Genomic DNA, 270,525 nt, shown 5'->3' on the forward strand with positions numbered 1-270,525 from the left:
TGATGATTGGATCAAATTGAGAGTAATTACCTCAATAGATTTGGGAAGTATTTATGTTGGAAGCCCCATCTTGTTGCAGCTGGTAATAACTTCTGCTAGTCGTTGCAATCACGGGCTTAAGGTATTGATTGAATTCAACTGTGGGGAGCCAGAGGCGCAACCCTGCTAGTGTGACCTGCCCCCGGAATGATTGGAGCTCCAGGATTAGTTCAGCCGTGCACTTACAGCAAATGGCCTGAAAAAGTGGGGAAGGGGGAACAAGATAAGCCCTTTCAAAAACCATTTGTGAAATGACGGAAGCATTTAAAGACCAGAATGAGAAAACATGCCCAAGCTTTTGGGTGTGCGTGTCGAAACGTCCTTTTTGGATTGCAGCCAGCATTTTTTCAGCATGAACGCTGCTAGATTGTTTTATTTTAAAGAGATGTTATTTCAAAGAGCTGTTCTGGAGGTCCTGTAAAAAACAAAAATAGAAATAGTGCAGTGCTTTACAGATAGGAGTGGGGAGAAAAATCAGTGCCTGGGTTCATGATTTTTAAATATGAGCAGCTTGCCAAAAGATGGTAAGAACAATCATAAATATATTGGAGATATATAAAACTCTAATACAAAACCTATAAGCATTTAACATTAAAGCACTACAGCGTTAAAAGGCTCAAGAGATGAAATCTATTTTTAGCTCTAAAAGTGTGCTGGGGGGAGGAATTACTTCAACTACAGTGGGAATTTCTTTTATAAATGGCCCTGCTAAGCCATAATGAGATGGTATCAGTTGTGGCTTAATGCATTGTAAACCCATGGATCGTGGGTTAATATTTTGCAGTTTAGGGCAATTGGAGCTTATTCAATTAAACACAGTTAAGGAAATCAGAAGCTAGTGCAATGTGTGAAGTACATCTTAGTTTGAAAATTGTGTAGCAATGACAGAGATGGAAGGCTTATAGGACATCAATAAAATAGTTAAAATTATTTTATTCTTGCAAAAAAAAAAAAAAAAAAAAGTACAGTAACAAGGAATACCTGACTGCTAGAAACAACTAATTCCAATTCCCACTAGGGGTTAAGGTATGGAATACCATTGGCCACCCTATGCTTGCAATGATCTTGTTGAATATATTGATTTTTCTGGCTCAAAACATAATTTAGCTACTTCATCACTCCACAGCTAAGACACCCTTTTCTGCTATACCATTTTGTTCTGCTGCCGTACACTGAAGGAAGGAAGGAAGGAAGGAAGGAAGGAAGGAAGGAAGGAAGGAAGGAAGGAAGGAAGGGCCGCCCCCCAGAAAACACAATCATTGCAGCAGCTGGATTAAGTGAACTATTATTGATTAGGCTTGCAATGGGTCTGCGGTGTCAATTGCAGGATAAACTAGGATGGTCATCAGATCTTGAGGAGACTTAAAGCCCCAGGCAGGCATTCAGAAAAGCCTGAAGGAATAATGCAGAGGGTCACAAGTGATTCCCAGGAGTATTAGGTGACGCCTCTGGTTGATGAGCGTTTTGGTCCAACACGTTCAGCAGAGGCAAGGTCAGGAACCCATGTCCTTCATCATTTCTAAAAAATATCATAACAGACACTGGTTACACAAAAACATAATTCCTTTTTGCAGTGCCAATTTTGCCTTTCTTCTTTCCTTGCTGTATTTTGAGTATGTCATCTATAACATTCAGATCAAAAGCACTGCAAGTATATATACTTGGGGTATGTTTTGTGTTTGGAATTCATGACCCCAGGAAGAGATTGGTCTGGTCACAATGAGATTCTTGTGGTTTTCTGAACAATTCTCTTATCAAAGAAATTTCCCATAGGAGGAACTTGGGAAGCAAATTAATCACATTTTCAGATGGGCCAGAATCTTCTGAATGTCTTCTGTTTCCTGATTTCTCATGAGGAGCTGGGAATGGTCAGTTGTAAATGCTCTGATCCAATGGACAAATGATTCTGTATCTGAAAAGCTGCAGTAAATGTAAACATTTTGTCATAGTTACAGACAAGTCATCAGATACTCTGTGTTTTAAAAAATATGCATATGGCATAAGACCCTTTTAGCCTGGCTCTCATAATTGGATAAGTCATAATGTTTGTTCTGTTTTGGCTTATTTTATGTTATGAGCACAGTTATTCTGGTTTTGCCTTTTCCTTCTGTTTCCTTTCCAGATTACAGTGATACATTGACCTTATTCAGAAAACAGCTTGAACCAGGATCAGAAAACTTTCTCACTGGTGGGGTGTCCAAAGTAGGGGATTAATGTATCTTTTACCTTTTGGGGAAAAGGTCAAGAAAGGGTTACCTTTTGCACATTAAAAAGGCTGTGGTATTGATCACCAGATTGTTTCTTTTTTTATCTCCCCTGGGGACATTTTGTGTCCTAATAAATGGATAAACTTTTTTTTTCTCATAAACTAGATATGCCAATTGTTGAAATGGAGATCCTGTTGCTGCTAAACTATCTTCCTTTCATTCACATGCACGCTTCTCCCCTCTGGAAGAGAGAAAAAACTTTGCTTTCACTGGGTCCAAATTACAATGGTGTATGAAGTCAGGGAACTGTAGTTTGTTTTAATCGAAGTATATCAGCATCCAGAATAATCAAGCCCCCCTCTCCCCAATCAATATACCTGGTGATCATACCCAATTCTTCCAGTTGCACAGAGTCCAGCATGCATGTACGGATGTCCTGGTCATATAGTGCTTGTGGCCTCTGAAGATCCTATCAGCAAGATAGAGTGAATTAATGGTAACAAACTCATTCAACTTCGGGTGTTTGTTCAATGTGGGCCATTTATGAATCTAATGTTGGGCCATGTCTGAATCAGATGTTGTCTAGTTCAGTATTTGTTAAACTTTTTAAGGCTATGAAATGCCAAACTGTTGTTTTATTTTTTAATGAGGATAAAAAATAAAAGTCTTATTAAAATAAATGGAATAAAAATGTCTTGATAATGCTCTATTTCCACTCACATTTAATAAAAGTAAAAATACGATAGTGTGCTTCTTTAAGCAAATGGCAAGGCATAAAACACTGTTTTGATGGGATTGGAGAATGCCTAGCATGCGGCCTTTAACGTCTGAAGAAGATAATGGAAATCAACATCTAAATGTTTCTAATGGAGTTTTTTAAACTACCCTTTTATTTCTTTTTGTAGAAGTCAGGAAATGGGTCTTGAGGGCCTTTTAGAAATTCCGTTGGGAAGGACATATAAGGAAGGAAAAGCTCGATTTGTTAGAGAATGAAACAAAAGTTTGCATGTAATCAGGATATCCCAAAATGTTGTGGGACAAGTTTGATAAGTGAATCCGGAAAAATATTTGTATAATATTGTTGTTCTTTGAGCATTTCACTCCACCCCTCTTAGAAAGCCATTCTTCCCCTTTTAAGACAGACTTGGTGACAATTCTGACTTTATTATACATCTGTGTATCATTTTTCAGACTCAAAACCAACTGGGCAGATTTTGTTAGGGCATTCATTATTCTTACAGACACTGAATTAGGAATCTAGCTACAGAATAGAACATTTACAGACTTGAAGGAAAATTATATAATTTTATGAAACTATCCAATCATTAACATTAACAATCATTAAGAGTTGCTGAGAGTTGGGTGGCATATAAATGAATAATAACAGAAGGGAAGACAATTAAGTCTGACTTGAAACTGTCATGATTATATAACTGAGTTTGTACAGTGAGGAACATCAACCTATAATGTGGCATTTTTGCATTTTGGCTTAGCATATTATGCAAATCCAAGCAATGCAATTTGCCTATCATGACATTTGGCTTAGAGTATTGTATGATGGAACCAGTTGTAGTTTATTCAATAAACCAGGATTGATCATACAGTTATGGGGTTGGAAGAGATCATGGAGGTCTTTAACTTCAACCCCTTGTCCAGGACAGGAATTCTCAAATTATGGCATAGTGAGATGTATGACTGGCTTGGTTTGCACATCACCCTAAACCATAAACAGTGGCCTGTAAATCACAATGTCTGGGTTCAACCACACATTGAACCAAAATAAAACAAACTCTTCTGTGACTCAATGCAATGTACGAACCTGACAAAAGGCAGCATTTGTGGGAGATGCTATAGTGGCTCTTTTAAAGACCTAGCATTTTGTGAAAACTTTGGATCTTGGACAAATGTAACATTTGTGGGTTCCTTAAGTTAGGTGGTGGTGGTTGTTTTTTACTTTTGAGAGTTGAAAGAGAAGGGCAATTTGAGCTTCCCCCTTGCTTCCAGCTTCCAGCACAGAGATTTGAGGTTAGAAGAGCTATAAGATCCTTCCTTCCTTGCTTCCTTCCTTCCTAGTGTGCCTCTGTATGTGAAATTATCTGCATACTTATAAATTTGTCTCCTCTTGTTCCTGCCTGGCAGTCCTTGTGGAACACAATGAATAACCCAAGTAAGTTAACAGAAAGCAAAATGAACAGATTATAGAATTAACCAATAAATAGAATAATGTTAGGCAAAATCTTCTCATTATTAAGCATTGCAGACAAGTCTCTAATTCTGCGTCTGAGACTGAGATTTAAGGTTTTAACTGGGCTGTATCCCTTTTTCCAGGTCAAGCAGGTGAGTGTGGAGGAGAAATCCCAGGCTGGTGATCATAAATTTCTGTGTGGACAGCTGTGAAAGGAGGCAAGCAAGAAATTCCGGTCGTTTCCTTCCTTTTCTTGCTGTGTGTTCCAGTGCAACAGTGTTAATTCTTTTTCATAAAGGCCCTCTGTTGTCCTGGCCAAATTGGGCTGGAAAAACAGGCCATTAGTTTTTAGTTTTGGCTGTCCTTGTGTGGCTTTTTTCTGCATTTCCTTGATCCTATCAAGATGGCTGTGAATGAACCACCCAACAGTCTTAGCCTGGAAAGGTACATCAGTCTGACCCAGTTGAAGAACCATTTCTTGACATAATGGGATCCTGGCATGACCACAATGCCCATCACTCCAGAGAACGCGATGCTGTTTCTTCCCATCCTTTATCGATGGTTGCAGAGCCATCTGAGACGGGAAGCTGAGGAACCCGAACACAGCCTTTGTCATTCAGCCATTAAGAAGCTGAGAGAGTACATCCAGTTGAATTTCCCAGTGGAAGAGGGCAAGCTACACTATAATCCCAGTCCTATGGATATGGAAATCTGTACAGTTTACTTAACCAAGGATCCAGGAAAGACGGAGCCACTTGGCCTAAGTTTTGGCAATATCCCTGCTTTCGGGGATTATGGTGAAAAGCGGAGAATGGGGAGAAAAAAGAAAGGACATAAAGGTCCAGTGCTTGATGTTGGAAGCATTTGGGTCACCGATTTAAAGAAAAACAGTCCAGCAGGGAAATGTGGAAAAGTCCGCTTGCGGGATGAGATCCTTTCACTGAATGGCCAGCTAATGGTTGGAGTGGATATTGGTGGTGCAAGGTAAGAAGTGTGTGCAGACTTGAGTTGTGGTGAAGGATGCTTCAGGATTGGTATGGGTGATGTGGATGCTGAGGGTGAAGTTTTCCTGATGTTGGTAAACTACAGCTCCCAGCAACTCTAGCTAGCATGGCTGAATTCTGGGGGAAGCTGGGAGACGTAGTTCCTAAAGAGGGAGGACAGGCAGCCTACAAACTATGGGTCGCATGGACACCTCCTGAAACTTTAGGATCTTCTGTATATCTTCCTTCTCAGTCACCCATGAAAACTGCTGGTGCTTGAAAACAAAAATAGAATTAGAAAGTCAAAATACCCTGAAGGGCATGCCCTCAGTGCTTAGAAGCATGCTTGCTATAAAGTTAAATATTGGAAACATTTTCAGATTGATTTCTCTTTTAAATGTTACCCTTTTCTTCTGATCAAATGTTCTACTTGTTGGCAAATGAAGTGTGAATATTTGTATATATTGATGTACAGATGGTTCAGAACACTTTATCAGGTCTCAGAAAAAAAATGAGCATCAGCAGCCAGAAAAGGCATGGAGATAGCCCTCCCTGTCTTCTTTCAGGTTGTGATGACAGGCAAAATATTTATTCTAATTTAGTAAACAATTTATATCCTGTTTTACCGTTTCTTTTCTCACTGGCCTTGCTCACTTTCCCTTTTTTTTGCCCCCATCCCCTTTTTCCTGACCACCCCTATTTTTGAGTATGGCAGAAGATTAAATGTATTCTCTCCCCCACAGAAAGATGAATTGCCATGCTGTAGTATCAATAAACATGCTAAAAAGAAGCATAATCCAGAAATTAAGTGTCTTTCCTTTTTTAACAAATGGCAGTCAGTTTTATCAGGCTCCATTCTGTTTGTCTTGAAACTGTTCCAGGCACTTTGATTGGCTACGTAGCCTCCAACGCTTGGAAACGGATTGATTTGATTCTCTATATTCTTTCATAGTGAGCAAAATTCTAAGTCATCTAATTTTCTAATTAAAAGTTTAATTCCACTAATCATTGTAAGGAAACTGGAGTTCATGCGCACAATCTGTGCTATAGATCTCTGTGTTCTATAAGATATCTAACGTGTATCAGAGTGATTCAGATTCCATAGTCGGAAATGGACCTGATTCAGAAACAGCCCAAGATTTGACAAACTGTTCTGTTTGTAGAAAAATATAATAATAAATAATTGGTCTTTTGGTTTCACTTTAATAGGATCTCAGTGGGAGTCTTTAGATCAAATTTCTCTGCCCTTGGATGATGGGAAGTGCAGTCTAGCAATATGGAGGATACCAGTTTAAGGAAAGTCGGCATTACCTACTTAATTGATGAGGCTGCTGGAATCCCAAATGGACCCTCTGGATAAAAGGACAGTCAGATGTCCCTTTCCTTCTCAAAGCCACACTGTAACCCCTGAGAATGGTGAAGCAGTGATGCCTCTGCAGGGAGCTGGTTTTTTGGGGATTTTTTATCATTTTTATAGTGGGTGTGGGTTAGCTAAAATAGATGTATTAAACCTATCAGGGACTTGATGCACTGATTTTATATCTTTGGTCGGAAAATGTTGGCTGCTTGTGCTGCCAAAATTTGAAGCGAGTCTTAAGAGCTTTTCTGGCCCACTGTTGCTAACCTCTGGTCAAGCACTGTGTGCCTCCTGGTTAATGAGTAGAGCTGGAGTAAATTGTGCAAAATGATACAAATCACAGTGTTGTTTAAAGAAAAAGGAAAGGAATAATGCAAATATGTAATATACGGAGCCGGTGGATTTGACTTCCTTTGGAGCAGGCTTTAAAAGAGGAGATAAGCAGTGGGCATGTATGTATACTGCCAGGTTTAATGGACTAGCCCTATTTGCAGAGTATGTTGGCAGATATGTTGGAGAAGAATCTGTTTTCAGCTTCCCTTGATTCACCCCACCCCCATAACATTGCCTTTAGTATTGAGCTATTATGTTGGGATAAACAATTAGTGCAGGTGTTTGACTTGATGGAAACTACGTCTGGATGTAATCTCGTACAGAAACTTAACAGGAGTTTGAACTTGCCAAATACCAGAAATAGGGAGTGTTCAGTCAGTTTGGCTTCCAGGAGTCTCTGTTCTAGCTGGTATTAAGCCCACTAAGAATCAGGGAAGGATTAATAAACTTTTGTTGGTGGGATTTTAAATATTGGCTGCCGAGCCCAATGTGCAGAGAGGGAAATTGCTTGGGAAAATGGGATGGGGATTCCCTACAGCTGTCTCTGTCCTGTTGGTTTGCAAGAATAAAAGATGCACAATGAGGAGTATTAGATCCCCCAAACCAGCAGAGTAATTTCACTTCTTATTTGCTTGCTTGCTTGTTTTGAACTCCTGCTTCTGATCTCCCCATTGAGGTGATTGTTATGGGCAGTGCTTTGCCTCTCCAGAAGTTTGCATGATTGGAAATGACTAGCAATTCATTTGGATTTTTTCCAGCAATGTTTTGATTGCTTGAAGGATCAGTCAGACAAAGGGTGGTTTTTCTTAGAGATTAGAAGAGGTGAAGAGGACATGCGCATGCAGAATGAAGTTCATATATCACCCCAAGTTGAAGTGTGATTTGCTAGTTTTTGGCTAGCAGGTTGTATGCACCCAATCAATTATTACTCATAAACAAACCATGGCTTCATGTAGTTTTTCCCAGCCTGGTACAGCAATGTATTGGAGCTACAGTACCCAGAATTCTTAGCCAGCATGGCACAATAGCTAGGAATTCTAGTAGCTGCGTTCCAGCACATCTGGGGAGGATCCAGCTTGGGAAAGTTTAGCTTAAGCCAGCATGGAACATTCCTTATAATCATCTTGTTGCAGAAGAAGGAATGGAAGGGACAGATAGCCAATTGTTGGTCCACAGGATAAAGCTCATCCATATGGCAATTTTATGTGATCTCTGTATAGCTTGAATCAAGGCATTGAAAAATTAACTTTCAATGAAAAGATACCCTTCTCCTCCCCATGAAATATTAGCAATAGAGGCTTCAAATAGTACACCACAATAAGCATCATATGGATTGTTTTTTTTACTTAGTTTAATGTGCGATTCCAGCCATTTTATAGTCTGTACATTATGATTTATGGATTAGCATTATGTATGAATCAGGCCATTATGGTTGGTTGAATAAGTCATAGTTAAAGCAATAAGATTTAATATGTTATATTCACCCAGGCATAGCTTTCTTTGATGTGTTTAATGGCTGGATTTGTACATTGTACTTGGTTTACAAAATGCAATGGCTAAGTTGACATATCACATTAAGCCCAAACCAAACAAATCACATTATGATTTAGCACAATAAATGTCTGTTTACTGTGGTTGTCCTTACTCTCTTGAAAACCTATGAAAGTAGTTATCTTTGGAAAAACTAACTGAATGTGGGAAGTATGCACAGGCTATCATCTCAGAAACTCACATTTCAGAACAATTACTCTAATAGGTAACAGTGAGATCTGTGAATGACGAAAACCTGGATTCAGCTATGAGCTTAACCAGGAACATGGTATGATTGCTCTGAAAACAGAATGTTCATCTTTGTTTTAGATCTCCTTTCTTGTAGAAGAAAAACGTTCAAAGGAACTTGGATCACGTGTAGAAAGTGTGCAAGTGGATTCCTCTGAATCCAAGTGGTCTTTCTCTTTGGATTCGTTCTCAGATTTATATAGCAACAATAGTCTCCTGGGAGCATCAGTGCTTCAGGTGAGAACTTGTGCATCTCTAGCAGACTACTGGCAAGGATGTTCCTCCAGAGACTCTCACAACTAAAGGGCTGGATAGGGAAGACTGTCACTCTGGAGGGCATCTCTTGATGGGACACATTAATTCCACTGAAGAATATAAGTATGGGAATACTATATTTAAGAAAGAAATATGATCCGCCCCCCCCCCCCCCCAGTATTACCAGCATATGGGGGAGTGGGGGATATTGCCTTACGTTTCTGAGAATATGGTAAGACAAGAAGCTGCTGCTGAAAGAAACCTCTTGGGCAGGAGGTACAAACAATGCAAACCCATAGCTGAATTGCAGGCAGACAAGAGGGAGGCTCTCTTCATGTTAGCTGTATACCAGGTACAGAGGGATGAGTAGCTGGGGTGCAGCTAATCCTGGATGTGTGACAATTCTTTTGCATGAATAAGGACTCAGGATCTTTGATTGATGGAGAGTCTGTGTGGATAGGAAGGCTCTCTGTTCCAGATACTCATCCTCTACATGAGGGGTAAGGAGGATAAGGTGAACCACTGAATGAGCAGGACTATAAGTCCTAAGTATATGGATCTAGAGGTAAGAGGTGCTAAAATGAATGACTTTTCTAGATGGTAAGCATATTTGGTTTTCTGGATTTCACCCCAGCTTGAAAAACCTCTATTGGCAAGAGGAAAAAAGAGCTCAGGATCTCAAGATCTTTTTCTCAAGCTTCATTCCAGTTTACATGGATTAAACCAAGGGAAGGAGATCCATTTCCAGCATAGCAGCACCCTATTCATTTACTAGAGAAGGCAAACAATTAGGACTCCCAGTTCTCAACTCCAAAAAAACCGAAGTCTGTTGGGTGGCGGAAAAGTGATGCAGACAACTCAAACAATATGCTGCCATATCATCTGGATTTCTGTAGTCCAGATCTGGTAACTGTAAGCACAAGAGAACTCAGTGAGACCTGTCACAGAATAAGCATGCATTGATATATACTTGTTGAACCCCAATTTTGGCAATTTCTTTCTCAGTGCATCTGTATAAGAGATTAGTTTGTGTGAGCAGGAATGATCTGTATCAGTGTTTTTCAAACTTGGCAACTTTAAGATGTGTGGACACTGATCTGTATGACGATTGTGGATCAATTAATTGTACAAACGGAAGGCTTCATTTGATAGATTCTTAATTATAATCAGTAATTATTAATTCAGTTAATATTATAGTGTTATCTCGGCCCGGCCTTTATTTGAAATGTGCCAAAGTGGGTCCGATACATGCGTGCATTAAAAAGGAGTGGGGGGATTCATTTCAGTAGGTGGACCTCCATGGATGTTTATCCTCTTCTTTTTCTTTTTCTTTTTCTTTTTCTGACTGTTCTAAATTCAGGGTTGTCAGGTAAATGTAGAAATCTTTTGGGGGGGGGCAGGGAATGGGGGAAAAGCGTGTAAGCAGATTGAAAGAAAGGACAGCTAGTACGCTTACGAGACAGAGCCCTTCCTGTTTGAACAGCTTTGCTTTCTAATTATTTGATCTGGCACTTTCTTCTAGGCTTACAGCTACTGCTGTGGGTGTTGTATGTTTCTTCCCCCTCCCCTTTCTCCTTATTCATTAGGTGCGTAGCAAGGGAGCGAAGGAAGAAACACAGCGTACGTACGAGGTATCCTATGGGCATCTCGTGACTTTTGCCTTCTGTCCCACCATCTTTCAGTTATAAGCTTCTCTGAGAACGCAGCGCATCAGGGCTGAGTCCTCTGTACATATATGGTCACATTTACACTTCTCGGCCTTGGGAGGGCACTGCCTTGATACACTTTAATTTCTTGCTTAAATGGCACGGTGGCAGTTGAGGATTCTCCTCGTAGCGTGAAAGAGAAATCTTGTCACACACAGGATTAAAATTACTTTCAGTTTCTTGGCTGATGGATCTGGTTGTGAAAAAAGTCCTGTCTAGAGAAAGGTCTGTTGCTCTTTTATTGAGAGAGGACAATGAGGGATTTCCCTCAAGCTAGAACTTACTGCATTCTTCAAATTAGCATAAATTAAAAGAGGTTCAGTACATGTAAGCTTTGTTGCTGCCAATTCTTTTTTTCCGTTAACTTTGATTCTCCATCCTTGATGTCTGCCTTGCCCATCTTGGTGCGGTTAGTCTTTGGCTGGGAATTCTGGGATTTGCAGTCCCAAGATATCCAGAGTGTCCTAGAGTAGGCAAACCAAGTTTAGTTGATTATTTTCACAGCAATCTCAGTAAGAGAAAAATCCCTGCTCTGAGAGCATGCAGCCTACATTTGGACAAGGAGCAAGAGGAAATGACATTAGAATATTTAAAGGACAAGATGATAAATCAGTAAACAGAGAAATGTGACTAGGACTGTGTAGTGTTTCAGATTCAGTTCCAAAAAAGTGCTATTGAGCCTGAATATAGCTTCTGTCTTGTTAAAGCAGCTGTGTCTTTTCATGAGATCATAGGCTGTCTGCAGCTGCTTTAAAGATGCTACTCCTGGATCATACTAAAGCCTCATCTAAATCTGTCTTCTGTTCCCATCATTGCCATTTTGAGGCCTGTAAGCAAGACAGGACAGCAGCAGAACATGGTTTACATATTGCATTAACCCAGGGGTTCTGAAAGTACAGCCCGCGGGCCGGATATGACCCGCCAGGGTCATTTATCCAGCCCGCCCGCCTGATTGGCCGCCGCTGCTGTCTGTCAGAAGCAGAAGTGTCGGAGCTATGTTGGGAGCTGCAGGCGATGCACAAGGAGGGAGATCGCAGAGCCGGACTATTCTACATGACAGGTATGCTGGGTCCGACAGCTCTCCTCCTCTCCTCAAACTATAGTCTGGACCCCCAACATTCTGAGGGACCGTGAACTGGCCCCCTGTTTAAAAAGTTTGAGGACCCCCACATTAACCTATGGGCGTTAGATAGTCATAATTAACTGAATAAATTACAGCACATTAAGTCATAAACTATGGTTTACAAATCATCATAGCTGGGATCACACAACATGCTAAGCCAAAAACAAACAACTAATATTAAGGAAGTGCATTATATGAACCAGGCCTCAGGCTTACATTTCCTAACCATGCTATTTGGAAACTTCCGATATAGGAGGTACCATATAATCATTATAAATAATTAGCCTCAGCTAACATGTCATTTGAACTCATTTTTAAAAATTAATTATTGTTAAATAAGGATGCTTTGATGATCCATCTGAAGTCAGGTGCTGGAAAATGGACATCTCATTCATGACTTGCTTGTTGAATTTTTTGAAGTGTTACAGGTAGTTCTTGACTTATGACCACAATTGGGACTGGAACTTCCATCACTAAGTGTTGTGGTCATTAAGTGAGTCATGCCCAATTTTATGACCTTTTTTTGCTGTGGTTGTTAAGTGAATCACACAGTCATTAAGTGAATCTGGCTTCCCCCATTGACTTTGTTTTTCAGAAGCCCCCAGGAAGGTCACAAATAATGATCACATGACCCTGGGTCGCTGCAACCATCATAAAATGCCAGTTGCCAAGTGCCCAAATTTTGATCATGTGACTGGGGGTGTTGCAACAGTCATAAGTCTGAAGACCTGTTGTAAGTAATTTTTTTCAGTGCTGTAAGTTTGAATGGTTGTTAAATGAATGATCATAAATCGAGGACTACTTGTACTGAAAGAATCTTGAACATAGTGGAACTCTTAGGTTGGAATATTACGTATGCTGGCTTCAAATTAAGTTTTACTGAACTCAGAAATATTGATTACTGTGTAGATTAGCATCTTCTGATGCTCTTCATTGAATAGCCAATTATCTCTTTTGCCATATAAAATTGGATCTTAGTTATAAATTAGAAGTTCAGTTTAAAAGTCAGAGACATAATTTCATAAAGAACAGAGCAACTTTGACATATATCAACCATGTGCTTTGTGTAAAATGTTTTCACAAAAAATAAACATGCATTTTTATCTAATTTAGATGCCAAGGTTTCTAACTGAAAACTATTTATCCTGTTCAGAAACAGGAAAAAGCAGTTAATTCAATTCTGGACATTTCTGTTACCAGAAATATCATATTTTGAAAGTGTGAGGTTATGAGTTGGGCAACCGATGTTCCTTCTGAGGTTTTGTGGGATTACTCATATAGTTCTCCAGTTAGTTTTCAATAAACAGAATATCTGGAATTTTTTGCGAATGCATTCAGGTGCAGAATCAACTTCTGTAAATCCTCGAATGCTAAATTGTGGTTTCTGACTAGATATTCTTATCTGAAAAAAGTGTCTAATTACAACAAAGGACTACAACAAAGTTTTCAAAACAATACAGTTGACAGAAAAATGCATAAACTTTATTAGGGAATTTCAAAGACTTTTGCTTGTTATCATAGGCAGTGATACCAAGAAGAGCCAGATCACAGTGCTCTAACTAGTACTGGAAAGAGTTGTATGGCATTGAAAGAGTAATGGATCTGCAGTGACGTAAAGTGATTAAAAGTCATTTTAAAAAGTGATTGTCGTTTCATATGGCTAAATCCACCAAGTGCTGTTCAGAATATGTTACAGAGAAATACCTATGCTAATTGAATGAAACCAGATGTCTTGTCACACTATGACTTTGTTTATGCAAGGTTTTGTTTAGAAAAATATTTAACCATAAACTAAATAAATCATATTGCAAGTTAATGTGAAGTACAGTGATACCTTGGGATACGAACGCCTCTGCTTGCGAATTTTTCGGGTTACGACCAGCTCTGGCCCCAAAATTTTACCTCGGTTTGCGAACTCCGCCTCGGGGTACGAGCCATTTTCCGCCCGTGCCACGTGGTCCGCGGCCATTTTCTGCCCGTGCCACGTGGTCCGCGGCCATTTTTCCGCCCGTGCCACGTGGTCCGCGGCTGTTTTTCCGGCCCTGCCGCGTGGTCCGCGGCCGTTTTCGCACCGCGCCGGGCTGTTTTCGCGCCGCGCCGGGCCGGGCCGTTTTCGCGCCGGGCCGCGCCGGGCCGGGCCGTTTTCGCGCCGCGCCGGGCCGTTTTCGCGCCGTGCCGTGCTGCACCCGGCCATTTTCGCGCCGCACCACGCCGCGCCCGGCCGCTTTCCATGTGGTCCGTGGACGCCAGAACGGATTAACGGTAATTACATTGAACCTTATGGGAAATTGCCTCGGGTTGCGACCAAATTCGGGCGGAGGGCGGAACGGATTAACCGGATTTACATTGAACCCTATGGGGAAATTTGCCTCGGGGTGCGACCAAATTCAGAGGGCGGAACGGATTAACCGGATTTACATTGAACCCTATGGGGAAATTTCCTTCGGGTTACGACCAACTCGGGATACGCCCAGAGTCACGGAACGGATTAAGTTCGTATCCCGAGGTACCACTGTACAAGCAAGTTTTAAGGCCTAGCAACAGTGTAACACCATTCAGCATGTGTTAATCAGTTTATCAGTGTAAAAATGTTTATGTCACACTCAAGAGCAGCTCTGCAGCTTTAGCCGATCATTCTTCAGAGATGTTGAAGGGCAAAGTCTGGTCAGATACTTCCAGGTCTTAGTGCCTGAAGACGTGGACAAGATACTTGGAATAATTCAGCTGATCACCTGTTTGCTTGACACTTGTCTGTCACGAATTTATTACTTCTGTTAGGAAAGAATGCAATAAGAACCACTGACCAGAACTGGGGTTTACCTTACTGATGTTCACTGGTTCCCAGTTTGTTCACTTCAAAATGGTACTAACTTATACCACTCTCACAGCTTGGGATCCAATAGTTGAAGGAATGCTAGTATATTCCAGCTGAGGAACTTGAAAGAGTGCAGAGAAGAGCAATGAAGATTGAGAGTGGAGACTGAATCCTATGAAGAATGTTTAAAAGAACTGGGTATGTTTAGCCTAAAGAAGAGAAGGCTGAGAAGAAACATGATAGCAGTCTTCTAAAACTTGAAGAGGATATAGATTTATTCTCCATAGGTGATGAGGGTAGGACAAGAACCAGTGGATGGAAACTTTACAGAGGGAGATCCAAACTTGGAATAACGAATTTCCTGACCATGAGAATTATTAAGCAATGGAACAGTTTGCTTCCTGAAGTTATAGATGCTCCATCACTGGTGGATTTCAATCAAAAGTTGGTTAGCCATTTGTCTAGACTGTATGAGGATTTCTACCCTGGGGAGAGATTGGTCTAGAAGAACTCCAAGGTACCTTCTAACCCTATTATTTGATGATTTGTTGATATTGTTTTGTTTTCTCATAATTTTTTATTTCATTTTCAATTTCATTATTATAATTTATCCTTGCCTTGTTGTACTTTTGGTTACTTATTGGTTGCTTTTATTTACAGTGCATTTGGAAAGTATTCAGACCCCCTTCACTTTTTTCTATTTTGTTATGTTGCAGCCTGATACTACAGTCGTTCAAATTCATTTTTTTCCTCATTAATCTACATTCAGTACCCCATAATGACAAAGTGAAAACAGAATTTTAGAAATGTCTGTAAATTTATTAAAAAGAAAAAACTGAAATATCACATTGGCATAAGTATTCAGAACCTTTACTCAGTACTTCGTTGAAGCACCTTTGGCAGCAATTACAGCCTCGAGTCTTTTTTGGTATGACGCGACAAGCTTTGCACACCTGGATTGGGGGATTTTCTGCCATTCTTCTTTGCAAATCCTCTCAAGCTCAGTCAGGTTGGATGGGGACAATCGGCGGACAGCCATTTTCAGGTCTCTCCAGAGATGTTCAATAGGATTCAAGTCAGGGCTCTGGCTGGGCCACTCTAGGACATTCAGAGTGGTCCCTAAGCCATTCCTTTGTTGTCTTGGCTGTGCGCTTAGGATCGTTGTCATGTTGGAGGGTGAACCTTTGGCCCAGTCTGAGGTCCTGAGCGCTGTGGAACAGGTTTTCATTGAGGATATCTCTGTACTTCGCTCCATTCCCTCAACCCTGACCAGTCTCCCAGTTCCTGCTGCTGAAAAACACCCCCACAGCATGATGCTGACACCACCATGCTTCACTGTTGGGATGGTATTGGGCAGGTGATGAGCGGTGCCTGGTTTCCTCTAGACAGAACATTTAGAATTGAGGCCAAACAGTTCAGTCTTGGTTTCATCAGACCAGAGAATCTTGTTCCTCACAGTCTGAGAGTCCTTCAGGTGCTTTTCTGCAAACTCCAAGAGGGCTTTCATGTGTTTTGCACTGAGGAGAGACTTCCGTCTAGCCACTCTGCCATAAAGTCCAGATCAGTGGAGGGCTGCAGTGATGGTTGTCCTTCCAGAACTTTGTCCCATCTCCACACAGGATCTCTGGAGCTCAGTCAGAGTGACCACCAGGTTCTTGGTCACCTCTCTTACTGAGGCTCTTCTGCCCCGATTGCTCAGTTTGGCCGGGCGACCAGCTCTCGGAAGAGTCCTGGTTGTACCAAACTTCTTCCATTTGAGAATTATGGAGGCCACTGTGCTCTTGGGAACCTTCAGTGCAGCAGACATTTTTTTGTAGCCTTCCCCAGATCTGTGCCTTGCAATAATCCTGTCTCTGAGCTCTGCAGGCAGTTCCTTTGACCTCATGGCTTTTGCTCTGATACAGTATGCATTGTCAGCTGTGAGGCCTTCTATAGAGAGGTGTGTGCCTTTCCAAATCATGTCCAATCAATTTAATTTACCACACATGGACTCCAATCAAGGTATATTGAGCAACTCAGCTCAGCAACAATCATGAGAAATGGGAGGCACCTGAGCTAAATTTCAAGTGTTGTTGCAAAGGGTCTGAATACTTACAGTATGCCAATGTGATATTTCAGTTTTTCCTTTTTAAAAAATTTACAGACATTTCTAAAATTCTGTTTTCACTTTGTCATTATGGGGTACTGAGTGTAGATTTATGAGGAAAAAAATGAATTTGAACAATTGTAGTATCAGGCTGCAACATAACAAAATAGAAAAAAGTGAAGGGGGTCTGAATACTTTCCGAATGCACTGTATATTTATTCCAACATTTTTAACTATTATGATTGACTGTTTTGTAAACCAGTGTGAGTCCATGTTGATTCTGTAGTATGCAAGTTAGATGAATGAATGAATGAATGAATGAATGAATGAATGAATGAATGAATGAATGAATGAATGAGATAATAACAATTGAGCTAGATGGGGAATGACTGGTCTCTCAGTTGGGCAATTGAATAACCTGGTTTCACTGATTATTTAGCTACTATTAAACTGCTTGGTTGGGCACTTTTCTGTAAAAAAAAAAAAGTATATGAAGGTAGTCTTTATGATTAGGTTGAGACATCTGTATGTATTAGACTTTTGCAATGTGATGACTTAAGCTATATGCAACAACAGTTTCTAACTGTTTCCAGCTGGATGGCAATTGATTGCTATTTGGAGAATGTTATTTGGCAATACCTTTGAGATGGGAACTCTCTTGCTTGGGTGTTTTCTAAAGCACCTGATACCCTGCTGGTGCCAAGCATGAATATTAAGCAATTGTAGATAGCATATGTTTCAGGAGATATTTATGCCTGTAGCAATGCAAAAGTTTGATGGATGGGTTGCCAGAATTGCAGGATATGCTTCAGCACACATTGAATTGTTAAAATGGTATCACTGATAATGAACAAGCTTGCAAAAAGTTGACACTTCTTTCCTAACCTGGCACTTTATTCAAAAGATTTGAATATGACCTCTGAATTTCTGATTTGCAGGGGAAGGAGGAGCTTACATTTTTGGAAATCTCCATGCAGAATTGAGTTGAGGATCTACCTCCCCTTATCTACACACTCACTGTCATGCCCACATGCACATGCTCAGGCTTTACATTCATTCAGCCTTTTGTAGGAGCAAGCACCATCTGATGTAAGAAGCTGGTAGTCTCCGTGACTACGTCTCCCTCTAGTGGCTTCAGAGGACCTTCTGCTTCAGAATTAAGGAGCATCCTGCATCTTTCAGGGTAGATGTCTGATCTTGTTTTCTTGTGATAACTGCCACAAAAGAATGCAATGGAATGGTCTGAAATTGTCTTAAATATATTTTGTGTATTTGCAGCAAATATATCAAATATGCTTATTTGCTGCCAATATACAAAATATATTTCCTGCCCTCCCCCCCCCACCTTTTTGAAAGAATACAGTACAGTAGTAGAAAGTTTTGTTATTCATTTCCTCTCAATATTTTTTTAAGTTTAGCTGGGTTGAGCTGTGGATAGCAAGTAAGCCCCAGGAACCAGGAAACATGGGACGTGTCAGTAGTCCAGAATGGGTATGAACCAAGAGAGACAGATATACACTGAAAGGTGGGGATGAAGAATAAGATGAAGGTCAAACCTGAAGAGCAATCAAAGGATACCAGAATGTGGGAATATTAATTGCTTGGTTAAGACTTGATTGAAGCAACAAGCTTTCATTTTCAGAAGGGTTTAGTGATCACCTTGGGTGAGAATGTTTGTTCAGGGCTTTAAATCGCCTAAGAGATGTTTCACACAGAGAACAACTGCAATGAGACCACACAGAACTGTGGCACACAAATGCAAAAGATCCTGGTTTGAAGCCTCGCAGCTTTTGAAAATGTTCCATCAGAGTGACCCAAAAGCACTGTACGTGCTTTGATGTTCATAGAGCTTCTCCTATTCAGAAGTGTTTTCTTTCACTTCAGTTGAAGAGAATATTTCCATGTGTAATTTCCCTTGATTTTAGGGTTGTTTCTAACCCTGAAATAAATGGGAAATGGCAGCTGGGAGTAAAAATGTGTGTGCTTTGTCGCTTTTGTCTACAATGAGCCAAAGAACATGGGTTTCAGAAGAATGACTCATGGATTAATTTGCTCTGAAGTTTCCAGTAATGCCAATCACATTTGCAGCTCTACTGCATCAGTCTAGGGATCACACTATGTGATATCCAAAATGCACAGAGTTGGATGGAATAGATGTCATGTTCTCACTTAGTGGACTAAAATATCAGAAGGATGCCAAGCTTGGCCAGTTTCTCTGATTCTCAACTAGGCCAACTAATTTTTTAATGTGTTTTAATCTTTCTGTTGTAAACACTGGGGTGAGTCAGGGTGCAAATATTAGGCAAGAGAGAAAGGCAGATTTCCATCAAATGAGAATCTTGCTTCCTAGAAGATGGAGTCACCTTATTATCATAATCTAGGAGCATTAGCTTATTTGTGGAAGCAGACAGTGGTTGTCTCTTTTTCCTAAAGCTAAAAAGCCTGGTTTGAGGAATGCTTCAGATATCATCTGTTTTGAGGAGTTTGTGTGCCTTGATCTTGCCTTTACTTGTATCTTGACCCTTTCCCCAGAGTAGATGGCTGGTGGAACTTCGTACAATTTAATTTCAGCCACAGAGTTGGACTTTACAGCTTGAGGTGGGAGGGAGGAAGCAAATGTGTTGGCACATGTTTCCTTTTGATAGAGTGGAGTTGAATGTTTAGGAAATAAGCCCAGGGTTCAGGAAAGCAGGAAACTCTGAATCATAAATTTATCATTTAAATAAAACTGGATAATGTGGTTAGAGGGTCATGGAATTCAATCACTCATTACTTACATTGCAGTGAAAGTGACAGTGAAAGAGATTTAGATTCGATGCCAAAGAATTATGGAATTCAGATGGCAAGACCTTCAGAATCAGCCAGAGGTTTTTAACGCATAATGCACTCAAACTGTTCAATAAAGAAGGCTTGAAAACTACTACTGTCACTGCTTTAAATTAGCACTGTTCACTGCACATTTGCAGATGTTCCTTTCCACTTTAGCTCCCACTGATCAGGACAGATATTGTACATGGCAGGAATTGAGGGTCAGATTACTAGAATACTAAATCCAGTGGCCCAATATACCCCTTTAAGGTTCTGCACTATTTATGGAGCCTAAAAGTAGGCTGAACAATGATCATGGGTGCTATGAACTCTGGGACTTGTAGTCCTAGCATGTAAGTAAGGCATCAAGGAGGTTGCTGTAGCATAAGATATATTTGAACTTCCCATCACTTCCATGTGGAAGTTTTGGAGAGGGGGCTCTTAGTTAAGAGATACAACCCTGAACACCCTTAGTTATTTGGACTTAATGCATTTCTTTTGTTTGTATGGGGAGCCTCGATTCCCCTCAGTGAGCTAATTTTTAAAAAAAAAAATGTGCTTCCCCAGTGTTTCTAAATACAGAACTATGTTTTTCCTTAGCTTCTGGTCTTGATCTGGGTGCTCTTTTTATTGCTTACTTATTACATTTAATTATTTGATTTATATTCTACTTTTAGTTGTACAATTCAAGATGGCGTGTATAATACAGTGGTACCTCTAGTTACGAACTTAATCCGTTCCATGACTCTGTCTGCAACTCAAGTTGGTCTCAAGTCGAGGTAAAGTTTCCCATAAGGTTCAGTGTAAATACGGTTAATCCGTTCCGCCCTCCGAATTTGGTCGCACCATGAGGCAAATTTCCCCATAAGGTTCAATGTAAATACGGCTAATCCACCCTCCGAATTTGGTCACACCCCGAGGTAAATTTCCCCCATAAGGTTCAATGTAAATACGGCTAAACAGTTCTGAAACATGCATTTTATTTTTAAACCTCAAAAACCTTCCAAACGCCACAAAAACCTTCCAAACGCCACAAAACACACCACAAGCCTCACCGAACATCTCCTTGCTACCGCGATCTCGCCCACAGGAAGCCGCGACTGCGTGGCACCAGGGAAAATGGCCACGGATCCGGTTTGTAAATAGAGGCAAGTTCGTAAGTAGAGGTAAATTTTTGGGGCCAGAGCTGGTCGTATCTCGAAAAATTCGTAAGTAGGGGCGTTCGTAAGTAGAGGTACCACTGTATTCTCTTTTCTCTTCCCCACAACATGCAACAAATCATTGGCTGTTCTAGACAGTATCCTCATATCTGACTCTATATTTGTTGTCAAGCTGGACTTCAAGTGACACTGGAGCTCCTGCCAGCACTTTGGAGATGAGAGGAACATTTATAAAATATATGTCCATGCTGCTTTATTCCATAGACCAAGTGGCCGAGTTTAACTCTGCATATTGAATAGTGTGCTTTTTCATGAAAAAAAAATGGAGGAAGCAAGACTTCCAGGGGAGGTATGGTAAACTGAATTCAGCTCTGCAAAAGTCGAGCAATGATTACAGCCAAGACCGAAGAACTGGCAACTAGACTGGTTCTTCAGATAAGGAGTCAGATAAGTCAGATAAGGAGAGGATGGGAGATCACCCACATGTGCTCTGGGTGTCTGCTCCTCATGATAAGCAATTTCTGAGGACAGCAGTTTTCTGAGGGTTTGAGCGCTGGGAGACGATGGGATTAGCCATCTTGCTCACAGCCATGGTGGAGACTTTTAAAGGACACTAAGTTTGCAAACCTCACTTTCTAATCACTTTAGGAAATTGCCTATTAACCATCTTAAAGCTATTAGAGACCTTCAGAACAACAAATTTGAAAAGTCTTCATCGGGTGAGCTTATTTTCAACTCTGAACAAAAGAAAAATTAATTATAAGCTTAGGAACTGAAAGAATTTGAAATAAACAGCAAAAAGCTAAATAAGATTTTGATCTAAGAAAGTTATAACAGATTAAGGGTTCAGATAAAATTGGAATATTGAAACTTTCACAATAAGGTTCTGGAATTAATTATAAAGAACAAACAGCTTCTCGTGGGAAATAGATTCTGTTTTGGTTTTTACAAGACAAAACAAAGATAAGCAATTACATGAGTTCAAAAACTGGACACTAGAGGGGACTAAGGTTTTTAGGTAGAGGAAAGATTTACAACTCTGTAAAATGTTGCAAAATGTTATAACAATGAAAATACTAAAGGAGACTTTTGAAGAATGGAGTAAGAAATTAGTAGCCACAATATCAACAATGTCAATAATAGTGTCTGCTTCTATGGATAGGCTACAGGTAGTCCTCAACTTACAACTGTTTGTTTAACAACCATTTGAAGTTATGACGGTGCTGAAAAAAGTGACTTATGAACTGGTCCTTACAACTGTTGCAGCATCCCTGCACTCGTGATCAAAATTCGGATGCTTGGCAATCAGCTTGTATTTACGATGGTTGTAGCATCCTGGGGTCACATGATTGCCGTTTGCAACCTTCCCAGGGGGCTTCTGACAAAGTCAATGGGAGAATCCAGATTCACTTAGTGACTGCATGATTTGCTTAATGACCACAGTGATTTGCTTAACAACCATGGCAGAAAAAGGTAGTAAAATCAGGTGCAACTCACTTAACAACCACTTCATTTAGTGACAGAAGTTCCGGTCCCAATTGTGGTTGTAAGTCGAGGACAACCTATATGTCCAAAATTTGGCATTGAAGAAATGACAGATGTAGAACAAATTTTAGCTGATAAGACAGAGATGGTATCAAAAGTGGAAAGTGACAGGCCAAGAGAATAACTTAGGAAAGGATGTTTCATTGGATCTACAAAAGAACCTGGCTGAAGCTTTAAAATTTAAAAAGGAAATACAAATGACAAACCAAGAGAGAGACCTTTTTCCTACTGGATTAACAAAAGAGGATTGTTAAAGTCTTGAAGAACTCTGTGTGGTGGGACAAAGAAGAAATGAAGAGAAATCAAATCCTATGACAATATTTGAATGAACCAAAGATTAAGACTGTTAGAAGTAAAAGGAAGGAATATAAAGTTGGTTTATTTGATCATGGTTAAAAAACCCTTGTTTTAACCTTGATCAAATAGCATGCTGGTTGGGAATTATGGGAGTTGACGTTCACACATCTTATAGTTGTCAAGGTTGAGAAATACTGCTCTAGACCCTAGTGAGGAGGGAGAAGCAGTATGCATTTTGTTTTCCTTGGGAGTTCAGAGGTGTGGACCAAGAGAAAAGTAGGAGTGAGAAATGAGATGTTGGAAGAAAGTTGGCTGATTTGAGTGAGAGAAACTACTCTTAACTATGAATTCTAACCTTGCAAGTGACTTGGGAAACAGTATTTAATTTCTAGAAATGAAGTGGAAGAATGATGAGAAAAAGAAAACATGCAATCTTCTTGAAAACTCTTGTCTTTTGTGATGGAATATGTGTACCAGTGAGTGAGAGAGAGAAAGAGACAATAAAACTGACTGAATGTATTCAGTAGAAACCGCTCAGCCTAGGAAAAAGGTTTTGGAGGTGATTCCTTACAAGGGAGTAACTGCAAGTATACAGATCAAAAAGTCACTGGTAGCAACTGAATGTTGCCTGTTGAGTAACAGAGAAATCTGAAAAATGGTAGTTTTTTTTTTTTTTTTATAATTGGAAGAGGTAGCTGTAGATGTTTGCATAAACAGAATCCTCATTATTATTTTAGCAGAAATTAGTGACCCAGGGCTATTGAGGGAATACCTCAAGCATGGGGATGGCTAGCCCCATAGAGGCCTTCTGTCTTCAGCCTCAGATTTTTCATCCTCTTGGACTCTCCTTCTCCTTTTTAGTAATGTTTTTAATTAATGTTTTATGGGCGGCTGAAAAATTTAATAAATAAATAAATAAAAATAAATAGTCTTGGACTTCAAATTCAGTGTTATGTTCTTGCATGTCAAAAGGGGGTGGATCATTCTGAAATATGGATAGGTATATGTGTGGGAAGCAGGAGGGCATCCTAGGTGGGAAAAATTCAAGCACCATTTTTTCTTGTACATTAAATTCAGCCTCTGAAAAATGCCCCAGTTTACTACCAGAGCAAGTAATCAACTCAAACCCATACAATACGATCCTCATATCTGATGTGAGCAGAAACCTTGAAGCATTAGTAAGTGACCGTTCAAAAGGTAGCTTTTGGAACTGAAAAGGAGACTATTTAAGCATATAGCACTTGAATATACAGTGGTACCTCGGGTTACGAATACCTCTGCTTACGAACTTTTCGGGTTGCGACCAGCTCCGGCCGCAAAAATTTACCTCGGTTTGCAAACTCCGCCTTGGGGTACGAACCGGATCCGTGGCCATTTTCCGCCCATGCCACGTGGTCCGCGGCCATTTTTCTGCCCGTGCCACGTGGTCCGCGGCCATTTTTCCGCCCTGCTGCGTGGTCCGCGGCCGTTTTTCCGCCCTGCCGCGTGGTCCGCGGCCGTTTTTCCGCCCTTGACGCGTGGTCCGCGGACGCCGGAACGGATTAACGGTAATTACATTGAATGTATTGTCGAAGGCTTTCACGGCTGGCATACGATGGCTGGTGTGGGCCTTCCGGGCTGTGTGGCCGTGGTCTTGAAGTTTTGTTTCCTAACGTTTCGCCAGCACCTGTGACCGGCATCTTCAGAGTGCAGGAGCACAGACAGGAGCAGTTCTCTCTGTGCCCAGGGTGATGCTGACACCAAAACAAGCAGCCACTCAGTAACCCAACCCCACCCACACACCCCCAATCTCCCCCCCCCTTCCTTCCCCCCCACTCAGATCTCTATAAATACCCACAAAAAGGGTCACATCACCCTGGGCACAGAGAGAACTGCTCCTGTCTGTGCTCCTGCACTCTGAAGATGCCGGTCACAGGTGCTGGCGAAACGTTAGGAAACAAAACTTCAAGACCACGGCCACACAGCCCGGAAGACCCACACCAGCCATCAATTACATTGAACCTTATGGGAAAATTTGCTTCGGGTTGCGAACAAATCGGGTTGCGACCAGAGTCACGGAACGGATTAAATTTGTAACCCAAGGTACCACTGTAGTTTACATATCCATATGCACATAGGGTAGTCTTCTCCAACCTATTCCCATCCTGGAGGTGAAGTTCTGTGCCTCTGTAGGATAACATTGGAGAAGGCTACTATGGCCTGTATCTCTATGGAGTACACCTCTGTACTGCTGGGCCAACACACTTTTGATTGCCCAATATGCAACAGTGGGTGAATCTCCTTCAGTTTGTTTTCAGACTGTTACTTTTATAGGGGCTTAATAATGAATATTTATAAATAAATATGAAGAAAATCAGTTTGGAATTGCCTGGTGGACGGATAAGAGCATGGATACTGATGGATTATTATTTCTTAATTTTTATTAAAGAAGTTTTTTTACAAAGTAAAATCAATACAAATTAAAAAAACAAGTAAAAGAAAAGTGATAAGTAAATAGAAAAGAAATGAAAGAGAAAGAAAAAGGAAAGGTATAAAGAAGTAACTTCTGATCTTTTGTAAGGATCAGAAGCTACTTCTTTATAGTAAAGAAAATGCAGTTTATAAATGCATTTATATTTTATCCTCTCTAAAGTTATATCATGAATCCCTTCTTTCCATATTCTACCCTTTCTAATAATCATACCCATAAATCACAAGTTCATTTTTTTGTGTTTTCAGCAGAAAGTCCCTAAAGGGTTTCCAGTCACTCACAAATGTAGTTATTGTCTTTTTTCTAATCAAACAAGTCAATTTTGCCATCTCAGCAAATTCTGTCATCTTCACCAGCTACTCCTCATTTGTGGGTATTTCAGAGTCTTTCCATCATGGTGCATATAATAATCTCGCTGCAGTTACTATGTACAAAAACAATTGTCCATAAGTCTTTTCTAGTTGTCTGTCTACTAATCCCAGCAAGAAGAGTTCTGGTTGCAGCTGAACGTTGCACTTTCTTTAAAATTCTTTGTATCACTGTGTGTATTTCAGCTAGATTTTTCTAGCTTTTTATAAGTGTCACTGGATGGATTAAAGTAATACCTAGAAGTCTTTGTTGCCTCAAGGAGATTGCGATCTAGGTGTCAGCAGAGAGCGAGAACAGGAAGTAGAGGGGAATCCCATAGGCTGGAAAAATCTAATTTACTACTTTCTTTACTTCTGATGGGAGAAATTCATAGCAGACCGATATGGACATTGATGGGGGTGGAACAGTCAAATTAGTACCCAAATAATACTCTCAGTTTCACTGGGAAACAGAGGAAAAGCCATATAGGGATTCCCATCCATGCAATGGGGCGCTTGGCCCACAGTGGATATTGAAGACCTTCTTTTTTCATGTTTTCTCAATGGAAATGAAGCCTGTCCCATGAATCCTGGCATGTTTAAAGTAATTCAAGTTAAAGCCTTCATTAGTGATGATAAATATAAGGCAGAAATTTAAGAGCAGTGCATGTGTGTGGTCTGAAGAAATTTTCCCGAAAAGCATAAATTACAATTACTATTTTCTATGATGGAAAAAGAAAAAAGCATATAACCTTTTCTTTGATCCCTTTGGTTATATGTGCTCCGTATGTTACTTCTAACATTAAACAGAACCTGAGTAAAAAAATAGTTTTTTCGCGTGTGTTGAAATTTCTCTTTGGAGAATAAATGTCTGTAGGTTATTTTCTGCAATCCTAAGCTTTGTATGAGATGAACAAAGAATGTGACATGCGAGTTTATTACTGAATAAAATATATATTCTCAGTGACAGAAATATTGGGAAGAAACTGAAGAAACAATGGAACAAAGTGTTTTTTTTAAGTAGCAAAACAGAAGCGAACAAAAGTGAGTTATTGGTTGTGTTTTCATGGCAAGCTATACCGCTAATTAGCTAACCACACGTTAGCCTGGTGTCTTGTGTAAACTCAGTTGGTATGTTTAGTTTATGGTTTAGTATAGAGGTGGGGGACCTGTGGCCAGAAGCCCTTAGGGCCACCAAGTCCCATCTATCATTTCAACTCAGAACTGACTGACCAGTACAGTACCTAAAACAACAGAAAACCAAAAAAGAACATCTTGTGATAGGAGAAACACATATCATGACCAAAACCAGCAATACATCAAATGAGCATATCATTGATCTGTCCCAGAGCTTGGGGTAAAAGCCAAATTGTTAGAGAATGTCTGAAGGCTTGCACCATTCACCAGAACTATTGCAGAAGTGGAAAACTGATTACAAATTCTAAAATAGACATAACACAATGAAAATGAAAACTCCAAAACTTCTCCAAACCTCAGTCCTGTTTACATTATGTGGATAGAGCAGCATGCTACGTGGATGAGTAGTACATGTAGCGCTGGATCCTTTGGGTTGTGGTCTCCTGCCTTAATGTGCGATGTGAACATTGCAGACACAGGTCTGATTCTCACTTCTCCAAAAGGAGGATCATCAGTGGAGATTCATGGTATGTTAACTCATATCTGTAGATGGGTTAGAATGGCAGCCAGCTGAGCTACGTTAATTAGGTCTTTCTCCTTTATTTCTAGTTTATTCCAAAGAATAAAAGTAAACTTACTGGGATATACATTACATGTCCAGATCTGTTCAAAATTAAAACTAGTGAAAGTGGTGGTTGAGTACACCATAGCCCTCCAAACCCAGAAGAGACCCCCCATATCCATCCTTTGTTTATCATAATGCACAAGTAAAGGCTATATGGCCCAACCTTATATGAGTCTAATGATTAATTGACTCTTTCAACTACCTTTCAAGATACTAGTTGAGGATTATAGAGGACTAACTCATCTGAAGGGCACCAGGTTGGAGAAGACTCTTCAGGGGTTTAAAGCAACGGGATTGTTCACGACTGTGAAGACTGAGATTTATTTTGGAGATCTCCAAGTTTGAGCTGGGAGCATTTGCATGCATGGTCTCTGGCTCCTCCTTATGGGGCACATGAATCATGGACTCTAAGTAGTGAATTCCAGATGCAGGAGGTCCAGATAAGAGGAAGTTGCTGGGTGTCTGTTTCTTGTCAGCCTTCATTGGCAATAGATCTTTCGAAGAATGCACGTATGATAATGCATTATTTATGTTGCACCATGGGAATGTTTCGTATGTCTCCTCCTTTCTTCCCTCCCATAATGCATTCCAGTTCTGAAGCTGGTTTCATATTTTTCAAAAATTAAGCTTTTCTGTTCCAGATGGCTATCAGGGGATTGTTCTAAATAGAGAATGAAATGCAGTTCTCTTTCAGGTCTGATGCAACCAAACAAGTTTCTTCTATGTTTAAATAACGATGGAGCGAGAACATAATATATTTTCATGTGCTGAGAGAATGGTATGGATCAACTTTTAGGCTAAAAAAAATTTGCCACCCTCTGCTTGGTGCAATTATCCTGAAAATTATTCTGCACAAATTTGGCTGCTGTTTGAAAATCTAAGAAATTCAGTATTCGAAATTCTATGGTATTTATAGTTAGTGTTTGATAACTAAGAATCTTTAATTGGTGATACTTAGGAGAATTGCAAAGGGAACATAATAGAGTTTCATACCACAGTCTGCCCACTATTTAATATTTAGCAGCAGTTTTTGGACTTCTGCAAACATTTTACTAATCTATCTTAAGCCAGCCTTTCTCAATCTGGCATCCTGCAGATGTATTAGGTGACAAATCTCATCATCTACAGAAAGCATGGTGGCTGGAGATGGTAAGATTTGTGGCCCAGCACTTCCAGGAAGTAACAGATTGGAGAAAAATGATCTAAACCAGTGGTTTTCAGCTGGGGGGGGAGGATATTTCAAGGGTGCCACAGGTGAAAAGCATGTCACCGGGGGCCCCGGCACATGCCAAGGGGGCCACAGAAAAGCAAAGTGTATCATATTGCAAATACTGTCTTGTTGACCCCAGAAAATGCATCAGTTACTGTCCTGTGTTCATATCCAATAATGGGACTTGGACATGGGTCCACAGGAGAAAAACAAGGGGCCCATGGCCAAAAAAAGGTTGAGAAACACTGATCTAAGCAATCTGATATATTGTTCTTTCACACTGTCAAAAGTTCCTGCTATGTCTGCAGCAGGAATAGCCAACTTTGGGGGGTCTAGTGGGTTTAGCTGGACTTTTGAGAGAATGTTGTGGGAGAATGTTTTATGAAAATATCTCATAAAATAGTTGCCATTAAGAGGATGAGTATTCTCAAAATGGCAAACTAAGCAGATGTGACCAGATCCAAAACATCCATTCCCCAAAAGACACCTGATTAGGCATCATGACTTCCAGAATGGCTTGTAAAACTCCAGTTTATTGTTGTCTTTTTTTCTGGGCAGATGGGTGCAACATGTCCAAGCAGTCTTAATTTCCTTTCTTTTCCAAAAATGCCTACAGGACCTCTGTGGGGCCCAGTTGTATTCTTGTAAATAATGATCCTAAATCTGGCAGTTTGCTTTGCAGTGCATCAATTACCACTTTTTTTTTTTTAATAAAAAGATTCTGTAAGTAAAATGAAGCAAAGTTGGGGATGGAGCCCAGTAGATATCAAAGGAGGTATCCACAGGGACACTGGTGTTAATGGGTACCATGCTGCCTACCTTTGACCTAAAGATCTACAGTAAGAAATTAGAAAGTAAAGTGTGTTGACATTGTGCAGAATTCTAAACTGAAATTGAGATTCATGTTCCTGGTTCATGTGGAAACTTATGCAGAAAATCTGCTTTCAAGCATTCATGCCAGTAAATCTGTAGTTTACTTGATGTGGCAGAAAATGGATAGAAGGCAAATCGAGAAGGTGATGATCCAACTATGCCCTCAACCTGTAGCATTGGTCCTGCAGCTCAGGGACAATTGTGGATCTAGCCAGTGCACAGGCATGCAATGTATTAATATCATACCAGATGTAGAAATCCGGCACTATGAAAATCCAGCACCAGCTTTTAATGTAGTGGGAAATTGAGTTGAGCCACATCAAGTTCAATAACCTGGTCTGGAGGTCTGAGGGAACTCTTACGGCAAGTCTTGTTGGAGACTATGGAATAGCTGAAGCGGTAGGAAGAACAAATAACTATAGGCGCATCTATAGAGAACAACTGTTGCTGAATTCTGGCCTTGTATTTGCATACCTAGCCGGGCCAGGGGAAATAAAGTGGAATTAATTATATTAGGGTGACAGCACAACTGATTCAGCCTCCTTTCTGCACCCTGAGACATCTTGCCCAAACAGGAACAGAGTTGGATACTGCCAGTTCTCATCTTGGTTATGGTTTAGATCTGTCACAGGCAGTGGCCCTGTGCATCTAAAATTAGTCTTACATAGCTGTGCAATTTATATTTATGTTCAGCTTTGCTTCAGAGATGTGTAGGCAATTTGCTGATTAAAATTCCATCAAATGCATAAACACAGGGCAAATCCGTGTCCTTTCAGAAGGTAGAAAGTGGTAAAACTCTGTCACCATCTGGTCCAGCCCCCATCAAGTTCAGTCTGCAAGAACCCTAATGAAGAGGTGGTTTGTCCAAGAAATTTGTGCAAGTTTGTGCAAGAAGTGCAAGAATCCAAATGAAGAGGTGGTTTGGAGTTGGGCAATGCCTAAATTGAATTCCATGAATAAATGGCTATCTAGCCTCTATCTGAACACGTCCTACTTCTCTGGGTAATTGATTCCATGGTCAACTGCTCTTACAGTTAGCAAGTTTTTTCTAATGATCAGCAGGAAAGTGCTGTCTACTTATTTCCAAGTTCCTCACGGTGGGGAACTATTTTTCTGTTTCATGTAAACCAAAATATCGCTCTTGTCACCAGATTATCAGTTTCTAGGCTTGAAATTATGCATTTTAGAAAGTTCTTGACAAATGCTGATGCCGTTATTGTTCTTGTGGAGGGCCTCAGGACAGAACAGAAAAGAACAGCAAAACAATCTTAAAGCTATCCATCTAAAAACAGTTCCCCAAACCAATGATCGTAAAAGACAGGAAGATTAAAGGAAAAAAAAATAGTTCAGATAAACCAACCAATCTGAAAGGTAGACCGAAAAGCAGCTCGCTCCTGGAGCAATTATTGTCATCCAAGTGTCTGGTAAATATGCATCTTTAATGCATCTTCAGTCGTTGTTTAAAAGAAGAGAGTTTCCGTATCTGGGCTCCCAAAAGGTGGCAGGAAGCAGAAATCCTTAGATCTTTGCTACCACCTCTTGGTGGCCCAGTTTTTTGCATCTCACAGTCCTAGATCGATTTTACTTGAGATAAACATGCACGCAAGCCAGTTGACTGCCGCCTTTCATTAACAGCCCTTTGGTTGTTAGGGTGCCGTGATGTCCCTCCTTGCTTTCCTGGAGACAAACCCGCCCCCTCCTTCTGTTTTTCTTCACTGAACTTGTTTTCGTAGCCTTGGCCATTCTCATCCTCTGTTGACTGACATCTTCCTTAAAGTGCAGTGGCCAGAACTAAACGCAGTGCGCAGTTCAAAGATACGTCGAAGGCAGTGTTTTGTTTCTGGCTACACTCTGCTTGCACAGTGCATTGTGTAACCATGTGGTTTGCTTATTTTTGTGCTTAGTGTGGTATATGAATGCAGTCATTGTGGCTTTTAAGCCATGCTTTATTGCTTGGCACTTTGTACAGATCCGGCTGATTGACTAAACCATGATTAAGCAAACCGTAGTTTAATACGATATGTGAATCTAGCCCGTAGGTTCACGCAGCTCATTCACAGGAAGTTTGAAACAGGGCAGGGCTCTTGAAAATAGTTGTTGGGGCATGGCTCTTAAATGATTGCAGGAGGCCCAGAATCAGAGGTTTTGTCCTAGTACTCCACAGTCCTCCATTTGGGGAATTTGGGTCCCTCCAGTGAAGAACTAGGATGTGGTACAGCAGTTACGGGCTGTGAATGCTAGGAAAGCTTGTGAGGCTCCGGTTCCTTTGTTCTGGCCAATTGGTTGCCCGTGCCCAGATTACACAGCCCTCAAAAGTTCCAGAGAACCATCTTGCAAGCCTGAAGTAGTAGTAAATCTCAAAGCCACCGAGCATTGCTGCCTCCTGGGTCAAGACAGGAAGCCCTGTGGAGGAGCCCTATAAGCCGCTTAGATGCCTCAGTCGTTGCAGCAGGAGGGGAGGGAGCCTGGAATGGGCCAAGGCTGCGTCCCTCCCTGGCAGACGGATCCTGCAGGCTGAAGTTAGCCGAAGAAGCGAGGGGAGGAACTGTGCGGAGGGAAGGTGGAAAGGAAATGCTTGAGCTGTGCGGTCAGATCAGACCCTGTCAGCCAGCTGGGGTGGGGGAGGTCTGCTATGACAATTGCTTTCCAGGGTCGCTTTCAGCCCCTTTCCTGCCACAGCCTCATCCTGTGCCTTCTCGGGGTTACGAAATGCAGGATCCCGTCATGCCAGAAAAACATGGGCTAGCCGTTAGGGGCACGCTGATCGGGGCGCTTTCTTTTCCTTTTTCCACCATAAAATGTTTGTCAGCTTGACAGCGCAGCTGGCGATTCTCTCTTTCCCCTTTCTATTTCGGTTTGTTTTGAAATGCCGTCTTTTCTCGCGGCTGCTGCTGCTGCTGCTGCAATCCTGAGAGATGCCAGCTTCACCTGTCCAGGGGAGCCCTCTCAGGTTGTGCCCACGGCGCTGCCCCAGCTGATCTCTCGGCTTGGGGGGGCAGCGTTGACAGCTGAGCACATTGCAACGGGCAGCGCAGCATCGGGGACGCGTTGAGAACTATTTGTTTTCCATTTGCCAGAAGCATCAAGGGGGAGGGGAAAGCCCGCCCTCTTCCTTCTGGAAACTCAATGAAGCAGCTCCAGAAACCTTTATTTTCCCCCCAGTGGATAAACAAACCCATTTGAGGGGAAAAAGAGCTTCCCCCAGCAGAAGCGAAGCCAGCGGCAGCACCAGCTGCTGGGTCTCCTCCCTGAGCATTTAAGTGGCCTCTCTCGTCTCGGGGGCCGGCCAGCGATTAAACTCATTAATAGACTTAGAGGATTCTCACGGATTACCCAGAGATGCCAGCTGCTCCTTAAAGAAATTCCAGGGGAAGCAAAGAGGAGGAGGAGGAGAGAAGGAAAGACCCCGAGGAGGACCTGAAAGGAGAAGAGGTAGGAGTAACGGATGGCAAAAGTCTCAGAGAAACGGGCAAGTATCTGGTCGCTTCTGCTTAAATGAATTGGGAAGCTAAAAAGTTATGCAACTAAAATGACAGCTCAAATGCCAGTGGTGCTTTTCTCTGAAAGGTGAAATAAAATCATTGGCGAAACAGAGAGAGTGTTATTCCATTCGTTCGTTAGGGCTAGGGATTATGTATGGCTCTGGAAAGCTCTGATTTGCACCATCTTGTTTTAGGCTGGCTTTTAAGAATGTTGGTTCGATGACATTCAGCTTCCTACCTTCCTTCCTACAGCTGTATGTTTGAGTGATAGCACCTACCCGTGCTTTTCGCTCTGGTCATGGCTTTGCAAGGAATGTTTGCGATCAGGATGGGTCTGTTTTGATTAAATTGGGAAGGTGCATCAGAATTCATAAAGTGCCCTTTGGTGCCAGAGCGGAAACTCAGTGGAGACAATGCAGCACTGCAATAGCAGCCTCTGGCAAAATCAGGCGTTTTGGAGAAATTGTATGTTGGAATCCTCAATAAATCAAGACAGGCACTTGGTGAGTCCTGTCCTTTCCTTTGCGGTTTTGGAATTTCCAAATCTGGACAGCCCAAAACTATCGGCATTTTGTCCCAAAGAGGTGAACGTTTCACTGAGACTATTTTACAATTGAAATCAGCAAAATTAAAAAAAAAAAAAGTTGTATATTGTAATGTCCAAAGATTCACCAGGTAGTTCTAATCCAACATGAACCTTACAATAATAGTGATAAAGTTTAGTGCAGAAAGTGAGATATTTGCTTTCATGAGACTCCCCTTATTCTAGGGAATGAAATAGGTGAGGATTGATCTTGTAGGAAGAGAGTTTTTCTATTCAGTGCTGTAATTAGGGTGGAGTTTTGCTATAAAATGTGAAGACTATATTTTTATAGATAACCTTCAGTTTGCAGGGGACAGGTATGGTTAAAATAAACTTTATAAGCACGCTTTCTGTTAGTGCTGTGTTTTTGGCATGGCTTTGGCTTACAGTGGGACCACAAGAGGGAGTGGGTAGGCAGAAGAATTGTATATGAAACTAATACAGGTAGTCCTAGCTTAGCAACCATTCATTTAGTGACTGTTGAAAGTTACAATGGCGCTGAAAAAAGTTACTCACAATCAGTCCTCGCACTTATGACCGTCATAGTGTCCCTGCAGTCACGTGATTGCAGTTTGGGTGCTTGGCAACTGCCATGCATTTGCGACAGTTGCAGCATCCTGCAGTCACAATTGCCATTTGCGACCTTCCCAGCTGGCTTCCGACAAAGTGAATGGGGAAGCCAGCAGAAGGTCACAAGTCCTGGTCATGTGATGTCTCACTTAACGACTGCAGGTGATTCGCTTAATGACCACAACTGGGACTGCTGGAACTGCCATTGCTAAGTGGGGTGGTCATGTGATGTTTTGCTTAATTACCACTTTGCTTAGTAATGGAGTTGCCAGTCCCAGTTAGGGTCATTAAGCGAGGACTACCTATAAGTAAAATATGAATTAGGAATAAAAGGCAGCTGGGATTCTTAAACATTAGGTTGTTCAAAAGTGTTCTCACTGTAACAGCAGCCTTTTGCCAAATCAGTTTCTAGTGGTGGAGTCCTGTTTTTGGAATGGTATTAGCACACCCTATGGTCCAAGTTATTAGTATGCATGCTGCTGCTTCAAATAAGCAAATTAATAAACTGTGAAAAGAATACCTCATAGTTCTTTAGCATCTATCTCTGTTATGGTCAGCAGCATCTCCTTAAATCCACTGGTGTCAAGAATTCCCTTTATAAAAAAACATAGAAGTTGACACTGAATGATGGCTTGATAGAGCTTGCCCATTCTGCTGCCCTCCAAATGTATTGGATTACGACATCCAGAAATCCTGTTATCATGCCCTGCAGATCCTAGAGCAGAACAAGAGGAACCATAGTTTAATGAGAGAGCTCATATTCTTCCTATGCAGACTCAGTCCCTGGTAGTAAGTCTGGGAAAGATCTCTGCTGGACATTGGGGAGGAGCTGCTGAGATCAGGTGATTTGACAACTCAAGGAAATTTCATGCAAAAAAGTTTCATATGAATCCTGTGTGAAGTTACAAAGACAGAAAGACCTGCCCTTCCTTGAAACTGGGCCAGTCCTGCTGCATAGGTCAAAAGCATCCTTCCAGGTGTGTTGGACTATAGCTTCCATTATCCTAGCCAACATATCCAATAGATAGAGCTGGGGATTATGAAACTTGTATGTAGCATAAATTGGAAAGAGTTACTCTAATCCATGAGGTGTTCCTCATTGCTACTAAAAATCTGATCTGTTTCTCCCCTAAGCCCTACCAAAAGCAAACTGGTTCCCCCACTGCCTTTTAAGTGAATTCCTCAGCTCTCTTAGTGATTTTCATACTGTGGATGAAAAAAAAAAGAAAAAAAAAGAGTGTAGCCATACATCCATGGATACATATGTCCTTGGCAAATTCCATTAAGAAAATAAACCTCATACTAGTTCTGCTTTGCATGTTGCAAGCAGAACAATAAGGCAAATACAACCATGTTTTGAAAAGAGGAAAAGTAAAGCAATAAAAATAAAAATGGAACTGTCTAATCCTATTAATCAGGGTGCTGTGAGCTAGGAAATCATTTTTGATGATCCTGTCTCTATCTCTGACTCCATGCCTGTCTTGAATTGTGGTTTCAGTTAGTTTAATCATTCTCTGTTATGCCCAGCCAAACAAGCAATATTAAAAATGATGCATCTCTGACCTGGGCCTTGGGTATTGGTGGCTACCCTCACATCCCTTCTTTTTTAAATTTGACCTATAGATATTTGTATCTTTATAAACTGCACCCCTGCAGCAATATGCTAACACTCTTCTTTATCCAAGTTTAGCCTTATCCAAACTATAACCATTGAAAAGGGTTAAACTTCAGCTCCTGGGATTCATAGGCAGCATGGCACCAGTTTGGGGAAGACTGCTCCAGTTCAGTCAGCCTCAAGATCATTCTGTCCAAAAATGCTTGAGACCTAATTTCTGGGGCTGTGTCACTTCTACTAACAAAGTTATCCTTAGGGCCTGCAGTATGGAGAATGTATGAATGAACCACAGACCTGTGTTCAGTGGTTTAATGTTACCTCAGGCACTTGGCACAGAATGTAGAAGCTGGTTCAGCCAAAGCCATCATAGCCCAAGTAACAAACAGGAACATAAGTAGTGGTGGGATCACTCAACAAGCTAAGTTATATTGGGCTTTGTCCGTTTTGGCCTTAATATGTTTGTGAATCCACCCAACCACTATGGCTTACGTACCACTGTTTATGGCTTTGCAAACTCAGCCAGTGGTCATTTATTCAATAAGCTGTTGTTAAACAATGGCTTAGTGGCTCATTGAATTAGATCACTAGGCCATTTAATTTTGAAAAGACTAGTCCAGGGCCACAGGTAGAGTGGGAAGTTGAAAAAACATCCTGGAAAAAAGGCAATAGCATTTTGGTATCATGCCAAGACAATGGTATAAATCACCAGGAGTCAAGCTCAAATCAAAGGTGATTTTATTTATAGCTGCCTTTCCCTACGTAGTATCCTCTTGATATGTTTCTATACCCATAATTCCCAGCTACCACAACTTTGATCATGTAGGCTAGGAATTATGGAGGATGAAGTTCAAGACATCTAGAGGGCACCAAGTTGAAAATAGTAGTCCAATCCTAAACATGATGACACTAAAATGATGAAATGTGTATTGTGATATCCTGACTCTCTGCTCAGTCCATTCATATTTGTGTTGCAATGTCACACACAAATTCATAAGATGTAGCATTTGCATCATGATATCACAATGGATGTTTCATTCACTTGTCCCCCTTGCCCCCTGTGTATGCCTACATCTGTGTTGACGGCAGCAGTAGCCCTCCATGATTTCAGAAAAGATCTTGTTCAATTCTTCATCTCTAATCTCTTTCCTCATAGGTCCCCCACTAAAATCCACCAGCTTGCCAGACCTCAAAGATAGAGTCATTTTTGTGCTGCTCCATCTTGGTGGAACTCCTTCCCACAAGAATAAACTCAGTTCCTTCTTGAGTTGATTTTTGCTGTGCCTTCCAGTCTGATATCAACTAAATAAGATTCCTAGGAGGTTTTTAATTGTTTGCATGTGTTTTAATTGTCAATTACTTTAGGAAACTTTGCCCATGAAAAATGATAGAAAAATATACAATTAAATAAATACATTTGTCAAGAAGATAAAGATTGAACCTGGGATTTTTTCCAAGAAATATCTGGTTTATCAGTAACCTCCTGGTAATGTAAATATTGTAGAAAGCCACATGTCTCATTGTCCCTGAAAAGTAGGAGTTATGTTCAGTGTTTGTCAATTAAGCTCAACTCTTGAGTGGATTCTTCTGTATAGTTCTCTTGCAACAATACAGAAGTTGTTCACTGTTGCCTTCTTTCAAGATAGTCTTTGACTTCTCAATCTTGCCTACAGCATTGTTATTTCCAGGGGGTTCTTTGTCCAAATATTAACGAAATGTGATCCTGTTTAGCTTTTTGAGATAGGCCAAGATTAGCTAGGTGTTACCTAGATGGGCCAGAATAACATGAAAAGGAACATAAAAAGGAAGTGTTAGCATGTGCAAATTTTAAATTTAATTGTTGACATGCCACAGATGGCTAAAGATGCATTATCTCCACATTTGTTCAATAGAGGTCTGATGTCGGATAATTTGGGGGGCACCTTTAAATCAGTCTTGCTACTGGCTGAAAGTGAGATGCAGTGTGGACCATGGCAACTCTTCAGAAACACATTGAATCAATTCAGTTGGTCCAAGCATACTGATGATCTCCTTCCTGCCTTCTTTTTCCCTCTTAGAACCGTGTTGAGTTTGGCAGTAAATGGAGTGGAAGTGAAGCATTCATTGATCATCTTTAATTACAGGCAATTTGTGAGCACCGCAGTTTATGCTGTGCTCAGATTTCAGCCCGACAGACAAGGGAACAGATTAAAGACTCTCATTCATCTGGTGCCAAAGTGACAATTGTTGCATAGCAGCATGGAAAGCATGTAGCCTTCTCAAATATATGTACGGAGAGGAGAACCTTCTGAATTACTGGCATGGCAATTTCCAGTGAGTTGCTTGCCTTATACATTCATTGGGAAAACTTCAGTACTGGTTCTAAGTGTAGTTATTCTAGGATCCAACTCTTGGACTGTTTCCCATATTCTTTTATCTAGCATTCTGTGAAAATATTTATTTAGAATATTACAATTTCCTGGTTTCAGTGCTGTTGACCAATGACCCCGAAATAAGTGTGATTAACTTTTCTATTCAGGAACAGGCTAAACGTCTTTGGAATCTTGCCTTAAAACTGCTTCTTCCTCAGAATTTGCATAAAAGGTCTGTCAGATAGAGGTTATGTTCATATATCACAGTAAGTAATAATGCTTTGTTTGATTTTGACCTTCTGTTATGTGTGAGACAGCCAATGAGACTTTTAAACCATAGCTTGCGAGTTGGCATATTGTGCCAACCCAACCCATTGTGGCTTATTCAGCAATCCATTGTTAGCCTGGTGTATGATTTAAAAACCGTTAGCACCAACTATCTCAAGAGAAGGTGCAGAAGGGGATAGTAAAAATTAGGAGGTGTTTGAACCACTGGCATTCTTCAGATGCATTGTGACTGCAGTTCCCATATTGATTAGGAATATTAGTAGTTGAAATGTCTAATTTCATTCCTGAAGAGTAGTAAGTTGGGAAAAGGCTGGATTAGATCATCTTGGTTAAATAAGCGATGAAGAACCACAGCTAGATGATTAAATTATGCTGACATATAGAAAAGAGATCTTGGATTTCTAGTGTTATTTAATACAGTGGAGCAAAAAAGTATTTAGTCAGCCACCAATTGTGTAAATTCTCCCACTTAAAAAGATGAGAGAGGCCTGTAATTTTCATCATAGGTATACCTCAACTATGAGAGACAAAATGGGGAAAAAAATCCAGAAAATCGTATTGTCTGATTTTTAAAGAATTTATTTGCAAATCATGGTGGAAAATAAGTATTTGGTCAATATCAAAAGTTCATCTCAATACTTTGTTATATATCCTTTGTTGGCAATGACAGAGGTCAAACGTTTTCTGTAAGTCTTCACAAGGTTTTCACACACTGTTGCTGGTATTTTGGCCCATTCCTCCATGCAGATCTCCTCTAGAGCAGTGATGTTTTGGGGTTGTCGCTGGGCAACACGGACTTTCAACTCCCTCCATGGGGTTGAGATCTGGAGACTGGCTAGGCCACTCCAGGACCTTGAAATGCTTCTTACGAAGCCACTCCTTCGTTGCCTGGGCGGTGTGTTTGGGATCATTGTCATGCTGAAAGACCCAGCCACGTTTCATCTTCAATGCCCTTGCTGATGGAAGGAGGTGTTCACTCAAAATCTCACAATACATGGCCCCATTCATTCTTCCCTTTACACGGATCAGTCATCCTGGTCCCTTTGCAGACAAACATCCCCAAAGCATGATGTTTCCACCCCCATGCTTCACAGTAGGTATGGTGTTCTTTGGATGCAACTCAGCATTCTCTCTCCTCCAAACACGACGAGTTGAGTTTAGACCAAAACATTCTACTTTGGTTTCATCTGACCATATGACATTCTCCCAATCCTCTTCTGGATCATCCAAATGCTCTCTAGCAAACTTCAGACGGGCCCAGACATGTACCGGCTTAAGCAGGGGGACACATCTGGCACTGCAGGATTTGAGTCCCTGGCGGCGTAGTGTGTTACTGATGGTAGCCTTTGTTACTTTGGTCCCAGCTCTCTGCAGGTCATTCACTAGGTCTCCCCGTGTGGTTCTGGGATTTTTGCTCACCGTTCTTGTGATCATTTTGACCCCATGGGGTGAGATCTTGCGTGGAGCCCCAGATCAAGGGAGATTATTAGTGTCTTGTATGTCTTCCATTTTCTAATTATTGCTCCCACAGTTGATTTCTTCACACCAAGCTGCTTGCCTATTGCAGATTCAGTCTTCCCAGCCTGGTGCAGGTCTACAATTTTGTTTCTGGTGTCCTTCAACAGCTCTTTGGTCTTGGCCATAGTGGAGTTTGGAGTGTGACTGTTTGAGGTTGTGGACAGGTGTCTTTTATACTGATAACAAGGTCAAACAGGTGCCATTACTACAGGTAACGAGTGGAGGACAGAGGAACCTCTTAAAGAAGTAGTTACAGGTCTGTGAGAGCCAGACATCTTGCTTGTTTGTAGGTAACCAAATACTTATTTTCCACCATGATTTGCAAATAAATTCTTTAAAAATCAGACAATGTGATTTTCTGGATTTTTTCCCCCATTTTGTCTCTCATAGTTGAGGTATATCTATGATGAAAATTACAGGCCTCTCTCATCTTTTTAAGTGGGAGAACTTGCACAATTGGTGGCTGACTAAATACTTTTTTGCCCCACTGTATACAGTATTATCAGCCAGGGGGGACGCGGTGGCGCAGCGGCTTAATGACGCTGAAAGTTGCCGGCCAGAAATGGTTGATGGTTCAGCGGTTCGAGTCCAGCCTTCGCGTTAAACAGGGTGAGCTCCTGTTTCCTCCCCAGTTCCTGTCAACCCAACAGGTTGAAAACTCACATGAGTAGATAAATGGGGACTCTCACTCCGGTGGGAGGAAAAATGCTGGCGGCGCCTTGCAAAAAGGAGTCAGGAGCAGTTGCTGGTAAGCACGAAAAACCGCACGCACCCGAAAAGGGCGCGAAGCAACGGAAACCCCGCCTCCTGCGTTCGGCAGCTGGGCTCTGCTCTAGGAAGGAGGCTCTGGCAAACCACTTCCGAAAAACAATTGCCTTGAAAACTGCAAGGACTCGTCCAAGCAGTCACTGCAGGGTCAGCAATGACTGAGCGCAGACAAAAAAAAAAATTATCAGCCAGTTATGTTTGTTTCTTTATCTAAATGGCATTAACCTGGTAAAGTAGTGAAGCAAAATGAAAATATGTAGATATTTAATAGATTTAGAATAGTCCAATACAATACTGTATCATAAGTTACACATTCAAACCTCTTGAGACCTTTAAAGATTTCTTGTGGTAAAGGTAGCCCAGCTTTGTTATGCATATTCAGATTTTCAGAGATTGAGATTGAGATTGAAAAGGTGCGATTTGAGAATTAAGATAGATTGATCATCTTAAGGTCCCACTAAATAATTAAAAGTGGTATTTTCAAATATGAATGTTATATTAATCCAACTGCATCCCCATTAAGATAAAAATAAAGAGAGCAAATTGAGCTCAACCCCTGGTGGCAACATGGGCTCAATTATGCAGTTTTCTTGGGAACAGTATGGAAGTGATTTCCCCCTGTTGTCTTCTGGGATGTGTTTGGACTTATGGTTAGAACTTGAATGGAAGCCCTCCAGAGAATACAGCTCTGGTATTCCCTGCAGAGCTTCCATCTACATTATCCAGATCCAACCCTGCTTAGTTTCCAAGGCCAAACAAGGTCAGAAGACACAACTGTGCTAAGGAACATCTCCATTACATCATATGTTTTGTTTTAATAAAGTGTAAATTCAGGGTTTAGGAACAGTGATTTTACTGTATGGAAACAGTTAAAAATTTCTCTACAGTATTATATTATGCTTCCAATAATGCACATTTAAATTGGAAAGCTTCCAGTGTTTTTGTTCAGATCAGATGTAATGTGCCTTCCGGTTGAATACTGTATACAAATTTAGAGGTGGAGTTAAAAATTTGAATTACAGCTGACTGTATCCTTTTGAAGTGAACCTTATTAGTAAAGCATATAATTAGTTGTATTTTTCTTCATTTTAACATAGTAAAATTAAACCTGAAATTGCAGTATAGAAGGTAAAATAAGATAATGGCTATTTTACAGTCTTATCAGTTGATTGGAGGATATCATACAGATGAGCTGATGATACTGGGTAGTGAAATCTCCCAACTCAGGATACATGTAAGGCAGAGATGGAGAAATCCTGGTCCTCTGTTTGTTGCTGAACTTCCAACAACTTGCCCCATAATTAAGGATGCTGGAAATTGGCATTCAGGTGGATCGTAGATTCCCCTCCACTAGCATTGTGATGCAATCTCTGTGTGTGTGTGTTTTAATCAGCAAACCACAGTATTAAGCAAGTTTGGCTGTGTCAGATTCTACCTCAATTGTGTTGAGCTGGATTCATATTTAATTGGCAGAGTGATAAATGTCCTCATCCAAATTGTATCTTTACACTTTAGAAGTTCAGCCCGAGGTGTCCCAAAAAGTGGAGAGAGAAAAATAGCAGAAGCATTTTTATTTAGGATGTGCTTATATCTAAGTGTGGTAGAAGATCTAATTTTCCCCTCACAACAACTGTGAGGTAGGCTCACCTGAGAGACAATGTCTAGCCCCAAGTCACCCAGTGAGCCTCTATATATCTCTTTGCTCCTAGTCCAACACCTTCATTGCTACACTAAACTGCAAGTCCCTCTAAGTAGATTCTGGAGCAGTGTTTCTCAACCTTGGCGGCTTTAAGATGGGTGGACTTCAACTCCCAGAATTCCCCAGCCAGCCATGCTGGCTGGGGAATTCTGGGAGTTGAAGTCCACCCATCTTAAAGTCGCCAAGGTTGAGAAACACTGTTCTGGAGAGGAAATACATATGCCTGTTCTGTTTTCTGTTTCTACTCCCTTTCTTGGAGTATGCGTGTTTGTGTTGGATCTGCAGGATCCAGAACTGCAAAATCCCCTTTTCCTCCTTCAGCCATCAGAGCACCAGTGGAAGGGCAGTGCAGGGGTAGCAAACCCCATGAAGAAGGCATGTGTGTTTGGAGAGAGAAGCAGGCAAAATTCTACAGCTCTTGGAATGACCTTTCAGCGACCAGAGCTTTGTGCCAGTAATTCCTTATCAAATACCATTCATTCAAAGTTTTAATCTTGGGTCTAGTTGTTGCAACTTCCTCTAAAGTTCAACTACTTTTTCAGTTGGCTATATTGTGGCTGGAACACATTCCTGAGCTAACCCACAGTGGTCTGTAGCCGCTGCGTTTTGGAAAAAAGTCGAAAAGACAAAGAGTGACAGGAGGGGTAAGAAGTAATAAAGCAACACTCTTTCTTCCCCACCCATTTCTAAACTCATTCAGAAAAAGATAGACAGCCTCTAGTTGCTCTAATCCTTAAATTGTTTTGGATCCCCAAACGCTGATAAAAAGAGCTGTGAAATTCTCTTTATCCAGAACTGAAGTCAAAAGTTTAGGACAGCCAAGGGTTATCTGTAATTATTCCCATTGGGAAGGCTTCAAAAGAACCCCCCACGCATTCTTATTGCCTAGCCTGGGTGTTGTAGTTTATTTTCCAGAAGCAGCTGTTAGAAGCTCCCAAATGCCATTCACAGCTGCAAATTCAATTTTCTCCAATAAGATCATGCAAGGTTTAAGGAAAACCAGCTGCTTTTAAAGGAGAACAGTGGAATCCAGTTGAGGAAGATCTAGTAGGGAAAGGAAAACAGGGACTTTACCCGTCTCTTGCAAAATGTGTATGAGAGGTAGTGTGCAGAAATACTCTGGCCATTTTAAATTTATAGGAAAGGATTGTATAGCTGAGTATGCCACACCAAACAAGGTTTTTGATCAGGAGAACAAGATTTTAGATCAGATGCTAGTTTTCTATGCATGCTACTCTGTGTATTCTGACCTGAGGTTTGGGTTTTCCTTTGAGGTAGGGTGTGGTACTGGACTGTATAGGGCAATATTAATTTGACTGGCTGCTCTTTTAAAACAAAAACAAATTGTTTACTCTAAGAAACTCACTTATAGCAAGAAGTAGCCTTTTGATTCAAACACGGTCCTAAGCCATTGTACTCAGCTGCTTTCAATAGCATCGATCATAGTATCCTCCTGGCCATCTCCAGGGGTTGGGGTTGGGGGTACTGTTCTGCAGTGGTCCTGTCTTTCCTCCAGGTATGGTTTTGTTTAGTGGTGGTGGTAGAAGAGAGTTCAAAACCTAAGGCCCTCTGTTGCGGGGTGTTGCATGGCTCAACTTTCTTGCTTCTCCTATTTAATTTCTATACGAAGCCACTGAGAGAAGTCTTCTGATGGCATGGAATCAGTGTAGACAGTACAGGAAGGTGGCCTTGATGGAAATATGCAAGAGCTGTTACGTAGGCAAAGAGGACTGGAACATTTTTTTAAGCCCTGAGAAATAAGATAATATTCAGAAGGAGATCAAGCAGATGCCTCCTTGATTCCCTTGGGTATAAGAAACAGATGGGAGGTATAGCACAATCAGACTTGCAAGATTCTGTTAATATAGCCAATCTCAATAAAGGTAGTCTCTCTATGGAGTTGATTCCTAGTCGGGTCTACCTAGTGGGCCTGACAGGTGTCCTCAGTATGCAGATGATACTCAGGTATGTATCTTGACTGTGGGCCAAGATACAGTTAGAATGTTATTCCAGTGCCTGGAAATTATGAGGGTCTGGATGGGGAAGAACACACTAAGGCTCAGTTCCAGCAAGATGAAGTGGCTCTGGGTTTAGCAACCAGCTGAGATCATCCTGGGTTCTGGATGTGGTCACACTCCCCCAGATTGAACAACTTCATAACTTGAGGGTCCTCCTGGACTCTCAGTTCTTGCTTGAGGAGGAAGTAGCAGGTGTAGTTAGGAAAACCTTTATGCAGGTCTATATTGTGCATATGTTATGAACGTTTTTGGATCAGTAGGCTCTGCTCATTGTCCCTCAAGCCTTGGCCATCTAATAATTGCAATGTGCTCTACATGGGCTGATCTTGAAGACCATCTAGAACTTACAACAGATCCAGAATGCATTTGCTCAAGTACTTATGGATGCCATTTTGTCAGGGTAACATACTACTGCAAGGGTTATGTTGGTTGCCAGCTGGCTTCTGGATGCAGCTCAAGGGGCTGATTGTCATCTTTAAAGCCCTACATAGCTCATTTTTGGGACTGCCCAAATAAGTAAGGGCCCCAAATAAGATCTAGTAAGGAGAATTCCCTTTGAGCCTCAGCTCCAAGAGAGTGTTATTATTAGGGATCATGAAAGTGTGCTTTTTCTAATATTGCCCCTCTCCTTTGGAACAGCACCTGAGGCTAGATCAGCACCTGTTGACATTTAGAAAAGATGTCAAGCCTTGGCTATTTTAGAAAGCTTTCAGGGACTGATATGAGAGGTGAGTTCTGTTCCCCCATCTGTAGTATAAGATGGCTAACATAGCTATCATGTTGAGGATGATATTCATTGGTGTGATGGAAGTGAAGTTTGTTTTTCTGGATTGTGGATTTATTCTCTGTAATGGAAAGGACAAAAGCCCATGGATGGAAGCTTTCCAAAATTGAAATGAGGAATTTCCTGACTGTCAGAGCTATTAAGCAGCAGGATGACAGCGGAATCATCAGTGCTCCATCATTGGAGGCTTCAAACAAAAGTTGGGCAATTGTTTGGGTTGGCCTGAGGATTCCTGCCCTGGCAGAGGGTTAGACTAGAAGACTTTGAAGGTCCTTTCCAATGCTGTGATTCTATGATCCATCATTTTTCCTTCAACTTTCTTTGAAAACTCTCATCTGGGTTATTGGTATTAATAGGAGATAGAAAGCAGTTGGTAAATGGGCTGAAAGAGATGCATGAATGGTCATGTTGCTTTCAGTATAGATACTCATTCGTTTTGACTCAGTTTTCCTGTTGGTGAAATGGGTTGGGCAGGCTTTTTAAACTGGGGTGTGCTTGTGCTGAGCACATGGTTTCTTTCATGTCACCTTTAGTTTGCTCCCAAAGAGTTCCTCTCTGTCTATATGTCAACATATCTATGATAAATAGCTGCCCCAGTGACAATATTTGTGAATGGATGAATCACACGAGGGAAGAACCGTTTTGTTTGGCTTCAGGAGCTTCTGCCAAATTCTTATTCTCAGAGAGTTCAACATCTAATGTGCAGTCTCTGTATTATGTTTGGCTAGAGGAGGTTTTACAGCTCTGTAATTGGATACTGATGTATATAAAAGTGACTGCTCCATAAGAGAAGCAAAGGAGAGCCAAGTCACGTTCTGTAGAGAGTTTTGTGTGGCCAGTTAGGAACTAAGTTCAAATGCAGGAAGAGAAAGGAGATCAAGGGCAAGCTTCAAGAAAGGAAAAGAAGCGGGGACTTTTGTCTTAGATCATGAATGCACCTTGGTTGGCATGAGCAAAGCATCCCTCATTTTGTAGCCCCTAAAAGGCATGACATGGCTACTTCAAAGGCTCACTCGGATTCCACATCTATGTGCAACCACAACTCCCCCCCCCGCAAACCAGTTCCTCTGGGATTGATGGTGAATTGAAGCAACTGTTTGGGCAAGTGAAGACCGTCGGGGAAAGCCTTCAAAAATGACCATTTCAGAGGATGCAGTTGCTTATGGCAGAATGCTACCATGCAGCAAAGTGTCCTTTTGGCTGCTTTGCAAAGCCCCCATTTTTGTATCTGTTAGATTGATAGCCTGCTTTTCCTCCCAGCAGTTCCCAACCTCGTTCTTTATATGACCCACTTAGACAGCATCCACGGGATCCCACACACAAGGCCCCCTAAAAATGCTCAAATTTTTTTGGATCAACACATTTCACAAATGTTGGTGTTCTTGACCCAAATCTCATGAGAAAGTCAAAATATTTGTGAGTTGGTAATTCTGTGAGGTTTCAGTGTTATTTTTTGAAAAGTCCTTTTTTGAGGTTAATGTACCTAAGATACCTCCTCCGTTCATCTTTACAGCAATGACCCTGTGAGGTAGGTTTGGCTGAGGGAGAGTGCTTGGCCTCAGATCACCCAGATCCTAGTCCAGCACCCAAACTCCAAACCTAGATCTAATCCAGTTTACCCACTTATACAAGGTACCTCATCCAGTGATTTGCTGTGACTTAATGTTATTTGCAGATGTATTTTTTCTGCATTGGCATCCGTTCTCTGGAATATTCTTCCCCGATAGTTCAAAAATACTAATGATGTGTTTTCGGCATCTTGTAAAAGCCCATCTCTTCACTTGGTCCTTCTATGTGTGATTTTTTTTCCTCCTCTGTTGTTGTAGATATATGGTTTATAATGCATGGTTTGTGTTTATAGAAATCATTTGCTTGTTTCTTAAATATTTTTCTTTGATTTTAATGGTGCTTTTTAACAGAGGAGTGTGGTATAGAATTCAGTGGAAGAAATAATAAGCAAGCAAACAGGTAAAACTTTTGGTGTTTCAGGAGTCACTTCTGATTGTATTGGGAGCTACTCATCTGTCCCTAATAGCTTCTCTTTATACTCACCTGAAATCTACTGTCTGATAATGTATCACCTGTTTGCTCTTTGACTCTCTATGTCCTTGTACAGACTTGCACATGGGGGGGGGGTGTAGGAGAGGGGAAACAGGAAAATACTATAAGAAAACTACCAGTGCAAGCCAGAAAAGTGCTTATCTCAAATTACTTCTCCAGAGTTCTCTTATCAGATTAATAAGGTAAGGTCCCCACAGTTGAATTTGCTCCACATCTTTGTGGATTTTCTACAAAAGTATGGAAACTTATCTCAAACATATAAACATGATCCCATTCAAGTTTCAGAGCTTTATATCTCTGAAAGGAACTAAAAAAATATGTAGCCAGTTTCAGAGGAGGACTGATTAGGTCTCAGAGATGAAGCAGTAGAGCTTCTTAATTCTGCAGAGTTCATCCTCTCTGTCCCGCGGCTCTCTTCCCATTCCACTCTTCTCCTCTAAGACTCCTGATCCCAAAGGACTCCTTAATCAGTTAACTTGTATTTGAAAAGAGTCAGGTAGATGCCTAGGAGAAGCCCACAAAGAGGTGTTAGGGACTGGTTCCCAAATGCACGTCTACTGCTAGATTTGGAGCTTTATTCAACCATCAGACCTACCAGCTGTTGATAAATATCCAGATGTCTAGGATATAGGGTAAGAGGCTATTGTTAGAGGTAAGGAAATTTCTCAGCTTTGGTCCTTCCCCTCCCTTTCCCCCAAATATATCAACTTCATAGTTTTCTCAGTTTCTCATCTCTTTGAGAATAAAGTCTAGCTTGTCAAATGTAAAGATTTCTTTTAATAAGCCCATATTAAAATGTATGTGTTTTGTTCCATACTGGTTCAGAAGTACATAACTTTCTTTGTAATTTTGCCTAATTTACACACTCTTGTAAGTAATTTCTCTACTATAATGCAGGTTCATACATTATTCTCATGAATATATGCATTTTCCCCTAATACAATTTTTTTAAAAAAAAATCTCAGGGGCATTGCAAAATTTGGCAAGTTGCAAATTTATGTATTTGTTTAAAAAGACAATGTTAGAAATGTTTATGTAAATGTATTTTCCCCAGTGCTTCACTACAGAGAGAGGGTGAACCAGGGAAAGATTTGCTTTGGTGGCCTGTCTAACTAAATGCTCTGCTTTCCACTTGCTTTCTCCTATTCTCCCATTGTCCTGCAGCCCCCTACCCAACACTAGGGTCTTTCCAGGGTTTTGCAGGACCACCTGCATGCTGCATTTGGGAGGTAGGTGGTAGTGAATGCAATTTAGGAAAGCAGCCATGTCCAAGTGCTGTGTTCACTTCACACTAGTTCCCAGTAATGTTTTTCTACCATTTATCCATTCAGCCCTCATTTATCCATTTTGCTATAGAGGAAGCAAGTAAGGTGCACGAATATGTAAACTAACCATGGCTACACTGGAGATACTTCATGGTAGCCAGAAGCTATTTTGTGACAATGCAATGAAGAAAGTAATTGGCAATGTTATAAATATGGCAAGCATACTTATAATCTGAAAATTTCACTCTTAGTGCCATACAAAGTGACAGGTTACTGATGGGTGTCGCCTGCAGGATGTGTCTTGTAGACTTCATAGTAGTAAGTAGAGTACTGGCTATTTAGATATCAGGAAAGCCTTGGAACTAGACAAAATAGAAATGTATGCCTTATGCTGGGGGTATATTAGCAAGACATCAAATTTCTGTTGATGGCTATAAACTGATATGAACTGACAAGTCAATGGGTTTAATTAACCCCAGGTGTGTTGGAGGGAGGATTTGGGGAAATTTCACTTTTAATTCCCCCTTCCCTGGCTTTAATTGGTTGAGATGGAATGATTGCTTATTGCGGTACTGAAGACACGATACTAAATTTGTGGAGAGTTCCTGCAGCTATGCATTTGGGATTCTTTGGGGAGAGCCATTTAAAATATGCGTTATGTTATCCTTTTTGGGAGAGTAATTTCTCACTCTGATAAGTAGTCTAGTAACAATTATCAATCCAATGAACAAAAGAGGTAAGTCTTTTCCCCTCTGCACCAAAAAAGCATGAGAAACTAGAGCAGATTTTTTTTCTGACTTAGACTGCCTATATATAGATTTCTTATTTGAAAGTAGAGTACTTGCTTTTATTCTTGAACTGTAACCTTAACCTTCGTTCTAATAAGGATTATTAATCAGATCTCTTAAGAGGCTTGTTCTTTGGATTAACTATTTCCATTCCAGATTGGTAGGAAGGAAGTTTTCAATACACTTTCAATGTCTGCTTCAAATGAGAAGCCTCCTATTTGATCAAGAACTGAAAATAATAATACAGGTAGTCCTCATTTAGCAACTGCCTCATTTAACGACCATTTGCAGTTACAATGATGATGAAAAAGTAACTTTGTGATCAATCCTCTCACTTACAACCTTTATAGGTCTGTAAAGCAAAGGAAAGCAGAAATACTATCGTAAGCACAGTTGCAAGTTCACTTAGCGACCACTTCACTTAACAACTGAGTTCCTCTGTCCTGTGGTTGCTAAACAAGGAAGTTTTTGCAGAAGGAATGCAAGCAGATTGTGCCTCCCTCCAAAGTAATTTTAGGTCATAAAATCCCAAATAGGTGATCCTTCCGTCATTTCCAGAGAAATGCTGCTCTCTTGCAGGGACAACAAAGTGACAACTTAAAGAACAATAAGACATTTATTTTGACACCTATTTGTGTAGACCAAGGTTCACTTCATTACATTTACAAAGTTTTTAGAGAGAAGGCAATTGCCTGAAAATTGTTGCAGGTCTAGGACAAAGTACTGTGAAGTATATCAAGCTGTTTGTGGTGGACAGCCCATTGTATCTTAAGGTAGAAGTTCACATACAAGTAGAAATCCATGAGGAATTTTATCCTGGCCTTATATCAAGCATGAGCACTGGCTCAATGGAAAAATATTCTCTTGATGTCTGTGCCCATGCAGAGTGGGGTCTGCCAGGCAGAGATTTCATTGGTGCCAGATGGATTGCAGACGTTCCTGAGGGATGAGGTGGTGGGAGAGCCTCCTTGTAGCTCTTGCTTTCCTGAGCACTGTGACCATGTGCTGAGTTCCCTAGGTTTGGCAGCCTTGTGTCCACAATTGCTCATTGTTTTCTTAAAAAATAAGCCACAAAGCTCTCTGTAGGAATCTTGGCATGATGTATATAAGCTTCATTCTTTTGGTAGGTGGGATGAAAATTTCATTCTGGTAGAAGTCAATGATGGTTTTGTTCTTAGCTTGAGAACACAGAAGATAATTTGGCACTGAGGGTGAAATTACTAAAAAAGACTAGTCCAGAAACATGCAAATTTGCTTCTGTCCTCAGGAGAGCTCCTGAGCTTATCAATTTTATGCTGCCGCTAAATTTTTGCATTTGACACAGCCTTGTTCACCTGCCTCTCTGGCCATCCTTGAAAACTGGTTATCCTAAATTGGGTCTTTCTGAATTCATACATTTTTGTCCTGGAAATGCTGTAAGCTAAACATTTTCTCCAAATAGAAGAAAGGAAAAAGGGAGGAAAAACTTCAAAGGCTTTTCAAAAAAATCTATCTGTATAAGCTGCAATTTCACAAGTAAACACTACCTTTGAGGTTGAAAATCCTGATTGACAGGTTCATTGTATTGCATATGGAACTGAAATCTCAGTTGGATAAAAATATGTAAATGGCCAAGTCTTGGTAGATGGATGGGGGAAATCCTCAGAGTAGTATAAGTACTTAAGATCTTAGTACAGTCATGTTCAATTTGGTGCCTTCTAAAACTGTTGGACTTCATCTCAATAATCATCTATCAATCTTCAATTGGAGATTGTGGGGGAATGGGGAATAACACGTCTAACATTTATATGAGGCTGCTGGGTGAGGTCATCCAACAGTTTTGGGGTGAGGTATCACCAGTATGCTGATGATATCCAGCTTTATATCTCCACCCCAGGCTGCCTTGGTGATGCGATAGACATCCTGTCCCAATGTCTGGAGGCTGTCTGGGCCTGGATGGGTCGCAACAGGATTCAGCTCAGCTCAAGCAAGACTGAATGGCTTTGGGTGTTTGGACTTTCCACCATTGGTCTTAGATGAGGTGGCACTGCCTCAGACAGACCCAGTGCACAATCTGGGGTCCTCCTGGACTGACAGCTCTTTCTCAAAGAGCAGATGGCAGCGGTGGCTAGGAGGACTTTTGCACATCTTTGGGTTGTGTGCCAGTTGAGCCTGTTCCTGGACTGGGAGGCCCTGCTCACTGTCACTCATGCCCTTGTGACCTCCTGTCTGGACCACTGCAATGTGGTCTACATGGGGCTGCCCTTGAAGAGCATTCAGAAACTTCAACAGGTGCAGAATGCAGCAGCATGGGTAGTAAATGGCGCCGATTATTTGGCTTATGTAGCACCTTTCTCCTAGAGCTACGTTGGTTGCCAATGTGTTTCTGGGTGCAATTCAAGGTGCTGGTTTTCACTTTAAAAGCCCTTCTTGGCTTGGGACCGGGTTACTTGAGGGACTGTCTCTCCCTAGTTGTTTCTGCCCGTCTGATCCAGTCAGGCAGGATGCGAATACTTCGGGTCCTGTCGGCTAAGGAATCCTGGTTGGTGTGGCCTAGAAGATGTGCCTTTTCTGCCATGGTACCTGCCTTATGGAACATTCTCCTTCCAGAAATTGGAATGGCCCCAACCCTGCTGACTTTTCGTAAGTCCTTAAAGACCTGGCTCTGGGCCTTGGACCCCAAGTGTGTGCAGGAACCTGTTTCGTGGTTAATTTAGTCATTACAATGGGTGCTTTATTCTTGGCTGCGATATATTTTAATGTTGGATTAATATAATTGTTTTTATTTTTTAAATTTTGTTTGCCACCTGGAGTCACTTGGTGAGATGGGCAGCCATACAAATTAAACAACAGCAGCAGTTGGAAAGCCTATTTTTGTATACAGGGAGTCCTCAGTTAGGGACGTGGTGGCGCAGCGGCTTAATGATGCTGAAAGTTGCCGGCCAGAAATGGTCGACGCTTCAGCGGTTCGAGTCCAGCCTTCGCATTAACAGGGTGAGCTCCTGTTTCCTCCCCAGTTCCTGTCAACCCAACAGTTCGAAAACTCACGTGAGTAGATAAATGGGTACTCTCACTCCGGTGGGAGGAAAAATGCTGGCGGCGCCTTGCAAAAGGAGTCAGGAGCAGTTGCCGGTAAGCATGAAACCGCGCTCGCCCGAAAAGGGCGCAAAGCAACGGAAACCCCGCCTCCTGCACTCACCAGCTGGGCTCTGCTCTAGGAAGGAGGCTCTGGCAAACCACTTCCGAAACACCTTGCCTTGAAAACTGCAAGGACTCATCCAAGCAGTCACTGCAGAGTCGGTAACGACTGAGCGCAGATTAAAAAAAAAAAAAAAAGTCCTCAGTTAACAACAGCAATTGGGACCAGAATTGCCATTGCTAAGTGACGTTGTAAAGTGTAATGTCACGTGACCATGCTGCTTAGTGACAACAATTCTGGAACTTCTGGTTGCCATTGTTAAGCGAATCACTGCGGGTCATTAAGCAAGGACATCATGTGGTCACTATGCGATTTCCTGCTGTTTTCTTCATTGACTTTGCTTATTGGAAGCTGGCAAAGAAGGTTGCAAATGGCAACCAAGTGACTCTGGGATGCTGCGAGGTCATAATTGTGAGCCAGTTGGCAATGAATCATGATCACATGATCGTGGAGACACTGCGACAGCTGGAACTCTGAGGACTGATCATAAATACCACTTATTTAGCGCTGTTGCAAGTTTGAACAGTCGCTGAATGAGTGGCTGTGAACTGAGGGCCACCTGCAAGGCATGGGATTATATTTGCTCTTCTGTACACTTTTTACGCAGAAATGTTCTAACTTCTAACAGCCCCAATTTTACAAATGAAAGCTTTTGCTGGACTCAAAGGTGCTTGACAATTTTTGTCCAGTCTTCAACCTCCCCTTTTTGAGGAAGTTTGTAGAGAAGGTGGTTGGGCTGCAACTTCAGAGGGCTCTGGAGAAAATAAATTATCTCCCTTTTCAGTTGGGTTTCAGGCTGAAGACAGCATTAAAAATGCTTGTTGATGATCTCTGGCAGAGCCAGGGTGTGGATAGTGCAGCTGTCCTGGCCCTCCTTGATCTCTCAGTAGTTTTCAGTGCCATGAACCATGGTATCCTTCTGGATTGCCTAAGGGGATTGGGAGTTGGGGGCCCTGTTCTGAAGTAGTTCTCCTTCTTTCTCCTTTCTGTGTTTGGTGTTGATGGGAAGGAAGAAACTGAGCTCAAAGCCCATGATCTGTGGGTTACCACAGAGTTTGGCACTCTTGCCCCTCCTGTTTAACATCTACATGAGCCTGCTGGGTGAGATCATCCATCTGTTTGGGATCAGTAGGTGTCCCTAGTTGTATATCTTGACCCCTGGCTGACCAAGCGATTGTCCCAGTGCCTGGAACCTGTCAAGGTTGGGTGGGGAGGATGGGGAACAACAAACTCAGGCTCAACCGTAGCAAGAGTGAATGGCTGTTGATGTTGGGGCCACCTCCATATGCGGAGTTCCACCTCCAGGATGTGATGGTGTTAGGAGAATGTGGGGTTTTCCCTTGCAGGTAATCATTATCTTTCGTTGGTTGGCTTGTTTTCCTTTCCTGTTTTCTTTGTTCCTATAAGCTCCCCAGAGTTGTCTGGAGTTGGGCGGCCTATTAATAGGTTAAATAAATAAATAAATAAATAACACCCCATTGCAGAGAAAGTCCTGATTTTAAGAAAGCAGTTAATATGTGCTTTTTTAAACAAAAACTGGGGAGAAGAGGTATTTCCAGAACTTTATACATACTTGCTAACTGTATTTGATGACTTAGGAAAAGGGTCACTCTGCTACTAAAACCCTGTTTAAGCCCCTGAAATCTTAATAATCTATGTTGGACCACAAATTATAAGAAATGCTTGCATCTCATTAGAATTAATCAAGGAAACCAATAAAGGGATATGCAAATAATAAGTTCCAGTCTACCTTTTTTTCTATAAAACCATTCAAATTATGTACACTTGTTTTTGGTATGATTCTGCTTGTGCCCTGAGTTGATGGGAATTGTGAAACATAAAAAGGGAAGATGAAATGAGAGATAGAAGTACTGCCCTGGAGTTCAGTCTACGTATGGGAAGACTTTAATGGTGGGGAGGGGAGGAGGGGGATGAAGTTGGATATGCATGCCATATCACCACTGGGGAAAACTTGGCTATGACGATGGACATAATCTGAGAGGGGCTTGAATAGAAGGACAGGTAGTCCTCACTTAACAACTGTTTGTTTAATGATGGTTCAAAGTTCTGACAGCCTTGGAAAAGGTGCTTTACGACCTGTACTCACACTTACAACTATCGCAAACTGTTGCACACCCCTCTTTGCTCATGTGATCATGATTTGTGATCTTTTTTTACAATGGTCATTAAGTGAATCACATGGTTGTTAAGCAAATTCTGGCAAAAACATCCATTGGGGAAGCTGGATTCACTTAACCACCACATGATTCGCTTAACGACTACATGATTCACTTAACAATCACAATGATTTGCTTAATGACTGTCATAAAAATGGTCATAAAATCAGGTCTGGTCATGTGGTGACTCATTTAATGACTACTCCACTTAATGACCAACTTTCTGGTCCCTTATGTGGTTGTTAAGCAAGGACTCCTGTACAACCTTTTACAACCTCTTGCCATTCAAATGCAGTTTTTGAAACACTGTTAGCCACATTGGCTGTTTTTAAAACTGTGAAAGTGAAAGTACTACTACTACTGTTAGTAGAAATAACAACAACAATTTATATGAACATCTTTCAGTTTCTTTGCTTTTAAAACAGAAACAGTTCAGCTATCATTTTGTAAAGCCTATGCTAATGAATACTGTAGAGATCATGATACTAGGTCAAAATTGTGTCACTGCCAGAGATCCGCAGTCAAGTGTATTTATAATTCCATATTGGTTCGTGTCTTTCTTTGGCAACTGTAGACAATTTGACTTAAAGGTACAGGCAGCATACTTTGGGGCAGATGAGAAACAGATTGCTTAGGAGGAGGAAAAAATTAGAGAATTATTTTGTGTCTGTTTTAGGAATGCTTTTAATGCTTGGCTGGAAAATTATAATTATTCACCCCTCCCCACAAAAAAGGTACTGTTGAAGTCATTAAATACACAGGGTGCATCCCAGCCAAAATTAAATACAAAAAAATAACAAGTGCCTTTCTAGATCTGCTGAGGCCCATAATTTATCACTTTGTTCCCAATAGTATGGGCATCCAGACTTATGTTACTTATCTCCAACGTCTGGCATTCAGATGTATCTGAAGTACAACACCTAGAATTTCCAGTAAGCATCTTGCTGAATTTCCAAAGAGGAGATCTGTAGTTCTGGAACCTGCACACGTGCCCAAAAAGTGCAGAGTGGCATATAGGATACTAGGGAGGGCCTCAAGGTATGTCTTCACATGTTAGCCTTGTGTGAGAGGCATGGCTCTCCCTTCTAGGACCCCCCCCCCACTTCCAAATGAGCAGAGAAAATGGGCAGAGAACACATAGAGCAGTTATGGGATGCTGAAATGAAGATTCTGAATATGGGGCTGTAGTTCTTTCCCCACCCCATTCTGTCAGTCAGTAGCATTAGAATGTTAGAGGGGAGGAGGATAAACGATAGAATTGGTAGAAGAGAGGGAGGGAGTAAGGACATGTATATAATAATGGCAGTCAATGGTACATTAATGCCTTATTTTGTTTCTTCATCTAACACAAGAGTTTTCAGATCCAACAAATCGTTATTGTTGTGGGATTCACTTGCCTATACAATAGTAAACTCATTCTCCAAAGATCTGATTTGGGGATATTACTTAGTGCCTATCTTTTACTACCACATAGTGCCTAGTTTGTACCATCTAGCTTTTGCAGTCCTGAGAACATCCCAGGTCACCCTGAAATTGAGCTGCAAAAATGCCATTTATCTTTTTGCCATGCATTTTTTTCTGGTTATTTAATAGAAATATGGAGCCAAACGACTTAATGCACCCATTCAGATCCTCCCTTCCCACCTATCTCCAATCCACCCTGCTCATTGCAGTTATATTACTGTGTCCCTGCTATGGCCCTCAGAGTCTGTAAAGAAAGCGTGCCCCTCCCACCACAAAAGGGTTCTCTGCCCCAGCAAATACTGAGAAGGATGACCTAACATATATTCTGTTAAGGATTTTAAATCTCAACACCACTTCAGGTCTTCCAAAATATTTTGTGGTCAGAGCCAGAAAACAAGAAGGTGCCTGTCATTCCAAACACAGAAGCCAACTGAGTTGGCAGTTGAATTGCATCGTCACTGGAGATGGGCAACGTTCTCTCCATCGGAGGGAGAACAGGCTAGCTTGGAAGATGCCATTTCAACCATGAATCCTGAAAAAACAACCAGCCCAGTGCCTAGTCATAAATACCTTAGTTGTTTTCTTACTGAAGCTAAGCAAGGTTGTGTTTGGTCAGGGAAGGGCAGTCATTGGATATTTAAACCATGGTTTATTGAATAAGCCATAATGGCCTTATTCACAGCTCATATTAAATTGTATAATATGTTTTAGGCTAAGGTGATGTGTGAACCCAGACCTTGAGTTCCATGACACATAAACCATGTTATGTATTTATTCAAAATCAAAATAAGCATGCTTGGGCTTAAATAGAGATCTGGTGTATCCAGGGCTTAAATAATTCATTCTAGGGTTAGAAATTAAAAAAACAACAACAACAAAACTCCCTTTGTTAGGTATATGTCCCTTACTTCTATCTTGACACTGAATATCCACTATTAATGTATGTCTGTAATTTGGTACTGGGGGGGGGGCGGTTGCTAAAGATGTTACTGATTTCCAGCCAGGATGTAGAACCAATCTTTGTCTTTTTTTTTAGAGATTAGTTATGTCAACTCTGCAGATCTCACGCTTCACAGTTCTTTCTTCAAGCATGGCACAGTCCTCGGTTGTCCTGTGATAACTTTATTTTATCGTTGAATAGAAAAGCCTGGGGTCACCTTGACATATGATGGCAATGTATTTCCTTAGCAGGGTGCTCCTTGCCTGATTTCATATTCAGGAATGATTGCTTCTGGCTGCAGCATAACCCCCGGATGTTGAGAAACTCCCAGTATTGCATCTAGCAAAGCTTCATTCTCACTGTGATTATTCGTATGACTTAGTATTTTGTTTCTGTCTTCATGGCAGAAAAATACCCAAGAATCTGGCGGCACCTTTCAGGCTAATATATTTATATAGGTGTACATTGGCTTATATTCAAGATGCCACAAGGTTTTTGTTTCGTTTTTCTGCTGCAGTAGCTGACTAACCTGCCTAGTTCTCTAGACATTAATTTATTATGTTTAGTAGTGCTTTAATGGTGTTTTAGTCATGTAGGCAAGAAATAGATTCTTTCCATTAAGAGTTTGTAGTTATTTCTATTTGGGAAGCTGGAAAGAGACAGAAAAGGATAAGATGCAGGGGCAACAAGGGGAAAATGCTAATAAAAAATCCTATTTTTTATTCTCTGTACCATCTTTTTCTGCATTTCACCTAAGCCAGTGACAAAGTTGCCACCTGCCCAGTCAAATCAATACAGTGTACTTGGGATCTACTGACCTGTGAATACTGCTGTGTCTGTGTCTTCCTTTAGGTTTTTTCCCTGCTGATGCTCATGAGTTCTGATTCAGTCTCAGCTACATGGACCATTATAGTGATTTAATATGAGCCTTTGTACTATAAGGTATAAGCGATGTTCTTTCCTTTTTCAGAATTAGAACACAGAGAGGAGCCCTGTTAACAACAACCGTTCAATAAATACCATAAGGGCAGTAGAAGAAGTAGCAAAGGCATAAGTTTAGGCTCAGCCCCAGTCATTTATCAGCCATTAACTATAAACCTGCCCGGTCTGGCCTGACGTTATAAGCCCCTGGCTGAATTTCTACATTGTGCTAAATCCTAATGTGATTTGTTTAATTTGGGCTTAGCATATTGTGTGAACCCAACCACTGTTGTTTTTAAACCACAGTTGATGGCTTGAGGTCATGCATGAACCTTACTACTGTAGCTTAGTCAAACCAGCTGTAGTTCAAGTAAAGTATGTGGTATGTGTGTGAACCCAGTCACAGAGACTCCTTGTATGAATTTGAAATCTCAGTAACTGGGCTCAGAAATCATGGAACAAGCTGGTCTCCTGTGTTAGACACAAAGCCAAAGACAGTACAGTTGGAGAAGGAAAGATTAGTAGAACTAAAGGAGATGCTCTGCTGTCTTCAAGCATATCCTGTTCAAAGGCGGAATGCATGAATATGGTGATAAATGCCTTCTCTGGGATATTTTGCAGTGGTGGTCTTCTCTTCTTTAAGAAATTAAACCTGTTCTGGTGTCTCCTCCTTTCTTTCACCCCCTCATTCCTCCATACTATTGAGCTTTCCGAATGGATGTTCTTCAACTTTAATTATCGCATCCTCAAACCCTGGCAAGACAGCTCTAACAGATCATCTGCTTTTGATTTGAAGGCTTCAAAAGGGGCAGCCGGCAAAACAGCAGCCGTGCCAACAAAACTAGAGGGATAGAGGATGCAGCCCATGGAACAGGCTCTTCAGTGCACCCCAACAGGTTGTCTCAGGAGATGAGACACTCTGGATGGCCCACTAACAACTTCCTTCTGTCTGGCTTTCATTCAAAAGACAGCGGCTGGGTTTCCTTCCCTTGCTAGGCTAAGCTAAAATTGCCTTCAGGCTCTGCTGTTGGGCTTCACAGAAGTATATGAACAGCCACTGTGGAAACACGGTTTTGCACAACAGCTTGACTTTGGGACAGATCCAGCAAATATGGTGATCTTGAAGGCAGGAGATCAGGTTTTCAGCGTCTAAGAGACAGTAAGCCAAGAAACTCAAGGGGCATAGGGACAGTTGGGCTACCATGTTCTTGGCGGTATTATGTTCAAAGGCCATTCAACAGTCACTGCATTATCAGGAGATGGTAAATTAATCAGGACCAGGAAAAATGTGCAATACATATTGATTGGCACTTGTTACCAGTTCTAAGTTCCACCATACCATAATCGCCATCAGTTGCAAAATGCATAAGTGAAATGCAGCCCACCTGAGTTAGAGGGCTCAGAATGTTCACATCAGCTTGTACCTGCTTGATGGAGGGAAGAAGTTTATGACCATATCCCCTGGCTTGGTGCTTTCGTCAGTCATCTTCTTCCAATCCAGCATGAGCACTGTTTGAAGCCCAGCTTTCAGCTTCAGGCCAGGAATGAGAAAATCGGATTGTTACCCTTCTGCTTAAGTTAGCTTTCTTTAGAAGTGGTGCCTTTACAGAGCCAGCTTTTAGGTCACTGCAGAATTGATCTATTCTTAAAATCACATTTATCTCTATCTTGCTACATGCCGGAGGCTGAAAGTACACTTATACAGCATTCCCCTTCTAAAGAAAAAGGTTTCAAAGTGGTACTAAAGATTTAGGAGGTGCTGAGTTGGTGACAGTTAGTTAAATGGTACTTTCTGAAACAGTTTTTTTTTCTGGGAAGTGTGCAAGCTAGAAGTTTGCAGAAATAGCTCATCCCAGGTCATAAAGAGGGACCCTCGTAGTGGCAGTGATGAGGCCAAATATGTTGTAGATTATTTTAGTCCTGGAATTCAAGATCCTAAAGAGGCATCCCCTTTTAAAATGATAATAGGTATTAATTTCTCTCCTCCCCATCCCATAAAATGTGGTAGAGAGGCCCTCTTGCATATAGTATCCTGTACTGAGGAGTGACTAGTCAATGTTCTCCTCTTAGCAAATTTTTTCCTAGAAGGTCCCAGTTGAAAAGCCTCAATATAAATTGACATTTAGGGAGAGGCTTGTGCAAGAGAGTTGCTAAATTCTGGGTTAGAGTTTAGACTTAAAAAAAAAACTTAGTATTTTATAAATACCAGCTTTCTTGCTTGGGGTTTTATTTTCTTATTTCTGCCATTTGATGGATTTCCCCTACCCATGTCTCTTCTTAAAAGTCCCCCACAAGGAGGATTGTAGCTTTGATCAGGTTAGGAAGTAAATTCACCTGACCTACTTTTCTTTGATTTTATAATACTCAAATCCCTAACTCGAAAAGCTGATAATATAATCCTTAACACAAAAGCACACATTTTACCAATCATGTAAAAAGGAAAATGACATTCAGTAGTTGGCTATTGTTATCTTCAGCAGACTGTCGCTAGCTAGCCGCCTTTCAATTGTTAGTTGCACATGAAAATGCAAAATATTGCAGAAGTAGGATTTAACCCTCCTCTTTTTCCTGCACGGTCAATGCTTTCCTTCAATGCTTCTTCCTTAGTCATTGACTTAATAACTTCTAGAAGTAGAAGGTTAAAAATTTCTTGCACCATCTTGATTTACTGTCCTACAGCTAGGAAAAAATGTACAGAATCCACTTCTCTAAGAAGTTATAGAATACTGTTAGATTCATTCATTCATTCATTCATTCATTCATTCATTCATTCATTGAGTGCCTCACTCCAGAGGCTCTACAAAGACAAATACAGTACAAAGAACAATGTAATAAAAAAGTACAACTATAAGCAGTAATGGCATGGATCTTCCTTTAGCTGCTTAAACACCAAAGGCCTTCTGGAAGAGCCAGATTTTAACTATTCTCTGGAAGTCGATGACAGTGGGGGCCATTCTTGTCCTGGGAGTAAGCTGTGCCTTGGGGGTAAGGAGGGGAGCAGTCTCCAAGAATACCCAACTCTGGGCCCCTCCCATCGTACCTGTTGGTTAAGTATGGAGCTCTGAGCCACCCATTACCACTGTATTTCTTACTATGTGTCCATACTGTCAAATGGAGCCAATGTGGTGTAGTGGTTAAGATATTGGACTAGGAGTAGAGAGACCCACCTCAGTCATAGAAACTCGCAGGGTGGTTTGGGGCCAGTTGCTTTTTCTCAGCCCCTACCTCACAAGGTGGTTCTGGGAAAAAAATAGGAGGAAGTGCTATGCACACTTCCTTGAGCTCTTGAATGAAAGATGGGATATATAATAAAAAAAGTCCTTGACTGGTTGAGGGTGGGAAGATTCAAATTCTAATCTTTGTTTTTCCCATGGTGACATCTGATTTCCAGCTGCTTTTGTTCAGATTTGCCTTCATTTGACTGCCCCCATTGATGTCTCTTACTATTGGGTTTGCATTCAAGGCACAAAAGATGCTTCAAAACAGGCATGGGTTCCTGGTGGCTGCATAATCCTGGAAAATAAGCATTTGAGTGAAGGAGGTGCTGAGTGCGCCCACTCCCACTCCAAACCAACTTATCCCACTTTACCAACAAATGTGGCAGCCACAAGTGATAAACACTGTTCCTGGCCAACTCACTTCCCATAATGTGGGAACCTACAGCATTCCTGTATGGAAATAGTATACTGTATGGGTTGGTTCTGCCTGGATAAAAGGATGCTGTAAGTAAGTTGTAGCCAAGCCATTTAGGACTTTAAAGATCAAAAGGTCTGACTTTAATGGGAAGCTTACTGGCAGCTAATATAGCATCTGCAGCATACACATAATTCTACTTTATCAGCTCTCACTAGTTGGCATACGGGCCACCACATTCTGTATCAGCTGAAACGTCTGAGTAAAGGTAGTCCCATACAGAGTGCATTGCAGTAGTCTACACAGGTAGTCATGAGGCCACGTATTGCCATCACCAAGTCCTCCTGATCTAAGTAGGAGTGCAAGTAGTATACTAGCCAAAGCTAACTGGCCATGGCTTCCACCTGTCCTTCCAGATACCCAAGTCCTTTGGGAAGTGCTACCTCAATGAAGTAGACAGAGAATCAGATGGACTCTAGGCAAGCAGTAACTCTGTACAGCTATTCCTCATTTAGCAACTACCTCGTTTAGCAACCATTCACAAATACAATGGTAATTTAAAAAAATCATTTCCTGATCAATGTGCGCATTTATGACCAAATTTTGTACATCTGGCAACAAAAGCCTTCAGTGTGAAACTGATTAAGGTCTAGTCAGTTTCAGACAGCTGCAGCAGCCAGGGACAGGGTTCTAATCAACTAATTAAGGTAACAGAGCTGAGCTTGTTAACTTGCAGTTAGCACTTTTTAGTGATGCCCTTCAGAGAAAAGCAGCTCAGGAAGAGACAGCTTGTTTAAGCAATCTCTATGCCCTGTGAGGGGGCAAAAAAAGGGGAAAAATGGGTTAGGTACAGGACACTATATGAGAGAACTTTGTCTGAATAAGACAGCAGCAAGCAGTGATCTTCACAGCATCTCTCAGTCATGTGTTCAGTTAGCGACAATTTCACTTAATGACCAAGTCATTGGAATGGAATGTAGTTGCTAAACAAGGAGAGGGTGTATTGTTTGGATTCAGCCTCTGCTTGTTTTGTGCCATCTAGACCCTACTAGCATTCAAGCACTGAGTCAAGAGCTCCACAAGGGGGTCCGCATGTGGTCTAGGGTGGCAAAGTGTAATTGGGTACTTCACCCTGAACTGAAGGATGACTTCTTCCAGCAGGCTCATATAGATGTTAAGCAGCAGGTTGAGAGAATCATTCCCTGCAGAACCTACAAGGGAATGCCCAAAATCTGACCTTACCTTCCTCACTACAGCTGATTTGAATTGCCTTCTTGGGAAGGAGTGGAACCCCTGTTAAACATTGCTGTTAATCCTTACCCCCCATAGGCAGTCTGGAAGGATATCATGGTTGATGGTATGGAAGACCTCTGAGAAGTCAATGTCAGCTCTTTGAGGTGGACAAGATCAGGAAACAGACTCCTAGGTGATACTTTATCCAGATAGGCTTCACAACAATCTTCCTTAAAAAGGGAAAGCTAGAGACCAGGTAATAGTGATCCAATATTTAAATGTAATTTAGAATAATATTTAATATGATTATTCTCTGTGGCTTTAGTTCTTTCCCCCATCTTTTACATTACCAGTTACAGTTTGATAACAAGTATTGGACATGGGAGATGGAAGTACTTTGAGGGGGAGAGTTTTGTTTACAACATGCTACTTCATAGTTTCTGCTCCTTATGTCTAGGTATAAGCCTTGTAACTTAGACTGTGCCCTAATTAGGGGTCTGCACCCATATATCTCCTTCCTTCCTTCCTTCCACTCACCGATACACACACACAGTTTTTCTCATTGTTCTCATTGACCTATGTTTGTCGAAACTATTACATTCTCATCCCTTGCAAAGACAGACTTGCTTAATTAAGTGCAGACTTTGGGGTTTGCTCATCCTGTGAGAAAATCTTGGCTAACAATTTTAGAATTAGTACAAACAAATGGGAGCCTTTTGTTGATTGTGATTTTTCATCTTTGCTTGCTACACATTCAGGGAACACTGATCCTTCCTTGCTGACACAAAGAACCGGCTAGGATCCTCCTAATAAATTAGGGCTTGCAACATGAGTAATGTGACTTTTCCCTATCACAAGCTGGAACCTGTCTGCTAAATTAAAGTATGTTACAGGTTAGGTTTTCGCTGTTGGGAGATATATTACTCTGGTACATTATTCTGGTAACTTGATGACTCACCTAGAAAAATATATGTCATATCTTCTACATCCAAGAACATGGGAATATTTTCTCCTTTAATTTGCAATATAGCCAGCTACAACTGAAATATAAATAAATAAGTATGCTCCCATGAGAGAGTTTCTTTTGGATAGCCACCTCTTAGTTTGATCTTGTTGATGATCACGTGCTACTACAGGCAAAAAACCCTTGGCTTTATTTTTTGATGCCTATTTCTATTTTACCTGTTGCTTCTCTCTTTGCAACATTGCAAAGAGTAAATCTATAAAAATCTGTAAAATCTGACTCTTAACTGACTGAAAAAAATCCTGGTCATCTCTCACCTTGATTAGTGTAACCTTCTCCTCTTTGGTCTTCCAGTATTGCTATCCAAAACTTTGGTGCCCAAACCATACAACCGTATATAATAAAGTTTGGCATTTGCTTCCTGTCTGCTCCCATATGCAGTGTAAATAAATGTATTTTTAATACACTTAGGGCTTCATAGTTTAGGAAGGAAAATGAGTTGGTTCACATGGTAAAAGTGAATAAAATTACACAGGGTATGGAGAAAATATGGAGAAGATTTGAGCCCTCTGTAATATAAAACTTCGGAGTTCCCTGATGAAGCTGAACAAACTAGATCAAAGAAAGAACTTTCTAGTATATCTAAACTGTGGAATTCCTTTCTAGACATTGAAGTGTTAGCCAGTTGGGATGGTTTTAAAGAGAATTAGACTGATTCATGGAAACAAGTGGCTGCTTATTTTCTTCAGTATGGCAGCTGGTCTCTGAATAAGATGTTGTTGTTGTTGTTCAGTCGTTAAGTCGTATCCGACTCTTCGTGACCCCGTGAACCATATCGCGCCAGGCCTTCCTGTCCTTCACTGCCTCCCTGAGTTTGCTCAGTTTCATGCTCATTGCTTCAGTGATGCTATCTAACCATCTCATCCTCTGCCGTCCTCTTCTCCTTTTGCCTTCAATCTTTCCCAGCATCAGGGTCTTTTCCAAAGAGTCCTCTCTTCGCATTAGGTGACCAAAGTATCTGAGCTTGAGCTTCATTATCAGTCCTTCCAATGAGCAATCAGGGTTGATTTCCTTTAAGATTGACTGGTTTGACCTCCTAGCAGTCCAGGGGACTCTTAAGAGTCTTCTCCAGCACCACAGTTCAAAGGCATCAATTCTTCGGCGCTCAGCCTTCTTTATGGTCCAGCTCTCACAGCCATACATTACTACTGGAAAAACCATAGCTTTGACTATGCGGATCTTTGTTGGCAAGGTGACGTCTCTGCTTTTTAATATGCTATCTAGGTTTGCCATAGCTTTCCTCCCAAGGAGCAAGCGTCTTTTAATTTCATGGCTGCAGTCTCCATCTGTGGTGATCTTGGAGCCCAAATAAGATAAAATAATAAGATGTAGGAAGATGCTCTTCCCTTGGGTCTTGTATGAGGTTTCCTGTAGGCATCAGGTTAGTCATGATAGTAAATAGGACACTAGAACTGATGACCCTTTATTCATATTTGGAAGGGCTCTTCTTATATTTTGGGTTCTTCAAAGCCCTGCTTACATGTCCCCCAGATATCATCCACCTTGTTTTACCACACTTATCCGCTGAAGGTTTCCTGTCTTCTCAAAACAGTTTACTCTTCCTCCCTGTATGATGCCACTTTTAACTTTTTTCAAGCATGCTGGCTAGGGAATTCTGGGAGTTGAAGTCCAGAATTGGCAAGGTCCAGGAGAAACACTGGATTACTGCAAAGAGATGTACCTGTCTTTTAAAATAATCTGAGAAACTTCAATCCAGAATAGAGCAGCAAGACAACTAGGACTGACCTACATGGTCCCATTAGGCATCTGCTGGCATATGCTTTGTTTCTAGCCTCTATTCAGAATATTGGTATTCAAACTCTCTGTGCTCTAGCATGGCAATCTTAATTTTGCCTGTCTTGTAAAACTAGGACGGCCCCATAGACCCCTTTTCCAGAGGGCTCGAAGGATTAAGTAATTAACATTCACACTCTGCTGTGTTTCTGGTATCTGTAAACATATTGCAGATGGAGACGTAATGGGCGTAGCCATATTTTTACTGCAAGGGGTGAGTTATAAATACAAGAGTTTCAGAAAAACAGAATCAGAATGCATCTGCTTCAATAAAGTGCTATGCCTGACTGGTTTCCTAGGCTAGCATAAGTGGCTAAAAGGGAATAGTTTGTGGTTGCCTTGAAAGATGTAATATGAATGCCAAGCCATTACAGTTCACGTTTAGCTAAGCTCTTTGAGACTCTGTATGGGCAGGCAAGCTGGCTAATCTTAGCTGAGTTTTAGTATGTGAAGCATCCCATTCATGAAAATTAAAAAGGCAATTAGTACGTATCAGGAAAAGTAATATTCTTCTTGTTTCACTAAAACAGAGAAAGGATAAATGGATTCTGGCGAGGAGCCTAGGAGACATTTCACCCGTGACACACACCATAAATCCATGTTTTCCACCAAGTGCCTACTTGGCACGACTTTCCCATGCGTGTCCTTGTGGAGCATGGAACCAGGCTGTTGCTTATGAGAGCTTGTGCTCTGCGTGTAAAAAGCCTCTTCCTACTTGTAATCCCCTGGCACCTCTACTTAGAAAGCAATCTGAAATAGTGGATGATGGGAAGGAATGGATTCTGCTGGACATCTTGAAGAGAGATGTTGTCAAGGGCAGGTTTAATGGACTGGCTGTCAGGCTGTACAGCATCATGGTTGCTCTGCACCTACGCTTTCCAACCTCTCTCAGATTTGCAGGTTAGACTTCAAAAACATTGTGGACTTTAGAGTGCAAAGGTAGGCCAGAGTTTTTCAAACTCTGTTCCATGGAACCTTGTGAGAACTTGATGGGGTTCTGTGCGAGATTAAGGAGAAGAGGAGTTCACTTGAACACAACCACTTATCTGTCCCTAGAACTTTGCCTCTTGACCACGGGTTCTGAGAATTTTATTTTTAACTAGCAGGTTCTACAGCTTGACAAAGTTTAAAAACCACTGGTGTAGGCTCCAAAAATATGAGACAGATAGCTGTAGATTTTAAAAATAATATATGTATGTGCATCAAGTGTATAATTACAGTATACTGTATATAATTAAGGTATAATTAAATGGCTTTTAAAATGGTTTTTAATGTTCTTTCTGTGAGCGTGAATGCAAGTTGTTCAAAGACCTTGTATGACTTGAAGCAGCACATAAGCTGTAGTAATAAGTAATTAAGTAAATAAATGACATATTGTATTATATATAGTGCATATAACATAATGAATGCTCTTATGTCTATAACACTGTTGAGGATCTATTATATAAGAGAGTGTTTGAACCAACCAGTAGATCTATCAAAAAATATAAATAAACTCTTATAGAACTTTGAGGAATATTTTCAGCAGGGATGTTCACCATACAAAGAAAAGGGGTGGGGAATTGATTGCACAGTTGCTTGACCTTTTTAACCACGTATCTACAGACATCCCTGATATTCAGGAAACAATTGTTATCTAACACTGGCTTCACTGCACATTATTTATTAGCTACTGAGAAAATCTGTATTCTGCTTTTAAAATTATGGACAATCATTTGGAGTTGCTGTTAAACAGTCAAATTATTACACAGAATATTAAACTGCTTTCTTTGAGACTGCAGTAATAATTACAGTAGCCTTCCTCAAAAGGCATACTCTTGAACATCAGCAACTTTAAGATGAGTAGATTTCAACTCCCAGAATTCCCTAGCTAGCATGCTCAGTTGGTGGTTGTGTTAGTTCAGAATAAGAAGACCATCATAACACATCTGGAGAGCTCCAGATTATGGAAGGCAGAGAATTCACTTAAAACAGGTGAATCTGATCAATCTGGCCTCACTCTTTTAGACACGAATCATTCTTAACATTGGCTGTGTTACATTGTTCTGTTCTGTAAGTAGGAGAAGAAATAACTCTTTACAGTTTTTACTGTCTCAAAATTGCAATTGGCCACCCCAGCCTGTGACCAGTAGGCTTCTGAACATGTTTCTTCAGTGTCGCAATATGGATGACTGGTTTTGGAAAGTATTCCCTCTAAACAGACTTAGTTTGTTTAAATTTGATCCCATGCTTTGTTCTATTCCTCTGTTTTTCCAGGAGTTTCTTACTTCTGTGTCAGGCATCATCTGAGCTAATTCATCTTTATTTAAGTATTACTTGCCTTATAATCGTTCCCTCGATTGCTCTTGAATACTGCACAAGGATCATGTAGTCAACCTTGACCTCTTTTCTTGGCTGACAGCTTGGCACGTCCTCCTCCTTCAAGTTGTTTATCATTTATTTTATTTTGCTCTGTTTGTCTAAAATATTTATATGCAAAGTAGGTAATCTGGTACCTTTGCATCCTCCTCAGTCTTTACTTCCTTTTGATTCTTTTAATTAAATAAGATAGAAAGCTGATATTTGCAAAGCAAAGCATCGGCAGGACATAACATGAGCACAACGTCTTTATTTTATTATATACAAAATATATACAGTTTTGTAATAGGACTGGTAGAGTTCAAATGGAAATACATAAACTTTTTGATTAAATTAGGAAAAAACAGAAGGTAGCTGTAAGTATAAGAGTGCTAAAAGATTAAATACAGAAGACTAAATTATAAAATTACTTTGCAAAACTATAAAATGAAAGCTTGTTTGTAGAATAACTAATATCAAATAACATTAAAATTCAGTTAGAATTGCTAAATTACTTCATTTGTTTCTCACCAGAAAGTCCGGCTTCCATTGTTATTTCCATTATAGTCCTAATCAGAGAAATTCTCTTGCATTTTTTCTACCAGTTCTCATTCAGTCTGATGAAAGAGGATTTATTTCCTAAAGTTTTTTCAAAGGAGAAGAGAATTTTGGTGAAATGTTCATGGGAAAGATTGAAGGCAAAAGGAGAAGAGGACGGCAGAGGATGAGATGGTTAGATAGCATCACTGAAGCAATGAGCATGAAACTGAGCAAACTCAGGGAGGCAGTGAAGGACAGGAAGGCCTGGCGCAATATGGTTCATGGGGTCACGAAGAGTCGGACACGACTTAACGACTGAACAACAAAAAATGTGAATAAGGAGAGTGCTTGAATCTTACATTGTACCATCATCTTTCCAGCAACCTCCCTGGTTTCCATTAGTTCCCAGGGAAGACTTTAGGAAGAGAAACCTTTCCATGGCACCTGGCCCGTAACAATGCTACTGTCACTGCTCAGGTCATATTTTGTTGCTTTGGTATCATCATGGTTAGGAACAGATGCTTATGATCTCATGGGCCTTTTTAGAAATGGAAGATACATTTTCAGTCAAGCCATTGTCTCCCTGGGTGTATACACTGCTTTTCAACAAAGTTGAAAAATGTTCTTCTTTGGTTAATAGGCTTCATATAGCAGAAGAGATCCTAAACCTGCAGCACTACCAGAAGGGGAGGGATGGGATGGGAAATAGTAATATTGCTATGTCTTCATGACTTCCCTTGAAGGCCATCGGTTCTCCTGGGGAAAGAGAAGGGAGCTAAATGAATGTGACAGTCTCTTGAAGAACAAGTCAGCAAACAATAGATAATGTAAAGCCCTCAGATGAAGTTATTCATTATATCCAATTTAGAGACAAGGGTCTTTCCCAAGGATGGAGAAGCACCTATTGTCCAATGAGTAGCTAAAGGTTGTCCAGCGAATTTTGGATATCTTAGTCTTAATATGTATCCAAACACAGGTAGAAAGTTCAAATGCAGGCAGATGGCTTGAAGGACAGTTGAAACTTAGAAAGCCAGCCCAACTCTTTGGGTGGATGAAAAGGGACAGAAAGAAGAGCCCCTCCTCATATTAACTGACCTTTGGTAATATTGTTTAAAGGTCCTGACAGAGCTAAACCCAAGAAGTCACAGTGGAAGAGGGTCTTCATATTACCCCCTGCCTGCCAATGTAAAAGATCCTGTCTCCAGCCATGTTGCCACTGCCATGTCTCTGATCCATAGAAGCTATAGAGAAAGACCCTGACTAGTAGACAGGGTTCAATGCAGGAGAAAGCCTTCTCTTATGTAGCAAAGCAAAGTCATCCTTAAGGGAGCCTCTGCTGATCTTTAAAATGTGGGCACACTTGTCCACATTTAATGAATATACAGTTACAGAACTACAGTCGTAAAACAAACATTGGTTAGTTTCCCTTCTTCAGACTTGTACTGGAGGAAGATCAAGAGTGGGCGGTTGATTTGGCCAACCTCATCTGGTTCTTTCCCTTTCTTTTTTCAGTCTGGAGATGTATTGACAGGCTGAAAGAAGATCTCCCTGGTTCTGTGAAGGGAAATATGCTCTTCATTGCTGAGGAGGGTGAAGGAGTATATTAATGCCTCTTCCCACTCTCCTTCCCGCTTTTCCGAGAACTTTGGGGAGACGCAATGCCCGAGCAGTTCCTCAAATTATATCAATGTTAATTTCAGGAAGAGCAATTTGGACAACGAGTCAAGTGGCTTCTCTGAGGCATGTGTGTAGAAAGTTCTATGCTCCAGTGTAAAAATCACACTTTCCAGAAAATTGCATCCTGTACAACTTACCTTTGCTTCTGTAACATCCCAGCGGAATGAAATGTAACCTGCTCAGGGAGACCTCACTGCGCTTTTCATGCTAGAATTCAGTTCACAATTTTGCTTGTTTCAGCAGTTCCTCATTTGGCAAAGAGGCTGTTTGTTCCTGAGGTCACTACCAGTTCATCAAGCTCACTAGCTGGTTGAAGCAAACGGAAATCACACACAGTTCATTGTTGGGGAAGGCTATGGGAAATAAAGCTAAGTAAGACAACAAGGGTCTGCAGCTGTCAAAATCCATAGATACTGGAGGGCTAGAGCCGGCTGAGAGAGTGGTAGGTAAAGAAAGGAGAATCAAGATTAGCTATTGTGAACTCTTTGAATCCATTAAAATATTACATAAAAGCTTGGTGCTACTGATACTATTGTCACTTCGTTTTATTTCTGTGAAAGAAGTAACCTTCTTTATAAAGACTTCAGCTAACTAGACAAAGAATAGGCAAGATTCAGTCTGCAAAATCCATTTCATATGATTCCTGATGGCCTTTCTCAATTTTAGCCAAGGGTGGTAAAAGGTTTTTTCTTATAAGGGTAATTGAATCTCTCAGGAATTCAGTCAACATGATTTCCAAAGTATGTTAAGTATGCAAACTCCAAAGTTTGCGTCATTGATGATACACTTCTCGCTGCCATTCTCTAAGCAGAAAAGAAGCTGGGCCTTTGGATCTAAGTCATAGATTATTTGCATTTAGGGAGTTGCTCTTTCAGTGAGAAGGAATCAGACAAGATCAGTTATGAATAAAAGTCCTGTCCTATACAAAAGGTTTTAAAGATGATCAAACAGTCCAAAGTTAATATTATTCAAGTCACTTGAATAGAATTGTTAGGGAAAGTCATTGTTGTAGTCTGGAGTTCAAAAAACCCGGAAGTGCACTTTCTCTACCATAACACCTGCCCTCTGAAATGAGGTCCTGCTGAGATCCGGATGGCCCCACCCTGTTGTTAGAAGCTCCTTGAAGACCTGGCTCTTTGCCCAGCTCTTTGGTGCAGAGAACAAAGACCCTTTGCTTCATCTTTGTCCAGTCGGTGTTCTTGCCATCTTTATTTTTTTTACTGGATAGTATTTCTCTTGTTTTATTTGTTGTGAGCCATCCAAAGTTGTTGGGTGGCATACAAATTTGATAAACAACGTTATTTAAAAATGATGTACTGCCAATTAAGGGTTGTAGTGGGAATTCTGGGAGTTCAAGTCCACACATCTTAAAGTTGCCAAGGTTGGAAAACACTGGGTTATATGTTGGCCCTTCCAGGCAATCCAGGCAGGAAAGCAAAACCGTGAGTACTAATACTACCTTTATTATAAGGTTACTGTAACAGAATCTTGCAAGTCTAAAAGAACTTCCCCCCTCCCCTGCCTTTATTTTCCAGAGAACTCTGAGACGCTTCCCACATCCCTTTTTCTTTTGTGGGCTGAGATACCTTTTACATGACAGTTGTCTAGGCTGCGAATCTTCCTCCTGTCTTCCAAGGTTATTCTCACAGCCCATTACATATAGGATACAGCAGTAAGGTGAAATGAGATTCAAGCAAAAGTCAAGGTTTCCAGAGAATCAGGGAAGGCTGGATCCAAGGCATAAATAATATACTTTCTTGGAAGTTGTTTCAGAACTTTCTTGTTCTCAGGTTGAAACTTCATCCTGAAAGCTTCCAGATTCCCCACTGCCCCCACAAGCACAGCTGGTTTATTAATTGCAGAAACTGGTTTATTTGGCTATAATATATTTCTGAGTAGGCTGCCGCTCCCAGGATATTCTTTGTAGCTCTCATCTGCCTCTTTGCCATTTATCTCTAAACCCAGAATGGTCACCGCTCTTATTGATGGGGTAATCAGTCTGAGTCAGGAGCTGTGGGATTTGGTTTTGCCGTGGCTCTGGTCCTCATCCCCAGGACTGGACTTGCTTACCAATGCCTCATCCAGGACATGGATGAAGATCTATCTAAGAAAGTTACGACAGTTAAAATTTGTATGCTAAGATAACTTTGGACCAGAACAAATCAGAACTTCCCTTGTGGGATTGCTGATAGGCTTCCATAGATTTCTTGCTGTCTACTGTGGAAGACAATGCTGGGCTAAATAGGCCTCTGGTTGTTGTATTCTCCAGCTACTCAGTATAGCCCATACTTTGGATGGCAGTGAGAGCATACCTCTTTTCGTTATGCCAACCATGTCTCCACTGTTTCCATCTCTGTGCAAATTTGGCATGATTATTACTTTCATGGGTAATTCTACTGTCCATAGGCCAGAACCAACTAGACAGTTTTACCTATATGTGTTGGACTATATATGTCTAAGTACTATTTAGATGTGCCCATAGCCATCTAATCCCATGTGACATCACATAAGTCATCACACAACTCATGTGAATGATGTAATTTGTGCCTATCATTTCATGATACAAATACAACACACAGGGTTAATTCATGTTGTTTGTGCAATGATGTCATGACAAACATGACATCTCATGTCCTCCACCTCCCGGATCCCCATAGATGCACCACTATTGTGGATGCCTGGGACTGCTGGAGAAAAGGCAAATGCATTTGGTAGGTGTCAAGGGCAGAGGCCTGTTCTCATAGAATGGGCTGAATTGTGGTGAAGGAAAGATAACCCAGCCCCATGTTCCCGCAGCTTCAAAAATTAAAAGAGACCAAATTTCCAGGCAATTAGTTAATGCATCTTTAATCAAACTGAGTTTGAGAATAGGTTTTGAGTGTGCCCACAAATGAGGATTAATTTTACTGCCTGTTAAGGATAGATTAATGAAAGTAGTAAAGTTGCATAATTGCCTTCTTGAATTCTCTACCGCAACATGCTGGGATCATGGCTACTAGCTCAGATTCATCCATCAGGAATGGTCAGTTTTATAGAGAATGTTCCTAAACAGATATAATTTACTCAGTGATAAAGTATCCCCTTTGCAAGTAAGACCCCAAATTAGGTCCCAGCTGATAGGGAAAAAAGACTGAGGCTAGATTCCTGGCTCCTGCAAACACTGCATGCCCATGGAATAGAATAGGCATGTTGGTAGCCTTTCAGAATCTGAGTTAACAACCATTCATTCAGCGACCATTTGAAGTTACAGCAGCGCTGATTGAATGGTACTTATGCCGCGGTCCCTGAGGTTATGGCATTGCAGTGCCCCCACAGTCATGTGATCAAAATTCAGGCACTTGGCACCCTGTCCACACGACCACAAGGGCACCTCAACTCTTCCCCCACCTGCCTGTCTCCCCCCCCCATCTCTGCCCTTTTGGCTGCCCTGCACTCCACCACCTTTGCCGGCCCCACCACCCTGTGCTCTGCCAGCCCTGCCACCCCCAGCCGACCTTTGCTGACTTCCTTCTGTTGCTGACGAGGTGCACTCGGCCCGGCCCTTCATGAGGCAACTGCTGGCTGCCTGAGGCCTTCTCCAAGTCACACATAGCCTTCTTGGGAGGCTTCCTTACTGCCTCGCAAAGGGCTAGGCTGGCCGTGCCTCATCAGCAGCAGAAGGAAGAAGATGGCTAAGGTCAGCTGGGGGTGTCAGGGCTGGCGGAGCGCAGGGCCACGAGGGTGCAGAGCTGGGGTGGCTGGCTGTGGCAGAGGGCTCGAGGTGACACTCCTGTTTTGTTTTGTTTTGTTTTATTATTTTATTTTATTTTATTTTATTTTATTTTATTTTATTTTATTTTATTTTATTTTATTATCATATTTGTATGGCCACCATCTCACAAAAGCATGTCTCTGGGTGGTGTACAACACTCAGTTAAAAAGAAAACCAATAAACACAGATGAAACAATCATTATTGAAATATAAAAACTATATAAAAGCACATGGAACAAGAGAGGATGATGTTAGCTACAGAAAGGAAGCCACTGCAAAATCTCCCTGGTCCCCTGAGACCCCCAGGCCTGATCACATAGCCAGGCCTTGAGGGACTTGTGGAATATTAAAGGGATGGAGCTGACCTCACTTCCGGGGGGAGAAGATTCCACAAGGCAGGCGCCATGGCAGAGAAGGCCCTCCTCCTGGGACCCCCAGATGTAATTCCCTGACACATGGGACCCACAGCATGCCTTCTCTGCCAGACCTGATGGGATGGGCAGATGTAACTGGGGAGAGACGGTCCCTCAAATAACCCGGCCCCATGCCATGAAGGGCTTTAAAGGTCAAAACCAGCACCTTGAATTGGACCCAGAAGCAAACTGAATCCTGTGGCACCCAACATAGTAGCGGCCAAGAGCGGAATCTCTCCTCCCCAACTACCACTGACTGGAACTGGCCCTGGAGGAAGGAGGTGAATTAGGAAAGCAGTGGTTGATGGTATTGAAAGCTGCAGAGAGGTCAAGTAGGGCAAGGATCCTGCCCTTGCCAGAGATCATCCAAAAGCATGACCAATGCTGTTTCCATCCCATACCCAGGCCCGAATCCCGACTGAAAGGGATCCAGATAATCCACTTCATCCAAGGTCCTCTGAAGCTGCTGTGCAACCACCTTCTCAATTACCTTCGCCAAAAAGGGGAGGTTAGATACTGGATGAAAATTGTCCAATATACTGGGGTCCAGTGATGGCTTCTTGAGGAGGGGGGCGTACCATCCAGTGACCTGTGGTGCAGCGCCCCTGAAGGCTGTAAGAGATTTCCGGATGACAATTGCCACACCTCCACCCCTGCCCCGGGATCTCGGCTGATGCCACACCTGAAATCCAGCTAGGCCTATTTCCGAAAGGGCTACCCCCCTTCCGGACCCAGCCAGGTCTCCGTGATATGTGCCAAGTTGGCCCTCTCGTCAATTATTAAAATCAGTGATGAGGGAGGCCTCATTACAGACCAACTTGGCATTCAGAAGCAGCAGCCGAAAGCCAGAACCTCTGCAGGTCTGCCGACAGGGTACCAGGGCTGAGACTGAGGAACTGGAACGCGAAATTGGTATAAAACAATGGCCCGCTCCCTGTCTCCCACCATATCACCCCATGCCCATCACCACCATAATACTTTGGCCTGCCCCCATCCCCCCAATGGCAGCCCCATCCCCATATCTAGCCCCTCAGTTACCAAGACCAGGAACCACCACCTCTCTTCACCATCCATCCCTGGGAGGGGAGCAGAGCACCCCAAGGCCCTTTAGCTTTACCAGCTCTCAGCGCCATCAGGGTACCCAGCAACCAACTCCCCACTTCACTGTAACACACACTAGCATACACAGGCGCTTCTCCCCTGTTGCTCCCACCAGCAGGTAGAGAGCTCCCTTCCCATTCATCCTTGTCAATTCCTCCTCCGACTCTCACCCAGAGGAAGGAATTAACACACTCGCACTCACTCACACCCATAGCATCCAAGAGATCGGGGTGGGTCCTCGCCTAGCGACTGGGTGGGATTTGCTGAATGATGTCAATGGGGACTGCCAGATTGCTGTCACTAAGCAGTGTGGTCACGTGATGTTGCGCTCTACAACCACATTGCTGAGCAACAGAAATTCCGGTCCCAACTGCTGTTGTTAACCACCTGTAGATTTAAATGCTTGATGGTGGGTGCAAATAATGGAGGGAGGGAATTGGCCTTTGGACCTCATTTAGGCATTTCTGAGAGGCCCCAGGTTGGTCAGTGTTGTAAATGAAACAAAAGGCAAAGTAATTGGGCTCCAGTTTTGAACATGCTCTATGAGAATTTGGGGAGAATTCTTTTGATACTGCAGAGCACCAGTAGAAGATGAGAGAATCTGCACTGAGGAAGATATTTTTAAATTTGTTTGACCTGATTGCGGTATCTTGTTTACAGACAAAACTAGCCTGCTGTCAAGAAAGATGCTTCCTCTTACGTCAAAGCAAGATATGTCCTAGAAAACATGGATGTGTAGCACAGGAAGTCATGGGGACCAGGAGAAGGGAATAATGTAGGGGCTAGGTTAAAATAAACGAGAAGCCTGCACAATTCATGATATTTTGTGCCATTCCATGTGCTTGCTATGTGTCGGTTTCAGTGCTACCTTAGGCTGATACATTAGGGAAAGAGAGTTTTAGCATTTGTAGGCATTCATAAATGGCTCATAGGCTGTTTATTCCAAATTATAGTGGGAAGAAGTGTTGAGAACTTCCTCACAAAAGCCCAAATCAATGCGCTGGAAGTGCGGACAAAGGAACCTTGATTCACATGGCATCAAAAAGGATCAAAACACAAAAGCAGACTAAACTGTCCTGCAAGATGGAAATTAAATTTAGAAAAAAAGGAAACCAATGGGTACGGTGTTAGATTTAACATCTGTGGTAACAAAGGGAATAAAAGTTCTGACACTCAAGGAGGGTGCAAGATACATGCTGGTGGCTGATGGTGAAATCCTAGATGGAAGGGCTCTGTTGATCCTGGGTTGATTTAGATTGAAAGGACAAGGACGAAAGAGGATACAATACCAGTCAGTCTTACGAATGATGGATGTATTAAGATGGATGATAAATGTATATAATAGTCAACTAATTTCATCAATTAAGCTTTGATTAAATTTAATAAACGTTATTAAATTTAAAGTATTAAGCATTATTATCGACTTTCCTGAAATTAACTTTCCGAGTGGAGATTATCTCTGCCATACCAGGAAAGTGGACCCCTCTCATGAATTAGACCAGCTACATTGCACACCTCCTTCTACCTTTCCTTCTGAAGTGATCTCATTCATTGCATTCAGATGTAAACTAGGCCATTTTTTAAAAGCCATACTGGCCGGTTCACCCATAATTCAGAGTCAAACTGGGTAGGTTTGCTTTGTATCACTTTATGACAAATAAACTGCAGTCTCATTGTGATGTGCAAGGCTGCTCACTGAGTTAAGTAGGGCTGGCTCATGTATAAAATGAAGTACAATCTAATCCTTTTCCATGTAGTATTTTAGCTCTGGCAACCTGCTAAGTATAGGACCATCCCTGAAGAATTCTTTGAACAGTCTCAAGAACACCCAACTACATCTTGTTCTGTTCTGTCTGTGGCCCACTAAGCCTGCAGGACTGATCAATTTTATCTTGTCCCTTGCAGTCCTATCAAATTTACCAAAGTGAGGAAGGAGGTGTGATGGTTGGGGCTGTCAAATATTAATAATAAATAAAGATTCCATGCCTAATTGTGACCTTCTCCTACCTGGAGCCCTCCTGATATGTTTAGGACTATAACTCCCAGAATTCCCAACCAGTATTGACTATGCTGACTGGGAATTTTGGGAACTGTGGTTCCCAGGTTGGACAGGCTGGTATAATAGGGCTACCATACATGGGCTACAAAAATCTGATGTAAAAATCCCATTTAGTAGTTCTGTGGATTTTTGCAGCCCCAAATGGGAGCCCAAGATGTAAGAACATTAACTGTTGAAGCAATATATCCCTTTTTATGTATATGCTTACAAAATATTAATAATCTGACTTATTTATACAACAATTACAAATATATTTAGTTCTAGATATGAAAGTACAAGACATGGTGGTCTACATCTTTAAATACATCTTGATTTTACCATTTGGAGAAATCAGGAGGGTAGAGAGAAAGTTTAAAATAGAAATAATGTAGGAAACTCTGGAAAGGGTTTTTGTTTTTCTGCCTTCTGTTTACATTCTTCCACATTATGTAGAAAAGGGAGGAACTTCTATTTTTATAGGAAAAGCTCAGAGTATAAACATGCCTATAATGTAATTAAAGAGTAATGATTAAGAAGTGGTTGTTAAGGATTTTAATACCGCTGACCTTTCTGGCAGTATGTCCTTGTCATCATCTGGAAGGATGAGCATTTGCAGCTTTATAAATTATGGAATGGAACAGTGGGAGGGCAAGAAGAAGAAATGCTGATGGCAAGAATTGGGCAGAAAACTAAGCTGATGAGACAGTTTTTGATTATCAGTAATATACAGTAGTTGCCTTCAAAGAATAAGATCATCCCTTGGTTTGCCCATTGATGACTCCAGCAATGTCATCCATGCCATGTGTATGCTTGTTTGGGGGCAGGTAGCCACCTACTCTAGTGTCAAGTCATCACCAGACCAGGCAACTAATTCTGAGGTGGGGGCTACCAGACATTAAGAGAAGCGGGTCAGTTGCAAAAGAGGAAAACAGAAATCCAGCAGGCTGCTCAGAGAAGTCTTATGCTTTCAGTGAGCAAGTGGTGTGCATGGACCACATTTTGGACACGAATCTCCACATCACAAGGGCTAAAATGTACATTTCTGGAAAGCGGGGAAGAGCCTGACTGGCAAAAGGTACACACAACATGCTTAACCAGGTCAGAGAAAGACTTACATATGCATTTGCATAGCTTAATGTTAACCTTGGATAGATTTTTCTGGCCTGGTATGTGATAGCTCTTTTGATTAGTTTAGAGTTCAGTATATTGTATGTAACTCAGACAATGATTTAATACAGTAACCAAGTTAAGTGTGTTGTGCAAACACAGCTGCAAAATTATTAGCACTTTACCCCAATAAGTGCATTTGTTGAATACCTATTTGAAGCCACAGCATTATAGCTAGTGTAACCTTTGCTTCAGCCTTGTTTTAATAAGCACATTCCATTCCATAGAGGAGCGCATGACTAAAACAACATTTGAGGAAGATGAAGACAGTTGACAGCCAATGTGGATGCATATGTCCTTATGTGCATGTATGTTTTTGCTCCTCTGCATATTCCTGTTGCTGTGGACTGTTGCATTCACTTAGTTTTTCACTTAGTTGCTCTCTGTACCATATTCATTATCAGGGCAAGCTTTGAACTTCTGAATTTCCATAAGGTGGAGCATAAAATAGATGCAAACAGGGCAGAAACTTCACTCATTTGATTACAGGATTGCATAGTTAGCATCTAAAAATATTTCCTGTTTACATTCTGATGGGAGAGAGGCTTTCTTATCTTGCTGAATATTCATTAACCAAGAGTGTTCTGTGCAACGAAGAATGTCAATTTAATGTTTTTCTGGCATCACTGTCAAGTTTTTGGGGTTATCACTGTCTGTTGCTGAACACTTCTGCTGTTGCTGGATTTAAACATCCTACTCTGAAAAATAATAACTGTTGTTATTCAGCAGGTTGATTTCCAGCATACTGCTAGAAATGTTGGGTTTACATTCGACCAGCTGTGGCTGGTTATAAAATGACAGTTAACAGATCCAGCAATAAGTAACTGCTATTTCCTTTGGGAAATCATGTAAGGGTATAAACCCAAGTTCCAGGATTAAATTCTTTGGTGGTGAAACCCTATCTGCATTCTTAGACTAATATGGTAAATGTTATGTTAAGATGTTTTTGCACCTGAGAATGTCTGCCCCAAATGCAGGTATAACTTTCTCAGAAAAGTACCTTTGGTCTCTGATTGACTTTACCCACCTAGTTTGTCCAGCTTCCTGTTTTAATTGATTCTTGGTTGAACAATAAGGTCTGCTTGAGATTTATGGATACCCTTGGTATCTAAATATGCATTCTCTGATTTCTGAACTGAAAATAGTGAAAGCTATGCTGATCCATGTAATGATGAGCATTTGATAGATTCCCCCCCCCCAAAAAAAATCTGTGATGAATTAATTCTGTGTCTCTAATACAGATCAGTGTCTGGCTGAGTGGCAGCACATAAAAGATCTTGGCCGATCTTGGAAACTGAGCAGGGTTGATCCTGATAAATATCTGCCTGAGAGACCTCCAAAAAATACCAGGATTGTATTTGAGCTAGGGCATGCCACAAAGGAAGTAATAATAAACCACTTCACACTGTTGCTAAGAAAACTTTATGAACAATATGTGCCCATGAAGTCATTAAGGCAGTGTTTCTCAACCTTGACAACTTTAAGATGTATGGACTTCAACTCCCAGAATTCCCCAGCCAGCATGGCTGGCTGGGGAATTCTGGGAGTTGAAGTCCATACATCTTAAAGTTGCCAAGGTTGAGAAACACTGCACTAGGGGGTTGAGCTTAACTCAAAGGAACTTTTCTTGAATATATACCATTAGAAAATAGTGCAAATAAATCCTGGGTTGGCTGTGGACACATTTTCTTTTCATAGACAGCATTTTTACACTTGAGTTACTTGGTGCAAGAACAGGGGTGATTATTGCTTTTCCTTCTCAGAGTAGTAGCAAGGCAAAGCAATGGTTTCATCTCCTTGGGGAGTAAGTATGAGTGGGTTCTACAGTTCTGTTCTCAGTAAGGTTATCAGCAAGAAGCATGGCTGGGAATCTGTGAAGCCATCTCAATGCTACCATGTTTTTCCCATGTGGCTGTGTTAGTCCTTATGGTCTTTAACCATCCCAGTGCTGTTGGCACAGAGAGAGGTGGCACAGCCATTTCAAACACAGCCCGATTTACCCTTTTATGAAGGGCAGTGATTGTCCCTGTCAGCTGCAGTTTCTGATGACCATTCAAACTGAACTCCTGAATCTACGTAGGATGGATATTGTATTTTACTCCTACATTGACTATTGCATTATTTTGATCTTATCCACTCTTGCTGATCTCATAAATTTAAAAAAGTTTATTTAGATACTGTTCTGATACTATTTACTAATTCATAGTCTGATATTTACTTTGGGCTTTCTGGTGATACCGTTTATTTTAGTGATAGATCGGCTTGGTCAATACTTTTTTTTTTAATTGATTATGTGCCATCAAGTCGGTGTTGATTGTTAGCAACCACATGGATAGATTTTCTCTGGAAGGATCTGTGCCCAACCTGGTCCCTCAGGTCTTCCAACAGGGTATCCATCACCACTGTAATTGAGTTCATCCACCTTGTTGTAGGTTGCCCTCTTCCTCTCTTTTCTTCCATACTAAATACTAGTGTAGCAAAAGTGGAAAACTCGTTTAGCATTACAGAGACAAGCCAAAGCCATTGCCGCTCCCTCATTTGGATTCTCATATGTCTCCTTCTACAACGGCAAGAATTTGTAAATGTTTGTTTCAATTTTAGATCAGCCATATCTTGGCATGTTGTCTGAGCTTGGGCAAAGGTGGTTAATCCTAATTACAGTAAGTTAAAAGAAGCCAACATCAGCTGAATGGTTTCAACTAAATATAGTTAAGATAAATCACAATTTACAGGTTGGAGAATAACATGCTGAGCTTGGGTTGGTCCAGAAATGGAATCAGTTTCAGATTTCCTCATGGCTGCCTCAGAAAGAAGGGAGATTTCACTTCTAGCCTTGTTCTTACGATATTAAATTAGGAGTGGACAGTTACGGCTGTAGGGATACATATGGCATTTGTCTTAATTTCGAAAGTTCACTGTTGAAATTTTAGCAAGAACAATCTCTTCTTCTTCTGGTATACCCATGTGCTAATTCTGGTTATATAGTTACTTAGAAAAAATGGTGGAACATTTTTAACTGCCCTGAGTTGCTGAGCGTTAGGTGGCATATACATTTTAACAACAACAAGTACCTTGGGTGCAATTCCAAAACATCTGGAGCACCACTTGAACACCACTGGCATTGACAAAATCACTACCAGTCAATTGCAAAAGGCAGCTTTACTTGGAACAGTTCATGTTCTGCGACGATACCTTTAACACCATCAAACAACAACATCTGCCTATCCCAGGTCCTTGGGAAAGACTCGATAGGTAGATAAAAATGCCAAATCCAGTCTAAGCATTTGGCTGACTATGTGACCAACCGTAATAATAATGGTAATGTCTCCAAGGCAGTTCTTACGAGTAGGCTCTTTGTGCAAGATTGCATGTTGCTGTCCCATGAACTCTGGCTATAGAAGGAAGCACTGTATGTCTAACCTACTTTTATTTATATAATTATATAATATTTAAGAATATAACAACAATATACTTGTCTGTATTTAAAATTAAAATATAAATAAAGTATTACAGTATATGAAAAATGTAAAAGGGATCAAGGAAGTTACCTGCTTGGGTCAAGCAAGACTCAGTCCTTATGCAGACTAATAAAACAAAGTCAATAACAGGGCAAGTGAGGAAAAGGATTATATTGTACAGTGAGCATGCTCCTGGAGGAAGCCAGGATCAAGGTATGACACAGCAGGGAGCCAAGGAACAAGCAAGGATGATATACTGGGGTAAGGTTGTGGATTAGGTGCAGGAAAAGCCATGTTCAAATCCATTTGCAGCTATGGAAGCTCATGGGGATCCTGGACCAATCACCATTGCTCAGTCCAACCTACCTCAGAGGATGAAATGCAGTGTATGACACCTTTGAACTCCTGGAGAAGAGGCAGGTTATACATTTAATGAATAGAAAAATTGTTTGTTCCATTAAACAGAGGCAGATAATCTAGGCAGGGTGACATCTGTGGGCTAAAACCATTCTGACAACCACTGGAGAACATCAAGAGAGTTAGATTTTCTTTAGATCTTTGCTGCCTTCTAGTAGTTGTCTTGATTTTTGGAGCCCAGGTGTACAGTATATGGTAGCTGTCATCTAGTGTACTCAGTCTTTTAAGGTGGTGGGCACATCTGCAATGTCCCTGGTATTGTGGCATGCCAATTTTAAAACAAAAAAAGTGAAGCAGGATACCCAGTAGGCACTACAACAGGGACTCTAGAACTGAACTACAAGAACTTGAGAATGGAAATAGGTTTTGATTCATTTGCTGCCAGACCATAACTAAGGAACCTGCCCTGATCTTGCTGCAAGTGATTAGGTCTGTGCTTAAGGAATCCATGGTTCATAAATTACATTGAGCTCTTAAAGTGTTTACTGCTTTGCCAGAAGGCTGGAAAATGGTTTGGCCTCCCCTTTGACTTGGAACTCATCCCAAGGGTTCCTCCAGGACATCTTCTGGAGGCAGGCCTGGAGACCTTACATCCTTAGGTCTTTTGGGTCAGTTCCAAAATCAAGGAGCTCAGTCTCTTGAATTGGGGAAGAATGGATCTTCTAGAGCATTTATTCTGATATGTTGGCTGCAACTCCATGCCCACTTTCCATGGACTAACTCTGGAGAAAATATGTAAAATTTTGCTTGTTAGTTTTCTATGGAGGTTTGGTTTGGTCTGTTTCCATGATATGGAACAGGACCCAACCATATGCAATCAGTCATATAATTTTAGGTACAGTCTCTTTCTCCCACTTCATTGGGCATTAATATCTCCTGCCCTGTGTCTAGACTAAATCGTCTACAGGTGTTTATTTTTCTCTCCCTTTCCCTGTACTTCTCAACTCTGTTTGCATTTTTTAAAAATGTCTGCTGTGCTCATGCCAAATAATAGTTGGAAACAAATGTCTTCTCTTGTAGCCCAGCCAAAGCAATAGATAATTCTCTTAAGGACTCCATTTAGCTGGAAGCATTTTGAAATGAAAATACACAGAGTGGATTGGGTGGGGCCCACTTGTGCCCAAGGAGGTGAAGTAGAAGGTGGAGAGCAGAGAGGCGGAATCAAATGTGGGGCATGTTTGGAACACGGTCCATCAGCAGGAAGTCTAAGGCAGGGCTTTAGGGTGCTTTGCGTTCTCCAGAGTAAGCAATCCTGTGAAACGGCAGGTGGAACAATAAGGAAAAGGGAAGACAAGTTCATTTCTTTCTGAACCAGCTGGATTTCACATTGTAGAAGTTGACAGGGCAGGTAGGATTTTGCAGGTAAGGGGAGGAGGGATCTACGCTCGCCATGCTAAGTTTCAGGTGTGTTACAACTTGTAGAAGGGTTCCCGTGATTTTTACAAAGCATGTGCTCAAAAAGCTCCTTCTTAGAGTTTAATTTATGGAAAGCCTGAAAATTGTACTCTGTGCATTAAGAAGAGAATTCATTTCTACCAAAGTTAGATTGTAGCTGGCTTGTTGCTTCTGAAAATAACATGTACAGGAGAGGGACTGGGAGGGGTGGAATTCTCTCTGCATCTTGTTTTCATTCTTCATTTTTTTAAAGAAAGTGTTCCTTTTGTCATTGTTGCATGTGAAATATATACTTTGGAGACAACAAAAGGGGATGCCTGAAAACCGTACAACTTTGTACAGAGAAAATACCTTCTTTCTCCAACAAGGTGCCCTTCAGATATGTTGCAGTTCCAAAACATCTGGAAGGAGGCAGAGAGGGAACGTTTGAAACAGTAGTTTTTACTGGTACGGTATACTAGATACTGAGGGAGATTGCAGCCATCCCGTGCATTATGGTAATTCGGGGGACACTAGCCCATTATTTGGTAGGGAGGAAGACTTTAGGTGCCTGGGTTATAAATCAGAGGATGTATGATTCATCCACTAAGAGCTTACTGTGGAAAATGGTGAGGCTGTGTAATTTAATTTGAAGTTGGGTAATGAGTGCATGATTGACTCACGTTCACTGTTCAACAAAACTGCCTGCTAATGCTGAGTAGCAATCAAGTGATTGTGAAAATAAGGCCTGCAAAAAAATTGTTGATTTCATGTCTTTGTAGCTTTACTTGTTTGGTGTAGTACAGTGTTCTATGTAATAACAGCATATTCGGTTAAGGTTACTGAATGAAGTAGAATTGCCATGTGGATTCCTTGCAATGCTCTATTTCTCTGATACTAACAATTGTGCAGAAAAAAAATCACTGCGTAATAAATCTACTAATGTATGTGCTGGATTTTGCAAGCATGCTCTCATTTGCAAGTTGCTGTCGTTAGAAGGTTGACAGTAATATATGTTGCAAGCTGTGTTACGAGCATAACCTTCTTCCCTTCCCATACTGAATTGTGGGCCACATAGCAGGGTAACGCATAAGACATAGATATGGATTATAGGCTTTATTCAGAGCCATAGCCAAATCAGTGGAAGGCAATGCACATTATGCACACGTACACATGCACAAATCCTTCTCTAGCTTGCAAATAAGGAGAAATTCTGCACCGCCAATCTGCTATTGGATGCAGAAGTCATGAGTCTCCAAGATACATATTCTAGGGGTGCCTTTTTTTCTTTTCTGAGGTTGCAGAAAAGAAGCAAGACCCACTTGGTGGGTCTTTTTTCTACATCTAGGAGCAGGCTGGCTCTCCTTCAAGTCTGAACAAAAAGCTGTGAAAATGTTGACCTCATGCTTAGTGAAAGCTGCAAACAACTGTTCTTGCCTTTGTTTGGTTGAATTGTTTAATTAACCGCTGTGAGCTCCCAGGAACTCCTGGGGTTTTAATTGTTTCTGACATACTTTTCAAGGTGGAGCTGTCTTTAAAGGGAGTGGGGGTGCTGAAGCAAGTTTAAAGCTCAGCTCAGAAGAAAAGGTTGATGCACTAAGGCTACCTGGATCGCAGATCACGTGTATGGCTTCTTGTAGGGAGACTCTAAAGTTTTTTCCCCATGGCTCTGCATATTATACATGCTGAAACAGAGTCAGCAGCATGGTAATATCTAGAACTGTAGAACCATCCCCAGGCCCTGCGATGACCAATTTCCAAGGGATGAATATAGAAAGGGGTAAGGTTTCAGCAAAAAAAAAAAAAAAAACTTGACAGCTCTGATTAGCCTATAAATGCATTGGAGATGATATAGCTGTTACATTGCAGCATGAATGACATTCTTGCACCACCAGGCCGCCCTGCTTGTTTCAGAATGTGGGAGCATTTCCCCATACGAGAGAAGAAGGATCGAACGGCTTTGCTGTCTCCATGGAAAACAGCGGGAGTGAAACTGCAGAGGAAGCAGCTGTACGCACACACACACAGACACACACTTTGCTGTACCCAAGAACAATCTCTGAAATATTCCATGGGTAACACTTCTGTCTATTATAGAATTGTAGCACTGGAAGGCAGCTGTCGGCCTTGCCAGATAAACCAGACAGGAAACACAACCAGATGAGCTACTTCTATTTTATTGAGAGGCTACATTAACAGAATCTTGCAAATCTGAAAACACAAATCTCTTGCCTTCCCTGTTTATCACCTGGTCAGTTGGGGCACGTCCTTTCTGAGTTTCTTTCTCTGCCTGTTACTCAGCTGGGGCTTCCCCCCCTTTTATCTGATTTTTCCCTAGGCAGCATCTCTTCCCCCCCCCCCCATCTTCCAAGGTCATTCTCACATTCCATTATAGGAACATGGAGGACATCATGTCTAACCTCCTCCCAATGCAAGAATCCAAATCAAAGTATCTGTTCGTCCAGCTTCTGCTTAAACTCCTTCATCTTATTAATTGATGGAGTTGGTTTTTATATGTCCAGCAAAAGGGAGCACGTCACCTCTTGTTGATCTCCTCTTCTATTGTGCTCATTCTAATAACCAATTGTTACCTTGACAACCTTGTGGAGGTTTTTTGTGGTGTACTGTGTTGTATGAACATAGCTGTTGACACTATTACTTATGTTGACTTTCTTGTGCTTTTAGCTCCCAGTCGTTACCATCAGCTAGCTGTTATACCAGTCTTCTCCAGTCTGGTTTTCCCCTTCCCAGACATGTTGGAATGCAGCTCTCATACAGGTAGTCCTCGAGTTATGACCATTCATTCAGTGACCGTTCAAAATTACGACAGTGCTGAACGAAGAGACTTACAACCGGTCTTCGAAGCACCCCCAAGATCACGCAAACAAAATTTGGGTGCCTGGCAACCAGCTAGCCCTTATGACCAGTTGCAGCAGCCTGTAGTCACAGGATTGCCATTTGCAACCTTCTCTGCTGGCTTCCCCCAAGCAAAGTCAATGGGAAGCCAGCAAGGACGGTTGCAAATCACTGGGGTAAGTCTCTCCCCCCCAGCCTTTCTTCACTCACTCACATGCATCATACCCTCCTCTCCCCCTTTACTTGCACACACCCTGCACCCTCTTTCCATGGCCTCCCTGCGATTGCATGCACCCTGCGTCCTCTTTCCCTGCCTCCCTGCAATTGCATACAACCCACACCCTCATTTCCTGGCCTTTCTGAGTTCATGCCACACCAAGTACCCCCTTGCTCGACTCAAGCTAGGCCTTGCAGGGCCTCCCCCGCCCCTCTGCGTCTCCCCTGTGCTCCTTACCTGGGACTCCCTCTGCTTCCCGCTTAATGACCCACGTATCTTGGGTTATGACGACAATCAGGACTGCCTGGATTGTTGTCACTAAGTGATGCAGTCATGTGACATTGCGCTTTATGAACACATTGCTTAGCAGTGGCAATCCTGGTCCCAACTGCAGTCGTAATTTGAGGATTACCTGTACTGTACTCCCAATCTGTCAGGAGATCATGGCATGCCTGTATGTCTACAGCAACCACCTCCTTATGTTCAGAAATGTTTTTCTCATTTGAGATCAACCTATGTATGTACTTCTGCTCTTGGTTTGGTGCTTGGACACCAAATTAGATATGAGAAAACCAAACTTCTCATTACAATAAGAGTGTTAGTCCTTCGTTTGATTTTGATGCCTTCAACTTTTGTTCCTATCAGCCAATATTTTGCAGTCGTTGTAGAAGCCCTTTTGGAGAAGAAGGGGGAGTAGCCCAGCTGAATAAAGACCAATTTAGATGCTCAGCTGTCAAGAACTATTAGATATGCATGTTGATTTTAGTATGTGCCTTGAAGACACCCCTCCCCCCAATGTATTTGTGTCCTCGTGATCTTTCCATTTCTGAAATGGATTAACATTCATACGTTCACAAACACCGAAGGCATAAAGCCCTAGCACCCATCTGCAGGAATCTAACTTGTAGAGAAATACACACCTTTGAGGATAATCTCCTCAATGGATTCTGTAAACCAGCAAAACTCGTAAGAAATACCTGATGCTCCCTATTGCTTTTCAGTTGATAAGTGGACCTGCTTTCATTTGGCAAAAGTTGGAGGATGTCCATTAGCACATTAATAGCTTGTGAAATTCGGGTCCCTTTAGTGTTGCCTGTTAACATTTAGCCTTAGTGATAAGTACGTAAAGTAACCAAGATGAAACTTTAGTCTTGCTGAGCTAACTGTTATGTCATAGTACTGGCTAATTCAGTGATACAGATTTCTCTTTTCTCCTCTCCTCCCTCCCATTCTCAAACGTTGGTATGCATACTCTAAACAAGAAAAAGGATGCTTTTGTGCTGGAGTGCCTTTGAATAAACTGGGTACATGTTCTACCAGGTCATCTGCTTCAGAAAAAAAATGTTTTAAACGTAAGCCGCCCAGACTCATTGTTGAATTGGGTGGCTTCTAAATCCAGTCCAATCAATCAGTCAGTTAGATGCCCTTTGAGGCCAATTTATCCATGAATAAAATGGATTTTTTAAAATATATATCAGAGTTTGTGTGTGTGTTTTACTGCCTGGCTTTTGCAGGGTTAAATGTTTACCTGCTTCAGTTTTTGGTTCACAAGTTGTGCTTTTAAAGAACATGTGTGGGAGGGAAGAAGAAATATTTCCCGCAAGGGAAAACCATCAATTTCTGTGTGATCATTGACTCTGGCACCCCAAGCTGTTTACGGCCATTGTGGGCCTTGCTTTGCCTTTCTTCCCCCATCAGGGCTCCTTTCGCCTGTCATCTAGGATTGCTTAGCAAATATGATGACCTCACTGAGGACAAGCAGCCAGTCAGGGCAGGACTCTCTCACCATGCAGTTTGATCCCCTTTGCAGCAGGAAAAATGGATATTTATTCACCTTTAGATGCTGATCTTTCTTCCTTCTTTAAGATCTGCTTAACCTGCCATTTTCTATAAGCAAATTTCTACTTCTGTGTTGGAATTTCCAGCAATTCCTCATGTTAGACACATGTCATTTTAGGGATTACCACATTATGTGTTGTAGCATTTGTTCCTGCATGGCTCCCAGACACTCCCGTATGAATAGTCCAGCCGATTTCCCATCCTCTCTGTGAGTCAGATCATTTTGTCCTGGGCTTGAGAGTTGGCTCCCTGCACAGGCCTCTAGTAAGGCAGGTGCATTCAAGTAGGGAGAAAATGCTGTGGTTTAAGAAAGGTATGAGGCGTCCCAGGTAGAAGCCTGTTCCGTAAGCAGCATCTGATGAAAGCAGCTGAGGTTGATTTCAGGGAATTCAGGATCTCGTAGGACTTCCTTAAAAGCTCTGGCGGTTCATATGACACTAATCACTGACTTTCTGGTGCTTTCCATCTCTATGTTCAAATTACCCTTCTTTTATTCCCTCTCATGGGTGAATGGTGGTTGAAACCTCCTTCCTGGCATTCTTACATTCCTTCTCATTCTTTGTAGAGTAGGCTTGTGGTAGCAGGTATATAATCCAGAAATGGAGAAGAAGGCCATCCAGATTGAAAAGAAACCAGGCGTGGCTTACCCAAGATATCATTACATCTAGCAACCTCTTTCTGATATTGGCCAGCCCAGTGCCTCCAGAAAGACCATAAATTAACTTGAAGGTCCTAGAAACCCCAGTGGTCTGGCATGGCCCATTTGGCAGGAAAAGGAAGGGCTGAAGATTCCTACATTTCGTTACCTCTTGCCTTCCTTGTTTCTTCCCATGAAAGGGGCTGATTGCAGAAATGAAGATGTTTTAATTTCTTTCCTGAGAGGAAAAGGGAAGCCTCATGGAGTCTCTTATCCTCTAATAAAAAGAACAGTGTGTGTGTGTAGAAACGGTATGTACATGTTTGTTTGTTTATTTATTAGAAAAAAATTATATGGCTACCCAATAGCTCTACATAGCTAACAGATATACATATAATAAAATACAAGATTAAAAAAAAACAACTCTTACACACCACCAAACACCATAATGCTCTGCTCTCAACAACACCCATACTAGGCTCATCTCCCATCCCAACACCTGCAGGAACAGCCAAGTCATAATGGCCTTCTGGAAGGCAGGGAGGGTAGGAGTGTTGTATAAGTGAATGAGGAGTTTGGGGTTGGCATGTACAAAATCTTGGTCAGCATCTAGTGTAGGCTTCTCAGCCCAAAAGACTGACCTGTGTTGCTATAAAAAGAACATGTTCTCTTCCCTTTTCTGAGGGTTGAGGCAGGAACTAACAGATAACCATTACATAAACATATATTAAGTGCTTGAGTTCAAGGCCATCAAGCACCACACCAAATATCCATTATTGCAATGGCAGGAGAAAGAAGCAGCCATGAATTTAAACCCCTGAGGTCATAAATGTCATTTATATCTTTTCATCCATTGTAGGCAATCAATTGTTGTAGGTGGCTTCATTCTTTTCTAAAGCTTGTAATCTAGCAAAGCCATGTCTGCGAATCCTCTAGTTGAGGAGTCCAGCTAAACCGTGACGTCTCAAGGAGATTGATGGTTTGCTACTGAATGCAGGTCAAGAAGCCTTACATCTCTTTTTTTTGTCTCCCCCATCTGATTTTTGGAGGTAGACTCTCTCTGGACCCTGATTTTACGTGATCTTCATGAACATGATTGAAAACCTGGCTGAGCTGGAACAGCAAATAATGGAGCCCACTGTATCCAAGACATACTATCTCAAACCAACCTCAGCAGCCATTTTGCAAGTCAACCCAAAACGTGTTCCACAAATCGTGCCCACCATCTCAGCAAAGTTAGGGACTTCTGGCATAGAAATGAAAAGTTTCTTCAGCTGAGGCCAGCGTTCCATATACAGTGGAGGGACTTAAGCTACCACATTCCTGCTGCTTAAAAAATGTAAACGAATTTAAATTTTTAACAATGCACAAGGGCCCTTCTGTGCTGCTTTTGCCAAGATCTTGGCTGTTTCGGTTTCAAGGGCTTGAAGAGCCGACTTGAGTGTTACCTTCAAAGATTATAGTTGCCAGGACCCACAGTTTTTCAAATAGGAATATTGACTTACTGATGTCTGCTGTCAGACTGCTTTAAGAAGCTGATGAAGGACACAGAAAGATGAAAGGGGTGCTTTAAAACTGCTGGCAGTCTGAAAAAGTCACTGCTGTCTTAAAAACTGGCTTGTTCTGGGGACAAGCACTTGATGGGAAGAGATGGATTTCAGCCCAGCTATCTCTTGTGCTTGTAGCAAAGATAATATCCATCTACTTTGGGTGTGTTCAGTTTGTCTAGCAATGGAGCTTGGATTGAGTTGCACTGAGCCTAGGGTGACGTACCAAAGGTTACTTTCAAAAAATAGGTCAGTCCAGGAAAATAAAGGTGGGGCTAAAAGAAGAAAATGGGTAGTTCTGGAGAAAAAAAAGGACAGGCTATATATATATTTAATACATTAAATACATAAGTAATCTAAGAGTAGGGGCCAGGCAGTTATTTTCCCGCAGAATGGCATGAAAACTTTAGCAGGCAGGAAGCACATTCTTTTCATGTCTACACACACACACACGTGTGTGTGTGTGTGGTGTGTGTATGCATGTATTTGCTAGCAGTGCTCAATTTTTTTCACTTCAAATTACAGATCACTTGTTTTTGATTTGCACACACACATGCACACACACAAACAAAACTGTTTCATCCATTTGGTCATCAAGTAGGGCTTTCAAAAAAGAAAAATACAGTTTAGAAGGCGAACATATCAAGTCCAAAAGATTTAGGAAGTTTAACTTTATTCCTAAGATGTCTGCCTGTATAGTTTTCATTCATCAAAAACTGTTCATAATCCTGAGCCTGTCTGACATTCAGATAACTAAAAATTGTTTTCAGGAGATTTGCCATGTTGGTGACAAAGGAGAAAGGAACTCCAGAAACTGCATAGAAGCTTCAGGGAGTGTGTATGTGGCTGGTTGCTTTGATTAGTTTGGATGTAGTGCAGAGTTATTTGGAACAGAGGCGCTGTTGTTAATGAACAGATAAATAACAGTATTCACAACGTGTGCTGTAGGTGCTTATCCCAGAAATATTCTAAAATTCCATTGTTTTCAAGCATGTGTTTCTCTCTGTTCAGCTGAAGACAGTAGAACTGAGGCTCTCAATCATATCTGCATTTCCTAGGGACTAAGCTTCACTGAATTCAGAAGAACTTAAATGCTGGATTAACGTTAGGATTGCACTGTTTAAACTAAGTTCTCTAATATATTGGGACTACAACTTCCAAAATCCCAGGCGTGTTAGGATTGAATATCCAGCATATCAAGTTTCTGCTCAACTATGGTTCGATTATGTCTTTGCTTGGTTTCTATCTAGATAGAGGCAGTATAATGCACTCAATTAATCAAAGTAGAGCTTGTCCCAACTCATAACAAGGCACGATTCAGCACGTTAGAAATGAAAGGTTCATTCATTGGCTTTGGCGGTATTCTAGTTTCATTGATCCTGGTTATGCTGTCAAGTTATTAAGCAACTGGCGCATTCACTCTTTCTGTGAATTATATCACTTAATACGTTTTTTAAAAATGAATGGATTACCCCCCCCCCCCCCCAAATATCCTTTACAAAACCAGAGCAAAGAAAGTGAAAGGAATTGCAGGCTTGAATTGCATGAGGGAACTCATAATGGGATAATAGACTGATCAAATCCAAACAAAAATAAAGAGACAGACAATATTTCAGTGGCTGTTTGATGTTGCTCTAGCGGAAATAAGATGGGGCTTTCTTCCTTAGTGCAGAAACATGTTTTATGAAAGCCACTTTTGGTCTGGCAGAATTACTCATGAAAATCCTTGATGAAAGAGGCCATGAGAACCAGAGGATGCGATTCATAAATATTTGAATAAGAAGAAATTACCATGGAGCTCAGGAAATTCTATACTGCTGTCATGAATTTCAAATCCGCTTACACTTTTTGAATGGAGCATGAGTATTCTTCCAGTTTATATTGCAAAATCAGCAGTGTCATGTATACGGTTGTGGATGTGAAGAAAAACTAAGTCACGTGTACTGTTGCTTTTGTGAATTGCTTTAGGTCTGCCCTAAAGACCCCTGTGGTCTTGCATGGGTCTGCTTCTGAAGATCTGTTCAAACTTCTCAGTTTTATCCATTTGTTTTGTATTTTCTTTAACTGATTTGTTAGATTTATATCCTGCCTATTCTCATATGGCTAACAAGGGGATCTTCCTTCATGTTATCCCCACGACAACAACCACAGGGTGTAGTTGGGCTGTGAGAGAGTGGCTGATTCAAAGTCACTCAGTGAGTTTCTGGGGCTGAGAAAGGACTTGAACCTGGATCTCCTCAGTCTTGGCCAGTGCTTTCACCGCTACAGTACAAGTGGGGGATCTTCAAGTGGGGGATCTTCCGTGGGGGAATCCTGAGAGTTACTGTCTCAACACACCTGGAGGCATCAGCTTTCAGAAGGCAGTCGCAGATGTTGAAAGGCATCTGTCAGCTTGGCCAAACAGGAATGGTATTTGTGTTTGGCTCTGTAGCGTGACTCACTCTTTAAAAGTAATTATTGTGGCACTTCAAGTACTAGGTGCTGGTTTGTCTTTTGGAGCATGTTCATATTATCTTTCCAAACAAGTGTTGCCGGCTTGCCCAGTTCTTGCAAGCCTGAAAAACAGAAATTGACAGAACGAATTAATTGCTGAAGTGTCTTAAAAGAAGATATCTCTCTGTTCTAACTTAGTAATCCAAAAGGGGTTGGATTGCCAATTGATGGCCAGTGACAATGACTATTTGGCCAGTGGGTTAGAAACAAGATGGTGTGATGCTTAAAAGTACTTGTAATGGTTTGTCCTTCCATTGTGTCTGTCCTCTAACATCAGTTGGGAGAGGTAAAATGTGCATCCTCCTTTTTTCTTGCAACTCAATGCAGAGTTAAACCTTCAGGCCAATCTGATACAGAAAGGTGGCAATTTTGAGTGACTTGTCCAGCATGTTTTGGTCTAGATTATTCTTATCTTGGTCTTTTTACATCAGAACTATATATTTTAGGAGATGCTGGGGCTGCTGCCAATTTGCATTATTGGCAGGATTCTCAGCACAGACTTACAAAGGGCCCAATGCTTGGGCTGATGTCTTGATGTCCAGTATTCATTCTTACAAATTATTTTAGTCAACCTGCATTGACTTTATTCTCCCCTTTGGGTTGAGCAGAGCTGGCCCTGTCACTGAATGGAGTCAAGTGGCAATGCTAAGAGGGTTTTTTTTTTTTTTTGATCCACACTCAATCGTGGCCGATTTTGTGGTGACTGCCTGGACAAGTCCCTGCAGTTTTCAAGGCAAGGTGTTTCGGAAGTGGTTTGCCATTGCCTGCTTCCTAGAGCAGAGCCCAGCTGGCGAGCTCAGGAGGCAGAGTTTCCATTGCTTCGTGCCTTTTTCGGGCGTGCACGGCTTCCGTGTTACCGGCAACTGGTCCCGTCTCCCGTGCAAGCGGTGCCAGCGTTTTTCCTCCCACCAGGGTGAGTTGTTGTTGTTGTTCAGTTGTTAAGTCGTGTCTGACTCTTCGTGATCCCATGAACCATATCGCGCCAGGCCTGCCTGTCCTTCACTGCCTCCCTGAGTTTGCTCAGTTTCATGCTCATTGCTTCAGTGATGCTATCTAACCATCTCATCCTCTGCCGTCCTCTTCTCCTTTTGCCTTCAATCTTTCCCAGCATCAGGGCCTTTTCCGAAGAGTCCTCTCTTCGCATTAGGTGACCAAAGTATCTAAGCTTGAGCTTCATTATCAATCCTTCCAATGAGCAATCAAGGTTGATTTCCTTTAAGATTGACTGGTTTGACCTCCTAGCAGTCCAGGGGTCTCTTAAGAGTCTTCTCCAGCACCACAGTTCAAAGGCAATCTCTCCGGGGTGAGAGTCCCCATTTATCTACTTGCAGATGCTTTCGAGCTGCTGGGTTGGCAGTAGCTGGGGATGAGACAGGAGCTCACTCTGCCGCACGGAGCTGGGCTCGAACCGCTGAAGTGTCAACCATTTCTGGCCGGCAACTTTCAGCATCATTAAGCCGCTGCGCCACCGTGTCCCCTATATGCTAAGAGGTAACAAGTGTTAAAAGAGGGCTGGGTTTGACCCATCCCCTAAGCTAGTTTGTTGTCTTGGGTTGCCCCAGAGGATACTGCTTCATCCCCAATCTTGAAGAAAGATTGAACTATCAGTGTGGTTGGCTTTATATGCTGAATGGCAGGCAATATCATCTTATCTTCTGTCTTACACTGGTATGCAGGGTGAGTTTCTAACAGTCCATTTGTTTCTTGGCATGCATAGTTCAGCCTTCACACAATCAACTTCTGTGTCATCAGATGTTGATTAAAATCTCTGGTTATCTCAAGGAGTAACACAAACCATCCTCTATAAAATTCCTCCCATAATGTAGACTTGGAGGGTCTTCTTATGTAGAATCAAGTTCTATTTTGCTGAGATCAGTATAGTATGAAATGGAAATTTGTACCTGATGTTCTCTACTGTTCTTCTCAAAGGAAATTAGCCATTGGGAGGAAAAAACATGGCAATGAAGAAATGGGCTCTATGGATATTTAAACTGGGGGAAGCTTCAGGATTAACATACTTCATGGCAATTTAAATTTCTGTAGAGCCCATTTCTTTGTTTCTTTGTTTCATCTGATGAAATGTGCTAGGGGTTGCCTATGTAAGTTTATGGCACAATAAAAAGGAACATTCCTTTTAAGCTGAACTTATCTTTTGGTGGCTTCATGGACACATCCATCCAATTTTCTTGGCCACAGTGTGGTTGGCACTGTCTTCCTTCAGAATGTTTTTTGCTTCCCAGTCTCCATACAGTTACTAACCCCAAGGAGTCAAGGGGACTCTTGGTGGTATTTGAATAGGCAAGGTTCACCTCTGCAGTAAAAGCCTTGCTTTGAGGAAACAAAGAGAATTTGGGGAAAGAGAAATGACAGTGGATTTGTTAGGGCTCTCTAAATTCTCCAGCTGCCAACACAGATGTTGTCCACATGGAGTGTTATGATGTTTGTTCAGTCTTCTACCATTCTTTACCTTCCAGATGTGTTAAATAATAAATCTCACCCACCCACCCCCCAGCCAGCATGCCAGTGATGGGGCTGTAATCCAATACATCTGGAAAGCAGAGGAAGTCTGTGCTTGGCTACCACACACCATTGCAGCTTCCTTTACTACAGTGTTATTGGTCTGTGTAAAATACTCACCTTCTGAGTTTGTTTGGTTAAATGAAAAGATGTGTGCTGTTGGTATGCATTTTGGGTACACAACAGTAGTTGGTGATGTAATATAGCTTTCACCAGACTGATGTTCTCCAAATGTGTTGGACTTTTTCTGGAGAATTGTGGAATTGAAATCCAATGAAATGTATTTGAAGGACCTAGGCTGGACAAAGGTGATATACAACAAGCTGGTTGCCTAGAAATATGGACATTTCTGAGAAGGATGCATATTTCTGAGAAGGATGCATGTTATACCATGCATATAGTGTAACATGGTAGAGGAGAAGGAAGAAAGATGTTCCTTTACAGTTTTAAAGTGCAACCCAGGTAAAATGAAAATCTACAATAAAGAATATTTTTGTTTGTTTACAAGGAGGCCCCATCTTTTTTTCTTCCACAGGAATAGTTGCAAGAAAGTTCCTCTCTGCTTGCTTGCTTGCTTGCTTGAAGGATTTGAGGCAATTTAGACTGGGATTATGGCAGGGAAAGAAAGTGAACCAGATTCTTTCCTTAAGGACATTTTTCCAATTTTGCATCTGTCTGTCTATCCATCCAATTTATATTCAGCCTTCGCTCTGAGACCTCAAAATCTTTACAGTGGTGCTATAAGATACGTTTGGCTGAAAGAGAGTTAATCCAAAGTCACCCAGTGAACTTCCATGCCTGAGCGTGGACATGAACCTGGATCTCACCTGGACCAGTCCAGGACTTTCACCACTATGCCAAGTGGTGTAATTGTAATTACATGTCTCCCGTTTGCTATATTTTTAAACATATATTTTATTAAGAAGATGGGTATGGAAATTATAATTCTCTGAAGGAAGGCTAACAGTTTTCAGAGAAAATCTTTGATTAAATTTTTGCAAGTTTTCATGTATGCCAGGGGAGCTTTCAGATCAGAACTTTGTCAAGTAGATGCATCTTTCTGGAGGCAATGTAGATACTCCACATCAGCCTTCCCCAACTAAGTTCCTTCTAGAGGCATCATGGTCCACACTGGCTGAGAATTCTGGGAGATGTAGTCCCAATGCATCTGGAAGATACCAGGTTTAGGAAGGCTGCTCCAAGGTGCAGTGGTGCTATTTATGTTATCTGTCTTGTTTGAGACCAGTTGACAGCTAAACGAGAAGGCAGGAGTATTTCACAGTAAATGACTAATTAAATCACTTAGCCACCTTCCAAGTAAAGCTACAATATGAAAAAACCAGAATAACTTCAGTTAAATGAGGACAGTGACAATTGCATGCGTTCTATTGTTCTACTTGATTAATTCCCTCGATTGATGTTCCTGTTGTGTCACATAACTCTAAATATGAGCTTACTATAACTTTTTTTGCCTTCTAAATAAATCCCACTTTGTCTGAAGAGAACTTCCTTTTAGGATTTGATTGTCCAAAGGCCTGTGCTAACAATGGTGTCATAAATAGGGTTCAAGTATCTTCTTACATTAATTAAATGGACATGATCATAACTGATCCTACAGTTAAGAGTTAAGCTAAAGGTGCCAAAAGATGCAGTTTAGCTAGGAGTCAAAAATCTTCCTTTTGTAGGTTGCCTTTCTGTATATAATGATTTTGGATGGTTAAAACACCTGTGGATATATGTTATCTGTACCTAGCTACTTCTTACACTTGACTATAGAGAGTGAATTTCCAGCTTGGTGTGTGTTTCAAGCCTGCCTGGTTTATGACTGAAGCCAGGACTGAGGTCCTAGAATAAGGCGGACACATTCAAATTGCAGGGTTGGGTGGTTTAATGTTTCCCTACATAAAGATGACATCAGTCAATCCCTTCCTTTCTAAAAACCTAGTTGCCTACTTCCTTTTACGCTGCTGTTTGACTTAGAATTGTTAGTGATGGTGACTTTGAGCTTTATTTTAACTAAATTATATTTTTATGCTGAAATGGTTCAAAAATGTAATCAGCATCAGCAATTGGGAGTTGCATAGTTTCTTTTGTCATCTCAGAACTTTCTCCCCACACTTCCCACTTCTTCTTGCTGCATAGGAAGACTGATATTGTCTGGCACGATGTCTCCCCCCAACACCATCTCCACTCTCTTTTCTTCCATTGCAAAATTTCCACAGGAAAAAAGATGGGTTTATTAGGACAGCATTCCCAACCTAGGGTTTTCTGCTCTTGTTAGAGAACAATTCTCACCATTATTAGTCAGGATAATCCATAGTGAAGAATGTTGGGAGGGAAGTCCAACAGCATCTGAGAATGGGGTGGTGGTGATGACTCCTCTAAAATTATTCTTGTTTGACCACCACTAACAATGGAAGAGTCAATTGATACTTTCAGCCCATGGGTAGTACATGTATATAGGGATAACTTCTGTTGGAGGGGGAACTGGGGTCAGGGTCCTGCTTTCCCTTCTCTCCTCTTTTCAACACAATGCATCTCAGCACAAAGAGCCTTTAGATACCACATTTAATTTGTGCTCCCAGCCAGTTCTGTATATGGCTAATGAGAACTTTGTGCTACCCTGGGCCAGATGCTTCTTGCATCATAAATTAAATAGCTTTCAAGACTTTCTTAGGATACCCCAGTACAGAAACCTTGTGGATGGTAGACCCTCCAGCAGGATAATAGTATCTGCTTAAATCCCATCATGTGCAAGTCAACTCTGTTTTTAGACACATTTGTGGATTTTGGTGTGTTTTGGAGATATGGAGGGATAGGCATGGAAGAAAAGGGGATACTACCCAAGCAGATTATCTAGTAAAACTTAAAATATAATGTGCTGTTAGGACAGGGCAGGGACTAGTCCAGGCAGTTGCCAGGAATCAAAAACTGACTCAAAGGCACAAAAAATAAATAATAGGAAAGAGGGTGACTCTTTATCATGCTAGTTGCAGGAGCAAAAACATAAAAGGAATCTGGAATACTGGGTTGAAATCTGCAGGACTGCTAACAACATTTTAGTTTTTTGCCATTTGAAAGCAGAAAACGTGTGAAATTGACTTAACACAGTAAAAGAAAGAAAGAAAAATCCAACTCCCCCCCCCCTCAAATGATGCTGTCCATATTTATAGCATAACCCACCTACTTTGCTTCATCTCCCCTCTATACTGGGCCCTTGTTCCATGGTCAAAGCCCCATTCTTCAGCTGGATAAATCTTCTACACAGCTTCACTCCATCCATCTTATTCAGCTGACTGCCCTATCACATCTTGAACTGCTTCCCAGATACCTATCTCAGTTTCTGCACTTCCGCAGAATATTTATCATTCTGACTTGTACCCACACAACTTGATCTTCAGGCTCAAAACCTTCGGCCCAGAGCAATCAAGGACTTATTCTAATCCAGCCATTACTAAAATTGTGATCCACATTTTGTTGCAAATGCCAATGACAGCTGAAGTTAATACTGTGTATGGGTCCTCAAGAAGTGTTAGGACCTCTCTTGACAGCTCCCCAGTTGACCTCTGCTCCCCAGGAGACCTTCTCACTACTAGTAAAGAAATTCAGTACTGATGGCTTTGTGTTAATGAGAGGAGCTGCAGACATATTCAAGCTCTGTGGTAAAATAATTTATCATAGAGATTAGAAGTACTGTGAATGAGTTAGTTAAGTGGAATCTGTTACCAGCTTCTTAATGTGAAGGGTTTTAATTGAATCCACCTTCATCCAGTTGAATCCTCCCTTTGCCAGAGTGAACATTCCAGTTACACAACAGCGATTGCAGTTTCTGTTTTCAATATCACAGCTCAACTGAAATCTGGTTAGCAATATATTCTTACTTTACTTTTTTTTTTTTTAAGAATAGCTTAAAATATGAAAGCAGCACTGAGAAATAAATAAAGAGCCTAGGGCTTCCAACTTAATAATGAGAGGAACACAAGCAGCGTTAGCATTGTGTGACAAATTTGAATATAAACTGGACTGAAATCCTTAAGGCATATGGAGTTTAAATACTGAAAATAAAGTATAAAACCTCCTGAATACTCTGAGGTCAGATTTATTGAAAGCTTGGCTGGTTTCAAGCACTCTGTAAGCTGCCAAAAGTGGGGTTTGGGGTCCTGTTTATCCTGCTGGCTGCCAGAATGGAACAGAGGTTTTATAGACTCCAGCCCTTATTGGCAGAAAGCTGTAGCATATCGTCTCTGTTTTTGCCCTAAGCAGGGGGCATGGTGATCTGTGTCCACATCTGAGAAGAAGTCCACAAGATAGGAGAGGGATCCAGAAAGTGGTAATAGATCTTAACAGCAGTAACAGTGTGCTCCACAAGATTGTGCAGACAGTCTCAAAGAAGGTTGGTGTGGATTCAGCAATTGCAGAGAAGGCATATTGATATAGACATATAGGCATCATTCAGAAATAATGCTAGGTCAATTTTTTAAAATTATGGTTGGTTAAGCAAGCCATAGTGGTCTAGTTCAGCCATCACACTAAGCATAGAGAGTAAATCATGTTTTGATTTGGCCATAGGGTTCTGCAGTGCAGAGAAGGAACCAGACTAGCCAGGATTCACCGTAGCATGGAGGAACTCTACCTGCATGTGTGGTATTTATGAGAAAGGGAACCTTCTCGATCTTCTTGTATCTCACACTTGGCCACAATGGCTCAGCCATGGAGTAGGGGCAAGGATACCTTGTGAAGTGTTGCAATCTTCTCTATACTTTTAACATTTGAAGAAGTTCCATTGAAGCCCCCCTCTCAAAACCTGAACCTTATCTGAGACCTCTTATTCTTTTTCAGCCAAATCATATTTCTCCTCCTGGAAACCTTTTGGTTCTTGGTTGTCATGCAGTGCATTCCCTGGTAGTGTTCAAAGTTAAAACTACTTTAAGTACACTGAAATAAAAATTCAGCACATTGAATATAATATTGGAACAAGTACTCCCGAGTAGGCTAGATGGGGCAAAGGCCTGACACAGGATAGCATAGCTTCAGATATTGGTAAACCTGGAACGGCTTTCCAGAAGATCCACCACCTATTTTCTCTCTGCAGCTTTACCTCTTAAGATCTGTCAAGATCATCATCCCCTGAAACCAAAAAACTTCTGCCCTGTGTTTATTTGTTCAAGGTTTCCTCCTTGGTGTAAACACGTTTAAATCTTTAATCAAGATCAGTTGCAGGCATAGACACATCCCTGAAGTTATTCATAGAGCCCTTTAAACCTATAGGCCTAGTGAATAGAATGCAGATTTTATCTTCTATGGGTAGGCTGAGAGCTGATTCCACATAAGTCTTAAATTCTCTAAGGAAATAATCGAAATGGTTTCCTCATGAGAAATTTCAAACTAATAACCATTCCAATTTTCCTTAGAACCACTGCATTTCAAATTCATTTTTTTTGCTTACAAATTAAATTTACATTTTTACTCTACTGCTCTTAAATTTCACTTATATTAGCTCAGCAGACCTTATAAACCTTTACCATATCTTATTGTAGAGTAGCACCTTATTATAAATGGGAGTGGCTGAAGCTGAAAGTAGTGTTATGGAAAATGGGGATTATAAAGTCAAGCATCAAGAGGACTTCAAGTGGCCTATTCCTGTATGAAAGGCATTTCTTTGTTCTTTCTTGACCAGCTGTTTCAGGGAGTAAATGAAACATTAGTATCCAACTACCTAGATCTTAGTCTGAATCCTGTGAAGTTTCTCTGATTCATTCAGTAAGCAGTTGGAATGTTTATGAACATTCCATAACAACCCAAAATCTTAGACTATTGTAAATCCTATGTGTACAAGATTCAGATTTAAGGGTCTGTGTGGAGGCAATCCATTCCTACATTCATTGCAGTTGTTGGTCTTCTGCTTATCTTGGGGGGGGGGGGGGGTTTGGCAACTTTTCAAGGGGAATTTGGAAGGGCTTCATGTCAGTGCCCCTTACAACCAGGAGAGATATTCCATTCCAAATGGGACAGACTGTACGGCTTGTTCTTTTCCAAACTTGTGTGCAAATTATGTGGAATCCAGAACTGGACTTTGCAGAGCTGATTCTATATAAAAGACAAGAAGGTCATGGGAAATGCTTGACATAATCCAAATGAAACTTCCAAGCTCTGGGGATTCTAACATGAATGTGGGATTCAATATGCTTATTGATTTATGTCCCATGTCCACCTTTCCCAAGCAAATATGCAAAACTTTGCATTTTGTTCTTTTCTTGCAGCTACCTGGCTGATCAGTGCTGGAATGGCGGCTTCATCTACTTGATCATGTTGCGCCGGATCAAGCGCAAGGCCCCGCTTCCTCCATCAAATGGCAACAATAGTAAGAGCACCGAACCCAAAGCCAGGCCTACCTCTGAGCCCAGTGGGAAAACCACTCAAAATGGCAAAAGGACGAGAAAGTTTGGGGTCATTACCAGAACTTTCCCTGGTGGTAAGGACAGCAAGAGCACCTCCAGAACAGATCATGAGAATGGACGTTGCACCCTTCTGGAAATGGATGGGTTGCATCCAGAGGCATCCAAGACAGAGAATCGAGCAGAAGATCAGCTTCTAACAGCAGATTTTCCTTTTCCTGGAGAGCAGTACCGTTCCCGTCTTTCAGATGGAGGGATTCTAGACCTAAACTCCAGTGAATTATCCTTACAGGTAAAGAGTTTGAGAACGTTCAGTACTTTGATACCAGAAAGATTTTTTAAAAAAAACAAGAGGTAGTGTTCCTTCAATATTTCAACCTTCCTTGAATCTTTAGTGTACTGGAAAAGGTTAAAAAAATGGCAACCAAAATGATTAGTGGACAACAGCATCTTCTAGTGGGCTAGGAGGAAAATCTGTAGACTAGAACTGTTCAGTTTGGAGCAAAGGCGGGGAAAGGTAGATATGATATATAAAATCATGCCTAGTATAGAAAATATGGGCACAGAGAAGCTTATGAACCTCTTTTATGGTTTCAGCATTTTGGTTATCCATGGAAACTGAAAGCAGAGAGATTCAGAACTGATGAAGGAAGTACTTATTTATACAGTGCCTAGTTAACTATGGAATATGTTGGTGGACTGCCAGTCTAAAAGAGAAGTGGACAAATGCGCTGGCAATCAGGCTCCAAACTAGATCTGAAGACCAGCTGGTAGAGATCAGCATGGAGAAAGGTTGTTGATCTCCTGTTCATGATTATAACCTTCCTGAATGAGAAGAATCCTGAACTAGATGGAGCATTGGCCTGATCCAGGAGAGTTCTTATTTCCTGAATCTTCTGCAGGGGCCCTTGTGATCTTCATTCCTTCAAAATCTCCGGCACAAACTAGGTCCTCCAGCAGGGTTGAGGAACTGCATTTAGGCTGATAGTTGCACTTGGCCTTTCAATGACATGTTGGAAGCCACAGATTCCGCAAAGCAGGTGGGGCCAAGACAAAAGGGTTAGTCCTCCCTCCCTCCCTCCCTCCCTCTCCCATTATGCAGAGTGATAGTAAAATAAACTTAAATGTTTCTCAAGCAATTGAAATATTGCTGCCAAATTCTGAAGGGGACTTTGACAGGCACTGTAAGTAAGTATAAGTAAGAATAGATTGCGGCTGTTGACTTGTTTGTCTTTGGTAACATTTTAGTGAAATGCAATAGTGTGACATGATGTCAGTCTGCTTAAAGTTTCTCCACCTAATTCCATTTAATTGACTGGGCACAAGGCAATTCTGAACGGCTTGTGGTATACTGATTGTCACTGGGCAGGTGCAGATAAGTTCTAATAAATCAGATCAAGAGCAGGATGCTTGAACTACCATGCCAATCAAATGACAATTATCCTGAAAGAACTGTAGCAATCAGATCATTCCACAAACACTGGTGCAATTTGTTTATCCAGTAATGGTTTTTTATATTTATCAGGAAAAGCATTTCTGAGAGTTTTCGTGGCATATGGCGAAGACCGATTACCATTGTGTTTTAGTCTGTAGGTATGAGTGCGTGAGACTGAGACTATAAAATTGTTCATTTTCTAATGTACATAATGGGGAAAAAAAAAGGAAGTAATCCTGTGATTTAGGGGTTGGATGAATTTGGTACATTTCTAAATTTCTGTAAATCTTTGACTGGATGGAAACTGGGCTTTCATAGGACCATTTCAGATTAAAAATTACAAATCAACAGCAATGTTTGAAGATCCGGATTGCCAGTGGCCTTGGGTCTCAGATCATGTACCTCTGATGTATTTCAAGAAGATGTGCAGCTATGGCTTTTACATAAAAGCCTCCTTGCCTAGTCCAAATTTTGGGACCAGACTGCTTTGATTGGCAGACTTTAAAGAAAAGCAGCTATATATGGTATGTTTGTGATCTGGATTGGGTCCTTAAACAGTTTCTGACTGATCCCCCCACTCAGAGATGCTGATTACTGTACACTGCACTTTCAGGAGCAATCTGGGTGGGGAACACTCTCAGCAGCAAGCCACCGCAGGGCCCAGTGAAGACTGAAGAAATATGCTTCTAGCATTTGAAAGGGCTTTTTGCAAAACACATAGGTACAAGCAGAGCATCCTTCTTCCAAGTGTTAAAGTAGTCAGTTCTTCTCAATAAGGCGGTTTCGAATACCTGTCTCTGTTGTTTCTGCATGTATGCATACACAGGTATTACACATTGCTGACGGTCCCAGTAGAAATGTGCTCTGTGCATCTTGTACATATGGAGACAAGCAGGGAAGTGCTTTAAAGTAGCTGGGTGGAACCTTCCGGAGGACATGGCTGCTTTGATGCTTTAAGATTAGGGGCTTTGCTTGCACTAGGGCACTTCACAAAGTGCAGATACTGTGCACAGCCCTACTGTATTTTGGGCTGGAGCCTCTACTGCTTTCTACCCCTTCCGAAGTACGCACTGAAAATTCAAGCCTGCTGTTTTAAAAACAACTTTTAGTAGAATGAGCAAGGCAGGAGGGCATCTCCCTAGACTTAATAATTTTTATAAACTAGGTGCATTTAATGTACATCCTTAGTGCCAACTTGGTGGCAGTAAGAGGCAAGCTGGTGAGCTAAGCACTGAAGTGTTGAACGTTTGAGGCAAAATATTGAATATTGAAATATTGAATGATGAATATGAAGCATTCAGCTCAGCTAATGCTCAGGGCAGAACTGAACTGAGAGCATGGGAAGAACTCCTGCCATGGTTCTGTGGCTGTTTACAGATAAGTGAAAGACCAGCTGCATTTTCACAGTATGTTGAGTTTAGCTTTAATTGTTTTTTGTGGCTTAACCTGATATGTAAACACTCACGGATTCATTGTATCATGTGAATCCAGAAAATAGGCTAAGCACATAGTGCAATTCCAGCCAATCAGAAGGTAGCTAGATGTGCCACTCCACGGCCCGTTCTGCAAGCCTCCAGTGCAGGGGCTGGAAGCCCTGATAGAGCAATTCAGTTAGATATTTCTGAACATTTTCAGATCTTTCCTGGAATACTGGCTTCATACTGCAATTCTCATTAGTTTCCTTAACAAAAGCAAGTGGAGTTTATTTGTTTTCCATGCATAGAAAGGTGGAGGGATATATGTTGGGACCACAAAACCTGGTGAATCTCCATGATTAAAGGGGAAGTCTTGCAAATAAAGAGTTGAAAATGTTGGCATAGCTGCTTGCAAACCGAATGAGCTCCAGGGAATACTCTTATATCAGCACTGAAGCTGCTGACATAATTTCCTTGGCAAGACCCTTAAACTTTCTACTGCACCTGAACTAATATAATCACCCTTTGTTTTTAAAGTTATTTAGAAACACTATCGGCTGGACTGATTTTTTTTTTCAAAACTGGTTCTCTTCACTTGCTCATACCTTCTTGTTGCCTTCATCTAAGCCAAACTTCATCTCAAGCCTGTGATCTTTGTTAATGCATAAGTACTCAACCCTAGATACTCTATGGAGCAGACAGACAAGAAACAGCATATCTGAGTGTTTAAAGAGTGCCTTTTCCTGTGCCAAAAAGCACCTCCAGAGGTATTTGTTTATCCAGGGATGCGAATCGGTAGAAGCAAATATAGGTTTACTGTTTTATTGTTCAACTTCTGAACTAAAGCTTTACTCACTCACATGTTCATATCTATTCCACTTAGTTTGGTCAACCAGGCTGGGTTTGAGTTCCAGAAGAATCAAAGTGGGATGCCCACCATGTCTGATACCTTGTTCAATGTGATGACTGCAAAAGACTACAATTCCCATACATTTTTATAGTCTCCAACGAGGCTTGATTGGTCCCTCAAACATTTGTCCAGTCTCACGTTGGCACTTTTCTTCCATCTCCTGCTTCTTTCCACTAGAACCCCATTACCTTATCCAATTTATGAGGGGGCTATCAGTTGTTTTGAAGCCATGTTTTAATGTGAAAACCTTTTTGTGTCTTCTTCAAAGTCATAATTCTCTAGATGGTATGTAAGCTGAAATCTTTCTTTCTGCCTTTTGGCCTACTTTGAAAGGGCTTATATACCCTATATTTTATACGTGTCCATTCCTATATATGCACAGCAGAAAACTGCATATTTATTTTATTTATTCATTTAAAACATTTATATGGCCGCCCAACTCAACCAAGGTGGCTCTGGGTGGCTTACAAAAAATTCAACAAAACCCACCAAAAAAGAATGCAAAGCCACAATTCTACAAACAATAATGAAACAATGAAACAATAAAATGGCGATCCCAACCGAAATAACACCATCATCCAGTTAGGGCTCCAACACATCGCAACAGAAGGCCCAGGGAAAGAGCTAAGTCTTGACAACCTTCCTGAAGGCCAAGAGGGTCGGGTCCAATTGCATGTCAGGAAGAAAGTTGTTCCATAAGATAGGGGCCACCACCAAAAGGCATACCTCCTGGCCCCCACCAGATTAGGATTGCCAGATATCTGAACAGGCGAAGGAGGACATGGACTATTAGAAAGAAGGGCAAATGTCGGGGAAAGGATGAGATATTTTAACTATCTTGGCATCCATGACAAAAATTACAGTGAAAATTTACTGCCAAAAAAAAAAAAAAGTACTTAGGCCTACATGTATATGAAATTACTTTTTCTGGCATCAGAAAAACTGGTTTTTCAATCACAGGAATGTGCTAAAGCTGGTTAGGAGGCAAAAGCCTTCAGTGTGTAACTGATTAAGGTCTTGTCAATTCCAGGCAGCAGCCCAAGTGGGTGGGAGGGTAGTAATCAAGATCACAGAGCAGAGATTGTTAACTTGTGGTTAGCACTTATGAGGGAAGCTCTCTACCACAGAGAAAAGCTGCTCAGGAAGAGATAGATTGTAGATACCCAAAAAGTCAGACAGTGCTTGATTTTAAGATTGTGACTGCCGGAGGGAGGACATGAGGACAAAAAGGAGGACATTTTGCCCTATACCAGATGGCATTGATTCAACGAAGGGATCCGGAGTGTGCCTTCCCTCTCATAGCATGTGGGGCAGGGAGATTTAGGGCTTTAAAGGTGATAACCAGCACTTTGAATTGCACCTGGAAGCTGGCTGGGAACCACAGTAGCTCACAGGGGTAGTGGTGCCATATGGGCATAATGAGAAGCACCCACAGCTACCCGCACTGCTGCAATTCTGGACCAATTGTACATTCCAGATGGTCTTTAAGGGCCGCCCCATGCAGAATGCTGTGTAGCAATCCTACTGGGCTGCAATGAAGGTTCTGAGTGAATATGAACAGGGCCTCCTGATCCAGGAAAGGGTGCAGTTGGCCCACAAGGCAAAGCTGTGCAAAGACCCTCCTGGTCACAACTGCCATCTGTGCCTCAAGCAGGAGCTGTGAGTCCAGGGAGGCCCCAGATCTAAGCAGGGCGAGTCAAAGATGGAAACTGTCCGATTCTGCGACCCCAGGGGTCCCAAACCCACAGCCACCCAGTCTTGGCAGGGTTGAGCTAAAGCCTGTTCATCCCCATCTGGGCAGCCACAGCCTCCAGGCATTGGGAAAGAACCTTGACAGCTTCATCAAGATGGCCAGAGGCAGAGATGTACAATTGACAACCACCTAGGAGTAATGATTTCACTGCCTAGCACCTCTTTGCTCTCTAGTCTTTTTTCTCTGAAACTTTGATCAGGATTCAGATTGGTTTGGCCAGTGTTTCTCAACCTTGGCAACTTTAAGACGTGTGGACTTCCACTCCCAGAATTCCCCAGCCAGCCATGAGAGGCTGGGGAATTCTGGGAGTGGAAGTCCACACATCTTAAAATTGCCATGGCTGAGAAACATTGGGTTTGGCTTTTGACTTCTAGACCAACTCACTGACTGTTCCTCTGTGTCTGTCTTTGGCTGTGAATAACTCTTTGGGATTTAGCTTTGGACTCTATAGTGGCGGTTTTGCTGATCCCCAATCCTGCACAGGAAGGATAATAGAGTCCAGCGCTCAGTTTGCAATCCCATAGTAGTAAAGTTAACTTCCTTTAGGAATGATGTTTCATTCTTCTGATATGAAAAGAAATGTGAATCATGGTTCACCTTCAGATGGACTTTCATTCAACTTTAGTTCCTCTATTGTAAGCCACAATAGATTTATTTTCTTATTGGAAATGAATATATATTGGAATGAATAACAGATTGTTTGATTCACTTAAAGCAGTGTTTCTCAACCTCAGCGTGGACTTCAATTCCCAGAATTCCCCCAGGCACCATTGCATTATTTGAACTCACACTAATTGCATCCTACTGTACCTGTAGTTTAAATACAAGATATAAAGCAATCTCTTTAGGTTGTTCCAGCAACCAGCATTATGATGGCACTGAATGAATGGTATTTATGATGGTCCTCATAGTTCCAACCATCACAGCGTCCCCATGGTCATGTGATCACGATTTCTGACATTCCCTGCTGGCTTCCCACAAGCAAAGTGAACAAGGCGGCAGGGAACGTCGGAATTTGCAGTCCCATGAGATCCTCACTTAACGACCCGCATGGTCCTTGCTTAATGATGGCAACTGGGACTGATGGTCACGTGATGCTGTGCTTTAAAACTGTGCCGCTTAGTGATGGCAATTCTGGTCTCAATTGCTGTCATAAGCTAATGGCTACCTGAATCTTGCTTTTCCTCTGCAAAAGGGATCACATCTGGTTCACAGATGATCTCTCTTCCATGTCATTTACAAGGCCATACCTGCTTCAGCAGAGGAAAAGCCTCATCTCTGTGTTACATGTTTGTAAGCTGTAGAGAGCGCCTGGCAACTAGCTTGTCAGCAGAAATATTGGGCTGAATATTCTAGCAGTCTGACTCAATTCATACATTACTCTAAGCATGGTTTATTTAATTGTGGTTTACTGAATAAACTACACTTGACTAGATTCACACCGTACACTAAGCCATAAAAACTTCATTTATGATTGGTTTTACATAATATACTAAGCCCAAATGAAACAGAGTATAGTTTATAGCAATGTATTAATCCATCCTTGATTGGGATTAGATTTCATGGTAAACCAAGATTTGCTGAACAAGTTATAATTGGCTTCATGCAACACATTATTCCATAAACCACAGTCTAGTAACCACGAGTGCTGGATTAACACAGTACTAAATGACAGGAAGCACATGATATTTACACAGTATGCCAATCCAGTCTCTGTAAAGAGTTCCAGTTCCAGAGTTAGCACTATTTTCCAGCCATTTCTTTCTGTTTTATTGATTTATATAATTTTTATAATATTTTAAACTGCTGTAATCGTACCAACTGTAAGTAGTGTACAACAAAGCAAGAAACATCACGTGCTATGTAAATAACTAATTACAAACATGGTTGCCTTTAATCTTCCCAAATTACAGGCATTACTGACTAGTATGGTCTCCAATGCCTTGTGAAATGCAGGGAGGGTCAGGGGACAAATGTATCTCCAGATGAGAGTTTTCTGAAAAGACCAGCCATTTATCCTGCACCCCATGGACCTCTTGAGGGAGTGAGATCTTCACCAGGCCCTCTTGCAATATTTGGACTGAACAAGAAGTGTCATATTTGGCAAGATGGTTGCTGATATATTTCTTAAGGTTCTCCTTACCAGATAGTTATTAGCAGTTGTCCAATGTGGGTGGGCAGGAAGGGACCCTGGTCAAGCAGGCTTCTAGAGTGGTCTTTGCCTGCATTCTTCCTTCCAAGAAAAAAAAAAAACATGGTCAGGATGGGGATCAGCTTAATCTTCCCCAAACAGGTCCCCTTACCTTCTGACATGGCCAGAATAAGAAATTAGAAGCTTTCATTTCTATTTTGGTTAACTATAGTTTATGTTATAGCTGTGCCCTAAACTGTGATTCAATCTTGACTAAGGGTTATTGCAGTAAGTCAGTCTCATAAACCATAATTAAGATTAGCTACAGTTAATGCAGAGCTCCTAGCAAAAGCTCCATAGATAAGGCACAGTTTATGTAAATTCTTGATGTGACATTGGGCATCTCTTCACTTTCATCAGAAATTCTTATTCATTCATTCATTCATTCATTCATTCATTCATTCATTCATTCATTCATTCATAGGTAACCCATTTTACAGGTTAAAAAATGTTCAGACCTGACTTACACAATACCCACAAAAACATTGCAAAAAAGGTTAATGAAGGCTGCCTACGTAAATAAACTTTACACACTGTGAATTTTATGTTGGCAAGGATTTCTTCAAATAAATTCCCATTGCTTCTGTACAGTTTTTTTTAGATCTTATTGAATTGCAAATAGGCTCTGTTTTTGCTTGTGGAAACAAGCAAACAACCTTCCTTTTTGATTTATTAATGATGGAGCTGGGATGTGTATGAAAGCAAAGAATTTAAGCATCCTGTCTGATCCAAGTTACAACCCAAGCTTTTCGATACAGTCCTGATCCGCCTCTCGAAAGCTGTGTCACATACTTGCAGTTCAAGGTATAGATCGCTCCCAGTGTAAATGCATCTCTTTAATGGCCAAAGCTTTCCTGACGCAGGCAGATAACTCCTAGAAGCAACATGAAATTAAAAAAATTCTATTCTCATTTGGGGCCTGTTGTATAAGATAGATAACCCATTTTTCACACATAATGAGACAGAAAATTACATTCCTGCCCTAGCCTAATTGTCTTTGTAGCATATGCATAGAGACATTTATGCCCCTTTTAAATGCAAATTTCATCTAGATCTCTTTCAGTGATGCAAACAGAAGGCAAGTTCAGAAACAAGTGGGGGGATCCGTCCAAAGTTAAGCACTTTGTGAAATTAGGAATCAGTCCTAGACTGAATTGGGCTATTGATTCAGATAGTTCAATACTGCCTTCATTGAGGTTCAGCAATCACTCAGGATATTATATGAAACTCAGTCTATGGCTTCGTATCCTGGCTTGTTCCATGCTAGTAGCAATTTCAGCCAAAGCAGGAAACTGATTAATTTTCATATTTGCGCAAAGGAGCTATGAATCTCTGCAAAATGCTCATTTATAGTTTATCCAAACCCAGTGTCAAGGCAATGAAATAGAGAAGGTACGCAAGCCTTTGTTAACAGTGGCTGTAGGATACACCAAGTATAATGAAATAACTGAATGCATCTGTGTGTGTGTGTGTTTCTGCTCTCCTCTCATGTATCTGTGTTGCTTGTGTGTATGTGTTGAATGTGAAGCTCAGAATGGGCTGCAGATACTCTGCTTGGTCACATGACCAGGTAGGGAACTTAAGATAGAGTAATTGGCAACATCTGAGCAACTGCCCACCTGGGCCTCCCATAGAGATGCATTTATTTATTTAATCCCATTTTGAGGCCGTCTGACTCTGCAATACATATAAGAAGAAATACAACTGACCGGAGGAGCAGAACACCAAATGTAAACCACCCACAGCCAAAGGGGACTCTATGATCATCCCATCCCCAAGGCCTGGGTAGAACAGCCAGGTCTTCAACAGTTTCTGAAACAATATCAGGGTGGGAGCCACACAGATTTCTGGGGGGATATTCCAGAGGGCAGGTGCTGCTGCAGAGTAGGCATATTTCCTGTGTCCCACAAGATGACATTGCTTAATAGATGGGACCCAGAGCTTACCTACCCTGCTTCACCCTGCCAGACAGGTAGAGACAACTGGAGATGCACAGTATTTCAGATAGCCAGGACCTAAGCCACAAAGAGCTTTAAAGGTGATAACCAGCACTTTGCATGCCAACTGGTAACCAGTGCAGCTCACAAAGCACTGAGGTCACATGCACATAACACAGTGCCCTCATCACTGCCCATGCCATTGCATTCTGGACCAGATGTAGCTTCTGGATGGTCTTCAAGGTAGCCCCATATAGAATGCATTGCAGTAATTCAATTGTGAGATGATCAGAGCATGAGTGACTGTCTAAAGTGTCTCTTGAAGGGTGTAACTGGCACACTAGATGTATTGTGCAAAGGCCCGTTTGACCACAGCAGCCACCTGCTCTTCAAGCAGTTGCTGAGAGTCTGGAAGGGTCCCTAGATCACACACAAATCTCAAACGGAGAAATGCAACATCACTGAGAGTCTACAGTGGAATGTCTCCAGATTCAGGGGACTCTTAATAGACACTGTCAGGATTAAGCCTGAGTCTTCCTCCCCATGCAGATCTGCACAGCCTCCAGACAGCGGATTAGTACTTCAACCACACTGCCTGGCTAGCCTGGGGTCAAGATGTATAGCTGGGTATCATCGGTATATTGATGATACCTGATCCCAAACCAGTGGATGACGTCACCCAGCAGTTTCCTGTAGATATGAAACAGGAATAAGAGCGTCAAATTCTGCAGCAGTGCCCCACAAATGAGGGGCTGCAGGTGCAATCTCTCCTCACTTGTCAGCACTGATTGAAACCAGCCACAGGGAAAGGGGGAGGGAATCTATAAACCTGTGCCTCCCTTCCCCAACTACCAAAGCCAGTTTAAAAGGATACCATGGTTGGTGGTACTGAAAGCTGCTGAGAGATCAAGGAGCAATAGGAAAGACATACCATGCTCATCCCAGCTCCCTCCAGCCGCCCAGCTTGATCCATCCCATTTGTAACACAATGTTTATTTTCCCTGTTTCTCTTACTGTGTCAAATTTGGTCCTGTTCTGTCCAGTTTGGGACAAGTTATCCTGCCAGTGGATGGATAGACTTCTGAGCAACTTTGTAGAATTTCTTTCAAACTTTCCGCTGAGCTGGAAAGGATAAAAAGGGTAGTTTCTTCATCCTCTGTTTTTCTCTGTCCTCATTCCACCAACTGAAGAAGTGGAAGGGGAATGGAAAAACCTGTTTTATTTCACTACCAAAGCCACCATGATTTACACAATAATGTGTTCTATGAACCAGATGTGATCTAGAAACAGGGTGATGTGTGATTAGTTGCAATTATCATTAATGGCAATTATGTTACTTTGTTTGGTTCAGTACAGTGTATGAATATCAGTGGGAGGGGTAAATGGAGCTAGAATGCAGTGTAATAAGCATCAGGGTTTTGATTAATTTGCCTTGAATAGTGGAAAACCTTTGAAACAGGAAAAACGTGCTTTCTAGCACTGGAATGACATCTTTATCCTCTGCAAGTTGATCTGCTCTGTTACTGCAAAGGTACCTCTCTTTCTCCTGTATGGCACCTTTTATTTCCCAAGTCTCAATAAAGCAATATTAGGCCAAGTCCTTGGGGCCTGTGGTCTGCAAAATATTGCTAATAAGGAAGCTGTGACTCAACCATTGGGCCCTTACTGAGAGTCTTACCTTTGCAGAAAAGCCTCTGCCAGGTGTAGGAAAAACAAGCTCTTCCCAGCAATAACCACCCTCTTTGTTCTAAACAAATTATAGTCTCCTTTTGAGCACAGTGGAAATACCAAGAAACTTGACATCTGGAATCAAGGTGTGCTTCTTTTCACCAGAGAACGTTGGGCTTAGAGCCAGATAATTTGTGTGGGTTTCTAAGGGGTAAAGTGGATCACTTCAGAATATCCAGGGTGTAATACAGATTTCCTGCTGTATTTAAGTTTGGAAAGTTTGCACAGATATTTTGTAGTAAGTCTCTTATGTATGTGTGTGTGTGTGGTGGTGGTGGGGGTTATTTGTGTATATATGACTGCATCACTGTGGGGGGTTTTTTCCTTAGCAATTAGGAAAAATCTGGCCTCCATGCCGTTGCTTATATCTTTGTGAGTAAAGAATGTTGTTTAAAATAGAAAAAATTCCCATTCAAGGAGGATGCTATGCTGTATTATCCCTGACTGTGGCTACGGCCCCAGCTAGTATCAATCACTTTTGAATGAAGATGGCAGAGAGACAGAGAAACGAAATACTGATGTTGTGAACTGGGAAACCATCACATCAGATGCTACCTTCATCTGGAATTCCCTAGGTTGCTTTAAGCCAAAGACACACAGCTTTGACCTAAAATGTTAGCTACAGCCTCCAGAGAAAACAAGTTACTGCTGCTTTGCAGTTTTTTTAGGTGACAGCCATTGAACAGGTGTCATCAGATTTATTGGCCTTAATGGTGCCAGCACGTGGCTTTCCTTGGCTGACAACAGGGAAGTTAAAGTTTCTGCATCTTCATGCCTTTTCTCGTTGCACATGCTAGATCTCAAGTAGAAGGAGAAAATAGATGCAGTTAGAAGGATCTCTCTTCTCCCCGACTCCCCCAGTAACACTGCAGGGGCTCTCTTCCATTTCTCCTCCCAGAGAGAAGGCTGTCGGATATGGAAGATGACCATGATGAAGGGAACAGACGGGCTGGGAATCCAGATCACTGGAGGCCGTGGATCAAAGCGTTCCCCTCATGCCATCATAATTGCCCGGGTGGAAGAAGGTGGATCGGCTCACAGGTAGCCTTTTTTGTGTGGTCTTTTAACGCAAGTCTGTCTCTCCCACCTTTCAGTCAGATAGGAATCCAAAGCTCAAGGACAACAAAACCAGATATCATGTGCTACATTATTTGATTGATACCTGCTTGTTGGGGTGGGATTGGTTCTCAAAGAAACCTTCAGTATTAAAATCCAACATACAACAACAACAATCAATAAAGAAACTGAGAGACTGAGTTCTGGTCTGGCCTTAGGGACCAAAGCTAGCTGGGTGACCTTGGGCCTGTCATTTTCTCTCAGCCCAAGGAAGGAGGCAATGGCAAACCACTTCCAAAATCTTGCCAAGAAAAATGCAGGCAATTGCCAGGAGTCCACACTGACCTGAAGGCAACCCCCCTCCAAAAATAAAATAAAATAAAAGGTAACCAGTTATTATTATCATTTTATTGTCATTACATTTTACTGACAAGGAAGTCCCCTCCCCCTTGCTGCCAAAAAAGCTTGACAATCTTGGTTACTATGCACCTGATGTGGCTGGGGCAGTGGGACCTCTTTGCAATGGGACCTTTTGGGTTTATCATGTTGCATTTGTTTCTTTTCACACTCCCATAAGAATTCCCACTAAAAAATTTTTTCCAAGCTTTTCCTCTCAGAAATACTTTTTCCAAGGTGTCCCACTAATCCTGAGTAGCTTATTGGTAGAAATAAGCATGATTGTTGTTGTTATAACCCTCAGATAAATAGATCTCTGCATCTAGAGATTTAGTAGGAATACTAAATTTAAGACTTGAAAAATAAGCAAGTAAAAATAGGCACTTGCTTTGCCCTCAAAACAAAATCTGCTAAGGCAGGGTTCCTCAACCTCAGCCTCTTGAAGATGGGTGGACTTCAACTCCCAGAATTCCCCAGCCAGCTGTGGCTGGCTGGGGAATTCTGGGAGTTGAAGTCCACCCATCTTCAAGTGGCTGAGGTTGAGGAACCCTGTGCTAAGGGATAGCTCCATTTGATGAGGTGTCCTTCTGCCTGTGGTAGATCAATGTAAATAATGCTTCTGCCCCCCACCCCATGCCTGCGATGGGTCCTTGAATCCTCTACATGGATTGTTTTGCCAATTTAGAGGTACAGGAAAACTGAACAGTTTTTAATTGGCTTGATTTGGAAAATTTAAACCTTCAAATATATTAAGAAGACAATAGTTACTGGTACATATTCATTTTTTTAACCTGCCACAAACAGTAATGTATACACATTTGTTTTTAAATCTATATATTCTATATATTCTTGAATATGGGTGCAACCAAGGTATCTGCAGGTAATTGGATCCCTTTATTTCTCAGCAGAATTACTTTGATCAGATGAATGAAAGAAAAAGCTATTTTGGAGATCTCTCTGTCAACTTGAATGAAGGACAGAGGCGTCTTATTTCATAGAAAAATGCCTCTGTTGTAAATGCAGGACTTAGATACAGTGGTACCTCGGGTCATGAACGCTTCTGTTCACGACCAATTCGGGTCACGAACAGCTCCGTTCGCAAAATTTTGCTTCTGTTCGCGAACACCGAATCGGGTGACGAACAGGATCCGCAGCCATTTTCCCTGCCATGACACGTGGTCGTGACTTCCTGTAGCGAGGGGGACTCTCCCTCCAAGCAATAACTGCCTCCCCACCTGCCTTCCTGTCCTCCACGCCAGTCGCCTCGATCAAGGTTAGCGTTCTCTCTCTTCGTACTGTACTTTGTGTTATATTTTTGTGGTTTTAAAAAAAGAAAAAAAATATGGTTCAGAACGGATTAACCGTAATTACATTGAACCTTATGGGAAAATTTGATTCGGGTCGCAACCAAAATCAGTTGGCGACCAAATTCGGAGGGGTCAGAACAGATTAACCGTATTTACATTGAACCTTATGGGAAAATTTGATTCGAGATCCAGAGTCGCGGAACAAATTAAGTTCGTGAACCGAGGTACCACTGTATCTCACTGGTGTTTTTCACCAACTAAGTCTGCCTTCACCAATCTTTTATCCTCCCATTGCGCTGGATTACAACTCCCATTGTTCCAAGCCAGGTTGGGAAAGGCAGCACTAGGCATCTGAAGTCTAGAATCTTCTGCAAATCCATAGCCAAAATACTACTACTACTACTACTACTACTACTACTACTACTACTACTACAATAATAATAATAATAATAATAATAATAATAATAATAATAGCAGCAGTGTTTCCTTCTTCAGCTCCATTTGTCCTGTGGCAAATAGAATCCCACTTCCAGCATTAAGAATCCAAGGCTGTCCCTTCCTGCAGAATGGAAGAATTTGTAAGATTAAAAAAAAGAAAGCCAATCCTTTATAGCACATTTTACTGCATGTAATCTGCTTGGCCTGAGATAAAACTTTCATTACCACTGGAAAAGGAATATGGATCACCAGGGAGTATTGTACGTGTTATCTGTATGAGCACCAGTAGGTCTAATATAAAGTGGATAGTATGTAGAGGAGCTATGAAGATTTTTCCAGATTGATAGGGCCTAACTTAGACTTCAAGGTCATTAACGTGGCTCTTCATCCAACCCCAAGAAGCACTCCTGGCATGCAAGAAAGAAAGAAAGAAAAATGCAGAAATTTCATAAGATTGTATTTTTTAGGAGATGTAGAATGCCCAGGACCAGGAAAAATCTCTTGGCTTTGGCCAACCTAGGTGAGAATTATTGTTTGATCAAAGGTGCATTTCCAGTGTTGAAAATGCAGTCTAAGATGGGTGAGGTGTAATTTGACTTTAGTCTTACACCTTAAGGGCGAATTAATTCTTGGAAGAAAAGTGAGATTTGAGAATTCTTATATTTGAGAACTCTCTTTCTTGGGAAGAAAAAGTGTTTGTTTTAGGGCTTTTTTTTTTTTTTTTAATGAGAAATTAGATCAGATTCTCAGACTAGGAGCCTTAACATGGGATTAGTCCACTGACTCAAAAAAAAAAAAATGCTTAAAGGGACTTGACCAAAAAGGGTCCTATTCCTTTCTGTGAAGGATAGGAAAGAGTGCTAGGACCAGAATGAGTCCGTGCAGAGTTAACTGCTCCAGAACAAATGAGTGAAAATTCAGTGGTGAAGCTGACCTACTTACTGTTGGAGTTGATAAAGCATTCTGAGACTCTCCAGGGAAAGTGTTAAGTAAACATGGAGTTGAATATTCATTATTAACAAAATGCAGATGGAGCTTCTGATGTTCACCTTGAAATTTCCCTTTGAAGAGGATGGATGGAGTCATGTTTTCCAGATCAAGCATGGCCGCTTATTTGCACATTTCTTAATCTTGGGGTGGAGGCAAACGTTTACTAAGACATATTTTAGCTGCAGCTACCCAGCATTGTCTTTGACCCCTGATATCAGCATGAGTTTTCCAGCTTGTTATGTCCTCTTTTAAGGCTGAAGGAGATAAACACATGAGGGGTTTTTTTTGGTGGTATGAAGCGGTTTTGTTCTTTTTGTTTTCTTAGAGACGGCAGGCTGAAGGTGGGCGATGAGCTTCTAATGATCAATGGCCAGTCTTTGGTTGGTCTGTCCCATCAAGATGCTGTTGCTCTACTTCGGTCAGCTGAAGGCCTTGTGTACCTGGTAGTGGCAAGCAGGGTAAGTAATTTTGTGTATATGATTTCATATGTTGAAGAAAACACAGAAGATTAGAAGATCCTTTTTTATAAGACGTGGTCATAACCTTTAGTGTTGAAAATGCAAAGCTGACTAAGAAAGAAAGAAAGAATGGACATCAGCTTTATGGACCTGCCTTATGTTTGATGAGAGGATTTGATCAGTTAGCCTGGGACTTGGAAAAGTTTTTTTTTCCTATGAAGGGCCATTAAACCATGGAGGAAATCAACAGGGGATTGGAGTGGACAGTGGGTGGAATAAGACCACTTTTTAAAATAAGGGTGATAAAGAGTAAAATGGATGCCTTAAACCTTGCAGATGCTTAAAGCATCCATTTTACTTCTTAAAATTTCTGAAACTTCCAAACAATTTCTGGGATCACCATTTTTGCAGTGGTTCAGTCTTCATCCAGGCAGAAGCTCAATTTCCCTGTTCTGTGGGCATGTAATTGACCACAGAATACCATATATAAGATAGTAAGGGCCTTACTGTGACTCTCGGAGAAGATGCTTACTGTCTTGTGATGAGATAGCTCAGGGACTGGGAAACCAGTAGACAGCTATTGTTGACTCCTCCCATCAGCTTGGCTAATTGTCAGGAGTGATGGGAACTGTAGTCCAGTAACAGCTGGAGGGCCAAAGATTCCCCATCCCTGGAGTGGACAGTAAAATAACTTAAATCGCTGGAGTACATTTTCAGAACTTATGCGTACTGTAGGTGGCCGTGTATAAATTTAAAGTCTAGTCCTATAATTTAAAAAGTCATCACATTGCACTCAAGTTCCCTAGAACAAGTCTCAAGGTGTGCAGACTTATAGTGATTTCTGCAACAGTTGGAGTTATTAACTATCCAACAGATTTGGCAACAGTTTGCCTTTTTTTTTTTTAATTGTGTTGTGTCAGTTAAAACTATTTAGAATAGCTGTCAGTAAGTTTGTTCTTAGTTGATGGAGTTGGGCTGGGTTCCAAATTGCCCCAAACTTTTCCATAAATTCTTCCTGCACTTACATTTTCCGTGGAACTGACTTAAACTCTCGGAGGAAGTAGCCCTGCCAATATATGTTTTACATGAACTAAAAGCATACATTTATTTCATTATTGCACTTGTGGGGTATAACAATATGCGTTTTATTGGGTATATGTCAGTTACGCAATAAGAGCACAAACCTATGTAACTAAAAGCAGTGTGGCAACCATTTTTACAAGCAAAACTAAAGGGAATTTTGCCCAAGCATGTTTGGTTCTTGCTCTCCCATCACTTGGAGAGTCAACTGTTCACTCTCAATGGAATTTGTCAACTGGAGTCCATGAAAAAGGCAATCCCATGACTGAATGAATCATATATATGTATGAATGAATGAATCCTATGTATGAATCCTTGATCATACCGGCTCATTTCCAAATGTAAGTCACCCCTAAATGCTACAAGAAACAAGTAATGAATCAGTCTCATGAACACCGTTTTGCTTGATCATGTGGGACAAGGGAATGTGTAACGTATAACCCATTGCATGTGTCATAGTGCCTTTCTCTGTTTAAAGCTATGGCCTTTGTTCTCATGACATGTTTAACTGGGTCAGCATTTGGGTGTGGGTGTTTGTCAGCCATGGAAGCTCACTGTGGGACTTTGAGCCAGTCTCTCAGCCCAGGCTATCTCACAGGTGGTTGTAAGGAAAAATAGGAGGGAGCACTTTTGAGCTCTCTAAGAAAAGGCAGAGAATAATGCTGATAAGTAAATAAATAAAATTGACCTAACCTGCTAACCCTGAGAGGGTTATATTTGTCACAGAATAGCCTCCATAGAATTTAGCATGCTCCCTTGAGCCTACTGTGTCATGGGAACTGTTGGCTATTGGGTTAGCTAACCCTTACCTGAGATTAAGTTAAAGTCTTAGAAAGACTCTGTGAAAATGGGGGCTTTTCAGGGACTCATTCTTTAGGGATGGTTCATAAGGAGAAATGGGGGAAGGTGAGCAAGCCTTTCCCAAATCTGTCTGCAATGGTGCCATGTCTTGTTGTACCACCATGGATTTTTTTTTTTTTGCTCCAGCTTTGGAGGGTGGAGAGGAAAGTGGGGCAGGGAGTGAGAGCTTCTCAGCTATTTTATGAAGGGAGACCTGTAAATATGGCTACCATTACGCAATGTAGCTATTCATCTCTAGGAAGATTTGCTGATTGGAAAAGGGAACAGCTGGACTGTTTGGCTAGTAATGCTGGAGAAAGTGGTTTCTCTCTAGTCAAGATATCCAGTCCTACAGATGCAGTTTTTCAGTTCCCTGATATTGAACTCGCTCTCCAAAAAACTAGGCAAAAAAATAGCTGAAAATACTTTAGAAATAGCAACGTTATTTGGGTTATCTGAGGGAGTGCCTCTCCCCAATTACATCAGCCCATCCCATTAGATCCGGCAGAGAAGCCATGCTGCAGGTACCATCTGTGAGGGACTTACCTTTGGTGGGACCCAGGAGGTGGGACTTCTCTGCTGTGGTGTCTGCCTTATGAAACATTTCCCCCCCCAAAGTTAGGTTAGCTTCATCCTTCTTTATGTTCTGGAAGTCCCTCAAGATCTGGTTATGTCACCAGGCTTGGGGGCCCCCAGGGAACTGGTAACATTTTAAGATGGCTCCTCTATTGTGGTTGATATAGTCACTGTCTCCATGCCTTGTGGTTTGTATATTTTAATTTTTAATATTATTTTAATTTTTAATAATGATTGTTTTATACTTTTATAATGATTATTTTATATATTTGCTGTTTTATTTGATTATTGTACGCCACCCAGAGTCACTTCTTGTGAGATGGACAGCCATATAAATTTGATAGATACAGACAGACAGAGTAGAGTAGAGTAGAGTAGAGTAGAGTAGAGTAGAATAGAGTAGACTGGAAACCTGATACATGACAAATGAAAGGTAATTATTTTGGTAGGAAAACATTGTTAAAACATGTTGGGATCATGGAAATAGATTGCATACAGGTATGGAGGGACTACAGGTAGTCCTTGCTTAGCGAACCCAATTGAGACCAGCATCTCGGTTGTTAAACGAAGTGGTTGCTAAGTGAAACCATGACTGTGTTTATGATCTTGCTTCAGCTTTCCTTCACTGTATAGACCTGCAAAGGTCATAAATGCGAGGACTGGTCGCAAAGTTACTTTTTCAGCACCATCGTAACTGCAAATGGTCACTAAACAAGGCAGTTGCTAAACAAGAACTTCCTGTATGTAGTTTGAATAAGCTGATTCGTTCTCCAACACATCCAATGATCAATTGATCCACAGAAGCATCGGACATGGAAATGAACTTTTTAAAATAATATACCCTGGCTTCTGGCATTACCAGCCAAGAGAAATCTTGGCAACTGCTCATCATCTATAATGTGATACTAATACAGGCTTACTTTATAGGGTTGTTGTGCCAATTATTAAATGGATGTATTCATATATGTAACAGCAAGTATTGTTCTTTCTTTCTTGCAGGAAGGAGCAGAAGAAGATGTTCTTCATTATCCATCTACAAGTTTGCCAGACTTAATTAGTACTTGTTCTGCTCAGGATACGGTCCCCTGGATTGACAATAAGGAGAATGAAGCGCCGGAAGAGGAGGATGTCAAAGGAAAAGCCCTGGAGTCAGGAGTCCTGGACCCTGTAAGTATGACCTTGCACAGGAAGCCATACTGGGCTACTTCCTGCCCAGCTCAGCTTTGCATAGCTAAAAAATCTGACTTGGGCTGGTCTCAAAAAGCAAAAAGTTGAAAACAGTTAGTACTTGGCTGTTTGTACCACCCAGGGTTCTAGGCTAAACTGGGAAGTTGAAAAACACTCTGGAAGAAGACAGTGACAAATCATTTTTGTAGTGTTGCCAACAAAGCTACATAGATGCGTTCTTGACATCAGAAGGAGGAGGATGCTTTTCTTTTCAAGTCAGTTCCTCTCTTTTTAAAAGAACAGGCAAATTTTATTTATGTACATATACGTGTTCTTGAATATATGCATTTTGTCTGCATTTATGGAGCCTTCTATCACAAAATAGAGATAAATTTGCATATTAATTCAGGAAATGTGAATGAAGTCAGTTTGCTTAAAAATGCAACTCAAATGACATTTGCCACTTCCCTGGGATACTGTTTTGAACAAATATTGATTAACAAGTTGGTCATCTCCTTTAGCAGTTGTAGCTGCTTTAGAGGTGTGTCAGAGAATCATGTTTCTTCAGTAAGACTATCATTGCAACTTACTAAAAAACCAATTCAGACATAGTGCTCTTTGTTAAATAAACCATAATGGCTTATTGGATCAAGATTGAGAGTGGTGCCCATGTGCTCTCATTTGTGCACCATAATGAAAAATGGCCAGCATCAACCACAGTTTTCTCTTACAAAAGAAACTGATTTAATTTGACCAGGAAGAGGGAGGGAGCAGATAAACACAATTCCATCTCAGTCCACTTAGATGAACTTTTATTGATTTGCAGCGATTGGACTTAAATGTATCACTCTGTTACTTTCATATTTCATATTATTTTAGCCACACTCCCAACAGACTCCTTGTGGTCTCTATGGAAGATGATATTGTACTTTATATAAATAAGTCATTTCCTTTCTCAGCTTCTTTGTACCTCATTCTTTGTGCAATATATTGATTCTGGATCTGATGGTGATGGCTATTTTAATGATTTATTTATCAATCACCATTTGGGGCTTTCCAGTTTGAGATAAATATTGTAGAAATCCCTGCTCCAAAAAATTAAAATGGACCTAGGAAGGTATGGAAGTCCCCACTTGATCAGATTGGAAGCCTGTCTGGTCCAACGTCCTCTTTCAACTCTTTCAAGTTACTACTGCAATTGGGACCAGGATTGCCGTTACTAAGTGATGTGACTGTAAAATGTGATGCCACATAGACCAAATAGCTTAGTGATGGCAATCCAGGCAGTCCCGGTTGTTGTCGTAACCCAAGATGCGTGGGTTGTTAAGTGGGAAGCAGAGGGAGTTTCAGGTAAGGAGCACGGGGGTGCCACAGGGGGGTGGGGAGACACTGGAAGGCCTGGCGCAGGCCGTGTGTGAGTCGGGAAGGGGTGCTTAGTGCGGTGCAAGCTCAGAAAGGCCAGGGAATGAGGGCACAGGGTCCATGTGATTCCAGGGTGGCCATGGAAAGAGGGCACAGGGTGTGTACATTCGATCAGAGGGAGGCTGTGGAAAGAGCATGCGGGGTGCTTGCTTGCATGTGTGTGATCACAGGGAGAATGTAGAAAGAGGACGTGGGTTGCGTGTGTGTGTGTGCAAGTGCAGGGGGGCTGGGGATAGAGGGCACAGTTGTGTGCAAGCGAAGGGGGGAAGGAGGACACTGTGTGTGCAGGTAGAGAAAGGCATTTGAGTGGGAGACTTACCCCAGCAACTTGTGACTTTCCTTGCTGGCTTCCCATTAACTTTGCTTGGGGGAAGCCGGCAGGAAATGTTGTAAATAACGATCATGTGATTGTGGGGTGCTTAGCAACCGGTCATAAGTGTGAATGGGTTGCCAAGCCCCCAGATCACGATCATGGGTGCTTGGATCAGGGGTGCTTGGATGGCCACAACTTTGAGGACCAGTTGTAAGTCTCCTTTTTCAGCACCATCATAACTTCAAACGGTTGCTGAATGAATGGTCATAACTCAAGGACTACCTGTAATATTTAATTGCCTATGGGTATTCCAAGTTCCAAGCAAGGGAGTATGGGCAGAATCACATAAGGGAGCAGGACATCTTTGGGCAACTGAAGAGGTTAGAACTGGAGGACAAAAAATATCTAACAAGAGAGGAATAAATTAGGACAAGGAATCTAGCTTTATTTATATTAACCATATTGGCCATCTATTTGTAGGGTTGAGCATGCTTGGAAAATGATCAGAAGAGGTGCTTGGTACTTGTGCAATCATGTTTCTGCTACCCATTAAACAGACGCATCTTTTTTCAGGCTTCTTTAAGAGTCACATTAAAAACACAGATCAACACCTTAAAGGAGCTGCATCATTTTTCACACTTGTACAGAAACCTGAAAAAAAAGGTAGCTGCTTTAATGAGCAGTTGAGAGTTGCTGGGCTTGCACAAGTTTCAAAGCTTTTCCTCCTAATCATTTTTTCAGTGTACAGAGTGCTGGCTCTGGTGCAGAATATAGAAGGTTTTAAAGGTTAGCATGTGTTAGATTTCAGAGAGGTCAGGTGACTAGTATAAGAATTTAAGGATAGGAGACATGGTTTGAACAATAAGGTAAGTGAATTAATTTACTATGCAGCATCCACCTATCTCCCCGCATCTCTGACCTTTTGGCTACCTGCCTACCCACTGCCTGGCCCTGCCCACCACACCACATGCCACTACTGTACCAGCTGGGTCCTTCTTTCACAAAAGAAGGCCCTAGCCACTGCACGAAAGGAAGCCCTGGCCAGTGTGCAAAAGGAGCCCCTGGCTGGTACACAACAGGAGGCCCCAGCTGCACCAGCATGAAAGAAGGGAGCATGAAAGAAGGCCCTGGCCAGTACAGTAGTGGCGCATGGTGTGGCAGGTGTGGTGGCAATGGGCAGGGCCAGACAGTTGGGACAGCTGATAGCAGCAGGTAGGAGGGTGGCCAACAGGTGATCATAAATGTGGGCAGGCCTGAATTTTTTTCATGTGATCACAGGGGCACTGCAATGGCCAGAACTTTGAGGACCGGTCATAAGTCCCTTTGTTCAGTGCCATCGTAACTTCAAATGGTTGCAGAATGAATGGATGTTAAACTAGGACTACCTGTATAGCAATAACAGCAAAATGTTCTGTTTGCATTTATGTTATGTTTCCTCCACTGTTATTCTTTCTCACATGAAAATTTCTGTTGCATATCATTCTTTTCTTAGCTCTGCTTGTCTAATAAGTTTTTGTCAGAGACATGAAAGATCTCTCTGTGATGGTATGAAGGGTAAATGACAGAAGCCTTCATGTTGAAAAGCAGTTTACTCCAGAATGTCTTATGCTAGTGATAAACAGCAGGAGATATTGTTGTGTACCTGTTTGGTTGATTTATTCTCCAAGAGCTCCTTCACTTTTCCTACATAAACAACTCTGTGGAGCAGGTTGAACTGAGGAGTGACGACTGACCCAAAATCACTAGTGAACCTCCATGGCAAGGGTCATGTTGGACCTGAGACTTCCAAGAACTTCTTATGAGCTTCCTAGATATATTTGTTTAGTTACTGTTGGAGATACAGTGCTGAATTAGCTGGATCTTTTATCTAATGCCCTAAGTTTCCTATCACTTGATGATGCTATTTAAAATATTTTTCTTCACATTAATTCCAATGTGTAATGACTTATGTTTCAGTCAGACAATGGAATTATGATGCTAAATTATGATTTAGGAATTCAACAAGTGAAGCAAGGGGACATTTGTGATCACTGCTGTTTATATGGAATCTGAAGATATGAAAAATGTCTTATACTACATAGGCAGTGTAAGATCTGATTTAAAGTGGCTGAATGAACTGTGTGAGAAAGAGTGCCTGTCAATTTAAAGGTGGGACAGGCATGCTAGAAAGGGGGCAAGAAAGTCAAGGTTGTCACACCCAGAAATTCAACACTGGGGCAAGAAGAAATTATGGATGTTGGAGAACTAAGAATTGGGCTAAACTCGGGCATCCCCTAGGCCAGCAACTACTTTCTGTGTTTTAGTAGAACCCAATACATGGCAATATCCAGTCCAAGTTTTCCCCAATTTTTGTTTCAGGAGCCTGATTTAAATAACTAAGACACATTGCCAATTTACTGCAGATTATCATAATGTTATCTCCACCATTAGGCAACAAATTTTGGATGCCTTTAAAAATCAGTAAATCTTACTTATTAATGTGTATTTTGAAGCATCAGTTGTTTGTGGGATTTTCTAATTTGGTTCTCCCAGGCTAGCTTGACCCTGTGACTTGAGGTTCTCCTATCCTCCAAATGTTTTGGATTTCAGTTACTGAAACTCTTAACCAACATGGCATTTGACCATCTAGTATAACTTTGCAAACCATGGGGGCATATTTTCAAAACGAATCATATGAATAATCAGTCCTGGAGCTCTAATCTACTGATGGAAAGCTCTGATCACAAAACGATCATATGAAAACCACATTTTCCTCCCATGTGAGAGCTGCAAAAAGTACAGTAAGATGTGAAAATTCTGAGATATACATCTGTAATCTAACACTGTCTTAAAATAGCAAGCATTCATTTATACAAAAGGGAAAGAGTTTTGCTGGGTAGTTTACATTCTACAGGAATCAGTTGTATTATATGTTAACCTTCCCCAAACCCCTTTCACTGAACAGACTGGATTTTTAAAATTATTTCTAATTCTCTGTGTTTGTCTCTCTCTTTGTATATTCAGCACTGTAAAAAATCCAGTATGGAATTAATTATGTGGGGTGATGCTTAGTACAAGCTTTTAGTAAGTAAGATTTCTGTACTTTGAATGAAGCTGCCCAACGGGGATTTTCTTGTGTAATTTACGGAGGTTAGGGTCTTCATGAAATGCAACCAATTATATAGTGATCTCTCATAGTTTGCCATTTTGGAGGGGGAATGTTATGATGGGCTCAGCCAGGCTTTTCATCTGAGAATCTCAATAAATACAAGAAGTTGTCATTTTCATTGTATGGGTCTAAATACTGCTTTGATTATGAATGCAAAGAAAATTCTTATTGCAATTGATTGGACTTACTGAGAACACCTAACAAATTCTCCTTCTGATGTCACATGAGTATACAAAATAATGTAAACTTTTATTAGAAAACAAGAGGAGGAGCACTTTGAAAGAAGCTTGCCCACAGTTGATTTTAAGAGCCAGCTCTGTTCCCTCTGCTATTTTTAGGAAATTAACCTTCCCTTTACAGTCTTTCCTATTCCAGTGGAAATTTGAGAGGCCCTGTGTGGGATCTATATACAGCAGAGATGGCCTCCATGCCTTGGTTCAGCTGGATGTTAAGCTCCCTCTTATATGGGTCCCAATTTATCATATCAATTCTAGTATGATGAAGAGTGATTAATACATGTTTCAAAATTAATTCATTCATTAAACAGCAGGCCCCAACCATGTATTCGTAGCTGGATAAAAGACCACAAACAGTTCTGTAAATGTAGCCTCCCACCTTCATCTTCTTTACTATATAAATAGGGCAATGCACGGTAAGGATTGATTCTACTTTTGTATGTCAATCAATAAAGCGTGAATCAGCCTTTCTGCATATACTGTAGATGTAGTCAGGATTTTTAATGCATGACCTGACCTAGCCTAGTGAGTTGGGTGTGCTGGATCTCTGGTACTCTCTTACAGGTGCAGAATGGGATAAGTTGATGCATTTGCAATTGTACAAATCTGTAGAACTTTGGAATTGGCCCAGGTAGAAATAATGTGAACCCAGACTTCTGCTAGTCAAAAGAGCAACTTACAGTTCAAAGCCCTGGTCAATAATTCACTTTGAATGTTCATAGTCCTATACTGTACACCAGAGGTTCCCCATCTGAGGAGTCAATTGGCACATTTGACATTTAGAGAGCAGGTTGTGGTTATTCAGTGGGAATGATATTGTGTTTGTTCATAAAATAGTTGTCAGAATAAATACAGCCCGTCACTAAATAACAATTTACCAGAAGGCAAACTGGTAAGTTTCACTCCCTGGAACTCTTGTCCTTAGGTGCAGGGTTTATCTATTTTTCTAGGCTTATTTATTTATTTGTTGCCTTTTATGACATTTCAATCATAGAGTGATTCTTGGTGGCTTACAGCTTAGTGTTAAAAACATCAGATCAATAACACCTAAAAACCAACGGGACCAGAAGACTTAATGGTGTGCGCTGGGGAGGAGAAAATTCAAACATACCACCCACCAGCAACTACCCCTCCATCCCACTCCGGGTTTTTATAGCTTTGTGGAAGCTCCACACTGGGAAGGTACATCTCCTAAGTCCTAAAGTGACAATGACTTTACAGCAGAAACAACAGGAGAAAGGCAGTCCTGTAGGACCAAGCCATGAAGAGCTTTATAGATTACAATCAAAACCTTGAACTGACCGTGGAAACCTGGTACCAATGCAGCTCAGGAGCAAAAGTCTCATTACAGTAGTCCAAATAGAATGTGTAGGAGACATCTAGGACATTAATGATTGTGAGGTGAGAAGGGTCTTCTGATCCAGGAGAAGATATGCCCAAAATTGGTCTGTACAAAGGTCCTCCTGGCCATGGCTGCCACTCCTCATTGACCAGGAGCCAAGAGTCCAGGAGGACCCCCAAATTATGTACTAGTTCTGCTTGGGGTGGTGCCACCCATTGAGGGCTAAAGATGGCAAATTACTGTGGCTGGCAAACATGTATCCTTCAAGTCAGTCTTGACTCCTGGTGACTGATGGCAATGTTCGATATTAATCTAAAAGAACATGCAGTTTTCCTGCAGAATTTTCAGAAATAGTTTGCCATTTATTTCTTCCTAGGGCTGAGGGATAATGACTGGACCAAGGACACCCAACTGGCTTCAAGACAAGACTAGAACTGACAGTGTTCCAGTTTCTAGCCCAGTGCCCAGTACACTACACCAGACTGGCTCTCATAAACAATATAATAATCCAACAATCCATAGAAAAAGTAAGGTGTAAAGATGGAGCATACAACAATTAATGACCCAGATTAAAACATCTCTGGCAGGAAAAAATTGTCCTTGTTTAGAAAGGAAAATATGAGAGCCTTTTATTCCTAAGTCTGTTAAAAGAAAAAAAAATCAGGAAGTGAGATAAATATTCAATCATCAGAAGTCCCTTGTAATTTGAATAGCTGGAAGTGCTAAATAAATACACCAACATCTTTGAAAGCCTTTCTTAAAAGTTATTAGAGGTTATTTGACTCCTTTATTTCTCCACTGCATCATATAAAATATAGCAGTGTTTCTCAACCTTGGCAAGCTTAAGATGTCTGAACTTCAACTCCCAGAATTCCCCAGCCAGCCATGCTGGCTGGGGAATTCTGGAAGTTGAAGTCCACACATCCTAAACTTGTCAAGGTTGAGAAATACTGCAGTATAGCCACGAAAATTGGAGTATGCAAGAAAGTTGGCTTTCAGGAGACCTATTCTGCTTACTGATATAATCAGAACTGGGGGAAAGTGGCTTCCAGTCAAGGGATGAGCAGTGTTTTGTACCCGAGGGACTACCCAACAGGATCTCTTGTAATGACATCTCCAAAAGAGGCAGGGATGGAAATGTTTGTTTGTTTTTTTCCTGTTGGATTTAACAAGGCTTCCAGAGTCTGTTCTCTAAATATGCCACATTTATCTTTTGTATTCTCTGTGCCCCAACTCTTCAGTAGCAGATTTCTTGCCAGGTTAAATAAGCAATACTGCAACTGAGATGCTTAAATGCCCCTTCAGAATGTCTTGCTTCAAATTGCCCTAACCATGATAGTTATTTAGCAGTGCAGCTTTCCCGTCCAACCCTCTCCAGCAACTGATCTTGCAACGTTTACAGAAGTTACTACCTAGCCATCAGATAGCTGGATGCAGAACCCTATTTGCGAAACTGGGCGGTAGGGAGCAGATGGGATTGCCGCTTGTGAAACAACCTCCCTGCTATGCAGCCTTTTCCCTGGTTGAGTTTCTTGACTCCTTGGCCAGGTTGGCAGTGGAATTCCCTAGGCTTATGGTCCTAGATCATGGTTGGCCAAACTGCCCTTATTTGGTCTGAAGTCTGAGGTGGCTTTGGGAGATCAAGCCAACCTGATCTAGGCTATTGATGTCCTGACTCACACACTGGATCTGTTTTTTTTATGCTGGAGCAGTGGCGACATGATCTGGAGCTGGAAGACATTGTCATCTGTCCCTTGTCATTGCCTGTTAGCCTTGGAGTCCTCTGCAGCTGCTCCCACCTCAGGAAGGAAAGACCTATTTAATTGGTCTGCTTCAGGTGACTGATGGACTGGTGGGTTTCCAGAGGGAGCTTGGGGAAGTCCTGAATCTTTGGTGCACGGTTCAGCTATGTTGCTGCTTGGAAAGAACTGGCGATGCTTTACTTTTTCTTCCCTGCCGAAATGGGTGGCTTATACATTTGGTTAATGCATTTATAAATAAATTATAACTAACAATTGTCCTTCTTTCCATAGTTTCTGTAACTCCTTTTTAAGCCATCCAAGTTTGTGGTTATCCCCACATCATTTTAGAGTAAATTCCAGAGTTTAACTATGCTTTGGATTAAGATGCAGCTCTCCAGTCTGAATCTGTGAACGTTCAGCTTCTTCGGGTGACCTCAGAGTATAATATCATGGGAAAATTATAACATGCTTTTCCCTATCCGTTTCCTATGCATCAGATATAATATGATACAAATCTGTCATATCCTTACAGTAACCATACATCCTTTACATAAAGGACAGTCCTTTGTTTCAGAAAGCTGGCCTTTAGATTTATTTAATTTAATTGTTTATTGGTTTTGCTCTTGAATTTTCTTTTGTAAAGCAAAGTTATAAACATAAACAATCTTTTTTATCTTTATGAACCTCTTCCAGATTTGCCCCTTTTCAGGTTTGTCCTTTGTTTTTTCTAAGAAAATATGGTCAATGTACATATTCTATATCAATTTCATTGCACAAGGATAAATGGGTAAACTCTTCAGCTCACGGTCTCATTCCTCCCCTTACATAGCAGAACTACTGGAGAGATGTGGAATAAAGTCACCACAGCAAATGCCTTTCAAATCTCACAGAGACAGTGTGTGTGTGTTTCTGTGTTTGTGTGAGGAGTTGAGATCAGACAAAAGAGAAGTATTCTAGCATCCATATCAAGCTACTGTAGGTACCAGGCTAAACCTTTTGGACTTCCCTTTGTGAGCAGAAAACGTGTTTGGAAACTCTTGCCTACAGAGTAAAATCAGCCAAGTTTCCTGATTTTTTTTTTAAATCATGTTTTTAATTAGCAATATGCATTCAGAACTGAATAAGCATCATTTCCTGGAAAGTCAGTTAGCTGCAATGGCACGGTTAGTGTCTTGGCAGAAGGGCAATTTGTTAAAAAGACTATGGTCACTTATGGCTAGGCGAAAAAAACATGTATTTTCAGTGGACTGTGGCAGCCAAAAATTACAAACTGGGGCCCATGAGAAACTTGTAGAAGCTTAATGGGTAGAATTTCTGTTTATTTTCAGAACAGAATGGTATCTCGGATTTTGGGGAAAGTAAAAAAGCTGCAGCGTATACAATATACTATACATTCTTGGCATAAGTGGGGGAAATTGAGAAAACCTTCTCCCTGAGCCTTTGTTGTTGTTTTTCACTAGCAAAACTATGTGTTCAGTTCTTGGTGTACATTTTTTTTCTTTATAGAGCTCTGAAATGAGCAAATAATCGGTGTACCAGTTAAAAGATCATAATATGCCTGTAATCTGATGCCTAATGTGTCTTTTGTTAATACCACTACTATTAATATGTATGTTTAGGTTACACTTCAGACTGTCCAAAATATAATTTTGTCAGTAAATCTCATCATACTTCATATGATGACCTTGCATTGTTTCCCCCTATAAGATAAGGTTCTGAATATATTTCAAGAGATCTGTGGGTTGATTTCCCAGGGTCTTTTTTAAAAGAAAAAAATAGAAGCAAAGAAAGTTTGGCTTGAGAGACAGATGCTGAATAAGGGAGCCTTTGCATCCAGAGCTACTATTTGGCTGGGTTCCCACAACACACTTAACTGGGTCAGTTAAGGATTAGAGTGGCATGGGAATGCCAGAAAGGGTTAACTGACCCAGTCCACTAGCTCCTATTTAACCCAAAACATTTAACCCCAAACAGACCCAGTCATGTAGAAAGTTACACTTGCTCTCTCCCCAATGAATTGTGTGATGAAGCACTTCAGCTGCAACCCATTTAATTTTTTCATAGTTAGTCCTTCAAGAAAAAAAACTGGAGAGAACATCTTAGCTGAACAGGATCCTGAGAACTTGGCAGTACTGATTGGCTGACCCGACTAGGCTATTTCTACTGGTGCCTGTCTGGCCAATAACAGGAAACCAATGATGTCAGGAAGGGTTGCCAGTACGCCCCGGGTATATGATCAGTTGCACGAGCTCCTAGGTAGTTCCTGGAAAAAGGAATGTGGGGTGGGATTTATAGTCCCCAGATGTGATTTGAGGCAGGTAGAACAATTTGTGTTGCCAAACCCATTGCACTAACCATCATTGAGGAGATCTGACTAGGTTAAGTATGTTCTTGTCTGACAGTGGGGAAAAATAGGCACTTATTTTAACACCCCCCCCCCCAATATTTCTAATATTATTCTGGTCCCTCTAGTTCAGTTAGAGAGTAATGAACAAATCATTTATGATTCTGCCTAATTTCTCATTTCTCCAAGGCAAGCCAGGGTCTGCATCATTTTGGTCTTCTGCAATCCTGAAAAAATGAATATGAATTTCTGTTAAAACTTGCTTTTATGTATGCATTTTTTCCACCAATTTCCCCTGATATATTTTTGTAAATTGTTTCCACCATTTAGGCATAAGTTCTTTCCATATGTGCTTTTTTAAACAGGCAAATGGCATTCCCAAAATCAGAAAAATATTGATTTCTAGGGACAACTGTGTTTCAGTTTTATACATTGATTCAAGACGTGTACATTAAATAAAATGGCAATTAAAGATGAGCTGAATGAATTTTTCCACATCTGTACTGCCAACACTATGTTGTTTACAAAGTAGATCAATGGTCTTTTCTGGCAAGGGCAACTTTCCTTCAAGAGTAGCTTTCTAAGCTTTTCTCCCATATCTGGGCTGCAAAAAACTAGGCAACTATTAAAGTAGTAATAGGTAGTAAAGATTTAACCATCTAGTGGTTGTCTGAATTTTGCAGCCATAATAAGGTAGCCGTACTATTGCAGAAGGCAAGTGTTCAGTGGGGGCCAGAGTCCAAGGTGGATGGAGCCACTCACACCCCCTATTTTATGCTCTCTTTTTATTTCTGAGAGCTTCCTTTCTTTTTCTCTTCCTTCTCCCCCAGAAATTGCTTAGGAAGGGACGGATCTCTCTTGCCAGTAGTCTGTGTTAATCATTTGCTGAGGACTTTTAAAATTAGGAAGCTGTAGGGCTTCAGGCTGCCAAGCTGTGGTCACTATAGCTACTCATCAGGTTTTCTTTTTTTCCTTAGTCTAGTTTGGTGTAGTGGTTAAGGCACCAGGCTAGAAGCCAGGAGACCGTGAGTTCTAGTCCCGCCTTAGGCACAAAGCCAGCTGGGTGACCTTGGGCCAGTCCCTCTCTCTCAGCATTGGGAAAGAAGCAAGGACAAACCACTTCCAAAAATCTTGCCAAGAAAACTGCAAGTTACCAGGAACCAACAGTGACTCAAAGGCGTGCGTGCATACACACACACACACACACGCACACACAAAAGCTGGAAATGCCAGGAATGAAAAGTCTAATTGCTTGTATGTGAGGGATGTATTTTGCTGCTGACCTGCAACTCTTCATACAACACAGGCATTTCTCCCTTGCTGCTACCATGTTATCAGCATCTTCCTGGGAATGGGAGTGATTTCAATCAGAAAATTGGCATATATTTGAGAAAAAAACAAAAAGGACCTATCTTCTCCAGTTCCAGTGTCCTATGCCAAGATTTGGTTCTTTACACTGGGAAAAAATGCTTTCTAATGTATAGAGCATAGTTTATTTTCTGCCATAGGCTCTCAATTTTTATCTTTCCATCCATTCTATGCTGTAGATCCTCCTAATACCAAACTTAATGTTCTACAAGTAATTTATTGTAAAGGAAAATGCAGACTTCATTTCTTTCTTCCCTCTGAAAAATTGAGAGAAATTATACCTTTTTACTTTATATTACAGGATCAGTTTTTCATCTTAGGATCCTTTTGGCAAAATGAATAGAATGAACATAAAAAGTATGCTTTCACCAAGCTATTGAAACCATACATTGACTTTAACAACAAACTGCACACCTCTGGCAGTTTACTGTTCCATCTCCTAGAGGTGTCATCCAGTGTGTTGAGGAAAGAAAATTAAGCCCTCGGGGGTGGGAATGAAATCAAGATTTAGCAATGAATGGAAGTTGAGGGGTATGTTCTGTCTTGGGGAGAAAGCCAGTTTTGATAGTATTTGCCTTGATTTCATTCATTCATTCAGTTTTGATCTGCAATGTTCAAAACAGCTTACAATAATAATCAATTTATGTGTGTGTGTAAGGAATATAAATAATTTTCCATGCCTCTTTGTTAAAACAGAATGATAGAAAGTAAGCAGGAAAGATATAGAGTATCATAATAATTTAAAGTTCAGAAAAATGGATCGTTCTTTGTGTTGATGAAGTTCTCACTATGAAGTTTTCCCATCAGAGAAAATAAGAAGCTTCTGTGTCTTTCAGTTGATTCCTGTGTCCTAAAATGCAGGGCACGGAGAAGAAGCTGGCAGATGTTTTCCCTGATTACAAATCTCAGTGAAAATAAGCTGCAGCAAGAGGTCCTATTCTGCTTGAGAGCCTCGTCATTTGTAGCTTCCTTGGGATAATAATTCAGTTATGGAAAGGATGACACAACCTAGCAAACGTGGCTGGATTTTTTACAATATCCCTTTTCCTTCTCCTTCAGATGGCACATATGACTGATACAGACAGGTCCTCAGATCCTACAGGTGAAGAGATCTCCAAAGAGAACTGCCAGAGCCCAACTCTTGGAGGTGGTATTTTGAAGTACAGGAGCCGATCTCAAGGTATAGTTACTCTTTTTCATTGGATGAAGAAATGTAGAAAGATTTGGAAGACTGTTGAGATTAGGTTTACCAGCATATCTCCTTAAGAGTTCAGAGGAAGAAGAAAGGAAAAGTAGCAATGGGAAATACCTCTGCTGAAGTTCTTAAAAGCTTCTGGTAATTAGAGCTAGATCATACTGAGATAGGTGTATCATTTTGTTTCCTGTAAAGAGCAACTTCCTCTACTTTATCTTTGAGGCTAGATTTTAAAGTTAAAGTAAAGCTGGACCGAAATAGTTACTTTTGTCCTAGTTACTACTGTGGTTTGTCCTTGCCTAGCCATGTTTCCATCTCCTTTAGTTATTTGAGGTATTATGGTCTCTGGATTTGTAATTTTTTACCAGTTCAGAAGAAGTATCTCAAATAAGGTCTTAATAAAATGATTATAATGAGAAGGATCAAAGCCTTTAAAAAGATGAAACACAAAGATAGTTATGGCAGCAGTGTAAAATGAGCCATCAGGAAAACAGACCTTGCTGGGGATGGAATAACCAATCAATGTTGGCAGAGCTTAAAGACTGCATCAGGTGAACCTCTTCAAAGCAGATGTTCAACAATCTTAGGACTGTGATTAAGAAAGTCTCTGATCTTCACACCATCCTCCGGTTGTTAGGGGGATTTAGAATTGGATTATTAGGTGCTGATTGAAGTGTGCAGGATGGAAAGTGTAGGAGAAAGTAATTCATAAAGTTTCTCACTGTCCATCCTTTTGGGGCCTTAAAAGTATGAACCTGCATTTGATTGGTTTGGATGCATAAACTATTTTTCGTTTTTTACCTGGAACTCAGATACAAAATAAGAGTTCTGCTTTTTTAAATTGGCCAACCGCATTATTTCTTTGTGATTAAATAAGTATTTTGATATAAAGCGTGACCTGTCATTTCCTTAATAAATTACCCCTACCCACATATCCACATGCATGCATGTGCACACACACAAAGATAAAATGTATTATAGTTGTTTAGACATTTTAAGAAATGCATCCATCCATCATTTCTCAATGGACATACAAAATTCCATTAGAACTGACAATCTTAAAAGAGGCTTTGATGTATGTATAATAAATCGTATCTCTGGGTTATTCTTTAGGGGCAGCAACTCGCTTAGAATCTGTGGGAGAAGATGATGAGTTGACAGTAGAAAATGGAGATGTGAATTATGAAATACCAATGAAATATTCCCGGGGAGGCAGAAAACATTCCTTACCACAGCATTTGGACACAGGAACCAGACAGGTGAGGAAGAGAAAAAACATATGGCTTCATTTGAGATATTACAGCCGAATAATTCTTATTTTAGCTATTGGGCTTCGTGGAGGGAGCAAAAATTAAAAAAACATAATCATGAATCAAAAAGGAAATGGTGTGATGCATATGCAAGGAAGGCTATCATGGTGCCTTATTTGTATATAGTAGAAAGTTTATTTCATTTGAATGAAAAAATACCTTGATTGCAGAAAATGTTAGAAGGTGCTACCTTATGTACTCTGGTCCTTATTTTGGTTTATTTTCTACTCTGCTTTCTTTGGTCCTTCTATATTGGTTTATTTAAGCACTTAACATGTAAAACAAGTAACTATTTACTAACCGGAAATCATGGTTAGGCAGCCTGTAACTGAGATAGATGCATTTTCGTTCCTTTGCAATTATGATGATTGTTTTATTTCTGTAGGAATACCACATTGTTAAGAAATCCACCCGTTCGTTGAGTGCAGCTCAGGTTGAATATCCCTGGCGACTTACCCAGCCATCTATTATTTCCAATATTGTTCTGATGAAGGGGCAGGGCAAGGTAAGAATAGTTTAGAAAGGACTTTAAAATGTGTGTGTCTATGTAGGAAGTCTGGGAATGTAAGCCAAGACCTCTTCTGGGGACCCAGGTTGGATAGGGCTGTTCTAAAACCTATTACAGCAAAATAAATGCTATTCCAGAATTGAGAACCACATAATAGTTGGTATGGTGTAGGATAAAAAAGTGATATCCACAATTCTTGAGAATATGCGATTACTGATGATAGAACATTTTTGGGTCTGTGTAAGTGTTGTTCAACCCATTTAGGATTCTTTTACATTGCAGGGCCCACTTTGTGATTAGAAATTAAGGAGCCTCAGTAGTACAAAATGCCTCACATCTGTTTTGTCTGGTTGGCCAGACGCGACCATTCCTGGATAGGGATCATTTGACCAAGGTGGCTCACGCTGTGTAGCTGCCTTGTTCGATTACTGGGAATGTTATACATGGGCTAACTTTGAAGAAGTGTCAGAAACTTCAGTGCAGAATTTGGCTGCCAGCATTTTATCAGATTCCGTGGAGTTTGCCTACATCACTGTAATTTTAATTGGACCTGTTGCCTATTCATTTCAGGTCTCCTTTCAAGGTGCTGACATTTATCTTTAAAGCAGCTCTTCCCCTAGCACCTGCCCACATCTTAAGATATTTTGCCAAGGCTGCATTTCAAACTCTTAGATGAAATAATACAGCATGCAGATACATTTGTTTGTTCTAGAACGCAGCATTGCTCTGAGATAGTATATTCTCCCTTCCTTTTAAAAAAAATTTTCTTACTCTTTAAGACAAAGATGAATAAACCAGATCCAGAGTCTGGGGATGCAAAAGCACTGCTGAATAATGACAGTTAGGTCTTGTCTTTGTCACTTGCCCATCTTTTTACTAGACAAAGTCAAAGGAACAGACACGTCCAGCAGTATTCCAGATAGGACATGGATAATTGTGCCTCGAAGTTTTAAGCATGAATGCTGATTCAAACAAGACACCTTAAAGGCTACTGTTTTTTTTTTTTTTTACTTTGAGATTAGGTTAAAAAATAAGAAGCAGTGAACTATTTCAGAGCCATGCTTTTATGTAGTTTAAGTTTACTTGATCAGATGCTTGTTGTTTGTGATTTGGGAATTTATTGGGTATGTATTTCTCTCCCTCTGCTCTGATTTGTACTTATGCCACAGGGTCTTGGATTCAGCATCGTCGGGGGACAAGATTCTGCCCGGGGTCGTATGGGCATTTTTGTAAAGACAATATTTCCAAATGGGGCTGCGGCTGCTGATGGCAGGTTGAAGGAAGGTATGTTTGCAAAGGACAGATTTCTGTTAGCCTAGGACCCTGCCTAACCCCACCATTTTCCAAGCCCATATTTACCTATCTACCTATTTACCTGCATGCAAGTGGGAGAAAAGAAACTCATGGCCAAGCTGTGTAGTGAGTTGGCAGAACCTGGTCATCAAGGTGCTACTCCTTCCATTCTTGCCAGGAGCAAAAGAAGGAGCAGTGATGAATGGAAGCTGCTTTGTTTGGAGCCATGCCTTCCTTTGTTCCAGATACTTCCTTCCAGTATTTCAGATGTTTCAGAGGAGAGAATCCGAAATACTGCTGTTTTTATGCAATATAAATCAGAATTTTTCTTGCCAACGGAGAGTGGGGGATAGCTCTTTGCATAATTTGTGTAATGTAATGGGATTGCCTTGCAACAAACCACAATCAGAAGCCATAGCTTGTGCTATACCACATTTGGTGAGGAACAAGTCTTTGCCCAAAGTCTAGATAGGAGTGGGAACCTTAACTCAGCCTCCCATTCCCACCCTTAAATCATTCTGAATCCTGAAATTGGATGAGACTTCATCCAACAAAATTCAGCTGTTTTGCTTGCGGCCCATGTATTGTGGCTTGTCCATCCCTGCACATTCTCTTTTCGTTACCGTTAATGGAGAAAAATGACTGCTAAGCATTTTTCCTTGTTAGGCTTCCAAAGTTCCAAACATTTTTCCAAATGTACAAAATCAACTAAACTACAAAAATGCTTCCAATTTTGAATGTTCTAACAAAAATTCCAGGTCAAAGTAACACTTGTGGCACTTTTTCAATTTAATAGATTTGAGCATAAACAGAGATAAAATATCTTGTACTATAATAATATGAGAACAACTAGAATTCCTTCTACTTCTAAAAACAGCATTTCATCCCATCTAAATGCTGATAATGGATTTTGTTTTCGGTTTCCAGGAGATGAACTTCTAGAAGTTAATGGAGAATCATTACAAGGGCTGACCCACCAGGAGGCTATACAGACATTCAAGGTAGGTAACAGAATTGCAGACTAGACTGCCCAAGGGGTTTAGTAAGACTGCAAAACCTATAGTCCACTCATAATGCAAACATATCTGCCACGTGGTCAGTATAGCATTCCCTATATCCAATTTCCCTAGATTGGTGTCCTTCAGAACTCTCAAAGTTCAGAACCAGCCTGATCTTGTTGGCTGGGAAAAAATGAAAGTCATAGTACAACACCTCTGGATGGCATCCAGTTGGGGAAAGCTGTTGTATGTATTCACTTCTTTTTTATATTGTTCTATCTTAAAAACAAATTGCCATGTGACTGAGTGATGGGGAAAGTTGGGTTCAGAAAGGTCGTTTCTCCAGCATCTTTTTGGAGTTGGTCTCTTCGGGTCCTGAACAAAGCAATATCAATGCAAGGGAAAATAATTTGCTTTGGCATCTACATGTTTCTATGAGCATAGTGCATATCTTAGGCGTGAGTAAAGGAATATGTTCATAATATAGTATACACATAGGCAACAGGACTTCTAGATCAAATTGTACAGAATGACCCCATATAATGATCAGCTCCCAAAAGACTATCCTTTTTATTCAAGAGAAGATGTGCCACTTAATGATTCCAGGCAAGCTCCAAGTTCTAGATGTGTGATTCATGTCTTAGTTTTTGAGCTGAAGGAAAAGCAGTGATACCGTAAACCTAACAATCTTGTTGCTTCTCTAGCAACTCAAAAAAGGTGTGGTGACTCTCACAGTACGAACCAGACTCCGCAGCCCGAGCCTTACACCATGCCCGACCCCTACATTACTGAGCCGATCCAGTTCCCCAAGCTCCAATGCCAGCGGAGGAGCCTCACTCCCCAATGGTGAAGATGGAGATACTTCTTCTTCTAGTCGTAAAGGACCTGGACCAAAGGACAGAATCGTCATGGAAGTGACTCTAAATAAAGGTTGGAGGAAATGTGACTGTTACTACTCTGGCGAAAATAACCATGGCCTGAAGTGTTGTGGCAAGTCAGAGAAACCTCCTAAGCAAGATCTTAGAAGGGGGAAAATAGAAACAATAATAAGGTTTTAATAAATGTTGGACTGTAACTCCTGTAAATCTGAGCTGGGGGTGGTTAGTGATAAAAAATTTTGTTTAACATGTCTAGAAGGAACCAAGATGGGAAAAAATGCTTTGGGAGTACGGGAAACTGTCTACAAGAGCAAGTTGGTTTTGCTGAAATTCCAATGAAATTTTTTATTCCTGTTTGTGGATGGGAAATTTCCAACATTATATGTTTTAAAAAAAATCATGTACTGTCTCCTGGCTGCCCCATGCAAAACATTAAAATAGTCATATACAAGCTGATAATATGACAAAAACTCCGCATGAGTAGACTTAGCACACCACTGGAAGTATTTGTCTAACCACACTGAGAATGAAGCACATGGGATTTCTTCCTGTTGGATAGGATAGACGCCAATTCAAGAAATATTGTGACACCAGGAGGAACTGTGGTAGCCAGTTCATTCAGTATGCAATTATTTCTAACTCTGAAGGTCCTTTGCAAGACCTGTGATAGCTTTCCTGAGATGGGAACCCTAAAAATGTAAAATCTCCTTCAAGTTGAACTGGACCCTTTGTGATTTTATGGATGTATCCATGCAGTTGTCTTGGCAGTGTTATGAATGTGGCTTGCCTTTGCCTCTTGCAGTGTTTTTTCAATTTCCCTGGGATTTCTTGATGGCTCTCATCCAAGGGTTAACCAGGTCCAACCCAGTTTAGTTTTTTGAAATCAGCTAGTCATGGAATAAATTGCCACTGAAGTTGAAACAAGCTTCCCCATCATTACAGTTTAAAAGGAGGCTCAGAGCATATTTATTTAAAAAGGCACAGATGTCCTCAAGTTTTCCTGGCAGTGTTCCAGGAGTGGTTTGCTTTCTGGGATTTGGGTTTTATTTATTTATTTATTTTACTTCCCAGCCTAGCCCAGAAAAGATGAACCATGGCTGAAGCCATATTTATTTTCCTAGGGGTTTTGATGGTTTTTATTTTAACTGGGTGTTTTTATTTCTGCTTGTAAATCTGGAGTCATTAGGGGAATGGGGGGAGGCATATAAATTTTAAAATTTTGATAAATAAAAAGCACCAGGGATATAATGGGGAGTTGGAGGATGGGGACAGGAAAGACATCCTCTTACAGCTACTTTCCTGGATCAGCTGGATTTCAACCCTCTTCCACCACTGGAAGCCCTAAAGGCCAATATTTTCTTCATTTTTCATTACAAATAAGCTCAAAGTGGATCATGATGGGGTAACTGAGAGAGGCAAAAAAGGAGCCTCCCTGTCTCCACTGAAATGAGGTGCCTGCTCCTTAAAATCACTTCAGAATGGCTTCCATATCCTTTTCAGATTTAAAAGAATTTAATGTATTTATCTCGGTTTGCTATCTTATCATTGTTTTTCAACCTGTTCCCTTCTTCTTTTCCCCTCTGAGTTCTTCCCATGGGTTCCACTGTCCTTTCAAGTCTTTCAAACTGTATTAACCAAATTGTTATATTTTATTAACATTGTGACTGGAAGAGGGGAAGGTGCTCTGATTAAAAACAACAGAAAGAACAAATCAGACTAATCAACAAGTGTTGAGTAGAAAAACAGGTTAAATCTGGTTTAAATTTATAATACATATCCATATAATCCTAGCCAGCTTTTGCAAAGAATTTTCACTGGAAGAATTTACAGTTTGACCCTGGAAAGATATTTCATCATTATTTCAAGTCCGAGAATAAGAATAGTACATTTCATATAGGGAATAAACAAGCGAAGTGTTTGTAATGGCTTCTTTTATTACATTTAGCCTTTGGGCATAACTACATTTGGGGTGGGCTGACAACAGGAATCACCACAAAATCAAATGTTTTTTGTGAATTTGTTTCACTTCCCATCAGCTTCCATCAAGCTGTCTTGATTTGAGGGATGAGTGAGATGAGGGGGAGGAGGCAAAGCCAAATGAAGAAATACAGCAACAGAGAGGAACATAGTCTTCTCAGTGCTTGAAGTCATTCTTCAAAGCCTTTGTGGAAGGAAAGAACCTCTCTTGATCCAGGAGTGCAGTGGGTGACCAAGATCTGGTTCAAAGGCTCTTAGTGGCCAATTCAAGATCTATGCATGCTATGGAAGTCCCGTCTTTCAGATACTTTTATAGGTTCCTACAAAGAACAATTCTCAAGAAGTACTTTTATCCCTTGTGGCTATTCCAGTGAACAATGTGTTAAACTACTCTCAACTTTGTTTTCATTTCATCACAGAACCTGGGGTTGGCCTGGGCATTGGGGCTTGCTGCCTCACCTTGGAGAACAGCCTTCCAGGTATATATATTCACAGCTTGGCTCCAGGATCCGTTGCTAAGATGGATGGAAGGTTAAGGTTAGTCCTGAACTGTTTTTTAAAGGTTTTCTCCCACCATATCATTCATTCATTCAATTTAGAGGTCACCCAGCTCCACAAGACTCTGGGTAGCTTATGACGTGAAAAGCAGAGAACAGTAGAACAGCGGGAACAAAGGTCCTGTGTGTCCAGAAGAAAGAAGATACTTAATTAGATAAAGTTCTATCTGTACCTGCACTGTTGTTTTCAGTGCAATGGGCATGCCCATTCATTGTAAGGGCAATTGGGGCACTTGACACACCTTGGATTTCTCCCCCCTCTCCCCCCACTGCCTCACCTGCACTGCCATGGCACCAATGGCAGATACTAGAGCAATAGCCAGTAGGGTAGAACTTCCATAGCAATTTTTCTGGGTGAAAGCCCCCACCCCTCCTGCTTCTGCTGAACATAGGATTAATAGGTAGGGTACCTCCTCCTATGCCTTGGAGCACAACATGATCTAGAGGCTTCTCCAAACCTATTTGCTGCCACTTTCTCTTTTCAACCCTTATCTGGCAGGGTGTAGAGACTAAGGAAGATGATCTTGAGGAGATATGCAAGAACCGGTACCTAGGAAAAGGGGCTGAAACGTATTTTAAGTTCAGAACTACAAGGTAACATTTGGAAGCAGCTCCAGCAGATGCCTCTCTGATTCACTGAACTATAAGAAGGAGGAGGAGATACAGCACAATTAGACTTGCAAGATTCTGTTATTAGAGTCAGTCTCAATAAAAGTAGCTGTAGCCTTCCTGTGGAGTTGATTTCCTGGTCTGGTCTACCTTGTGGGGCTGACACAATGGTAGGAAGAACTTGCAGTGAGATTCCTATTATGTTCAAAACGCCGCAGCAAATCCAGACCATATTTCTGAACCCTTAAGAAATGCGCTTCCTATAGTTTGTGGCAGTCCAAGACGCTGTATGCTTGGCCGTAACTATGGTCATGGCAGTTCTGGATGTCTCTAGGCACTTCATACTTTTGTCTTTTTGTTTCTTTTTGTGTCATATTAAGACACAATACAGCAACAACTTGTCGCTGGGAGCTGGGTGGCACATAAATTTAATAAATTATTATTACAGATAGTCCTCGCTTAACAACGCTAACTGGGACCAGAAACTCTGTTGTAAAACCACATGACTGTGCCACTTAGCAATAGCAGTTCTGGCAGTCCCAGTTGCTGTCATTAAGCAAGGACCATGTGGGTCATTAAGCAAGGACTTCACATGACTGCAGCTTGTGACTTCCTGCCAGCTTCCCCATTGACTTTGCTTGTGGGAAGTCGGCAGGGAAAGTTGTAAATCATGATCATGTGACCACGGGATGCTGTGCCGGCTGTAAGCATGAGGACCAGTTGTAACTACCATTTGTTCAGCACCGTCATAAGTTCAAACAGTCACTGAATAAGTGATTGTTAAATGAGGACCACCTGTATTATTAACTTGGGAGGGACATTGGGTGCTACATCCAAAGTTTTATAGACCTCTTTCTGGCCTTGGGGCCACAGTTTCTGCACCCTTAAGTTAAACATCACAGTCCTACAAAATAAACAGGCTACTTAACTGCTGAACGATTTTAGACCAGATATACATCACTTCTGTGAGTCCTGGAAAACTCAGGTCAGATTCATTTATTTTATTTTTTGGATAGATAGATAATATCAGAATCTTTAGAACCTGAGTTTTGGCAGCTATGGAAAAAGTTTTAGTGATCATCTAAGGTAGTGGTCCTGAACCTGAATGTTTCCAGATGTCTGTATAATGCAAAACTATAAAGAGGTAAAGAAACTGATTTTAATATTTTACAGACTGTTCCCTTAAAACATATTGATGCTGCTGGGATTTCTAGTCCTTGTATCAAGGAGGAAATGGACATGGCTTCTCCTCATTTCTTTTCTCTTGGTAAATCTCCAAGATGGATCTCTGAGCTTAGAATCTTAAGCATCAATAAACTCACTGAAGGAAAAAAGGAGAACCCAAATTATTGATACAGTTTGTTGTTATTAAACTCACTTCCAGGCTTTCATCAGAAGAAACACTGAGATGCCTTACTATAATAATAATTGAATTAAAAAGTGACCATAAGAGACTACAATGGAAATATCAAAAACCCAGCAACAAAAATGCAAATCATCAATTGTACAACCCCAAACCCCTTTTGAAAGGACTACAGTGATGGAATCCCAAAGGAGCATTTGCATAGTTACGGTGCCATAACTATTCCCACCAACTTGAGTTGGGATGATGGTGTTTGGAAGGAATAGGAAGCAGGTTTCATGTTAAACTGAAGGCTTGGATATTCATTTGTGTTTTATTAAATTACATCTATATCCAGTTTTCTTCAACAATCTCAAGGCATTTTACTCTCATAGCCTTCCTGTGAGAAGGTAGGCAGAGAAGTAGCGATTGGACTAGGCTTCTATAGTAAACTTTATGGCTGATTGAGATATGAATCTGACTATTTGCAATCCTTGGTCAACATTCAATATTATCCCTAATTAATGACTTAATGTTTTTAGTCCATATTTCTTCATCTGTATTTCCCATATGAATGGAATACAGATTGGAGTGGAAATACCGTCCTATGTTTTTATGATACAGTTTGGAGGTTGTACCAAAATACATTAAAAAATTACAGATTTTACTATATAATATGTGTAGAACATTCATTTAAATAATTACAAAAACAGGTTGGGAGGAAATAAAAAGTGATAATATATGGAACTGCCACAGTCAGAATATAGTTTGATCTATCCATACTGGTCTCATGCTAAATTGCAAAGAAAACGTCTGTGTGTGTGTTTGGGAAATGCCTGCTTAAAATTGTAGAGCTGCAGACTAATCAAGATCAGCTGTTTTGTGCTACATGACCTTTACTACTTTAGATTAAAGCAGCATTTTCTAAACTTGGTTGTAACATGTGTTCTTCTCCGTATAAAAATCCTAATGATCCCTTGCATTAGTTGCAACATGGATGTGGTAGGTTGGCCCCTATGGCTCCTTTGAGCAGAGGACCCTAAGCTTCCCCCCCCACCCCCAAATCTCTACTGCAGTTTCCCACACTCCTGAGGAGATGCTACTCAGTATGCTCCTACCATCTACTTTAATGTGGGGGAGGGGGGGAGTAGAATCTAGTTCTTTCCTGGCTTACTCACAAGGAGGAAAGTGGCAAATGTTTTCTGCCTCTCTTAGTAATGTAGCCAAGCAGGAAGAGTGCACTAAAGGTAGAATGCTTTGGAAATGAAGATGAGATAGATAGATAGATAGATAGATAGATAGATAGATAGATAGATAGATAGATAGATAGATAGATAGATAGAGGAGCTAAACAGAGTTGAGGAGCTAAACAGAGTCAAAAGAGAACTAAAAGAGAAAGCGAAGCAAAGAAGAACAGAACATCTAATTTGGATGAGGGAGCTGGTTGTTCCCTTAGCCAGGATCACACAGACACAACTCCAGATCCCAACAGCTCAGATCAGCCTATGAAGCAAAGTTATTCACAAGTATTGTGAAGTTGTAAACAAGTATTTATTCACAAGTTTTTGCATTTTCACAGCTCCAATGATTCCTAGCTAGTTATGCAAGTTTGAGGGTTCCAACCCAGATCTCAAAGGATTGGGGCTTGCCCCATGCTGAGAAGAGCCCACCTGAAAGGGGATTCTCCTGCTCCTGATTGGATCTTCAGAGCTTGGTTTCTTTTTCCTCCAGGCTCTTATGTTCAAGAGGTTAAACTGGGGTTTATAGTTAATTTGTAACTGTCTTCTTTGTGTACAATTTGTCTACATATTGTAAAAATTTGTCTACATATTGTAATAATTTGTCTACAAATTATAGTTAATTTGGAATTGTTTGTTTTGTGATGAGGTGTCTCTCTCTTCCCTGCATCCTGCCTGCACAGTAACACCATTAAAGTAGATGTCCTCCTTTCTTTAGCCGTGGTGATCAGATCCTGGAAGCAGATTCGGTCAGTTTGCGTCATGCAGCACTGAGTGAAGCTTATGCCATCTTGAGTGAATGTGGTCCAGGCCCAGTTAGCCTTATTGTTAGCCGTCATCCTAACCCAAAGGTATGGCACAGAGTGGAATGTATTGAGTTCTTTCTGCAGCTTTTTCCCCGTACAATGGTTTTACATGGAAAAAAGTGTATTAGTACAGAAGGACGCCTATGCATCTTTAGCTGAATTCTTCACAGTTCCAGTTCACAGGCTAGTTTCTGAGCAAGGGGCTTGATGACCCCAGTTTAAAAAATGGCAGTGTTGGTGTTACAGATTCGGGCAGGACTCCCCAATCTGGAATACGCCTGAATGGATCAACTCCATTGACACCCCGCTAGTATGGCCAAAACCCACAATGACTGGAGTTGTGATAACTGACATTCAAGACATCTAGAAAAACTGGGTTACCATATTTTAATTTGTTCCTCACAATCTAGAAATAAAAGTATTCGTTTTTTTCAGGCCCTAAGCAGACTGATCACTGTAAAATCTCAAGGAGTAACCACTCTGTTTTATACTTTTTACCATTTTTGCACTTCTTTGTTGGGTAAATAGTCTACACCACTTATTTTATGATTTAGTCTGGGCCCGTAGGGCAGAAGCAAGCAACCTATATGTCCTCCATATGCCTCGGACTAAAACTTCCACAGTCCATTGCTATTGACCAGGCTGGTGAGAGTTTATGAAAACAGATGTTTAAAACAGCTGGAGGACACCAGTTGTCTATCCCGTGTTAGGATATAGCAAAGGGCCTTTTCTATATTTGCGTTTCTTGTTTATGTTGGGGGGAAAAAAGCAAAAACAAGCAGAGGTAGTTATTTCTTGTGTATAATTTATGTTTATCTTCTTATATAAAGTCTGACTCATAAGTTTTCTCTGTGTCAAAGGTCATAGATTCTGCAGGCTGGTTCACACAAAAAGCCATAATGTATTTGAGGTTTTCACAAAATAATGTATGAACCTGCCTATCATGATTATTTACTGATTTGCTGATATTCATGTTCATTTTATGTTCTTTTTCTAAAGATTCCAGAAAACATCTGTGGTTTGTTCAGGTTCAGCAAAACTTGGTTTTAAAAAAATCTGGTTTAGCATTATGTGTGAATTCAGTTGTAAAGCATCTAGTTTGTCTATTTACTCAGTATAAGGGGGGGGAAAAACCCATTCTCCACCCCTCTATTATTTATATGGCTCATTCTTTTCAAGGATTTGTATTCTTTGATATCCTAGAGTAGAAGATGAAGGTGCTTTGTTTCTACAGAAGATCATAGGAAAAATAGGTCTTGTCCTGTGCTTAGATATAAGCACATATAAAAAACCTACAACTAAATACTAAGATCACACATTGGTTAGGGGGTGGGTGGGCTCTTTTTCCTACCTATAAAGAAATTTTCAAAGGAAATTAATGTCAGGTTGATTTCCAAAGTATATTCTGCTAGTAAGTAAAGATTTGAATGTTTTAGATTGTCCATTTTTTTAGAGATTACTTTCACTATTTTGCACTTACTTATTGTTCTAGTTTGTATATATAAAATTCTATCTCTTCGTTGTAAATCTCTATAAATTTGGGATGTTGTTCTTACCCTTTAAGTCACTTTCTATTTAGTTCTACAGACAGTTTCACGGATACAAACTACCCTCCTTTAAATATACATATTTTTATAGCTAATCTACATTCCATCAGATAGAATGTTTTGGTTCCTGAATTACCTGGTTTTCTTTTTTAAGTATTCCCAAAACCAGTGCCACAGAATATATTTTTCTTTCTTCTTTGTGTTTTGAGTGAATGTGACTCTGAAAGCTGATTTAAACTACTAAGTTTGCTTTGGAATGTATACAGTTCCTTTCAGTTAAAGGAGTGTGCCTGGCGTTTTGAGTTACGCTGGGTCAAACAAAAAGGATTGGTTTTACGTATACAACCCTTTCCTTTGCAGTTGCCACCTTTAAATCCAAATGCCGCTGGTGGTTTCTTGGAGGCTAAAGTAACCCACACCCATTTTCTTAAATAGCTGGGCAAGGAAAAGGAAACTCCAGTCACGAAGTTTCTTTGCAGATCAATTCAATTAGAACCATAGAATTGGGATTCCGGGAGTTGAAGTCCACACATCTTAAAGTTCCCAAGGTTGAGAAACGCTGCATTAGATTATCTTGGACAGTGGACCATCCAGACTCCATCTGAAGACTTCCAGCAAAGGAGAACTCACCACTTCACGGGCCAGCCTATTCTATTGACAGCTCATAGGACCAGAAAATTCCTCCTGACATATACCCTGAACTTCTTTCCTTATAATTTTAACCCATTGGTTTTGGTCCTGCCCTCTGGGGAAACCGACACCAAATCCATTCTTTCTTCCCTGTGAAAACTTTCAGATATTTGAAGACTAGAGGGGTGGGGGGCAAATGATGAAAGCAGTATTGCACCATTGTGATGCAAGCTCCTCCCTTTTTGTACATGCATTGTGATGTCATATTCACATAGAGCAAAACATCAGATCCTGTGATTCCATGTGTTGAAGACTGCTATTGTATCTGCCCTCAATCATCTTTTCTGTGGGTTATATACTCCCAGATTCTTTAGCTGTTGTTCATAGTCTTTCTTTTTTAAGAATACATGAATTCTATTTGTTTTACAAAATTCCATATTATGCAAATGTGCTTATGCTCATCTAGTGGGAATTTACTTCCTTTCCTTCCCCCTCAAGACCCCAGATCTAGGGAGGGAGAGGGCAAAGGGGCTGCAGGAGGAAGATCCATCAGCAGCATATGTTTCAGTGGCAACCTTTGGGCATCTGGGAGACACATAAAAGAAAAATCAGACCCGTGATGGTTTCTGGGAGATTGTTGGAGGAGTTGCATGGAGTGATATTTTAATGTTGGGGGAGATAAGGCTAAATAAGTGCATTATATCTAGGAGAGGTTCAACACGCTATATTTAAATTTGTACACATAAAAAGATGTAAATACTGTACTGCTAAAACTTGGAGTTTTGCTGCAACCTCAGCGGTGGAAATTTAGAAAACGGCAGAGGGGTGAAAGGACTTAATTGGAACCACAGATCGTCCATCGCTACTCTTGTGGATGCCATAATTAGATCCAACCCTCTGAAAATGTAGAAAATAACAACAAAGGCCATTGATTAATTTGATTATGTGCCATCAAGTTGGTGTCTACTCTTAACAACCACATAGAGACGTTCTTTAGGTCTACCAGTGGTACATCCATCGCCGCTGTAATTGAAAAACAAAGCCCATACAATTAAAACATCAAATGTGTAAATGGTTTACAAAACGAATTGTTCTCAGAGCTGCTATGCATTTGAAGGAGCCCAAGCCAAGACGTTCTTTGGTGGATTCCATTTTTGTCATCTAGTTCAGAGGGGGTTTTTTGGCTCCTGATGCCACTCCATGTGGTGCTAGATGGACCCCTTTTAATTTGCTGCATGGCCACAAAGAAAACCTAGATCAGGGCACTGAAAAAACAAAAAAAAGTGGCTGAAATCAGCCTTTTGGTTACTGCTTGGATTGACAGGTCAGAAAAAAGACTCGAGAACAGTGACAGCCTGGCAGATGCCTAAAAATGCCAAGTATCTCAAACAATCTTTTTGTTATCTGATATTTAGATATCTGAATAAAGATAACATAGCTTTATGTTATTTTGCAATTCATCTACTTCCTTTAAGATCTGATAAAGCCACTTACTTACTGAGATATTGGATAATAGACTTTTGTGTATGTGCCTTTTGAGTCAGTGTTGACTCCTGATGATTGCCTTGACAAATCCCTGCAGTTTTCTTAGCAAGATTTCAGAAGTGATTTGCCATTGCCTCCTTCCTAGGGCTCTGAGAGAGTGACTGGCCCAAGGTCAGTCAGCTGGCTTTGTGCCCAAGGTGGGACAAGAACTCATGATCTCCCGGCTTCTAGCTTGGCACCTTATCCACTACACCAAATTAGCTCTCTTATATCAATGATATACAGTGGTACCTCGGTTCACGAACGCTTCTGTTCACGAACAATTCAGTTCACGAACAGCTCCGGTTGCAAAATTTTGCCTCCATTCGCGAACGCCGGATCGGGTGACGAACAGGATCCACGGCCATTTTCCCTGCCGTGACACGTGGTCGCGGCTTCCTGTAGGGAGGGGGACTCTCCCTCCAAGCAATAACCGCCTCCCCAACCGCCTTCCTGTCCTCCACGCCAGAAGTCGCGTCGAGCAAGGTTAGTGTTCTCTCCCTTCATACTGTATTTTGTTTCATATTTTTGCAGTTTTAAAAAAATATATATATGGTTCAGAACGGATTAACCGTAATTACATTGAACCTTATGGGGAAATTTGATTCGGGTCACGACCAATTTGGGTTGCGACCAGAGTCGCGGAACGAATTAAGTTCGTGAACCGAGGTACCACTGTAATTATTGTTATATATAATCACACAATTGTTGTAGAGGCCAATTATTGATTAATTACCTTGTATTTCTGTAACAATTGTACTGTTCACACGAGAAGGATCTGTGAAAATTTTATATATCCAGGTTCGTCTGCAAGGTGGGGTCAAAAAAGTCAAGAGGGCAGGTGCGATCATGTGATCAAAGCTCTGCCTGTTTTTTATGGGCCTCGTACATGGTCACCATCTTGACTTTTGGAACCACACCCTTTACCAGCGTCCCTGAATGCGATCTTCCCTGGAGCGTTTGGCTGGCTTCTATTAGTAGTCTCATAGGATCCTGAACAAAATGAACATTTGTAACTGTGATGGAATGGAATTATGAAGGCCAAGCTCAGGGAGATAAACATTTTCTTAGCTCACCAGAACCACGTGGGAGGAACAAGAGGATGAGACTGGCACCTCCCTGAGGAATTCACACTGTTGTGGCTGGAGGACTTTGGGAACTGGGGTTTTAGTCTGGGAAGATTCTTGCTAGAGGTTGTAGCTAATAAACATAGCTGGACTGAATTGGCATTGTCTCTTGGAGTTCCTTGGGCTAGGCCTGACAATAACAGTCCTGTGTTCTTTTACAAAATGTAGTCATGGGAGGCTTTACTTCAAAATCACACACACACACACACACACTATAACTATATATATATATATAATCTGTGTTACACAGCCTACATCAGCATCTTCAAGATTTCTGCTGTCCATATAAAAACAACGCACGTGAACTTTCAGGGGCTGTGTTTTGTTGTTTACTGCATACAGCTTAGGATCCTTTTTTTCAATTTAATAATAGGTTTCTGAACAGGAGATGGATGAAGCCATAACGCGAACCACCCACAGAGAAAACAGGGACGTCTCTTCTCCTCATACCTCAGGTATTCATCTATTTCTAAAACTGCATCAGATCTGACTCTTTATTTACAGTACAGATACATTCTTAGAAAGTTTGTTCTGTGCATATTTTGTGCAAAGGAATGTTACATTCTATTTCTAGAATTAATTAGACAAATAAATGGGTATTTGCTGGGGGAACAAAGAAAGCAAGGTGGTGACCACAACTGCATAATCAGAGCTGTTCCTTTTTTACTTCACATACACACACACACACCCCAACTGTAAAAAAGAAAATTGTTAGGGATCAGTTGTAGCTGGCCCACTGCAGCTTCTGGATCTGTTAAGTTCCACCTCAGCCCGGTAGCTTGTAAGATTGGCTCTTATTTACTCTTAATGTCTTGGTTAGGCAGGAGGTTGTTTTAGAGACTGAATCTTTACCATATGCTATTATCTTTGTTGTTGTTGTTGTTTAGTCATGAAGTCGTGTCCGACTCTTCGTGACCCCATGAACCATATTGCGCCAGGCCTTCCTGTCCTTCACTGCCTCCCCGAGTTTGCTCAGTTTCATGCTCATTGCTTCAGTGATGCTATCTAACCATCTCATCCTCTGCCGTCCTCTTCTCCTTTTGCCTTCAATCTTTCCCAGCATCAGGGTCTTCTCCAAAGAGATCTCTCTTCGCATTAGGTGACCAAAGTATCTGAGCTTGAGCTTCATTATCGATCCTTCCAATGAGCAATCAGGGTTGATTTCCTTTAAGATTGACTGGTTTGACCTCCTAGCAGTCCAGGGGACTCTCAAGAGTCTTCTCCAGCACCACAGTTCAAAGGCATCAATTCTTCGGCGCTCAGCCTTCTTTATGGTCCAGCTCTCACAGCCATACATTACTACTGGATATTATCATTACCATATGCTATTGATAACATTTAATATTATATTACAGCTAACTTCTTCTTTTCTGAAAAGGTAAACTGAGTCATTAGTCCATACATGTTTAGTGCCAACCTTTTTCATCAAAATGCAGTAGAATAAAAGGAAGTAAAAAAAATATTAAATAATATTGAATACATTGAATATAAAACAATTCACATCTCAGTATTCAGCAAGGGATGATGAACTAAGTAAGAGGCATAACTTTTTCCAGGCTGAGCGGCAAACTTGTCCTTTAACAGATGAGAAACTGAATGGGGACAGAACTAAATTCAATTTAATTGACATTTGAAGTTCATTGAAATTACATTACTTAAATACATTTAAGTAAAGTTGTTATAGTCACTCTACTGTTGGAGAAGTAACTCAAGAGTTGAAACATTAACTAATATGGTTTGGTCTTATCCTTTTATTACTGGGTTGACTGACATCAACAGCATTATTAATAAGATTCTGGATCATTGTTAAAGACATGTATATTACATTCTTGGCTATTTCTCCAGTATATGGAATCTTTCAACATTTCAAGAATTGTGGATTTTTCAACCATTATTGCTATGCTTATCAGTTCTGAAGTTTGTGGATTCTTTATTTCTCTTGCATGTATTTGAACTTTTCTTTTGTTGTTTAGTATAGCATAATAAAATAAAAATAAATAGATTCAGTTAATGCGATAATTCCACATGTATTCAGTAGCTTCCCCTTTTAGTTAAGTTAAAAATTACAATTTGTTGTCACTCAGAGATGAATGATTGCTTTTGGAGATAGCGTGTAACCCTGAGACTTTGGATTGAGCATCCCTGAACCAGGGATGTTATGCTAATATGAGAATCCAGTCATGGTGGTCAAAGTCTCCTAAAACTAGATTGACTCAAAGTGACTCACCCTGCATTCTTCTGCTGCTGCTGAGTATAGAGCAAAGGGGGATCTTCCTCCAAACATAACAGAAAAGACACGCTGGGCTGACCTTTTATGCTGCACTGAAAAGCAGAGGCCTGCTCAGTTTATGCTAGTCAAAGAGCGGTGGGCTGGTGTAGCAACCGAGCTGGTTGGCTGAAAGGAGCTGGAGTATTCCAGCTTTTCAGGCCAATATTGTCTCTTTCTGTACTTGCTGCCAAGAGGGGAAAAATGTGGTCAGTGCAGCAATAGGAAATGGGGGAAAGGAATGCCGCATCTGTCTTTAGCCCTTGCTCCCCTTTGTTCTGCACTGTTGGCTCTGTTGATGCTGGCTGTCCTGGAGGAGAAAGCCTTTCTTGGCTCGCCAGCATCATCAGACTCTAGACTCTTTGGAGGAACTCATCTAACACTGAAATCCTCTTGGGTAGAGTTAGAATTCAAGGGGCCTAATTTTCTTTTGGTTTCAAGCAGCCACAGGCTCATACCTTGCTAGCTGGGATCTGCGTGCTACTCTCTGCTAGTCAGTGAGCAATGCAAATTGTGCAGTCATTTCTAAAAAGATGTGAGAGGCCAGCCTTCTGTCCCAGTAAAGTCAGACGGCTTGGGGGTTGAGCCTGTGTGCGTATTATTTCACAAGCTAGTCTTCTCTGCTGAACCCAATTGTTTTTAACAGGAAATCTGCCCAAAAGTCCATCTCCAAGCGTGAAGTCTAAACAGACAGAAGCCTCTTCACCCTTGAGCTGGACAATGAAGCGTTTCTTGGAGCCAGCAAGTCGGGTAAAACTATTGAAATGTCACCACAAGATTTTAAAGGAGGGGGTTCTGCTGCTTAGAAAAAGTTGGGGCTTTCTTACAGACACGTATCTACTGGTCTCCTCCAAGCCAAAGAAGGTGCTGGTGCTTCTTCTGTTTCTTACCTTGTAGATAGAGTCAGGAGGGGAGAAGCAGTGGGACACATGGGGAGGAGGCTGGATTTTCTCATTTTGTTGTATTGTTCCACCAGGGATCCCTTTGGTCAAAAAACTGTTCCAGAGATTGCACTCTCACAAGAGGAAAGTGCACACACAAGACCTGCCACAAAGTTCCCGTGCATGATAGAGCTGAGTCCCCTTTCCCATTCCTAGCTTCACTACTTCAAATAGTAAAGCCCATGGTTATCCTAGCCTGCCCAAAGGTTTCTGTGCACATTCAAGCAAATGCAAAAGGTCCTTTTCTGCAAAACATGTCAGGGTCAGAAACAGAGATTGTAGAGCCTGCATTCCCATCCTTGCTCCCCACCCTCATTTTTTTTTTTTTTTAAGCTTTCATGTGTTCAGGGAGAAGGCTGACAAAGAGTTACATTCAGTTTAAAAGCCAGACTTTTCCACATTAAGGAGCAATCGCTAATTTGTTTTCCACTTTGGTTTCCAGTCTTTTCTTTGTTTCATGCTGCTAATTAGAATGAGTCTCCTATTTTGGTTTGCTCTAAGCAGCATTCATTTGTATGTTAAAGGCAACTGAATAATTTGGGAAATGAATCAAAAGGTGATAAAAAGAGTGGTGGAATCTAGATCAGTGTTTCCTAGCCATGGTAACTTGAAGATGTGTGGACTTCCACTCCCAGAATTCCCCAGCCAGCCATGGAATCTAGATCAGTGTTTCTCAACCTTTGCAACTTGAAGATGTGTGGACTTCCACTCCCAGAATTCCCCAGCCAGCCATGCTGGCTGGGGAATTCTGGGAGTTGAAGTCCACACTTCTTAAAATCCCCAAGGTTGAGAAACACTGATCTAAAGGAATGAACCACATCCCCATTTGAGCAAGAGAAACAGTAGGAAAGATAGCAAGAACTTTAGTATGGATGATCTTTAGGTCTTGGGGCTTTATTGCTACAACATCCTATTTTCTCTTTCTGTATTTATATCAGCAGGGGTCCATCAATTCTGAAATGGAGCTTTCACAATACTTCTTACAAGATGGGACAAGCCAGTTGTCTCTCTCGGAGACTACAGTGACTGGATCCAGTGATGAAGAGCAGTTTCGACCCAAGAGTAGGAGCAGTTCCCTAGAAGAGAGTTTTCCTTCTCCTGGCATTCCACGTAAGCTGCAGGGATACTGTAGTGAAATACAAAGAGGCATGGTCGTCCTTCCAACATGATTGTCCTTCTCGATGGCATAGAAGGCAATCACGCTCTATAACATACTGTCCTTAATCTGCCCAATAATCAGAGTTCACTGAGTAGATTGCAGAACTATTTAAAAGACTAAAAAAACAGCAGAAGGGTAAAACATATGCATGGAAATAAAAATGAGTAAAAACTATATACATATATGTATGTGTGTGTGTGTATGTATGTTAGAGCCAGTTTGGTGTAGTGGTTAAGGCACTGGGCTAGAAACTGGGAGACTGTGAGTTCTAACCCTGCCTTGAGCATGAAGCCAGCTGGGTGACCTTGGGCCAGTCCCTCTCTCTCAGCCCTGGGAAGGAGGAGGCAAGGGCAAACCACTTCCAAAAATCTTGCCACAAAAACTTCAGAAACTAATCCAGGAAGTCACCCAGAGTCAACACTGACTTGAAGGCACACCCACATAAATAGGGGCATAAAATCAAAATCAAAATTATAATTATAAATTATAATTATAAATTGTTGCACAAATTATAACATGTGTTTTAGCCTGGTCCCTAAGAGTGTCTGCCTGGGAAGAACATTCCATAAGTGGAACCCCACAATTGAATGGGCTCATTTCTTTTGAGGCCCTGAGTACAGTGGCTACCACTGAAAAGATGCCTTTCTCACCTTGGGTGTTTGTTTGTTTGTTTTTTTTACAAGATCATTTTCACTGCTGCCTAGGGAGAGAATTGTAAGAATAGGGAGGAATCTGGAAAATGGTGATGGGTCAGGTCATTACATTCTAAGACAATATTGCCCAATTGTATTCCTTGTGTTTATTCTTAGCTACCAAAGAATCTAGTCTGTGCAGTTCACCAGGTACTGGCAGTAGCTCACCCGGTCTTCTCAGCAAGCCAAGAGAGATGGCTGTTCGGCACGTTAGTTTCAGCGACAGCCCCAAAGGGGCCCAGATTGCTTTCCAAAGGCAGAGAAGGATTGCTTTTTATGATGGAGATGCAAGTGATGAGGATGACTATGCCAAACAAGATGGAGCTTGCTTCCAAAGAGGACCGAGGTCAAAAGGTCAAAGGAAGGGTGACAATGACTGTGAGGCTCCCGCTGCAGCTCCTTCAGTGCAAAATGAAGATACCAGTCAAGAGAGAGAATCTGCAACAAATACCTACAGTGACTCAGCTGCCAGTAACTGTAGGAATCTGGCAGAGAGCACTGGGGAGCATACACCAGACACCCCTTCTCTTCCAGCTAAAGCATTTGATTATTCAGATGCTCCAGACCTTCATCCAGGCTACTTGAATTTGAAGGACTTTCGAGAGGAACAGCTAGAATCTAAGAGGTCTCCTAAACTGGAACATAAAGCAGTCACCCGAGTGAAGAGCCTGATGAGTACTGAGTACCACGGAGTCCCAAGGGTCAAGAATGAGGAGCATGGTGCCTGCAGCAGAGCTGGCGGGAAGGTCCTTCCACCCATCCAGAAGAACGAAGCTCAGGAGAGTCCACTGGAGCAAAGTCATGTGGAATCAATTACTTTATCTCGGAATGAAAATGAGTCATTTGGCCTGGATCTTGAAATTCATGCCAACCCCTTACACATTGTGATAACAGGCTTGCAACCAGCTGGAGCAGCTGAAAGGGTACAACATTTCTTTCTCTTTATTTTCCCTAATAGAATTTCAATTCAGAGGGAAGTTGAGATCATGCAAGAAATGGACGTAGTAGCCTCAGGGGAAAGTGAGTCTTGTGAGTGTTGCCTCATCTCCCCACTGCCCCTTGCCAAATAGACAGTTAATGTGTTGATTGAGCCCTGCCTCCCCACCCTACTAACTTAAAACTCTCAGTGCAAGGAGGTTACACTGTTCTGAAAGGAACCATATTGTTCATTTCATTAGTAAATATTGCTCACTTTACAAAAACATAACTCATTTAGAAGCAGAAGATATTACATTTTAAAAGATAAGCAGTTTCTTGACAAGAAAGAACAACTATACTGCCATTCAGGGATTTTCAAGTTATTTCAAAATGACCACATGTTGGGAAGCCAAGGTTAATTTGTTAAGTCAAGATATTGGTATGAGTGATAGCATAGATGGTGTTGAAGTATCTGTGATGGCTTGAGAAAGGAATTTCTGCATTGGGAACAAATAGGAAGATCCCATTGCTTCGTACTTGGCTTCTGAGTGTCTTGGAGACATCCCTTTGGCTGTAATCTCATTCAGCAAGGCAGTTACTAACTGCATTTGGATTATACTACTGGTAGTCCTCACTTAACAACCCTTCGTTTAGTGACCGTTCAAAGTTACAATGGTGCTGAACAAAGGGACTTGCAACCGGTCCTCACACATCCAACTGTCGCAGCACCCCTGCAGTCATGTGATCGCGATCCAGGTGCTTGGCAAATGGCTCACACTTACAACAGTTGCAGCATCCTGGGGTCACATGATCACCATTTCTGACCTTCCCAGCCAGCTTCTGGCAAGCAAAATCAGCGGGGAACCATGTGATTTGCTTAACAACTGTGATTCGCTTAATGACCCCTGCAAAAAAGGTTGTAAAATCAGGCACGACTCACTTAACAACCGCCCCGCTTAACAATGAATTTTCTGGTCCCTATTGCGGTCATTAAGCAAGGACTACCTGTATACCATGGCTTAGCAATGCAGTGCTTAAATACTACACTGCACAAAGTCCAACAATTGTATTTGGATGTAATGCCAACTCATAGTTTTGCATTACAAGAATGAATTTTATTCCATGGGTAAAATGTGAATCCTTAGTGAACGCTTGAGAAGACCTGACAAAATGCTGCAGGGAGTAGTCTGCGTATCCTCTAACTCCTAAGAGGGTATCCCAGCCATCGAGGTGTCTCACCATTTGCACACTTCACTGTTGCAATATTTCTAGGACTTTATACATGTTGCAGTCATTCTGTCCCATATACTGTGTCCCTGAGGCACATAATGGAAGCCAGTGGCATTGTAACTGATTGAAATCCAATCAAGATAGCTTAGTGGTCCAAGTAGATAAGATAGGCAAATCAGGTGTGGCAAACAAAGTTGGCTTGTAGGGAGGCAGAAACAGGTTCATGAAGAGCTTTGAGTGAATCCTGATGGCTAAATCTCTCCCTAAGAGACAGCAGCAGACTAAAGCCAATTGAACTCTCATACAGGGCAGTGAATTTCATCCCACATACAGAGGTTGCCTCCGCTTGATTTTGCCATCTTAGACTTTTGCCAGGTTAAGGAGTTGGTGGTTCCTCTGGTCCAGAGGTTGACAGAAAGGCTCTGTCTTCTCTCCAGGAGGACCCTGAATCTGGAATTCATTCCCCTTTCCCAGTGAAGCAATCTGAGCTTCATCTTCATGTTATTCTGCATCCTAAACAGTCTGAGAGCTATGATAGGTACTGTATTAATAGATGCGCTCTTAACAGGCATCCATGGGAAAGCTGGTTCCAGGAGATGAGATCCTTTCTATCAATGGTATCCCCATCCATGGATTCTCTTATGAGGAAGCTTGCCAATATGTAAGATGTCTTCCCACATCTATTACACTGGACGTCCAGAAAGCTGTTTTGCGTAAGATTTTGTCTTTCTTTTTTGTTCTGTGGTCAGTGGGCAGGTGCTATAACGTAGGTATCCCTGAACTAAGTCAAGAGGTTTTTTGAGAAATCACAAAACTGGACAAGAACCAAAGCATTCCATATTTCACTATCATTCATCCTGTTGTGCCCAAAACCTGGCTTGCTTAAAACACCCAAATCACTTTGAAGATACAACATAAATTTATTAGCATGCAAACAATAAAACAGTGTACATCGGGCTCCCAGCAACAGATTGGCAACTTGCTGAGGATCCCTGAGCAAAAGCAGAACCACAGCTTATATACCTTTGGACTTCTACATTTGAAAGACAAGACAAAGGAAAAGGCAGACACAGTGTAAATTACAGCATGACATTGGAATATTTTTCATAAATCCAGTTGAATGGCCTTCTCATTATCTATCCCTACCTACTAGGTCAGCAAGCTAGCTATACTATCTTTGAGATATGGTTGGAGAATATAAACAATGTAGTTTACTGGGCCACCACCACAATCCCAAAGCATTCCAGTGGGTCCAGGTGATGCATCGACAGAGTCAGGAGGCATACAAGTTTGTTTGATGATGATGATGATGATGATGATGATGATGATCACATCATCATCATCATCATCATCATCATCATCATCATCATCATCATCATCATCTGTGATTTGGTAGATGCATATAGCCAGAGTCAATTTTATTTATTTATTTAGTAATCAAATTTATATGGCTGCCCATCTCATGAAATATGATTCTGTGCAGTATATAACAATCAGATAAAATAACACTTATATAAAACAGTAATTATAAAAATATAAAAATCAGTATTAAAAGATAAATATTACTAAAAACAAATAGATAAGCTATTTTTCATGCAAGAGTGTAGTAACTTAGTAAATAATAGCTGGGGTGGGGGCTTTGTCTCACTGTAGTCCCCATTCTATAAGCTGCCTTTGCCACTTCAGCTGCTGTTTACGTTAGGAAGAGTATTTCCATGATCACTAATGGGAAGTATTGGGGTCAGAGATCACCAGATAACCTTAAGACTGTAGGCTACACTTGGAGGTCAAGAAAACATTCCAGAAAAAGGCAGTGGTAAAGCACTTCAATACTGTTGCTAAGCAAACTACATGGATCTGTAGTTTTTGTTCATAAGCAAATAATTATGATTTCTGCCTTAGTCCCCTCTGATTAAGTTTCTTTTTCTTTTTTCTTTCTCCTGCCTCTTTTTTTTGGGGGGGGGCGCAAATCTCTAATGTCATATATATAATCTTAAATATGGTTTAAGTTTAAGAGTTGTTTCGTTCATTGTGCTGCGAGTGATAGAAACATCTGGATCCATGTTATAGTCACCATTTCATGAAATTAGGCTTAAAAAGACTTCATCATTTGTTTGTTTGTTAATATATTGATGTAGTTCTCTGCTGTCCTTCAGGAGCAGTTAGCAGGAGTGGCTAATGGAAATGAAATGATAAAAGGTGGTAAATAAAATATAAAATATGAAATGCACAATGAAAATGTAAACCAAAATTTAAAAGTAAAACAAAATTTAAAAGCAGCACAAAAGGTAGTTGTTGTTTTCAAATTACACCTGGAAATTTGAAATTTGACTCCAAAAGTGATCATTTGTAATCCATCAAGATAGAATTAACAATCCCTTTTTAAATAGTAGCATTAACATAAATATAACATCTGTTTAATATCAATATGTAATTTAAAACCATGCTAAATCAAATTATTTCAAAACAAACGTGAAAATTGCTTTTCTGCAAACAGGAACAGTGGTTTGCACTGTTCAAAAGTAAGCTTAGATAGTAAATTGGGTTAGATACTTAGCCAAGGTGCTGGCTGGGGCTTAGGAAAAAGCTGACCTAGGTCTTTCTGATTTTTGAGAATTCATGTTTTGTGACCATACAGAACATACAGATTTGTATGAATGAAAGAGGAGGCAGACTCAGTAGCTGAATGCTTTTTATTTTTGGCTTTCACTGGTGAGTTATTACCGTGATAAAATAGGAGTTTTTTAAGAAGTAAGAATGAAGTAGGCTATGTAGGCTGCCTAAGTGAATGGAATCTTTCAGTGACGAGTCTGAAACTCTGCATGCAGCTGGCTCACTTACATTTCTGAAGTGTCTCTCAGTTCTCATATTGGATCAAAGTTTGCTAACATACTCATCAAGATGGTACCCGGGCGTAAAAAACAAATGGTGGTTAATTAGTTAGGCCGAATCACATCAGGTTCAACTTCAGGGGACTAGCTAGCTTTGCCATTTTGACCTGCCTTTAGTAATAATTTGTTTTATTCTGAAAGTACATTGTAAGTCAAACTGGCTGACACCCTTGAAGGATCAAACCTACAGTCTTACCTCTATGGATATGAATGGTTTACAGACTGTGGTAGATGTTTAGTTAAGAAGAAGAGAAACTTTATAATGCCAAAGAGATGAATCGCGTGCATGAAGACACTTCCTGAAAAACATAAAATCTGAAAAGGAAGAAAGATGAAGTTAATTAACGAAATAAATGAAAAGGATTCACTTGCAGATTAGATAGCCACAGTCTTAACTTTTTGGCCAGGTGCTCATTTTTCGTCCTGCGCTCCAATCTGTAATGTGATAATATCAGCTGCTTACAAGGAAATTGTACAGATTACCAGATAGGGCCTTTGGAGAATTCCTTTCAACTTTTTAAAATATAATTAAGTTTGATCCTGCCAGTGGGAGCCCTCCCTGAGTGAAAGTTTGCTCAGGATGTTCCATCAGCAGGAATGGAGGAGAGGCAATTTTTCTCATCAGGCCCTGAGAGCAACCTCTAGTGCCGCCTCCTTTGTCTCCATTTCAAGTCTACAGTGGAAAGGTTCATCTGTGAGTCACCAAGGGCTTTCAGAGGCTCTGCTTTTCAGATAACTCAGTGTTTCTCAAACTTGGCCATGTTAAGATGAGTGGACTTCAACTCCCAGAATTCCTCAGCCAGTGATGCTGGTTGGGGAATTCTGGGAGTTGAAGTCCACCCATCTTAAAGTGACCAAGTTTGAGAAACACTGAGATAACTGAATGTGAGGCCTTCTGGTTGAATCTGGGCTGTCGGGAACAGTTAGGTTTGTTGCTGTTATACCACCCTCCCTGCTGCACATCATCTTCCCTGCCCGAGCTACTAGATTCCACGGCCAGATTGGATTTCAGTGGCATGAACAAAAGGTATTTAGTGGATGGAAGAAGCACTTCCTTTTGTAGACAGTAAAATCTAGATGCAGCCAAAATGTACGCTCACTGCTAGCAGAATTAATATCATTGAAATCTGGGAGGGATTTGTTGTATTTGACATACGTTTATCTTGCTTCTTTCCTTAGAAATAATTGAAAACCAAGAGAAAGAGTCAATATATTCAAAGAAAAGATGAACTGAAACTTTAAAATCTTCCAAATGTTAAAAACCATGACCATAAAAGCGCAGTTCTTCATTTTATGCCCAACTGAGAAAATTAGGGCCTATGAGTCTCAAGTGAAAAAGAAGTAGGGAATAGTTTCTGAGAGAGTTTGTGTATAGATATTAAGATGCTTCAGGGGAAGAAGAATTCATAATGAAGACTCTCTTGCTGCTCTTACTGGTTGAATATATTCAGACCAAAACATGAAAGTTTTAAAGGTCCTAGCCAGCATTTAGTAAGTATGAAAGTTTATCCATACAACTCCTTAGCCATCACTGACTCTAGGCTGGACCTCTAAAATTAAAAGCTGGACAGTTGCGTAAAGTTTTATTTATTGTGTAGTTAAGAGGTTGGAATTATTTCATTGATTCCTTCTTTACTCAGCCTTTAACAGCCTTCAAATCTCTCTGTGTCTTCAGAAGCAGATGAGGCTGTTCAGAAAGATCCAGGCAGTGTTGTTATGACTGAAGAAGAAAACGGCTTTGCATATGAGAAAGAATCTTTACATCGGGAACCTCTGGATTATAAGGCAGAAAAGACAGGATTGCCATCTGATGCTGATACTAAGGAGATACCAGCAGATCCCTCAGAAATTCTCCCTATTCAGGACAGGGCTGTGGTGCTGTTAGAAGAGATTAATGACTTCCCTGGCAAGAGGAATTCCCCAGAAGAAAAAAATGATAACTGTTTATTAATCAAGGACAAACATACCAAGGAAAATACCTTTGCGCTGGCAGAAGAAGCTCAGCATAATTCTATATCAAGTATAATTAAAAATGACCTTGCAGAAAGAGCTGCGAATTCTGTAACTAACACACAAGAAACTTTGGGTTTTTCTGTCCTGGATTCCATTAATGCAAGCAAAATTTTAACTGTAAACCAAAGCCGCCTGAGTACCTATTCCAGGAATTTTAGCAGCTTTAGTGATGACCATTTGCCTGAAATTGAAACTAAAAGTAACACTATTCCAAAATCTATGTATGCTGCTGCAGAGGACTCCAGTTCAGACACGGAATCCATAGCTGAGACTCCTGAATTTTCAGACAGTTCATCACTCTTAGTATCTGGTTGTGACAATTCCTTGGCAACCCATAAGGCAATTGAGTCAGAGGAGGAGCAAATAGAAATTTGCAGTCTGAATTATGATCAACATTGTCTTCAAAAACAGCTGGTCACATCTCCCATAAAATCATCTCATCATCCACCAACTTACCATTCTTTGAACAACTCTTTGCAGGCAGAAAGCAAAACAGAAATAGATTCACTGGAAATACCCAATGGAAAATTTTCATTAGAAGACTCACACTTATCGAAAAACTCCAGTGCAGAACATGTGGTTCCATCAACAACTTTTCAATCTTCTCCAGATGTTTCTTTGCAAGGGGTAGACAGTTTGGATCAAGACAAGCCAGTCTGCCCTTCCATTGAGAATGGTTCTTCAAAGAGTGGAGAAGGGAAATGCCTGGAGAACCAAGAAGATCTAATGGAAACATGTAAAATGTCTAGACATCATGCCCCAGAAATACATTCCTGTCTGGCAAAAAATATCAATAGCTGGGATGGCCACAGGCTAGGCCAAGATGAACAGAAAAAACCCCAACAATTGCAGGTGGAAAATGATTTAGTAATAGATTATGGAAGTCATGTGATTGATAGTCATTCTGCTTTGATAGGGAAAGGAGTCAGTGATTCATCCCAGTTAAGTAAAGCAGACAGCTGTGCTATGAGGAGTGCAATGCAAAAAATAATAAACAGTCCCAAATCTCCCCTTTTGACCAAACCAAAACATTTGGGCAAGGTCTCTTTGGCTCACAATTTACCAGGAAAAAATGAAAAAGCAAACACTGTTCTTATCTCAAAACCGTCAAATACAAAAACTCTGAATTCTGGTCAATGCCAGGGCCTTACTATTCCATACAGTCCCTCTTCTTCCCCCAAATTACATCATGAAACTAAAGGCACTCCACAAAAGAGTATTGTAGAAACTCTTTCAAATAATCAACAAAACAAAGCAGGGCTTAAATTAAAGGGTCTTGGTATTAAAAGTAAGTCCAAAGCTCATTCTGATGCTCTTGGTGCTGCGAAAACTGAGGGTGCTGATCAAAAAAAGATCCCCCTCCCTGCCCAATGTTCACCCAGACTCCTTTCAAAGAAAGGTTCCTCACTCCATAACTTAGCCACACATCTGGAACCACCCAGCAGGAGCCTCTCTGTGGGTTCTAAGATATTTCAACAGCAAGGGGGAGATCAATCCTCTTTACTGGAGCCTCAGACACCCACTTTGCCTGTGTTGAATGGTGACAGCAGCGTTGTGAAAAATAAAGATAAATCCATCATCAAATCAAAATTTGGCAGGGTTGGAATAGCAGGGTCTCCTAAAGTAGAAAAAGAACCACAGGTCACTAAATGGGAGGTTATGAACAGTGAAAAAAGAGGGAAAGCTGGCATGGATAATTATCAAACAAGAGACATCCCTTCTCAGTCAAATATATCTTCTGAAGTCACACCCAAGACTTGCCGTCTGAATGATAGAACCGAAAACAGTGGGATAAGTATGAGTTTAAATCATGATGGATTGGAAATGAAGCCATTAAAATCTGACAATGCAGGGCTTTTTAAAAAAGAGTCCTCTTGCCTTATTTATCCCCCTGCTCGGCAAGAACAGCCTGGTCAGGAAATTCAGCGCACTTTCATTGAAGTAAGGCTATCTTCCTCCTCCTCTTCCTCATTAATTCCAGACATGCCCCTGGAGAGGAAGGAAGGTGACAATAAGATCAGTCATCTAAAAAGCAAGGCACTGGATTATCGGCAGAGTGCTTTCGAGAAGGAAGATGTCCTGAGTGCATTAAAGCCTGTGACAAGGACCTATTCAATGCCAGCACAATTATCCAGTCATTTAAGGGAAGAGAGCAGTGTTAGGGATCAACCAGATCATCATGTCCAGGGTATCCTAGGCAATGTTTCAAGTGCAAACCCTTCTCATTCAGAGTTGAGCATGTTGAAAATTGTCCATCTCAGTCTGCTGAATAGCCAGAGCAATCAGGATACAAAAGCAACATCTCCTGGTATCCTGAGATCAAACAGCCAAGCATTGCCTTTGTCCAATGACAATGGCAGTCGCATTGCAGAAAAACTGAAAACATGCAGAAGGAATTTTTACTACTATGAACTCAATTGGCCACATGATCCCATTTCTTCTTTTTCTGTAAAGCAGAGAATCAAATCGTTTGAGAACCTGGCTAATTTTGACAGGCCTATGGTCAAAGCCATAGACCTCCATTCCACCTCTCTGAGCTCTAAACTGCCCATTGGCCGAAGATTGTCCAGTGGCATTTCTGCAGTTTCAGCTACCAGCGTAAATGATGCGGTCCAGGCCTTGAGACGGAGCTTGAGTTCATACTGCGGAAGTGAAGTCCCAACGTCCCCAAGAGTGACCAGATCTTTAACCAGCTCGACATTAACAAATGTGCAACAGAATTTCCCCAAGAGCAGCAAAGATGATGCTCACTTGGAGAAGAGTGAAAGGCATGCTTTGGAAGAACCAGTTAGTTTACCACCATCTTCCACCAATGTCCGAAGAAGCAGAGCCTCGGGTGCACATGTTAGACACATGCCCTTATCACGTTCCAAACTCCGGGAGCTGAGAGCTCTGAGCATGCCAGATCTTGATAAACTCTGCAGTGAGGACTTTTCTATGGAGTCTCAACCTTCCCATATCAAAACTGAGCTGGATTGTCCACCTGTTATGAGATGCCTTGATGCTCCTATTGAAAATGTTTCCAGGCTGAATGAATGCTCAGGACTGTCCACTCTTGGGATGACAAGCAGGCAACATTCAAAAGAAAGCAGTCCTTGGAACAGTGGCTCTGGAACTCCTGGATCAACTTCTGATGAGGAAGGGCTACAGCATGATGGCAGTCTGAATAAGATGAACTCGGGAAAAAGCTGGTCAATCAGGTTAGTTTTAATATTTTCTTAATAGTAGCTCTATCCCAGAAGTAGGCAAAGCTTTAAAACCTGAAAGCAAACATTTCATGGGAGTAGGGTGGAGGAAAGAATCAGAAAAATTATACCCTGGGTTGTGTACTTTGCATTAAAATACACAAATTCTGCACCCAACCTATCTGAGTTTTGCACCAAGAAAAACTGAATATTGCAACAGTTGGCAAATAGGCAAAGTTGTATGCTTTCTTTTCATTTGTGTAGTTATGTTCTTAATTTCAAAACTCTGTGAAAGCCAACGGCTTGATCAAAGTATTGAATGCTCACCCCAGCTCCCAGTGATCTGAGTCAACAAATTCTCAGCTTCTGATATTTTACCAGGAGCTGCCCAGACATTTCAAAGCTCTAAGAATTACAAACTTAGATACTTAAAGAAACTAAAAGCAGAGGTTCCTGAAGCCATATTCTGCACCCAGTACCCAATTATACTTTTTTTTCACTCTTGTAGAATCAGTTGGCATAGTCCCTCCTGATGGACATCCATTATTTTTTCCTTTCAAAAAGTGCCCTTACAATTTCTGTACTTTTCTCTTTGTTCTTCTGCCTCTTTTGTCCTTTCCCTTCCTCGATTTCTCAGTCCCATTTCCTGTAAATCTAACTGTAACAGACTCCACAATGACCCTTGCTTGAACAGCTCCGGTTTGTGACTTCTTATTTTAATTGTCTATTAATTCAAATTCTTTAAAGTTCAAAAACATATTTTCGCCATCATTCCTTTAGATGCATATCTCAACAGGAAAAAGAGAGTGGAATGGAAATGGAAGGGAAAGAAAAGAGATTCTGGTTTCAGTTTTCTACCCAATTCCCCAAAGGATTGTCTTTTATTCTTAATTGCAACCTTGAAATTAGCAGAGGTAAAAAGGAGAATCATTTCCATACCTGTTTGGTCAGGAATATTTCAGGAGACTCCTTGCTTTTTAAGAAAAGAGTAGATGAAGGGAATAAAGGCTTAATATGCCTGTACTGCTTGGTGCAAATGCCTTATCTGAAATAGGATTCCAGTGGCTCTTTCTCTATCAAACTAGATTTTGTTGGGTGTTACAAATTACTTAGACCTCCTGGTCTTTTTCACATTAGGGATAGCCATTGAAGATGATATCTGCTAATATTAAACCATGCATTATCTTTCTTCAGTCTCATCCAACACCATTTTGCACATGTTGTGTTTTAGCTTGGATGAACTCTTGGTGTCCACCCTGGATCAGCAGAAATTGCAGTCTGTTTTGTCTTCAGTGACAACAAAAAGTGATGTTTCTTCTTTACTTCAGGAAATCAAAGCACAAGCAGAGGTAAGCCTAGATATACAGCTGCACACATGGGTGTATGTGTGTGGGTGTGGGTGCGTAGACACACATTCCCGATCCCTTGCAAAGCAGTTGGAAACCAGCTTGAGGTCACCTTCAGGTCTTCTAACCTCAAAGCATAGAGAACATGCAGAGAACGTGATGAGTCAATTAATGCTCATCCTCTTTCTCTTCATCCGACCAAGAGGAGAGAGTAAAGATTGTAATTCAATCCGTGGCCTGTCTCCAAGCTATCAGCCATAGTGTAATAACAGAAATACCTTCCCCTACTGGCACAGAAATAAAATAAAATTCTCTTCCCCTCATCCATGTTTTCAGTACTTATATTTCTCTGTGTTTTATAGTTTGGGGGGGGGGGGAAATCAGAGCAGTTGCTATGTTTGGGAAGCTATGTTTGTGAACAATACCAACGAAAGCACTTATCAGCCTCCTAAAGGTTTCCCAGTCCTTTTGCTACCATCCCATTATTGCATTTAAACCCCCCTGTGAGCTGTGAAGGTGAAATGAAAGCAATCTTGAAACCAGTAGCAATGATTTTGTTTAAATGTTGTTATGATGAGTGAATTGGGGGAGGCAGTAAGATGAATTTGAAGCCATTTATGCAGAAAGAGACAAGGTTTAGGAATAGGCCACAGAACTACTGTGGAGTAAGTGAGGTGGGACACCCCTGTGAAGGTTTGAGGCTAGGGATCAGGAAGTGGGTGAAGAAAGAATTCCCACCAAGGGAAAGATGAACCTGTTCGCAAGGGCTGCAGAGCTGCAACCACCCCAAGAAAAACAGCAGCTTCGTTGGGGTTTTCAGCAAACCAGAACAAGGTCAGAAATCAATGGATTCTGATCTCCAGTTAGACTTGCACAAAACCATTGGCGCAGAAAGACCACCTGTTACCCATCTAACTTTAAAAGTTTATAAAATGTTTTTTTTAAGTCTTTGATGCGTTTAAAATGCTTAATAAGGAACAAAAAGAAGTTGCTTATTCATGTTTCAATTAGATAGATTTTGGATGATTTTTTAACAGGAGTTTTGGGGTATGCCAATAACCAACCTGGAGCAGTATGTCCTCTTTAGGGACACTGCCAGTATATTGTGCGGGGGATCAGCCAAATCTCTCGTTATGTGGATTGTACACGTCCACAGGTCCATAATGAGGACTGCAGATTTCTGATTCCCACCAGCAGCTCAGCTTCCTTACCTGGTCCTTACACTATTGTTGTCTGCCTCCCAAATGTATATATTATTCTCAAAGAAGCAGGATCTGTCTTCTAAGAATTTCTGCCTACCTTCATGCAGACATAGACTTAGGATCCTATTATAGGCTAGAAATACCCAGAAAAAAGGCCCAGAGTCATGGAGAGTTGAGGGGGGGAGGAATATGCATTTAATCAATTATTATTATTAAATGCTTAGGCAAGCTTTATTGGCTTTAATTGGGCACTTGGCCCAAGAGTAATGGATGCTTACGTTTACTGAAGGTCCAATCTGCAAAAGAGAGTTTGCAGAAAAGGCCTCTGTGTAAGCAAGACTTCTTGGTGGATCAGGAATCGTAATCACAAAGAAGTTGTGCTTCTAATTGAGTTTTAGAATGCATATTCAATTTAGAGGTACACCCCCCCCCCCAATTCTTTTGTAGCAAGTCTTTTGCAAATTCATTTTTAAAAAATATAGGAAGAGTTGCACTGGGAGACATTTATTTTAAACCTGGGTGACAAAATTAAGAAATGAATCAAGAGCACTCAGGAACTGGTTAGCTGAGTAGGACTGTCCTGTTTTGCAGCTCCACTCTGGAAAAGTATGTTAAATCCTTTATCCTAAGCAGAAATGGCAGGACTGCATGGGGATTTAATGAGAAAGACAGTAAAACTCCAATATATTTAACTAAGCAAGACATTTATCTCTTCAAGTCAGATATGAAACTTACAGAAAACCCGTATTTGCTATTTACCATTTTAAAAAATACTCTGAGCCTGTTTCCAAGGAATTTGATTTAATCCAGGAAGGCAAAGTGAAGTCACGAAAGCATGTTGTGATCCTTAGACAAACCTGCAGAAAAAATACTGCATATAATTGCTGGGAGCACTGAGAAGGGTCTAATGTCATGCAGAAGTGAAGTCTAAACTGACCCAAAGAAGAGGCTTATGTATTTTACAAAATCAGCTCCTAGATTTTAGTATCATGACCATTTCTGACTTCCTCCAGGTAGGAAGTACTTATGCAGCTCCCCTTTAGATAATCTAGTGCACAATATTTATTTGATTTGAAGAGAAACCAGAGTATCTAGTGCAGTGTTTCTCAACCTTGGCAACTTTAAGATGTGCGGACTTCAACTCCCAGAATTCCCCAGCCAGCATGGCTGGCTGGGGAATTCTGGGAGTTGAAGTCCGCACATCTTAAAGTTGCCAAGGTTGAGAAACACTGATCTAGGGCTTCATCCAACCATTCCCAACCTGATGCCCTCCAGATGTGCTGGGAATTTGGGGAGTTGCAGTTCCAACTTATTTAGACTGTTCCAGGTTGGACAACACTAGAGTAGGTTTTGCTGAAAATTGGAGCCACGCTTTCTTCTTTTACTTCTGGATTAAAAGAAGCTAGGGAGTCCTGTTGCATTGTCTTAATATCTGAATGCAAATTTTAGTGAAAAGCATGGAAATATGAAAAACAGTTACTGGAATGGACATTAGACTCACCTAACCACATAGGGCCGTAGCTAAAATGTGAAGCCACAGTTAGCTGCAGGGGGAAATTTGATAACCAAGAAATTCCCTTCTTTGGGACTGGAACAAGAAACTGGTTTGTCATGTCCTCTGAGGCCAGGTTTTTCAAATATTTTTTTATTATTCTGAGCATGAAATAGGGTTCTAAGTCCTTTCAGAAGCAGAAATATAGCCTCAGCCATCATCTCTGTTGTCAGTGCACACCTGAAGGATCTTTTTGAATATATAATTGTAAAAGTCAGATGTGCCTACCATAAAATGTTGCAGCTTGGAGGACTTCGTCTGCAAATTCTAATCTGTTGGTCATTCCGCCCTTCCTCTTCCTACTTGGCTCTTGTTGCCATTAATCTGTGCATCAATGCTTAATTTAGAATTTGTGGGACAGTTAACAAACAACAAGTATGCTAAGGGAGACACCAGGACAGTAATAAGCCTTGAAAAAGTTTATTAAGAAACTGCCCCTGAACATACTTAACAGCATCAGAAGGATATGACCCCAAACAACCGGGTGAGCCCAAATGGCAGGGAAGGGTTGCCGAACACAACTCATGAGGAAGCTGGGAAAAAGAGTAAATCTTATAGCCCTTTTTCCCCACTCTCCCACCCCTTGGAATCCTCACCTGGGTTCTGGGACAACTAGCAAGGGGAAATTAATGTTTGTATTTACACTCATTGGAGAGGAAGAGATTACAAGAGAGCAAGCAGGCACACAATGAGGAATACACCTTGAAAGGAATGCCTTAGCAAGGGCATGCTGGAGCCACCAGGTGCTTAGGAGGCAAAAGAAAGCCTTTAGGGTGAAACTGATTAAGGTCTAGCCAGTTTCAGGCAGCAGCAGTGGAGAGTGCTAATTAGCTAATTAAGGCCACAGAGCTGAGCTTGTTAACCTGCAGTTAGCACTTTTTAGGGGCTAGCTAAGCTGGGAAGAAAAGCAGTTCAGGGAAGAAATAGCTTGTTTAAGCAATCCCTCCTTTCTGCAAGGGGAGAAATTCTGCAGAGGGGAAAAGGAAAAACAAAAATACAGGTCAAGCACAGGACAGCTCTTTATTCCACTGAGTGTGCTTAGTTTTCACTGGGCTGTTCAAAGAATTTTCCCACCTCTGTTTTTTATCCGAAATTATTATTATTTTAATTCTACAAACTTGTTGCTTTCCACAAGCCTACTGATAACTCCTGTTTTGACATTGTGTGACAAGGCCCTGCAGTTTTCTTGGCAAGGTTTTGGAAGTGGCTTGCCCTTGCCTCCTCCTGAGGGCTGAGAGAGAGTGACTGGCTCAAGGTCACCCAGCTGGCTTTGTGCCTAAGAGGGGACTACAACTGATAGGCTTCCGGTTTCTACATCCACCCTAACTCTTGGAAATAAATGAAAGAATAATTTCCTCAAATGTTCTGTTCTTGCCAATAATCTGTCATGAAGAACTCCATAGCGACTGCAAAGGCTGACGAATGTAAAACTCTGCTTTGGTCTGCTTGAAGAGCATTTTGTGGTCAGCACTGTTCTGGGTTTATTATTGTTTTTTTCCTCCATTGTGGAATATATACAAGTAGTCTTTGCTTAACGACCGTATTTGGAGCTCAGAATTTCTATCACTGTGTGAAACAGCTGTTAGGCGAAACATCACGTGACCATACCAGTTAGCGACGGCAGTTCTGACCTTTGTCATCTTCTTCCTCCTGCTGCTGGCAGGGTACGCCCAGTCTGGCCCTTCACAAGGCAGTTGTTGACTGTGTGCCTTCCTGAGATAGCAAAGGTCAGCTGGGGGCGGCAGAGGATAGGGCAGGGGCAATGGAGTGCAGGGTGGCCAAAAGGACAGAGATGGGGGGGACATAGGCAGGTGGGGGGAGTTGAAGCGCACCCTGCAGTCATAAATGCGGGCAGGCTGCCAAGTGCCCAAATTTTGATCATGTGACTGTGGGGGGCACTGCAATGGCTGTAAATTCGAGGACCAGTCATTAATAGCATTAGTTCAGTGCCATTGTTAACTTCAAATGGTCGCTGAACAAATGGTCATTAAGCAAGGACTACCTGTAATGGTCCCATAACTCAATGAGTTGCTGTAGGAATCCATGCAAAAGATATTATTGGAGTCTCCATTATAAGTGGAAATACACAGACAATGTTTCCATTATAATATATAAATTAACAAAAATAAAATATAAATTAATAATTTTATAAAAATAAATATAATGTCTCCATTATAAGTGGAAATACGCATTGGAAATATTGTGAATTCTTTACCAGCTGCTGTTGGGTTGTATGTTTATGATGTATTAACAGCCTTCTGGCTTTATGTGGTCTTTCAGAAATGTTTAGAGGGAGTAGAGAATCAATTTAAGGACAAGTATTAAAAAGGAGTCTTGATGCTTTACTGAAGCACGATGTTTGTAGACTTTTCAACAGAGAAGAGGAAAAGTCATAGGTGCAAGTGATAAGTCTGGCTAAAAGAAGATTTCTTGGTAGATTCTCAAGCTGCCATATGATGAAAACCATTGGCCAGAAAGCAGTTTTCAGGGCCTAGTAAACTGCAGAGTAGAATTTCACAGTGCTACCAGGTAAACCCAAGAAGCTACTCTACTGGTGCTATTACTAAATAACTCATATGGAAACTATATCTTCCAAGAGGAATAATGTATTCTCAAGAAGAATACATTGAGTTGTGAAAGCAACTGAACCACAGTCTGCCCATTCTGGACCCACTGAGTTTGTATCTCTGTGCAAATTCAGTGAATCTGAGAATTCAGAGGATGCATTTAGGTCATTGTGTACACCAGTGTTGTCCAAACTTGGCCACTTTAAGATGAGTGGACTTCAACTCCCAGAATTCCCCAGCCAGCATGTTGAAGTCCACTCATCTTAAAGTGGCCAAGTTTGGACAACACTGGTGTACGATGATGCCGAATGCAAGAATCTGTTGGAGGTCTCCACTTGATGACCTCTGACAAAGGAGAGCCCACTCCTCTTGCATCATTGGTTGTCCTATCAAACTGCTCTTAACTTCTAGGAAGTTTTTCTCTGACCTTCAATCCCCATATATCTTCCTGTCACATAAGTCCAGTCCTCTGTGTCCTGCCGTCTGGAACAAGAGAGAGTAGGTTTTAACCTTCGTGTGACATTTTTCAAAAGTTTTTCTGAAATAGTATTTCTCCGCAGTCTTTTCTGTCAAGGCTAACCATCTCCAGCTCCTTCAGTCTCTCTTCATAGGAGAATACATGCTCAAGCTGTTTGATGGCCTTTCTGCAGACCATAACTTGTAGGCTCATACATGAGTAATTCTTTGAGCAGGAGACCCACACCCCCTTGGCTTTATTCCAGGACCTGGTTAAAGCAAGTTTGATTGAGCCAGGTGCGCTTGGCATATTTTGCCAAAATACCAAGACTGGATTGTGTTCCCAGTCAAGAATAATCAAAAATCATGTTAAGTATTTTCACATGGGTCTCAAGAGAGATTGTTTATTCATGCCAGTTTATAAAGTCCAAGAACTCAAATATTTATGAAACTCAATGCTTTTTGGAATATGGTCCACGTCTGCATATTTTCTCACATCTGCTGTTAGGTCCAAAGTGGCATGGGAGCTGGAAAATATTATGCAATTCAGAGCTTGTCCTTTTAGTCCACAGCAAGATGATTCTCAGAAGTTTTTTAATTCTCATCTCTCTAGATTGATTCAGTCAAGTTGTAGTAATTATAAGGAGAGCGCCGTGTTGCAGGTCTACCTGTCAGATGCTGCAGGGTGTAACCCAGGAAATCTCCAGATTCAAATCTACAGCAACAGACTAGACAATGCAAGAATAACTACAGACGCTTCCACTTAGGAGACAGAAACTTTTGCCTGCTAGATAAAGAAGCTGGTGTTGAGATCAAAGCAATTATCCTCTCCTTAAGCAAGGTCAGCTCTATCTACGAACAGAGCAAGTTATCTCAGATGATGGAAGCTTTGCGGTTAAACACTTCTCCTGAGCCAGTCATACCTCCATTATTCCCGTCTTCCTGAGTTGATGTGCCAGTGTCGGTGACTATCGTTGCTGAACTGAATTGGGCTACTTACCTTCACCCAGTGCATCATGAGCAGAGGTGTTGGAAAAGTTTTCAACTGAGTAAATGGGATACACAGTGATTGTGTGTTGCTCTGCCAAGATACATATGGGTTTCAGTGTTGTCACGTTGCACATTTGAGAAATGTTGCCTGGAAGGGCAGGGAGGAAGAGCAAGAAGGTAGTGTGTAGTCAGCCCTACACCTCCTAGACTTAGGTGGAGTGGAGGGCACTGCCACAATCAAATATTAAGCCTCCAGTCCAGATAGTAAGAAAGTGTAGAAAGACAAGTCATCTTGTTTTTCATCTCTGAAGCAAAACATCTTGGGCCAGTTTTGTCCTCTTGGTTCCATGTTTAGCTCATCCTCTGCTTTTAAAAAATTCAAAATGGAACATCTGGTTTAGAATGTATCAAAATCTGTACCTAAAAAGGATGGAAAGACTCATGGTTTTTTTTGTTTGCAAGGAATATGGCAAAACCTGGAACTGATCAATTTGTCCATTCAAGGTTCATTGGCTTTTCTTCTTTTGCTCCCTCAAAATATTGTGTCACTGAAATTTACCAACAAGCAACAGGTTTCCACCAGTTTTTATTTGTGCAACTTATTTATTTGTACAATTGGTCTAACATCTCAGTCCTCATGGATTCTGGGTGGTTTATGGATATTAAAACAGCAACATTTTGAACAAGAAACAAAATAAAGAAATTATATGAGCCAATAGATTAGCTTAACATACCTTTAAAGTTTTTTTTTTTTTTTAATGAAAGTCCAAAAGGCAGGCTACACACCTGAAAATCCCAGCCCTGCCTACTGTCTCCCATGTTCTTGAACTACCAAAAAAAAACCCCTACAAAAAAACAAAATATGCAAAACAGAACATGGCTGCTTGGCCACAAAAGTTTGCCTACTTTTTACTGAGCAGATTCAGCCACGTTTCTGGCAACTAGGGTTCAAGTTAAATCCCATCTGGTCTCTCTGAGCTGCTTCTGTAATAAAAGTGTTTATATTGAGCTATGGTAAAGCTAGAACATGAATTTTAGTAGCATTTTTATACCCGCCTCCCCTCCCCATGTGAATATAACTATTCCAGATTGGACTTAAAGTAACAAATAAATAGTAATAAATAAAAAAGAAAGGTGTCATTTTATCAAGTCATGACATCCAGTTTTCATTGTTCTTGTCCCCTTTTGCATTCTTTGCAAATCACAGGTTTAGAAGTTAGGAGCTGTATGCCAGCAGAAATGTTTTCCACAAAGATGAAACTCCTCTTGGGTACTGCCCATCATTCTCTACAACAGTAAAACTTCCAGCAAATAGTACGGAAAGTGGTCAAGTGTTGGCATAATGTTAACAATTAAAGGTCTGGGAGAAGTCATAGGTCTTCATCTGGAGTTAGAAACTGGTGAATTTCCCCGGGCAGAAGCTTCCATAAATAGGGTGCTATCACTGAAAAGGCCGTAGTCACCACTAATTCGCCTTGCCTTTCATAGCCTGAAAGAAGTCCTCTGTTGATCATCTCGCTTCACCAGTGGACAGTGAAGATAGGAATCCCTTCAAATACTCTGATTTCTGCTGTCAAGAGCTTTGAATTGCTTAGAGTTGTGCTTGGAGGTAGCTCAGTTCACACATGCGAGTTCCCACCATCAGCTCCGAAAAAGACTTTCAGTTTTGGGCACAGGGTGAAGTTGCACAATGAGAGGCAACTCCACAACTCAAAACGAATGGCTGGGCACATGTTTTGCTCATGTGCTTTATGTAGTCCACATGTGTCTCTCGGTCCATTTCTACTTTTTTTGCTTGGTGAGATTAGGAGTTGGCTAGCTGTGCAGATGACACTTTTCATTTTATTATTAATTTGATGGGCACTGAAAATTAATTCCAGGCCTGAACTTTGGAAAAGGCAGCTTAAACTAAGCTGTGGTTTGCTTGGCTCCTTATGTTGTTTTGGTGACATTAAGTACACTCAAATCTCTTCTTCAGCCTTTCCAGGTTAAAAAACTTTAATTTCTGAAATTGTAGCTATTTTAAGTAAAGATTTAGACTCTCTCTTTTTTTAAAATGCTCAACTCATCTTCCAGGCATTTTGTATGAATTGTGGGGTGTGTTTTTTTCAAGCGTTTTTAATCTTTGGGTATTTCGTCTCCCTCCCCTCCCCTTTTTTTGGGTCAGAGCAAAGAAGATGTTTACTTTGTAGTCTTGAATAAAGAGGAAGGTTCTGGCCTGGGATTTAGCGTCGCTGGAGGAATAGACCTGGAACAAAAATCAATCATCGTAAGTGGTGACTGCATCTTTCTTATAAGTGGGTTGCAAAGCCAGCTGGAAATCAGATCAAGATCTCATTTATCAAGTCATTTGTTAGCTGTAAAATCCTATTGTGAAAGCCTGCTTGCTTCATTTTGTATCCCATCTGTTGATGCTATCAGAGAGGCAAGGGGGCCTGGATGCCAGATAAACTCTGATGCACACGAGATTGCCAAGATAAGCATCCGTGATAGGCTCACACACACATTTTGGGGACTGGAAATCCTAACATTAGCTGTATCCTTGCCTTAATAATTCCAGTCATTCGCCTTGTGTTCCAGGATTCCCAGAGTGTACTTGGACCTGCCACTGGGACATGAGAAAACGTTTTAAAGGGCTGCAAGAAATACATTAATTAAACATTTGAGGTTTCTATAAACTGCACCTACTTAACCTACAGCAATGTTTTAGAATCACCGGATTTGTGGCAATATCAAATAGAATATCACTTATGGAATCCAAATTTAAGTTTTATTTGGAGAACTTGCTTGGTTTATCTATACACCTAGTTTTGATTTTTGTTTTGCTCAGCTACAACCTTTTGACCCAGCTTAGTTTTGGGTGATAGTGAACAGAGAGGAAGGATGTGCGGAGGGAAGCTCAAAGCATTGGGGGTTTAAAAGGCCCGTGGGAACAAGACGTCTTCATGCAGTGTTCTTCCCAAAGATATTCTGGGATGGAACAGTGGAGAAGTTGCGTCACATCCATGGATGAAACTGGAATTCACTAAATAATTGTTTTAGTTTTTCAGGGAGTTCTGATTTCTCCCCCCTTTTTGCAGTGTTCCCCTTATTTTAGGCTTATACTACAGTTTTTGTGCTTTTTCTAAATGGTGAGGAAACCAACATCAAAAATACAGTCAGGAGAAGCTCTGGGAGTCACAGAAAACAGATTTAGTTGTTCAGTCCTGGGAGTGCAGGTTATCCTCTATTGTAAGTAGAGGGGAAAGTCCTCCATCTATGGGGGATAGTAAAAAAAAAAAAAAAGGACAACGCTCTCAACTTGAATTCTACTCTTTAATTTTGTGTAGAGTTGGCAAAAGTATGGAAGTGGTTTGCCGTTGCCTTCTAGGGTTTTTTTTTCAACTTGCCAGGCTAGCCTACAGACTCAGATTTCCTTGGGGATTTTCTACCCAAGTGCTAAGCAGGCCTGCAGGGCTGAGCTTTGTGGTGGAGAATATGAGCCAAGGGTGGCCATGCCCTACCTGGGCCATATTTTGCATAAACTCCACTCAATTTTATCAGAATTTCCCAGCTAAGCATTCCCTTACGCACTATGCAGGTTGAAGAAGGGGGACTTTACTTTTAATTAGTTCCTGGTTCCTTTCACAAAGCACCATCAGATGGCTTGCTCTTATTCTTACACAGTGGCTGATCCACTATTCTTCCTTTGTGTGTGTGTGTGTGCATGTGCCATTGAGTCAGTGTTGACTCCTGGCGACTGCTGGACAAGTCCCTGCAGTTTTCCTGGCAAGATTTCGGAAGTGGTTTGCCGTTGCCTCCTTCCTAGGGCTGAGAGAGAGTGACTGGCCCAAGGTCACCCACTTGGCTTCATGCCCAAGGCAGAACTAGAACTCACCGTCTCCTGGTTTCTAGCCTGGTACCTTAACCATACACCAAACTGGCTCTTGTTCTTACATTACCTCCTCTCTAATATGTGCAGAGAATTCTACTGTGCCTTTGCTCCAAGAAAGAGAAGCAATGTGACTTCTGAAGCAGAGGCCCAATAGCACTGCCCGCCCTCAGAGAAGAATTGCCTAGCGGATCCCTGCATGAATTAATGCTACAGGGAGAAGCTTACATCTGTATCAGAAATCAATGAGTGAGGAATAGCTACTCTTAAACACTTGCATGTTCAGGCCTCTGACTTTATTTAAAACAAATATATATATATATATATATATATACACACACTCACACATACATACATACACACACACACACATACACATACACATACACATACACATACACACACTGCATCTATCAGAAACCTGGGAGATTTTTAGTCTACCTTCTCTCCAGGTTTTACAGGAAGTAGTTGACCCTTCTATGTGTCTTACATGATTATACCAGTCCTATTTGAATTGTAACTTAAATTTATTTTGTTTTTTTTAAAATTCCATTCAGGAGTTCAGTGCAACTTGCATAGTATTTCTAGGAATTATTTTCTGAATGATTCCATGCATTTTACAGAAATAGATTGGCTTCTTCAGAGTGGTAGAGATGAATACCTTGAGACTGAAGGAAAAGCCTTTGTTGAGTTCAGTTCAGCTCCTGATGACAGTATTATGGTTTGCCACTGTCTCCTTTTGGGTGTTTTTCAAGTTCCCCATCTAGGCCACAGCCTTGGGACTTCAAGGTGTCTCCCATCCAAATACTACACAAGTCCAACCCTCCTTAGCGTCTCAAAGTCAGCCAAGGTCAGCTAAATGCTGCCCCCTGCTGGGACCCTGTGAGACTCGGACTGTGTCCAAGAGAAGTTCGGCTTCAGTGAAGCTTCAGGTGAAGTTCTTCTTTGAGGCTGTGAACAAAATGAAGCTGCCATGTTGGTTTGCTTCACATTGTTTTGAGATTTCCTCTGGTACTTCCATTTGCTAGAAGTAGCTGGAGAAATTCTCCAAAGCAGCCTGAAGGCAAATTGCATAATTCCTGCCCTTGAACGAAGCAAAGAGCATCGTCTTTGTGGAACAAAGAATCTTGTTAACGCAAAGTGCAGCTCCCTTGCCTAGGTGCACTCAAAATCAGCTTCCAAAAAGAGTGTACCTGTCTTGGGAATTTGGCTCAAAATATTACAAGAACCATGTGTTTTAAACATTAGAAGCATTTGTTTCTGAGTTTGGCTGACATTCCAAATGTCGTGCTGTATTATCTTTCCATCAACTTCCACAGAGACTCGGCTCACATGATCAAATTCAACCACATTCTGTAGCTATTTGGAAAGTGGGCAGGTGGTTGGTCTGTTTCACTATAATTGGCACTCTCTGGGCAAGAGGACACATTCCTTTACAGGGGCCGAATCATTTGAAGGATAAAAATGCCCCAGATATGTATATCTATGAGATTTGTGCACACTTTGAGAATTATTTAGGAGATGTGTTTTGGATGTCAGGCAAGCACAGCACCTCCTCGGTTCTCCATTAAAAGCAGCCTGGCTTTTTTTTCCAGGCTTCCACATGAGACTGAGAAAAGGGGCCACTCGTTAAAGGTAAAGTGACTTTTACCACAACCCCAATGTGGTCCATACGATTGTGCATAGCTCCCTCCCTGAAAGTCGGACTGCTTTAATGAACAACAAAGGAGGTACTATGCTTGAATTCCTTTGAGGCCTCATATGAGTGCATTTCATACTTCATTCAAATAATTTCTGGAGTGGGCATGGGGGGAAGATGTTGAAAAAGCCAAGATGGTGGCTGCAGCTGCACAGTTGAAGACCCACCCTTTTTATGCACCTAAAACAGGGTGGGGCTCCAACTGCGCGGTTGGGTCTGTTTTTGACCCGCAGACACCACCCTAATGCACGCATGGACTACATTCAACAACACACTTATGTAAATCCCTACAAATCATGTAGGGACCCAGAAGATGCACTCCCACATAATGCTTAATCAGGATAGTTCTAACCTTCATTAGGGTTGTTGTTTCGGCACAGTCCATAAACTTATCCACTTGGTTATCTTTTGGCTCAGGGTTTTGGGCAGAGTTAATTTTCTGGCATAGATTAAACCTGCTGGTGAATGCAGCTATTCACAGGATGTTGTGATAGCCCATAATGCAGTCTCCCCCAACTTAGTGCCTTCTAGAAGGAATTCCCGGAATTCCCATGCTGATCGGCAATTCTGGAAATCCCTGTCCCCAACATCTGGAGGACAGCTGGGAAGACTGCTGTGTTATGTGCTATTCCCGTCTTTCTTTGGGGATAAAAGATTGATCAGTAACTAGAAGTTATTATAGCCAATAATCCAACTGTTCTCTACTTAGAGTACAAGTACACCAGATTACATGATTTAAAGAAGCTGCCGGCATATAAGGGCTATCTGATAAGGCTATGCAAAATTAAAACTTGATTCAGAAGAAGCACTTTCAACTTTGCCCAAGAGCAGCATTTCTGCATGAGTCTCTAAGAAAGGCGCTGCTGCTTAAGTGTCATCTTAACTTTAATAAAAAAAAAATTAATACAACAGGGACAACTTTTTTTTCATGCTCTCACAGAAGCCTGAAAAAGGACAGACTTCCTTAATGAACAGCAGACAGGTGCTGGGCTTGCATGAGGTCCAAAGCATTTTTTCCAAATAATTTATGAAACTTGCCGAGCCCCATTAGACAGCCCTTTGGTGATCACAAACTTTGTAATTCTGTGACTACAATATCCTTGTATAGGTTTGATAGGAGACTGGCTAGCTCTGTTATGCCTGGCTTGAGAGCTTCCCCAGGGACAGAGTGCTAGCCTAGAATGGCCTCTACGTAGTTGCAGTGATTTAGTCCATTCCTTCTTAATCTTCTGAAAAGCATCATAGTTTGCTTCCAAAAAAAAACATGTCTCTAATTAACAGTATCAGGGAAGTATTCCATAATAAATTGGAATAAATTGAGCTGCCAATCTACATATTCAGTAGATTCATTGGGCTTCATTTTTAATCAGTTCAGCTGATAATTCAACATGTCTTTGTTTCTTTAACATTTTAATACTTTGCTTTAGGTTTGTTGTTTTACATTTCATAGTAAACGACAAATAAAATGCTACAGCTAGTATTGTTAATAACAGGAGCCAGATTCTGTTAAATTGGATATTGTCTCACATTTCTTCCAATGGTTCAAAAGACACCATTACTGAAGTTCTGTTTGTGTGAAGACTAGAAACTGGGAGACTGTGAGTTCTAGTCCTGCCTTAGGCATGAAGCCAGCTGGGTGACCTTGGGCCAGTCACTCTCTGTCAGCCCTAGGAAGGAGGCACTGGCAAGCCACTTCCAAAAATCTTGCCAAGAAAACTGCAGGGACTAGTCCAGGCAGTCACCAGGAGTCAACACTGACTGAAAGCATTCCCCCCCGCCCCAAAATCATAAATCAGTTAGTTAACTGGAAAAAAGAGAACCTTTTAAGCTAACAATTTTTTGATCCATTGACAATCTTCATCATAATGTGTCTTCTTGAAGGTCCATCGGGTGTTTTCAAAAGGGGTGGCCTCCCAGGAGGGGAAAATTCACCGTGGTGACCTCATTCTTTCTATCAATGGCACTTGTTTGGCGGGGTCTGTCCACGGGGATGTACTCAACGCGCTCCACCAGGCCAGGCTCCATAAATATGCCATCGTGGTCATCAAGAAGGAGAGAGACAGAGGAAAGATGCCTCCTCCAAGCTCTGAAAGGCCTACTTCTGATAGGCCAACTTTGGTGGCTGCAGCCATGGGAAGTGAAGCAGGTACTGTACAGTATGAGTTCAGTAGCATTTGAAATGAATTCACCCTCCCCTCTACTCTACCAAGAAATCATAGCAGATGATGGGAAGAATTGCCCCCATATGACTCATACTCTAATTGTAAATTTTTGGATGGATCAAGTGAAAATATGAAAATACTTTCAAGTTGTCAGTTGGACTCCTTTAGAATCCAAATAACCCTTTGAAAAGTAGGAAGATACTTAATTATCCCAGGCCCAAACAGAACTGAACTGCTAGATTTTCATTCAGAACAGTTGGAAATCTGACAGTGGCTCTCAGCTTTTGGTTTATGAATTAGGCAATAAATATGAATGTTTTATTTCCAGAGACATTTAGATTTATATGCATTTGTATAATCCAAGTTCAAGTATTCCAACAGCATAGCTGAAGCCCTGTTCCCACAGCTAAAAAAAAAAGTCTCAAATTGTCTGTTTTCCATTCCAAAGAATGGAAATAACATGAGGAAGGAAAGACTGCAAATTATGATTTATACTTTCCAAAGAGTTGGGGAACCAGAGATGTCTCTGATGCATTGTCAAGGGCTGTTTTGTGTTCCTTTTGGTATGACCTCTTAGTTCTGGTGATTAACCTACATTTGATCATTAGAAGATCATTGAGTGAGTTTTCTGAATTTTTTCTCCCCAAAGTTCCAAGTGGAGAGTTGAACGGTGCCATTTGTGTTGAACTTTTGAAGACTTCTGCTGGCTTGGGTTTCAGCCTGGACGGAGGAAAAGCTTCAGTATCTGGAGACAGACCTTTGTTTATCAAAAGAATTTTTAAAGGTAACTTGGACAATTTTCTGAAGATCCTGTTTTTTCCTTTGCTGAAGACAGTCTGAAATCTCACTGCCCCCTTTTGCACATGTGAATGGCCCCCATTCAATGGGATTTTCTGCACAAGTTTTGCAAAAACAGAACAGAGACCCATCTCCCCTGAAGAAAAGATTCATGTCAAGTTAACAAAATGGTTAACAAATAACAGGAAGTGAACAGTCCAGTTCACTTCCTGATATTTGTATTGTTCAAAATTCCAGCTTGCTAGACTTCATCCAACCAGCCAGCCGATTCCTAATCTGTTTTCTCTATAACACTATTTTCACCCTGCTTACCAAAAATGTTCAGTGCATCTTTCAAGCAAAGTAACCTACAGCAGTTTCGTACCGTGAACTATAATATAGTTCTTAATGCTAGAAATCAGGACATTTTTTGCGCGCCCTTCTTCAGTCTTTCTACCAATCTTCACTTTGATATCTCTGCCAACAGGTGGTGCTGCTGAACAAGCTGGAAAACTGGAAGCTGGTGATGAAATTCTTGCGATTGGAGGGAAATCCCTGGTTGGGCTGATGCACTACGATGCATGGAACATAATCAAGTCTGTCCCAGAGGGGCCCATCCACTTGCTCATCAGGAAGCATCGGCCACCAGAATGATGGATCCAAACCACTGAGTTTGACTTAGCTTTTGAGCACAACCTTACAGTTTTGTTTGCCAGCACCATTCCATACATTGCAGGAGGTGGAATGGTGGCTTCTGGGATGTTATTCTACTAGGTCGGAAAGGTTTAATCAGCCGAGAAGCATCGAGCTACACATGCAGGACTGGTGTCAAGCGCTGGCATGGTCAGGCAGCTACCTGGTGCTCAGACCTCATTAGAGGGCCTGTGCGCATAGTCTGGTTCTCTTAATTGAAGTCAGCTTGTTCACTGAAGAAGAAAACAAGCAACTTAGCAGCAGCAGAAGCAGGAACAGGAACAGGAGTCATCATAGTGGTTACTGCCTACACTGGTTCTCTGGGTAGCAGCAGCAGCAACTAATAAAAACTGAGATATCTTCAAGAGATCCCCTAAACCCTGGAGCGGACCTAAACGAGGAACTGTTTTAGCATGCGTTCTTGTTTTGCAAATGGTATCCTGCTTCCCACCCCTAGGTGACATAATTTCCCCACAGATTTCCATCCAACCAAATCTCGTTTCTCCCTTCTTGCTGATTTCTCAGTCAACCTTTATTGCAGCCACTCAGAAGCAACGCTTTGTGTCTATGCTCTGCTCTCTCTTTTCAGTACGCCCAGGGGCTGGGGGAACATCGGATATGAAAAGACCATGAAGGAGCGGGTGCAAAGTGCATCTCCATCTAGTCTGAACAGCTGATACCAAACTCACAGATCCAGAGCAATAGGGGAAAAAATCCCTGCATTTTATAAATCAATTGATGGTTGTCTGTGTCCTTTGCTTTTAATGCCAAAGATGGCACAATAAAGTGTTTTGCATTGGTTGTATGGAAAGCTCAGTAGCATACCTGGGGGTGGAGGGGGGAGATTGCATCTGGTTTTTTCTTACTATAATCCAAGGAGTTTCCATATCTTCCTTTCCATCACACGGAATGGTCGTTCCCAGCATTTTTAGCTCACTGAGTGTGAAGCTCCCAGATTCAGTTCTGGGCATCTCCAGTTCAGTGGTCTTGGATATCAGAACCTGCAGAACTGGAAAAGGGTTCTGCCAAAGATCCAGAAGAGCTGCCAGCTAGAACAACCAGTGCTTGGCTTAGAAAGACCAGTGGCCTGATTTGGTGAAAGACATGTTGATATGGAAGCCACTGCCCCACAAAGGACACCTCAGGTTTAGCCATGAACTCATTCTCGTGGCCCTTATTAAACTCTTAGCTCTCAAAGAGAAGTATCTGCCGTAACTTTTGTAACTGATAACTATTTATTGGGAAACGTACTATGTATTAGGAAACTTGAGTGTCTTTCAAAAAGTCTGATTTGAATGTGTCTGATATTTTTACACTTTGCAACTCAAACTGGGTGATGAAATGTGTCTAACGTGGATGACTGCAAGGGCTTTCTAGATATACCATGTAGTTTTGACTTCAGCTGCTTTGTGGGTCCAGCATGCTTTTAGTTTAAAAAATGAGAATGTCTGGAAAAATATATGTTTTCTATTGTGGAGGTGAGAATTTTTTGAGGACTTGGGGAATGCTAATGAAAATGTCTCAGCTGTCAACGTTAAATCACCAAACTTGGCTATGACACTATGTGCACATTGGAGATAGATACAGGGAGAAAATATAGTTACAGACAATTGGTGTTTTTCCAGGACGGTTTAGTAGGGATATAACGTTCAGAGTTTATAATCCAAAATCACAGTTGGTGGCCTCTAGAATTTAAATTAGAAGAATGGAACTTATACTGTCTTCCTAATGTCATGGGAAGTTTACTTTATTAAAATGAAGCAGTAAACCAGGATCACATTTTTAAAGAAATATACTTTTCGTTTGCCTAAAATGGCATTCAATACTTTTGAGATGGAATGGAAGGAACAGTTGGCAAAGACAGTTTCAGACATGAAGGTAAAGATTTCTTTGAGTTGTGCTCAACTCCTCATAACTACATGGATGTATCCATTTTTTTTAGCAATGGTATGAAGTGGGTTGCCATCCCCCTCTTCATTATTATATGTAATAAATATATTACTTCCTAGTGTAACGTACAGCCTTGGTATTTCCTGTTTACTCATCCAAGTACTAGCCAGGTCTGACCCGCTTAGCATTTCTGAGATCAGCTAAGGTTGGCTAGGCGTCTGTTGCTGCAGAGAGAGTAAAATTTCCTTTGAGCTCAGCTCAGCTCCTGATGCCTACTTGGTCACATCCATGTAGTTCTCTTGACAATTGTATGAGGTGGCTTACCACTGCCTTCTTCAAGGAAACTTTTTTTTTTGCCTTGACTTTTCATTCCAGTCTACAGCCCAGATTTCCTGGTCGTTCCCCATCTAAGAGCTAACCAGGTCTCATCTGCACAGCTTTCTCAAGAACAGCCGTGTGCTGCCACCTGCTGTGGCTTTCGAAACAAAGAGAAAACAGACTACGAGACCAAGCCTGAAAGTGTGGATTTTTCTGGATTTCAATTCTATGTGGCCATAACGTTCAATATCCTGTTTTAAAATGTTGGGTTTAGCAGCTTTTTGTGCATCTGTGGTAGCAGTTTCTTAAATAGGCTGTTAGCGATTCTGTGGGATTGCATATGCTCCCTCTAGATTGTGGAAAATGTGTATGTAGTTCACAATCTCAAAATGAACAGAAAATTATGGTTGTCTTCGCACTTCGCCACAGCATCACATACACGAATTCTGAATAGTTCACACGTAGTCAAAGCACATGCCTGACAAATCCTTTTAATGGGTAAATTATTTTAGGCAGAGAGCTAAACGTAAGGGAGGCTGGCCTGGTTTTGTTTTGCCTTGTTTTTAAATAAACCAGGATGATCGGAGGAGGGGGGAAGCATGCATCAGCACAACGCGGTATGATAATCCTAAATAAATGAATGGGGGAATTAGTTTTCAAGGAAATGATAAATACCAGAAATTAATTGAGTATATATCTTGTTCCTGTTGCCTTAAATTCCTGTGTGAGTTTCAGGGACATACCCTCAATTCCAGATTTTGAAAACCAAATGAGGTTTATATTTATGATGAACCTGTCTACACCATGCCATTCCATCCTTGTTGTGAGTGGATTTATTTTGTATATTTGTCTGAATCCATGTATCCACAGGGAGGGGTTTAAAAAAGTCAAGATGGCAACTGTTACCAATGTGATTCAAGCCCAACCCCATTTTTATGTGCATCACGATGCATGTAAAAAGAGGCTTTGTTTGCACAATCACGGTCTCCTGCATGACTTTTTGGAAACCCCCTGCAGATGACCCCCCAATCCATATGTGCATTTGCAAGGAGTGCTTTTGGAAAAAATAAATGCATCTAATGGAGATCTTTAAATCTGACTAATTGATTGCAATCCACTTTCCTGCCCTTGCTGGCAAAATGTATTTAATCTGGTTAGCCCTAACTCAAGTCAGATATCTGGTCCAGCACCTCGGACAGCACACCTTCATGCTAACTCTATCAAAATTCACCATTTCCACCAGTTAGCAGGATTGCATTGCACAGCCCTGTTCACTTTCTCCAGGAGGGACTTGGTATACCACCAACCCCTATAATCAGACTGGCAAGGCAAGGCCTCATTATACCCTCTGTCCCTTCTCTATTGGCTAGGCAGGCAGCAGAAGGTGGGGCTTGGGGCCCTGCATCCAATCAGTGGTTGGGAGGGGTGTTCTGCAAGGGAGAAGTTTGCTTTTCAGGGTCTCTGTGTTGGATTGGGACAGTTTGAAAACTGAGGCTGAAGGGAGCTTAAACGACCATTGTCTGCCCCACGTTAATGTTTGCATAAAATACTTAACCTCCCTTCCCTGCCTCAACCCCATTTATATAGAAATGCTACATTGAAATCCTGATTCTGTATCACCATCTGCAAAAGTCTTCCTCAGCCTGCTATTTCCTTCTCTTTCTTGTTAACAGCAGACTATCTCAAGCTGGTGCCATCCAGAGGCATGGGAACTACAAGCCCCAGAATTCTGTAGCCAGTGTGGCCAAAGGGATTCTGGGAGTTGTAGTGCTGATATGACGTGAAATTAGAAAAGGGGTTAAATTAGAGCAATCTGCCTCAGAGAGGGGGCAGCAAAGGTGAAACCTGAGGGCGGGCTGATACATTGTCCACCATTGCACTGTTGGCACGGTTCTGTTTCTTCCCTTCCACAATTGCTGGGATAAAGATACATTTAAAACCTAGTTGCTTCATGTGCGAATTCACCATCAGCCACTTGATGTATACCTGAAAAGTGAACTTAATGTGTTGTAATTTTATAGATATTAATTTGGAACCGTTACAAGGGTATTATTCAGAAAGTATTCAGACTGTGTATGTCTCTGTTCACCAGACACAAGAGTTAATTATGTGATAAAATGATGGATATCGCTTAAAAGTTATGATTAATTTTATTTTTATGCTGTCTTCTACCTTGCTCTAGACATCAATTATCTGTCCCTATTACGGATGAGCTGTCAGCCTGATAATAATCATTTTGGATTAGTGGATTTGAAATTAGCATATCGCAGAAGCTGGGTGGAATATATATTCCTCATGTCACAGAAAGTGGCACCTTGTCGGAAACCAATGGAGCAAGGAAGTAGTACAAAGACATAATGAAAGTTGGGAGAACTCAGAATCCCACCACAATAGAAGCGATAGTAAACATCTTGTGAATTATAGAGTACAAACTATCATGCTAATTTCTACCTTTGTAACATTCATGTGATTCCCATAAATGTTACAAAGCCACCCAGACATAGGTTTGCTACCCCTCTCTTACCCAGAGAGCGTGGGGTGGGTGTCAAAACAGTCAAGATGGCTTCTGCAACCATGCGATCCAAGCATCTGATTCGTGTAAAAAGGGGGCGGGGCTTTGCATCGGTTCAGCCGCCATCTTGACTTCTTTTACCTCCCTTGCGGACACCACTGCCTCCTTTTGCCCTTTTGTATGAGACAGGCCACAATTCTCCATACACTTTAGGCGTAGTTTTTAACTGCAACCCATTACTTCCAGTACGATATTGCATATTAACACTACAGTTTATATAAATATGTCCTTCGTGTTCAGATTATTTTTAAATGCCTTGTTGTAAAAAGAGAAGTGCAATAATAGGAAGGAAACTGTGTACCTTTCCAAATGTGCTTTACTCCCATTGTGTGAATGAACATCTCTTAAAAAAAAAAAACTTTCACTGCAGTTTTTTTTTTTTTAGTGACTTCGGAAAATAAATAATAATGTTACTTTATTGGTTTATTATTGTGTTGAAATGCAGGAATCTTAACGTAATTTTTATTTTCCAATATGTCGCTCGTCTTACAGTCTTGACACTTTGCTCAGTGAACACATTGTGCTAACCTCTCATTTGCTCAATCGTGGTTTGTTTAAATCATAGTGGCCTAGGTTTGAAAAACATACTACTTCATCAAGCATGGGCTACAAAATATAATGGCTTGATTCAAACAAGATGCGAAGCCGTGGTTGAAAAGCCCACATTATACCTAAATATGTTGGCAAGGGCATCCTCACAAGGGTGTCAAAAACTCAAAATGGAATCTTTATTTACAAAAATGGCCCTTTTTTCCCCATGGAGGGCATATCCACTGAAACACAGTATTTTACCAGAAAATTAACCCCACCCCACCCCCATGATATTTCTATTATCTTAGTGGGGCTTTTGTGGGACCCAAGGTTATTGCAAAGCAGTGAATTATATTTGTTTTGAATCATGTTAGCTTCCTATTTGTTTATCCTTTATTAAAATAAGTTGTGGTTGTTGTTTTTTTAAGTCAGGCGGTACAGGAAATCTAGTGACTAGCAAGCAAGGGCTGAGAGCCCCCAATAACACATTCAAAATTCTCAATTTGTTTGCAACCTAGCACCAAATGAATAAATAAATCCTACCCTACCCCCTGTTTGCCCATTAGGTGGCAGTGGGTGCAGCAATATAGGAATGACAGCCAGCAGTTTTACTCTTCTGGCTTAACCCTTGAAAGGAAACACTCTCTCTCAACCTTACAGCAGCTTTGCAACCGTTTCCTAACGTATTGTACACTGTTGGAGATTTGCATTCATCTGGGGCCTTTGTTAGGGAAGATGTTCGTGAACAGAAGCAGTGCTGATAATCAAATGTTAATAATTCTGCTAATCGATTATGTGCCATTGAGTCATTTTGGACTCCTAGAAACCACACAAATAGATTATTTCCATGAAGATCTGTCCCTAACCAAGTCCTTCAGGGCCTTCCAAAAGTGCAATTCTGCTAATAATTATTGTTAATACTAATGAAGTCTTAACTGCTTGTTGCTTCTTTAAATTTTCTCATATTTTGCGGGGACTCTATTATTTTACATTTTGGAGTGGTTTGAGGTTTGGGGTTTTACAATAGTTTTGGTTATTTCTCTAAACAGTGTATCCTAGAGCAGGGCGTGCATATTGTGTATTGCTGCACGCCCACAAACACAGACACATTCACATAAACAGATGAAGCATTATGAAAGGCTGGGCGCAGGAAAGAGGAAAAAAGGCCAGCAATTGGGCAATACTTGGTGTTTACAAGCACCGGAGGGTGGCATTGTTCTGTTTCTTGCTGCCAAAGTTGGCATATTTCACTAAGTATAAAATCACAAAGTGAGATTCCCTTTGGTTTCTGACACAGCATTCTCTGGGGGGCAAAATCACAATAGCTTCTGACACATTTTAAAAATGCCTACAAAACTAGATGCATGCAAGGGTTTAAAGTTAACTGCAGTTCATTACACAATAACATTAGAACCTATGACAGTGTTTCTCAACCTTGGCAGCTTTAAGATGGGTGGACTTCAACTCCCAGAATTCCTCAGCCAGCCTTGCCAAGTATTCCCCCTCCACCCAGCTTAAAGTTGCCAAGGTTGAAAAACCTTAACGTAAGGTGTGAGAGAGAGGTGGCTGGATTTAGATAGTGACACATTATCTCCTTTCCCCCACAACTCTGGGCCTAGGCAAAAATTATAGGAAGCATCTTCAGTAACAGACAACCTATGCATGTCCTGTTTTAATTTCAATTTCTTTTTCTAAATACAGAAGGAAACAGGAACATCTAAGTACCATTGCATCATTCATGTTGTGGTCACAGTGCATTCGACCTGTTCACGTGGCCTCCGAGTCACTTTTTATGGCTCACAAGAATACCAGGGAAGAGTCAGAGCTGCAGGACACATGTTTCTCAGTTTGTGAGGCTGTCTAAAAAAGATTGCCCCAAAGCTCCCTGCCCATTTCAAGGAAACTGAAAGCAAAGGCGGGGTGTTGGTATTGTCTCACTGGCAAGGTAAAATGATAAGCACACAACTCACAAACAGTGGGAGCATAACTGCTGAAGATGGGCATTTGCCCATCTGGCTACCAGGGGCTAAGGATCCTTCCTTGGGGCACCAAGAGGCAGTTGACCTTCCCCACTTGCTTGCTAAAGCTTTAGGTTTAGCAGAAAGTGGGGCTCATGGCCTATCTAGGGTAACCTTACTCCCTTGCCCTTCCAGGGTACCTCAGGGAGAGAGACCCACTGATCATGGCCAATAATGGGGCCCAGAAAACCAGGCAGGGTGATGACCTGGGGCTGGCTGGGGTGGGAATTGGGAGGGAGGCCCCTCTGCCTGGAGTTTTCATGCCACCGCATTACCACTGGGTTCCCGGGAGTCTGCTCTGCAGATCCAACGGCTTCATTCAGAACAGTGTTTCTCAACCTTGGCAGCTTCAAGACATGGACTTCAACTTCCAGAATCCTGGAAGTTGAAGTCCACGCATCTCACAATTGCTGAGGTTGAGAAACACTGATTTAGAACTTTTATACGGCTGCCATCTCAAACAACGGTTCTTACCAGTGCGTAAAAAGGCTTCCGTGTTGCAGCTCTTGTAATCAGGCAGTTCTGGTGCTGCAAATAATTTTCCAGTTTGAGTTTGAGATCCCAGCTCTAAAAGTTGCTACAAAACTCTTTGCTGTTGTAGCATGTTAACATGGTTCTCCCCCAGAATAGGGATCTAAATTAAAACCTTTACTTTTAGATTACTTTTCCTTATTCATTTCCATTTCTGAAACCACACTTAAAAAGTTTCAAAAGCTCTGGAGCAGAACAGAACTTTACTGAAGGTACTTTTTAATTGTGTTTATATGTTACCTTTTCTTTGGGAGCTCAAGACATACAGGGCATCGCCCCTCATTTTATCTCCAGCAACATTATCCTTGTATGGTAAGATCCACTGAGAGAGAATGACTGATCTGAAATCACTCAGAGACCTCAAGGGTAGAGATCTGAAGCTGCGACTCCATAATCCAAGACCAGAAAATTAGCCTCTACATTGCAAGTGGTGTATGTGTGGCTCTCCGGAGGCTGGAGAACAATTCCTGGCAGCCTAAGCCAGCATTGCCAATAGCAAGCCACATTATGGGGCTGAGTGTCTCCAAGATGGCGGTCATAAAGTGAAGATTATGGTTGCAATTGTGTGATCAGTGCCCTGCACCTTTTAAAGTCCATTGCATGCGTGTCACATGTAAAAAAAGGGATATGGTTTTGAATGCACACACACCATTTTTACTTTTTTGACCACCCACCCCTGTGTAGATGCTCCAGATGTTCAGTGCCCTCTGGAAGGCCAAAACTACTTATGGTGCAGAGTTTACATCACTGGATTTTGACCAGGGAGATCTGAATGGCAGATGGAATTCCATCTTGCATTCACATATATAAGCAAGATGGATTACAGTTGGAACAAATAAAGGTAGAGTCACCTAGGCAAGTCAGTTAATAGCCAGCAAAAATAAAATCCACCCTTCCTTATCTCTATTTGCTTGGCTTTGGAAATCAGGACATCGCCACCTGGGGAAAAAGTCCTTGTATTTGATCTCGACACAATGAAGCCTTGAAAAACTGCAATCCAGGACACTTTATCTGGAAATAAACCAGTGGGGGTTCCTTCTGGATAGATGCTCATAAGAGCCATCGCTATCCCAGAGATCGTTATAAGCACAGGTTAACCCTCGCTTTAAAATAGAACTTCAAGCATTAAGAGGCTGCTGTTAACAGCCCTGCAGGCTTTGGATCTGGACAAAAGGATTTGTGCTGGTGGCAGTTTCACTCAGAAATTCAAAATTCAGTTCCGTAAGTCTATGTAGCTACTGTTTCTCGGTCAGCTGTTTGTCACTACCAGCTGAGACATAATTTTTCTCCCCCTGAGTAATTTTTTACCCCTCCAGGAACAAAGGATAGATGTAGGTAATAAAACTAACTTTATCATCTAGGCTCTCTGAGTCACAGTTCACAGCAATTACACTCATGTGCCGGGAAGGGTAGCAATCAATCATGATGACACACCCGCCATCTTGAAGATTTTTACACATACCCCTGTGGTGTTCCTCATCCTCTTTCGTAGGCCCATGGCAGAGTTCTGCACTGCTTACGATTCAATTCCAAAAAACCACACCTGCTAAAAGCTTGCAGACAAGAGCTCTATTTGCATGTCCCACCACCCTGGAAAACTTTTGGGGAACTGATTCCAATGCACTGCATAAGATGCATTGGTTTCACCCAACACTATCAACTTAATCTGCCTCCATCCCTGAGTCCATGACTCCACTATAAATGCAGCAGTTTATTTCAGGAGCACCCATGCTTTTTGGAGGCTGGAGAGGGGCGAAGACAGTTGAGGAGCAGCATCTGCACGAGGTGGTTGAGAAAGTCAAGTGTGCAATTGAATACAACAGGGTAAAGGCCTGGCTACTTTTTATGGGCATCGTGGAGCTTCCTTTGCATCTTTATGGCTGCCATCTTGATTTTTTGATCATACCCTGCAGATGCCCTTGCACTGGAGGAAAAATTAAAAGTTGGTCATCCCAAAGGTTCTGGAAGGTGCCGTGTTGAGAGGAGGCTGATGTAGGTTGGTGAGGGACCCTTCGTCCCGTCTACAGCGTAAGACAGCCAGTAGAAATGTCCACGGGCCATGGTTAAAAAAAGTCAAGAAGGCAGTTGTGATGGCACAGTTGAAGTTCTACGTGGCTTTGATGTACATTGCACGCACAAGACACATAAAAACCAAGTGCAGGTTCAGTTACGCCATCATGGCCATCGTTTTGACTCTTTTGATCACAGACACCTCTGCCAGCCAGACCCTGTTCTGCCTGGGGACCTGCTGGGCTGAAACTGCTGAGAATTGCAAATCTGGAACCTCCTTCCCGTAGGGGGAAGGTGGGCTGATAAGAAAAACCAGTATTGCAAGCAGTTGTGCCTCTGCCCCAGGTGAAAATCTTATTTCCGGAATTAGCTAGGCTGATGTGTCATTATTTTCCATATGGTTTTGTTACTCTGGTCTCGTTTTTTTAGGCGTACAAAGACCGTTCAAAAAATCAATTAAGAAAAAAAACCTCCCAGGCTATAAATAGTGTTTTGCTTTTTTTTGAAGGAAGCAATGGCATGCAAAGCTAATCATAATTACCTCCCAGGAAGAGGCAAATGTTTGCTATGCGTTTATCTGCAGCTCAGTAGGGCAGAGAAGAAAAGGACCATGCAAAATGGCATCCAGAATGCTGCCATTCTCTTTTTCCTGGGCACTATACCCCCTCAGCCCAAATTTCACCGTGCTGTTTCCATTCTTCCCAGGAAGACCACACAGTGATGGCTCCAGGTATTTCCTTCCCACTCCCCCAGTTACTTAGAACCAGCAAGTTGTCCCAGTTAGTCCCCACATTCAAGTCCAAGAAAAAAACCAGATGATTTTCGAACCGTGGAGTCCTTGGGGTTCTCTGAGCTTGGTTCTTTTCTTGCAAATGTTTCATGACCCGGCTCGGTAAATGAATGGTCATGAAACGTTTGCAAGAAAAGAACCAAGCTCAGAGAACCCCAAGGACTCCACGGTTCAACCCTGAGCTACATATATTCATCTCTATTGATTTTCGAACCGTCATTCCCAGACCAGGCTGTCTCTTCATTTACGTCAATCCCTGTAAATCTAGCAAATGGTTGTTGTTATCATCACTGTCACCGCTGCTACGTAAATCTTGTTGTTTCAACCCACTGGCGATTCCAGTGGGGTGTGCAGGCGATGGGCGGGGTGTGAAAATCTGTAGAATATACCAGGTGATACGACAGCATCCTCTTTTTCTGAAGGTAGGAGAATAGATAGTCAGTTGGTTGCTTTATATCAGTTTTTTCAAACTTGACCACTTTAAGATGTGTGGGCTTCAACTCCCAGAATTCCCCAGCCAGCCATGCTGGGAGTTGGAGCCCACACATCTTAAAGTGGCCAAGTTTGAAAAACACTGCTTTATATCCTGCCTTTTTTTCAGGAGCCAAAACAGCCTTCCCACCTTCAGTTTTTCCCCACAACAACAACCCTGTGGGGTAGGCTGGGTCGGGAGAGACAGTATCTACCCAAACTCCCCCAGCGGGTTTCCACTCTTGCTGTCTATGTTGCACTAGTTCAACACACCAACTCCCACACCACCTTTCCTCTCTCCAGACAGGGAATGGGGCCAGGCGGCAGGAGACACAGGCTGCTGACTCTCTCTGCCACGCAAAGGCTGAGAAGTGGACTAGCAGGTTATCCACTGAGTCATATCTAAGGCTCCGAGGCTCTTTATTTAGTGCACATCTCCCGGACTGTGAGAAGCATGACGCGGTGTGGCTATTAAAGTAACAGGGAATATTTATACCCTTTTCGGAGCAAGGCGTGGCTGCCCGAAGGGCCACCTATAAGTTAATTCCTGTTTATTCAGTAGTGGGGGGGAGCGTCCCAGAGAAACACCCTCCTCAGCTGTTTCCAAATCACCAATCGCTGGGGAGGGCCATTCCCCAGGCAGAAGCCAGCAAGCCAGCGTGCCAAGGCAGGAAGTGAGAATGGCCTGAATTTGGTGCACTTTGAACCGATACCGGAAAACAGGAAGCTCGAGAGCGGAACAGCTGTCCCAGAGTCACAAGAGGTCAATGAACTCCCTTGAAAACAATGGCAGGTAGATGATGGAAGGACCGTCCCTTCAGCTGCTCTGGTGCTGACAGACCAGACTAGTAACACAGGTGGCCCTTTGGGGAGGAGGGGCAAATCAGGATTTCAGTGGCCCAAAGTCACGGAGAAGGTTGGGTTTTCTGTACAGCACTTTAAGAACGAGTAGACTAGATAGATAGATGGATGGATGGATGGATGGATGGATGGATGGATGGATGGATGGATGGATGATAGAGATAGAGAGACAGAGAGAGCTGATAGATAGATAGATAGATAGATAGATAGATAGATAGATAGATAGATAGATAGATAGGGGATAGAGAGACAGAGATGATAGATATAGATAGATGATAGAGATAGAGATAGAGAGACAGAGACAGAGACAGAGAGAGCTGATAGATAGATAGATAGATAGATAGATAGATAGATAGATAGATAGATAGATAGATAGATAGATAGATAGATGATAGATAGGGGATAGAGAGACAGAGATGATAGAGAGAGAGAGAGAGAGAGATGATAGATAGATAGATAGATAGATAGATAGATAGATAGATAGATAGATAGATAGATAGATAGATAGATAGATAGATAGATGATAGTGATAGATGTTAGAGAGATAGAGATAGATGATAGATAGGTAATAGTGTTGATTAGTCAACACATAAATACAGGGCTTGCCCAACTGGGCATCTCCACCTGTGCTGGAGCTGGCACCCCAGGCTTCTTACCCAGACAGGGATCCCCAGCTTGAGTTGAGGGGATTGCGAGAACAGGTTCTAGGTGCTCTGACAAAATGGCAACCCAGCAACCCATCCCTTCGAAAAACAGCTGCCAAGGGGAAGATGACCAGCCACAAAGCACTGCTTGATATGATTGGTCATTCATGTGGAACCTTCTGTCCTGAAGGTCTTCCCTTCTATCCCTGCCAGGTGTTTGTGGGGAGGGGGTCAAAAAGTCAATATGGCTGCTGCTCCATGTGACCAAAGCCCCATCCCTTTTTGACACATGCTGTGTCCCGATGGGCAAGAGACTGAATGAGGCTGTGTTGGGTGAGGGAGGGAGAAAGAGAAAGTACCGGGGCGGGAAGCTGGACACTGGGGGATGGCATAGCCAGGACTGGGCTTCCAAGGGTCTCCCTGGAAGACGTCTGGCCCGGGAGGCCCTTCAGCTCTTGCTCTGTCACCAAGCTGCCTTCTTCTTCTGGCTTTTGGACTCCAACTGCAAGCGTTGAAACTGAGCATTTCCTGGCTGCGCTGTTTCGATGGCAGCACAGCCAGGAAATGCTCAGCGGTCAGGATGTGCCAGATATGACTCATCTCCCTTGATTTTGGATCTCTTACTTTGTTACCCACTTGTCTGGAACTAACGAAAGTGCCAAGGGAGGGGGTATCAGGAGGAAACTGGAGCCATTTCACAAGGAATAGGTGTGGCAAAACCTTTCTCCTTGGACCCAGAAGGTGAGAACTTCTGTTGGAGAGCCAATGGGGCCAGTTCAGTGGCCATGGACCTAATGGGGATAAGAGCTCCTGAGATCTCCTCACAGGCCTCACTGATTTTTTTTTTTTTAATCTCATGCTTAAATGGGAGCTGGCCCTGCCCTGCAAGAATAGCAGCAATGTCTGCCAAACCTTTGCAGCCTCATAGATCTGCTAGGCAAGGGGGGCTGAAGGGGTGGGGAGATTTCTCCTCAGTCCCCACAGAAGACACAAAGCGATGAGACAATGGCTGTCAGGCTGTTCTGGTTTGATCCACCCAGCCTGATAAAGCAGGCCGTTGCCAAAGACACTGCTGCCTCCTCTTCCTCCTGCACTACTGGGTGAAGCAGGATGCACAACTGAGGCCCCAGAGGATTGAGGGCAGCCCCCAACACCTCTCCAAAAGTTACCTGAAATTGTCATTTTTAACATGACTGAGTAGAAAAATGATGACATCCATTGGAAGTAATCATAATAGTTTGATCAGTTAATTCAACTTCAGTTATGTCAAATCTAGATACCTCCTGGCCTCAACCACCATTGTGGGGAGGGTGCCCCCCTAAAGATAGTAATCAAAAGCCTATTGTGGCAAACTCCTGGGTTCAAGGAAAGGCTCTTCTTGGAGTGACAAAAGTCCTGCATTTCCACCATCTGTACACAGTGCCCCCCCCCCCAACAATTGGCACTCTGGGGCTGCTGTCATCAGTTTCTGCAGGGTGTGTGTATGTCATCCCTCAGGTTGAGTTCAAGTCTACTGACTACATGAAGACATCCATGTAGTTTTCTTGGCAACAATATTGAGAGCGGCCTTCAGAATTGACAAGACAGAGCGTCATGATGTAAGCTTTACCCCTTTGAACATATATACCATCCCAGTGCACACACAGAGTTGCATCATGGCCCTCTTCTGCCATCTTGCTGATTTTGATCCTCTCCCAGATGCTGTTGAATAATTAAATGGTTGGCAACTGCCTTCCCTGCGATTGTTTTTTTTTTCCAACTTGCTGATCTAGCCTTCCAGCTTTGGACCTCCTGGTGGTTTCCCATACAAGCACCAGCCAAGTCTAACCCTCTCAGCCTTTAAGATCAACCAAGGTCAGCTAGCTGCAGTCACCTGCTTTGAATTACAATAGGAAGGTTGGTCTGGTGGGAATTAAGATTTATTGTCTTCTCCAAACAATAACAACACAATTTTCTTCCCGCGCTTGTTATCTCCCCTCTGATAAATGTTCTGTTCTGGGAAGAGGATTATGAGGTTCTAGCCTGAATTAACGTTTGCCCGGATGGATAAGGCAAACTCTTCCCAAGGGAGTCTGCCATGTATGGTTTCGCGTTCCTGCGAGTAGTTTAAGTGTGAGAGCTGCTGTGAGGCTACAACGGTGTTAGAAGAACAACTACGCTCTTTGGGAGCCACACCCAACCTGCACATTCCAGATCTGCTGAGACTACAGCTTTGATCGCTGGGAACATCAGAGGCAGCCCAACAGCTCCAGATTGCTCTGGTTTGAAGAAGACTGTCCAAAAGGCAGATACCATGTGTTGTCTTGGGTTGAACCTCCCTGTCCTTACTTGCAATGGGAAACTGGCAGCTGGCTTTTATAGCTGGTAGGAGGAGGATTAAAAAAGGCAAGACAGTGGCCACGTTTACGCAAATAAAGCCATCCTCTTGACTTTTTCTTGACACCCTAATCCCTGCAGATGCGCCAGCAAGCAGAACTCTCTAAAAATCTTGTATAATAGGGTACTATCGGCAATCACAGAAAGGTGGAAGGCATATGACTGCATGTTCAAATTCCATGGAAATTATATTCTGGAGCACTTTTTTTTTTTGAACTAACAAATAAAGTTTATTAACTTAACAGCTGCCACACAGAAGGAATAATTTTTAAGACATGGACAAAAACAATGATTCTTCTGAAAAGCTATGTCATGTATGACATTTGCAAGAAAGCTGCCACATGAACATAACCCTCTATGGATGTGTTGTAAATCCACCTTCCCCAATAGATGTGTTGTAAACCTTCTATGTCTGTTGCTGTAAACCCATCTTCGCCAACTTGACAACCTCCAGTTGTATTAACTTCCATGCGGAGACTTCACAGGCAGCATGACCAGCGAACAAGAATTCTAGCATTAAACACCTAAGCTTAGCAAAACAATATATTGTGCAATACTCCCATATAAAAACATGCAAAGAAAAAAATGTTGCCATCAGGAGGTCAAAAAAGTCAAGATAACAGATCCATGTAAAGATTGGATAAGGCTTTGACCAGCTGTCATAGCTGCAATCTTGACTTTTTTGACTCCTCCCATGGACAACCCTGGTTATCGTCAACAAGGAATACAAGGATCATATATTGAAAGACCGTATTCTTCAAATGATACTTCATAATGCTACAATCAAAGTAATGCTAGGAAGTCAGTTTTTAAAAATGAACAGTCAAAGAGATTTACAAAAAAGAATACCAACTTTGAGGTGATATTCAACAATTCTAGTATGCACTTTTATTCAAATCAGTCTGCAACTGGGGTGGGGTAGGGATTAGGGAAAATAGCCTGATTTTGATGTAGGTTAGTGTAACAAAAACCAGACTTCTGAGTTACTTATGAATTCAGTTGAAATACCTTTAGAGGATATGTTAAGAATGTTGCAGAATAAATACTGAGATTTGAATGCCAGCTCAGATATTTGCTTGGAACTTAGCAAATCTGCTGAAAACCTTTGGGCTTGATTTCAGAAGTAGCACTTGAATTGTACACGGAAAAGAATATCTACAAGGATCAACTTCTTATACAGTAATTAGTGTATGAAAACAGATCCATATCGAGATCTGATCTCATGTGAATTTGTAGACTGGACTGACTCTTGCCTGTTTCAAAAGTGTCTGGCGCACTTCATCCAGCTGACATATATTGAATAATGCAATTTGTTTCCTTAGTGAAAAACAAGCACATAATTTCACCCCAAAGTTGCTATCTTAATGTAATTTTTGATCTGTATTTTCTTTGCTAAAGCTTATATTACTTATGTAGTTCTAACACTGTTAGGAAATCTATCACTTTTAACATACAAAGAGAACTGTATTTTCTTAACTCATAACTAAACTTGTTCCAATTCATTCTGTAAAGCTAAGAATACTGTTACTTTTACTGAAGAACATTTGACTACATGTTAAAATCTACTCTGATGCAGATTGTTTTGAACATTCATATTGAATATTTAGTTACGTTTAATAACCTGAAAATAAGTTCCCACAAAAATAAATATACCAAAAACATCTTACCCATAGGGCATGTAGTGTAAAGTTGGTATTTCAGCGGTACCAGCTTCACTCTTATAATTTAATCCCATTGCAATATAATTAATTATAAAACCAATGAACATCTAACAAAGTACATTCATTTCAACAAACAAATGTGAATATCTGTAGCTCAGGGTTGAACTGTGGAGTCCTTGGAGTTCTCTGAGCTTGGTTGTTTTCCTGCAAATGTAAGCTAACCACTGAAGATGTTACCTAGCCAGGTAACAAAACGTTTGCAAGAAAACAACCAAGCTCAGAGAACCCCAAGGACTCCACAAAACAAATGCATACATAACATAATTCTCCCACATGTAGGTTTCCAAACTCTAGAAAATAAGAACAGAGCGCAAGGACTCCACAAAACAAATGCATACATAACATAATTCTCCCACATGTAGGTTTCCAAACTCTAGAAAATAAGAACAGAGCGGAGAAACTGATTTGTATTTTCTAAGGAAATCCACACAAAAAATTCATTTTCACTATGCATGAAAGTGCTTAACAGCCAGCACTGCATAGGTTTCCAGATCAGATGGCTGTTTTCAGATTCCTTCATTTCCCAGGGCCATTCAACGTTGTCAGTAAACAGTAAAATCCAGTTTTTTTCCTCTCTCATTAGCTCCATTTGCATTCACCAACAAACTTCCTGAAATGGTGGCTGAAAACATCATATAGGAGCTTTGTTGTTGTTGATGTTGATGGAAACAAGCAACAAAATGCTTTAAAGATTTCATCTCTTCCACCTTATGGAGATTCTCTCTTATAATTCCGAGTACATAAAGTTTGCATCTTCCCAAAGATTATTCCTCCTCTGGTGTTGTTCTTGTTGTTTTTTCAGTTTCCTTTTCTCTTCTTCAAGACCCTCTCAAGTTCCAGGGCAGAAGAGCTTTGAGATCAGGTTCAGAATCCTTTGTTGGAGATTCCATTTGTCCCCAATCCTGCGTAGCTGCAAAGCACACTCCGAAACTGTAAAATACAGAAGCACATTATTGCCAGTTTGCACTGAATATGCTGATGTAATTTTAAGTGTTTATTTCAGCCTCCCTGTTGCAAAGACAGCCCTCCTGACTTAGAATGTTCTGTTGTGCATTGACAGAATTCCTGTGGGATTCCCCATTCAGTTAAATGGAGGGGGATCAATGGATGATGCGTAGCCTCCATTGGTTAAATTAAGAAAGAGAGCCTTCAGGCAGGTGTGCCTAGGACTCAGGCTATAGTAGAGTTTCTCAACCTGGGCATCTTTAAGATGTGTGGACTTCAACTCCCAGAATTTCCCAGCCAGCCAAACACTGCACTAGATACTCTGGCCCACACATCTTAAAGTTGTCAGTGTTGAGAAACATGGGTCTATAGGGTCCTTCACCTTGAGTGTGCATATGAAATGAATCACTGCTATTGATATGTTTCTGCTGAACGTACCTTTTAAAAATTTTTACAAAGTAGAAGACAGTCATCAAAATGACACCCCATACACTTCCTTATGTTGGATTAGAGATCACTTTAACAAAAAAAAGGGGGGGGCAGGCTAGAAGTTGGAGACAGACAGGAAACAGCCCTGAAACAGTAAGAGAAACAGTGACAGGGCTGAGCAGAAATTATGCTAATATCAACTAAGAGGGGGCAGAGTTGGGTTCTACATGCAGAAGATCCCATGTTTTATCCTGGCATCTCCTGTTCAAGAGATGAAACAGGAGAAGATCAGGAAGAGCTCCACAAAAAATCCTTGAGGGCTACTGGCAGAGCAGACATCACTGGGTTGGGAACAATCTCTCTAAGGAACTTCCTATGCCCTGAAAATCCTGCAAGTTTCCACAGAGATAGAATTTCCCATTCCCTTCAGTGGAAGCTGCAGTTCTTTCTCTCCCCCTGCAAGAAACAATAAAGCCTTTGCAAGCAGACTTGAGATCGTCCCTACTCTCAGGCTGTTGGGTCTTGAAAACTGGCCACTACAGACACAAGCTGATGGGGGGAAACCACCCCTTAGAATAACGTCTCTACAGACCATCAAATGTCCTATGCAGTGTTCCTCTAAAATGGTGTGCTGCAAGTGTATGGGGCTACCATGAGTGCTACAATGGGAATTGACCTCTAAGATGTTCTCAGAACACACGGGAGACCTGCTCTAATGTCCTTCTACCATGTTGAACTTTATCCCTTTCTGAATTTTTCTTTCTAGAGTTTTCCTGCAGGTGCAAGGTCCGCTTTTCAGATCATCAAATGCTGATCCATTGGTTGAAACATGAATTGACTGACCGGCTTGTTGGCCGAGCCGGAGCCTGAGCCCCAAGCCACCCAGCCAGCTTTCATGCCTAAGGCAGGACTAGAACTCACAGCCTCCTGCTTTCTAGCCTGGAGCCTTCACCACTAATAAAATGGTCTTCACATCTCTGCTAAATCCCCCTTCCTGAGAGGCTCAGGGCCCCAGCTCCCAGTGAGCCCAGCAGCTCTAAAAGCCTGAATCTTGAGCCAGCAGGTGATCCATAGCAACCGGCTGGGCTATCACCTGTTTCTCCAGGCCTTGGTGATCTTGGGAGAGAAGACGACAGGGAAAGAGGAAAAGGAGAAGAGACCCACTGGGTGAGAATTCTACACTATGCAGTTGAGTTGACAGATTCGAAGATTAGGTTTGGATCGCAGACTCAGACATGTCCTGGGAACGTTCAGGCACCGTCCTCACGCAGAGGGGCGAATTCAAGAATCACGAGCAGATCCTTCAGAGGAGAAGAAACTGCCTGGCTCGGGGTGGGAGGAACCGGGTCGGGGCGATGCCCATCCACGATCGATCCACTTCGCTAAGAAGGGCTGCCTCTCGGCCAGTTAACCCACCCGCTCAGCCTGAGATCGCCCGACGCTCTGGGGCCCCATCTGGAGCGCAGGGACACGAACCCAAGAGGCGCCTCGCCGGGCCAGGCCCGCCCGGCTAGAAGCCATCGGAGGCGGATCGCGCCCGGCTACTACCTGAGGGCGCGGAGTTCTGCAGCGCGGGCTTGCGCGGCGTTTTGGTCGGCATCATTTCGGGGGAGGGGAGGCGCTCGTTCAGCTTTCCTCAACTCGTCGCTTCGAGAGCCCAGTTCCGACAGGGACAGGCGCTGGCCGGCTCCGCTCGCTGCTGGCTCTCCCGCGTAGTGCTGCGTCTGGCGCGGACGCCCGGGGGTAAGGCGAGGGCCGGGGGTTTCCCCATGACGTCAGCGTGGAGTCCTCGCCTCTTTCCCGGGCGAGACTTTCTCCCGTCAGCCAATCAGAGCCGAGTGCCGGGCAAGCGGGGACAAGTCGCTGGCCGGCCTGAGCAGAGGCGAGAGGAGCTGGGCAGGTGGCGGCGCGTCCCAGGCAGCGGAACCGGGCCGGGCAGTGGAGGCGGCCGGCCTCCGACGCCCGTGAGCCTGACTTCGGAGGCCCAGGGGGAAGTCCGTTTCGGGCCCGGAGCGGGAAGAAAAGAAAGCCCACCGGCCCCTGTTCGTGAACGCTGTTCCCCTCCAGGGCAGCCACTGCCAGGGACGCCCCAGGAGCGGCTCGCAGCCCGAGAGGGCCCACAGTGGGAGGAATGGGGAGAGGAACCCCGAAAGGTTGTGTTCACACAACCCTGAGCAGCCCAGGAAACAGCTTAGCGGATGCATTCTAGTAACTGGCCAGGCGAGGTTCGTGTTGCCCTTCCGTTCCCTGTTGCCTCCCATCTGGTGAGTTTAGGGTTCGATGTGCTTATTATGCACATCCGGAAAACAGGCTGCTTCATTTCCCACTCGGTTAAGTCCCCCCCCCCCTCTCCCTTTCCACAGGAGAGGAAAGGGAGCAGAGAGGGGGCCCAGGAAGAGGAAGATAGCAGGGTGAGAAGAGAAACTGAGGGATGTTCCCAGAAGTTTGGGCTTAGGGTCCCCAGAAAGCATTTTGCACAGAGCCCCTCAACTCTGGCGGCTCCAATATTGTCTGAGTGGGAGAAGTCAGGGACGGCAAGTCATTTGCTGTCCGAGGGGAAGAAACCCCCCCCCCCTTTCCATGGGCTGAAACTGTTCCCCAGCAGTGGCCGCCTCATTTGGACACTGGCAGTGGGATTCTGTAGAGGAAAGAGGAGAAGGGCAGGAGGAAGAGCCACTACCAAGATAATTGGCAATAATAAGATGGTCTTGAGCCCGGGCCCAAGAAAATAGCTTGAGAAAATATCTCAAAGAAGCCCCTCCCTAGTTCTCATGAAGATAAAGGCGGGGAGGGGAGAAGCGCATTCAGATTGCAAGATTCTGCTACTATAGCTTTATAATAAAGATAATATTGGCCTGCGTGACTTTGATTTCCTAGTCTGCTCTACCTTGAAGGGCTGACAGAAACTGTCCTCCACTACAGCAGGCTAGATTAAGGGAACTGGGACAGGCTTCTGTGCCTCCAACGCTTCATTGTCATTCTCTGTCTAATTGTATGGCTGGCCCTGTCAGTCTCCATAAAGTCAGTTTTCCTACCATGGATCTTTGGTAGGGTCTTAGTGTTTTTTTTTTTTTTTTAACGTGTATTGGAAGCAGGGGTGTCTGCAAGGTGTGATCAAAGAAGTCAAAATAGTGGCTGCAACGGTGTGATTGAAACTCTTTCTGTTTCTTTATGTGCAATGCACATAAAAACCAGAAAGAGCTTCAGTCACAGCACTGCGGTGCCCACTTTGACTTTTTTGACCACACCCCACAGACACCTCTGACTGGAAACTCATTTCTGTTTTTATTTGCATGTGGAATTGATTGATAAATAAATAAATAAAATAAAAACACCCTGCTCACTGGAAAGAGAACCTTTCCATTCAAGGTTTGATTATGCTTCTAGCTTAAGCTGCTTACAAACAACCCTGGCTTGACCATGGAAGATAGCATGACACTCTTATCTCCCTCAAGCAAAGGGGAGGGTGTGTTGGTGTAGGGCAGTGTTGTCCAAACTTGGCCACTTTAAGATGAGTGGACTTCAATTCCCAGAATTCCCCAGCCAGCCATGCTGGCTGGGGAATTCTGGGAGTTGAAGTCCACTCATCTTAAAGTGGCCAAGTTTGGACAACACTGGTGCAGGGGAAATGGATCCAAAATGCCATTTGTACGTTCAGCCATTGAAAGCATTCCTCCAATTCCTGTTTGCAGGGTTCCTCGTTTAACTAGGTGGCTTTAAAATATGTACTACATTGCAAGTTCAGTTGTGTGAAAGTACTTTTCACCGCCATCAAGGCTCAACCTCATACCCATAAAATAACAAGATACAACATAATATGCAAAGGTCTTTCTCAGCCAAAGCAATTATCAGTGAAAAGCAAGTATCCTGCAAGGGAGTCAGCTGATCCTTCCCAAGTCTGCGTTCTGACACCTTGGAGGTTGATGATGGTTAAGTTTGAACCACCTGGCCTCCCTGAGCTCAAGATAGCTTATGTGTGTTTGAACAACCCTTCTGTGAGGTAGGCAAGAACTCATTGTGACATTGGGCCTGTGAATCTTGGTCTCCCCCAGCCCAGACTGACCCTTTCACCCCTTCACTTCTGTAGAACTGCGTTTTCACCCCTGGGCAGTTCTTAATTACAATAACCTAATGTTTCTTATCTGATTGCAAACATCCTGGCCTGAAACAATTTCCTCATCAATTGCTTTAAGCTTTAGATTTTTTTTAACCATGGTTTTCCTTTAGGAGTTCATGGCAGCGCACCCAGCACTCTCTCCTCCAACTTTCCCCACCACGACCACTCTGTGAGACTGGTTGGTTGGAGAGAGAGTGACTGGCCCAACGTCGCCCACTGAGATCCACCACGGAGAAAGGGAAAGGGAGAAGGAAAACTGAGTCTTCTCCAACCCTTAACCATCGCCCCAACTTGACTGTAAAAATGGGAGCAGGGGCCTCGGTGTTAGAGGAGTTCACAACTGATTCTCAGCAGGGCCTGGACAAAGGGTAAAAATGCTATGTAAATACTTTAAAATATTATGGAGCAAATTATTAGATGCAAGATTGCAGGTATTGTCTCTTTTAGGTAATAATTTTCACATACAGTATGATACATTGCAACTCTTCCTTCCTTCCTTCCTTCCTTCCTTCCTTCCTTCCTTCCTTCCTTCCTTCCTTCCTTTTGGGTCAATCCCAGTTATGTCCTGGAATCCAGTGTGGTAGCACTGGACTCAAGCAAGCTGTTTGTACCACAATGTGGCCATGTCACGCCTGGGCCCAGGGCTGTTCCCTGCCACAAGTCACAAAGACAATTTCATTTGGCAAGTTAGTTTTGGAGTTATAGGTCTTAAAGAAACAGCGGCTGCCAGAGCTTAAACCCCTCAGCAACTTGCGAGTTCTTTTAAAACAATGTTGTCAGTTGTTATTCATGTTTCTTGCTAGTTGTTGTTTTCTTGTTTTTAAACTCTCCTGATTAGAAAGAGAATGCATGCCGGTGCAAAATGACATTCAACAAATACCAGCTAATGTAATTAAAATTCTTCCACCAAACGATGGAGTATGTAAGAGCAAAAATTGACAACATGTATAAAGTATGGAAACGAAGGATTTCTTGCTTATGTTTTGTCATTTTTGTCTGATATACTTTGCATATTTAAGTGGTTTACATAAGTCATGCTAATTATGCCATTTGAGAAGCTTAAAAGTTGTGCTGCTTGTCTCAGTCACTTTCTCTCTCCCTCAGACATACATCCGCCTAGACTTTTAAGAGCCTTCCAAGCCTTCTCAGCTTTAGATGCATTTTCATAGTCATTGCAGACTAGAAACATGTTAGAAAGCTGAGAATGCAACGGTGCTGTCCTTGGAGAGAGAATTCCAGGGCCCCCAAAAAGTTGCAAAGCCTTTGCATAGAAGGAAGGAAGTAAAAAGAGGAATTGCCATCCCATGAGTTAGATTTCATTTTGCAATCCCTCTAAAACCATGTGGTCAGTTTCATCCTCTTCCCTCTACAGCAGTGTTTCTCAACCTTAGCAACTTTAAGATTTGTGGACTTCAACTCCCAGAATTCCCCAGCCAGCCTTGCTGGCTGGGGAATTCTGGGAGTTGAAGTCCACAAATCTTAAAGCTGCTAAGGTTGAGAAGCACTGCTCTACAGTGTCAGAGCTCTGGTGTTGATAAAGGCCTAAAAAAGAGCCAACAATGGAAGGGCAATTGTGATTTATTTTTTAAATGAGAGAAAAAGGGGATTCATTTCTTCAGTCCCTTCTCTCCTCTTTGTGTTTGCTCAGAAGGTTTGAGATAGAGTGATCCTTCCACCCTCTCCTCCTTGTACTGACAGAATTGCTCGACTTAACTGGCCGAATTGTGAGTTACATGAACCATATTTGGGGGCTTTTCAGAGCACTCTCAGAAGAAGGGTGTCACTGGATAGGTTTGTGCAGAGGCCATTTCTGAACCTTTGTTTTGGCCACTTTGCACACATTCTTCCCACAATCAGTTTGTCTCATTGCTCTCACCTTTGACAGCATGGGTCACTGAGGATGAAATGCAAAGAAAGGAGCTGTCTTGAGGGATTGCACACATACAACCCTTTCTACCGAGGATGATCAGCCCTCTGGATTCAGAATGAAACACAGAAGCTGATGTTACATTTCAGCTTTTCTTTAGCAGCATATAGAATGCATTAGGCAATCTATTGACATATGCAGAGATGGCCTTATAAGGGAAAGACAGAAAGTAAGGAAGCCAACCCCTGAATTCTGCACCATGGGACTTCCCAGCTGCATCATGCAAGAGCTGGCCAAAAGTTCAAATTTCACCAAACGTGAGGCTGAAAAATACTACTGAAGCAATTCCAAAAAGAAATGCCCTCTGTGTGTCTTGGGTTTTCCTTTGATCCTTCTGCTGGCTGGGAATTAGGAGAATTGCAGTCCAACCTGGCTGGGAGGCTTCCTGTTTGTTTGTTTGTTTATTAATTTAATTCAACCTATGTGTCACTGACTCCAAACTGATTCCGGGCACCTTACAATATACAGTGATACCTCGGGATACGAACGCCTCTGCTTGCGAATTTTTCGGGTTACGACCAGCTCTGGCCCCAAAATTTTACCTCGGTTTGCGAACTCCGCCTCGGGGTACGAGCCATTTTCCGCCCATGCCACGTGGTCCGCGGCCATTTTCTGCCCGTGCCACGTGGTCCGCGGCCATTTTTCCGCCCGTGCCACGTGGTCCGCGGCTGTTTTTCCGGCCCTGCCGCGTGGTCCGCGGCCGTTTTCGCGCCGTGCCGGGCTGTTTTCGCGCCGCGCCGGGCCGTTTTCGCGCCGGGCTGCGCCGCGCCGGGCCGTTTTCGCGCCGCGCCGCGCCGTTTTCACGCCGCGCCACGCTGCACCCGGCCATTTTCGCGCCGCACCACGCCGCGCCCGGCCGCTTTCCGTGTGGTCCGTGGACGCCAGAACGGATTAACGGTAATTACATTGAACCTTATGGGAAATTGCCTCGGGTTGCGACCAAATTCGGGCGGAGGGCGGAACGGATTAACCGGATTTACATTGAACCCTATGGGGAAATTTGCCTCGGGGTGCGACCAAATTCAGAGGGCGGAACGGATTAACCGGATTTACATTGAACCCTATGGGGAAATTTCCTTCGGGTTACGACCAACTCGGGATACGCCCAGAGTCACGGAACGGATTAAGTTCGTATCCCGAGGTACCACTGTAATAAACTATAAAATACGATACAAAGCAAAACAAGATGAGATCCGGTTGCTCTCTGCAAAAACAGAGACAAAACACATGTAACAAAGGGCCTCATCCAGCACAACCCAAGGTCTAGGAGAACAATCAGATCTTCAGAACCTTACAGAATGTCAACAAGATGGGAGCCACACAGATTTCCAGAGGGCAGGTACCGCAACAGAGAAGGCATGCTTCCTGGGTCCTGAGAGATGGCACGGTTTGATCGAAGGGACCTGGAGCTTGCCAACTCTATTGGCTGGGCAGAAGATGTGGGACATAGATGGTTCCTCAAATAACTTGGTCCTGTGCCATGAGGGCTTTATAGGTGATGACCAGCACTTTGAATCGCACCTTGAACAATACTGGCAACCAGTACAGCTCATGAAGCAGGGATGTCACATTGCTGCATTCTGGACTAGTTGAAGCTTCCAGGTGGTTTCCAAGGGCATAGTCAGGCCTTGAGGTGATTTAGGTCATGAGTGATTGTTTGAAGGGCCTCCTGATCAAGGAAATAGCATAACTGGCACATCAGATGGAGCTGTGCAAAGGCCCCCTTGGTTACAACTGCTACCTGCTCTTTGGGCAGGATCTGTGAGTCCTGAGGGCGTGCCACTCTTGAATGGGGAAATGCTATCTCATCTGAGAATATAGGTGGAAAATCCTCAGGTCCAGGAGGCTCTTATATCCACAGCCACTTGGTCTTGGTAGGATTGAATTGGAGTTGGTTCCTCCCCATCAACCCTGCACAGCCGCCAGGCACTGGGGCAGGACCTCAACAGCTTCAGTTGACCAGTCAAAAGATATAATTGGGTATCATCAGCATATTAAGAATATTGAACCCCAAACTGGCAAATGACCCACCTAGCAGCTTCATGTAGATGTTAAACAGGAGGGGAGAGAGTGTCCAACCCTGAGGTATCCCACATAAGAGAGGCCTAGGGGATGACCTCTCCTTCCCTGCTAACACTAACTGGAACTGGCCATGAAGAAAGGAAGAGAACCACCTTAAAACATGCCTCCAATTCCTAACCCTGCAGCCAGTCCAGAAGAATACCATGCTTGAGGCTGCTGAGGAATCAAGGAGCACAACCACTTCCATCCCAGCTCCACCGCACATCATCAGCAAGTGCAATTACTGTACTGAATCCTGGCCTGAAACCAGGCTGAAAGGGGGCTAGATTATCTGCTTCTTCCAGGGCTCTCTGCAACTGCAGGCTGACCCCTTCTCAACAATATTAATATCTGGTGATGTTTTTGAAAGTACATTTGCTTGTTATATAGGGTTGTGGTACTATTTCTGCCTATTGATTGCTTGTTGGAAAAATGGTAGTTGTCCTATAACTATTGTTATATACAGCTAAGAAATCAAATAAATAAATAAGAACACAGGTGACCACAGTGCCACCAAGAAAAGGGATAATGGTAAGGAATTAGTATTGGGTCATTGGCAGCATCCCAGCTATGCCATCTAGTGCCACTAGGCATGGTCAGAAAGACTGCTAATCCTGGATTGAGTTGCAGCCTATTTTGACTGGCATTGCATTTCCTCTGTACATGCAGGGACATAGTCTGGCAATGTTCTGAAAAGTGGATTGGCATTTGAAAAATCAAGAAGTGGTTATGACTAAGAGTTCTTCTAAATTGCTTTAGCTAATGATCACTCTGTCCTGCAGAAAGATCTTCTAGCTAGCCTCACACTTAGCTTAATTCAGCCTTTCCTCCATATATGTTGGGTTGTATTTCTCATAGTTCCTAATATCATGGGGATTCATGTATTTTTTTTAGTCCCCATACATCTAAAGGGCACAGTTTGACTACTTCAACATATTCTAGATAGTGCTGCCCTTGAAGTTGCCTGGAAGCTTCAGTTAGTGCAAAACTGGTATGGCTTGGCTTCTAACCATTCAGATTATGTCACAGTGTTAAGCAAACATATAGCAACCCAAAACCAATTTTTAAAAGTTTTATGTATTTATTTATAAGATTTGTATGGCTGCCTATATTGTATAAAATAACTCTGTGCAGATAACAAATAACAATATACAAAATTAAAAACTATCCCATATTTTCAAGTGCCATAGCAGTCCCTTCACAGAACTACAAATGCTAGATTCCTGTCAGGCCTAGCCCAAGAACAACAGGGAAACAATCCAGCCAAGTTTGGTTCTTTATTGCTTAGACCATATAGACAGAATCTTGCCAGACTAAATCTGTACTATGCTAGCCTAATGGATATACCCTGGGAGAATCTAGGGAGTGGCTGTCTTAAGTCTCTTCCCATGCTCCTGCTCTGGACTGTCTCCTTTCCCTCCTGGCATGCGCTCCCTCCTTCCTGAGAACCTGGATCTCTACTGCATTTCATCACAGCTCCCCTCCCTTCTTGACCCAGCACCTGGGGGGAAAGCCAAGTCTTAACAGCCTTCCAGAAGGCAAGAAGGGTTGGGATCCTCCTCATCTCAGAGGGGAGTCTGTTCCACAAGGTAGACGTGTCTACATAAAAGGTTGCTTCCTAGGTCCCACCAGATGACAACATTTAAGGGCCAAAGGAGCATGACAGTGACATAATATTGTTGTTCAGGGAGACCTGGGAATTTTACCTGTTGGGGTGTGTGGGAGGGTTAATAACTTATTTTAGCATTTTCCAAAAATTAGCAAAACTTCCACACCACTAAATTTTATTGCTGAATTTTTGGGAGCCACAAATATGTAGCTGGGGATGAACCGACTTTGGCTCAACCCTGGCAAGACAGAGTGGCTGTGGGTTTTTGTCCGCCCTCCTCCCCCTCCCCCCCCGGCCAGACTCTGGTGATTTGTCATCTTTGAGTCTGGATGGGGTTGCACTCCCCCAGACCGAGCTCAAGCACAATTTGGGAGTCCCTCTGGACTCACGGCTCCTGCTTGATGGGCAGAGTCAGCTGTGGCTAGGGGGCCTTTGCACAGATCTGTCTTGCGTGCCAATAGCGGCCTTTCCTGGACCGGTAGGCCTTGCTCACAGTCACTCACGCCATAGTCACTTCCCATTTGAATTACTGCAATGCGCTTTACACAGAGCTGCCCTTGAAGACACTTGGAAGTTACAACTGGTCCAGAATGCAGCGGCCCACCCAGTAGTGGGTGTTTATAGGTTTGCCCATGTTACACCTCTATTGCGCGAGCTGTACTGGCTCCCAGTTTCCATCCAGATGTGATTCAAGGTGCTGGTTATCACCTTTAAAGCTCTACATGGCACGGGACCTGGTTATTTGTGGGACCGCCTCTCCCTAAGAATATCTGCCCATCCCACTAGATCAGATAGGGTGGGCTTGCTCCAGATCCCTTCCCTGTCACCTAGTGGGACCTTGGAAGCGTGCTTTTTCCGTGTCTGTCCCTACCTTATGGAACACCCTCCACCTGGAGATTCAGCAGGCCCCCATCCTTTCAGCCTTTTGGATGGCCATCAAGATCTGGCTTTTTATGGAGGGACTGGGATAGGTAAAATAGAATAGATAGAATGGAATGAGGGTGGAGTTTGCTGTAGGGCATCCCAAGGGGATGATTAAGGCACCAGGTCTTTGTTTTTGTTTGATTGTTTTACTGCTTGATTGTTTTATGGTTGTTTTATAGTTACTGGTTTTACTGTTGGTGTGAGCTGCCCAGAGTTGTTTAAGATAGGCGGCCATATAAACCTTTTTAAATAAAATAAATCAATAGGTAAGTGTTGTTCCAATGAACTCATGGGCTTAGCTGAGCTTCTCCTTAAATAGCACGATCTAGTTTTTCAATGGCTATGGGTGCACAGGCCTACATGGTGATTTTTCAGATTATAGTTTCCGTAGATCATGTTCTTGACTCTAAATTGTCTGGTGTGTTACTGTATGTGAGGGAAAGGCAAGATGGAAATGCTTTAATTGATTAAATGATTGCACATATGAATAATGCCTTGCTTAGTAGCAGCACCTAGCCAATTTAGGCTGATCTTGAAAAGTAAAGCAGAGACAGATCTTATGGTAGTTGAATGGAGACTTTCCCAACCTTGCCAACTTTAAGATGTGTGGACTTCAACTCCCAGAATTCCCTAGCCAACATGCATCCAATGCTGCAGCGTGCATCTAACGCATCCCATGCTGCCTGGGGGATTCTGGGAGTTGAAGTCCACACATCTTAAAGTTGGCAAGGTTGGGAAACACTGATCTAGAAATCCCAAGGTTGAAAGTTAAATTGGGAAGATTAAAAAAAAAATCCTCAAAGAAGGTGATGGCAAATCTCTTTTGTACTGTTGCCAAGAAAACTGCCTGCCTATGTCCATGAAGTCCCCAGGACCTCGACTCAATCACATCTGCCTCCACTTTTATTTATTTATTTATTTATTTATTTATTTATTTATTTATTTATTTATTTTTATTTATTTATTTATTTATTTATTTATTTATTTGTCAAACTTATCCCCGCCCATCTCCCCCCAATGGGGGACTCTTTGCATATCAGTTACTCTACCCATTACAATGGATAGCACAGATATGTTTATATACAGTGAAATAATTACTTGGCTGGGTTGCTGCAGCTGAAATGAAAGAATATCCTTTAGTTCAATGCAAGCAGTGTTTTATATTTTTATGCTAGCTGGGAGCTGCTGACTGAATACATCTGAAGGGCAGGCCTAGAGAGGCCAAATTTAAGGGGGTCCCCAAATTGAAAAGACTCTCAAAAACACAATAAAAAAGTGAAAAGCAGTAATAGCGCGTTCTTAGCATGCCCGCTGAGGGGGTAAATATAATTTTGTAGTGTAAATAGGGTGAAAATATCTGAGAAAAGAAAAAAAATGTCCAGGGCTGAAAATCCTAAGTGTAAACCTCAAAAACTCAGATTAAAAAAGAAAGAAGAGGGTGCCTTTTTGAAATGTCTAACAAAATCGGAAGATCAGCCAAACCATAGGCGGTGCCAGAATATGACTGTTGAGGGTGCCAGTATGTCTAGACCTGGCCCTGCTGAAGGACACAGTTTTGGGGAAGGAGAGGAAAAGGAAAAGAAAGGAGGAGGAGGCACAGAAGGGGAAGGAGAATGGGACGGGGAAGAAAAAGAGGAGGAGAAGGAAGGGAAAGCAAAAAGGAAGAAGTGTTATTTTGCTTAAAATGTTACCATCTAGGAATGACTATTGTTTCATTATTTCATATCACCAGTTCAAATCTCGAAGGTTCAGTGCTTGATCTAGTGTAGGTCCATCTAGGAGCAAAAGGAAGCCTTGGAAATGAAAAGAAAGATGATCTCTCCCTCTCCTTCTCTCTCTGAAGAAAAGGGAGAGATCATGTTAGTATTTTCTTAGAATGCCGAGGTCCTGCTCCAGCCTCATAGAAGCTGTCTTCCAGGCTGCGGTTGCAATCTGCCCCACTATCTCAAACTATCCAACTATACATTGGATGTTTTCCAATCTTTTGTCTGGTCCTTCTAGAACAGCGTTTGTCAACCTTGGGGATTTTAAGATGTGTGGACTTCAACTCCCAGAATTCCCCAGCCAGCATGGCTGGCTGGGGAATTCTGGGAGTTGAAGTCCACACATCTTAAAGTTCCCAAGGTTGACAAACACTGGATTACATTTAAGTCCATTTCAACTCACATTAGAAAGAGCAAGGAAGCAAATGTGATTCATCTCATCCCTTCTAGAGCAGCTTCTCCAGCCTGGTGTCTTCCAGATGAGTTTGGACCCACAACTCTTACATGCACTGGGTATTCCGGGAGTTGTCCCTACACATCTGGAGGACACCAGGTTGGGGAAAGAGGCCATAGATTTCTAGAAAAGGAACGAGGAGGAAAAACATAGACTAAACCAACTGGGGGGAAAAAACAGGAGGAAAGATGTCAGGTGGGGTCAGGAGGGCAACTTAGCCCTTGCAGAAGGGATTTATTATTGGAAAAAGACAGAAAAGAGAAGGGGAAAGCCAAACTCAGCTCAGCAAAGTAAATAGCCTCAGGGGAGAAAAATGCAGCAACATTTACACCTGCCTGGCGAAGAGGAGGACTCGCTCTTGATGAGGTAATTGTTAGTTTGAAGAGGCTGCAGGAAGGAGGCACCAGTTCAGAAGCTGCAGAATGACTCATTCTAGTCTAAATATAAATATGGGGTTGTGATGAAAGTAAGCTTTAGAAATGCAGCCCTCACTCACACACACGCCCCCTGCCCACATCCACACTGACACATGGCCCCTGAGAAGAAAGGGGCATGTATCATAATGAGAGGAGGAATCTCAACGTTTCCAGAAGGGCTTGTGTGTGTGTGTTTCGTACATTCACACACACATGAAATCTGGGTAGGGGAACAACTAGCACAAGCAGGTTTCTTCACCCTGGGGTTAGCTGGGAATTCTAAGTAGGGTTTGTTTGTATTGTTTGTTTTTGGTGCCTTTGAGTCAGTGTTGACTCCTGGCGACTGCCTGGACTAGACCCTGCAGTTTTCTTTGCAAGAATTCAGATTTGCTGTTGCCTCCTCCTGAGAGAGAGGGACTGGCCCAAGGTCACCCAGCTGGCTTTGTGCCTCAGGCAGGACTAGAACTCACAGTCTCCTGATTTCTAGCCTGATGCCTTAACTACACCACCAAACTGGCTCTCTAAGTAGGTAATCTCAGCATATGAAGCTACCAGTTTATAGGATTGTTGGCCTGCTGGGACCCTGCTAGAAAAAGGTAGACAATTTGCAGTTTTAGGATTCAAGTGCCCCCCCCCCCGCCCCTTCCAACCTTCCTTTTTGCAGCTCCCAAAGATCCCTCTGGCCATTCCTGCTGAAAATGGACTACCTCATTTCCCACCATTAGTGGAATGAGAAACAAATGGAAGTTGTAATGTAAGACCTTAAGTAAGCATAACGCAATTAAAACATACGTACACATAGTCCTTTGCTCCAGATCCAAGAAAGAACATGAATCTTCAATCATGCATGATGGAGTCCTGCCCACTTGGCATCATCATCCCCCTCTCCCTTCCAAAATGACATGCAGTCCTCAATAACTCCAAGGTTGCCCATCCTGTTCTTGGAAGATGCTATTCCTTTGCTGCAAGTCCTACACACAGATTACTGGGATTTGTTCTACATCTGGGTCCTCTTGAAAACAACCTGAAAGTTGCAGGTGACATAGGACACTGCTACCTACTTGCTTTCTGCTGGGATCCAGTTTAGCAGAGTAACACCTAAGTTGCAGTGGAGGCACTGGCTGCCAGTACGCTTCTGGGCCTAGTTCGGGATGCTGGTTATTACCTTTAAAGCCCTTTATGGCTTAGGTCCTCATTACCTGTGGATCCTTGGTCCTCATTGCATTAAGTCCAGGTGTGCCAATCAGGAACAGGCTCTGAGGGTTCCAACCGCCCAAGAGGTTGGGGGTTGGGGCCAGAGGGCAACCTTGATAGTAGTCTTCTCTCTCTGGAAAAGATTGCCCCTCTGAGGTCAGGATGGCCCCCACAATGTTTAGGGAGGCAGTGAAAACTGTTCTTCCACAGGGCTCTGGGTGAGGAGAACCCCAGTTAGGTGTACAGCAGTATGAGGGTTTTTTGAGGAATTCTGGTTTAGTTTTTGTAATTGTTAAGCCACCAAGTCCAGAGAGTATCTATGTACAAATGGTTGTATCAATCAATCAATCAATCTGACCTCAGTCTGTCTGTCTGTGTCTCCAAAAGTCTTTCACTGCTATTTCATACCTAAACTGTTGCCAAATTTAATACAAGTAGGGAGTTGTTGTTGTTTAAATACAATGTTTAATATAATATTTATTACTGTTTAAATTCTTTGTTAATATATTCAAACAAGTAGGAACTTATGACTGGGACACTACACATGGGTTCCATGGGCCTAATGTATGGGATGATGAAACACTTCACAATGTTGCATTGCTGGCTCTTCTTCTTGTACTTGTACTACAGTGTCACTTGCAAATACATATGGGGAGATCACGTGATATCATGACACGTTTCATCTTTTTTTGCCCAAACCCATGATACTGTAGAAGAACAGAAAATAGACAATTGTATTGTAAGATGCTCTCTTTTACCTGGAAGGAAATCTCATTTGAGAAGACAGTTCACTCTTACATGGAAAGCAATCTCACTTTTACTTGAGAGAATCTTACTCTTTCTTAGGAGGAAGTCTCCTTACTTGAAAGGAAACTTCATCTTTACTCAAGAGGAAATCTCACTGAAATCAGCAGGACTTCTTTCTGAGTTGACCTGCATGCTTTCTTCATCCATCTCATCATCTGGAGAAACTTTCTCTGCTTGCTCTGAGCCTATTGAGTTTCTGTAAAAACCATAAGGTCTGAGCCATTAAAAATAACCAATCTTGCATCTGACAGAGTTAAAAATCAACTGAAGTCAATTGTTTATTTGTTCCCAAGTAGTTCAATCATCAGATGATCACCAGAGTGGTCTTCCATAGCATGGTGCCCCTTCAGAATTCTGTCTGAAAACTCAACCACTTAGTTGAGTGTTGTGAACATTGACTCCAGGGAATGATTAAAGCAGGTCCAAAGTTGTACAAGACACGATCACAGACACAGGATAAATGGGATTCCATGAAGCACTTAAAGAAAAATACTTAATATCAAAGTTTGCTTGGTAGTTAAATAGGTCAAAAATTGACATCAAGCGTTGTATATCTGTAACTGTATAGCCAATGAAGGCTTTGCATGGGTCAATTATGCAAACATAGTTCAATATAACTATATGCTTATATTGGCAATAATATAATTGAGGTATGTAGAATAAACATGAGATAAAACAAAAGTTACACAGTTAACAAATCTGGTCCTGCAACAAATTTTGCTATACATTTAGCAAGACATTCAACAGGACTAGCCCTCTAGCTGATTAAATGGCAAGGCTTCTCTCCAACCCTTGGGGCCTTCTCTGCAACTGGAGTCACATAACACATTTCAGTTGGTGATTCAATAAACACAGTTTTTGAGCTCTTCAGAAGTCATCCAGACAACCTGGGTTTGCATGATATGCATAAAACTTTAGAAAGATTCACATTCAATACACTTAGCATGCAGTGCAAATACAATTAATAAGTCTTTATTTGTCCTAGAAAAAAACAGACATAAATCCTTTCTTCAGGGACTTTTTTTTCCTACTTCTCTATCTAGCCTACAGGCCTACGATATCTGGTGGTCTTCCATCCAAGTCATAACCAGGCCCAATCCTATTTAGCTTCCCAGCCCAGGCAAAGTCAGCCACTCAGGAACAAATATTATTTTCAGTCCAGTGATATGTAGTTTCTTATTTGTACTTACTGAAAATCAGTCAATACATCCATTTGATATTGTGGTTAGGAACTGCCTACATCAGTGTTTCTCAACCTTGGCAACTTGAAGATGTGTGGACAGCATGCTGGCTGGGGAATTCTGGGAGTTGAAGTCCACACATCTTCAAGTTGCCAAAGTTGAGAAATACTGGCATCTTTTCTTTAGAAGAGCCTTCCCTAATCTGGTAATTTCCAGATCTGTTGTGATTGCAACTTTCTGAATACTTCAGACACCAGAAATTCTGGGGACTGAATCCCAACATTTCTGGAACAGAAAAGAAAGATTGAGGAAGGCTGTTTTATAAATGAATCAGTTGGCTATTGGGAACAAGGGATCCAGTAATGGGACACGTGTTTTGTTTTCTTCCTTTGCAAAGTCCACCTAATGACAACTTTGCTTATCTGACTTTTTCCAAAAAAATTCAAACTTTTATTTGGGTATTAAATGATAGTAAGGATTAACCTGTAGAGTTTTATTGTGGCTACCTCTGGTTTCACCCTGCTTTCCACTATTTTCTCATTGTTTTGCTCTTTATTAACTTGGAATGTGTTCATCAGTTCAGAGGTGGAGAAGTTCATTATGGCTCCTCCCTTAATCACAATGCAGACACTGTCGATAAAATAAAAATAAAACATTGATATTTCTGTGGATGACCTGATGTACCTTCTCCCATTCTGGCATCTTCCAGATATCTTGCGACTAAAAATTCCAGGACATCAACTTTGGGAATTGCAATCCCTGCACATATGGAAAATCCAGAAGTCTGCAGTAATAAATTGGGAATTTACAGTGAATTATCACAGGGAGAGGAAGATAGCTAGTGTTTGCTATGACTAAATGAATGCCACTGACCACATGCATTTTGCAATGTAAGAGAACAGTGCCTTTGCTGGTTTACACCAAGGTCCTTTCATATAGCCCAGCTTTCTGTTTTATGTAAAACTAACCATATGCCTGTGGCAGGACACAATGACCAGCCTAGAGTCATTTATCTTCCAAACATCTGTTAATTTGAAATACACTTCTTCTAATCACTGTTGCTCAGTTTAATTAGCACCATCTCCAAAGAACTCCTCAGTGCCTGATTGATGAGACACTATTCTGAACAGATTTGGCTTCAAGAAAATTGGGGAATGATTATGAGAAGGTTCCCTTCTCCTTAATGGTGGGAAAGGCTTTTTTGAACAAGTGTTCAGGTTTGTTTTCAGTTCAGCTTCCTGGTTTGAGGGAAGATGGGGCCCCTCCAGTAGGAAACAAGAAAAAACAAATACATATTTCTTGTGCAACAGAACAGTTTCATGTTTGCATTGAACACAACATTATGTTTTAGCTTAGAACTCTTTGGAAATTGAACCACTAAATGGTGGTATGTAGCTCACCTTGGTGGTCCTTGGAAAGCTAAGAAGGGTTGTACTTGGTTAGTACTTGGATGGAGACCACTACAAAATATCAGGGCTGTAGACTAGAGTGGAAGTTGAAAACACATGCCAGAAAAAAGCAATGTATGTGGTCATGAAAGCAACATGTCTGTCACCAAATAACTGAGTTCAGCTCAAAGGAGACTACCTTTACTACCTCACTAATTACTTCTCCAACTTGATACCCTCCAAATATGTTGGACAGCAAGTCCTATCATTTCCCAGTCAATACAGCCATTAGCCATGCTCACTGGGAAATAATGGAAGTGGTAATCTCACACTTTTGGAAGTCACCAGATTGAGAAAGTCTACAGGTAGTCTTCAGTTAATGATCACTCGTTCAGCGACTGTTTGAAGGTGTTTTGTTTTTTTTTCCAATTGTGTCTGAATCTCAGAGACTGCCTGGACAAGTCCCTGCAGTTTTCTTGGCAAGGTTTTTCAGAAGTGGTTTGCCATGGCCTCCTTCCTAGGGCTGAGTGAGAGGGACTGGCCCATAGTCATCCAGCTGGCTTTGTGCGTGGGCAGGACTAGAATTTACAGTCTCCTGGTTTCTACCCTGATGCCTTAACCACTGCACCAAATTGACTGAAGTTACCACAGTCCTGAACAAGGAAACCTATAACTAGTCTTTGAAGTTGTGGCTATCACAGCATCTCTGCAGTCACATGATTCATGATTTGAGCACTTGGCAACTGGCTTGCAGTTACAAAGGTCACAGTGTCTCGCAGTCATTTGTGACCTTCACTGCCAGCTTCTGACAAGCAAAGTCAGTGGGGAAGCTGTCAGGAGGTCACAAATGGCAATCATGTGATGTCACATTTAGCGACCACATGGGATTTGCTTAATGAAAACAACCGAAAGTGCCAGAACTGCCATCATAAGTCAATGCGGTCACATGATGTCACGCTTTATGACCATGTTGTTTAGCGATGGTGTTGCCAGTCCCAGTTACTGTCGTTAACCAAAACTACCTGTATTGTTACATTAAAAGACCATGCAGATTAGGGAACATGGTTGCATGTGCTGATGCCATCATCAGATCACTCTCCAGCTACCCACAGATTGCATGGAAGATATAAAGCCACGATGAGCAGTTCTAACCATGCAAGGACTGCCGCTGTGTGATGGGGTCATCCCTCATTCATTCTGACCTTCCACTCAACAGGTACAGCTTTGGGTAGGGATACGACCAGCAAGAACAGACTTGTTGGGATCAAGCCTCTTCACACAGTTCTGTACTCTTTCCATAGATGGAACCAATGGTTTAAAATGGGAAGAGCCCTTATAACATGTGAAGCCCACAGGTAAAAGGGAAGATATACTGTATGTAAGTAGGATAACCACTGGAAGAATGCTGATGACTTTTTAAAGTACAAAGTGCCCTCAAGTCAGATAAGTGTTACATCATTAGGAATGCATGCGACTCCAGTTTTTGTAGCCCTTTCTGACTATACAGCTACATTTAATCGCATAGTTTTCCTGCTGCTTGTCTAATGATAGGGTTGGTCTTGAACATGGCAGAATCATCTGGAGAATTACACAGCTGCAGCTTTCATTTCATGAATAAGCTTTGACATGAGAGTATGCTGTGACCAGCTTATGTTCCTTTGATACTGCTCTTATCTTTATTATTAAATCATGGAGTTGGAAGTGATCTTGAAGTTCATCTAATGGAGTGTTTCTCAGCTCAGCAACTTTAAGATGTATGGACTTCAACTCCCAGAGTTCCCCAGCCAGCATGAGGTTGGAAAACACCGATCTAATTGCTGAGGTTGAGAAACACTGATCTAATCCAGCCCCTCCTCAGTGAAGGAGCCACTGAAGTATCTCTGATAGACAACCATCCAGCTCCTGTTTGAGGATTTTCAGTGAAGGAGAATTCACCACTTCAAGGCTGAACCTACTTCCTTATAGTTTTAAGCCACTAGTTCTGGTCCTGTCCTATTGAGCATCATGGAAAGAGTCCATTCTGCTCCATGACAACCCTCTGTTATTTGAAGACTGCTATCATATCTCCCCTCAATCATCTATTTGTTTCCAGATCCTTCACCATCTTGGTAGCCCTCCTTTGAATTCTATGCTCCTGTTCACAGACTTAGCATCTGCCTTTTTAGCAGTGCATCACACTGCTGACTCACGTTCAACTTGTGGTCAGCAAGGACACTCAGATTCTTTCACCTATACAGGACTAGCGCCAAGACAGATCTCTCCCGTCCTATTCATAGGCCTTCCTTTTGTCCTACTGACATGCTCAAGCCTGTCTAGATATTTTTCTCTCCTCCCAGGTAATAGTCACCCCTCCCAAGTTCATGTCATCTGCACACTTGAGAAGCACATATTCCTACAATAAACTGAAGAATGGCCCTGGTACTTGGGAAGGAAGATGTATAGGACATCTTCCTTCCCAACTGATGTGTCCACTGGGATACTGGTAGAAGCCAAGACAAAGAATAAGAAAAACGCTACATTTTTGCCAATTTCACTGCCACTTGGGCTAGAAGAGGAAAGCAGCAGAACTTTTGTTAATTTTACCTGGTTCAAAACATCAAAGAAAGCTCCAGCATTTCATGGCCGCAGGAAAGGCCATGGTTTTAACATTCTGCCTGTCACTTGGGTGAGAAAGTAAACGTTGGCAGAACTTTTGTCAATTTCACCTGGTTAAAAAAAAAAGAGTGGGTCCACCACAAGTTTGCTGTTTCGATATGCTTGTTCATGTTATGCTCTGGCAAGCTGTTTATGTTTGTGAGTACGCCTGAAACTGTCATTTGGAAACAGGATGTTGCAGTAATCAGAAATGACTAAGAGACGCACAGCAGAAGCCATTCAGAAGTTTTTAACAGGTTCTCAAGTTTTTGAAAAGATACGTTGCATTTATGTATGTATGTATGTAGATATGTCTCCCTGGGGAAAAATACACATTTGTTTTTTTTCCATTCCTCTTTCAGGCAGCCTTTTGATATAGATATTTTTACAAATACCTCATAAATGTTCATAACTTGTCAATCAGTTGGTGTTCAGAAATACCAAGAAGGAAGAAAGAAGAAAGGGAAAGGGAAAGGGGAAGAGAAAGAGAGAAAGAAAGAGAGAGAGCGAGAAAGACAGGCAGACATCCTTTGCATTCAGAAAATAAACACATGGAGGGAATATATTTTTATGTCTAATTTTGTCTATTATAGACATTTTCCAGACATTTTCTCTGATGTAACATAGTTTACTATATTATTATCATGAATACACTCATATATGTTCAGACTTTCTTTCTGTTTTAGGAAGGGGAGAGGAGGGCAGTGTGGTGACACCAGCCCTGGATTAACCATTAAGTAAAACAAGTACGTGCTTAGGGCACCAAGGAAAGGGGGGGCACCACAGAGTTTCTTTCCCAAGCTATCATGCCCTTAACTCTTTCACTGCCACACTCAGCGTCAGTTGATTTTTTTGTAATTGTCCTTATCTGCCGTGTTTGACTTTAATCTGCATTGTAAAAAAAAAAAAATGTTTGGCATGGTGACTAGAGTTTCAGAGTTTGATCTGAAGGTGCCAGATTTGTTTCTGTCTTATGGCATGAGAGTTTTGCTTCTGTTGAGAGGCACCATTTTTAGGCTGTGCTTAGGGCCTCAGTTGGCCTTAATCAGCTCCTGAGGGATACATGGTGAAATTTATAGAAGTTTGAATTTCAGACATTATTTAAATTTTTATTCAGTTATTGCCTCAAAAATGCAAAATTAAGTTTACATTCAAAGATGAACTAGCTAAGCTGCCCATAGAGAAAAATTCTGCTAAACATCTCTTTATTATCTCTAAGGATCATGGAAAAAAATAATAATAAAGTAACAACTTTGGAGGGATCGCAATAATCCAGACTGGATTCAGGCTAGTTTCTGAGATAATGGTTTTCTGAAATGGTTGAAAATGTGTGCCTAAAAAGAATTTCAGAAAATCTGAAGGCACCTATCTTTCAGGATGTATGCAAATATCCCCTGCATGTATAGGAAGACAGGTGGGCCTTCACTTGAGTTATGACCAACTCCAATTTCTGGTCTCTTTCATTCTTCATCTTTGCACTTTCAGATATTATTTAAATTTTTATTCAGTTATTGCCTCAAAAATGCAAAATTAAGTTTACATTCAAAGATGAACTAGCTAAGCTGCCCATAGAGAAAAATTCTGCTAAACATGACCTCTTAGAATCCATGCAATGTGTGTGATTTTGGAGGAAGACACCGATCAGGACACATAGCTCTGTGCACAGAAATCTCTTCTTAGCACACTTCTTAGTCAAGAATGATAGGCCAGTGCAAGCTGGTACATTCCCTGCTTTTTCTTCCACCCACATAGCCCTTATCAACCGCTCCTTTGTCCTTCTAGGAGACCAAACTACGAGACATTCTTAAAATACTAGGTAGACAAGAGAATCATTTGCACCTGCCAGAGACAAGCTGTCCCTTATCTTGTGCTCTCCAGGTGTGGCCACACTGGCTGGGGCCAAAGGGAAGCTGTAATCCAATCTGGAGGGCTTGTCCTAGGGAGACATTTGTCTTCTGCCATGCTTTTAGCATCATCAAGACCACAGCAGGGACAGGTAACAACAGAAGGAATCAGATAGCAGAGACTCAGCCGCTTGCCATGGGACTTGACTCCCCTCTGTATTGAGTTTTTTCTTATAAACTTCCCTTAACAGGGATGACCAAGATTTCCTAGCAGCCAAGCACCTTAGTCACTTGTTGATCCCTTGTGATTTTCTTGAATCTTAGGGAAGGGAAGGAAAGAAATGCAGAAAAAGAATGAGGAAGCATTCCCTAACTCTTCCCTTTCCAAAAAATCATGGGTGTCAACCCCTTAAAGAAAAGTAATTGTTATTGTTACTCAACTGCTGGGCAATGTCCATCAGTTTTTCCTGCAGGAAGTGAAATGTTGGCTAGCTGTTATATCCCTGCAATGAGAGGTGGTGGACCGTTTGCTTCTATAGCCAAGAACTGGCTTGTGTACTTGTTATGGATGGTGTTGCTTTCCTCTGCAAGAACAGGCACAGTTTTAAGATGTTTGCATAGGCACCTTTTTCCCTGGAGACCATGTACACCTCAGGGGTCAACAGCAGTGTTTCTCAACCTCAGCAACTTTAAGCTGTGTGGACTTCAACTCCCAGAATTCCTGGCTGCAAAATTCTGGCAGTTGAAGTCCACACCATCTAATGTTGCTGAGGTTAAGAAACACTGGTCAAGAGTACATATTACCAGCTTTGCCTTGTAGGGTTTTTACAATTTTTTCTGGATGCCATAGCAGTTGAATAATTCAATATTGGATTAATCTCACCTGTTCTGTGCTGGCTCCTTTGGAGGGGAGTTTAGAGAATGCAGCTAGTGGAGAAAGATGTGATTCAGCAAGTTTACTCAGTTTCTTGCTCAGTACTTACTATACCTACGCTTAAGGATCTGAACTGGCTGTTAGTCAGCTACCAAGACATTATCAGAGTGATTAAAAAAAACCTAACAAACTGTATAAGGCCCTAAATAGCTCAAGACCAATTTATCTAAGGGTTTTTCTGCATGGCAAGCCATTTGTCACTGCCATTACTGGAAATCAATCCAGCTTAAGAAATCTTTTTCTGGATTTTGATGCCTCCTCCACTTTGGCCATGATGGTGATGGTGGCTTGATGTTGTGTCCGGATGGCATTTACCATGGGCCCTAACTGATGGATTCTTATGCTTCTTTACCCCCCCCCCCGCCCGCAATCTGTGCCAAGAATGCAAGCACCAATCACTTTCTTTTTTTGTGTGTGTGTGGGTCTTTGAGGAACATTAATAGGCCTTTGGTATGACCCCACTCTGCTGACTCCTCCTTGTATAGGACATCTTCCTTCCCAACTGATGTGTCCACTGGGGAACCCATAAAAGCCAAGACAAAGAATAAGAAAAACACTACCTTTTTGCCAATTTCACTGCCACTTGGGCTAGAAGAGGAAAGCAGCAGAACTTTTGTTGATTTTACCTGGTTCAAAACATCAAAGAAAGATCCAGCATTTCATGGCTGCAGGAAAGGCCATGGTTTTAACATTCTGCCTGTCACTTGGGCGAGAAAGTAAACGTTGGCAGAACTTTTGTCAATTTCACCTGGTTAAAAAAAAAGAGGGGGTCCACCATTGTATGGCTCCATCAGAGAGAGGGAAGGGGAGGGGAGGGGAGGGGAGGGGAGAAAAGGAAAGAAAAGAGAAGAGAAGAGAAGAGAAGAGAAGAGAAGAGAAGAGAAGAGAAGAGAAGAGAAGAGAAGAGAAAAGAAGAGAAAAGAAGAGAAAAGAAAAGAAAAGAAAAGAAAAGAAAAGAAAAGAAAAGAAAAGAAAAGAAAAGAAAAGAAAAAAGAAAAGAAAAGAGAAAAGAAGTTAGGTTCACTGTTTCACTATTCTGTCAGTGAACTTATAAAGAACAAAAATAAAAACAAATGCCCAGGTGAACTTGTTTTTTTTAAAATGGCAGCAACCAGTGACTAGAGGGGAGATGGGGTTCCTGCCACAGCATCCAGTAGCTGACAGTAGTGGAGGTATTTGCTTACAATGAAACGAAGCACAGCAAGCAAACCACAACACTGGTTGCATCAGCAGAAATCACAAAATCTTATGCTTGATATATGACAGGAAAAGATAGGTAGAGATTGCCTTCCGGGTGGGTTGGGGTTGGGTAGAGGACGATGTCATGTGTTCCTGCTGCGAGAAAAGGTCAGTAGCCTGTTCTCATATGGGGGCAAGTTGGTTGTAAGGATCAGCCTTTTAGGCTTGAAAGGGAAGTTAAATATAACAACAACAACAAAAAGGGGTGTGTGTGGCTGTGTCAGTAGTAAAAGGAAAAGAAATGGGTGGACCTGTTTGGAGAAGAGGGTAGAAGAGTGGCAGGTGATGAGGAGAAGGCAGAGCTCCTCAACTCCTACTTGAGAGCCACTCTGGTGTAGTGGTTAAGGCATCACCTAGAAACACGGAGATCATGAATTCTACTTCCACCTTAGGCACAAAGCCAGCTGAGTAAGTGACCTTGGGCCAGTCGTTCTCTCTCAGCTCTAGGAAGGAGGCCATGGCAAACCATATCTGAAAATCTTGCCAAGAAAACTGGGATTTGTTCATGTAGTCAATCAAGATACATTCAAAAGCATAAATATATATTTGCCTGTAGAATGCTGTGAATATGGGGGTGTTGCTTACATCATAGCAGAATTCTGAGTCTTTGAAGGACACCAATTTTCTTCAGTTGGATGCTCTCCAGCAGGATCCACCACCTCACTCAGCATAAGTCTGGGGGGTGGGGTGGGGTAGTTCAAAACAGATGCAAGGAACCCAGTTGGAGTAGGTTAGGTTAACTAGCTGCATACCCTAACTGAGTTTGGTGGGTATGTGTGCTGTTTGCCTTTGGCAACCAGGTGGAGGATCACCTCTTTCACTGGAGAGAGGGGCTGAAGGTCAGAAGGAGAGGCTGCTTTAGGAATAATTAAGTATGGAGCTGGCTGGCAACTGAGCTACAGAAAGGTTGCAGAAACCTTTCTCTGCCCTGCAGTCTTTCCATATAAGGACTAGCATTGGAAGCAAGTCTCTGAAGCCTCTTTGATTTGTGTCTTGGGCTAGACCTGTGAATATCAGGTGGAAGAATGAGTCATGGGTGTTTGGTCAGCAGTGTTTACAGAAGGAGGGGTGCTCTCTCCATTATCTTTGCTCAGGTGAGGTGGGAAGATGATCATATGGCTGGGAGGCCCTTTTGTAGTCAACAGCCTCCTCTCTCTGTATCCTGCCGGTGTAAGACATGATCTTGCCATCTTTGAAGTAAAGGAGGTTTATATTAGTCTCTCTACCATGTCCCTGCCACACAACCTCATGTCGTACAATCTGCTTAACACAGTTGCTAGCTAATCCACTTTTCTGAGTCCATATGACACACTTAGCCCCACAAAGTTAGCCAAGGCTGACATTAACCCAGCTAAGCATGTTGTGTGAATGAGCTTCTTTAACTGCTCAGGTTCAGCGTGCGATTTGCAAATCCAGCCGCAGCATTTTCTTGTATCCATTGCCCACACTAAATCTTTAACCTGATTAGTAAAACACAGTTGACATTTGGTGGCCTAGTTCACACAACCTGTGGAGACAACGGCTGGGTTCCCATGGTGTGAAGGATTTTAATCTCCCATTCACCAATCCCATTCTAGCCTAGTATGGCAGGTTATGCAAACTCAGGGTGTGGGCATGCGTTTGCATATGCAGAGAAATACCAGTGGAGGTACATTAGATAGGTTTAGTTGCAAAAATTGTCCAGAGTGTTGCATATCCTCAATGGTGAGGATACTTTTAAGGGCATCATATTGGGGCATAAAAAGGAAGAGTGCCATGCCCTAAGCGAGGAACCACTTTCTTCCTGTGGCCATGCCATCTAGCTGTCCCTTGCAGTTATGGTGCATTGAAAAGACAGTGCCTAGGGCTGGCATTAGCTCCTGCAAGGGAGTCAAGAGTTGTGGATGGAATATTATGTCCCTCTGCTAGTCCCTTGGCCTGGGGGAGGAGTGATCATGGCTCAATGGCAGAGAACCCTTGCTGAGAAAATCTCAGGCTTAATCCCTGGCATTTCCTGGCATGGCTGAAGACTCTCCTGCCTAAAACATGGAGAACCATTGCTGTATCTAAGCCCTAGCTAAGAGAAAAAGCCAGCTGGATTGATAGTCTGGCTCTGCCTTCATAAACAACAGCTTCTTATATACTGCAGGAAGATTCCCCCCCCCCTTTTTTTTCTTTTAAAGCTTGCCACATAAAAGGTTTACAGTAATCACTTTTAATTGGGGGATTAAGTCATAGGTAATTGGAGCCTTCTCTTGGATCCATGCTATCTGCGCTGTAAAATGTAAATTTCACATGTAATTTTACATGTAAATGTAAATTCAGGATTTATTTATGAGATTTGATAAGACCACCCAACTCCAAAAAGACTTATGGCACGTCCAATACATTAAGTTAAAAAACACAACTAACAAAACATGACTGCCTGGACTACAGTAGCATTCCCCCAACATTCAGGAGAAAAAACTCAACAGGGACTGCGCAGATACCCTAAGCAGGTCTTAAGGAACTTCTGGAACACTTGGAGAGTGAGTGCCATAGGTATCTTGGGGGGATGCTATTCTAGAGGGCTGGAGCTGTGACAGACAACGCATGGTTCCTTGGCCCCATGGGCATAATGAGAAGTGCCCATTACTGCTTGCACTGGTGCATTTTGAACCAGTTATAGCATCTGGATGGTCTTCAAGGGCAGTCCCATGTAGAGTGCATTCCAGTACTCCAGTTGTGAGGTGACCAAGGAATGAGTGACTGTCTCAAGAGCTTCCCAGCCCAGGAATGCGTACAACTGGCACACCCATGCAAAGGCCCGCTTGGCCACAGCTGCCACCTGCTCTTCAAGCAGTAACTGCAAATGTAGGAGGACACTCAAGTTGGGCACCAGACTCAATGGGGAAGTGCTACCCCATCCAAGACTAATGATGAAAATGTCCCCAATCTGGGGAGGCCAAAATGTCCCCAATCTGGGGAGGCCTTCAGTTTTGTCAACATTGTGCTGAAGTCTGTTCCTCCCCATCCAGACCTGAACAGCCTCCAGACACTGACATTGAGTCAATACATTGACAGCCGAACCCTGATTTTAAAGGTAAGATCTCCAGGTCACATTTGACTCCTGGTGACTTCTTGGAGATGCCCATGTATTTTTCTTGGCAACAGTATAGAAGTAGTTGCCTCCAGGATGCTTTGACTTCCCAATCCAGCTACATGTTCTGTCCAAGTTTAGCTCTGCTAAGTCTTTTAGGCTGAGCCAACTTCAGCTACAGGCTGCCACCTGGCTTGGTCAATCATAACTTTGTATTCTGATTATGAGGACAACTTTCAGCAAGCTTTGCATGTTCTTCTATCATAAGATTGTAAGAAGAAGTGAGTATCTTCAACTATAGATCTACCTAATCAGTGTTGTTTGTACACAATGGCCAGCCAAATGACCAACAGTTTAGGGCCCCGGCACCTTCTCACTTGTATTCCCCAACACCTGCTTCTCAGAAACTCCAGATCAATACATCCATCCAGATAGGAACTTTTGACAGCATTATGCTCATTGATTTGTCTGAACTCCTCCCAAGACCAAGTTGATGTCCCTCACCACAACACCGGGAAGCATATTCCATTGCTTAAGTGTGCAAGACATTCTTTCCTTTGTCTGTCCTGAATCTCCTACCATTCATCTTCTCCAGCTGACCCTAGAGTGCTTGCATTACATGAAGAAAAGAAAATCCCCCTACCCACCTTTTTCATCTTATAGAGAATTTTAAGGCACCTCTATCGTATCCTTGTAATTTGCCATTAACTGGCTTTTTCTCCATGCTAAAAGGCTCCAGACATGGGAATCTTTTCTTAGAGATAGGTGGCTCATAGCCTCCCAGACTTTTTATTTTTAATATGGTTGCAAACCTAACTTGTTTTTCCCCCCCTTTTCATTATACAGTATTGTCATAAATCTTGATACATCATATTGTTTCAATACACAGATATTTGTACCATCTTAATGAAAGTTATTAACATTCTGTTGTGGAGTCCTTGGGGTTCTCTGAGCTCAGTTGTTTTCTTGCAGAGGTTACCTGACTAGGTAACGTGTATACATCTATACACTATTCAAAAGAGACAATAAAAAGGAAACAAAAAGACCAGAACACCTCCTCACCAGCAATCAACATCCAGATAAGCAGAGATGAACACCAGGATTAACACCAGACAAACAATCAAGCAGTAAACAAACTGCCAAGGAGAAAACCATACCCCCACCAACACTGACAGAGCAAGCTGCTGAATAAACAGAGAGCAAACCCCACTCCCTTCTGGCACTGAAGATGTTACCTAGCTGGGTAACGAAATGCCTGCAAGAAAACAACCGAGCTCAGAGAACCCCAAGGACGCCATAGCTCAACACTGAACTACATATTCTTTTCTATTGATAACATTCTATTGTTTAGATAACCTGGAGTATTGGAAATAGAGGGGAAAAAGATATATTCTATCAGTATTAGTTACAATTTAGAATATCAATTTTACAAGCATGAAATTATTTGACTTTTTCCTATAAAGTTGAATATAACATTAGAAAGAAGAGACTGCTGCAGATTACTTCAAATTGTGTGTTATACAATGTAGGTTTTGGGGGCTTAAATGTCCACCATAAGGCAAATTGGCAGATGTACAAAAAGGGGGAAGTTAGAAACCCAATAGTTCTTTTTCTTTTTTCCTTTTCCTTTTTCTTCTTTTTAAACTATTTTTGGTATTTTAATTTTTGTTAAATATGACCCGCTTGTACAGTAATGTAATGTAATGTAATTTTCAATATTGTCCTCCACTCTTTTGGATGCCCTTTTCTGTAACTTATCTGGCTATAAAATATATATTTTTTCAGCTGCAGCAAGCAAAACAAAGCATGATTCTATGCACATGCACTTTGTTGATTTATAGAAAGACATACCAGCAGTCTTGTTTTCCACTCCTTTCTTAGTGATTCTCTTACAAGAAATCTATTGTTTTGTCACTGCAGCCATAGAGTGGGGCCACCATTTTCATGATGGTATCCCACCCCAAGCTCAGAATCTCATTCCTCATCGGAGGAAACTCTAGTAGCTGGAAGATTTCCTGCCCTGTTTGTTTGTTAGTGTGAAGGGCCAAGCCAATTCAATCATGAGCTTGTTCATATATTATTTTAGTAAGTGGCTGAAATTCACTTGAAAGCTGTGGTTTGGCAGTATCCTGAGTGTGCTTTTAGCAAACTGCTGTGCTTGAAGTCTCCACCCCCTTCACTTTAATTCATGACTTTCTTGGGGTAGATTCCTAGAAGCGTTACTAATAACTATTTAGTAAGTACACATTTACATGTTTTCTTACTTTTAATTCCCTCCCATCCAAGGCCAGAGGTTGTGAGCATGTGAGCTTAATGGAATCACCATCTTAATTCTGGGCTCTGTCACTTCAGTGGACATTTTAAATTCACATTCTTCGTCCTTTGATCCATTTCTCGGATCTCTTTCAAATCTTGATACTTGGCTTCTGAGGGAATTATATGTTCTGTATCATGTTGGATATCTCTACTTCCTTTTTGTAACAGTACAAACACTTGAGATTTTGAGATACAATGCTGCCTTCTGAAATAGTTGCCTTGGAGGTTTGGGGATCCTCCTGGATTCATTACTCTTGCTAAAGCAGAAAGTGATGTCCAAGGCCATGGGTCCCCTTTGCACAGTGGAGTCCTCTGAGCTTGGTTGTTTGCTTGCAGACATTTCATTACCTGACTAGGTAACATCATCAGTGCTAGTGAGGGTGGGGCTTGCTCCCTGTTTATATACTGTATCTAAACCGTATAGTGTGCATGTATGTGTGTGTGCGCATACTGTATACTGTTTATATATACACTGTATACTGCATATAAGCTACTGGATATAAACAGGGAGGAAACCCACACTCACTAGCAATGAGGGTGTTACATAGTTGGGTAAAGAAATGTCTGCAAGCAAACAACCAAGCTCAGAGAGCATCAAGGACTCCGCAGTTCAACCCTGAGCTACAGATATTCTCTTCTGTTGCATCCTTTGCATAGCTTCGGCTGGTTTGCCAGTTACAATCCTACCTGGTATGGGAGAACATGCCATAGCAGCTTATGCCCTCATCACTACCTGGCTGAATTACCACCGTCTGCTCTACATGGGCTGCCTTGAAAGTCCCCTCAAAAGCTGTACTTGGTCCAGAATGCAGCAGCATATGTATGCTAATTGACACACATTGTCAGGATCATTTTATTTATTTATTTATTTATTTATTTATTTATTTATTTATTTATTTATTAAATTTGTCCATGTCCACCCACCACCACCCCTTATATCCATCCTATAGATCCTGCATTGGCTTCCAGGATGCTTCCAGGCATAATTTAAAGGGCAGATTGTGCCCTATAATGCTTGACACACCTCCAGCTTCACATATTCCACTTATGTGCCAAAAAGGCCATCTTGGGAAAAACAGCTAATAGTGCCTTATTTCCCAGATATGAGTGAGCAGAAGGTAAGAGGTACTGATGTTTAGTGGAACAAACTCCCGACTGGAATCCAACTTTACTCCCTTGCTGATGTCCTTCAGGAAGTGACTTGAAAACAAACTTTTTTATGGAGCATTTAAGAAGATACCTTCTGGCTGGATTTGCTATTGGTTGAATGATGGGGTTGATCAAGTGGGAATGCGTTGTTAGTTGATTTATTTTTATTATCACTCATTAAAGGACTGGGGATTTTTACGTTTATGTAATTTACCAGCATCGTTTTAATTGCACTTCGTTCACTTCTAGAAGTCTTGATAGAATTATGGTGGTATATAAATGGACAAAATAGATATTCATTTTGATATGAACAAAATACATCCCCCCCCCCGCCCCACTTTGGGAGGGTTGTGATTTTAAAATACAAAGAACAGTACCTCTCTGGTCCAGCACTTTGTGTTACTCCAATCACCTGGATGTGAGAAGCTTAGAAGCTGTAGAAGGATGATAACTTTCATTCATTTTTCCTCCCTAGCAATTTGTAATTAAGGTTTGCTGCCTGTGATGTAGGCAGTAGCACATACAGTCAACAAAACTAATAACCATGGATAATCTCTTTTAAGACCATCTTAATTGGTGGCCTTTGCCACATCTGATCAGTTAAGTGTCCTATTTTCCTTCGAAGTATTTCCACCTACTTTACGCGTCTTAATTAAAATGGGTTAAAAATGAACGTTGGTGTGTGTGTGTACATGTGTGTGTTTTCAGAGGTGCATATGAAAAGAGGCAAGGCTTGATTGCATGGGTGACACTACCATGTTGACTTTTTTTTACCCCCATGGATCTTTCTGTGTATGTGTGTGTGTAGAGAAAGAGAAAGAGTAAGACTAAGGAAGATGACCTTGATGGAGCTATGCAAGCTCTACTGCCAGGGCAATGAGTCATAACACATATTTTAAGTCCACAACAGACAGATAAATTCAGAAGAGGCTCAGACAGACACTTCCCTAATCCACTGAACTATAAGGAGGAGGAGGAGGTACAACATACTCAGACTTGCAAGATTCTGTTCTGATAGCTAATCTCAATAAGAGAAGGTTTACCGTTCCCGCAGAGTTGATTTCTTCGTCTAGTCTACCTTGTGGGGCTGACGGCATGTGTGTGTGTGAGAGAGAGATGCATTTGCATGTGTGTGTGTGTGTATTTGTGTGTGAATCTCAGTGTGTGTATTTGTGTTTGTGTATCTCATAGTGTTTTTGGATCACCTGCTGCACAGATAGGTACTGCACAAACATTACTATTCTGCTATGCCCCACTCACCCAGAGCCCTGGCTCCTTCTTTAACTGCCCATTCTTACAAACTGAGCAGCCCTTAGAGACCGCCAGTCCACAACACAGTGATAAATAGTAACCCATTATTGACTTGTGGTTGCTGTTGATCGGGCTGTTTAGCATTAACAGGAAAGAGGGCTAGGATTCTTGGTGTGAGGGTGTCACCCTGTAAATGCCAAGGAATGCAGATATTATTTCCAAAAGTGGCATTTCCTTGTCTCGTGTCATTGAGAGCAAGCCAATACTGATCTGTATGTGGAATCTTGCGCAGTCCTCACAAGACTGCATCATCTCAGGTCATGACTTCGCTGGAAGAATGTGAGAATGTAACGAATTTGTCATCGTGGATCTGACTGAGGCCCGAGAAATGCTGTGAGTTGTACTCACAATGCATCTGGAAAGTGCTGGGGAACGCAGACTGAGCAATCTGATACCGCCTTTCCATCAATGCATTCAAGAAGTCAGACCAAAACAAAAATGCATTAAGTGTTTTAATAATGATAATATGACATTTAGATTTTAAAAGGCTACTAGAAACCATTACTAATCCAAGAAACTATGAGGTTCACCTGGAGGCCCTGGGTGAGTTATATTTATGCAGAAATATTCTGAAACAAACACGGAACTGACAGTAAGTGTCTATTTTGGATATTATTATGTTGATATATCTACTGGCTATCTGCAGGACTGCCTCTCCCACAGTGAACCTGCCTGTTTATTCATCTCTGAGGGAAAGACTCTTCTGAAGATCTCCCTCTCCTCCACTGTCAGAGGCTTGACGATGGGGTATACAGGAATGGGCCTTCTCTTGTGTGGCTCCCAGGGTCTTGAATCCATTCCCTAAGCACACATTTTGGGGTCTGTTGCATTTCAGCATAGAGGTAGCTCAAGTATAGTGGGGCTGAGCAGTTTACAGCTCTATTTCTGGTTTCATTTGGCCCTTGGCCTAAAAGGGATGAATTCAGACAGAGTTTTCAGCTTCTTCTCTGCAGACTGCTGCTGGGGAGAAAGAAAAGGAGGGGCATCAGAAGGTGAATAAGTGTTCCTATTCCAGAATTGTTGGTTCTGCCCTTATTCTCTTCTTGCTTCACCCCTGCCCATCACTTCTTGTCCCCTTCAAGTAACCCCTAAAAGAATGCAGCTCTCAGCCAAAAAGAAAAGGGTGGGTGAATCTTGCATCAGAATGAGAACAGGACCAATGACTCACCTACAACTGTTTCCATGCAGGACACCCTGGGAAATGTGAACACTTGACCTTGAAAAGCTAAGCAGGGTTAGATTTAATTAATACTCGGATGGGAGAGCACCAAGAAAGGTGCTAGAAAGACTTAGGGTAGAATGTTGAAAAACGTTATGGAAAAAGACTATCAAACCACTTCCTTATGGGAAGAAACTCAATGGCCATGTCAAACTTAACCCAAAGAAAAAGCCTGAGCACAAATAAAAAGTTAATCAAAGGACAGGATTGACTCTTTTCCATAGCTCTGAAATTCTATCTTCTGACTTAGGCTCCTTGTGTACGTTTTAGTTCAGCCCCAACAGAGCAGAGCAAGGGGGAGCATTGGAATCCAAAAACTCTTCTTGGCACATGGGACCTCTTGATAATATAGGTCAGTCAACTTTCTCCTAACAGGTGTCAAACACAACTGGGCCATTCTCCAGCTGAGACAAAACAACCCAGGCTGTTGGGGTGAAGCCTAGGGCAGCTATGCTTGGCACGTAATATTACTCTGGGGTGTGTAGGCAATCTGATCTTCAGAAACCTCTGCCCACTGACACATGTGGAGAATGCCGGTTCAGATGTCATTTAAGCTGCTGTTCCTCCAGTCTTCTTTTCTTGGGCAATGGTATGTTTTTAAGGGGGTGGAAAGGAAGCCTGCCACTTGGCCTCTTGAACATGTGAAGCGTTGATAGAGATTATGGGCATATTCTCCTTGCAAGCCATGCCCTTCAAATTCCAGGGCCATAAGAAAGGACGCTGGCCATAAAGTCCAGAAAAGTGTGCCCAGGACGGATGCCGGTGGCATTTCAAGGCAGCATTATTGAGCCCAGCAAAAAGAGGGCCTGGAAATGTCCTTCAGACCTTCAGCTGGAAAATAATGCTCTGCATGAATTCATGTAAAGAAAAAATCTCCTTTAAGTCAAGTTTGATTCCTGGTGGCTTCATGGGCATGTATACCCAGTTTTCTTGAAGTTGTTTTCCATTCTTTTCTGAGATGTTTTTCAAATTCCCAGTCTAATCTACTGCCCTATTATTTCCGGGATAAAACCTATCCAAGTGCTATCCAGACCTGATCCTGCTTAGCTTATCCTGCTGACCCACATAAGGTCACCCAAAAGCTATCATCTGCTGAAGCATGGGTTAGTGTCAGGATCCTCTAATGGGGATGGAGATACTGTCTGGTTATTTTCTGATTGGGTTCTGTAGTATGTGAGCAATGTAAGAAGCAGCTTTGCATCATAGGTTGGATGATAGTAGCCCATCTAATCTTATATTGGCTACTCTGCCTGGAAATGTCTCTCTGAAATTTTGGACAGGTGACTTTTATATCACCGGCAGCCCTCACAAAAAAGCTCCTCTTCTGATGTCAGTTTAAAAGATCCTGAGGTTGGAGACATATAGCAGATTGAACTTCATAATTCAGAATCGAAGACGAAGACCCCACACTCAGGTTGAAGTCTTACCTGCGCACAATCCAGAAGATGCCCTGATAGGACTCTCAGGGGAGGTGAGTCATTGCTCAGTCCCAGAGGTATGCTGGGACTGGCAACAATCTGGAGAAAAGAATGCTTTTCCAAGCATAATTCTCTTTATGAATAAAACACCAAACTTTCATTTGAGAGTTAGTGTCTTTCAACAACATTCTTTAGATACAGGTATCTGGTGAAGCTCTGCCAATCTCTCTTAACTAACAACTGAATCCCTCTAGCTACTGATTTCTAGATTCCTCTTTGTGCACTATAGTTTGATTTGTCCATGGACTTTGATTTTATTTATGATCTCGCTCTTTGGAGTGGTGGCATACTTTGTTACCTGCAGTGTATTGCAGGTACATTGAACAGTCTTCAGCAAGACCAACCAGTCCACAAACTAGGTGTGTTCTTTCCTAAACGGATTGGTTTCTAAAACTAAAGAGTTTCTGCGCTACTCACTATTCAGGGTGTTCCTCTATAATTCAGTTGTGGACTACGTTCAGTTTTTAAAAATTTTGTTTCTCTGGGGTTTTTAAGCAGACTCTTGGAAATATATTTTGCTGGTTTGGCAAAGTTTTTGATTGCTTTACATTGTGGAAGCTGTTTTGAAAAGTATATTGTACAATGACATTGAGTGGCAAATTATAGCTTGGCATCTACATTTCTAATGAACTGGTAATTAATGTACATACTTTAAATAGATGAAATGCAAGTGAAGATAACAGTAAAGTACGCAAAGAGAGCATTTTTGGGCCAATGTATTCCTTGCTGTTAAACGTGAGCAGCAAGCAAGAACTACAAATGTTGGGCAACAGTGACGCCTATTGGCATATTAAAGATTTATCACTACTGGAATCTTACATGTTCTTCCTTTACTCCCATGCCTTTCCTTTGAAATTTTTCTCTAGTTTCTTGGGTTAATTGGAGCAAAATTACACCTTAGGCAGGGTTGGGAACCTATGGCCTTCCAGATGTTGCTGAACCCATCTGCTGGCTATTGCTGGCTATGCTGGCTGAGACTACTGGAAGCTGTACTTCAGAACAAGTGAACAGCTGTAAGTTCTCCATCCCTAGACATTTATTTGCCAGTTGTTTTGGCTTGGCTGGGACAGGAATAGTTTGAGGGGAGGTTATCATGGCCAAAAATCTGTCTCGGGAAAATCCTGGGAAGCTCTCCCTTTGCTGCTGTACAGCCATTGCGGCCACCACCGCTTCAGAGCCACAGGGAAGGACATGATTTCTTCACCGCGAGTGGTTGGTGGGAAAAGAATGATTCTCTCTCTCTCTCTCTCTCATTCTCTCTCTCTCTCTCACACACACACACAAACACACACACACACACACACACACACACACACCTATTGGCCCTGAAGATTGGGCATCTGCTTTGTGGAGTATAGACACAAAATACATTTTATTCCTAAATCCAGTCATATTGCCCTAAAGTAGGGTTTCTCATTCATAAAACTGAGTTTTATTTTCAGAATCTTATTGTTGCATTATATCTAAGTGGAAATCTAAGCAAAAGTACTAAGACATTTCATTCAGTTCCTCATATTCTGCGGAGGGCAGAGTCCTAGGTTTGTCAAGCCATCCAGAAAAGAAACACAGGTGAGTTTTGTGGAACAGTCTTTGTGTTTTCTCAGTATCACACAATGGTATTTGTGATACATGATATATGAAAATAAACCTTAGAGGCTACAGTTAAGAGAGAGAGACAACTGGCCCTCTTCTCATGACATGGGACTCTGTCATCTCTTCTCCCAGACAACTGAGTCACATTTTTGTGCTGGCAGCACAGTCTTGAATGCCATAATCAGTCACCTGGCAACCATGATTTTAGTACTTATGGTTGCCACAAAGGTAAAGGTAAGTCAGGCTGAAGTCAGGCTTGAGGACTAGCCCCCTGTTCCCCACATGATGTAGTGGCACCAGCAAAGCCACACACATTTTAGGCAGTATATTGACTCCAATCATTTCTGACCTTGTGCCTCTCAAACTTGTACACACTGAAACTACCACTGAGATAGAATGCCTAGAGGTTTTACAAGACCTCTCTAGGACTTTACCTCACAGACTTTGGAGGAGATAATTAATTCCCCAGTAAATAATCTGCATGATGTGGGATAGTTCACTGAGTGGAGTTTGTTTAATTCCAAACAAGACTGGGCCTGTTTTGCACTAACTCCAGTCTATGTTAACCAGCTGGATCAATTAATTCAATTTTGGAGTACACATGATAGGCTAATGTCTCTTACCTTTTTAACCCATTTAAGCAAATCTATGGATTTTGAGGGCTTAGCTGCTTCCCTTTTTTCTCCCTGCTCACTAAGAATCACTCCTCCAGTCTGTCTTCACAACTGCTTTAGCAGGCTTTCCTTTTGCCTTCGCCTAATTTCAACATCTCTTTAAAGATTCATTCAGATCTCTGCTAAGCATGCTTGGTCCCTTCCCTGCTAGAGAGCTAGAGAAGAGGTATTAGAGAAAGAAGGAGAATGAAGAAAAGAAAAAGAGGGTGTTGGAGAAAAGATGGAATGTCCTGAAATGTATGCCCACATCTAGCCTGCTTGCTTTCGCTCTGCCTCCCATGAAGATCTCAAGAGAAAAAAGGTCCTTGGAGGTCCTTGGAGCATTCTGTCAGGGTTAGTTGATTATGTAGATAGGTAAGTACGTATTTACATATTGGGTTTATATCCCACTTTTTCTCCAGAGGTTCAAGGCAGGTTAGAAGGAGGTCTCCCTTCATTCCATTCCTAAAATAACAAGTCTGTGTGGGAAGCTGGACTAAGACAGAGGAACTGGCTCAAAACCACCAAGTAAGCTTCAGTGACTAAAGGGGGACTCTAAGATCTGAGTTGCCCCTAGTCCAGCCCCTCAACCACTACACCAACACTTGCTTAGAGCCTAAAAGGCTTAAGAAGAATCATTTTATTCCATGTGTTCCTCTCCACCTGCTTTACTCCTTATTGGAGGCTCTGCTTTCCTTCTGTTGCTAGGTGAGCAACATATTGGCGGTGGCACCAACCCAATGGAACCCTTTTCCAGTTGAGATTCACCAAATTTCATATAATTTTAGACATCTGACTAAAAGCATTTCCCCAACTTATCCGAATTGGCCCCATTTGGTTTGGAATTTGGCTGGATTCATTATTATTAGTAACTAATAATGAATTCAGAAGCTTGGGTTAGGGTAAACCTTTTGCTAAACATTCCTAAAAGTTGCTCCTGATTGCCAAACTCAGTCTGAATTCACATTTTGGTCTCATCCATCCATTCATTCTTTAAATATGTTTCTATAATTTATTGAGGAAGAGAATCATTTTAGAAATCAGCCCCTACCATGTTGTTAAAAAGTCAAGTGCAACCCAGAAAAAGTTGTGACACAGACCTTGCTATAAAGGAAATCCAGCCCTAATAGTGCATTTGCTCTTTGCATTGTGCCATTAAAGGGTTAATGTTTACATTAAAGGGTTAATGTTAACATTAAACATTAAAACATTAAAGGGTTAACGTTTAACATAAATTAACACATTATGTTTTTGCCAATGTAATCAAATCCCTGTCTGCTCCTTATTTAAATTAGTTCAGTTAAGAAAACATATCCTTTCCCGTTTATAATTTCGCAAAGAAAGCATCAGCTTTGATTTACATCTCCAATCCCCTTTGACATAATTATTTCTTATACTGTTATTTTATTACCATATTTATATTTAGCTTTCATGGGAGCTGAAGGATGACACAGAGCCAAATGAACTTCCATATGTAAAACATCATCCTGCTATATGGTGAAGCATAACAAGCTGGCTTGATGGTCTTCGGTGAAGGGTCATGAGGGCCTCTCCCATCTCTCGCCATGTGCTACGTCTCACCATTGTGTTAATTGCAATATGGAATCCTATGATCTGTGTTCTATTTCATTTCAATGGCAACAGCAATTATGTGTCACTGGGCCCAGCGGGTCAGAGGTCAAGATGGAAATTTCTGCTATATCTTCCACTGGTCCATAATTGCATTTTTATCCCCACACAGCTTTGATTCTCGCTACCCTTCTTTCATCCATGCGAGAAGAACTGTGTGGTGCATCCAGATGGTAACTGTCTCCAGATCGGAGTGAGATTCGTGAGCCAGGAAGGGTTTGAACTTTATCTCCGCCAATTCCTTCTCCATCAATTACACCAAAGGAGCTCCTGTGAAAGAAATGAAATAAGTTGCAGGATTTTGATGCACCAAATCTCTGTTCTAGTTAAGGATAGCCATTCTCAAAATTAAATAGGTATTGTTACAACCAAAAGATGGTGCTGTTTGAATAGTACAGCATTAACTTTTGCTTTTTCCCCCCTCTTCACCTATAACATAGATGGAAGGAAAAAGTTCCTCAAATAAAACAATTGCCTATCAGTAATGGATTTTTATGCTATTTTATCTTATTCCTTTCTTTTCTTTTATATACAAAAGGAAAGAAAAAGAGAAAAAAGTTATAAACACTTAAAACTCTCATATGTTAATCAAAAGTTGCCCTATGTATATATTCATATGTTATAAAAAGAAACTATTAACATTTAAATCAGTTTACTTAAAAATCAGAGAATAATGGAAACCAGAGATATAATTTAATATAAGCAGTCAAAATTTCCAAACAATTCTGTAATCAAGAGGTAAAATGTTCACTGAAATCTAGAAAGAGGCGTACACTCTTCAGACTGCAGCGCAACAGATGGAAAATGAGCGTGAGTATCCTTCCAAACTTGCAATATGCATTTTTCCCACTGTGATTACCTATATTTTTTTTATCCAGTAGTATTATTTCTTATTAACTTCAACTTATTCATGTAATGGGATCTTGGAAAATGTTTATTTCTAGTAGCAAGCTGTGTAACTGTTTACTCGGAAGCAGATCCCACTGGGTTTCATGGCACTTGATCTGAAATCATGTGGGTAGAATTGGAGCCTAAGGATCCAAATATCCATATTTTTTATTACTATTTCTGAAATCTATAAATAAAAAATGAAAACTAAAAAAATGTTTCATAGCTACATTCTAAGCTAGAGTTGTGTTTGGAGTAATATGTAGATATTAATATTCTCGTAGTTATTTATTCACCATCTCTCCATTCCAGAAGTGTCCATATGGGAAAAATATGGATTGTGGGTTATGCTCATGATTTAAAAAATGGCGTGTTTGGGTTATTGTTCTCCTTACTTTTCTGCAGGTGAACGGACATGGGGCCAAGTCCCTTGAAATATTTATTTTGAAGATTGATGCCCTTTTGACCTTAAGCAAGTGATTGATCACTACTTGGCAGGAATATTGGATTTCTTCCATCAACAGGAGAAAGGACAAAGTGACCTCTGAGTTTTTTTCCTCAGTTCCTTTCTTTGTTCCTTTCTCCTTTTCTTCAACACAGAAAAGCGAATATAGTCAGAAAAGTGTATTAGCTCTGCTTAAAAGACTGATTTTTAAAAAGTGACAAAAATGTACTCACTGCCCAGAAAATACTGAGTGATGCTAGTAAGTCAGCACTCTCATCAAGACCATTTTTGGATGGAAGATCTGCACCAAAGGCATTGGCAGCTGTAGAAAATGTGCTGTTCTCTGTAATTCTCAAAAAAGTTAGACATTTTCTCTGATCATGGTAAAAAAGAAGTCCTGGGGGAACATGGTAGAATCAAAAATAGATTATATTAGTATATGGATCTTTTAAAAAATATTTGTGAAGAAGCCATAATAGTTCTTCATCTAGAAGCTCAAGAGTGGCCAGCCAAATAGTAATAGTAATATCTTTCACTTGTTCTATAAGTGACTGGGCTATGATAACTGTTGGAAAATGGAAAATGATTGCTTGCATAACATGTCTGACAGATGAACATTTTATTTCACAGATCAATCTCTTGAATGATGTGGTATTACATTTGATTACCGCAAGAAGATGCTGGTCTTTTCACTCCTTGGTTCATTCTGTTCTTATACCAAGATTTTCTGACAATGACAACATCAGAAGCAAGTCCTTGGGATCAAACAGGGCTAAGTGTGATGGAATGGTGTTATGAAGGCCACACTCAGGGAGATAAGCATTTCCTTAGCCCCAACAGGAGCGTGGGAAGTTTAAGAAGATGAGACTGGCACCACCCTAAGGAATTCACAGTGTTGTGGCTTGCTGGCTTGGGAACTTAGGTTCAGTCTGGAGAGATTTCTGTCTTGAGGTGGAAGCTAATAAACGCAACAGAACTGTATTTGCACTGTCTCGTGGAGTTCTTTGGGCTGAACCTGACACTAAGGAAACAAAGCTGATTTCAAGAAAGAGTCCTTTATTTGATCTTTATTTGTGAAACTTATATCTGCCAAAGGATGTAGACCATGGTTTAAATTTGATCTGCTTCATCCTCCACTTTACAGGGCAGATTTCACCTCCAAATATTCACTAGTTTGTAGGTAGAGGGGAAGATATATTTCTGATCGTGTAGAGTTGGACCAAGGCTTTTAGCTTTTTCTTTCTGTATGCAACAAAAACAGCCTGTGTGGTAAGTGATGTGGAACGCTCCCCAGAAGCTGCTTCTCCTTTGCAGCACTTCTGGAATGACTAGGTGATTGTCCAAAATTGCATAATCACCATGTCATTCTAAGAAGTGCTGTAAAGATCAATCAACATCTGAGGGTACCCTCTTCAAATGATGAGGAATGCTTGCTCTGAAAAGAATGAAAAAGTCATACACTTTGGCCCCAAACACCAGCAAGTTTAATTTGTGCTTGACTTCATCCTCCCTTTTAATCCCTAGAAGAAAACAACAGGTGAGTGGCAAATGGGTGTGTCCTTCCTTGATGATTCAATCTCTGAAGTTGAGGTGACTCCTTGTTTGCCGAAGCCAATTTTAACAGGCCAAGCACCACGGAGGTGCATCTGAAGAGGGATGCTGTGGTGCTACTCCACATTTCTTCGAGGGGTTGCCTTGCTCAAAGCCTCATCAAGGTGAAACAACCCCTCAGACCCCCATAGTCAGATTTGCTCCCAGCAAGATGCATGGCAAAATTCTTCTATAGATTTATTTATTTATTTATTTATTTATTTATTTATTATATGTAAAATTTGTCACTGCCCATCTCGTTGAAACAACTCTGGGAGGTTTACCAAACAATTAAAGTCAATTAAAATTACAATATACAATAATCTTAATAAATAGAAAATAAATAGATCCAAGAATAGATATAACATTGGCAGTCACTCAGGGAGCGCCATCAAGGTACCAGCCACCCCCAGGATTGGGTAAGATTGTTGTCACCCCATGCAAGCTGCAGAGTCAGGTCTTTAATCCTTTCTGAAAAAAGCTGGGAGGGTAGGGGCCTGCCGCACCTTGGGCGGGGGGGGGGGGAGAATATTCCAAAGGGCGGGATATATATATATATTATATATCCTTATAATGTGCCTGGTCCCTGTGAATGCCATCTCCACACATCTATGCTTCTTATCTAAGATGGGCGTTGGACAAGAGGAAACATGCTAGATGTGTACTTTTGTGTTTCAGACTTGAGCGTTGTCCTCTGCGGTTCAACTTGTTATTTTAGATTATTTTTCCAGGTCTGCTTGAATTTCTTTTCCATTTCATAATCCACCTCCTCAAGCTGTTTTTAAACATTATTTCCTGACAAAAGGAAAGGGACTTGCTACACCAGAGACATAAACATTTATACCATAATAAAGGAGGGTGACATACTTTTTGTACCAGTAATAAATCTATGTCAAAAATCACAACATAAACAGAACAATAAATATTGTATTTTAAATCTAGTTGTATCATTTCCTTCATATCTGAAAGATAAATTATCCCCCCAATGTCTTTGTCTTATATCATTAGATTAAATTACTTGAAATCTTAGCCGTATATTTGCATAAACTGAACCATTTTGCAGAACAAAACGATGTCTAATTTTCTATTAATGTGTTTCACTTTTGTTTCCCTAAACTGTTTTTTAAAATGTAAAAATATATTTCCTTGACAAATTAGAGAACAGCATTTTCAAGTATAATAGACCATTGCAGGATTCTTATGTACTGCCACCATAAACAGCTTATGGCTTTAAAAAAATGTAGAAGCAAGACAATTCCTTAATGGACTCTTTATGCTGCAAAAAGTTTCTTTGCATTTTATTTTTCTCATATTATAATGATGATGTAGATGTTGAAATTTTCAGCTGAAAGTCTATTTAGTGAATCATTACTAAACATCATGAAATAATAGCACAATTAAAGGGATAACTAAAATATAGATATAGGGAATGTTTATAGGAGAGTCATGTAGGTCTACAGTGGCAAAAAAATCACTGGGTCTGGTACTACCTTTTCTGACTAACAAATTTTATGAAAAGGCATAAACTATCAGACTCCTGATTTTTTTAAGAAAAGCATTTATAACTATCATTTCTTACCAGCACATAACAAAAGAAGAATTGTATGAGTAATAACTTTTCAGATAGTAAGAATGGGAGAAGATTCAAAGAGCTACATAGAGATCAATAACATCCCTACATTCTTTGTGTCTTCTATTGCTACACAACATGATGACACCACCAGTACTAACCCATAACTATTGCCTGATTCTAATACTTTGAGGTTTTAGACTTTACATGTCTAAGAAACACAGAACTTGAATTAACAGGTAGGATTGTTGAGTTTTGCAGGTTCTAGAGATAATATGTGGATTCTTGCACATAGGCCCGAATGCTTGTGAAACCTATTCTTTAAGTGCTTGGTCTAATGAGGATCCTTCCTCAAGAAATACCTTTCTGTTTGTCCTATGACAGTCTCACTTGTGCTGGGTTACTCCAGCTCCTTGTCCTTCAGTTTGTTTGTTGAACCTTGGCCAGTTTCTTCTGGTTTAATGACTCTTCTATTGCATGTTTTCATTCCTGACTTCAGGGAGGATTCAGTGTTTTCCATCCCTTCTCTCTAACAAGGTTGATCTTAGGTCATTGACTGAATTGCCAAAGGAGTGATTAAGTTGTTTGCAGTAAGTGTTTGTGTGTGTGTGTGGATGTGCGTGTGTGTACCACTGGCTGCAGTCACCAACATCATTTATTATTATTTTGCTCTCAGGGACAATTGCCAGAAATGTTTGGCAGCCAGTTATTCTGTATATGTTTGCATGTGTGTTAGTATAACTGGGAGTTTCAGTGTAAAATCCAGCAGCAGTAGCATTTTAGCTTTGCACCCTTGATCTATACAACCCATCCGGGCACGCTCAATTCCAAATGGTTAAGCTGAACCATTTTTCCCACGCTGCTGTCGACAGATGAAAACTATTTCAATTTATTTTTTCTGTGGTGGCTTCACATCACCACAAGTGCTGCTGTTCTGGGAAAAGAGTGGTCAGGGAGAGAACAATAACAGCTGTAGAAGACACGGCGCAGCCAAAGATTTTCTCCCCTAAATTCTCCATTGGGCTTTTTTATTGTTCTGTAGCAGAAACATCACCCTGGTAGATCAGCGCCTGTGGACCTTTGTGACAGAAATGCTGTCCCATCGTGAGGATCATTTCCATCTTTAGAATTAGAACTGGAAGGTTGTGTTTGCCAGTGGTTTGCATATGCACAGTTGCTGGAAAGATTTAAATTAGACAAGAAAAGTTATGAATTGACCACTGAGAAAACTGAGTTTGAATGTGCCTTGTGTATTCATGATGAGCATCTTATAGTTAAAATGCATAAATGTTGAAGATGAATTTGGAAGATGAATACATTAAAGATTGTACGGTCAAATGGGCCAAAAAAATTGGATGTAACATAATGCTGGACCAGTGGGAAAATATGTGGAATAAAGGGTTAAAGTTCACTCTTAATTACATGTTAAAAGAAAATTTTTATAAAATGATGCACCCTTGGTATCTGACACCAAATAAATTGTGAAAGATGTATAAAGGAATTTTAAATGTTTGTTGGAAATGTAATCAATGTGAAGGTACATTTCATCATTTACGGTGGACTTGTGAAAAAGCTAAGAAATACTGGAATATGATACGTACTTGGATTCAAAAGATTTTGAAAATAGATTTGCAACTGAAACCAGAGACTTTCCTTTTAGGTATGATGGATAAACAAATGGAAAGACAACATGGACATTTATTTCTTTATATGATAACTGTGGCGAGACTCTTATATGTACAAAAAATATGTACATACCCATAGCTGAAGAATGGATATTGAAATTAATGGAATTGGCGGAGATGGTGAAACTGAGTACTTTGCTCAAACAGAAGGTGCTGTCTAGCTTTGATTCTAATTGGAAACTACTCTTGGACTTTTTGCTTGACGCTCAAAAAAATGCAATTTTGATTTTGGGATTTGAGGACTGATGTTATTATACCTATAGCAATATCTTGTGCAAATCATATGTATTATTGAAATAGATTGACTTTAGGAATTTTTCTGAATATTAGATTAAAAGCTATGTTTTATTATGTAAACTTTTAGATGCTAGAGTAAGAGACGAATATATTTTATATTTATACCTGTACCAAGGAAAGTCGGAAGCTACTCTTTTTCTTTCTATGCCTTTGTTTTTCTTTCCTTCTCTCTTTCTTCCTTTTTTTTAAAAAATATTTTTCTGTATTTTTAACCTTTTGCAAAATTAATAAAATTTATTTTAAAAAAATGAGGAGCATTTCTATCTTTGACCTAATTTCCACTGCTGGGCTCCAGAAGGATTCTGCATTGCTCTGTGAAGCATTAGAGATGCATGGGGGATGTTGATCCATGGCAACAAAACAGGCATGGAGTCTGGTAAGGCCTTCCAGACTAACCAACTTGGTTTGTGCAAAGCCTTTCTTAAGTGGCAGATTACTTCATCAGATGTATAGAATGTGTTTGCTGCTGCAAGATTTCAAATGTAGAGAGTTAAAAGGGGGAAGAAGGTAGGAAGCTAATGGGATTACCTAATAGCAGAGATGGAGAGGGAAGATCTTCTGGAGAAGGTTGGGGGCTGAGAGTTCTCTTATCAGTTAGTAAGCTAAGAATCCATTGTTCTTGTTCAAGCTTTTTGTATGGGTCTGGAAATTTTCTAAGTTTTGCGATTTGGTGGCTCTCATGCTGTTATCTATATCACTGTTTCTCAGCCTTGGCAGCTTGAAGAAGTGTGGACTTCAACTCCCAGAATTCCCCAGCCAGCATGCTGGCTGGGGAATTCTGGGAGTTGAAGTCCACACTTCTTCAAGTTGCCAAGGCTGAGAAACACTGATCTATATTCAAAGTCCTGTAATAGCCAGCCTACTCTGCATCTGATGAAGTGAGCTGCTGGTTATAAAACATTGTGCCCCAATAACACTGGTTAATCTTGAAGACCCCAAACCAGCAGAATCCATATTCCTGTAGCTCCATGTAAAAGCCTGTTGTACTCACCAGATGGCTTTTGCTCTTGAGAAAGATTATCCCCCATCTTCCCATATTAAATTGATACAGACGGACATATATATACATGTTTCAAGTGCATCAACTAAAAGATGTATTTATTTATGGATTTTTAAAAGCTCTGCCACAATGTAACAGACACTCATCAGCTTACAGGTACAAAGAAGCAAAAATACAAAAACAGAAAATTAAAAACCATAAATATACAATACCAAAGAGGTGTCACCAAATGTCTTCTGGAAGAACTTGGTCTTCAACATCTTCCAGAAGGAGGTCAAGGTAAGAGTAGAATGGCCTTAAGAAGGAGGTCATTCCAGAAGACCAGTGCTGCCACTGAGAAACAATGCTTCCATGAGTTGTCCCCCCCCCCCAAAAGTAGGGAACAACTGGCTGCTTCTCCCAGACAATCAATTACTGCTCTTGGTTAGTAATTAGCAGTTACCAGCAGAGAACAAGCCAGTTGGGTTGGGTGGCCTGTTTTTGGTCAATAAGCAAGGAACAAGAGGTGTTTTTCCGGTATCTGAGCATGCGCAATGGTGTCACTATCCACCCCACCCCACAGCAGCAGCACAATGAGGGTAAGGGGGGGGGGTTGCACCCTGAAGTCACTGCACAGCAGGGTCTACCATAACTTGTCTTGATCTGTTGTGGATACCTTGCCAGGAATCTCCATGGCCATTATTGCTGGTTCTGTTCTTTGACCAGCAGTTTCAAATGCAAAGATCAGTAGGTCATACAGTGCAGAACTTGGAGAGCTAAATATCACCCACCTGCTCATTCTGCAGATCAGGACAGGATCTGTATTAAAGTCCTTTTTGTATGTCAGGCATTAAAGTGGCAGCAATAGCAAAGGGCATTTGCTGCTCAGTAGGTACATGGCTAATATGATATTTACTGGAATATGAGCAGGAGGCACACATCTTGAAACCATGAAAGAAACAGGAAGTACTAGAAAAGGCATGTATTTTTGGTATCTCACAGCATTGCAATTGCTGCATCTGTTTTTTTAGTTCAATTTTCTGTCTACAAATGTGCACAGGTTCAATCTATTGTTCTTTCTTTCTGGAAAAAGTTATACGTATTCAAATTTAGTTTACTGAAAATGCCATAATGACTTAGCTAGATCCAGTTCTCCAATGAAATCAAGTTGGAAACTTGACTAGAGAATGAGCAACGTATCAGAGGGATTAGAGAACGTACAGGGCCCAGCCCTGGATCTCTGATTCTCCAAGACATTAGTAGGGAGGAAAATTTAATATTTCCATATGCCTCTGACTCTATATCTATTTTTTCATCCAAGTCTTAGTAGAGATATTTAAGAATAAAGGGCACAGAGCTTAACCTTGTGACATCCTATTCAATGCCTTATTCAAGCTTGATGAGGAACAATTGATGAGGACTCTTGATATGATTTTTGAGGCTGGTATGCATTTAATTGTCAGAACATTCAATCTCCTCTAAGCTTGCTGATCTGAGTGTCACTGGGCCACTTTGTGCTATGTGGAAATCAAGATATAACTTAGAAAAAAAAATTCCATGATCTACTAAGAAAGATACTCAACCAAAACCTGAGATAAGTGAAATCTTCACAAATTGATACCCAGTAATTATTGCATAATCTTCAATGTATTTACCAAGCTGTTTATGATCTGCTCTAGATTCCACCCAGGTATCAGTGTCAGATCAGTTGTTCTATACTTTTTTATTTATTTACTTGGTGAATTTACATAGCTGCCCATCTCATATATGTGGTTCTGTAGATCCTTGGATACTTTTTCCCCCTTTTGTAAAGATAGAAATGAATGAATGAATGAATGAATGAATGAATGAATGAATGAATGAATGAATTGCCTCAAGTTAATACATAAAGGTTCAGCCAGAACATCAACAGGTTTCTTCAGTAGCCTAGCAGGCAATTCAGCTGGATCTGGAGATTTAAATACATTCAAAATAAAGAGACATTCTTGACCATTCTTCTGTCTGTCTCAAGTATCAATCTATCCTCTTCATTTTTCTCTCTACAATTGTTTGATGGAAAACATCCTCTCTTATGGAGGACAGAAAAAAATAGGAATTGAGTAGAACTGTGTGTTTCTTTGTTACCAGTTTTAGGACTTCACCGAGCAGCTGTAAATGAATGTAGACAGCTCCCCTTAGGGATAGAAAAGGGAATGAGCCATCAAGGGGAGACTTGCAGAACAATTTACAGAATTTTGAGAAAAAGGGAAGCATGAGAAAGACTCAAAATAACCCTGCCTTGATTTTGTTTAGAACAGTGCTTCTCAACTTTGGCAACTTGAAGATGGGTGGACTTCAACTCCCAGAATTCCTCTGCCAGCCATGCTGGCTGGGGAATTCTGGGAGTTGAAGTCCACACATCTTCAAGCTACCAAGGTTGAGAAACACTGGTTTGGAATAAGATGGGACACAAATTCAGACAGGCTTTCAAGATTCTGTGGGTCTACTTTACTAGAATAAAGAGCATTACTGGGATCCCTGCCATGCCTGTTTCTTGATCTGAACTCCCTCTTTGCTGTTTGATTCATTCAGAACAAGCTGTTGCCCTCCTCCATGGCTTCTTCCTCTTCCCTTGTTATTAATATTCTTCACCAATCTCACTTCATTCTGAGTTTTAGCTCTCCTGATATTACCCATTCCAGACTATTTTCTCAGCATCCCTCTTTCTGTTTTTTGTTTTCCTTTTTCACTAAACTTTTTATGGAGCTACACTGTTTTCTTCTGAAACCTTCTATCTTCTCCCTCATTTCAATTTTTTGAATTAGAACATTTTTAAAGGAACCCTTATACATTTTGGGTTCCTTTTCCCATGAGTTTCTCCTGCCATGAAATGCTACTTACTCCTGTTGTTGTTGTTTAGTCGTTAAGTCGTGTCTGACTCTTCGTGACCCCATGAACCATATTGCGCCAGGCCTTCCTGTCCTTCACTGCCTCCCTGAGTTTGCTCAGTTTCATGCTCATTGCTTCAGTGATGCTATCTAACCATCTCATCCTCTGCCGTCCTCTTCTCCTTTTGCCTTCAAACTTTCCCAGCATCAGGGTCTTTTCCAAAGAGTCCTCTCTTTGCATTAGGTGACCAAAGTATCTGAGCTTGAGCTTCATTATCAACCCTTCCAATGAGCAATCAGGGTTGATTTCCTTTAAGATTGACTGGTTTGACCTCCTAGCAGTCCATTTAGTTAAGTAAATAGAATTAGCAGGAACATTGAAGATATGCAGTTGTGTAAGGTTGGAGTTCTTGATTTTAAGGGAAAGTAGAGCTGAGCACAGTCAGATATCTTGGACTGCAAAAATGCAAATTTCAGTAAACACAAAGTACAAAATCAAGAACTCCAACCTTACACGATTGCATATCTTCAATGTTCCTGCTAATTCTATTTACTTGACTAAATCTTTCCCATTGGTAAGTGTTGAGTTAAGGCTAATTGATCCTCTTGTGTCTTTCTCTACCTTCTGAAAGAAAATGTTGTCAGCAAGTCAAGTCAGGAATTTCCAAAAAGGACCATATTGGTAGAGTTTGTCTCCCCAAAAATGTTGGGTAATTACTAGCTCATGAATCTTTAAAAGATGTGCAATTTGCTTTTGGAAAGTATAATTCACATTTTCTTCTTAATTGTGCAATGACAATAGACAGCAATAGCAGTATTGTTTGTATTCATTTATTTATTATAACCAAGATCCTGCTCTACCATGTTGCCAAATTCACTTGGATTTCTGAGCAGGAATTTAAAATTTTTAACATACAGTACAACTCCTACTCCCTTTCTATTGCTTCTGTTCTTTTTGAATCATATTTCAGTCATGAGAATCATCCCATTAGGTCTCCTTGTATTTATTAAACCATATTTGCTTTTCTGAGCTTATTTTATTTATCATAGTTTGAGCATTAGTGTATAGACAATGAAAGTCGTGAACTTTATATGATGAAGTTCTTCCTGATTTTCCATTGAATGGTTAAATAACCCATCTTATTTGGGTCTTTTGACTTTAAATCATCATCATCATCATCATCATCATCATCATCGTCATCATCATCTCAGTATACTTTATGTGAGATCCTTACTTCAGGGATTTCTTTTCTTACTTCAGGGATCTGTACTCTCAAGGATTAATTTTAAAGCCCTCCTGATTAAGCTTGCTATGCTTTGCACAAACACATTTTACCAGTCCATGTGAGGTGCAACCCATCTTGTGCCAGCAGTTCAACATACTGTTGACCCAGTCCATGGTTTCAGAAACCAGATTTCTCTAATGGATGCTATTCATTCACTTCCACTATGAACTGGAAGCATGGACTGGAAGGATGAATGAGACCAGTTGAGCCTATAAGGTCTTGAGCTTCTTTTATAGCTCTTCAAAGCCCATGGTCTTATGATTATGGCTATTTTGAAAGTATCATTTGTCCCCACATGGATCATCAAGAAGAGATAACGTTCAGTGGCTTTGTTAAGTCCTGAGGTTGCTCTGCCACATCCTTGTTCATGGGAAAGAGCACGCTTCATGAGATTAAGGGTCTGGTCAGTACAGTTTACTTTTGGTCCATATTAATAGGGAGCTATTAATTATTATGACCTGTTTGTCTAATTTCTACTGCCTGTTAAGAACCCATTATCCTGTGACTCTTTTTCTCTCCCTGAAGCTCAGAACTGACTTCTTTCTCAAAGCCCTGGAAGTTGCTCTGGATTCCAGTGGTGTGGAAAAAGAATGTACTGTCTGAATGAAACATTTGGATTTAATTTAGGGAGTCTTAGGGCTTTCACATTCAGCATGTGGTTATACTTTAAATTTAATCAATGTTAAATGTTTTCAGTGAACCCCATCAAAATGCTGCAGTGGCTTTATCCACTTGCATAATCTGAACTTAATGCAGTTTTAAAAAATTAAAATATTTTTTTCAAGATTGGGCAGCCCTGAATCAAATTCTGGTGTTTCTTTTTCTTCCCCTTTATTGGAATAAGCAATGGTGAAATTAGAGAAGCCTTCAAATTACTGATCTTTAAAAACCTTCTGATTCCCAACTGCTTTTTTTTAATGTTTTTTGTTCAACAACTTCAGTAAAGCCTAGAATACAATATATGCGTGACATGGACTTATTTGTATGTACAGAACGCAATTGCTTATTGCTTACCTGATAACATGTTGAATAAATATAAAACACTGAATAAATGAAACAAGATCTTCATTTTTAGACTAATCCGTTTTTAAAAAGCAGGATTAAAAAGTTTGAATGATGATCTGTGGATTTTGATATTGAAGAGTTTATTTGTTGGACTCGGACACTATAAAAACAAATAGGTTCTACCACAAAATGTTGCAATACCTTTTCTACATTGCAGCCACTCCATTCTAATTCTGCTTCTCCCATAGTTTTCCACCCTCCCCAATAGTCAGAAGCAGGGGGCTGACATTTAGTTTTGGGGTTCTGACACTTAGATTAAAAAAAAAACCCTGTAAGTCTACTGGTAGCTCCCTTTTAAGCATGGATGCACTTATAAAAGCAATGGTCTTCACAGCTTAAACATTTGAAATGATGGGAATGGTTTGCCATCTAATACATCTTTTCAGTACTTGATTATTGCCAGTATTTGAGAGCTGATATGCAAAGGGTCTTCAAAGCTCTCTCTTTTCTCTCTGTTACTGCTACCACATCATCATAAGAGGGCAAACTCTGAAACAGAAAACATACCCTGAGTGCAGAGAAAGCCACTGTAACCCTGAATGGACAAACCAAGGAAGGAATTGTGGTTTAGGATCTCTTCTGATAATCCTACAAAGCAAGATAAACTGAGGGTTTCAATCTTGTTTTGTAATCAGATGCAACATGAAACAGATTCTGTATTGCATTGAAGTTTGTCAGAGAAAAGGAAAAGGAATGGGGAGAGAGAAAGAGCATGTCTATTAATAAACCATGGCTAATTATGGCTAAAATAGAACTATGCTCCACGTTCTAAGAAAGAGGCTAAACTCACTTCTAAAGCTTTGGCCTGGCTGCTTGAGAGGGTTAGAGGCAGTCAGCTTGGGGAATAGGATAGCCGTTAACGCTGAAATGAATTTGACTCAAAATGTTTTGAAGAAATTCAAATGCTTGATGTCTTAATTGGCATTCCTCACTATGGATTCTTTGGTGGGGAGAGGGGAAATCTACTCCAATCCAATCCAGCCAGTCTGCTTATGTTAAAGATGTGATGTCTGTGAAATGTGGGCCTTTGGACAGATCCATCACGCACGGTTCTCACAAACTTTGCCAGGAAGGCCCATCAAGACTGCACTATGAGAACCAAAGCTATGATTCCCCAAAGATATATTGGAAGCCTTAGGAATGAGAAAAGAGCAGACCATGTATCTTTTCATTTCCTGTCTTCCATTTCTAATATCTGACCACCTCTTTGCTTGAAATATGTGTTTAGACACGATTCACTTGCTGTCGTTTATCTTATTTCCTCATCTCCCTCCGTCCCTCTTCCCCCTGAACTCTGCTCCATGCATGATGAGCAAGATGTGCAGTTTCCAAAAAGTGCAGGAGAAGAGTCAAGCAAAGAAGGAGTTCCAGATGAGTCGGAAAATGTATCCTGCCTTTCACCCTTGTGCAAAATACATTGTGGAGCCGCAGAAAGGATTCTGGTATTTATCAAGGAAAGGAAACCTGGATCATGACCCATTGAGGAGAAGAGATTTCAGCACCAGGCAATGCGCTATATTTTGTAGAACCAGGATGAATTGATTCACTTATTTATTATATTCTAAGGGGCAGAAGGAGGAAATAGCTAGCAGTTTCCAGAACAGAATAACTCACAGGTGCAGCTCAAACATTACGTGCAAGGAACAGCAAATAATCTGAACTGATTGGATGAGCCACACTTTTTGTGTGGAAGAAGGTGGCATCAGAACTCCTGGGAGCCCACTCTTTCAAGTCTTGGTTTGACATGCTCCTATATCCCCACCACTATCCCCATATTTACACCACCACCACCATCATAGGCCTCAATGATGTCACCCACAATATTAGGGACACCTGGATATCCTCTGATGTGATATATGCCATCATCTGCCAGAAAAGCACCTCTGTATTCTATGTAGAACAAACTAGCCAGACTCCAGACTCTGTGCAAGAGACTAAATGACATAAAGCAGACATCAGAGCTTAAAACAGAAATCAGACAGTTACGCAACTCAAGGTAGCTGTGGTGGAACAGAAAAAATTCACTGCCACTATACAAGAGGCTACCACCAACTTAAAGTCCATTAAAACGTCCAGGGCATTACAGAAGGCTTGAGCAGAGGCAACAGGTTCTTAGGCTACTACATATGCTGAGTGATTCATGAGGTAATATTCTCTTCTTCTTAATCTCCCCTTTGTATAGATCTATTTGCTTCCCACCCTGTTTTACTCTCTCCATTTCCCCTCTGCCAATCTCTGTGTGTAAAGTTGTGTAACAGCAATCTCACTCTATGCATCTGATGAACTGAGCGGCGCTCAGAGGCTTATGCCCTAATACAGTTGGGAAGTCCTGAAGATCCTACCAAATTCTGGGTCAATTTAGAGTAACATAAGCTCGGTAAAGGACAGACAATTGTCTGCCAGTCCTAGGGGATCTCAGTCAAATGCCCCTTACTCTGGACTATTTAGCAGGCTACATTTTAAATTTTTTCTGCACGGATGCTCCCTTGGAGATTATGGAAAATTTAAAATGATGGTCCCAAACTATCTGTTATTGTCAGCCTTGCGAGGTAGTTCAGACAAGAAGCACACCCAGAAATATTAGCTTTATTTTTATTGTAAGGTTACATTAACATAATCTTGCAAGCCTGAAAGTACCTCTCTCTCTGCTTGTCTTTACAGTCCAAGAAACTAGGGAAGGTCCCTTCTGAGATACTTGCCATACCCCCATTCTTTCTGTGGGCTCAGCTGCCTCTTATCTGACTTGCGTAATCTGTGGCTCTTCCTCCTGTCCCCCAAGGTCATTCCCACATACCATTACAGCCATCCAGCACGGTAGACCTGTCAGATGATTACTAATGACATCCTCTACATTACGCAGGCTAGAAGAAATGGCAGCTGAATGGATTGAGGGTCCTCTTGTGGGTGGTGGCATGTTGGAGAATGCATCACCTCTTCACACCTATGAGCTGCTTGAGAGACCACTAGAGCAAATACTGGGAGGTGGATGAGGGGAAGGATCTTCTCCTGTGTTGGGGGTGGTGAGGGTGTTCTAAAGCCTTTCTGCCCCCTCACTTACTTTCCAGGGTGAAGAAAACCCCATGGGCATGTCCCTTGGGATTTCAGGGAAGGGTGGGGAGCCATGGAGGCTGCCAACAGCTAGAGAGATGCTTGTATCAGTGAAAGACAAGGCATTCACACAGACTCCTTGACTATCTTCTAACTGAGTAATTCCAAGAACCCCCATCCCACTTATAAGAATTCCAGCAACGTTCCTTCTCTTTTGAAAGAAATTTTGGAAATATGCTTTCTCCCATCAAAGAAAATGAAAACTGGTAGAAAAACAGAAGAGTTCCTTTCCACTGCTTTAGTGCCACTTCCTAAGACAGGCAATGCTGCCAAGTCTTGACGGGTCATGCTGGGCAAAAGTGAACTAGATTGGAAGAAGGAAAGTAGGCAAAAAACGGGAGAGGGAAACAGCAGTAAGACAGGGGGTACCCACAGCAAGGCCCGGGTATCACAAGCCCACCAGAACCTCTCCTGCTACAGTTGCTTCACTGATATAATCCTGAAACTTCTATTTGGAACACACCTGACACACGTGCCAGGCCTGCCTTTAGTTTCTTGCACTGCACTCACAGACCCCACAGTAGTGCAATCCATTGAAGGATTCTGCCCCTACTCTGTAGTTCAGGTTAGAAGAAACAGATGTGACACAATTGAAGGGCTTCCATCACTGTCTGTATTATGTTCATCTTTGGCATATTTTCCCAATGGCTACATTTGCACAATGCTGAATTACCTATTTTCTAGATTTCTGAAACCCAGTGAACCCTAACTTCACTGAACAGATTGGGTTAACATACGTGGAACCATAAAACACAAATCAGCTTCAAACATAACCAAGCTTCACATGATGTATGAGTGTATCTCCTAAGTTTTTATTTGACTTGGTTGAGTGATTTCTATGAACAGACACTGAGGTGTCGTTCTGGGGAATGATTCACTATCATATAAGGCAAACAGGTGAATGAGCGTCTTACCCTATGTCCAGGGTCCTGCCCTACTGAGAACAAAGAACATGTACTATGAACATGGCCTTCATGAACATGGCCAGCAATGACTTTGCACCAATCTAAACTGGAAGGAAATGGAAGTAATGAAGAAGAGGCAGTTATGAAAAAGATTAGGAAGGCTAATTATAATGATATGGAATTGATCATTGATTTGTTGCAAGCCATAAGAGGTATCTAGGGTTATAAGTGGGCCCTACCTTCTCATCACAGAATCATAGAGTTGGAAGAGATCTCAGAGGGCATCTAGTCCAATCTTTTGCTCAGTGCAGGATCTGCCAAAGCATTGCAGACAGATGGCTATCCAGCCTCTGCTTGAAGAGCTCCAGTGAAGGGGAACATACAGGTTCATGAACAGAGGAATCTGAAGAACATAACAGTTTCATCAGAATGAGGAAATGAGCATCACAGTGTTGGGATGCAAGCTTTACTTCTTACATTCATGTGGGCAATGTCATGGTGCACACAAAAAAGGGGCAGAGATTGTGTTGCAATGCCACAATCATTTCATCATTTGCCTCTTCCCTTCCCCACTTCCTATAGATGCTTATGTTCAAGCAGTAACCTATTCCACTGGTTGACAGGTTCTACTGCTAGGGAATTCCCCACACTATCTACCCTGAATCGACTTCCTTTGGTTTCAGCTCTGTGGTTCTGGTCCTGGACTGGGGTGACAGAGAACAATTGTTTCCCCTGTATGACAACCCTTTAGATTCTGAAAATTGCTACCACATCACCCCCCTGTCATCTGTTCTGTAGGCCAAACATACCCAGTGCCTTTAATGATTCCTGATAGGGCTTGGTATCCTGTCCCTTCACCCTTGGTAGCCACCCTCTGAACTCGCCTCAATTTGTTGGTGTCGTTTTTAGAGTGCAATGCCCACAAGTGGGCCTAATCAGTGCAGAAGAGACGGGGATAATTACTTTCCATAATCTGGGCTCTACGTTTCCATTAATACATCGCCACATTTGCCTTTTTAAGCAGCTGCATCAAACTCTTCTTTGCCCCTTGAAACCAGTCACACTTGCCCTATTAGAGCCATTTGGAGCTTTCCTCTCAGTAGGCATAAACCTGTTGGTCGCTATTACTTAGAGAAATATTTGTGGGGCTCCCAGGAGGTTTCTCATCCAGGTCCCCTCCAAGCCCATTCTCATCTTCCAAGAATATTACATTTTTAATGCACAAAACACTTCAGATCTTTCAGCCTGCCAAATAGCTATTCTGATCCTTGTCCAGTGCAGGTTGTTGGCTGTAGCATTATAAAACTCTCATTTCTGCTGGCACTACACTGAATCTTCTGCACTCACAAGAGCAATTCAAGTGTTTCTTGTTTATCCTTATTTTGCAACCCTTGAATTGCTCTCTAATCCTTTCCTATATTACTTGCTTTCTTCTCCACAATCAAGAACAGTTTTTGTCTAAACAATCAAAACAGTAATACATATACAGCATATTGACTACCCTGAGTTATAGTTCCAAGACTAGCTCCAAAAACTTCTGTATGGTTGCCAGTCTTGTGTGCTTCTATTTTTTAAAGCCACAAACACACCTGTTTCTTGCCTATGTATCACTGCAGGCAATAGATGGGAACAATGTGGTTGCTTCACAGATATATAGAGATTTTCTCTCTCTCTCTCTCTCTCTCTCTCTCTCTCTCTCTCTGTGTGTGTGTGTGTGTGTGTGTGTGTGTGTGACAAAAGGATACAACAGAAAGACTAATATTTATTTTCTGCTGGACATTCTAGGTTTACCACATACCTCAGGACCCAAAACATCTTCAATCTCCCTCCCAATCACAGGACAAGGAGTAGGCAGAAGTGACCTTGGAGCTGCAGCAGTTATGTACCCTCTTTTGAAACCCCAGATTTAGGAGGAAATCTGATGTTCATCACTGAAGGGTGTAGCAGCCTTTAAGTGTATAACCTGCGTATCACCTTGATACTTTACTCATACCATTGTCTATGCCCATCTACATTAGACTCCTTCAAGTTGAGCTAAGCTCCTGGTAACTACATTGACATATGTAGTTATCTTGGCACCAATTCAGAAGTGATTTGCCATTTTCTTCTTTCACCCCCATCTCCTTGTTCCTCTCCATGTATATGTAGATGTCAGATTTCTCACTCCACTTCCTAAGTGCCCACAAGCTGGCCACAAACTGCAGAAACAGAAAGGAAAGGTTCTGAGCTGAAATACCATAATCAGAAGTCTCCTTCGTTCCTAGTAAAAACATTTCACCCTCCCATTCAGATGATCATGTGAATGGCCTGTTCTGTCTTAGCATTCCATAGGCCAACCAAAATTTCAACAAGATCACTGGCTACAGCCTCTGGGAATGCCCCCAGAACATTTAGGAATCTATCAGATTCCATAAATCTCTGGGAATGGATAGTACTAATAGCCTACCCATCCTTGTTAGAGAGGCATGCTGACATGAGACCCATCTTCATCAGATGATGGTATGACCAGGACAACACAATATTTTTAACTCTTTTCTTTGCAGTCCATTCCCCTCTTGTTCAAAACAAAAACTGATGATGAGTACTGTTCTATGAGACAGCCATTTGACAGACCATGAAGTCCCAAGCTGGAAATTTCAGATACATGTTAAAATCCTCCAAGATGATAGCCACAGGTTCTCCGGCATCATACTAAAAACCACCTTAGTCAGTTGGTCAGAAATGCAGTGCTATTATGAAGCAATCCCACTTTGTCTTATTGTCCCACCACCAGATAAAGGCTCTCATGGGTCACCTTGCTTTTTTGGTGAATAAGATGGCATTTCTATGGATTGCAGCAATTTTCCCACTCTGATTTCATAATGCAGATTAGTGCTGCACTGAGAAAGTGGATGGGAAGATCTGGATCAAATCTGTTCTTAACTTACCTCCCCCATAAGCCATAGTGACCTACTCCAAGTTGTAAAAGAACGTGGTTTTATTAAATTCCAACCTGGCTTTTAGCAAGGTGGTGAGGATCAAAAGACATGCATTCCCCCAGAGGGCCCCAACCCTGTAGGCCTTTCACAAGGTCTTAAGGGCCTTGATGTTCCTGCAAGCATTTCAACTGGGAGGTCGCACAAGCCCTGGTGGTTGTTTATTTCGTTGTTGACCCTATGATTGAAGAGAACCTTTTTTTCCAGCTCCTACCTTGTGGTATATCATGGTTTTTGTATATTGTTTATATGTTTTGTTCTTTTGGTTTTAATTTTTTGTAAGCTAGCAAGAGTTACTATGGTGAGATAAGCAGCTACATAAATTGTAGAATGAATGAATGAATGAATGAATGAATGAATGAATGAATGAATGAATGAATGAATGAATCTGTGAATGAATGAATGCCACTAGGTGCCTATGGGAAGAAAACTAGAGACTCAAGTTAATCTAAATCCTCTGTTTTTCTGGTATCTTCTCCTCCTGCCCTCATGTCACTCTATATGGAAATGCAAGTGCTCTTCTCTCTTCTGCCTCTCTGTTCCAGGCATATTCACACACACACACACACATACCACTCCTCATACACAGAGAAAAGTTTTTTTTTTTTAAATTAAAAAGTGTGGGTGGGGGGAGGAAATTTAAATTCCAGAGTCTATACGCACAGACCCATGAGAGAAAAAAAAAGTCCTACCTGCCAGAAAAGTTTATATTTAGGGACAGGGGCAAGCTCAGATTTCACAGAAGATAGGTAGATGCTAATACACCTTAATGATTGGAAAACTCAAGTCGCCCAACGCCCACCCTTTAAAGTCCCAAAGGACCTTAAGGGGTTGAACACAGAGCTAGTTTATGAATCTAGGACCAGCCAACCTATACATCTCTAATTATTCACTGCTAAGTTAAAACTGAAAAGTTTGTCAGAGCATGCACAAAGTTCTTTTACTCAAATGACAATGAATTGCAACAGCAATTTTGTTTATTTGTTTAGCTTTGTTCTCTATAGTTCTGAGAACATGAAAAACGCTTTTCTCAGTTCTTAGCACACCTGTGAATCATAAAGATGTTTTATTCAAGTCAAATCACATCAGATCACTTTATTACAGCCATAAGGCCACAAAACAACGATATAAAACCTAAAAAGTAAGTTAATATAAATATATATCAATTGACAAGTAGCATGTATAGATATATAACAAGGAATAAGAATGAAATATGGAATAGAAAAGTACAGGGATAAAAGTACAATAATAATATAATACAATAAAATAACAAAATACAAGTGAGTAAATGAATCAGAATCTTCAGCTACAAGTAAGGCATTTTACTCAAAGATCACACTTTTTTTTCTTATTTAAATTCAAGGTATTAAAACCACAAAATGCAGATTGAGTCCCACCATTGTTCTCATTATTCCAATTCAGAGCTGTAGAGAAAACTGTACCTCCACTGTTCAAATTAACTTCCAACATAGTCAGAATATGTTAATCATATAAAAACAATATTAATTAATGAAGCATGGATCATGTAATGCTAAACATCTTATAATGCCATGACATTGTGACATACAGTTTTAGGTTATAATGTTAGGCTATAAATACGTCAAGGGGTGTGTATTTTCATGAAATATGTGTGAGCATTCAAAGGAAGTTAAAAAAAAAAGGCACAGCGGTTTGCTTGGGAAGTTTTCAGCTTATGAAGCATGTGGGAAAGGACCAGAAACACAGGTTATTGCTCCTCAAACAACAGATTGTTTCCATGTGAACTGGATGAGCTAATGTCACTCTGCAGGAAAAGTACTGAGAGATATGAGAAAGCACCAAGGTCACATTGCCCAAGTTTTGATAGGCTGGTTGAGATGTTGGAAGATAAAAAGTATATGGGAACTGTAGTACTGGAGAGTCCTCACATACAAGGGTGTCTGCAGGGTGTGGTCAAAAAAGTCATTATAGCACCTGCAACAGTGCCATGGCAGCTCCACCTGGTTTTCATGCACAGAAAAACCATCTTGATTTTCTTGACCATACCCTGTGGACAACTGTGCTCACACAGGATGAGTGAAATGTGAGTGACCTTCCTTGGTTGTTCTCAAGTTCAAGCCTAGCCTAGCCAGCGACACCAGCTGGGAATGGGTGCATGAATGTGTGAATGAATAGTAACAAGTGAAAATAGTGAACAGTTAACACCATAAATTTACATTTGTTTCTACACATCTGTCTCAGAATTAAAAAGAACAAATTAACACTAGAGGGGCTTTCTGGCCCTTGTTGTGTCAACAGTGACTACACCTTACAAGAAGGAAAGTAGTATGATGAACATATTCAACACGAATCATCTATTAAAAGTATTTCATTACCAACTCTTTTCTGTTGCAGCTGTTGTATAATGTTCTTAGTGTTCAGTCAAAAGAAGACTGGAACTCCTAAGAAAAGGTCCTTTTGAAGATTGGAGGAAGACTGATGGATTCCATCAGATTTCCTGCTCCTGATCTTTATGATTTGATGCCCCAATATAGGGGTACTCTCCAAATCATGTCTAGACCAATAGACTGATAATATTGGTATATAGATAAATCTGATCCACCAATTGTGTCTTCTATTTTATAAAATATGGGGAGTAAACGTTAACTTCAAAGAACTAGGAACTATTCCAAGTTATGTATGTGGTTTTTTTTAAAAAAAAGATAATAATTTAGGATGCCACTTTGTATTCCTCCCCCAATTTAAAGGAATAAAGATTTCAGATGACTTCACTTGACTCTAAAGTTCAGACTAATATTCATTTGCACATATGGAAAATGATTGCTTGTCTACAGCATGCCAGTGGAGAACAAGATTGATTTCTCCCATACTCTCTTGTGCATTTTTTTAAGTCTTTAATGCTGCCATTTCATTTTGGAATGAACTTTGTATGAACATGACCATAGAGAAGGAAATGAAGACTGGGTTTTCTATTTTCAGGGAAATCTGGTCTATAAATATTCCTTTTTCCTAAGGGAGTTCATTTTAGCAAGATTTCCCACATAAAATAGCTGAAGGCTCTAGTGTCCCAATGGGTCAATGTACCAGGCCTTCCTCAGTCAATCTGTGATTGATGACATCCAGATTACAGATGAAGCAAAAATGGTAGCCTCTTCTTGGGTCCCTTGAAATAACCATATCCATTTGGCCTTCAAATGAGATACAATGGGATTTTGAACTGGGGAAATCAGAATATCAAATTTTCAAGAAATAAGACTTGTCAAAGTGGGGCCAAATGGGCACATACATACAGATTCTATTTTTAAATCTATTTATTCCACATTATTTTAGACTGTGTCTTCTTCTGTTTAAAAATGCTGGGGTTCCCAGTGGTTTGGGTGAGAGATTTCTTTTCTATTCAATACACACCAAGCTTTGTCAGGCCCTGGCAGACGCTAAATATGACTCTTGGCTAATAACCTGCCAGTGTCACAAGTTACCAGTTCAGAGTCTGGGAATCCAAATCACTGGGGTTTGTTCAGAACACATTAGCTCACTGCAGCAAGGTTGATCATGTGTCCTGCTGTGCTAGGAACCATTCTCAGTTTCAATCAATCCCCACCTGGCAACGCTAGCTGAGGAATTTTCCAACTTGAAATCCGCACATCTGCAGAGCACATCTGAAAGAAACGGAAAGGATGTTCTTTTTGAAATGTTGTCCAGTCTACATCTGTCTGAACAATTAGGAACTGTAAGAAGATAAAGAACAGCAGTGCTTGAAGGTGACTATCAGCTGTGGGAGACAGATGTACCTCATTCCCAAATGTATGCGGGCCCGAAGCTACTCTAGAGGATCTTGAACGGCATACAGTAGCCTTATTTACTGTTGGCTTTGCTTCCTTGAGGAAGGTATTTTTGATAGATAGATAGATAAGTAGGGGCCGTTAGTTCAAATGTGCACACAAAGCTTGTAAAAGATGGAGAATTATTTACTAAATTAGGATTTATACTTACAAAGAGCGGTGTCCGCAGAGTGGGTCAAAAAAAAAAAAAAAAGGCAAGATGTCATCCATGGCTACATGAACTAGGCAAGATGCCATCCATGGCCCCATTCTTTTTTAACACGTGTTGCAGGCACGATGCACATAGAAAGGGGTGGGCTTTGTTGATGGGATTGACGCAGTCAATTTTATTTTTTATGCCACTGTTGTTCTAAACAAGCCGAAAGGGAGTGTAAACACGACAATATGGGGATGAGCTCTCTAGTGGTGGATTCTCCCAGCCTTTTCCAAGAGAAATGAACCTCTCCGGTGGTTAAACAGAAACCCAGTCAGCTGCTGTTGTTTTCACTACTGGGCTCCGCAGCCAATCTGTTTATTGTTATGACAGATGTTTCTGCTTTGGGCAATCTTTCTGAACCTGATTGAAATTTTTCCCCACTTCCTCTTATAGGATACATCCCAATAAAGATGATTAAAAAAAAAGAGTGATCTCAACACAATGTTGTTACTGGAAAAAAAGGAGGCTGGATACCAACAGATCCTTTGCATGTGGCAAACTGAAGCTCCTGGCTTCTTGCTTTGATTTTTAATAGGTTTTTGGTTGCTTCCTTTCTTTATTTATGGATGGTTGTTTGAGAAATAAATTAAACAGATTTATCAAATCCTGTGTTGTCGGGGTACGTACAGCACAGTAAGAAGAACTCATTCAGCCTTAACATAGTGGCTGTGCTCACAAGATGTAGTTAATGAGATTAAAGAGAGTGAATAGATTATGCAAATCTGCTAACCCAGTCTGAAGCGGGGTTAGAGAGGCTTAGTTTTTAATTCAAACAAGCCGCGGGATTATTTGGGTAGGCATTCAGTCTTTTTTTTTAGCTGAAGAGGCTTGTTCCAAATCCCACAGTTTTCTATGACTTTCAGGTTTCATTCCACTGAAAGATGAAACAGGGAAATCATCTGAGTTTTTGCTTTTACTGCTCTGCCACTATGTGGGCACGTGCCAATGAACTCCAAGCCCTGAACGTGGTGAAGGTATATAAATACAAACCCTCACACCCCCCATGATGAAAGTGCCCAAATAAATAAGTTACACACAAAGTAGTTCATAAGCAAAGGAGGGCCTAATCAAAACACAATGTTATAAGTAAATAAAAAATGGATGTGCACATAGCAAAGGAGGGGAGTGGATTGAAGCCAAACGTTTAGGAGTGTTTTGGACTTCGGGGGAGTTTTAGGGAATTTGAAGGAACAAAATGGATACCTTAAGCCTTGCAGTTGCTTAAGGCAACACATTCATGTTTAGCATTCCTGAGGCATATCAGAACCTGGCCTACCCTCTTTTAGAAGTGCAGTCCCCAGGATAATATGCAAAATCTAGTGTGGTCCTCAAGTCAACAGAAGCTGCATATCTTTGCTTTATATCATACCCATTTTTGAATTCTTCCACCTCTTTGGGGTGTATTTTTAGATCCTGATTGGGTTGTTTTACAATTACTGGGCTCGTATGCTAAACTAAGCTAATTAGACTGGGGTCAGGCTTCCCTTATCTGTCCAGCAAAAACTTCCAGTATAGATTTCTAAGGACACGTATGCTCAGCTAAGTAGGTTTATAGTAGAAAAAGAATGAAGACACTACCGAACAATAAACTCCAACATTTGCTATGTATCAAATGCAAACTCTGTTTGAAGTGAAATTAAGATTCCGATTCTTTTTTGGGGGTGTGTGTATGTATGTGTATGTGTTATAATTTATTTATTAAAACATTTAAAGGAACAGAAAAAATTGCTACCTAAAAGAAAAAAAGTAAAAAAAAAAAAGAAGATTGAAAGAGACATAATGGATAACAAAGAGGTTACAATGATCATAAAATTGAAAAACCATTATTTCATCAATTGATTCATTAATTAAATGTATGCAACTAAGTTCATTATGTCATCTTAAGAAATAACTAGAAATCTCTATAAAACTGTATGCATGAAATTGATATATGATGATATATATCACATATTTGTCATTGTTCTAAAGATAAATGTACATAATTATGTGAAGGGAAAAGGAAAAGGACCCCTTCATGGATCACTGCCTTGTCGTGGCGAAGGGGCTTGCGTAACTCAGTGAAGCCATGAGCTATACCGTGTAGGGCCACCCAAGACGGACAGGTCATGACAGAGAGTTCTGACAAAATGTGGTCCACTGGAGAAGGAAATGGCAACCCACTCCAGTATCCTTGCCAAGAAAACCCCATGGACAATGTTAGAAGGCTAAAAGATATGACGCCGGAAGATGAGCCCCTCAGGTCGGAAGGTGTCCAATATGCTACTGGGGAAGAGCGGAGGGCAATTCCAAGTAGCTCCAGAAAGAGTGAAGCGGCTGGGCCAAAGCCGAAAGGACGTTCAGCTGTGGATGTATCTGGAAGCGAAAAGAAGGTCCGATGCTGTAAAGAACAATATTGTATAGGTACCTGGAATGTAAGATCTATGAACCAAGGCAAGCTGGATGTGGTCAAACATGAGATGACAAGACTGAACGTTGACATCTTGGGAATCAGCGAATTGAAATGGACGGGAATGGGTGAATTTAATTCAGGTGACCATTATATCTACTACTGTGGCCAAGAAACCCTTAGAAGAAATGGAGTTGCACTCATAGTCAATAAGAGAGTGGGAAAGGCAGTAATGGGGTACAACCTCAAAAACGACAGAATGATCTCAGTGCGTATCCAAGGCAAACCATTCAACATCACAGTCATCCAAGTCTATGCCCCAACCACTGATGCTGAAGAAGCTGAAGTTGACCGCTTCTATGAAGACCTACAACACCTTCTAGAACTAGCACCAAAAAAAGATGTCCTTTTCATCATAGGGGATTGGAATGCTAAAGTAGGAAGTCAAGGAGTAATCGGAATAACAGGCAAGTTTGGCCTTGGAGCACAAAATGAAGCAGGGCAAAGGCTAATAGAGTTCTGTCAAGAGAACAAGCTAGTCATAGCAAACACTCTTTTCCAACAACACAAGAGACGACTCTACACATGGACATCACCAGATGGTCAATACCGAAACCAGATTGATTACATACTTTGCAGTCAAAGATGGAGAAGCTCTATACAGACAGCAAAAACAAGACCAGGAGCTGACTGTGGCTCAGATCATGAGCTTCTTACTGCAAAATTTAGGCTTAAATTGAAGAATGTAGGGAAAACCACTAGACCACTCAGGTATGACTTAGATCATATTCCTTGTGAGTACACAGTGAAGGTGATGAATAGATTTAGAGGATTAGATTTGGTAGACAGAGTGCCTGAAGAACTATGGACGGAGGTCTGTAACATTGTACAGGAGGCAGCAACTAAAACCATCCCAAGGAAAAAGAAATGCAAGAAAGCAAAATGGCTGTCTGATGAGGCATTACAAATAGCTGTGGAAAGAAGGAATGTGAAAAGCAAGGGTGAAAGGAAAGATATGAGCAACTGAATGCAGATTTCCAGAGAATAGCAAGGAGAGATAAGAAGGCCTTCTTAAATGAACAATGCAAAGAAATTGAGGAAAACAATAGAACGGGGAAGACTAGAGATCTCTTCAAGAAAATTGGAGATATCAAAGCAACATTTAGTGCAAAGATGGGCATGATAAAGTACAAAAAAGGCAGGGACATAACAGAAGCAGAAGAGATGAAGAAGAGGTGGCAAGAATACACAGAAAAACTATACAAGAAAGATCTTAATGTCCCGGATGTCCATGCTGGTGTGGTCACTGACCTTGAGCCAGACATCCTAGAGAGTGAAGTCAAGTGGGCCTTAGGAAGCATTGCTAACAACAAAGCTAGTGGAGATGACAGTATTCCAGCTGAGTTATTTAAAATACTAAAAGATGATGCTGTTAAAGTGCTGTACTCAATATGCCAGCAAGTTTGGAAAACGCAACAGTGGCCACGGGATTGGAAAAGGTCAGTTTACGTTCCAATTCCAAAGAAGGGGAATGCCAAAGAATGCTCAAACTATCGCACAATTGCACTCATTTCACATGCTAGCAAGGTTATGCTCAAAATCCTACAAGCTAGGCTTCAGCAGTACGTGAACCGAGAACTACAGGATGTACAAGCTGGGTTTCGAAGAGGCAGAGGAACTAGAGATCAAATTGCCAACATTCGCTGGATCATGGAGAAAGCACGAGAGTTCCAGAAAAACATCTACTTCTGCTTCATCGACTATGCAAAAGCCTTTGATTGTGTGGATCACAACAAACTGTGGCAAATTCTTAAAGAGATGGGGGTACCAAACCACCTTACTTGTCTCCTGAGAAATCTGTATGCGGGCCAAGAAGCAACAGTTAGAACCAGTCACAGAACAACCGATTGGTTCAAAATAGGGAAAGGAGTACGACAAGGCTGTATACTGTCACCCTGCTTATTTAACCTATATGCAGAGTACATCATGAGAAATGCCAGGTTGGAAGAATCACAAGCCGGAATTAAGATTGCAGGGAGAATCATCAATAACCTCAGATATGCAGATGATACCACCCTAATGGCAGAAAGTGAAGAAGAACTAAAGAGCCTCTTGATGAGGGTGAAAGAGGAGACTGTGAAAGCTGGCTTGAAACTCAACATTAAAAAAAACTAAGATCATGGCATCTGGACCCATCAATTCCTGGCAAATAGAAGGGGTAGAAATGGAAGCAGTAACAGACTTCATTTATTTGGGCTCCAAGATCACCGCAGACGGAGACTGCAGCCATGAAATTAAAAGACGCTTGCTCCTTGGGAGGAAAGCTATGGCAAACCTAGATAGCATATTAAAAAGCAGAGACGTCACCTTGCCGACAAAGATCCACATAGTCAAAGCTATGGTTTTTCCAGTAGTAATGTATGGCTGTGAGAGCTGGACCATAAAGAAGGCTGAGCGCCGAAGAATTGATGCCTTTGAACTGTGGTGCTGGAGAAGACTCTTAAGAGTCCCCTGGACTGCTAGGAGGTCAAACCAGTCAATCTTAAAGGAAATCAACCCTGATTGCTCATTGGAAGGACTGATAATGAAGCTCAAGCTCAGATACTTTGGTCACCTAATGCGAAGAGAGGACTCTTTGGAAAAGACCCTGATGCTGGGAAAGATTGAAGGCAAAAGGAGAAGAGGACGGCAGAGGATGAGATGGTTAGATAGCATCACTGAAGCAATGAGCATGAAACTGAGCAAACTCAGGGAGGCAGTGAAGGACAGGAAGGCCTGGCGCAATATGGTTCATGGGGTCACGAAGAGTCGGACACGACTTAACGACTGAACAACAACAAAAGGAAAAGGAAAAGGAAAAGGAAAAGGAAAAGGAAAAGGAAAAGGAAAAGGAAAAGGAAAAGGAAAAGGAAAAGGAAAAGGAAAAGGAAAAGGAAAAGGAAAACAAAGCAAGAAAAAAAAAAGTGAAAACAGTATTGGGAAACAATATGGTTTTAAATTTCCTCCCATTGTATCCAACGGACAATTACATCAATAGATTAAAATTCTTTTGCCTCTTTCTCCTGTGTAGGAAGTTTGGCTTCCATTTATCTCTTTTTCTGGTAACAGACAGATCTGGCATCAGGCTGTTTACCTTTTGGCCACAGGAGAACTAGTTCCTACCATCAGGTAGTTTGTAGTCCAGAGCGCAGGAGGAACCCAGCCAATGTCTTAGGTTCTTGTGTGAACCAGGCCACCATATTAAGCTGCAATGGTGGCTTAATTATGTGAACACTGCAATTAGGGCTTAATTGTCTCTAGTCCAACCCTTTAACCACTACTCCGCATTGGCTGTTGGGCTGAGAGAGAGGAACTGGGTCAGTCACCCAATGAATTTTTGTAGTTGGATGAACTAGAACCTGGCCCTGCCTCCTTCTGCTCCAACTTCTTTACTACTAGCATCGCACTGACT

At 41.4% G+C, this 270,525-nt stretch overlaps 2 protein-coding genes across 4 annotated transcripts; one reads left to right on the forward strand and one right to left on the reverse strand.

Annotated features, from left to right (window-relative positions):
* The first annotated feature begins 4,590 nt into the window (after positions 1 to 4,590).
* Positions 4,591 to 189,176, forward strand: PDZD2 (PDZ domain containing 2). 3 transcript variants are annotated; one of them, XM_088152773.1, is made up of 24 exons: positions 4,591 to 5,415; positions 102,131 to 102,557; positions 114,533 to 114,675; positions 118,147 to 118,279; positions 121,775 to 121,942; positions 134,917 to 135,037; positions 136,166 to 136,311; positions 136,748 to 136,867; positions 138,040 to 138,154; positions 139,091 to 139,164; positions 139,866 to 140,091; positions 142,436 to 142,553; positions 146,481 to 146,613; positions 151,770 to 151,851; positions 154,309 to 154,412; positions 155,542 to 155,713; positions 156,572 to 157,377; positions 159,171 to 159,315; positions 163,169 to 166,706; positions 167,923 to 168,040; positions 176,972 to 177,073; positions 182,256 to 182,520; positions 183,186 to 183,320; positions 183,801 to 189,176. In XM_088152773.1, exons 1-24 carry the CDS (start codon positions 4,931 to 4,933, stop codon positions 183,965 to 183,967), a joined length of 8,043 nt encoding a protein of 2,680 aa, XP_088008899.1. In that variant the 5' UTR covers positions 4,591 to 4,930; the 3' UTR covers positions 183,968 to 189,176. The 3 variants fall into 3 exon arrangements, with proteins under 3 accessions (XP_088008899.1, XP_088008901.1, XP_088008902.1); XM_088152775.1 differs by having other exon boundaries at positions 155,545 to 155,713; XM_088152776.1 differs by lacking the exon at positions 4,591 to 5,415 and adding an exon at positions 32,468 to 32,772.
* Positions 189,177 to 199,245: 10,069 nt separating this feature from the next.
* On the reverse strand, positions 199,246 to 203,713 carry PMAIP1 (phorbol-12-myristate-13-acetate-induced protein 1). Its single transcript, XM_088152995.1, has 2 exons — positions 203,662 to 203,713; positions 199,246 to 201,669 (listed from the first exon to the last, which is right to left on the reverse strand). The coding sequence occupies exons 1-2, from the start codon at positions 203,711 to 203,713 to the stop codon at positions 201,569 to 201,571; spliced, it is 153 nt and encodes a 50-aa protein (XP_088009121.1). The 3' UTR covers positions 199,246 to 201,568.
* Positions 203,714 to 270,525: the final 66,812 nt, after the last annotated feature.

Source organism: Python bivittatus, unplaced genomic scaffold (genome assembly GCF_059951505.1).
Source record: "Python bivittatus isolate LINGU-HERP-01145 unplaced genomic scaffold, Pbiv_v1 ctg000570_np1212, whole genome shotgun sequence".
Lineage (NCBI taxonomy): Eukaryota > Metazoa > Chordata > Lepidosauria > Squamata > Pythonidae > Python > Python bivittatus.

Excerpts from the sequence above, each read along its gene's own strand:
- PDZD2 (XM_088152773.1), top strand. The coding sequence starts at position 4,931 with ATGACCACAATGCCCATCACTCCAGAGAACGCGATGCTGTTTCTTCCC. Across the intron at positions 102,558-114,532 it reads CCAGTGAATTATCCTTACAG|AGAGAAGGCTGTCGGATATG; the intron begins GTAAAGAGTTTG and ends TTCTCCTCCCAG. Across the intron at positions 121,943-134,916 it reads AGTCAGGAGTCCTGGACCCT|ATGGCACATATGACTGATAC; the intron begins GTAAGTATGACC and ends CTTCTCCTTCAG.
- PMAIP1 (XM_088152995.1), bottom strand. The coding sequence starts at position 203,713 with ATGCCGACCAAAACGCCGCGCAAGCCCGCGCTGCAGAACTCCGCGCCC. Across the intron at positions 201,670-203,661 it reads GCAGAACTCCGCGCCCTCAG|TTTCGGAGTGTGCTTTGCAG; the intron begins GTAGTAGCCGGG and ends TGTATTTTACAG.